This window comes from Spermophilus citellus, assembly GCF_964194105.1.
Source record: "Spermophilus citellus genome assembly, chromosome: 6".
Taxonomy (NCBI): Eukaryota; Metazoa; Chordata; class Mammalia; order Rodentia; family Sciuridae; genus Spermophilus; species Spermophilus citellus.
Genome location: NC_138187.1, coordinates 42,167,783 through 42,456,140, shown reverse-complemented (window position 1 = coordinate 42,456,140; position 288,358 = coordinate 42,167,783).

Below are 288,358 nucleotides of genomic sequence, written 5' to 3'. Positions count from 1 at the left end.
TTTGAATTTTTAGGTTTCTCTCTGTTTTCTCCTATATTGATACATGTATTTGGAACTCTAAATCCAACACGGTTTGTGCTAGCTTCTAGAAACTTGACACAATAAAGTAGTTTCACGTTCTATCTCTATGTTTTATTTCCTCTTGATGTAGCCCTAAGTAGTGACTGGCGAGAAACACTTTCATGGAAAGGGGTTGCCAAGCTTCCCAAAATTACGAATCTCCAGAAATCTCAGCAAATGTTTTTTCACCCAAACTGGATGATACTTTCAGGTAATTATCAGTACACTAAGGCGACTTGGTTCCCCAAATTTCGTTCTTCTATGTTGAAGTGTTCATTTCCAGTAAGAGTTTGAATTTTTAGGTTTCACTCTGTTTTCTCCTATATTGATACATGTATTTGGAACTCTAAATCCAACACGGATTGTGCTAGCTTTTTGAAACTTGACACAATAAAGTAGTTTCACATTCTATCTCTATGTTTTGTTCCCTCTTGATGTAGTCCTAAGCAGTGACTGGCGAGATACACTTTCATGGAAAGGGGTTGCCAAGCTTCCCAAAATTACGAATCTCCCGAAATCTCAGCAAATATTTTTTCACCCAAACTAGATAATACTTTCAGGTGATGATCAGTACACTAAGGCGACTTGGTTCCCCAAATTTCGTTCTTCTATGTTGAAGCGTTCATTTCCAGTAAGAGTTTGAATTTTTAGGTTTCACTCTGTTTTCTCCTATATTGATACATGTATTTGGAACTCTAAATCCAACACGGTTTGTGCTAGCTTCTTGAAACTTGACACAATAAAGTAGTTTCACGTTCTATCTTTATGTTTGTTTCCTCTTGATGTAGCACTAAGCAGTGACTGGCGAGAAACACTTTCATGGAAAGGGGTTGTCAAGCTTCCCAAAATTACGAATCTCCAGAAATCTCAGCAAATATTTTTTCACCCAAACTGGATGATACTTGCAGGCAATGATCAGTACACTAAGGCGACTTGGTTCCCCAAATTTCGTTCTTCTATGTTGAAGCGTTCATTTCCAGTAACAGTTTGAATTTTTAGGTTTCACTCTGTTTTCTCCTATATTGGTAGAAGTTTTTGGATCTCTAAGTCCAACACGGTTTGTGCTGGCTTCTTGAAACTTGACACAATAAAGTAGTTTCACATTCTATCTCTATGTTTTGTTTCCTCTTGATGTAGCCCTAAGCAGTGACTGGCGAGAAACACTTTAATGGAAATGGTTGCCAAGCTTCCCAAAATTACGAATCTCCAGATATCTCAGCAAACATTTTTTCACCCAATCTGGATGATACTCTCAGGTAATGATCAGTACACTATGCCGACTTGGTTCCCCAAATTTCGTTCTTCTATGTTGAAGCGTTCATTTCCAGCAATAGTTTGAATTTTTAGGTTTCACACTGTTTTCTCCTATATTGATACAAGTATTTGGAACTCTAAATCCAACACGGTTTGTGCTAGCTTCTTGAAACTTGACACAATAAAGTAGTTTCACGTTCTATCTCTATGTTTTGTTTCCTCTTGATGTAGCCCTAAGCAGTGACTGGCGAGAAACACTTTCATGGAAAGGGGTTGCCAAGCTTCCCAAAATTACGAATCTCCAGAAATCTCAGCAAATGTTTTTTCACCCAAACTGGATGATACTTTCAGGTAATGATCAGTACACTAAGGTGACTTGGTTCCCCAAATTTCGTTCTTCTATGTTGAAGTGTTCATTTCCAGCAATAGTTTGAATTTTTAGGTTTCACTCTGTTTTCTCCTATATTGATACATGTATTTGGAACTCTAAATCCAACACGGTTTGTGCTAGCTTCTTGAAACTTGACACAATAAAGTAGTTTCACTTTCTATCTCAATGTTTTGTTTCCTCTTGATGTAGCCCTAAGCAGTGACTGGCGAGAAACACTTTCATGGAAAGGGGTTGCCAAGCTTCCCAAAATTACGAATCTCCAGAAATCTCAGCAAATATTTTTTCACCCAAACTGGATGATACTTTCAGGTAATGATCAGTACACGAAGGCGACTTGGTTCCCAAAATTTCGTTCTTCTATGTTGAAGCGTTCATTTCCAGTAACAGTTTGAATTTTTAGGTTTCACTCTCTTTTCTCCTATATTGATACATGTATTTGGAACTCTAAATCCAACACGGTTTGTGCTAGCTTCTTGAAACTTGACACAATAAAGTAGTTTCACGTTCTATCTCAATGTTTTGTTTCCTCTTGATGTAGCCCTAAGCAGTGACTGGTGAGAAACACTTTCATGGAAATGGTTGCCAAGCTTCCCAAAATTACGAATCTCCCGAAATCTCAGCAAATATTTTTTCACCCAAACTGGATGATACTTTCATGTAATGATCAGTACACGAAGGCGACTTGGTTCCCCAAATTTCGTTCTTCCATGTTGAAGCGTTCATTTCCAGTAACAGTTTGAATTTTTAGGTTTCACTCTGTTTTCTCCTATATTGATACATGTATTTGGAACTCTAAATCCAACACGGTTTGTGCTAGCTTCTTGAAAATTGACACAATATAGTAGTTTCACTTTCTATCTCAAGGTTTTGTTTCCTCTTGATGTAGCCTAAGCAGTGACTGGCGAGAAACACTTTCATGGAAATGGTTGCCAAGCTTCCCAAAATTACGAATCTCCCGAAATCTCAGCAAATATTTTTTCACCCAAACTTGATGATACTTTCAGGTAATGATTAGTACACTAAGCCGACTTGGTTCCCCAAATTTCGTTCTTCTATGTTGAAGCGTTCATTTCCAGCAATAGTTTGAATTTTTAGGTTTCACTCTGTTTTCTCCTATATTGATACATGTATTTGGAACTCTAAATCCAACACGGTTTGTGCTAGCTTCTTGAAACTTGACACAATAAAGTAGTTTCACGTTCTATCTCTATGTTTTTTTTCCTCTTGATGTAGCCCTAAGCAGTGACTGGCGAGAAACACTTACATGGAAAGGGGTTGCCAAGCTTCCAAAAATTACGAATCTCCAGAAATCTCAGCAAATATTTTTTCACCCAAACTGGATGATACTTTCAGGTAATGATCAGTACACTAAGGCGACTTGGTTCCCCAAATTTCGTTCTTCTATGTTGAAGCGTTCATTTCCAGTAACAGTTTGAATTTTTAGGTTTCACTCTGTTTTCTCCTATATTGGTAGAAGTTTTTGGATCTCTAAGTCCAACACGGTTTGTGCTAGCTTCTTGAAACTTGACACAATAAAGTAGTTTCACGTTCTATCTCTATGTTTTGTTTCCTCTTGATGTAGCCCTAAGTAGTGACTTGCGAGAAACACTTTCATGGAAAGGGGTTGCCAAGCTTCCCAAAATTACGAATCTCCAGAAATCTCAGCAAATGTTTTTTCACCCAAACTGGATGATACTTTCAGGTAATTATCAGTACACTAAGGCGACTTGGTTCCCCAAATTTCGTTCTTCTATGTTGAAGTGTTCATTTACAGTAACAGTTTGAATTTTTAGGTTTCACTCTGTTTTCTCCTATATTGATACATGTATTTGGAACTCTAAATCCAACACGGTTTGTGCTAGCTTCTTGAAACTTGACACAATAAAGTAGTTTCACATTCTATCTCTATGTTTTGTTCCCTTTTTATGTAGTCCTAAGCAGTGACTGGCGAGATACACTTTCATGGAAAGGGGTTGCCAAGCTTCCAAAAATTACGAATCTCCAGAAATCTCAGCAAATATTTTTTCACCCAAACTAGATAATACTTTCAGGTGATGATCAGTACACTAAGGCGACTTGGTTCCCCAAATTTCGTTCTTCTATGTTGAAGCGTTCATTTCCAGTAAGAGTTTGAATTTTTAGGTTTCACTCTGTTTTCTCCTATATTGATACATGTATTTGGAACTCTAAATCCAACACGGTTTGTGCTAGCTTCTTGAAACTTGACACAATAAAGTAGTTTCACGTTCTATCTCAATGTTTTGTTTCCTCTTGATGTAGCCCTAAGCAGTGACTGGCGAGAAACACTTTCATGGAAATGGTTGCCAAGCTTCCCAAAATTACGAATCTCCCGAAATCTCAGCAAATATTTTTTCACCCATACTGGATGATACTTTCAGGTAATGATCAGTACACTAAGGCGACTTGGTTCCCCAAATTTCGTTCTTCTATGTTGAAGCGTTCATTTCCAGTAACAGTTTGAATTTTTAGGTTTCACTCTGTTTTCTCCTATATTGATACATGTATTTGGAACTCTAAATCCAACACGGTTTGTGCTAGCTTCTTGAAACTTGACACAATAAAGTAGTTTCACGTTCTATCTTTATGTTTGTTTCCTCCTGATGTAGCACTAAGCAGTGACTGGCGAGAAACACTTTCATGGAAAGGGGTTGCCAAGCTTCCAAAAATTACGAATCGTCAGAAATCTCAGCAAATATTTTTTCACCCAAACTGGATGATACTTGCAGGCAATGATCAGTACACTAAGGCGACTTGGTTCCCCAAATTTCGTTCTTCTATGTTGAAGCGTTCATTTCCAGTAACAGTTTGAATTTTTAGGTTTCACTCTGTTTTCTCCTATATTGGTAGAAGTTTTTGGATCTCTAACTCCAACACGGTTTGTGCTAGCTTCTTGAAACTTGACACAATAAAGTTGTTTCACATTCTATCTCTATGTTTTGTTTCCTCTTGATGTAGCCCTAAGCAGTGACTGGCGAGAAACACTTACATGGAAAGGGGTTGCCAAGCTTCCCAAAATTACGAATCTCCAGATATCTCAGCAAATATTTTTTCACCCAATCTGGATGATACTCTCAGGTAATGATCAGTACACTATGCCGACTTGGTTCCCCAAATTTCGTTCTTCTATGTTGAAGCGTTCATTTCCAGCAATAGTTTGAATTTTTAGGTTTCACACTGTTTTCTCCTATATTGATACAAGTATTTGGAACTCTAAATCCAACACGGTTTGTGCTAGCTTCTTGAAACTTGACACAATAAAGTAGTTTCACGTTCTATCTCTATGTTTTGTTTCCTCTTGATGTAGCCCTAAGTAGTGACTTGCGAGAAACACTTTCATGGAAAGGGGTTGCCAAGCTTCCCAAAATTACGAATCTCCAGAAATCTCAGCAAATATTTTTTCACCCAAAATGGACGATACTTTCAGGTAATGATCAGTACACTAAGCCGACTTGGTTCCCCAAATTTCGTTCTTCTATGTTGACGCGTTCATTTCCAGTAATAGTTTGAATTTTTAGGTTTCACTCTGTTTTCTCATATATTGATAGATGTATTTGGAAATCTAAATCCAAAACGGTTTGTGCTAGCTTCTTGAAACTTGACACAATAAAGTAGTTTCACGTTGTATCTCTATGTTTTGTTTCCTCTTGATGTAGCCCTAAGCAGTGACTGGCGAAAAACACTTTCATGGAAACGGGTTGCCAAGCTTCCCAAAATTATGAATCTCTGGAAATCTCAGCAAATATTTTTTCACCCAAACTGGACGATACTTTCAGGTAATGTTCAGTACACTAAGGCGACTTGGTTTCCCAAATTTCGTTCTTCTATGTTGAAGCGTTCATTTGCAGTAACACTTTGAATTTTTAGGTTTCACTCTGTTTTCTCCTATATTGATACATGTATTTGGAACTCTAAATCCAACACGGTTTGTGCTAGCTTCTTGAAACTTGACACAATAAAGTAGTTTCACGTTCTATCTCAATGTTTTGTTTCCTATTGATGTAGCCCTAAGCAGTGACTGGCGAGAAACTCTTTCAGGGAAACGGGTTGCCAAGCTTCCAAAAATTACGAATCTCCAGAAATCTCAGCAAATATTTTTTCACCCAAACTGGATGATACTTTCAGGTAATGATCAGTACACTAAGCCGACTTGGTTCCCCAAACTTCGTTCTTCTATGTTGAAGCGTTCATTTCCAGTAACAGTTTGAATTTTTAGGTTTCACTCTGTTTTCTCCTATATTGATAGATGTATTTGGAACTCTAAATCCAACACGGTTTGTGCTAGCTTCTGGAAACTTGACACAATAAAGTAGTTTCACGTTCTATCTCTATGTTTTGTTTCCTCTTGATGTAGCCCTAAGCAGTGACTGGCGAGAAACACTTTCATGGAAAGGGGTTGCCAAGCTTCCAAAAATTTCGAATCTCCAGAAATCTCAGCAAATATTTGTTCACCCAAACTGGATGATACTTTCAGGTAATGAGCAGTACCCTAAGGCGACTTGGTTCCCCAAATTCCGTTCCTCTATGTTGTAGCGTTCATTTCCAGTAACAGTTTGAATTTTTAGGTTTCACTCTGTTTTCTCCTATATTGATACATGTATTTGGAACTCTAAATCCAACACGGTTTGTGCTAGCTTCTTGAACTTGACACAATAAAGCAGTTTCACGTTCTATCTCTATGTTTTGTTTCCTCTTGATGTAGCCCTAAGCAGTGACTGGCGAGAAACTCTTTCATGAAAAGTGGTTGCCAAGCTTCCCAAAATTACGAACCTCCAGAATTTTCTGCAAATATTTTTTCACCCAAACTGGATGATACTTTCAGATAATAATCAGCACACTAAGCCAACTTGGTTCCCCAAATTTCGTTCTTCTATGTTGAAGCGTTCATTTCCAATAACAGTTTGAATTTTTAGGTTTCACTCTTTTTTCTCGTATATTGATAGATGTATTTGGAACTCTAATCCCACACCGTTTGTGCTAGCTTCTTGAAACTTGACACAATAAAGTAGTTTCACGTTCTATCTCTATGTTTTGTTTCCTCTTGATGTAGCCCTAAGCAGTGACTGGTGAGAAACACTTTCATGGAAAGGGGTTGCCAATCTTCCCAAAATTACGAATCTCTAGAGATCTCAGCAAATATTTTTTCACCCAAACTGAATGATACTTTCAGGTGATGATCAGTACACTAAGGCGACTTGTTTCCCCAAATTTCGTTCTTCTATGTTGAAGCGTTCATTTCCAGTAACAGTTTGAATTTTTAGGTTTCACTCTGTTTTCTCCTATATTGATACATGTATTTGGAACTTTAAATCCAACACAGTTTGTGCTAGCTTCTTGAAACCCTTCACAATGAAGTAGTTTCACGTTCTATCTCAATGTTTTGTTTCCTCTTGATGTAGCCCTAAGCAGTGACTGGCGAGAAACACTTTCATGGAAAGGGGTTGCCAAGATTCCCAAAATTACGAATCTCCCGAAATCTCAGCAAATATTTTTTCACCCAATCTGGATGATACTTTCAGGTAATGATCAGTACACTAAGCCGACTTGGTTCCCCAACTTTCGTTCTTCTATGTTGAAGCGTTCATTTCCAGTAACAGTTTGAATTTTTAGGTTTCACTCGGTTTTCTCCTATATTGATACATGTGTTTGGAACTCTAATTCCAACACGGTTTGTGCTAGCTTCTTGAAACTTGAAAAAATAAAGTAGTTTCACGTTCTATCTCTATGTTTTTTTTCCTCTTGATGTAGCCCTAAGCAGTGACTGGCGAGAAACAGTTTCATGGAAAAAGGTTGCCAAGCTTCTAAAAATTACGAACCTACAGAATTTTCAGCAAATATTTTTTCACCCAAACTGGATTATACTTTCAGGTAATGATCAGTACACTAAGCCGACTTGGTTCCCCAAATTTCGTTCTTCTATGTTGAAGCGTTCATTTCCAATAACAGTTTGAATTTTTAGGTTTCACTCGGTTATCTCCTATATTGATTCATGTATTTGGAACTCTAAATCCAACACGGTTTGTGCTAGCTTCTTGAAACTTGACACAATAAAGTAGTTTCACGTTCTACCTCGATGTTTTGTTTCCTCTTGATGTAGCCCTAAGCAGTGACTGGCGAGAAACACTTTCATGGAAAGGGGTTGCCAAGCTTCCAAAAATTACGAATCTCCAGAAATCTCAGCAAATATTTTTTCACCCAAAATGGACGATACTTTCAGGTAATGATCAGTACACTAAGCCGACTTGGTTCCCCAAATTTCGTTCTTCTATGTTGACGCGTTCATTTCCAGTAATAGTTTGAATTTTTAGGTTTCACTCTGTTTTCTCATATATTGATAGATGTATTTGGAAATCTAAATCCAAAACGGTTTGTGCTAGCTTCTTGAAACTTGACACAATAAAGTAGTTTCACGTTGTATCTCTATGTTTTGTTTCCTCTTGATGTAGCCCTAAGCAGTGACTGGCGAAAAACACTTTCATGGAAACGGGTTGCCAAGCTTCCCAAAATTATGAATCTCTGGAAATCTCAGCAAATATTTTTTCACCCAAACTGGACGATACTTTCAGGTAATGTTCAGTACACTAAGGCGACTTGGTTTCCCAAATTTCGTTCTTCTATGTTGAAGCGTTCATTTGCAGTAACACTTTGAATTTTTAGGTTTCACTCTGTTTTCTCCTATATTGATACATGTATTTGGAACTCTAAATCCAACACGGTTTGTGCTAGCTTCTTGAAACCTGACACAATAAAGTAGTTTCACGTTCTATCTCAATGTTTTGTTTCCTCTTGATGTGGCCCTAAGCAGTGACTGGCGAGAAACACTTTCATGGAAAGGGGTTGCCAAGATTCCCAAAATTACGAATCTCCCGAAATCTCAGCAAATATTTTTTCACCCAATCTGTATGATACTTTCAGGTAATGATCAGTACACTAAGCCGACTTGGTTCCCCAAATTTCGTTCTTCTATGTTGAAGCGTTCATTTGCAGTAACACTTTGAAATTTTAGGTTTCACTCTGTTTTCTCCTATATTGATACATGTATTTGGAACTCTAAATCCAACACGGTTTGTGCTAGCTTCTTGAAACTTGACACAATAAAGTAGTTTCACGTTCTATCTCAATGTTTTGTTTCCTATTGATGTAGCCCTAAGCAGTGACTGGCGAGAAACTCTTTCAGGGAAACGGGTTGCCAAGCTTCCAAAAATTACGAATCTCCAGAAATCTCAGCAAATATTTTTTCACCCAAACTGGATGATACTTTCAGGTAATGATCAGTACACTAAGCCGACTTGGTTCCCCAAACTTCGTTCTTCTATGTTGAAGCGTTCATTTCCAGTAACAGTTTGAATTTTTAGGTTTCACTCTGTTTTCTCCTATATTGATAGATGTATTTGGAACTCTAAATCCAACACGGTTTGTGCTAGCTTCTGGAAACTTGACACAATAAAGTAGTTTCACGTTCTATCTCTATGTTTTGTTTCCTCTTGATGTAGCCCTAAGCAGTGACTGGCGAGAAACACTTTCATGGAAAGGGGTTGCCAAGCTTCCAAAAATTTCGAATCTCCAGAAATCTCAGCAAATATTTGTTCACCCAAACTGGATGATACTTTCAGGTAATGAGCAGTACCCTAAGGCGACTTGGTTCCCCAAATTCCGTTCCTCTATGTTGAAGCGTTCATTTCCAGTAACAGTTTGAATTTTTAGGTTTCACTCTGTTTTCTCCTATATTGATAGATGTATTTGGAACTCTAAATCCAACACGGTTTGTGCTAGCTTCTTGAAACTTGAAACAATAATGTAGTTTCACGTTCTATCTCTATGTGTTGCTTCCTCTTTATGTAGCCCTAAGCAGTGACTGGCGAGAAACACTTTCATAGAAAGGGGTTGCCAAGCTTTCAAAAATTACGAATCTCCAGAAATCTCAGCAAATATTTTTTCACCCAACCTGGATGATACTTTCTGGTAATGATCAGTACACTAAGGCGACGTGGTTCCCTGAATTTCGTTCCTCTATGGTGAAGCATTCATTTCCAGTAACAGTTTGAATTTTTAGGTTTCACTCTATTTTCTGCTATATTGATACATGTATTTGGAAATCTAAATCCAACACGGTTTGTGCTAGCTTCTTGAAACGTGACACAATAAAGCAGTTTCACGTTCTGTCTCTATGTTTTCTTTCCTCTTGGTGTAGCCCTAGGCAGTGACTGGCGAGAAACACTTTCATGGAAACGGGTTGCCAAGCTTCCAAAAATTACGAATCTCCAGAAATCTCAGCAAATATTTTTTCACCCAAAATGGACGATACTTTCAGGTAATGATCAGTACACTAAGCCGACTTGGTTCCCCAAATTTCGTTCTTCTATGTTGAAGCGTTCATTTCCAGTAATAGTTTGAATTTTTAGGTTTCACTCTGTTTTCTCCTATATTGATAGATGTATTTGGAACTCTAAATCCAAAACGGTTTGTGCTAGCTTCTTGAAACTTGACACAATAAAGTAGTTTCACGTTCTATCTCTATGTTTTGTTTCCTCTTTATGTAGCCCTAAGCAGTGACTGGCGAGAAACACTTTCATGGAAAGGGGTTGCCAAGCTTCCAAGAATTACGAATCTCCAGAAATCTCAGCAAATATTTTATCACCCAAACTGGATGATACTTTCAGGTGATGATCAGTACACTAAGGCAACTTGGTTCCCCAAATTTCATTCTTCTATGGTGAAGCGTTCATTTCCAGTAACAGTTTGAATTTTTAGGTTTCACTCTGTTTTCTCCTATATTGATACATGTATTTGGAACTCTAAATCCAACACGGTTTGTGCTAGCTTCTTGAAACTTGACACAATAAAATAGTTTCACGTTCTGCCTCTATGTTTTCTTTCCTCTTGGTGTAGCCCTAAGCAGTGACTGGCGAGAAACACTTACATGGAAAGGGGTTGCCAAGCTTCCAAAAATTACGAATCTCCAGAAATCTCAGCAAATATTTTTTCACCCAAAATGGACGATACTTTCAGGTAATGATCAGTACACTAAGCCGACTTGGTTCCCCAAATTTCGTTCTTCTATGTTGACGCGTTCATTTCCAGTAATAGTTTGAATTTTTAGGTTTCACTCTGTTTTCTCATATATTGATAGATGTATTTGGAAATCTAAATCCAAAACGGTTTGTGCTAGCTTCTTGAAACTTGACACAATAAAGTAGTTTCACGTTGTATCTCTATGTTTTGTTTCCTCTTGATGTAGCCCTAAGCAGTGACTGGCGAAAAACACTTACATGGAAACGGGTTGCCAAGCTTCCCAAAATTATGAATCTCTGGAAATCTCAGCAAATATTTTTTCACCCAAACTGGACGATACTTTCAGGTAATGTTCAGTACACTAAGGCGACTTGGTTTCCCAAATTTCGTTCTTCTATGTTGAAGCGTTCATTTGCAGTAACACTTTGAATTTTTAGGTTTCACTCTGTTTTCTCCTATATTGATACATGTATTTGGAACTCTAAATCCAACACGGTTTGTGCTAGCTTCTTGAAACCTGACACAATAAAGTAGTTTCACGTTCTATCTCAATGTTTTGTTTCCTCTTGATGTGGCCCTAAGCAGTGACTGGCGAGAAACACTTTCATGGAAAGGGGTTGCCAAGATTCCCAAAATTACGAATCTCCCGAAATCTCAGCAAATATTTTTTCACCCAATCTGTATGATACTTTCAGGTAATGATCAGTACACTAAGCCGACTTGGTTCCCCAAATTTCGTTCTTCTATGTTGAAGCGTTCATTTGCAGTAACACTTTGAAATTTTAGGTTTCACTCTGTTTTCTCCTATATTGATACATGTATTTGGAACTCTAAATCCAACACGGTTTGTGCTAGCTTCTTGAAACTTGACACAATAAAGTAGTTTCACGTTCTATCTCAATGTTTTGTTTCCTATTGATGTAGCCCTAAGCAGTGACTGGCGAGAAACTCTTTCAGGGAAACGGGTTGCCAAGCTTCCAAAAATTACGAATCTCCAGAAATCTCAGCAAATATTTTTTCACCCAAACTGGATGATACTTTCAGGTAATGATCAGTACACTAAGCCGACTTGGTTCCCCAAACTTCGTTCTTCTATGTTGAAGCGTTCATTTCCAGTAACAGTTTGAATTTTTAGGTTTCACTCTGTTTTCTCCTATATTGATAGATGTATTTGGAACTCTAAATCCAACACGGTTTGTGCTAGCTTCTGGAAACTTGACACAATAAAGTAGTTTCACGTTCTATCTCTATGTTTTGTTTCCTCTTGATGTAGCCCTAAGCAGTGACTGGCGAGAAACACTTTCATGGAAAGGGGTTGCCAAGCTTCCAAAAATTTCGAATCTCCAGAAATCTCAGCAAATATTTGTTCACCCAAACTGGATGATACTTTCAGGTAATGAGCAGTACCCTAAGGCGACTTGGTTCCCCAAATTCCGTTCCTCTATGTTGAAGCGTTCATTTCCAGTAACAGTTTGAATTTTTAGGTTTCACTCTGTTTTCTCCTATATTGATACATGTATTTGGAACTCTAAATCCAACACGGTTTGTGCTAGCTTCTTGAACTTGACACAATAAAGCAGTTTCACGTTCTATCTCTATGTTTTGTTTCCTCTTGATGTAGCCCTAAGCAGTGACTGGCGAGAAACTCTTTCATGAAAAGTGGTTGCCAAGCTTCCCAAAATTACGAACCTCCAGAATTTTCTGCAAATATTTTTTCACCCAAACTGGATGATACTTTCAGATAATGATCAGCACACTAAGCCAACTTGGTTCCCCAAATTTCGTTCTTCTATGTTGAAGCGTTCATTTCCAATAACAGTTTGAATTTTTAGGTTTCACTCTTTTTTCTCGTATATTGATAGATGTATTTGGAACTCTAATCCCACACCGTTTGTGCTAGCTTCTTGAAACTTGACACAATAAAGTAGTTTCACGTTCTATCTCTATGTTTTGTTTCCTCTTGATGTAGCCCTAAGCAGTGACTGGTGAGAAACACTTTCATGGAAAGGGGTTGCCAATCTTCCCAAAATTACGAATCTCTAGAGATCTCAGCAAATATTTTTTCACCCAAACTGAATGATACTTTCAGGTGATGATCAGTACACTAAGGCGACTTGTTTCCCCAAATTTCGTTCTTCTATGTTGAAGCGTTCATTTCCAGTAACAGTTTGAATTTTTAGGTTTCACTCTGTTTTCTCCTATATTGATACATGTATTTGGAACTTTAAATCCAACACAGTTTGTGCTAGCTTCTTGAAACCCTTCACAATGAAGTAGTTTCACGTTCTATCTCAATGTTTTGTTTCCTCTTGATGTAGCCCTAAGCAGTGACTGGCGAGAAACACTTTCATGGAAAGGGGTTGCCAAGATTCCCAAAATTACGAATCTCCCGAAATCTCAGCAAATATTTTTTCACCCAATCTGGATGATACTTTCAGGTAATGATCAGTACACTAAGCCGACTTGGTTCCCCAACTTTCGTTCTTCTATGTTGAAGCGTTCATTTCCAGTAACAGTTTGAATTTTTAGGTTTCACTCGGTTTTCTCCTATATTGATACATGTGTTTGGAACTCTAATTCCAACACGGTTTGTGCTAGCTTCTTGAAACTTGAAAAAATAAAGTAGTTTCACGTTCTATCTCGATGTTTTGTTTCCTCTTGATGTAGCCCTAAGCAGTGACTGGCGAGAAACAGTTTCATGGAAAAAGGTTGCCAAGCTTCTAAAAATTACGAACCTACAGAATTTTCAGCAAATATTTTTTCACCCAAACTGGATTATACTTTCAGGTAATGATCAGTACACTAAGCCGACTTGGTTCCCCAAATTTCGTTCTTCTATGTTGAAGCGTTCATTTCCAATAACAGTTTGAATTTTTAGGTTTCACTCGGTTATCTCCTATATTGATTCATGTATTTGGAACTCTAAATCCAACACGGTTTGTGCTAGCTTCTTGAAACTTGACACAATAAAGTAGTTTCACGTTCTACCTCGATGTTTTGTTTCCTCTTGATGTAGCCCTAAGCAGTGACTGGCGAGAAACACTTTCATGGAAAGGGGTTGCCAAGCTTCCAAAAATTACGAATCTCCAGAAATCTCAGCAAATATTTTTTCACCCAAACTGGATGATACTTTCAGGTAATGATCAGTACACTAAGCCGACTTGGTTCCCCAAATTTCGTTCTTCTATGTTGAAGCGTTCATTTCCAGTAATAGTTTGAATTTTTAGGTTTCACTCTGTTTTCTCCTATATTGATAGATGTATTTGGAACTCTAAATCCAAAACGGTTTGTGCTAGCTTCTTGAAACATGACACAATAAAGTAGTTTCACGTTCTATCTCTATGTTTTGTTTCCTCTTGATGTAGCCCTAAGCAGTGACTGGCGAGAAAAACTTTCATGGAAACGGGTTGCCAAGCTTCCAAAAATTATGAATCTCCAGAAATCGCAGCAAATATTTTTTCACCCAAACTGGACGATACTTTCAGGTAATGTTCAGTACACTAAGGCGACTTGGTTTCCCAAATTTCGTTCTTCTATGTTGAAGCGTTCATTTGCAGTAACACTTTGAATTTTTAGGTTTCACTCTGTTTTCTCCTATATTGATACATGTATTTGGAACTCTAAATCCAACACGGTTTGTGCTAGCTTCTTGAAACATGACACAATAAAGTAGTTTCACGTTCTATCTCAATGTTTTGTTTCCTCTTGATGTAGCCCTAAGCAGTGACTGGCGAGAAACACTTTCAGGGAAACGGGTTGCCAAGCTTCCAAAAATTACGAATCTCCAGAAATCTCAGCAAATATTTTTTCACCCAATCTGTATGATACTTTCAGGTAATGATCAGTACACTAAGCCGACTTGGTTCCCCAAATTTCGTTCTTCTATGTTCAAGCCTTCATTTCCAGTACCAGTTTGAATTTTTAGGTTTCACTCTGTTTTCTCCTATATTGATAGATGTATTTGGAACTCTAAATCCAACACGGTTTGTGCTAGCTTCTGGAAACTTGACACAATAAAGTAGTTTCACGTTCTATCTCTATGTTTTGTTTCCTCTTGATGTAGCCCTAAGCAGTGACTGGCGAGAAACACTATCATTTAAAGGGGTTGCCAAGCTTCCAAAAATTACGAATCTCCAGAAATCTCAGCAAATATTTTTTCACCCAAACTGGACGATACTTTCAGGTAATGTTCAGTATAATAAGGCAACTTGGTTCCCCAAATTTAGATCTTCTATGTTGAAGAGTTCATTTCCAGTAACTGTTTGAATTTTTAGGTTTCACTCTGTTTTCTCCTATATTGATACATGTATTTGGAACTCTAAATCCAACACGGTTTGTGCTAGCTTCTTGCAACTTGACACAATAAAGTAGTTTCACGTTCTATCTCAATATTTTGTTTCCTCTTGATGTAGCCCTAAGCAGTGACTGGCGAGAAAAACTTTCAGGGAAACGGGTTGCCAAGCTTCCAAAAATTACGAATCTCCAGAAATCTCAGCAAATATTTTTTCACCCAAACTGGATGATACTTTCAAGTAATGTTCAGTATACTAAGGCGACTTGGTTCCCCAAATTTCGTTCTTCTATGTTGAAGCGTTCATTTCCAGTAATAGTTTGAATTTTTAGGTTTCACTCTGTTTTCTCCTATATTGATACATGTATTTGGAACTCTAAATCCAACACGGTTTGTGCTAGCTTCTTGAAACTTAACACAATAAACTAGTGTCACTTTATATCTCGATGTTTTGTTTCCTCTTGATGTAGCCCTAAGCAGTGACTGGCGAGAAACACTTTCATGGAAAGGGGTTGCCAATTTCCCAAAATTACGAATCTCCAGAAATCTCAGCAAATATATTTTCACCCAAACTGGATGATACTTTCAGGTAATGATCAGTACACTAAGCCGACTTCGTTCCCCAAACTTCGTTATTCTATGTTGAAGCGTTCATTTCCAGTAACAGTTTGAATTTTTAGGTTTCACTCTGTTTTCTCCTATATTGATACATGTATTTGGAACTCTAAATCCAACACGGTTTGTGCTAGCTTCTTGAAATTTGACACAATAAAGTAGTTTCCCGTTCTATCTCTATGTTTTGTTTCCTCTTCATGTAGCCCTAAGCAGTGACTGGCGAGAAACACTTTCATGGAAAGGGGTTGCCAAGCTTCCAAAAATTTCGAATCTCCAAAAATCTCAGCAAATATTTTTTCACCCAAACTGGATGATACTTTCAGGTAATGAGCAGTACCCTAAGGCGACTTGGTTCCCCAAATTCCGTTCCTCTATGTTGAAGCGTTCATTTCCAGTAACAGTTTGAATTTTTAGGTTTCACTCTGTTTTCTCCTATATTGATACATGTATTTGGAACTCTAAATCCAACACGGTTTGTGCTAGCTTCTTGAAACTTGACACAATAAAGTAGTTTCACGTTCTATCTCTATGTTTTGTTTCCTCTTGATGTAGCCCTAAGCAGTGACTGGCGAGAAACACTTTCTTGGAAAGGGGTTGCCAAGCTTCCAAAAATTACGAATCTCCAGAAATCTCAGCAAATATTTTTTCACCCAAACTGGATGATACTTTCAGGTAATGATCAGTATACTAAGGCGACTTGGATCCCCAAATTTCGTTCTTCTATGTTGAAGCGTTATTTTCCAGTAACAGTTTGAATTTTTAGCTTTCACTCAGTTTTCTCCTATATTGATAGATGTATTTGGAACTCCAAATCCAACAATGTTTGTGCTAGCTTCTTGAAACTTGACACAATAACGTGGTTTCCCGTTCAATCTCTATGTTTTGTTTCCTCTTCATGTAGCCCTAAGTAGTGACTGGCGAGAAACACTTTCATGGAAAGGGGTTGCCAATCTTCCCAAAATTACGAATCTCAAGAAATCTCAGAAAATATTTTTTCACCCAAACTGGATGATAGTTTCAGGTACTGAACAGTACACTAAGGCGAAATGGTTCCCCAAATTTGTTCTTCTATGTTGAAGCGTTCACTTCCAGTAACAGTTTGAATTTTTAGGGTTCAATCTGTTTTCTCCTATATTGATACATGTATTTGGAACTCTAAATCCCACACGGTTTGTGCTAGCTTCTTAAAACTTGACACAATAAAGTAGTTTCCTGTTCTATCTCTATGTTTTGTTTCCTATTGATGTAGCCCTAAGTAGTGACTGGCGAGAAACAGTGTCATGGAAAGGGGATGCCAAGCTTCCAAAAATTACGAATCTCCAGAAATCTCAGCAAATATTTTTTCACCCAAACTTAATGATACTTTCAGGTAACGATCAGTACACTAAGGCGACTTGGTTCCCCAAATTTCGTTCTTCTATGTTGAAGCGTTCATTTCCAGTAACAGTTTGAATTTTTAGGTTTCACTCTGTTTTCTCCTATATTGATACATGTATTTGGAACCCTAAATCCAACAAGGTTTGTGCTGGCTTCTTGAAACTTGACACAATAAAGTAGTTTCACGTTCTATCTCTATGTTTTGTTTCCACTTGATCTACCCCTAAGTAGTAACTGGCGAGAAACACATTTATGGAAAGGGGTTGCCAAGCTTCCAAAAATTACGAATCTCCAGAAATCTCAGCAAATATTTTTTCACCCAAACTGCATGATACTTTCAGGTAATGATCAGTACCCTAAGGCGACTTGGTTCCTCAAATTTCGTTCCTCTATGTTGAAGCGTTCATTTCCAGTAACAGTTTGAATTTTTAGGTTTCACTCTGTTTACTCCTATATTGATACATGTATTTGGAACTCAAAATCCAACACGGTTTGTGCTAGCTTCTTGAAACTTGACACAATAAAGTAGTTTCATGTTCTATCTCTATGTTTTGTTTCCTCTTGATATAGCCCTAAGCAGTCACTGGCCAGAAACACGTTCATAAAAAGGGGTGGCCAAGCTACCAAAAATTACGAATCTCCAGGAATCTCAGCAAATATTTTTTCACTCAAACTGGACGATACTTTCAGGTAATAATCAGTATACTAAGGCGACTTGGATCCCCAAATTTCGTTCTTCTATGTTAAAGCCTTCATTTCCAGTAACAGTTTGAATTTTTAGGTTTCACTCTGTTTTCTCCTATATTGATAGATGTATTTGGAACTCCACATCCAACACTGTTTGTGCTAGCTTCATGAAACTTGACACAATAAAGTAGTTTCCCGTTCTATCTCTATGTTTTGTTTCCTCTTGATGTAGCCCTAAGCAGTGACTGACGAGAAACACTTTCATGGAAAGAGGTTGCCAAGCTTTCAAAAATTAAGAAACTCCAGAAATCTCAGCAAATATTTTTTCCCAAACTCGATGACACTTTCATGTAATGATCAGTACACTAAGGTGACTTGGTTTCCCAAATTTTGTTCTTCTATGTTGAAGCGTTCCTTTCCAGTAATAGTTTGAATTTTTAGGTTTCACTCTGTTTTCTCCTATATTGTTACATGTATTAGGAATTCTAAATCCAACACAGTTTGTGCTAGCTTCTTGAAACTTGACACAATAAAGTAGTTTCCCGTTCTATCTCTATGTTTTGCTTCCTCTTGATGTAGGCCTAAGCAGTGACTGGAGGGAAACACTTTCATGGATAGGGCTTGCCAAGCTTCCAAAAATTACGAATCTCCAGAAATCTCAGCAAGTATTTTTTCACCCAAACTGGATGATACTTTCAGGTAATGAGCAGTACACTAAGGCAACTTGGGTCCCCAAATTTTGTTCCTCTATGTTGAAGCGTTCATTTCCAGTAACAGTTTGAATTTTTAGGTTTCACTCTCTTTTCTCCTATATTGATACATGTATTTGGAACTCTAAATCCAACACGGTTTGTGCTAGCTTCTTGAAATTTGACACAATAAAATAGTTTCCCGTCTATCTCTATGTTTTGTTTCCTCTTGATGTAGCCCTAAGCATTGACTGGCGAGAAACAATTTCATGGAAAGGGGTTGCCAAGCTTCCTAAAATTACGAACCTCCAGAAATCTCAGCAAATATTTTTTCACCCAAACTGGATGATACTTTCAGGTAATGAGCAGTACACTAAGGCGACTTGGTTCCCCAAATTTCGTTCTTCTATGTTGAAGCGTTCATTTCCAGTAACAGTTTGAATTTTTAGGTTTCACTCTGTTTTCTCCAATATTGATAGATGTATTTGGAACTCTAAATCCAACACCGTTTGTGCTAGCTTCCTGAAACTTGACACAATAAAGTAGTTTCACATTCTATCTCTATGTATTGTTTCCTCTTGATGTAGCCCTAAGCAGTGACTGGCGAGAAACACTTTCATGGAAAAGGGTTGCCAAGCTTCCCAAAATTACGAATCTCCAGAAATCTCAGCAAATATTTTTTCACCCAAACTGGATGACACTTTCAGGTAATGATCAGTACACTAAGGCGACTTGGTTCCCCGAATTTCATTCTTCTATGTTGAAGCGTTCATTTCCAGTAACAGTTTGAATTTTTAGGTTTCACTCTGTTTTCTCCTATATTGATACATGTATTTGGAACTCTAAATCCAACACGGTTTGTGCTAGCTTCTTGAAACTTGACACAATAAAGTAGTTTCCTGTTCTATCTCTATTTTTTGTTTCCTCTTGATGTAGCCCTAAGCAGTGACTGGTGAGAAACACTTTCATGGAAAGTAGTTGCCAAGCTTTCAAAAATTACGAAACACAATAAATCTCTGCAAATATTTTTTTCCCAAACTGGATGATACTTTCAGGTAAGGATCAGTACACTAAGGCGACTTGGTTCCCCAAATTTTGTTCTTCTATGTTGAAGCGTTCATTTCCAGTAACAGTTTGAATTTTTAAGTTTTACTCTGTTTTCTCCTATATTGATACATGTATTTGGAACTCTAAATCCAACACGGTTTGTGCTAGCTTCTTGAAACTTGACACAATAAAGTAGTTTCACGTTCTATCTCTATGTTTTGTTTCCTCTTGATGTAGCCCTAAGCAGTGACTGGCGAGAAACACTTTAATGGAAAGTAGTTGCCAAGCTTTCAAAAATTACGAAACTCCAGAAATCTCAGCAAATATTTTTTTCCCAAACTGGATGATACTTTCAGGTAAGGATTAGTACACTAAGGCGACTTGGTTCCCCAAATTTTGTTCTTCTATGTTGAAGCGTTCATTTCCAGTAACAGTTTGAATTTTTAGGTTTCACACTGTTTTCTCCTATATAGATACATGTATTTGGAAATCAAAATCCAACACGGTTTGTGCTAGCTTCATGAAACGTGACACAATAAAGTAGTTTCACGTTCTGTCTCTATGTTTTGTTTCCTCTTGGTGTAGCCCTATGCAGTGACTGGCGAGAAACACTTTCATGGAAAGTGGTTGCCAAGGTTTCAAAAATTATGAAACTCCAGAAATCTCAGCAAATATTTTTTTCCCAAACTGGATGATACTTTCAGGTAATGAGCAGTACACTAAGGCGACTTGGTTCCCCAAATTTCGTTCTTCTATGTTGAAGCGTTCATTTCCAGTAACAGTTTGAATTTTTAGGTTTCACTCTGTTTTCTCCTATATTGATACATGTATTTGGACCTCTAAATCCAACACGGTTTGTGCTAGCTTCTTGAAACGTGACACAATAAAGTAGTTTGAGGTTCTATCTCTATGTTTTGTTTCCTCTTGATTTAGCCCTATGCAGTGACTGGCGAGAAACACTTTCATGGAAAGAGGTTGCCAAGCTTCCCAAAACTACGAACCTCCAGAATTCTTAGCAAATATTTTTTCACCCAAACTGGATGATACTTTCAGATAATGATCAGCACACTAAGGCGACTTGGTTCCCCAAATTTCGTTCTTCTATGTTGAAGCGTTCATTTCCAATAACAGTTTGAATTTTTAGGTTTCACTCTGTTTTCTCCTATATTGATAGATGTATTTGGAACTCTAAATCCCACACGGTTTGTGCTAGCTTCTTGAAACTTGACTCAATAAGGTAGTTTCACGTTCTATCTCTATGTTTGTTTCCTCTTGATGTAGCCCTAAGCAGTGACTGGCGAGAAACACTTTCATGGAAAGGGGTTGCCAAACTTCCAAAAATTACGAATCTCTAGAGATCTCAGCAAATATTTTTTCACCCAACCTGGATGATACTTTCAGGTGATGATCAGTACACTAAGGCGACTTGGTTCCCCAAATTTCGTTCTTCTATGTTGAAGCGTTCATTTCCAGTAACAGTTTGAATTTTTAGGTTTCACTCTGTTTTCTCCTATATTGATACATGTATTTGGAACTCTAAATCCAACACGGTTTGTGCTAGCTTCCTGAAACTTGACAAAATACAGTAGTCACATTCTATCTCGATGTTTTGTTTCCTCTTGATGTAGTCCTAAGCAGTGACTGGCGAGAAACAATTTCATGGAACGGGGTTGCCAAGCTTCCCAAAATTACGAATCTCCAGAAATCTCAGCAAATATTTTTTCACCCAAACTGGATGATACTTTCAGGTAATGATCAGTACACTAAGGCGACTTGGTTCCCCAAATTTCGTTCTTCTATGTTGAAGCGTTCATTTCCAGTAACAGTCTGAATTTTTAGGTTTCACTCTGTTTTCTCCTATATTGATAGATGTATTTGGAACTCCACATCCAACAGTGTTTGTGCTAGCTTCTTGAAACTTGACACAATAAAGTAGTTTTCCGTTCTATCTCTGTGTTTTGTTTCCTCTTGATGTAGCCCTAAGTAGTGACTGGCGAGAAACACTTTCATGGAAAGGGGTTGCCAAGCTTCCCAAAATTACGAGTCTCCAGAAATCTCAGAAAATATTTTTTCACCCAAACTGGATGATACTTTCAGGTAATGATCAGTACACTAAGGCGACTTGGTTCCCTAAATTTCGTTCTTCTATGTTGAAGCGTTCATTTCCAGTAACAGTTTGAATTTTTAGGTTTCACTCTGTTTTCTCCTATATTGATAGATGTATTTGGAACTCTAATTCCAACACGGTTTGTGCTAGCTTCTTGAAACCTGACACAATAAAGTAGTTTCACGATCTATCTCGATGTTTTGTTTCCTCTTGATGTAGCCCTAAGCAGTGACTGGCGAGAAACACTTTCATGGAAAGGGGTTGCCAAACTTCCAAAAATTACGAATCTCCAGAAATCTCAGCAAATATTTTTTCACCCAAACTGGATGATACTTTCAGGTAATGATCAGTACACTAAGGCGACTTGGTCCCCCAAATTTCGTTCTTCTATGTTGAAGCGTTCATTTCCAGTAACAGTTTGAATTTTATGTTTCACTCTGTTTTCTCCTATATTGATACATGTATTTGGAACTCTAAATCCAACACGGTTTGTGCTAGCTTCTTGAAACCTGACACAATAAAGTAGTTTCATGTTCTATCTCGATGTTTTGTTTCCTCTTGATGTAGCCCTAAGCAGTGACTGGCGAGAAACCCTTTCATGGAAAGGGGTTGCCAAGCTTCCCAAAATAACAAACCTCCAGAATTTTCAGCAAATATTTTTTCACCCAAACTGGATGATACTTTCAGGTAATGATCATTACACTAAGCCGACTTGGTTCCCCAAATTTCGTTCTTCTATGTTGAAGCGTTCATTTCCAATAACAGTTTGAATTTTTAGGTTTCACTCGGTTTTCTCCTATATTGATACATGTATTTGGAACACTAAATCCAACACGGTTTATGCTAGCTTCTTGAAACTTGACACAATAAAGTAGTTTCAAATTCTATCTCTATGTTTTGTTTCCTCTTGATGTAGCCCTAAGCAGTGACTGGCGAGAAACACTTTCATGGAAAGGGGTTGCCAAGCTTCCAAGAATTACGAATCTCCAGAAATCTCAGCAAATATTTTTTCACCCAAACTGGATGATACTTTCAGGTAATGATCAGTACACTAAGCCGACTTGGTTCCCCAAATTTCGTTCTTCTATGTTCAAGCGTTCATTTCCAGCAATAGTATGAATTTTGAGGATTCACTCTGTTTTCTCCTATATTGATACATGTATTTGGAACTCTAAATCCAACACGGTTTGTGCTAGCTTCTTGAAACTTGACACAATAAAGTAGTTTCACGTTCTATCTCTATGTTTTGTTTCCTCTTGATGTATCCCTAAGCAGTGACTGGCGAGAAACACTTTCATGGAAAGGGGTTGCCAAGCTTCCCAAAATTACGAATCTCCAGAAATCTCAGCAAATTTTTTTTCACCCAAACTGGATGATACTTTCAGGTAATGATCAGTACACTAAGGCGACTTGGTTCCCCAAATTTCGTTTTTATATGTTGAAGTGTTCATTTCCAGTAACAGTTTGAATTTTTAGGTTTCACTCTGTTTTCTCCTATATTGGTAGAATTTTTGGATCTCTAAGTCCAACACGGTTTGTGCTAGCTTCTTGAAACTTGACACAATAAAGTAGTTTCACATTCTATCTCTATGTTTTGTTCCCTCTTGATGTAGTCCTAAGCAGTGACTGGCGAGATACACCTTCATGGAAAGGGGTTGCCAACCTTCCAAAAATTACGAATCTCCAGAAACTTCAGCAAATATTTTTTCACCCAAACTAGATGATACTTTCAGGTAATGATCAGTACACTAAGCCGACTTGGTTCCCCAAATTTCGTTCTTCTATGTTGAAGCGTTCATTTCCAGTAACAGTTTGAATTTTTAGATTTCACTCTGTTTTCTCCTATATTCATAGATGTATTTGGAACTCTAAATCCAACACGGTTTGTGCTAGCTTCTTGAAACTTGACACAATAAAGTAGTTTCACTTTCTATTTTTATGTTTGTTTCCTCTTGATGTAGCCCTAAGCAGTGACTGGCGAGAAACACTTTCATTGAAAGGGGTTGCCAAGCTTCCCAAAATTACGAATCTCCAGAAATCTCAGCAAATATTTTTTCACCCAAACTGGATGATACATTCAGGCAATGATCAGTACACTAAGGCGACTTGGTTCCCCAAATTTCGTTCTTCTATGTTGAAGCGTTCATTTCCAGTAACAGTTTGAATTTTTAGGTTTCACTCTGTTTTCTCCTATATTGGTAGATGTTTTTGGATCTCTAAGTCCAACACGGTTTATGCTAGCTTCTTGAAACTTGACACAATAAAGTAGTTTCACGTTCTATCTCAATGTTTTGTTTCCTCTTGATGTAGCCCTAAGCAGTGACTGGCGAGAAAAACTTTCATGGAAAGGGGTTGCAAGCTCCCAAAATTACGAATCTCCCGAAATCTCAGCAAATATTTTTTCACCCAAACTGGATGATACATTCAGGTAATGATCAGTACACTAAGGCGACTTGGTTCCCCAAATTTTGTTCTTCTATGTTGAAGCGTTCATTTCAAGTAACAGTTTGAATTTTTAGGTTTCACTCTGTTTTCTCCTATATTGATACATGTATTTGGAACTCTATATCCAACACGGTTTGTGCTAGCTTCTTGAAACTTGACACAATAAAGTAGTTTCACGTTCTATCTCTATGTTTTGTTTCCTCTTGATGTAGCCCTAAGCAGTGACTGGCGAGAAACACTTTCATGGAAAGGGGTTGTCAAGCTTCCAAAAATTACGAATCTCCAGAAATCTCAGCAAATATTTTTTCGCCCAAACTGGATGATACTTTCAGGTAATGATCAGTACACTTAGGCGACTTGGTTCCCCAAATTTCGTTCTTCTATGTTGAAGCATTCATTTCCAGTAACAGTTTGAATTTTTAGGTTTCACTCTGTTTTCTCCTATATTGATACAGGTATTTGGAACTCTAAATCCAACACGGTTTGTGCTAGCTTCTTGAAACTTGACACAATAAAGTAGTTTCACATTCTCTCTCTATGTTTTGTTTCCTCTTGATGTAGCCCTAAGCAGTGACTGGCAAGAAACACTTACATGGAAAGGGGTTGCCAAGCTTCCCAAAATTATGAATCTCCAGAAATCTCAGCAAATATTTTTTCACCCAAACTGGATGATACTTTCAGGTAATGATCATTACACTAAGCCGACTTGGATCCCCAGATTTTGTTCTTCTATGTTGAAGCATTCATTTCCAGTAACAGTTTGAATTTTTAGGTTTCACTCTGTTTTCTCCTATTTTGATAGATGTATTTGGAACTCCACATCCAACACTGTTTGTGCTAGCTTCTTGAAACTTGACACAATAAAGTAGTTTCCCGTTCTATCTCTGTGTTTTGTTTCCTCTTGATGTAGCCCTAAGTAGTGACTGGCGAGAAACACTTTCATGGAAAGGGGTTGCCAAGCTTCCAAAAATTACGAACCTACAGAATTTTCAGCAAATATTTTTTCACCCAAACTGGATTATACTTTCAGGTAATGATCAGTACACTAAGCCGACTTGGTTCCCCAAATTTCGTTCTTCTATGTTGAAGCGTTCATTTCCAATAAGAGTTTGAATTTTTAGGTTTCATCAGTTTTCTCCTATATTGATACATGTAATTGGAACTCTAAATCCAACACGGTTTGTGCTAGCTTCTTGAAACTTGACACAATAAAGTAGTTTCATGTTCTATCTGGATGTTTTGTTTCCTCTTGGTGTAGCCCTAAGCAGTGACTGGCGAAAAACACTTAAATTGAAAGGGGTTGCCAAGCTTCCAAAAATTACGAATCTCCAGAAATCTCAGCAAATATTTTTTCACCCAAACTGGATGATACTTTCAGGTAATGATAAGTACAGTAAGGCGACTTGGATCCCCATATTTCGTTCTTCTATGTTGAAGCGTTCATTTCCAGTAACAGTTTGAATTTTTAGGTTTCACTCTGTTTTCTCCTGTATTGATACATGTATTTGGAACTCAAAATCCAACACGGTTTGTGCTAGCTTCTTGAAACTTGACACAATAAAGTAGTTTCACGTTCTATCTCTATGTTTTGTTTCCTCTTGATGTAGCCCTAAGCAGTGACTGGCGAGAAACACTTTAATGGAAAGTAGTTGCCAAGCTTTCAAAAATTACGAAACTCCAGAAATCTCAGCAAATATTTTTTTCCCAAACTGGATGATACTTTCAGGTAAGGATTAGTACACTAAGGCGACTTGGTTCCCCAAATTTTGTTCTTCTATGTTGAAGCGTTCATTTCCAGTAACAGTTTGAATTTTTAGGTTTCACACTGTTTTCTCCTATATAGATACATGTATTTGGAAATCAAAATCCAACACGGTTTGTGCTAGCTTCATGAAACGTGACACAATAAAGTAGTTTCACGTTCTGTCTCTATGTTTTGTTTCCTCTTGGTGTAGCCCTATGCAGTGACTGGCGAGAAACACTTTCATGGAAAGTGGTTGCCAAGGTTTCAAAAATTATGAAACTCCAGAAATCTCAGCAAATATTTTTTTCCCAAACTGGATGATACTTTCAGGTAATGAGCAGTACACTAAGGCGACTTGGTTCCCCAAATTTCGTTCTTCTATGTTGAAGCGTTCATTTCCAGTAACAGTTTGAATTTTTAGGTTTCACTCTGTTTTCTCCTATATTGATACATGTATTTGGACCTCTAAATCCAACACGGTTTGTGCTAGCTTCTTGAAACGTGACACAATAAAGTAGTTTGAGGTTCTATCTCTATGTTTTGTTTCCTCTTGATTTAGCCCTATGCAGTGACTGGCGAGAAACACTTTCATGGAAAGAGGTTGCCAAGCTTCCCAAAACTACGAACCTCCAGAATTCTTAGCAAATATTTTTTCACCCAAACTGGATGATACTTTCAGATAATGATCAGCACACTAAGGCGACTTGGTTCCCCAAATTTCGTTCTTCTATGTTGAAGCGTTCATTTCCAATAACAGTTTGAATTTTTAGGTTTCACTCTGTTTTCTCCTATATTGATAGATGTATTTGGAACTCTAAATCCCACACGGTTTGTGCTAGCTTCTTGAAACTTGACTCAATAAGGTAGTTTCACGTTCTATCTCTATGTTTGTTTCCGCTTGATGTAGCCCTAAGCAGTGACTGGCGAGAAACACTTTCATGGAAAGGGGTTGCCAAACTTCCAAAAATTACGAATCTCTAGAGATCTCAGCAAATATTTTTTCACCCAACCTGGATGATACTTTCAGGTGATGATCAGTACACTAAGGCGACTTGGTTCCCCAAATTTCGTTCTTCTATGTTGAAGCGTTCATTTCCAGTAACAGTTTGAATTTTTAGGTTTCACTCTGTTTTCTCCTATATTGATACATGTATTTGGAACTCTAAATCCAACACGGTTTGTGCTAGCTTCCTGAAACTTGACAAAATACAGTAGTCACATTCTATCTCGATGTTTTGTTTCCTCTTGATGTAGTCCTAAGCAGTGACTGGCGAGAAACAATTTCATGGAACGGGGTTGCCAAGCTTCCCAAAATTACGAATCTCCAGAAATCTCAGCAAATATTTTTTCACCCAAACTGGATGATACTTTCAGGTAATGATCAGTACACTAAGGCGACTTGGTTCCCCAAATTTCGTTCTTCTATGTTGAAGCGTTCATTTCCAGTAACAGTCTGAATTTTTAGGTTTCACTCTGTTTTCTCCTATATTGATAGATGTATTTGGAACTCCACATCCAACAGTGTTTGTGCTAGCTTCTTGAAACTTGACACAATAAAGTAGTTTTCCGTTCTATCTCTGTGTTTTGTTTCCTCTTGATGTAGCCCTAAGTAGTGACTGGCGGGAAACACTTTCATGGAAAGGGGTTGCCAAGCTTCCCAAAATTACGAGTCTCCAGAAATCTCAGAAAATATTTTTTCACCCAAACTGGATGATACTTTCAGGTAATGATCAGTACACTAAGGCGACTTGGTTCCCTAAATTTCGTTCTTCTATGTTGAAGCGTTCATTTCCAGTAACAGTTTGAATTTTTAGGTTTCACTCTGTTTTCTCCTATATTGATAGATGTATTTGGAACTCTAATTCCAACACGGTTTGTGCTAGCTTCTTGAAACCTGACACAATAAAGTAGTTTCACGATCTATCTCGATGTTTTGTTTCCTCTTGATGTAGCCCTAAGCAGTGACTGGCGAGAAACACTTTCATGGAAAGGGGTTGCCAAACTTCCAAAAATTACGAATCTCCAGAAATCTCAGCAAATATTTTTTCACCCAAACTGGATGATACTTTCAGGTAATGATCAGTACACTAAGGCGACTTGGTCCCCCAAATTTCGTTCTTCTATGTTGAAGCGTTCATTTCCAGTAACAGTTTGAATTTTATGTTTCACTCTGTTTTCTCCTATATTGATACATGTATTTGGAACTCTAAATCCAACACGGTTTGTGCTAGCTTCTTGAAACCTGACACAATAAAGTAGTTTCATGTTCTATCTCGATGTTTTGTTTCCTCTTGATGTAGCCCTAAGCAGTGACTGGCGAGAAACCCTTTCATGGAAAGGGGTTGCCAAGCTTCCCAAAATAACAAACCTCCAGAATTTTCAGCAAATATTTTTTCACCCAAACTGGATGATACTTTCAGGTAATGATCATTACACTAAGCCGACTTGGTTCCCCAAATTTCGTTCTTCTATGTTGAAGCGTTCATTTCCAATAACAGTTTGAATTTTTAGGTTTCACTCGGTTTTCTCCTATATTGATACATGTATTTGGAACACTAAATCCAACACGGTTTATGCTAGCTTCTTGAAACTTGACACAATAAAGTAGTTTCAAATTCTATCTCTATGTTTTGTTTCCTCTTGATGTAGCCCTAAGCAGTGACTGGCGAGAAACACTTTCATGGAAAGGGGTTGCCAAGCTTCCAAGAATTACGAATCTCCAGAAATCTCAGCAAATATTTTTTCACCCAAACTGGATGATACTTTCAGGTAATGATCAGTACACTAAGCCGACTTGGTTCCCCAAATTTCGTTCTTCTATGTTCAAGCGTTCATTTCCAGCAATAGTATGAATTTTGAGGATTCACTCTGTTTTCTCCTATATTGATACATGTATTTGGAACTCTAAATCCAACACGGTTTGTGCTAGCTTCTTGAAACTTGACACAATAAAGTAGTTTCACGTTCTATCTCTATGTTTTGTTTCCTCTTGATGTATCCCTAAGCAGTGACTGGCGAGAAACACTTTCATGGAAAGGGGTTGCCAAGCTTCCCAAAATTACGAATCTCCAGAAATCTCAGCAAATTTTTTTTCACCCAAACTGGATGATACTTTCAGGTAATGATCAGTACACTAAGGCGACTTGGTTCCCCAAATTTCGTTTTTATATGTTGAAGTGTTCATTTCCAGTAACAGTTTGAATTTTTAGGTTTCACTCTGTTTTCTCCTATATTGGTAGAATTTTTGGATCTCTAAGTCCAACACGGTTTGTGCTAGCTTCTTGAAACTTGACACAATAAAGTAGTTTCACATTCTATCTCTATGTTTTGTTCCCTCTTGATGTAGTCCTAAGCAGTGACTGGCGAGATACACCTTCATGGAAAGGGGTTGCCAACCTTCCAAAAATTACGAATCTCCAGAAACTTCAGCAAATATTTTTTCACCCAAACTAGATGATACTTTCAGGTAATGATCAGTACACTAAGCCGACTTGGTTCCCCAAATTTCGTTCTTCTATGTTGAAGCGTTCATTTCCAGTAACAGTTTGAATTTTTAGATTTCACTCTGTTTTCTCCTATATTCATAGATGTATTTGGAACTCTAAATCCAACACGGTTTGTGCTAGCTTCTTGAAACTTGACACAATAAAGTAGTTTCACTTTCTATTTTTATGTTTGTTTCCTCTTGATGTAGCCCTAAGCAGTGACTGGCGAGAAACACTTTCATTGAAAGGGGTTGCCAAGCTTCCCAAAATTACGAATCTCCAGAAATCTCAGCAAATATTTTTTCACCCAAACTGGATGATACATTCAGGCAATGATCAGTACACTAAGGCGACTTGGTTCCCCAAATTTCGTTCTTCTATGTTGAAGCGTTCATTTCCAGTAACAGTTTGAATTTTTAGGTTTCACTCTGTTTTCTCCTATATTGGTAGATGTTTTTGGATCTCTAAGTCCAACACGGTTTATGCTAGCTTCTTGAAACTTGACACAATAAAGTAGTTTCACGTTCTATCTCAATGTTTTGTTTCCTCTTGATGTAGCCCTAAGCAGTGACTGGCGAGAAAAACTTTCATGGAAAGGGGTTGCAAGCTCCCAAAATTACGAATCTCCCGAAATCTCAGCAAATATTTTTTCACCCAAACTGGATGATACATTCAGGTAATGATCAGTACACTAAGGCGACTTGGTTCCCCAAATTTTGTTCTTCTATGTTGAAGCGTTCATTTCAAGTAACAGTTTGAATTTTTAGGTTTCACTCTGTTTTCTCCTATATTGATACATGTATTTGGAACTCTATATCCAACACGGTTTGTGCTAGCTTCTTGAAACTTGACACAATAAAGTAGTTTCACGTTCTATCTCTATGTTTTGTTTCCTCTTGATGTAGCCCTAAGCAGTGACTGGCGAGAAACACTTTCATGGAAAGGGGTTGTCAAGCTTCCAAAAATTACGAATCTCCAGAAATCTCAGCAAATATTTTTTCGCCCAAACTGGATGATACTTTCAGGTAATGATCAGTACACTAAGGCGACTTGGTTCCCCAAATTTCGTTCTTCTATGTTGAAGCATTCATTTCCAGTAACAGTTTGAATTTTTAGGTTTCACTCTGTTTTCTCCTATATTGATACAGGTATTTGGAACTCTAAATCCAACACGGTTTGTGCTAGCTTCTTGAAACTTGACACAATAAAGTAGTTTCACATTCTCTCTCTATGTTTTGTTTCCTCTTGATGTAGCCCTAAGCAGTGACTGGCAAGAAACACTTACATGGAAAGGGGTTGCCAAGCTTCCCAAAATTATGAATCTCCAGAAATCTCAGCAAATATTTTTTCACCCAAACTGGATGATACTTTCAGGTAATGATCATTACACTAAGCCGACTTGGATCCCCAGATTTTGTTCTTCTATGTTGAAGCATTCATTTCCAGTAACAGTTTGAATTTTTAGGTTTCACTCTGTTTTCTCCTATTTTGATAGATGTATTTGGAACTCCACATCCAACACTGTTTGTGCTAGCTTCTTGAAACTTGACACAATAAAGTAGTTTCCCGTTCTATCTCTGTGTTTTGTTTCCTCTTGATGTAGCCCTAAGTAGTGACTGGCGAGAAACACTTTCATGGAAAGGGGTTGCCAAGCTTCCAAAAATTACGAACCTACAGAATTTTCAGCAAATATTTTTTCACCCAAACTGGATTATACTTTCAGGTAATGATCAGTACACTAAGCCGACTTGGTTCCCCAAATTTCGTTCTTCTATGTTGAAGCGTTCATTTCCAATAAGAGTTTGAATTTTTAGGTTTCATCGGTTTTCTCCTATATTGATACATGTAATTGGAACTCTAAATCCAACACGGTTTGTGCTAGCTTCTTGAAACTTGACACAATAAAGTAGTTTCATGTTCTATCTGGATGTTTTGTTTCCTCTTGGTGTAGCCCTAAGCAGTGACTGGCGAAAAACACTTAAATTGAAAGGGGTTGCCAAGCTTCCAAAAATTACGAATCTCCAGAAATCTCAGCAAATATTTTTTCACCCAAACTGGATGATACTTTCAGGTAATGATAAGTACACTAAGGCGACTTGGATCCCCATATTTCGTTCTTCTATGTTGAAGCGTTCATTTCCAGTAACAGTTTGAATTTTTAGGTTTCACTCTGTTTTCTCCTGTATTGATACATGTATTTGGATCTCTAAATCCAACACTGTTTGTGCTAGCTTCTTGAAACTTGACACAATAAAGTAGTTTCACGTTCTATCTCTATGTTTTGTTTCCTCTTGATGTAGCCCTAAGCAGTGACTGGCGAGAAACACTTTAATGGAAAGGGGTTGCCAAGCTTCCAAAAATTTCGAATCTCCAGAAATCTCAGCAAAAATTTTTTCACCCAAACTGGATGATACTTTCAGGTAATGAGCAGTACCCTAAGGCGACTTGGTTCCCCAAATTCCGTTCCTCTATGTTGAAGCGTTCATTTCCAGTAACAGTTTGAATTTTTAGGTTTCACTCTGTTTTCTCCTATATTGATACATGTATTTGGAACTTTAAATCCAACACGGTTTGTGCTAGCTTCTTGAAACTTGACACAATAAAGTAGTTTCACGTTCTCTCTCTATGTTTTGTTTCCACATGATCTACCCCTGAGTAGTGACTGGCGAGAAACACTTTCATAAAAAGAGGTTGCCAAGCTTCCAAAAATTACGAATCTCCAGGAATCTCAGCAAATATTTTTTCACCCAAACTGGACGATCCTTTCAGGTAATGTTCAGTATACTAAGGTGACTTGGATCCCCGAATTTTGTACTTCTATGTTGAAGCGTTCATTTCCAGTATCAATTTGAATTTTTAGGTTTCACTCTGTTTTCTACTATAATGATAGATGTATTTGGCACCCCAAATCCCACACGGTTTGTGCTAGCTTCTTGAAACGTGACACAATAAATTAGTTTCACATTCTATCTCTATGTTTTGTTTCCTCTTGATTTAGCCCTAAGCAGTGACTGGCGAGAAACACTTTCATGGAAAGAGGTTGCCAAGCTTCCCAAAACTACGAACCTCCAGAATTCTCAGCAAATATTTTTTCACCCAAACTGGATGATACTTTCAGATAATGATCAGCACACTAAGGCGACTTGGTTCCCCAAAATTTCGTTCTTCTATGTTGAAGCGTTCATTTCCAATAACAGTTTGAATTTTTAGGTTTCACTCTGTTTTCTCCTATATTGATAGATGTATTTGGAACTCTAAATCCCACACGGTTTGTGCTAGCTTCTTGAAACTTGACTCAATAAGGTAGTTTCACGTTCTATCTCTATGTTTTGTTTCCTCTTGATGTAGCCCTAAGCAGTGACTGGCGAGAAACACTTTCATGGAAAGGGGTTGCCAAACTTCCAAAAATTACGAATCTCTAGCGATCTCAGCAAATATTTTTTCACCCAACCTGGATGATACTTTCAGGTGATGATCAGTACACTAAGGCGACTTGGTTCCCCAAATTTCGTTCTTCTATGTTGAAGCGTTCATTTCCAGTAACAGTTTGAATTTTTAGGTTTCACTCTGTTTTCTCCTATATTGATACATGTATTTGGAACTCTAAATCCAACACGGTTTGTGCTAGCTTCCTGAAACTTGACACAATAAAGTAGTCACGATCTATCTCGATGTTTTGTTTCCTCTTGATGTAGCCCAAAGCAGTGACTGGCGAGAAACAATTTCATGGAACGGGGTTGCCAGGCTTCCCAAAATTACGAATCTCCAGAAATCACAGCAAATATTTTTCACCCAAACTGGATGATACTTTCAGGTAATGATCAGTACACTAAGGCGACTTGGTTCCCCAGATTTCGTTCCTCTATGTTGAAGCGTTCATTTCCAGTAACAGTTTGAATTTTTAGGTTTCACTCTGTTTTCTCCTTTATTGATAGATGTATTTGGAACTCCACATCCAACACTGTTTGTGCTAGCTTCTTGAAACTTGACACAATAAAGTAGTTTCCCGTTCTATCTCTGTGTTTTGTTTCCTCTTGATGTAGCCCTAAGCAGTGACTGGCGAGAAACACTTTCATGGAAAGGGGTTGCCAAGCTTCCCAAAATTACGAGTCTCCAGAAATCTCAGAAAATATTTTTTCACCCAAACTGGATGATACTTTCAGGTAATGATCAGTACACTAAGGCGACTTGGTTCTCTAAATTTCGTTCTTCTATGTTGAAGCGTTCATTTCCAGTAACAGTTTGAATTTTTAGGTTTCACTCTGTTTTCTCCTATATTGATAGATGTATTTGGAACTCTAAATCCAACACGGTTTGTGCTAGCTTCTTGAAACCTGACACAATAAAGTAGTTTCACGATCTATCTCGATGTTTTGTTTCCTCTTGATGTAGCCCTAAGCAGTGACTGGCGAGAAACACTTTCATGGAAAGGGGTTGCCAAACTTCCAAAAATTACGAATCTCCAGAAATCTCAGCAAATATTTTTTCACCCAAACTGGATGATACTTTCAGGTAATGATCAGTACACTAAGGCGACTTGGTCCCCCAAATTTCGTTCTTCTATGTTGAAGCGTTCATTTCCAGTTACAGTTTGAATTTTTAGGTTTCACTCTGTTTTCTCCTATATTGATACATGTATTTGGAACTCTAAATCCAACACGGTTTGTGCTAGCTTCTTGAAACCTGACACAATAAAGTAGTTTCATGTTCTATCTCGATGTTTTGTTTCCTCTTGATGTAGCCCTAAGCAGTGACTGGCGAGAAACCCTTTCATGGAAAGGGGTTGCCAAGCTTCCCAAAATTACAAACCTCCAGAATTTTCAGCAAATATTTTTTCACCCAAACTGGATGATACTTTCAGGTAATGATCATTACACTAAGCCGACTTGGTTCCCCAAATTTCGTTCTTCTATGTTGAAGCGTTCATTTCCAATAACAGTTTGAATTTTTAGGTTTCACACGGTTTTCTCCTATATTGATACATGTATTTGGAACACTAAATCCAACACGGTTTGTGCTAGCTTCTTGAAACTTGACACAATAAAGTAGTTTCACGTTCTATCTCTATGTTTTGTTTCCTCTTGATGTAGCCCTAAGCAGTGACTGGCGAGAAACACTTTCATGGAAAGGGGTTGCCAAGCTTCCAAGAATTACGAATCTCCAGAAATCTCAGCAAATATTTTTTCACCCAAACTGGATGATACTTTCAGGTAATGATCAGTACACTAAGGCGACTTTGTTCCCCAAATTTCGTTCTTCTATGTTGAAGCGTTCATTTCCAGTAACAGTTTGAATTTTTAGGTTTCACTCTGTTTTCTCCTATATTGATACATGTATTTGGAACTCTAAATCCACACGGTTTGTGCTAGCTTCTTGAAACCTGACACAATAAAGTAGTTTCACGTTCTCTCTCTATGTTTTGTTTCCACTTGATCTACCCCTAAGTAGTGACTGGCGAGAAACACTTTCATAAAAAGAGGTTGGCAATCTTCCAAAAATTACGAATCTCTAGGAATCTCAGCAAATATTTTTTCACCCAAACTGGACGATACTTTCATGTAATGTTCAGTATACTAAGGCGACTTGGATCCCCGAATTTCGTTCTTCTATGTTGAAGAGTTCATTTCTAGTAACAATTTGAATTTTTAGGTTCCACTCTGTTTTCTACTATATTGATAGATGTATTTGGAACCCCAAATCTCACACGGTTTGTGCTAGCTTCATGAAACTTGACAAAATAAAGTAGTTTCACGTTCTATCTCTATGTTTTGTTTCCTCTTGATGTAGCCCTAAGCAGTGACTGGCGAGAAACACTTTCATGGAAAGAGGTTGCCAAGCTTCCCAAAATTACGAACCTCCAGAATTTTCAGCAAATATTTTTTCACCCAAACTGGATGATACTTTCAGAAAATGATCAGCACACTAAGGCGACTTGGTTCCCCAAATTTCATTCTTCTATGTTGAAGCGTTCATTTCCAATAACAGTTTGAATTTTTAGGTTTCACTCTGTTTTCTCCTATATTGATAAATGTGTTTGGAACTCTAAATCCCACACGGTTTGTGCTAGCTTCTTGAAACTTGACACAATAAGGTAGTTTCACGTTCTATCTCTATGTTTTGTTTCCTCTTGATGTAGCCCTAAGCAGTGACTGGCGAGAAACACTTTCATGGAAAGGGGTTGCCAAACTTCCAAAAATTACGAATCTCCCGAAATCTCAGCAAATATTTTTTCACCCAAACTGGATGATACTTTCAGGTGATGATCAGTACACTAAGGCGACTTGGTTCCCCAAATTTCGTTCTTCTATGTTGAAGCGTTCATTTCCAGTAACAGTTTGAATTTTTAGGTTTCACTCTGTTTTCTCCTATATTGATACATGTATTTGGAACTCTAAATCCAACACAGTTTGTGCTAGCTTCTTGAAACCCTTCACAATAAAGTAGTTTCACGTTCTTCTCGATGTTTTGTTTCCTCTTGATGTAGCCCTAAGCAGTGACTGGCGAGAAACACTTTCATGGAAAGGGGTTGCCAAGCTTCCCAAAATTACGAATCTCCCGAAATCTCAGCAAATATTTTTTTCACCCAATCTGGATGATACTTTCAGGTAATGATCAGTACACTAAGCCGACTTGGTTCCCCAAATTTCGTTCTTCTATGTTGAAGCGTTCATTTCCAGTAACAGTTTGAATTTTTAGGTTTCACTTGGTTTTCTCCTATATTGATACATGTATTTGGAACTCTAAATCCAACACAGTTTGTGCTAGCTTCTTGAAACTTGACACAATAAAGTAGTTTCACTTTCTATCTCTATGTTTTGTTTCCTCTTGATGTAGCCCTAAGAAGTGACTGGCGAGAAACACTTTCGTGGAAAGGGGTTGCCAAGCTTCCAAAAATTTCGAATCTCCAGAAATCTCAGCAAATATTTTTTCACCCAAACTGGATGATACTTTCAGGTCATGATCAGTACACTTAGGCGACTTGGTTCCCAAATATCGTTCTTCTATGTTGAAGCGTTCATTTCCAGTAACAGTTTGAATTTTTAGGTTTCACTCTGTTTTCTCCTATATTGATACATGTATTTGGAACTCTAAATCCAACACGGTTTGTGCTAGCTTCTTGAAACTTGACACAATAAAGTAGTTTCACGTTCTATCTCTATGTTTTGTTTCCTCTTGATGTAGCCCTAAGAAGTGACTGGCGAGAAACACTTTCGTGGAAAGGGGTTGCCAAGCTTCCAAAAATTACGAATCTCCAGAAATCTCAGCCAATATTTTTTCACCCAAACTGGATGATACTTTCAGGTAATGATCAGTAAACTAAGGCGACTTGGTTCCCCAAATTTCGTTCTTCTATGTTGAAGCGTTCATTTCCAGTAACAGTTTGAATTTTTAGGTTTCACTCGGTTTTCTTCTATATTGATACATGTATTTGGAACTCTAAATCCAACACGGTTTGTGCTAGCTTCTTGAAACTTGACACAATAAACTAGTTTCACGTTCTATCTCGATGTTTTGTTTCCTCTTGATGTAGCCCTAAGCAGTGACTGGCGAGAAACACTTTCATGGAAAGGGCTTGCAAATTTCCCAAAATTACCAATCTCCAGAAATCTCAGCAAATATTTTTTCACCCAAACTGGATGATACTTTCAGGTAATGATCAGTACACTAAGCCGACTTGGTTCCCCAAATTTCGTTCTTCTATGTTGAAGCGTTCATTTCCAGTAACAGTTTGAATTTTTAGGTTTCACTCGGTTTTCTCCTATATTGATACATGTATTTGGAACTCTAAATCCAACACGGTTTGTGCTAGCTTCTTGAAACTTGACACAATAAAGTAGTTTCACGTTCTATCTCTATGTTTTGTTTCCTCTTGATGTAGCCCTAAGAAGTGACTGGCGAGAAACACTTTCGTGGAAAGGGGTTGCCAAGCTTCCAAAAATTTCGAATCTCCAGAAATCTCAGCAAATATTTTTTCACCCAAACTGGATGATACTATCAGGTCATGATCAGTACACTTAGGCGACTTGGTTCCCAAAATTTCGTTCTTCTATGTTGAAGCGTTCATTTCCAGTAACAGTTTGAATTTTTAGGTTTCACTCTGTTTTCTCCTATATTGATACATGTATTTGGAACTCTAAATCCAACACGGTTTGTGCTAGCTTCTTGAAACTTGACACAATAAACTAGTTTCACGTTCTATCTCGATGTTTTGTTTCCTCTTGATGTAGCCCTAAGCAGTGACTGGCGAGAAACACTTTCATGGAAAGGGGTTGCCAATTTCCCAAAATTACGAATCTCCAGAAATCTCAGCAAATATTTTTTCACCCGAACTGGATGATACTTTCAGGTAATGATCAGTACACTAAGCCGACTTGGTTCCCCAAACTTCGTTCTTCTATGTTGAAGCGTTCATTTCCAGTAACAGTTTGAATTTTTAGGTTTCACTCTGTTTTCTCCTATATTCATACATGTATTTGGAACTCTAAATCCAACACGGTTTGTGCTAGCTTCTTGAAACTTGACACAATAAAGTAGTTTCACGTTCTATCTCTATGTTTTGTTTCCTCTTGATGTAGCCCTAAGCAGTGACAGGTGAGAAACACTTTCATGGAAAGGGGTTGCCAAGCTTCCAAAAATTTCGAATCTCCAGAAATCTCAGCAAATATTTTTTCACCCAAACTGGATGATACTTTCAGGTAATGAGCAGTACCCTAAGGAGACTTGGTTCCCCAAATTCCGTTCCTCTATGTTGAAGCGTTCATTTCCAGTAACAGTTTGAATTTTTAGGCTTCACTCTGTTTTCTCCTATATTGATACATGTTTTTGGAACTCTAAATCCAACACAGTTTGTGCTAGCTTCTTGAAACTTGACACAATAAAGTGGTTTCACGTTCTATCTCGATGTTTTGTTTCCTCTTGATGTAGCCCTAAGCAGTGACTGGCGAGAATGACTTTCATGAAAAAGGGTTGCCAAGCTTCCAAAAATTACGAACCTACAGAATTTTCAGCAAATATTTTTTCACCCAAACTGGATGATACTTTCAGGTAATGATCAGTACACTAAGGCGACTTGGTTCCCCAAATTTCGTTCTTCTATGTTGAAGCATTCATTTCCAGTAACAGTTTGAATTTTTAGGTTTCACTCTGTTTTCTCCTATATTGATACAGGTATTTGGAACTCTAAATCCAACACGGTTTGTGCTAGCTTCTTGAAACTTGACACAATAAAGTAGTTTCACATTCTCTCTCTATGTTTTGTTTCCTCTTGATGTAGCCCTAAGCAGTGACTGGCAAGAAACACTTACATGGAAAGGGGTTGCCAAGCTTCCAAAAATTACGAATCTCCAGAAATCTCAGCAAATATTTTTTCACCCAAACTGGATGATACTTTCAGGTAATGATCAGTACACTAAGGTGACTTGGTTCACCAAATTTCGTTCTTCTATGTTGAAGCGTTCATTTGCAGTAACAGTTTGAATTTTTAGGTTTCACTCTGTTTTCTCCTATATTATACATGTATTTGGAACTCTAAATCCAACACGGTTTGTGCTAGCTTCTTGAAACTTGACACAATAAAGTAGTTTCACGTTCTATCTTTATGTTTGTTTCCTCTTGTGGTAGCCCTAAGCAGTGACTGGCGAGAAACACTTTCATGGAAAGGGGTTGTCAAGCTTCCCAAAGTTACGAATCTCCAGAAATCTCAGCAAATATTTTTTCACCCAAACTGGATGATACTTTCAGGCAATGATCAGTACACTAAGGCTACTTGGTTCCCCAAATTTCGTTCTTCTATGTTTTAGCGTTCATTTCCAGTAACAGTTTGAATTTTTAGGTTTCACTCTGTTTTCTCCTATATTGATAGATGTATTTGGAACTCTAAATCCAACAAGGTTTGTGCTAGCTTCTTCAAACTTGACACAATAAAGTAGTTTCAAGTTCTATCTCTATGTTTTGTTTCCTCTTGATGTAGCCCTAAGCAGTGACTGGCAAGAAACACTTTCATGGAAAGGGGTTGCCAAGCTTCCCAAAATTATGAATCTCCAGAAATCTCAGCAAATATTTTTTCACCCAAACTGGATGATACTTTCAGGTAATGATCATTACACTAAGCCGACTTGGATCCCCAGATTTTGTTCTTCTATGTTGAAGCATTCATTTCCAGTAACAGTTTGAATTTTTAGGTTTCACTCTGTTTTCTCCTATTTTGATAGATGTATTTGGAACTCCACATCCAACACTGTTTGTGCTAGCTTCTTGAAACTTGACACAATAAAGTAGTTTCCCGTTCTATCTCTGTGTTTTGTTTCCTCTTGATGTAGCCCTAAGTAGTGACTGGCGAGAAACACTTTCATGGAAAGGGGTTGCCAAGCTTCCAAAAATTACGAACCTACAGAATTTTCAGCAAATATTTTTTCACCCAAACTGGATTATACTTTCAGGTAATGATCAGTACACTAAGCCGACTTGGTTCCCCAAATTTCGTTCTTCTATGTTGAAGCGTTCATTTCCAATAACAGTTTGAATTTTTAGGTTTCACTCGGTTTTCTCCTATATTGATACATGTAATTGGAACTCTAAATCCAACACGGTTTGTGCTAGCTTCTTGAAACTTGACACAATAAAGTAGTTTCATGTTCTATCTGGATGTTTTGTTTCCTCTTGGTGTAGCCCTAAGCAGTGACTGGCGAAAAACACTTAAATGGAAAGGGGTTGCCAAGCTTCCAAAAATTACGAATCTCCAGAAATCTCAGCAAATATTTTTTCACCCAAACTGGATGATACTTTCAGGTAATGATAAGTACACTAAGGCGACTTGGATCCCCATATTTCGTTCTTCTATGTTGAAGCGTTCATTTCCAGTAACAGTTTGAATTTTTAGGTTTCACTCTGTTTTCTCCTATATTGATACATGTATTTGGATCTCTAAATCCAACACTGTTTGTGCTAGCTTCTTGAAACTTGACACAATAAAGTAGTTTCACGTTCTATCTCTATGTTTTGTTTCCTCTTGATGTAGCCCTAAGCAGTGACTGGCGAGAAACACTTTAATGGAAAGGGGTTGCCAAGCTTCCAAAAATTTCGAATCTCCAGAAATCTCAGCAAAAATTTTTTCACCCAAACTGGATGATACTTTCAGGTAATGAGCAGTACCCTAAGGCGACTTGGTTCCCCAAATTCCGTTCCTCTATGTTGAAGCGTTCATTTCCAGTAACAGTTTGAATTTTTAGGTTTCACTCTGTTTTCTCCTATATTGATACATGTATTTGGAACTTTAAATCCAACACGGTTTGTGCTAGCTTCTTGAAACTTGACACAATAAAGTAGTTTCACGTTCTCTCTCTTTGTTTTGTTTCCACATGATCTACCCCTGAGTAGTGACTGGCGAGAAATACTTTCATAAAAAGAGGTTGCCAAGCTTCCAAAAATTACGAATCTCCAGGAATCTCAGCAAATATTTTTTCACCCAAACTGGACGATCCTTTCAGGTAATGTTCAGTATACTAAGGTGACTTGGATCCCCGAATTTTGTACTTCTATGTTGAAGCGTTCATTTCCAGTAACAATTTGAATTTTTAGGTTTCACTCTGTTTTCTACTATAATGATAGATGTATTTGGAACCCCAAATCCCACACGGTTTGTGCTAGCTTCTTGAAACGTGACACAATAAATTAGTTTCACATTCTATCTCTATGTTTTGTTTCCTCTTGATTTAGCCCTAAGCAGTGACTGGCGAGAAACACTTTCATGGAAAGAGGTTGCCAAGCTTCCCAAAACTACGAACCTCCAGAATTCTCAGCAAATATTTTTTCACCCAAACTGGATGATACTTTCAGATAATGATCAGCACACTAAGGCGACTTGGTTCCCCAAAATTTCGTTCTTCTATGTTGAAGCGTTCATTTCCAATAACAGTTTGAATTTTTAGGTTTCACTCTGTTTTCTCCTATATTGATAGATGTATTTGGAACTCTAAATCCCACACGGTTTGTGCTAGCTTCTTGAAACTTGACTCAATAAGGTAGTTTCACGTTCTATCTCTATGTTTTGTTTCCTCTTGATGTAGCCCTAAGCAGTGACTGGCGAGAAACACTTTCATGGAAAGGGGTTGCCAAACTTCCAAAAATTACGAATCTCTAGTGATCTCAGCAAATATTTTTTCACCCAACCTGGATGATACTTTCAGGTGATGATCAGTACACTAAGGCGACTTGGTTCCCCAAATTTCGTTCTTCTATGTTGAAGCGTTCATTTCCAGTAACAGTTTGAATTTTTAGGTTTCACTCTGTTTTCTCCTATATTGATACATGTATTTGGAACTCTAAATCCAACACAGTTTGTGCTAGCTTCTTGAAACCCTTCACAATAAAGTAGTTTCACGTTCTTCTCGATGTTTTGTTTCCTCTTGATGTAGCCCTAAGCAGTGACTGGCGAGAAACACTTTCATGGAAAGGGGTTGCCAAGCTTCCCAAAATTACGAATCTCCCGAAATCTCAGCAAATATTTTTTTCACCCAATCTGGATGATACTTTCAGGTAATGATCAGTACACTAAGGCGACTTGGTTCCCCAAATTTCGTTCTTCTATGTTGAAGCGTTCATTTCCAGTAACAGTTTGAATTTTTAGGTTTCACTCGGTTTTCTCCTATATTGATACATGTATTTGGAACTCTAAATCCAACACAGTTTGTGCTAGCTTCTTGAAACTTGACACAATAAAGTAGTTTCACTTTCTATCTCTATGTTTTGTTTCCTCTTGATGTAGCCCTAAGAAGTGACTGGCGAGAAACACTTTCGTGGAAAGGGGTTGCCAAGCTTCCAAAAATTTCGAATCTCCAGAAATCTCAGCAAATATTTTTTCACCCAAACTGGATGATACTTTCAGGTCATGATCAGTACACTTAGGCGACTTGGTTCCCAAATATCGTTCTTCTATGTTGAAGCGTTCATTTCCAGTAACAGTTTGAATTTTTAGGTTTCACTCTGTTTTCTCCTATATTGATACATGTATTTGGAACTCTAAATCCAACACGGTTTGTGCTAGCTTCTTGAAACTTGACACAATAAAGTAGTTTCACGTTCTATCTCTATGTTTTGTTTCCTCTTGATGTAGCCCTAAGAAGTGACTGGCGAGAAACACTTTCGTGGAAAGGGGTTGCCAAGCTTCCAAAAATTACGAATCTCCAGAAATCTCAGCCAATATTTTTTCACCCAAACTGGATGATACTTTCAGGTAATGATCAGTACACTAAGCCGACTTGGTTCCCCAAATTTCGTTCTTCTATGTTGAAGCGTTCATTTCCAGTAACAGTTTGAATTTTTAGGTTTCACTCGGTTTTCTCCTATATTGATACATGTATTTGGAACTCTAAATCCAACACGGTTTGTGCTAGCTTCTTGAAACTTGACACAATAAAGTAGTTTCACATTCTATCTCTATGTTTTTTTTCCTCTTGATGTAGCCCTAAGAAGTGACTGGCGAGAAACACTTTCGTGGAAAGGGGTTGCCAAGCTTCCAAAAATTTCGAATCTCCAGAAATCTCAGCAAATATTTTTTCACCCAAACTGGATGATACTATCAGGTCATGATCAGTACACTTAGGCGACTTGGTTCCCAAAATTTCGTTCTTCTATGTTGAAGCGTTCATTTCCAGTAACAGTTTGAATTTTTAGGTTTCACTCTGTTTTCTCCTATATTGATACATGTATTTGGAACTCTAAATCCAACACGGTTTGTGCTAGCTTCTTGAAACTTGACACAATAAACTAGTTTCACGTTCTATCTCTATGTTTTGTTTCCTCTTGATGTAGCCCTAAGCAGTGACTGGCGAGAAACACTTTCATGGAAAGGGGTTGCCAATTTCCCAAAATTACGAATCTCCAGAAATCTCAGCAAATATTTTTTCACCCGAACTGGATGATACTTTCAGGTAATAATCAGTACACTAAGCCGACTTGGTTCCCCAAACTTCGTTCTTCTATGTTGAAGCGTTCATTTCCAGTAACAGTTTGAATTTTTAGGTTTCACTCTGTTTTCTCCTATATTCATACATGTATTTGGAACTCTAAATCCAACACGGTTTGTGCTAGCTTCTTGAAACTTGACACAATAAAGTAGTTTCACGTTCTATCTCTATGTTTTGTTTCCTCTTGATGTAGCCCTAAGCAGTGACAGGTGAGAAACACTTTCATGGAAAGGGGTTGCCAAGCTTCCAAAAATTTCGAATCTCCAGAAATCTCAGCAAATATTTTTTCACCCAAACTGGATGATACTTTCAGGTAATGAGCAGTACCCTAAGGAGACTTGGTTCCCCAAATTCCGTTCCTCTATGTTGAAGCGTTCATTTCCAGTAACAGTTTGAATTTTTAGGCTTCACTCTGTTTTCTCCTATATTGATACATGTTTTTGGAACTCTAAATCCAACACAGTTTGTGCTAGCTTCTTGAAACTTGACACAATAAAGTGGTTTCACGTTCTATCTCGATGTTTTGTTTCCTCTTGATGTAGCCCTAAGCAGTGACTGGCGAGAATCACTTTCATGGAAAAGGGTTGCCAAGCTTCCAAAAATTACGAACCTACAGAATTTTCAGCAAATATTTTTTCACCCAAACTGGATTATACTTTCAGGTAATGATCAGTACACTAAGCCGACTTGGTTCCCCAAATTTCGTTCTTCTATGTTGAAGCGTTCATTTCCAGTAACAGTTTGAATTTTTAGGTTTCACTCTGTTTTCTCCTATATTGATACATGTTTTTGGAACTCTAAATCCAACACAGTTTGTGCTAGCTTCTTGAAACTTGACACAATAAAGTGGTTTCACGTTCTATCTCGATGTTTTGTTTCCTCTTGATGTAGCCCTAAGCAGTGACTGGCGAGAAACACTTTCATGGAAAGGGGTTGCCAAGCTTCCCAAAATTACGAATCTCCAGATATCTCAGCAAATATTTTATCACCCAATCTGGATGATACTTTCAGGTAATGATCAGTACACTAAGGCGACTTGGTTCCCCAAATTTCGTTCTTCTATGTTGAAGTGTTCATTTCCAGTAACAGTTTGAATTTTTAGGTTTCAATCTGTTTTCTCCTATATTGATACATGTATTTGGAACTCTAAATCCAACACGGATTGTGCTAGCTTCTTGAAACTTGACACAATAAAGTAGTTTCACATTCTATCTCTACGTTTTGTTCCCTCTTGATGTAGTCCTAAGCAGTGACTGGCGAGATACAGTTTCATGGAAAGGGGTTGCCAAGCTTCCAAAAATTACGAATCTCCAGAAATCTCAGCAAATATTTTTTCACCCAAACTATATAATACTTTCAGGTGATGATCAGTACACTAAGGCGACTTGGTTCCCCAAATTTCGTTCTTCTATGTTGAAGCGTTCATTTCCAGTAACAGTTTGAATTTTTAGGTTTCACTCTGTTTTCTCCTATATTGATACATGTATTTGGAACTTTAAATCCAACACGGTTTGTGCTAGCTTCTTGAAACTTGACACAACAAAGTAGTTTCACGTTCTATCTCAATGTTTTGTTTTCTCTTGATGTAGCCCTAACCAGTGACTGGCGAGAAACACTTTCATGAAAATGGTTGCCAAGCTTCCCAAAATTACGAATCTCCCGAAATCTCAAAAATATTTTTTCACCCAAACTGGATGATACTTTCAGGTAATGATCAGTACACTAAGCCGACTTGGTTCCCCAAATTTCGTTCTTCTATGTTGAAGCGTTCATTTCCAGCAATAGTTTGAATTTTTAGGTTTCACTCTGTTTTCTCCTATATTGATAGATGTATTTGGAACTCTAAATTCAACACGGTTTGTGCTAGCTTCTTGAAACTTGACACAATAAAGTAGTTTCACGTTCTATCTCTATGTTTTGTTTCCGCTTGATGTAGTCTAAGCAGTGACTGGCGAGAAACACTTTCATGGAAAGGGGTTGCCAAGCTTCCCAAAATTACGAATCTCCAGAAATCTCAGCAAATATTTTTTTCACCCAAACTGGATGATACTTTCAGGTAATGATCAGTACACTAAAGCGACTTGGTTCCCCAAATTTCGTTCTTCTATGTTGAAGCGTTCATTTCCAGTATAAGTTTGAATTTTTAGGTTTCACTCTGTATTCTCCTATATTGATACACGTATTTGGAACTCTAAATCCAACACGGTTTGTGCTAGCTTCTTGAAACTTGACACAATAAAGAAGTTTCACATTCTATCTCTATGTTTTGTTTCCTCTTGATGTAGCCCTAAGCAGTGACTGGCAAGAAACACTTACATGGAAAGGGGTTGCCAAGCTTCCAAAAATTACGAATCTCCAGAAATCTCAGCAAATATTTTTTCACCCAAACTGAATGATACTTTCAGGTAATCATCAGTACACTAAGGCGACTTGGTTCCCCAAATTTCGTTCTTCTATGTTGAAGGGTTCATTTCCAGTAACAGTTTGAATTTTTAGGTTTCACTCTGTTTTCTCCTATATTGATACATGTATTTGGAACTCTAAATCCAACACGGTTTGTGCTAGCTTCTTGAAACTTGACACAATAAAGTAGTTTCACATTCTATCTCTATGTTTTGTTTCCTCTTGATGTAGCCCTAAGCAGTGACTGGCGAGAAACAATGTCATGGAAAGTGGTTGCCAAGGTCCCAAAATTACGAATCTCCAGAAATCTCAGCAAATATTTTTTCACCCAAACTGGATGATACTTTCAGGTAATGATCAGTACACTAAGGTGACTTGGTTCCCCAAATTTCGTTCTTCTATGTTGAAGCGTTCATTTCCAGTAACAGTTTGAATTTTTAGGTTTCACTCTGTTTTCTCCTATATTGGTAGAAGTTTTTGGATCTCTAATCCAACACGGTTTGTGCTAGCTTCTTGAAACTTGACACAATAAAGTAGTTTCACATTCTATCTCTATGTTTTGTTTCCTCTTGATGTAGCCCTAAGCAGTGACTGGCGAGAAACAATTTCATGGAAAGTGGTTGCCAAGGTCCCAAAATTACGAATCTCCAGAAATCTCAGCAAATATTTTTTCACCCAAACTGGATGATACTTTCAGGTAATGATCAGTACACTAAGGCGACTTGGTTCCCCAAATTTCGTTCTTCTATGTTGAAGCGTTCATTTCCAGTAACAGTTTGAATTTTTAGGTTTCACTCTGTTTTTTCCTATATTGATAGATGTATTTGGAACTCCACATCCAACACTGTTTGTGCTAGCTTCTTGAAACTTGACACAATAAAGTACTTTCACGTTCTATCTCTATGTTTTGTTTCCACTTGATGTAGCCCTAAGCAGTGACTGGCGAGAAACACTTTCATGGAAAGTGGTTGCCAAGCTTTCAAAAATTAAGAAACTCCAGAAATATCAGCAAATATTTTTTCCCAAACTGGATGATACTTTCAGGTAATGATCAGTACACTAAGGTGACTTGGTTTCCCAAATTTTGTTCTTCTATGTTGAAACGTTCATTTCCAGTAACAGTTTGAATTTTTAGGTTTCACTCTGTTTTCTCCTATATTGTTACAGGTATTAGGAATTCTAAATCCAACACATTTGTGCTAGCTTCTTGAAACTTGACACAATAAAGTAGTTTCCCGTTCTATCTCTATGTTTTGTTTCCTCTTGATGTAGGCGTAAGCAGTGACTGGAGGGAAACACTTTCATGGAAAGGGCTTGCCAAGCTTCCAAAAATTACGAATCTCAAGAAATCTCAGCAAGTATTTTTTCACCCAAACTGGATGATACTTTCAGGTAATGAGCAGTACACTAAGGCGACTTGGGTACCCAAATTTCATTCCTCTATGTTAAAGCGTTCATTTCCAGTAACAGTTTGAATTTTTAGGTTTCACTCTGTTTTCTCCTATATTGATACAAATATTTGGATCTCTAAATCCAACACGGTTTGTGCTAGCTTCTTGAAACTTGACACAATAAAGTAGTTTCACATTCTATCTCTATGTTTTGTTTCCCCTTGATGTAGCCCTAAGCAGTGACTGGCGAGCAACCCTTTCATAAAAAGGGGATGCCAAGCTTCCAAAAATTACGAATCTCCAGAAATCTCAGCAAATATTTTTTCACCCAAACTGGATGATATTTTCAGGTAATGATCAGTACCCTAAGGCGACTTGGTTCCCCGAATTTCGTTCTTCTATGTTGAAGCGTTCATTTCCAGTAACAGTTTGAATTTTTAGGTTTCACTCTGTTTTCTCCTATATTGATAGATGTATTTGGAACTCTAAATCCAACACGGTTTGCGCTAGCTTCTTGAAACTTGACACAATAAAGTAGTTTCACTTTCTATCTCTATGTTTTGTTTCCTCTTGATGTAGCCCTAAGCAGTGACTGGCGAGAAACACTTTCATGGAAAGGGCTTGCCAAGCTTCCAAAAATTACGAATCTCAAGAAATCTCAGCAAGTATTTTTTCACCAAACTGGATGATACTTTCAGGTAATTATCAGTACACTAAGGCGACTTGGTTTCCCAAATTTCGTTCTTCTATGTTGAAGCGTTCATTTCCAGTAACACTTTGAATTTTTAGGTTTCACTCTGTTTTCTCCTATATTGATACATGATTTGGATCTCTAAATCCAACACGGTTTGTGCTAGCTTCTTGAAACTTGACACAATAAAGTAGTTTCACGTTCTATCTCTATGTTTTGTTTCCTCTTGATGTAGCCCTAAGCAGTGACTGGCGATAAACCCTTTCATAAAAATTGGATGCCAAGCTTCCAAAAATTACGAATCTCCAGGACTCTCAGCAAATATTTTTTCACCCAAACCGGACGATACTTTCAGGTAATATTCAGTATACTAAGGCGACTTGGATCCCCGAATTTCGTTCTTCTATGTTGAAGCGTTCATTTCCAGTAACAGTTTGAATTTTTAGGTTTCACTCTGTTTTCTCCTATATTGATACATGTATTTGGAACTCTAAATCCAACACGGTTTGTGCTAGCTTCTTGAAACTTGACACAATAAAGTAGTTTCACGTTCTATCTCTATGTTTTGTTTCCTCTTGATGTAGCCCTAAGCAGTGACTGGCGAGAAACACTTTCATGGAAAGGGGTTGCCAAGCTTCCCAAAATTACGAATCTCCAGATATCTCAGCAAATATTTTATCAGCCAATCTGGATGATACTTTCAGGTAATGATCAGTACACTAAGCCGACTTGGTTCCCCAAATTTCGTTCTTCTATGTTGAAGCGTTCATTTCCAGCAATAGTTTGAATTTTTAGGTTTCACTCTGTTTTCTCCTATATTGATACATGTATTTGGAATTCTAAATCCAACACAGTTTGTGCTAGCTTCTTGAAACTTGACACAATAAAGTAGTTTCACGTTCTCTCTCTATGTTTTGTTTCCTCTTGATGTAGCCCTAAGCAGTGACTGGCGTGAAACACTTTCATGGAAAGGGGTTGAGAAGCTTCCCAAAATTACGAATCTCCAGAAATCTCAGCAAATATTTTTTCACCCAAAATGGATGATACTTTCAGGTAATGATCAGTACACTAAGGCGACTTCGTTCCCCAAATATCGTTCTTCTATGTTGAAGTGTTCATTTCCAGTAACAGTTTGAATTTTTAGGTTTCAATCTGTTTTCTCCTATATTGATACATGTATTTGGAACTCTAAATCCAACACGGATTGTGCTAGCTTCTTGAAACTTGACACAATAAAGTTGTTTCACATTCTATCTCTACGTTTTGTTCCCTCTTGATGTAGGCCTAAGCAGTGACTGGCAAGAAACACTTACATGGAAAGGGGTTGCCAAGCTTCCAAAAATTACGAATCTCCAGAAATCTCAGCAAATATTTTTTCACCCAAACTGGATGATACTTTCAGGTAATGATCAGTACACTAAGGCGACTTGGTTCCCCAAATTTCGTTCTTCTATGTTGAAGCGTTCATTTCCAGTAACAGTTTGAATTTTTAGGTTTCACTCTGTTTTCTCCTATATTGGTAGAAGTTTTGGGATCTCTAAGTCCAACACAGTTTGTGCTAGCTTCTTGAAACTTGACACAATAAAGTAGTTTCACATTCTATCTCTATGTTTTGTTTCCTCTTGATGTAGCCCTAAGCAGTGACTGGCGAGAAACAATTTCATGGAAAGTGGTTGCCAAGGTCCCAAAATTACGAATCTCCAGAAATCTCAGCAAATATTTTTTCACCCAAACTGGATGATACTTTCAGGTAATGATCAGTACACTAAGGCGACTTGGTTCCCCAACTTTCGTTCTTCTATGTTGAAGCGTTCATTTCCAGTAATAGTTTGAATTTTTAGGTTTCACTCTGTTTTTTCCTATATTGATAGATGTATTTGGAACTCCACATCCAACACTGTTTGTGCTAGCTTCTTGAAACTTGACACAATAAAGTACTTTCACGTTCTATCTCTATGTTTTGTTTCCACTTGATGTAGCCCTAAGCAGTGACTGGCGAGAAACACTTTCATGGAAAGTGGTTGCCAAGCTTTCAAAAATTAAGAAACTCCAGAAATATAAGCAAATATTTTCTCCCAAACTGGATGATACTTTCAGGTAATGATCAGTACACTAAGGTGACTTGGTTTCCCAAATTTTGTTCTTCTATGTTGAAACGTTCATTTCCAGTAACAGTTTGAATTTTTAGGTTTCACTCTGTTTTCTCCTATATTGTTACAGGTATTAGGAATTCTAAATCCAACACATTTGTGCTAGCTTCTTGAAACTTGACACAATAAAGTAGTTTCCCGTTCTATCTCTATGTTTTGTTTCCTCTTGATGTAGGCCTAAGCAGTGACTGTAGGGAAACACTTTCATGGAAAGGGCTTGCCAAGCTTCCAAAAATTACGAATCTCAAGAAATCTCAGCAAGTATTTTTTCACCCAAACTGGATGATACTTTCAGGTAATGAGCAGTACACTAAGGCGACTTGGGTACCCAAATTTCATTCCTCTATGTTAAAGCGTTCATTTCCAGTAACAGTTTGAATTTTTAGGTTTCACTCTGTTTTCTCCTATATTGATACAAATATTTGGATCTCTAAATCCAACACGGTTTGTGCTAGCTTCTTGAAACTTGACACAATAAAGTAGTTTCACATTTTATCTCTATGTTTTGTTTCCCCTTGATGTAGCCCTAAGCAGTGACTGGCGAGCAACCCTTTCATAAAAAGGGGATGCCAAGCTTCCAAAAATTACGAATCTCCAGAAATCTCAGCAAATATTTTTTCACCCAAACTGGATGATACTTTCAGGTAATGATCAGTACCCTAAGGCGACTTGGTTCCCCGAATTTCGTTCTTCTATGTTGAAGCGTTCATTTCCAGTAACAGTTTGAATTTTTAGGTTTCACTCTGTTTTCTCCTATATTGATAGATGTATTTGGAACTCTAAATCCAACACGGTTTGCGCTAGCTTCTTGAAACTTGACACAATAAAGTAGTTTCACTTTCTATCTCTATGTTTTGTTTCCTCTTGATGTAGCCCTAAGCAGTGACTGGCGAGAAACACTTTCATGGAAAGGGCTTGCCAAGCTTCCAAAAATTACGAATCTCAAGAAATCTCAGCAAGTATTTTTTCACCCAAACTGGATGATACTTTCAGGTAATTATCAGTACACTAAGGCGACTTGGTTTCCCAAATTTCGTTCTTCTATGTTGAAGCGTTCATTTCCAGTAACACTTTGAATTTTTAGGTTTCACTCTGTTTTCTCCTATATTGATACATGATTTGGATCTCTAAATCCAACACGGTTTGTGCTAGCTTCTTGAAACTTGACACAATAAAGTAGTTTCACGTTCTCTCTCTATGTTTTGTTTCCTCTTGATGTAGCCCTAAGCAGTGACTGGCGATAAACCCTTTCATAAAAATTGGATGCCAAGCTTCCAAAAATTACGAATCTCCAGGACTCTCAGCAAATATTTTTTCACCCAAACCGGACGATACTTTCAGGTAATATTCAGTATACTAAGGCGACTTGGATCCCCGAATTTCGTTCTTCTATGTTGAAGCGTTCATTTCCAGTAACAGTTTGAATTTTTAGGTTTCACTCTGTTTTCTCCTATATTGATACATGTATTTGGAATTCTAAATCCAACACGGTTTGTGCTAGCTTCTGGAAACTTGACACAATAAAGTAGTTTCACGTTCTATCTCTATGTTTTGTTTCCTCTTGATGTAGCCCTAAGCAGTGACTGGCGAGAAACACTTTCATGGAAAGGGGTTGCCAAGCTTCCCAAAATTACGAATCTCCAGATATCTCAGCAAATATTTTATCAGCCAATCTGGATGATACATTCAGGTAATGATCAGTACACTAAGCCGACTTGGTTCCCCAAATTTCGTTCTTCTATGTTGAAGCGTTCATTTCCAGCAATAGTTTGAATTTTTAGGTTTCACTCTGTTTTCTCCTATATTGATACAAGTATTTGGAATTCTAAATCCAACACAGTTTGTGCTAGCTTCTTGAAACTTGACACAATAAAGTAGTTTCACGTTCTCTCTCTATGTTTTGTTTCCTCTTGATGTAGCCCTAAGCAGTGACTGGCGTGAAACACTTTCATGGAAAGGGGTTGAGAAGCTTCCCAAAATTACGAATCTCCAGAAATCTCAGCAAATATTTTTTCACCCAAAATGGATGATACTTTCAGGTAATGATCAGTACACTAAGGCGACTTGGTTCCCCAAATATCGTTCTTCTATGTTGAAGTGTTCATTTCCAGTAACAGTTTGAATTTTTAGGTTTCAATCTGTTTTCTCCTATATTGATACATGTATTTGGAACTCTAAATCCAACACGGATTGTGCTAGCTTCTTGAAACTTGACACAATAAAGTTGTTTCACATTCTATCTCTACGTTTTGTTCCCTCTTGATGTAGGCCTAAGCAGTGACTGGCAAGAAACACTTACATGGAAAGGGGTTGCCAAGCTTCCAAAAATTACGAATCTCCAGAAATCTCAGCAAATATTTTTTCACCCAAACTGGATGATACTTTCAGGTAATGATCAGTACACTAAGGCGACTTGGTTCCCCAAATTTCGTTCTTCTATGTTGAAGCGTTCATTTCCAGTAACAGTTTGAATTTTTAGGTTTCACTCTGTTTTCTCCTATATTGGTAGAAGTTTTTGGATCTCTAAGTCCAACACGGTTTGTGCTAGCTTCTTGAAACTTGACACAATAAAGTAGTTTCACATTCTATCTCTATGTTTTGTTTCCTCTTGATGTAGCCCTAAGCAGTGACTGGCGAGAAACAATTCCGTGGAAAGTGGTTGCCAAGGTCCCAAAATTACGAATCTCCAGAAATCTCAGCAAATATTTTTTCACCCAAACTGGATGATACTTTCAGGTAATGATCAGTACACTAAGGCGACTTGGTTCCCCAACTTTCGTTCTTCTATTTTGAAGCGTTCATTTCCAGTAATAGTTTGAATTTTTAGGTTTCACTCTGTTTTTTCCTATATTGATAGATGTATTTGGAACTCCACATCCAACACTGTTTGTGCTAGCTTCTTGAAACTTGACACAATAAAGTACTTTCACGTTCTATCTCTATGTTTTGTTTCCACTTGATGTAGCCCTAAGCAGTGACTGGCGAGAAACACTTTCATGGAAAGTGGTTGCCAAGCTTTCAAAAATTAAGAAACTCCAGAAATATAAGCAAATATTTTTTCCCAAACTGGATGATACTTTCAGGTAATGATCAGTACACTAAGGTGACTTGGTTTCCCAAATTTTGTTCTTCTATGTTGAAACGTTCATTTCCAGTAACAGTTTGAATTTTTAGGTTTCACTCTGTTTTCTCCTATATTGTTACAGGTATTAGGAATTCTAAATCCAACACATTTGTGCTAGCTTCTTGAAACTTGACACAATAAAGTAGTTTCCCGTTCTATCTCTATGTTTTGTTTCCTCTTGATGTAGGCCTAAGCAGTGACTGGAGGGAAACACTTTCATGGAAAGGGCTTGCCAAGCTTCCAAAAATTACGAATCTCAAGAAATCTCAGCAAGTATTTTTTCACCCAAATTGGATGATACTTTCAGGTAATGAGCAGTACACTAAGGCGACTTGGGTACCCAAATTTCGTTCCTCTATGTTAAAGCGTTCATTTCCATTAACAGTTTGAATTTTTATGTTTCACTCTGTTTTCTCCTATATTGATACATGTATTTGGAACTCTAAATCCAACACGGTTTGTGCTAGCTTCTTGAAACTTGACACAATAAAGTAGTTTCATGTTCTATCTTTATGTTTGTTTCCTCTTGATGTAGCCCTTAGCAGTGACTGGCGAGAAACACTTTCATGGAAAGGGGTTTCCAAGCTTCCCAAAATTACGAATCTTCAGAAATCTCAGCAAATATTTTTTCACCCAATCTGGATGGTACTTTCAGGCAATGATCAGTACACTAAAGCGACTTAGTTCCCCATATTTCGTTCTTCTATGTTGAAGCGTTCATTTCCAGTAACAGTTTGAATTTTTAGGTTTCACTCTGTTTTCTCCTATATTGATAGATGTATTTGGAACTCTAAATCCAACACGGTTTGCACTAGCTTCTTGAAACTTGACACAATAAAGTAGTTTCCAGTTCTATCTCTATGTTTTGTTTCCTCTTGATGTAGCCCTAAGCAGTGACTGGCGAGAAACACTTTCATGGAAAGGACTTGCCAAGCTTCCAAAAATTACGAATCTCAAGAAATCTCAGCAAGTATTTTTTCACCCAAACTGGATGATACTTTCAGGTAATTATCAGTACACTAAGGCGACTTGGTTTCCCAAATTTCGTTCTTCTATGTTGAAGCGTTCATTTCCAGTAACAGTTTGAATTTTTAGGTTTCACTCTGTTTTCTCCTATATTGATACATGTATTTGGAACTCTAAATCCAACACGGTTTGTGCTAGCTTCTTGAAATTTGACACAATAAAGTAGTTTCACTTTCTATCTCAAGGTTTTGTTTCCTCTTGATGTAGCCTAAGCAGTGACTGGCGAGAAACACTTTCATGGAAATGGTTGCCAAGCTTCCCAAAATTACGAATCTCCCGAAATCTCAGCAAATATTTTTTCACCCAAACTGGATGATACTTTCAGGTAATGATTAGTACACTAAGCCGACTTGGTTCCCCAAATTTCGTTCTTCTATGTTGAAGCGTTCATTTCCAGTAACAGTTTGAATTTTTAGGTTTCACTCTGTTTTCTCCTATATTGATACACGTATTTGGAACTCTAAATCCAACACGGTTTGTGCTAGCTTCTTGAAACTTGACACAATAAAGAAGTTTCACATTCTATCTCTATGTTTTGTTTCCTCTTGATGTAGCCCTAAGCAGTGACTGGCGAGAAACACTTTCATGGAAATGGTTCCCAAGCTTCCCAAATTTACGAATCTCCCGAAATCTCAGCAAATATTTTTTCACCCAAACTGGATGATAATTTCAGGTAATGATCAGTACACTAAGGCGACTTGGTTCCCCGAATTTCGTTCTTCTATGTTGAAGCATTCATTTCCAGTAACAGTTTGAATTTTTAGGTTTCACTCTGTTTTCTCCTATATTGATACATGTATTTGGAACTCTAAATCCAACACGGTTTGTGCTAGCTTCTTGAAATTTGACACAATAAAGTAGTTTCACTTTCTATCTCAAGGTTTTGTTTCCTCTTGATGTAGCCTAAGCAGTGACTGGCGAGAAACACTTTCATGGAAATGGTTGCCAAGCTTCCCAAAATTACGAATCTCCCGAAATCTCAGCAAATATTTTTTCACCCAAACTGGATGATACTTTCAGGTAATGATTAGTACACTAAGCCGACTTGGTTCCCCAAATTTCGTTCTTCTATGTTGAAGCGTTCATTTCCAGCAATAGTTTGAATTTTTAGGTTTCAATCTGTTTTCTCCTATATTGATACATGTATTTGGAACTCTAAATCCAACACGGATTGTGCTAGCTTCTTGAAACTTGACACAATAAAGTAGTTTCACATTCTATCTCTACGTTTTGTTCCCTCTTGATGTAGTCCTAAGCAGTGACTGGCGAGATACACTTTCAAGGAAAGGGGTTGCCAAGCTTCCAAAAATTACGAATCTCCAGAAATCTCAGCAAATATTTTTTCACCCAAACTATATAATACTTTCAGGTGATGATCAGTACACTAAGGTGACTTGGTTCCCCAAATTTCGTTCTTCTATGTTGAAGCGTTCATTTCCAGTAACAGTTTGAATTTTTAGGTTTCACTCTGTTTTCTCCTATATTGATACATGTATTTGGAACTCTAAATCCAACACGGTTTGTGCTAGCTTCTTGAAACTTGACACAATAAAGTAGTTTCATGTTCTATCTTTATGTTTGTTTCCTCTTGATGTAGCCCTTAGCAGTGACTGGCGAGAAACACTTTCATGGAAAGGGGTTTCCAATCTTCCCAAAATTACGAATCTTCAGAAATCTCAGCAAATATTTTTTCACCCAAACTGGATGGTACTTTCAAGCAATGATCAGTACACTAAGGCGACTTGGTTCCCCAAATTTCGTTCTTCTATGTTGAAGCGTTCATTTCCAGTAACAGTTTGAATTTTTAGGTTTCACTCTGTTTTCTCCGATATTGGTAGAAGTTTTTGGATCTCTAAGTCCAACACGGTTTGTGCTAGCTTCTTTAAACTTGACACAATAAAGTAGTTTCACATTCTATCTCTATGTTTTGTTTCCTCTTGATGTAGTCCTAAGCAGTGACTGGCGAGATACACTTTCATGGAAAGTGGTTGCCAAGCTTCCAAAAATTACGAATCTCCAGAAATCTCAGCAAATATTTTTTCACCCAAACTAGATAATACTTTCAGGTGATGATCAGTACACTAAGGCGACTTGGTTCCCCAAATTTCGTTCTTCTATGTTGAAGCGTTCATTTCCAGTAACAGTTTGAATTTTTAGGTTTCACTCTGTTTTCTCCTATATTGATACATGTATTTGGAACTCTAAATCCAACAAGGTTTGTGCTAGCTTCTTGAAACTTGACACAATAAAGTAGTTTCACGTTCTATATCTATGTTTTGTTTCCTCTTGATGTAGCCCTAAGCAGTGACTGGCGAGAAACACTTTCATGGAAATGGTTGCCAAGCTTCCCAAATTTACGAATCTCCCGAAATTTCAGCAAATATTTTTTCACCCAAACTGGATGATACTTTCAGGTAATGATCAGTACACTAAGGCGACTTGGTTCCCCAAATTTCGTTCTTCTATGTTGAAGCGTTCATTTCCAGTAACAGTTTGAATTTTTAGGTTTCACTCTGTTTTCTCCTATATTGATACATGTATTTGGAACTCTAAATCCAACACGGTTTGTGCTACCTTCTTGAAAATTGACACAATAAAGTAGTTTCACTTTCTATCTCAAGGTATGTTTCCTCTTGATGTAGCCTAAGCAGTGACTGGCGAGAAACACTTTCATGGAAATGGTTGCCAAGCTTCCCAAAATTACGAATCTCCCGAAATCTCAGCAAATATTTTTTCACCCAAACTGGATGATACTTTCAGGTAATGATTAGTACACTAAGCCGACTTGGTTCCCCAAATTTCGTTCTTCTATGTTGAAGCGTTCATTTCCAGTAACAGTTTGAATTTTTAGGTTTCACTCTGTTTTCTCCTATATTGATACACGTATTTGGAACTCTAAATCCAACACGGTTTGTGCTAGCTTCTTGAAACTTGACACAATAAAGAAGTTTCACATTCTATCTCTATGTTTTGTTTCCTCTTGATGTAGCCCTAAGCAGTGACTGGCAAGAAACACTTTCATGGAAATGGTTCCCAAGCTTCCCAAATTTACGAATCTCCCGAAATCTCAGCAAATATTTTTTCACCCAAACTGGATGATAATTTCAGGTAATGATCAGTACACTAAGGCGACTTGGTTTCCCGAATTTCGTTCTTCTATGTTGAAGCATTCATTTCCAGTAACAGTTTGAATTTTTAGGTTTCACTCTGTTTTCTCCTATATTGATACATGTATTTGGAACTCTAAATCCAACACGGTTTGTGCTAGCTTCTTGAAATTTGACACAATAAAGTAGTTTCACTTTCTATCTCAAGGTTTTGTTTCCTCTTGATGTAGCCTAAGCAGTGACTGGCGAGAAACACTTTCATGGAAATGGTTGCCAAGCTTCCCAAAATTACGAATCTCCCGAAATCTCAGCAAATATTTTTTCACCCAAACTGGATGATACTTTCAGGTAATAATTAGTACACTAAGCCGACTTGGTTCCCCAAATTTCGTTCTTCTATGTTGAAGCGTTCATTTCCAGTAACAGTTTGAATTTTTAGGTTTCACTCTTTTTTCTCCTATATTGATACACGTATTTGGAACTCTAAATCCAACACGGTTTGTGCTAGCTTCTTGAAACTTGACACAATAAAGAAGTTTCACATTCTATCTCTATGTTTTGTTTCCTCTTGATGTAGCCCTAAGCAGTGACTGGCAAGAAACACTTACATGGAAAGGGGTTGCCAAGCTACCAAAAATTACGAATCTCCAGAAATCTCAGCAAATATTGTTTCACCAAAACTGGATGATACTTTCAGGTAATGATCAGTACACTAAGGCGACTTGGTTCCCCAAATTTCGTTCTTCTATGTTGAAGCGTTCATTTCCAGTAACAGTTTGAATTTTTAGGTTTCACTTTGTTTTCTCCTATATTGATACATGTATTTGGAACTCTAAATCCAACACGGTTTGTGCTAGCTTCTTGAAACTTGACACAATAAAGTAGTTTCACGTTCTATCTTTATGTTTGTTTCCTCTTGATGTAGCCCTAAGCAGTGACTGGCGAGAAACACTTTCATGGAAAGGGGTTTCCAAGCTTCCCAAAATTACGAATCTTCAGAAATCTCAGCAAATATTTTTTCACCCAAACTGGATGATACTTTCAGCCAATGATCATTACACTAAGGCGACTTGGTTCCCCAAATTTCCTTCTTCTATGTTGAAGCGTTCATTTCCAGTAACAGTTTGAATTTTTAGGTTTCACTCTGTTTTCTCCTATATTGGTAGAAGTTTTTGGATCTCTAAGTCCAACACGGTTTGTGCTAGCTTCTTGAAACTTGACACAATAAAGTAGTTTCACATTCTATCTCTATGTTTTGTTTCCTCTTTATGTGGTCCTAAGCAGTGACTGGCGAGATACACTTTCATGGAAAGTGGTTGCCAAGCTTCCAAAAATTACGAATCTCCAGAAATCTCAGCAAATATTTTTTCACCCAAACTAGATAATACTTTCAGGTGATGATCAGTACACTAAGGCGACTTGGTTCCCCAAATTTCGTTCTTCTATGTTGAAGCGTTCATTTCCAGTAACAGTTTGAATTTTTAGGTTTCACTCTGTTTTCTCCTATATTGATACATGTATTTGGAACTCTAAATCCAACAAGGTTTGTGCTAGCTTCTTGAAACTTGACACAATAAAGTAGTTTCACGTTCTATATCTATGTTTTGTTTCCTCTTGATGTAGCCCTAAGCAGTGACTGGCGAGAAACACTTTCATGGAAATGGTTGCCAAGCTTCCCAAATTTACGAATCTCCCGAAATTTCAGCAAATATTTTTTCACCCAAACTGGATGATACTTTCAGGTAATGATCAGTACACTAAGGCGACTTGGTTCCCCAAATTTCGTTCTTCTATGTTGAAGCGTTCATTTCCAGTAACAGTTTGAATTTTTAGGTTTCACTCTGTTTTCTCCTATATTGATACATGTATTTGGAACTCTAAATCCAACACGGTTTGTGCTACCTTCTTGAAAATTGACACAATAAAGTAGTTTCACTTTCTATCTCAAGGTATGTTTCCTCTTGATGTAGCCTAAGCAGTGACTGGCGAGAAACACTTTCATGGAAATGGTTGCCAAGCTTCCCAAAATTACGAATCTCCCGAAATCTCAGCAAATATTTTTTCACCCAAACTGGATGATACTTTCAGGTAATGATTAGTACACTAAGCCGACTTGGTTCCCCAAATTTCGTTCTTCTATGTTGAAGCATTCATTTCCAGTAACAGTTTGAATTTTTAGGTTTCACTCTGTTTTCTCCTATATTGATACACGTATTTGGAACTCTAAATCCAACACGGTTTGTGCTAGCTTCTTGAAACTTGACACAATAAAGAAGTTTCACACTCTATCTCTATGTTTTGTTTCCTCTTGATGTAGCCCTAAGCAGTGACTGGCGAGAAACACTTTCATGGAAATGGTTCCCAAGCTTCCCAAATTTACGAATCTCCCGAAATCTCAGCAAATATTTTTTCACCCAAACTGGATGATAATTTCAGCCAATGATCAGTACACTAAGGCGACTTGGTTCCCCGAATTTCGTTCTTCTATGTTGAAGCATTCATTTCCAGTAACAGTTTGAATTTTTAGGTTTCACTCTGTTTTCTCCTATATTGATACATGTATTTGGAACTCTAAATCCAAGACAGTTTGTGCTAGCTTCTTGAAATTTGACACAATAAAGTAGTTTCACTTTCTATCTCAAGGTTTTGTTTCCTCTTGATGTAGCCTAAGCAGTGACTGGCGAGAAACACTTTCATGGAAATGGTTGCCAAGATTCCCAAAATTACGAATCTCCCGAAATCTCAGCAAATATTTTTTCACCCAAACTGGATGATACTTTCAGGTAATAATTAGTACACTAAGCCGACTTGGTTCCCCAAATTTCGTTCTTCTATGTTGAAGCGTTCATTTCCAGTAACAGTTTGAATTTTTAGGTTTCACTCTTTTTTCTCCTATATTGATACACGTATTTGGAACTCTAAATCCAACACGGTTTGTGCTAGCTTCTTGAAACTTGACACAATAAAGAAGTTTCACATTCTATCTCTATGTTTTGTTTCCTCTTGATGTAGCCCTAAGCAGTGACTGGCAAGAAACACTTACATGGAAAGGGGTTGCCAAGCTACCAAAAATTACGAATCTCCAGAAATCTCAGCAAATATTGTTTCACCAAAACTGGATGATACTTTCAGGTAATGATCAGTACACTAAGGCGACTTGGTTCCCCAAATTTCGTTCTTCTATGTTGAAGCGTTCATTTCCAGTAACAGTTTGAATTTTTAGGTTTCACTTTGTTTTCTCCTATATTGATACATGTATTTGGAACTCTAAATCCAACACGGTTTGTGCTAGCTTCTTGAAACTTGACACAATAAAGTAGTTTCACGTTCTATCTTTATGTTTGTTTCCTCTTGATGTAGCCCTAAGCAGTGACTGGCGAGAAACACTTTCATGGAAAGGGGTTTCCAAGCTTCCCAAAATTACGAATCTTCAGAAATCTCAGCAAATATTTTTTCACCCAAACTGGATGATACTTTCAGCCAATGATCATTACACTAAGGCGACTTGGTTCCCCAAATTTCCTTCTTCTATGTTGAAGCGTTCATTTCCAGTAACAGTTTGAATTTTTAGGTTTCACTCTGTTTTCTCCTATATTGGTAGAAGTTTTTGGATCTCTAAGTCCAACACGGTTTGTGCTAGCTTCTTGAAACTTGACACAATAAAGTAGTTTCACATTCTATCTCTATGTTTTGTTTCCTCTTTATGTAGTCCTAAGCAGTGACTGGCGAGATACACTTTCATGGAAAGGGGTTGCCAAGCTTCCAAAAATTACGAATCTCCAGAAATCTCAGCAAATATTTTTTCACCCAAACTAGGTAATACTTTAGGTGATGATCAGTACACTAAGGCGACTTGGTTCCCCAAATTTCGTTCTTCTATGTTGAAGCGTTCATTTCCAGTAACAGTTTGAATTTTTAGGTTTCACTGTGTTTTCTCCTATATTGATACATGTATTTGGAACTCTAAATCCAACAAGGTTTGTGCTAGCTTCTTGAAACTTGACACAATAAAGTAGTTTCACGTTCTATCTCAATGTTTTGTTTCCTCTTGATGTAGCCCTAAGCAGTGACTGGCGAGAAACACTTTCATGGAAATGGTTGCCAAGCTTCCCAAAATTACGAATCTCCCGAAATCTCAGCAAATATTTTTTCACCCAAACTGGATGATACTTTCAGGTAATGATCAGTACACTAAGGCGACTTGGTTCCCCAAATTTCGTTCTTCTATGTTGAAGCGTTCATTTCCAGTAACAGTTTGAATTTTTAGGTTTCACTCTGTTTTCTCCTATATTGATACATGTATTTGGAACTCTAAATCCAACACGGTTTGTGCTAGCTTCTTGAAACTTGACACAATAAAGTAGTTTCACGTTCTATTTCTATGTTTTTTTTCCTCTTGATGTAGCCCTAAGCAGTGATTGGCGAGAAACACTTTCATGGAAAGGGGTTGCCAACCTTCCCAAAATTACGAATCTCCAGAAATCTCAGCAAATATTTTTTCACCCAAACTGGATGATACTTTCAGGTAATGGTCAGTACACTAAAGTGACTTGGTTCCCCAAATTTCGTTCTTCTATGTTGAAGCGTTCATTTCCAGCAATAGTTTGAATTTTTAGGTTTCACTCTGTTTTCTCCTATATTGATACATGTATTTGGAACTCTAAATCCAACACGGTTTGTGCTACCTTCTTGAAAATTGACACAATAAAGTAGTTTCACTTTCTATCTCAAGGTTTTGTTTCCTCTTGATGTAGCCTAAGCAGTGACTGGCGAGAAACACTTTCATGGAAATGGTTGCCAAGCTTCCCAAAATTACGAATCTCCCGAAATCTCAGCAAATATTTTTTCACCCAAACTGGATGATACTTTCAGGTAATGATTAGTACACTAAGCCGACTTGGTTCCCCAAATTTCGTTCTTCTATGTTGAAGCGTTCATTTCCAGTAACAGTTTGAATTTTTAGGTTTCACTCTGTTTTTTCCTATATTGATACACGTATTTGGAACTCTAAATCCAACACGGTTTGTGCTAGCTTCTTGAAACTTGACACAATAAAGAAGTTTCACATTCTATCTCTATGTTTTGTTTCCTCTTGATGTAGCCCTAAGCAGTGACTGGCGAAAAACACTTTCATGGAAATGGTTGCCAAGCTTCCCAAATTTACGAATCTCCCGAAATCTCAGCAAATATTTTTTCACCCAAACTGGAAGATAATTTCAGGTAATGATCAGTACACTAAGGCGACTTGGTTCCCCGAATTTCGTTCTTCTATGTTGAAGCGTTCATTTCCAGTAACAGTTTGAATTTTTAGGTTTCACTCTGTTTTCTCCTATATTGATACATGTATTTGGAACTCTAAATCCAACACGGTTTGTGCTAGCTTCTTGAAAATTGACACAATAAAGTAGTTTCACTTTCTATCTCAAGGTTTTGTTTCCTCTTGATGTAGCCTAAGCAATGACTGGCGAGAAACACTTTCATAGAAATGGTTGCCAAGCTTCCCAAAATTACGAATCTCCCGAAATCTCAGCAAATATTTTTTCACCCAAACTGGATGATACTTTCAGGTAATGATTAGTACACTAAGCCGACTTGGTTCCCCAAATTTCGTTCTTCTATGTTGAAGCGTTCATTTCCAGTAACAGTTTGAATTTTTAGGTTTCACTCTTTTTTCTCCTATATTGATACACGTATTTGGAACTCTAAATCCAACACGGTTTGTGCTAGCTTCTTGAAACTTGACACAATAAAGAAGTTTCACATTCTATCTCTATGTTTTGTTTCCTCTTGATGTAGCCCTAAGCAGTGACTGGCAAGAAACACTTACATGGAAAATGGTTGCCAAGCTTCCAAAAATTACGAATCTCCAGAAATCTCAGCAAATATTGTATCACCCAAACTGGATGATACTTTCAGGTAATGATCAGTACACTAAGGCGACTTGGTTCCCCAAATTTCGTTCTTCTATGTTGAAGCGTTCATTTCCAGTAACAGTTTGAATTTTTAGGTTTCACTCTGTTTTCTCCTATATTGATACATGTATTTGGAACTCTAAATCCAACACGGTTTGTGCTAGCTTCTTGAAACTTGACACAATAAAGTAGTTTCACGTTCTATTTCTATGTTTTTTTTCCTCTTGATGTAGCCCTAAGCAGTGATTGGCGAGAAACACTTTCATGGAAAGGGGTTGCCAACCTTCCCAAAATTACGAATCTCCAGAAATCTCAGCAAATATTTTTTCACCCAAACTGGATGATACTTTCAGGTAATGATCAGTACACTAAAGCGACATGGTTCCCCAAATTTCGTTCTTCTATGTTGAAGCGTTCATTTCCAGTAACAGTTTGAATTTTTAGGTTTCACTCTGTTTTCTCCTATATTGATACATGTATTTGGAACTCTAAATCCAACACGGTTTGTGCTAGCTTCTTGAAACTTGAAACAATAAAGTAGTTTCACGTTCTATCTCGATGTTTTGTTTCCTCTTGATGTAGCCCTAAGCAGTGACTGGCGAGAAACACTTTCATGGAAAGGGGTTGCCAACCTTCCCAAAATTACGAATCTCCAGAAATCTCAGCAAATATTTTTTCACCCAAACTGGATGATACTTTCAGGTAATGGTCAGTACACTAAAGTGACTTGGTTCCCCAAATTTCGTTCTTCTATGTTGAAGCGTTCATTTCCAGCAATAGTTTGAATTTTTAGGTTTCACTCTGTTTTCTCCTATATTGATACATGTATTTGGAACTCTAAATCCAACACGGTTTGTGCTACCTTCTTGAAAATTGACACAATAAAGTAGTTTCACTTTCTATCTCAAGGTTTTGTTTCCTCTTGATGTAGCCTAAGCAGTGACTGGCGAGAAACACTTTCATGGAAATGGTTGCCAAGCTTCCCAAAATTACGAATCTCCCGAAATCTCAGCAAATATTTTTTCACCCAAACTGGATGATACTTTCAGGTAATGATTAGTACACTAAGCCGACTTGGTTCCCCAAATTTCGTTCTTCTATGTTGAAGTGTTCATTTCCAGTAACAGTTTGAATTTTTAGGTTTCACTCTGTTTTTTCCTATATTGATACACGTATTTGGAACTCTAAATCCAACACGGTTTGTGCTAGCTTCTTGAAACTTGACACAATAAAGAAGTTTCACATTCTATCTCTATGTTTTGTTTCCTCTTGATGTAGCCCTAAGCAGTGACTGGCGAAAAACACTTTCATGGAAATGGTTGCCAAGCTTCCCAAATTTACGAATCTCCCGAAATCTCAGCAAATATTTTTTCACCCAAACTGGAAGATAATTTCAGGTAATGATCAGTACACTAAGGCGACTTGGTTCCCCGAATTTCGTTCTTCTATGTTGAAGCGTTCATTTCCAGTAACAGTTTGAATTTTTAGGTTTCACTCTTTTTTCTCCTATATTGATACACGTATTTGGAACTCTAAATCCAACACGGTTTGTGCTAGCTTCTTGAAACTTGACACAATAAAGAAGTTTCACATTCTATCTCTATGTTTTGTTTCCTCTTGATGTAGCCCTAAGCAGTGACTGGCAAGAAACACTTACATGGAAAATGGTTGCCAAGCTTCCAAAAATTACGAATCTCCAGAAATCTCAGCAAATATTGTATCACCCAAACTGGATGATACTTTCAGGTAATGATCAGTACACTAAGGCGACTTGGTTCCCCAAATTTCGTTCTTCTATGTTGAAGCGTTCATTTCCAGTAACAGTTTGAATTTTTAGGTTTCACTCTGTTTTCTCCTATATGGATACATGTATTTGGAACTCTAAATCCAACACGGTTTGTGCTAGCTTCTTGAAACTTGACACAATAAAGTAGTTTCACGTTCTATCTTTATGTTTGTTTCCTCTTGATGTAGCCCTAAGCAGTGACTGGCGAGAAACACTTTCATGGAAAGGGGTTTCCAAGCTTCCCAAAATTACGAATCTTCAGAAATCTCAGCAAATATTTTTTCACCCAAACTGGATGATACTTTCAGGTAATGATCAGTACACTAAGGCGACTTGGTTCCCCAAATTTCGTTCTTCTATGTTGAAGCGTTCATTTCCAGTAACAGTTTGAATTTTTAGGTTTCACTCTTTTTTCTCCTATATTGATACACGTATTTGGAACTCTAAATCCAACACGGTTTGTGCTAGCTTCTTGAAACTTGACACAATAAAGAAGTTTCACATTCTATCTCTATGTTTTGTTTCCTCTTGATGTAGCCCTAAGCAGTGACTGGCAAGAAACACTTATATGGAAAGGGGTTGCCAAGCTACCAAAAATTACGAATCTCCAGAAATCTCAGCAAATATTGTTTCACCAAAACTGGATGATACTTTCAGGTAATGATCAGTACACTAAGGCGACTTGGTTCCCCAAATTTCGTTCTTCTATGTTGAAGCGTTCATTTCCAGTAACAGTTTGAATTTTTAGGTTTCACTTTGTTTTCTCCTATATTGATACATGTATTTGGAACTCTAAATCCAACACGGTTTGTGCTAGCTTCTTGAAACTTGACACAATAAAGTAGTTTCACGTTCTATCTTTATGTTTGTTTCCTCTTGATGTAGCCCTAAGCAGTGACTGGCGAGAAACACTTTCATGGAAAGGGGTTTCCAAGCTTCCCAAAATTACGAATCTTCAGAAATCTCAGCAAATATTTTTTCACCCAAACTGGATGATACTTTCAGCCAATGATCATTACACTAAGGCGACTTGGTTCCCCAAATTTCCTTCTTCTATGTTGAAGCGTTCATTTCCAGTAACAGTTTGAATTTTTAGGTTTCACTCTGTTTTCTCCTATATTGGTAGAAGTTTTTGGATCTCTAAGTCCAACACGGTTTGTGCTAGCTTCTTGAAACTTGACACAATAAAGTAGTTTCACATTCTATCTCTATGTTTTGTTTCCTCTTTATGTAGTCCTAAGCAGTGACTGGCGAGATACACTTTCATGGAAAGGGGTTGCCAAGCTTCCAAAAATTACGAATCTCCAGAAATCTCAGCAAATATTTTTTCACCCAAACTAGGTAATACTTTAGGTGATGATCAGTACACTAAGGCGACTTGGTTCCCCAAATTTCGTTCTTCTATGTTGAAGCGTTCATTTCCAGTAACAGTTTGAATTTTTAGGTTTCACTATGTTTTCTCCTATATTGATACATGTATTTGGAACTCTAAATCCAACAAGGTTTGTGCTAGCTTCTTGAAACTTGACACAATAAAGTAGTTTCACGTTCTATCTCAATGTTTTGTTTCCTCTTGATGTAGCCCTAAGCAGTGACTGGCGAGAAACACTTTCATGGAAATGGTTGCCAAGCTTCCCAAAATTACGAATCTCCCGAAATCTCAGCAAATATTTTTTCACCCAAACTGGATGATACTTTCAGGTAATGATCAGTACACTAAGGCGACTTGGTTCCCCAAATTTCGTTCTTCTATGTTGAAGCGTTCATTTCCAGTAACAGTTTGAATTTTTAGGTTTCACTCTGTTTTCTCCTATATTGATACATGTATTTGGAACTCTAAATCCAACACGGTTTGTGCTAGCTTCTTGAAACTTGACACAATAAAGTAGTTTCACGTTCTATTTCTATGTTTTTTTTCCTCTTGATGTAGCCCTAAGCAGTGATTGGCGAGAAACACTTTCATGGAAAGGGGTTGCCAACCTTCCCAAAATTACGAATCTCCAGAAATCTCAGCAAATATTTTTTCACCCAAACTGGATGATACTTTCAGGTAATGATCAGTACACTAAAGCGACATGGTTCCCCAAATTTCGTTCTTCTATGTTGAAGCGTTCATTTCCAGTAACAGTTTGAATTTTTAGGTTTCACTCTGTTTTCTCCTATATTGATACATGTATTTGGAACTCTAAATCCAACACGGTTTGTGCTAGCTTCTTGAAACTTGAAACAATAAAGTAGTTTCACGTTCTATCTCGATGTTTTGTTTCCTCTTGATGTAGCCCTAAGCAGTGACTGGCGAGAAACACTTTCAAGGAAAGGGGTTGCCAAACTTCCCAAAATTACGAATCTCCAGAAATCTCAGCAAATATTTTTTCACCCAAACTGGATGATAATTTCAGGTAATGATCAGTACACTAAGGCGACTTGGTTCCCCGAATTTCGTTCTTCTATGTTGAAGCGTTCATTTCCAGTAACAGTTTGAATTTTTAGGTTTCACTCTGTTTTCTCCTATATTGATACATGTATTTGGAACTCTAAATCCAACACGGTTTGTGCTAGCTTCTTGAAAATTGACACAATAAAGTAGTTTCACTTTCTATCTCAAGGTTTTGTTTCCTCTTGATGTAGCCTAAGCAATGACTGGCGAGAAACACTTTCATAGAAATGGTTGCCAAGCTTCCCAAAATTACGAATCTCCCGAAATCTCAGCAAATATTTTTTCACCCAAACTGGATGATACTTTCAGGTAATGATTAGTACACTAAGCCGACTTGGTTCCCCAAATTTCGTTCTTCTATGTTGAAGCGTTCATTTCCAGTAACAGTTTGAATTTTTAGGTTTCACTCTTTTTTCTCCTATATTGATACACGTATTTGGAACTCTAAATCCAACACGGTTTGTGCTAGCTTCTTGAAACTTGACACAATAAAGAAGTTTCACATTCTATCTCTATGTTTTGTTTCCTCTTGATGTAGCCCTAAGCAGTGACTGGCAAGAAACACTTACATGGAAAATGGTTGCCAAGCTTCCAAAAATTACGAATCTCCAGAAATCTCAGCAAATATTGTATCACCCAAACTGGATGATACTTTCAGGTAATGATCAGTACACTAAGGCGACTTGGTTCCCCAAATTTCGTTCTTCTATGTTGAAGCGTTCATTTCCAGTAACAGTTTGAATTTTTAGGTTTCACTCTGTTTTCTCCTATATTGATACATGTATTTGGAACTCTAAATCCAACACGGTTTGTGCTAGCTTCTTGAAACTTGACACAATAAAGTAGTTTCACGTTCTATTTCTATGTTTTTTTTCCTCTTGATGTAGCCCTAAGCAGTGATTGGCGAGAAACACTTTCATGGAAAGGGGTTGCCAACCTTCCCAAAATTACGAATCTCCAGAAATCTCAGCAAATATTTTTTCACCCAAACTGGATGATACTTTCAGGTAATGATCAGTACACTAAAGCGACATGGTTCCCCAAATTTCGTTCTTCTATGTTGAAGCGTTCATTTCCAGTAACAGTTTGAATTTTTAGGTTTCACTCTGTTTTCTCCTATATTGATACATGTATTTGGAACTCTAAATCCAACACGGTTTGTGCTAGCTTCTTGAAACTTGAAACAATAAAGTAGTTTCACGTTCTATCTCGATGTTTTGTTTCCTCTTGATGTAGCCCTAAGCAGTGACTGGCGAGAAACACTTTCATGGAAAGGGGTTGCCAACCTTCCCAAAATTACGAATCTCCAGAAATCTCAGCAAATATTTTTTCACCCAAACTGGATGATACTTTCAGGTAATGGTCAGTACACTAAAGTGACTTGGTTCCCCAAATTTCGTTCTTCTATGTTGAAGCGTTCATTTCCAGCAATAGTTTGAATTTTTAGGTTTCACTCTGTTTTCTCCTATATTGATACATGTATTTGGAACTCTAAATCCAACACGGTTTGTGCTACCTTCTTGAAAATTGACACAATAAAGTAGTTTCACTTTCTATCTCAAGGTTTTGTTTCCTCTTGATGTAGCCTAAGCAGTGACTGGCGAGAAACACTTTCATGGAAATGGTTGCCAAGCTTCCCAAAATTACGAATCTCCCGAAATCTCAGCAAATATTTTTTCACCCAAACTGGATGATACTTTCAGGTAATGATTAGTACACTAAGCCGACTTGGTTCCCCAAATTTCGTTCTTCTATGTTGAAGTGTTCATTTCCAGTAACAGTTTGAATTTTTAGGTTTCACTCTGTTTTTTCCTATATTGATACACGTATTTGGAACTCTAAATCCAACACGGTTTGTGCTAGCTTCTTGAAACTTGACACAATAAAGAAGTTTCACATTCTATCTCTATGTTTTGTTTCCTCTTGATGTAGCCCTAAGCAGTGACTGGCGAAAAACACTTTCATGGAAATGGTTGCCAAGCTTCCCAAATTTACGAATCTCCCGAAATCTCAGCAAATATTTTTTCACCCAAACTGGAAGATAATTTCAGGTAATGATCAGTACACTAAGGCGACTTGGTTCCCCGAATTTCGTTCTTCTATGTTGAAGCGTTCATTTCCAGTAACAGTTTGAATTTTTAGGTTTCACTCTGTTTTCTCCTATATTGATACATGTATTTGGAACTCTAAATCCAACACGGTTTGTGCTAGCTTCTTGAAAATTGACACAATAAAGTAGTTTCACTTTCTATCTCAAGGTTTTGTTTCCTCTTGATGTAGCCTAAGCAATGACTGGCGAGAAACACTTTCATAGAAATGGTTGCCAAGCTTCCCAAAATTACGAATCTCCCGAAATCTCAGCAAATATTTTTTCACCCAAACTGGATGATACTTTCAGGTAATGATTAGTACACTAAGCCGACTTGGTTCCCCAAATTTCGTTCTTCTATGTTGAAGCGTTCATTTCCAGTAACAGTTTGAATTTTTAGGTTTCACTCTTTTTTCTCCTATATTGATACACGTATTTGGAACTCTAAATCCAACACGGTTTGTGCTAGCTTCTTGAAACTTGACACAATAAAGAAGTTTCACATTCTATCTCTATGTTTTGTTTCCTCTTGATGTAGCCCTAAGCAGTGACTGGCAAGAAACACTTACATGGAAAATGGTTGCCAAGCTTCCAAAAATTACGAATCTCCAGAAATCTCAGCAAATATTGTATCACCCAAACTGGATGATACTTTCAGGTAATGATCAGTACACTAAGGCGACTTGGTTCCCCAAATTTCGTTCTTCTATGTTGAAGCGTTCATTTCCAGTAACAGTTTGAATTTTTAGGTTTCACTCTGTTTTCTCCTATATTGATACATGTATTTGGAACTCTAAATCCAACACGGTTTGTGCTAGCTTCTTGAAACTTGACACAATAAAGTAGTTTCACGTTCTATTTCTATGTTTTTTTTCCTCTTGATGTAGCCCTAAGCAGTGATTGGCGAGAAACACTTTCATGGAAAGGGGTTGCCAACCTTCCCAAAATTACGAATCTCCAGAAATCTCAGCAAATATTTTTTCACCCAAACTGGATGATACTTTCAGGTAATGATCAGTACACTAAAGCGACATGGTTCCCCAAATTTTGTTCTTCTATGTTGAAGCGTTCATTTCCAGTAACAGTTTGAATTTTTAGGTTTCACTCTGTTTTCTCCTATATTGATACATGTATTTGGAACTCTAAATCCAACACGGTTTGTGCTAGCTTCTTGAAACTTGAAACAATAAAGTAGTTTCACGTTCTATCTCGATGTTTTGTTTCCTCTTGATGTAGCCCTAAGCAGTGACTGGCGAGAAACACTTTCATGGAAAGGGGTTGCCAACCTTCCCAAAATTACGAATCTCCAGAAATCTCAGCAAATATTTTTTCACCCAAACTGGATGATACTTTCAGGTAATGGTCAGTACACTAAAGTGACTTGGTTCCCCAAATTTCGTTCTTCTATGTTGAAGCGTTCATTTCCAGCAATAGTTTGAATTTTTAGGTTTCACTCTGTTTTCTCCTATATTGATACATGTATTTGGAACTCTAAATCCAACACGGTTTGTGCTACCTTCTTGAAAATTGACACAATAAAGTAGTTTCACTTTCTATCTCAAGGTTTTGTTTCCTCTTGATGTAGCCTAAGCAGTGACTGGCGAGAAACACTTTCATGGAAATGGTTGCCAAGCTTCCCAAAATTACGAATCTCCCGAAATCTCAGCAAATATTTTTTCACCCAAACTGGATGATACTTTCAGGTAATGATTAGTACACTAAGCCGACTTGGTTCCCCAAATTTCGTTCTTCTATGTTGAAGTGTTCATTTCCAGTAACAGTTTGAATTTTTAGGTTTCACTCTGTTTTTTCCTATATTGATACACGTATTTGGAACTCTAAATCCAACACGGTTTGTGCTAGCTTCTTGAAACTTGACACAATAAAGAAGTTTCACATTCTATCTCTATGTTTTGTTTCCTCTTGATGTAGCCCTAAGCAGTGACTGGCGAAAAACACTTTCATGGAAATGGTTGCCAAGCTTCCCAAATTTACGAATCTCCCGAAATCTCAGCAAATATTTTTTCACCCAAACTGGAAGATAATTTCAGGTAATGATCAGTACACTAAGGCGACTTGGTTCCCCGAATTTCGTTCTTCTATGTTGAAGCGTTCATTTCCAGTAACAGTTTGAATTTTTAGGTTTCACTCTTTTTTCTCCTATATTGATACACGTATTTGGAACTCTAAATCCAACACGGTTTGTGCTAGCTTCTTGAAACTTGACACAATAAAGAAGTTTCACATTCTATCTCTATGTTTTGTTTCCTCTTGATGTAGCCCTAAGCAGTGACTGGCAAGAAACACTTACATGGAAAATGGTTGCCAAGCTTCCAAAAATTACGAATCTCCAGAAATCTCAGCAAATATTGTATCACCCAAACTGGATGATACTTTCAGGTAATGATCAGTACACTAAGGCGACTAGGTTCCCCATATTTCGTTCTTCTATGTTGAAGCGTTCATTTCCAGTAACAGTTTGAATTTTTAGGTTTCACTCTGTTTTCTCCTATATGGATACATGTATTTGGAACTCTAAATCCAACACGGTTTGTGCTAGCTTCTTGAAACTTGACACAATAAAGTAGTTTCACGTTCTATCTTTATGTTTGTTTCCTCTTGATGTAGCCCTAAGCAGTGACTGGCGAGAAACACTTTCATGGAAAGGGGTTTCCAAGCTTCCCAAAATTACGAATCTTCAGAAATCTCAGCAAATATTTTTTCACCCAAACTGGATGATACTTTCAGGTAATGATCAGTACACTAAGGCGACTTGGTTCCCCAAATTTCGTTCTTCTATGTTGAAGCGTTCATTTCCAGTAACAGTTTGAATTTTTAGGTTTCACTCTGTTTTCTCCTATATTGATACATGTATTTGGAACTCTAAATCCAACACGGTTTGTGCTAGCTTCTTGAAACTTGACACAATAAAGTAGTTTCACGTTCTATTTCTATGTTTTTTTTCCTCTTGATGTAGCCCTAAGCAGTGATTGGCGAGAAACACTTTCATGGAAAGGGGTTGCCAACCTTCCCAAAATTACGAATCTCCAGAAATCTCAGCAAATATTTTTTCACCCAAACTGGATGATACTTTCAGGCAATGATCATTACACTAAGGCGACTTGGTTCCCCAAATTTCGTTCTTCTATGTTGAAGCGTTCATTTCCAGTAACAGTTTGAATTTTTAGGTTTCACTCTGTTTTCTACTATATTGGTAGAAGTTTTTGGATCTCTAAGACCAACACGGTTTGTGCTAGCTTCTTGAAACTTGACACAATAAAGTAGTTTCACATTCTATCTCTATGTTTTGTTTCCTCTTTATGTAGTCCTAAGCAGTGACTGGCGAGATACACTTTCATGGAAAGGGGTTGCCAAGCTTCCAAAAATTACGAATCTCCAGAAATCTCAGCAAATATTTTTTCACCCAAACTGGATGATACTTTCAGGTAATGATCAGTACACTAAGGCGACTTGGTTCCCCAAATTTCGTTCTTCTATGTTGAAGCGTTCATTTCCAGTAACAGTTTGAATTTTTAGGTTTCACTCTGTTTTCTCCTATATTGATACATGTATTTGGAACTCTAAATCCAACACGGTTTGTGCTAGCTTCTTGAAACTTGACACAATAAAGTAGTTTCACGTTCTATCTCTATGTTTTGTTTCCTCTTGATGTAGCCCTAAGCAGTGACTGACGAGAAACACTTTCATGGAAAGAGGTTGCCAAGCTTTCAAAAATTAAGAAACTCCAGAAATCTCAGCAAATATTTTTTCCCAAACTCGATGACACTTTCATGTAATGATCAGTACACTAAGGTGACTTGGTTTCCCAAATTTTGTTCTTCTATGTTGAAGCGTTCCTTTCCAGTAATAGTTTGAATTTTTAGGTTTCACTCTGTTTTCTCCTATATTGTTACATGTATTAGGAATTCTAAATCCAACACAGTTTGTGCTAGCTTCTTGAAACTTGACACAATAAAGTAGTTTCCCGTTCTATCTCTATGTTTTGCTTCCTCTTGATGTAGGCCTAAGCAGTGACTGGAGGGAAACACTTTCATGGATAGGGCTTGCCAAGCTTCCAAAAATTACGAATCTCCAGAAATCTCAGCAAGTATTTTTTCACCCAAACTGGATGATACTTTCAGGTAATGAGCAGTACACTAAGGCAACTTGGGTCCCCAAATTTTGTTCCTCTATGTTGAAGCGTTCATTTCCAGTAACAGTTTGAATTTTTAGGTTTCACTCTCTTTTCTCCTATATTGATACATGTATTTGGAACTCTAAATCCAACACGGTTTGTGCTAGCTTCTTGAAATTTGACACAATAAAATAGTTTCCCGTTCTATCTCTATGTTTTGTTTCCTCTTGATGTAGCCCTAAGCATTGACTGGCGAGAAACAATTTCATGGAAAGGGGTTGCCAAGCTTCCTAAAATTACGAACCTCCAGAAATCTCAGCAAATATTTTTTCACCCAAACTGGATGATACTTTCAGGTAATGAGCAGTACACTAAGGCGACTTGGTTCCCCAAATTTCGTTCTTCTATGTTGAAGCGTTCATTTCCAGTAACAGTTTGAATTTTTAGGTTTCACTCTGTTTTCTCCAATATTGATAGATGTATTTGGAACTCTAAATCCAACACCGTTTGTGCTAGCTTCCTGAAACTTGACACAATAAAGTAGTTTCACATTCTATCTCTATGTATTGTTTCCTCTTGATGTAGCCCTAAGCAGTGACTGGCGAGAAACACTTTCATGGAAAAGGGTTGCCAAGCTTCCCAAAATTACGAATCTCCAGAAATCTCAGCAAATATTTTTTCACCCAAACTGGATGACACTTTCAGGTAATGATCAGTACACTAAGGCGACTTGGTTCCCCGAATTTCATTCTTCTATGTTGAAGCGTTCATTTCCAGTAACAGTTTGAATTTTTAGGTTTCACTCTGTTTTCTCCTATATTGATACATGTATTTGGAACTCTAAATCCAACACGGTTTGAGCTAGCTTCTTGAAACTTGACACAATAAAGTAGTTTCCTGTTCTATCTCTATTTTTTGTTTCCTCTTGATGTAGCCCTAAGCAGTGACTGGCGAGAAACACTTTCATGGAAAGTAGTTGCCAAGCTTTCAAAAATTACGAAACACACTAAATCTCTGCAAATATTTTTTCCCAAACTGGATGATACTTTCAGGTAAGGATCAGTACACTAAGGCGACTTGGTTCCCCAAATTTTGTTCTTCTATGTTGAAGCGTTCATTTCCAGTAACAGTTTGAATTTTTAAGTTTCACTCTGTTTTCTCCTATATTGATACATGTATTTGGAACTCTAAATCCAACACGGTTTGTGCTAGATTCTTGAAACTTGACACAATAAAGTAGTTTCACGTTCTATCTCTATGTTTTGTTTCCTCTTGATGTAGCCCTAAGCAGTGACTGGCGAGAAACACTTTAATGGAAAGTAGTTGCCAAGCTTTCAAAAATTACGAAACTCCAGAAATCTCAGCAAATATTTTTTTCCCAAACTGGATGATACTTTCAGGTAAGGATTAGTACACTAAGGCGACTTGGTTCCCCAAATTTTGTTCTTCTATGTTGAAGCGTTCATTTCCAGTAACAGTTTGAATTTTTAGGTTTCACACTGTTTTCTCCTATATAGATACATGTATTTGGAAATCAAAATCCAACACGGTTTGTGCTAGCTTCATGAAACGTGACACAATAAAGTAGTTTCACGTTCTGTCTCTATGTTTTGTTTCCTCTTGGTGTAGCCCTATGCAGTGACTGGCGAGAAACACTTTCATGGAAAGTGGTTGCCAAGGTTTCAAAAATTATGAAACTCCAGAAATCTCAGCAAATATTTTTTTCCCAAACTGGATGATACTTTCAGGTAATGAGCAGTACACTAAGGCGACTTGGTTCCCCAAATTTCGTTCTTCTATGTTGAAGCGTTCATTTCCAGTAACAGTTTGAATTTTTAGGTTTCACTCTGTTTTCTCCTATATTGATACATGTATTTGGAACTCTAAATCCAACACGGTTTGTGCTAGCTTCTTGAAACGTGACACAATAAAGTAGTTTGAGGTTCTATCTCTATGTTTTGTTTCCTCTTGATTTAGCCCTATGCAGTGACTGGCGAGAAACACTTTCATGGAAAGAGGTTGCCAAGCTTCCCAAAACTACGAACCTCCAGAATTCTCAGCAAATATTTTTTCACCCAAACTGGATGATACTTTCAGATAATGATCAGCACACTAAGGCGACTTGGTTCCCCAAATTTCGTTCTTCTATGTTGAAGCGTTCATTTCCAATAACAGTTTGAATTTTTAGGTTTCACTCTGTTTTCTCCTATATTGATAGATGTATTTGGAACTCTAAATCCCACACGGTTTGTGCTAGCTTCTTGAAACTTGACTCAATAAGGTAGTTTCACGTTCTATCTCTATGTTTGTTTCCTCTTGATGTAGCCCTAAGCAGTGACTGGCGAGAAACACTTTCATGGAAAGGGGTTGCCAAACTTCCAAAAATTACGAATCTCTAGAGATCTCAGCAAATATTTTTTCACCCAACCTGGATGATACTTTCAGGTGATGATCAGTACACTAAGGCGACTTGGTTCCCCAAATTTCGTTCTTCTATGTTGAAGCGTTCATTTCCAGTAACAGTTTGAATTTTTAGGTTTCACTCTGTTTTCTCCTATATTGATACATGTATTTGGAACTCTAAATCCAACACGGTTTGAGCTAGCTTCTTGAAACTTGACACAATAAAGTAGTTTCCTGTTCTATCTCTATTTTTTGTTTCCTCTTGATGTAGCCCTAAGCAGTGACTGGCGAGAAACACTTTCATGGAAAGTAGTTGCCAAGCTTTCAAAAATTACGAAACACACTAAATCTCTGCAAATATTTTTTCCCAAACTGGATGATACTTTCAGGTAAGGATCAGTACACTAAGGCGACTTGGTTCCCCAAATTTTGTTCTTCTATGTTGAAGCGTTCATTTCCAGTAACAGTTTGAATTTTTAAGTTTCACTCTGTTTTCTCCTATATTGATACATGTATTTGGAACTCTAAATCCAACACGGTTTGTGCTAGATTCTTGAAACTTGACACAATAAAGTAGTTTCACGTTCTATCTCTATGTTTTGTTTCCTCTTGATGTAGCCCTAAGCAGTGACTGGCGAGAAACACTTTAATGGAAAGTAGTTGCCAAGCTTTCAAAAATTACAAAACTCCAGAAATCTCAGCAAATATTTTTTTCCCAAACTGAATGATACTTTCAGGTAAGGATTAGTACACTAAGGCGACTTGGTTCCCCAAATTTTGTTCTTCTATGTTGAAGCGTTCATTTCCAGTAACAGTTTGAATTTTTAGGTTTCACACTGTTTTCTCCTATATAGATACATGTATTTGGAAATCAAAATCCAACACGGTTTGTGCTAGCTTCATGAAACGTGACACAATAAAGTAGTTTCACGTTCTGTCTCTATGTTTTGTTTCCTCTTGGTGTAGCCCTATGCAGTGACTGGCGAGAAACACTTTCATGGAAAGTGGTTGCCAAGGTTTCAAAAATTATGAAACTCCAGAAATCTCAGCAAATATTTTTTTCCCAAACTGGATGATACTTTCAGGTAATGAGCAGTACACTAAGGCGACTTGGTTCCCCAAATTTCGTTCTTCTATGTTGAAGCGTTCATTTCCAGTAACAGTTTGAATTTTTAGGTTTCACTCTGTTTTCTCCTATATTGATACATGTATTTGGAACTCTAAATCCAACACGGTTTGTGCTAGCTTCTTGAAACGTGACACAATAAAGTAGTTTGAGGTTCTATCTCTATGTTTTGTTTCCTCTTGATTTAGCCCTATGCAGTGACTGGCGAGAAACACTTTCATGGAAAGAGGTTGCCAAGCTTCCCAAAACTACGAACCTCCAGAATTCTCAGCAAATATTTTTTCACCCAAACTGGATGATACTTTCAGATAATGATCAGCACACTAAGGCGACTTGGTTCCCCAAATTTCGTTCTTCTATGTTGAAGCGTTCATTTCCAATAACAGTTTGAATTTTTAGGTTTCACTCTGTTTTCTCCTATATTGATAGATGTATTTGGAACTCTAAATCCCACACGGTTTGTGCTAGCTTCTTGAAACTTGACTCAATAAGGTAGTTTCACGTTCTATCTCTATGTTTGTTTCCTCTTGATGTAGCCCTAAGCAGTGACTGGCGAGAAACACTTTCATGGAAAGGGGTTGCCAAACTTCCAAAAATTACGAATCTCTAGAGATCTCAGCAAATATTTTTTCACCCAACCTGGATGATACTTTCAGGTGATGATCAGTACACTAAGGCGACTTGGTTCCCCAAATTTCGTTCTTCTATGTTGAAGCGTTCATTTCCAGTAACAGTTTGAATTTTTAGGTTTCACTCTGTTTTCTCCTATATTGATACATGTATTTGGAACTCTAAATCCAACACGGTTTGTGCTAGCTTCCTGAAACTTGACAAAATACAGTAGTCACATTCTATCTCGATGTTTTGTTTCCTCTTGATGTAGCCCTAAGCAGTGACTGGCGAGAAACAATTTCATGGAACGGGGTTGCCAAGCTTCCCAAAATTACGAATCTCCAGAAATCTCAGCAAACATTTTTTCACCCAAACTGGATGATACTTTCAGGTAATGATCAGTACACTGAGGCGACTTGGTTCCCCAGATTTCGTTCTTCTATGTTGAAGCGTTCATTTCCAGTAACAGTTTGAATTTTTAGGTTTCACTCTGTTTTCTCCTATATTGATAGATGTATTTGGAACTCCACATCCAACAGTGTTTGTGCTAGCTTCTTGAAACTTGACACAATAAAGTAGTTTTCCGTTCTATCTCTGTGTTTTGTTTCCTCTTGATGTAGCCCTAAGTAGTGACTGGCGAGAAACACTTTCATGGAAAGGGGTTGCCAAGCTTCCCAAAATTACGAGTCTCCAGAAATCTCAGAAAATATTTTTTCACCCAAACTGGATGATACTTTCAGGTAATGATCAGTACACTAAGGCGACTTGGTTCCCTAAATTTCGTTCTTCTATGTTGAAGCGTTCATTTCCAGTAACAGTTTGAATTTTTAGGTTTCACTCTGTTTTCTCCTATATTGATAGATGTATTTGGAACTCTAATTCCAACACGGTTTGTGCTAGCTTCTTGAAACCTGACACAATAAAGTAGTTTCACGATCTATCTCGATGTTTTGTTTCCTCTTGATGTAGCCCTAAGCAGTGACTGGCGAGAAACACTTTCATGGAAAGGGGTTGCCAAACTTCCAAAAATTACGAATCTCCAGAAATCTCAGCAAATATTTTTTCACCCAAACTGGATGATACTTTCAGGTAATGATCAGTACACTAAGGCGACTTGGTCCCCCAAATTTCGTTCTTCTATGTTGAAGCGTTCATTTCCAGTAACAGTTTGAATTTTATGTTTCACTCTGTTTTCTCCTATATTGATACATGTATTTGGAACTCTAAATCCAACACGGTTTGTGCTAGCTTCTTGAAACCTGACACAATAAAGTAGTTTCATGTTCTATCTCGATGTTTTGTTTCCTCTTGATGTAGCCCTAAGCAGTGACTGGCGAGAAACCCTTTCATGGAAAGGGGTTGCCAAGCTTCCCAAAATAACAAACCTCCAGAATTTTCAGCAAATATTTTTTCACCCAAACTGGATGATACTTTCAGGTAATGATCATTACACTAAGCCGACTTGGTTCCCCAAATTTCGTTCTTCTATGTTGAAGCGTTCATTTCCAATAACAGTTTGAATTTTTAGGTTTCACTCGGTTTTCTCCTATATTGATACATGTATTTGGAACACTAAATCCAACACGGTTTATGCTAGCTTCTTGAAACTTGACACAATAAATTAGTTTCACATTCTATCTCTATGTTTTGTTTCCTCTTGATGTAGCCCTAAGCAGTGACTGGCGAGAAACACTTTCATGGAAAGTAGTTGCCAAGCTTCCAAGAATTACGAATCTCCAGAAATCTCAGCAAATATTTTTTCACCCAAACTGGATGATACTTTCAGGTAATGATCAGTACACTAAGCCGACTTGGTTCCCCAAATTTCGTTCTTCTATGTTGAAGCGTTCATTTCCAGCAATAGTATGAATTTTGAGGTTTCACTCTGTTTTCTCCTATATTGATACATGTATTTGGAACTCTAAATCCAACACGGTTTGTGCTAGCTTCTTTAAACTTGACACAATATAGTAGTTTCACGTTCTATCTCTATGTTTTGTTTCCTCTTGATGTATCCCTAAGCAGTGACTGGCGAGAAACACTTTCATGGAAAGGGGTTGCCAAGCTTCCCAAAATTACGAATCTCCAGAAATCTCAGCAAATTTTTTTTCACCCAAACTGGATGATACTTTCAGGTAATGATCAGTACACTAAGGCGACTTGGTTCCCCAAATTTCGTTTTTATATGTTGAAGTGTTCATTTCCAGTAACAGTTTGAATTTTTAGGTTTCACTCTGTTTTCTCCTATATTGGTAGAATTTTTGGATCTCTAAGTCCAACACGGTTTGTGCTAGCTTCTTGAAACTTGACACAATAAAGTAGTTTCACATTCTATCTCTATGTTTTGTTCCCTCTTGATGTAGTCCTAAGCAGTGACTGGCGAGATACACCTTCATGGAAAGGGGTTGCCAACCTTCCAAAAATTACGAATCTCCAGAAACTTCAGCAAATATTTTTTCACCCAAACTAGATGATACTTTCAGGTAATGATCAGTACACTAAGCCGACTTGGTTCCCCAAATTTCGTTCTTCTATGTTGAAGCGTTCATTTCCAGTAACAGTTTGAATTTTTAGATTTCACTCTGTTTTCTACTATATTCATAGATGTATTTGGAACTCTAAATCCAACACGGTTTGTGCTAGCTTCTTGAAACTTGACACAATAAAGTAGTTTCACTTTCTATTTTTATGTTTGTTTCCTCTTGATGTAGCCCTAAGCAGTGACTGGCGAGAAACACTTTCATTGAAAGGGGTTGCCAAGCTTCCCAAAATTACGAATCTCCCGAAATCTCAGCAAATATTTTTTCACCCAAACTGGATGATACATTCAGGCAATGATCAGTACACTAAGGCGACTTGGTTCCCCAAATTTCGTTCTTCTATGTTGAAGCGTTCATTTCCAGTAACAGTTTGAATTTTTAGGTTTCACTCTGTTTTCTCCTATATTGGTAGATGTTTTTGGATCTCTAAGTCCAACACGGTTTATGCTAGCTTCTTGAAACTTGACACAATAAAGTAGTTTCACGTTCTATCTCTATGTTTTGTTTCCTCTTGATGTAGCCCTAAGCAGTGACTGGCGAGAAAAACTTTCATGGAAAGGGGTTGCAAGCTCCCAAAATTACGAATCTCCCGAAATCTCAGCAAATATTTTTTCACCCAAACTGGATGATACATTCAGGTAATGATCAGTACACTAAGGCGACTTGGTTCCCCAAATTTTGTTCTTCTATGTTGAAGCGTTCATTTCAAGTAACAGTTTGAATTTTTAGGTTTCACTCTGTTTTCTCCTATATTGATACATGTATTTGGAACTCTAAATCCAACACGGTTTGTGCTAGCTTCTTGAAACTTGACACAATAAAGTAGTTTCACGTTCTATCTCTATGTTTTGTTTCCTCTTGATGTAGCCCTAAGCAGTGACTGGCGAGAAACACTTTCATGGAAAGGGGTTGTCAAGCTTCCAAAAATTACGAATCTCCAGAAATCTCAGCAAATATTTTTTCGCCCAAACTGGATGATACTTTCAGGTAATGATCAGTACACTAAGGCGACTTGGTTCCCCAAATTTCGTTCTTCTATGTTGAAGCATTCATTTCCAGTAACAGTTTGAATTTTTAGGTTTCACTCTGTTTTCTCCTATATTGATACAGGTATTTGGAACTCTAAATCCAACACGGTTTGTGCTAGCTTCTTGAAACTTGACACAATAAAGTAGTTTCACATTCTCTCTCTATGTTTTGTTTCCTCTTGATGTAGCCCTAAGCAGTGACTGGCAAGAAACACTTACATGGAAAGGGGTTGCCAAGCTTCCAAAAATTACGAATCTCCAGAAATCTCAGCAAATATTTTTTCACCCAACCTGGATGATACTTTCAGGTAATGATCAGTACACTAAGGTGACTTGGTTCACCAAATTTCGTTCTTCTATGTTGAAGCGTTCATTTGCAGTAACAGTTTGAATTTTTAGGTTTCACTCTGTTTTCTCCTATATTATACATGTATTTGGAACTCTAAATCCAACACGGTTTGTGCTAGCTTCTTGAAACTTGACACAATAAAGTAGTTTCACGTTCTATCTTTATGTTTGTTTCCTCTTGTGGTAGCCCTAAGCAGTGACTGGCGAGAAACACTTTCATGGAAAGGGGTTGTCAAGCTTCCCAAAGTTACGAATCTCCAGAAATCTCAGCAAATATTTTTTCACCCAAACTGGATGATACTTTCAGGCAATGATCAGTACACTAAGGCTACTTGGTTCCCCAAATTTCGTTCTTCTATGTTTTAGCGTTCATTTCCAGTAACAGTTTGAATTTTTAGGTTTCACTCTGTTTTCTCCTATATTGATAGATGTATTTGGAACTCTAAATCCAACAAGGTTTGTGCTAGCTTCTTCAAACTTGACACAATAAAGTAGTTTCAAGTTCTATCTCTATGTTTTGTTTCCTCTTGATGTAGCCCTAAGCAGTGACTGGCAAGAAACACTTTCATGGAAAGGGGTTGCCAAGCTTCCCAAAATTATGAATCTCCAGAAATCTCAGCAAATATTTTTTCACCCAAACTGGATGATACTTTCAGGTAATGATCATTACACTAAGCCGACTTGGATCCCCAGATTTCGTTCTTCTATGTTGAAGCATTCATTTCCAGTAACAGTTTGAATTTTTAGGTTTCACTCTGTTTTCTCCTATTTTGATAGATGTATTTGGAACTCCACATCCAACACTGTTTGTGCTAGCTTCTTGAAACTTGACACAATAAAGTAGTTTCACGTTCTCTGTCTATGTTTTGTTTCCACATGATCTACCCCTGAGTAGTGACTGGCGAGAAACACTTTCATAAAAAGAGGTTGCCAAGCTTCCAAAAATTACGAATCTCCAGGAATCTCAGCAAATATTTTTTCACCCAAACTGGACGATCCTTTCAGGTAATGTTCAGTATACTAAGGTGACTTGGATCCCCGAATTTTGTACTTCTATGTTGAAGCGTTCATTTCCAGTAACAATTTGAATTTTTAGGTTTCACTCTGTTTTCTACTATAATGATAGATGTATTTGGAACCCCAAATCCCACACGGTTTGTGCTAGCTTCTTGAAACGTGACACAATAAATTAGTTTCACGTTCTATCTCTATGTTTTGTTTCCTCTTGATTTAGCCCTAAGCAGTGACTGGCGAGAAACACTTTCATGGAAAGAGGTTGCCAAGCTTCCCAAAACTACGAACCTCCAGAATTCTCAGCAAATATTTTTTCACCCAAACTGGATGATACTTTCAGATAATGATCAGCACACTAAGGCGACTTGGTTCCCCAAATTTCGTTCTTCTATGTTGAAGCGTTCATTTCCAATAACAGTTTGAATTTTTAGGTTTCACTCTGTTTTCTCCTATATTGATAGATGTATTTGGAACTCTAAATCCCACACGGTTTGTGCTAGCTTCTTGAAACTTGACTCAATAAGGTAGTTTCACGTTCTATCTCTATGTTTTGTTTCCTCTTGATGTAGCCCTAAGCAGTGACTGGCGAGAAACACTTTCATGGAAAGGGGTTGCCAAACTTCCAAAAATTACGAATCTCTAGCGATCTCAGCAAATATTTTTTCACCCAACCTGGATGATACTTTCAGGTGATGATCAGTACACTAAGGCAACTTGGTTCCCCAAATTTCGTTCTTCTATGTTGAAGCGTTCATTTCCAGTAACAGTTTGAATTTTTAGGTTTCACTCTGTTTTCTCCTATATTGATACATGTATTTGGAACTCTAAATCCAACACGGTTTATGCTAGCTTCTTGAAACTTGACACAATAAACTAGTTTCACGTTCTATCTCGATGTTTTGTTTCCTCTTGATGTAGCCCTAAGCAGTGACTGGCGAGAAACACTTTCATGGAAAGGGGTTGCCAATTTCCCAAAATTACGAATCTCCAGAAATCTCAGCAAATATTTTTTCACCCGAACTGGATGATACTTTCAGGTAATGATCAGTACACTAAGCCGACTTGGTTCCCCAAACTTCGTTCTTCTATGTTGAAGCGTTCATTTCCAGTAACAGTTTGAATTTTTAGGTTTCACTCTGTTTTCTCCTATATTCATACATGTATTTGGAACTCTAAATCCAACACGGTTTGTGCTAGCTTCTTGAAACTTGACACAATAAAGTAGTTTCACGTTCTATCTCTATGTTTTGTTTCCTCTTGATGTAGCCCTAAGCAGTGACAGGTGAGAAACACTTTCATGGAAAGGGGTTGCCAAGCTTCCAAAAATTTCCAATCTCCAGAAATCTCAGCAAATATTTTTTCACCCAAACTGGATGATACTTTCAGGTAATGAGCAGTACCCTAAGGAGACTTGGTTCCCCAAATTCCGTTCCTCTATGTTGAAGCGTTCATTTCCAGTAACAGTTTGAATTTTTAGGCTTCACTCTGTTTTCTCCTATATTGATACATGTTTTTGGAACTCTAAATCCAACACAGTTTGTGCTAGCTTCTTGAAACTTGACACAATAAAGTGGTTTCACGTTCTATCTCGATGTTTTGTTTCCTCTTGATGTAGCCCTAAGCAGTGACTGGCGAGAAACACTTTCATGGAAAGGGGTTGCCAAGCTTCCCAAAATTACGAATCTCCAGATATCTCAGCAAATATTTTATCACCCAATCTGGATGATACTTTCAGGTAATGATCAGTGCACTAAGCCGACTTGGTTCCCCAAATTTCGTTCTTCTATGTTGAAGCGTTCATTTCCAGCAATAGTTTGAATTTTTAGGTTTCACTCTGTTTTCTCCTATATTGATACAAGTATTTGGAATTCTATATCCAACACTGTTTGTGCTAGCTTCTTGAAACTTGACACAATAAAGTAGTTTCACGTTCTCTCTCTATGTTTTGTTTCCTCTTGATGTAGCCCTAAGCAGTGACTGGCGAGAAACACTTTCATGGAAAGGGGTTGCCAAGCTTCCCAAAATTACGAATCTCCAGATAGCTCAGCCAATGTTTTTTCACCCAAACTTGATGATACTTTCAGGTAATGATCAGTACACTAAGGCGACTTGGTTCCCCAAATTTCGTTCTTCTATGTTGAAGTGTTCATTTCCAGTAACAGTTTGAATTTTTAGGTTTCAATCTGTTTTCTCCTATATTGATACATGTATTTGGAACTCTAAATCCAACACGGATTGTGCTAGCTTCTTGAAACTTGACACAATAAAGTAGTTTCACATTCTATCCCTACGTTTTGTTCCCTCTTGATGTAGTCCTAAGCAGTGACTGGCGAGATACACTTTCATGGAAAGGGGTTGCCAAGCTTCCAAAAATTACGAATCTCCAGAAATCTCAGCAAATATTTTTTCACCCAAACTATATAATACTTTCAGGTGATGATCAGTACACTAAGGCGACTTGGTTCCCCAAATTTCGTTCTTCTATGTTGAAGCGTTCATTTCCAGTAACAGTTTGAATTTTTAGGTTTCACTCTGTTTTCTCCTATATTGATACATGTATTTGGAACTCTAAATCCAACACGGTTTGTGCTAGCTTCTTGAAACTTGACACAACAAAGTAGTTTCACGTTCTATCTCAATGTTTTGTTTTCTCTTGATGTAGCCCTAACCAGTGACTGGCGAGAAACACTTTCATGAAAATGGTTGCCAAGCTTCCCAAAATTACGAATCTCCCGAAATCTCAAAAATATTTTTTCACCCAAACTGGATAATACTTTCAGGTAATGATCAGTACACTAAGCCGACTTGGTTCCCCAAATTTCGTTCTTCTATGTTGAAGCGTTCATTTCCAGCAATAGTTTGAATTTTTAGGTTTCACTCTGTTTTCTCCTATATTGATAGATGTATTTGGAACTCTAAATCCAACACGGTTTGTGCTAGCTTCTTGAAACTTGACACAATAAAGTTCTTTCACGTTCTATCTCTATGTTTTGTTTCCTCTTGATGTAGCCCTAAGCAGTGACTGGCGAGAAACACCTTCATGGAAAGGGGTTGCCAAGCTTCCCAAAATTACGAATCTCCAGAAATCTCAGCAAATATTTTTTTCACCCAAACTGGATGATACTTTCAGGTAATGATCAGTACACTAAAGCGACTTGGTTCCCCAAATTTCGTTCTTCTATGTTGAAGCGTTCATTTCCAGTAACAGTTTGAATTTTTAGGTTTCACTCTGTTTTCTCCTATATTGATACACGTATTTGGAACTCTAAATCCAACACGGTTTGTGCTAGCTTCTTGAAACTTGACACAATAAAGAAGTTTCACATTCTATCTCTATGTTTTGTTTCCTCTTGATGTAGCCCTAAGCAGTGACTGGCAAGAAACACTTACATGGAAAGGGGTTGCCAAGCTTCCAAAAATTACGAATCTCCAGAAATCTCAGCAAATATTTTTTCACCCAAACTGGATGATACTTTCAGGTAATCATCAGTACACTAAGGCGACTTGGTTCCCCAAATTTCGTTCTTCTATGTTGAAGCGTTCATTTCCAGTAACAGTTTGAATTTTTAGGTTTCACTCTGTTTTCTCCTATATTGATACATGTATTTGGAACTCTAAATCCAACACGGTTTGTGCTAGCTTCTTGAAACTTGACACAATAAAGTAGTTTCACATTCTATCTCTATGTTTTGTTTCCTCTTGATGTAGCCCTAAGCAGTGACTGGCGAGAAACAATGTCATGGAAAGTGGTTGCCAAGGTCCCAAAATTACGAATCTCCAGAAATCTCAGCAAATATTTTTTCACCCAAACTGGATGATACTTTCAGGTAATGATCAGTACACTAAGGCGACTTGGTTCCCCAAATTTCGTTCTTCTATGTTGAAGCGTTCATTTCCAGTAACAGTTTGAATTTTTAGGTTTCACTCTGTTTTCTCCTATATTGGTAGAAGTTTTTGGTTCTAAGTCCAACACGGTTTGTGCTAGCTTCTTGAAACTTGACAAAATAAAGTAGTTTCACATTCTATCTCTATGTTTTGTTTCCTCTTGATGTAGCCCTAAGCAGTGACTGGCGAGAAACAATTTCATGGAAAGTGGTTGCCAAGGTCCCAAAATTACGAATCTCCAGAAATCTCAGCAAATATTTTTTCACCCAAACTGGATGATACTTTCAGGTAATGATCAGTACACTAAGGCGACTTGGTTCCCCAAATTTCATTCTTCTATGTTGAAGCGTTCATTTCCAGTAACAGATTGAATTTTTAGGTTTCACTCTGTTTTTTCCTATATTGATAGATGTATTTGGAACTCCACATCCAACACTGTTTGTGCTAGCTTCTTGAAACTTGACACAATAAAGTACTTTCACGTTCTATCTCTATGTTTTGTTTCCACTTGATGTAGCCCTAAGCAGTGACTGGCGAGAAACACTTTCATGGAAAGTGGTTGCCAAGCTTTCAAAAATTAAGAAACTCCAGAAATATCAGCAAATATTTTTTCCCAAACTGGATGATACTTTCAGGAAATGATCAGTACACTAAGGTGACTTGGTTTCCCAAATTTTGTTCTTCTATGTTGAAACGTTCATTTCCAGTAACAGTTTGAATTTTTAGGTTTCACTCTGTTTTCTCCTATATTGATACATGTATTTGGAACTCTAAATCCAACACGGTTTGTGCTAGCTTCTTGAAACTTGACACAATAAAGTAGTTTCCCGTTCTATCTCTATGTTTTGTTTCCTCTTGATGTAGGCCTAAGCAGTGACTGGAGGGAAACACTTTCATGGAAAGGGCTTGCCAAGCTTCCAAAAATTACGAATCTCAAGAAATCTCAGCAAGTATTTTTTTCACCCAAACTGGATGATACTTTCAGGTAATGAGCAGTACACTAAGGCGACTTGGGTACCCAAATTTCATTCCTCTATGTTAAAGCGTTCATTTCCAGTAACAGTTTGAATTTTTAGGTTTCACTCTGTTTTCTCCTATATTGATACAAATATTTGGATCTCTAAATCCAACACGGTTTGTGCTAGCTTCTTGAAACTTGACACAATAAAGTAGTTTCACATTTTATCTCTATGTTTTGTTTCCCCTTGATGTAGCCCTAAGCAGTGACTGGCGAGAAACCCTTTCATAAAAAGGGGATGCCAAGCTTCCAAAAATTACGAATCTCCAGAAATCTCAGCAAATATTTTTTCACCCAAACTGGATGATACTTTCAGGTAATGATCAGTACCCTAAGCCGACTTGGTTCCCCAAATTTCGTTCTTCTATGTTGAAGCGTTCATTTCCAGTAACAGTTTGAATTTTTAGGTTTCACTCTGTTTTCTCCTATATTGATAGATGTATTTGGAACTCTAAATCCAACACGGTTTGCGCTAGCTTCTTGAAACTTGACACAATAAAGTAGTTTCACTTTCTATCTCTATGTTTTGTTTCCTCTTGATGTAGCCCTAAGCAGTGACTGGCGAGAAACACTTTCATGGAAAGGGCTTGCCAAGCTTCCAAAAATTACGAATCTCAAGAAATCTCAGCAAGTATTTTTTCACCCAAACTGGATGATACTTTCAGGTAATTATCAGTACACTAAGGCGACTTGGTTTCCCAAATTTCGTTCTTCTATGTTGAAGCGTTCATTTCCAGTAACACTTTGAATTTTTAGGTTTCACTCTGTTTTCTCCTATATTGATACATGATTTGGATCTCTAAATCCAACACGGTTTGTGCTAGCTTCTTGAAACTTGACACAATAAAGTAGTTTCACGTTCTATCTCTATGTTTTGTTTCCTCTTGATGTAGCCCTAAGCAGTGACTGGCGATAAACCCTTTCATAAAAATTGGATGCCAAGCTTCCAAAAATTACGAATCTCCAGGACTCTCAGCAAATATTTTTTCACCCAAACCGGACGATACTTTCAGGTAATATTCAGTATACTAAGGCGACTTGGATCCCCGAATTTCGTTCTTCTATGTTGAAGCGTTCATTTCCAGTAACAGTTTGAATTTTTAGGTTTCACTCTGTTTTCTCCTATATTGATACATGTATTTGGAACTCTAAATCCAACACGGTTTGTGCTAGCTTCTTGAAACTTGACACAATAAAGTAGTTTCACGTTCTATCTCTATGTTTTGTTTCCTCTTGATGTAGCCCTAAGCAGTGACTGGCGAGAAACACTTTCATGGAAAGGGGTTGCCAAGCTTCCCAAAATTACGAATCTCCAGATATCTCAGCAAATATTTTATCACCCAATCTGGATGATACTTTCAGGTAATGATCAGTACACTAAGCCGACTTGGTTCCCCAAATTTCGTTCTTCTATGTTGAAGCGTTCATTTCCAGCAATAGTTTGAATTTTTAGGTTTCACTCTGTTTTCTCCTATATTGATACAAGTATTTGGAATTCTAAATCCAACACAGTTTGTGCTAGCTTCTTGAAACTTGACACAATAAAGTAGTTTCACGTTCTCTCTCTATGTTTTGTTTCCTCTTGATGTAGCCCTAAGCAGTGACTGGCGAGAAACACTTTCATGGAAAGGGGTTGAGAAGCTTCCCAAAATTACGAATCTCCAGAAATCTCAGCAAATATTTTTTCACCCAAAATGGATGATACTTTCAGGTAATGATCAGTACACTAAGGCGACTTGGTTCCCCAAATATCGTTCTTCTATGTTGAAGTGTTCATTTCCAGTAACAGTTTGAATTTTTAGGTTTCAATCTGTTTTCTCCTATATTGATACATGTATTTGGAACTCTAAATCCAACACGGATTGTGCTAGCTTCTTGAAACTTGACACAATAAAGTTGTTTCACATTCTATCTCTACGTTTTGTTCCCTCTTGATGTAGGCCTAAGCAGTGACTGGCAAGAAACACTTACATGGAAAGGGGTTGCCAAGCTTCCAAAAATTACGAATCTCCAGAAATCTCAGCAAATATTTTTTCACCCAAACTGGATGATACTTTCAGGTAATGATCAGTACACTAAGGCGACTTGGTTCCCCAAATTTCGTTCTTCTATGTTGAAGCGTTCATTTCCAGTAACAGTTTGAATTTTTAGGTTTCACTCTGTTTTCTCCTATATTGGTAGAAGTTTTTGGATCTCTAAGTCCAACACGGTTTGTGCTAGCTTCTTGAAACTTGACACAATAAAGTAGTTTCACATTCTATCTCTATGTTTTGTTTCCTCTTGATGTAGCCCTAAGCAGTGACTGGCGAGAAACAATTTCATGGAAAGTGGTTGCCAAGGTCCCAAAATTACGAATCTCCAGAAATCTCAGCAAATATTTTTTCACCCAAACTGGATGATACTTTCAGGTAATGATCAGTACACTAAGGCGACTTGGTTCCCCAACTTTCGTTCTTCTATGTTGAAGCGTTCATTTCCAGTAATAGTTTGAATTTTTAGGTTTCACTCTGTTTTTTCCTATATTGATAGATGTATTTGGAACTCCACATCCAACACTGTTTGTGCTAGCTTCTTGAAACTTGACACAATAAAGTACTTTCACGTTCTATCTCTATGTTTTGTTTCCACTTGATGTAGCCCTAAGCAGTGACTGGCGAGAAACACTTTCATGGAAAGTGGTTGCCAAGCTTTCAAAAATTAAGAAACTCCAGAAATATAAGCAAATATTTTTTCCCAAAATGGATGATACTTTCAGGTAATGATCAGTACACTAAGGTGACTTGGTTTCCCAAATTTTGTTCTTCTATGTTGAAACGTTCATTTCCAGTAACAGTTTGAATTTTTAGGTTTCACTCTGTTTTCTCCTATATTGTTACAGGTATTAGGAATTCTAAATCCAACACATTTGTGCTAGCTTCTTGAAACTTGACACAATAAAGTAGTTTCCCGTTCTATCTCTATATTTTGTTTCCTCTTGATGTAGGCCTAAGCAGTGACTGGAGGGAAACACTTTCATGGAAAGGGCTTGCCAAGCTTCCAAAAATTACGAATCTCAAGAAATCTCAGAAAGTATTTTTTCACCCAAACTGGATGATACTTTCAGGTAATGAGCAGTACACTAAGGCGACTTGGTTCCCCAAATTTCGTTCTTCTATGTTGAAGCGTTCATTTCCAGTAACAGTTTGAATTTTTAGGTTTCACTCTGTTTTCTCCTATATTGATACAAATATTTGGATCTCTAAATCCAACACGGTTTGTGCTAGCTTCTTGAAACTTGACACAATAAAGTAGTTTCACATTTTATCTCTATGTTTTGTTTCCCCTTGATGTAGCCCTAAGCAGTGACTGGCGAGAAACCCTTTCATAAAAAGGGGATGCCAAGCTTCCAAAAATTACGAATCTCCAGAAATCTCAGCAAATATTTTTTCATCCAAACTGGATGATACTTTCAGGTAATGATCAGTACCCTAAGGCGACTTGGTTCCCCGAATTTCGTTCTTCTATGTTGAAGCGTTCATTTCCAGTAACAGTTTGAATTTTTAGGTTTCACTCTGTTTTCTCCTATATTGGTAGAAGTTTTTGGATCTCTAAGTCCAACACGGTTTGTGCTAGCTTCTTGAAACTTGACACAATAAAGTAGTTTCACATTCTATCTCTATGTTTTGTTTCCTCTTGATGTAGCCCTAAGCAGTGACTGGCGAGAAACAATTTCATGGAAAGTGGTTGCCAAGGTCCCAAAATTACGAATCTCCAGAAATCTCAGCAAATATTTTTTCACCCAAACTGGATGATACTTTCAGGTAATGATCAGTACACTAAGGCGACTTGGTTCCCCAACTTTCGTTCTTCTATGTTGAAGCGTTCATTTCCAGTAATAGTTTGAATTTTTAGGTTTCACTCTGTTTTTTCCTATATTGATAGATGTATTTGGAACTCCACATCCAACACTGTTTGTGCTAGCTTCTTGAAACTTGACACAATAAAGTACTTTCACGTTCTATCTCTATGTTTTGTTTCCACTTGATGTAGCCCTAAGCAGTGACTGGCGAGAAACACTTACATGGAAAGTGGTTGCCAAGCTTTCAAAAATTAAGAAACTCCAGAAATATAAGCAAATATTTTTTCCCAAAATGGATGATACTTTCAGGTAATGATCAGTACACTAAGGTGACTTGGTTTCCCAAATTTTGTTCTTCTATGTTGAAACGTTCATTTCCAGTAACAGTTTGAATTTTTAGGTTTCACTCTGTTTTCTCCTATATTGTTACAGGTATTAGGAATTCTAAATCCAACACATTTGTGCTAGCTTCTTGAAACTTGACACAATAAAGTAGTTTCCCGTTCTATCTCTATGTTTTGTTTCCTCTTGATGTAGGCCTAAGCAGTGACTGGAGGGAAACACTTTCATGGAAAGGGCTTGCCAAGCTTCCAAAAATTACGAATCTCAAGAAATCTCAGAAAGTATTTTTTCACCCAAACTGGATGATACTTTCAGGTAATGAGCAGTACACTAAGGCGACTTGGTTCCCCAAATTTCGTTCTTCTATGTTGAAGCGTTCATTTCCAGTAACACTTTGAATTTTTAGGTTTCACTCTGTTTTCTCCTATATTGATACATGATTTGGATCTCTAAATCCAACACGGTTTGTGCTAGCTTCTTGAAACTTGACACAATAAAGTAGTTTCACGTTCTATCTCTATGTTTTGTTTCCTCTTGATGTAGCCCTAAGCAGTGACTGGCGATAAACCCTTTCATAAAAATTGGATGCCAAGCTTCCAAAAATTACGAATCTCCAGGACTCTCAGCAAATATTTTTTCACCCAAACCGGACGATACTTTCAGGTAATATTCAGTATACTAAGGCGACTTGGATCCCCGAATTTCGTTCTTCTATGTTGAAGCGTTCATTTCCAGTAACAGTTTGAATTTTTAGGTTTCACTCTGTTTTCTCCTATATTGATACATGTATTTGGAACTCTAAATCCAACACGGTTTGTGCTAGCTTCTTGAAACTTGACACAATAAAGTAGTTTCACGTTCTATCTCTATGTTTTGTTTCCTCTTGATGTAGCCCTAAGCAGTGACTGGCGAGAAACACTTTCATGGAAAGGGGTTGCCAAGCTTCCCAAAATTACGAATCTCCATATATCTCAGCAAATATTTTATCACCCAATCTGGATGATACTTTCAGGTAATGATCAGTACACTAAGCCGACTTGGTTCCCCAAATTTCGTTCTTCTATGTTGAAGCGTTCATTTCCAGTAACAGTTTGAATTTTTAGGTTTCACTCTGTTTTCTCCTATATTGGTAGAAGTTTTTGGTTCTAAGTCCAACACGGTTTGTGCTAGCTTCTTGAAACTTGACAAAATAAAGTAGTTTCACATTCTATCTCTATGTTTTGTTTCCTCTTGATGTAGCCCTAAGCAGTGACTGGCGAGAAACAATTTCATGGAAAGTGGTTGCCAAGGTCCCAAAATTACGAATCTCCAGAAATCTCAGCAAATATTTTTTCACCCAAACTGGATGATACTTTCAGGTAATGATCAGTACACTAAGGCGACTTGGTTCCCCAAATTTCATTCTTCTATGTTGAAGCGTTCATTTCCAGTAACAGATTGAATTTTTAGGTTTCACTCTGTTTTTTCCTATATTGATAGATGTATTTGGAACTCCACATCCAACACTGTTTGTGCTAGCTTCTTGAAACTTGACACAATAAAGTACTTTCACGTTCTATCTCTATGTTTTGTTTCCACTTGATGTAGCCCTAAGCAGTGACTGGCGAGAAACACTTTCATGGAAAGTGGTTGCCAAGCTTTCAAAAATTAAGAAACTCCAGAAATATCAGCAAATATTTTTTCCCAAACTGGATGATACTTTCAGGAAATGATCAGTACACTAAGGTGACTTGGTTTCCCAAATTTTGTTCTTCTATGTTGAAACGTTCATTTCCAGTAACAGTTTGAATTTTTAGGTTTCACTCTGTTTTCTCCTATATTGATACATGTATTTGGAACTCTAAATCCAACACGGTTTGTGCTAGCTTCTTGAAACTTGACACAATAAAGTAGTTTCCCGTTCTATCTCTATGTTTTGTTTCCTCTTGATGTAGGCCTAAGCAGTGACTGGAGGGAAACACTTTCATGGAAAGGGCTTGCCAAGCTTCCAAAAATTACGAATCTCAAGAAATCTCAGCAAGTATTTTTTTCACCCAAACTGGATGATACTTTCAGGTAATGAGCAGTACACTAAGGCGACTTGGGTACCCAAATTTCATTCCTCTATGTTAAAGCGTTCATTTCCAGTAACAGTTTGAATTTTTAGGTTTCACTCTGTTTTCTCCTATATTGATACAAATATTTGGATCTCTAAATCCAACACGGTTTGTGCTAGCTTCTTGAAACTTGACACAATAAAGTAGTTTCACATTTTATCTCTATGTTTTGTTTCCCCTTGATGTAGCCCTAAGCAGTGACTGGCGAGAAACCCTTTCATAAAAAGGGGATGCCAAGCTTCCAAAAATTACGAATCTCCAGAAATCTCAGCAAATATTTTTTCACCCAAACTGGATGATACTTTCAGGTAATGATCAGTACCCTAAGCCGACTTGGTTCCCCAAATTTCGTTCTTCTATGTTGAAGCGTTCATTTCCAGTAACAGTTTGAATTTTTAGGTTTCACTCTGTTTTCTCCTATATTGATAGATGTATTTGGAACTCTAAATCCAACACGGTTTGCGCTAGCTTCTTGAAACTTGACACAATAAAGTAGTTTCACTTTCTATCTCTATGTTTTGTTTCCTCTTGATGTAGCCCTAAGCAGTGACTGGCGAGAAACACTTTCATGGAAAGGGCTTGCCAAGCTTCCAAAAATTACGAATCTCAAGAAATCTCAGCAAGTATTTTTTCACCCAAACTGGATGATACTTTCAGGTAATTATCAGTACACTAAGGCGACTTGGTTTCCCAAATTTCGTTCTTCTATGTTGAAGCGTTCATTTCCAGTAACACTTTGAATTTTTAGGTTTCACTCTGTTTTCTCCTATATTGATACATGATTTGGATCTCTAAATCCAACACGGTTTGTGCTAGCTTCTTGAAACTTGACACAATAAAGTAGTTTCACGTTCTATCTCTATGTTTTGTTTCCTCTTGATGTAGCCCTAAGCAGTGACTGGCGATAAACCCTTTCATAAAAATTGGATGCCAAGCTTCCAAAAATTACGAATCTCCAGGACTCTCAGCAAATATTTTTTCACCCAAACCGGACGATACTTTCAGGTAATATTCAGTATACTAAGGCGACTTGGATCCCCGAATTTCGTTCTTCTATGTTGAAGCGTTCATTTCCAGTAACAGTTTGAATTTTTAGGTTTCACTCTGTTTTCTCCTATATTGATACATGTATTTGGAACTCTAAATCCAACACGGTTTGTGCTAGCTTCTTGAAACTTGACACAATAAAGTAGTTTCACGTTCTATCTCTATGTTTTGTTTCCTCTTGATGTAGCCCTAAGCAGTGACTGGCGAGAAACACTTTCATGGAAAGGGGTTGCCAAGCTTCCCAAAATTACGAATCTCCAGATATCTCAGCAAATATTTTATCACCCAATCTGGATGATACTTTCAGGTAATGATCAGTACACTAAGCCGACTTGGTTCCCCAAATTTCGTTCTTCTATGTTGAAGCGTTCATTTCCAGCAATAGTTTGAATTTTTAGGTTTCACTCTGTTTTCTCCTATATTGATACAAGTATTTGGAATTCTAAATCCAACACAGTTTGTGCTAGCTTCTTGAAACTTGACACAATAAAGTAGTTTCACGTTCTCTCTCTATGTTTTGTTTCCTCTTGATGTAGCCCTAAGCAGTGACTGGCGAGAAACACTTTCATGGAAAGGGGTTGAGAAGCTTCCCAAAATTACGAATCTCCAGAAATCTCAGCAAATATTTTTTCACCCAAAATGGATGATACTTTCAGGTAATGATCAGTACACTAAGGCGACTTGGTTCCCCAAATATCGTTCTTCTATGTTGAAGTGTTCATTTCCAGTAACAGTTTGAATTTTTAGGTTTCAATCTGTTTTCTCCTATATTGATACATGTATTTGGAACTCTAAATCCAACACGGATTGTGCTAGCTTCTTGAAACTTGACACAATAAAGTTGTTTCACATTCTATCTCTACGTTTTGTTCCCTCTTGATGTAGGCCTAAGCAGTGACTGGCAAGAAACACTTACATGGAAAGGGGTTGCCAAGCTTCCAAAAATTACGAATCTCCAGAAATCTCAGCAAATATTTTTTCACCCAAACTGGATGATACTTTCAGGTAATGATCAGTACACTAAGGCGACTTGGTTCCCCAAATTTCGTTCTTCTATGTTGAAGCGTTCATTTCCAGTAACAGTTTGAATTTTTAGGTTTCACTCTGTTTTCTCCTATATTGGTAGAAGTTTTTGGATCTCTAAGTCCAACACGGTTTGTGCTAGCTTCTTGAAACTTGACACAATAAAGTAGTTTCACATTCTATCTCTATGTTTTGTTTCCTCTTGATGTAGCCCTAAGCAGTGACTGGCGAGAAACAATTTCATGGAAAGTGGTTGCCAAGGTCCCAAAATTACGAATCTCCAGAAATCTCAGCAAATATTTTTTCACCCAAACTGGATGATACTTTCAGGTAATGATCAGTACACTAAGGCGACTTGGTTCCCCAACTTTCGTTCTTCTATGTTGAAGCGTTCATTTCCAGTAATAGTTTGAATTTTTAGGTTTCACTCTGTTTTTTCCTATATTGATAGATGTATTTGGAACTCCACATCCAACACTGTTTGTGCTAGCTTCTTGAAACTTGACACAATAAAGTACTTTCACGTTCTATCTCTATGTTTTGTTTCCACTTGATGTAGCCCTAAGCAGTGACTGGCGAGAAACACTTTCATGGAAAGTGGTTGCCAAGCTTTCAAAAATTAAGAAACTCCAGAAATATAAGCAAATATTTTTTCCCAAAATGGATGATACTTTCAGGTAATGATCAGTACACTAAGGTGACTTGGTTTCCCAAATTTTGTTCTTCTATGTTGAAACGTTCATTTCCAGTAACAGTTTGAATTTTTAGGTTTCACTCTGTTTTCTCCTATATTGTTACAGGTATTAGGAATTCTAAATCCAACACATTTGTGCTAGCTTCTTGAAACTTGACACAATAAAGTAGTTTCCCGTTCTATCTCTATATTTTGTTTCCTCTTGATGTAGGCCTAAGCAGTGACTGGAGGGAAACACTTTCATGGAAAGGGCTTGCCAAGCTTCCAAAAATTACGAATCTCAAGAAATCTCAGAAAGTATTTTTTCACCCAAACTGGATGATACTTTCAGGTAATGAGCAGTACACTAAGGCGACTTGGTTCCCCAAATTTCGTTCTTCTATGTTGAAGCGTTCATTTCCAGTAACAGTTTGAATTTTTAGGTTTCACTCTGTTTTCTCCTATATTGATACAAATATTTGGATCTCTAAATCCAACACGGTTTGTGCTAGCTTCTTGAAACTTGACACAATAAAGTAGTTTCACATTTTATCTCTATGTTTTGTTTCCCCTTGATGTAGCCCTAAGCAGTGACTGGCGAGAAACCCTTTCATAAAAAGGGGATGCCAAGCTTCCAAAAATTACGAATCTCCAGAAATCTCAGCAAATATTTTTTCATCCAAACTGGATGATACTTTCAGGTAATGATCAGTACCCTAAGGCGACTTGGTTCCCCGAATTTCGTTCTTCTATGTTGAAGCGTTCATTTCCAGTAACAGTTTGAATTTTTAGGTTTCACTCTGTTTTCTCCTATATTGGTAGAAGTTTTTGGATCTCTAAGTCCAACACGGTTTGTGCTAGCTTCTTGAAACTTGACACAATAAAGTAGTTTCACATTCTATCTCTATGTTTTGTTTCCTCTTGATGTAGCCCTAAGCAGTGACTGGCGAGAAACAATTTCATGGAAAGTGGTTGCCAAGGTCCCAAAATTACGAATCTCCAGAAATCTCAGCAAATATTTTTTCACCCAAACTGGATGATACTTTCAGGTAATGATCAGTACACTAAGGCGACTTGGTTCCCCAACTTTCGTTCTTCTATGTTGAAGCGTTCATTTCCAGTAATAGTTTGAATTTTTAGGTTTCACTCTGTTTTTTCCTATATTGATAGATGTATTTGGAACTCCACATCCAACACTGTTTGTGCTAGCTTCTTGAAACTTGACACAATAAAGTACTTTCACGTTCTATCTCTATGTTTTGTTTCCACTTGATGTAGCCCTAAGCAGTGACTGGCGAGAAACACTTTCATGGAAAGTGGTTGCCAAGCTTTCAAAAATTAAGAAACTCCAGAAATATAAGCAAATATTTTTTCCCAAAATGGATGATACTTTCAGGTAATGATCAGTACACTAAGGTGACTTGGTTTCCCAAATTTTGTTCTTCTATGTTGAAACGTTCATTTCCAGTAACAGTTTGAATTTTTAGGTTTCACTCTGTTTTCTCCTATATTGTTACAGGTATTAGGAATTCTAAATCCAACACATTTGTGCTAGCTTCTTGAAACTTGACACAATAAAGTAGTTTCCCGTTCTATCTCTATATTTTGTTTCCTCTTGATGTAGGCCTAAGCAGTGACTGGAGGGAAACACTTTCATGGAAAGGGCTTGCCAAGCTTCCAAAAATTACGAATCTCAAGAAATCTCAGAAAGTATTTTTTCACCCAAACTGGATGATACTTTCAGGTAATGAGCAGTACACTAAGGCGACTTGGTTCCCCAAATTTCGTTCTTCTATGTTGAAGCGTTCATTTCCAGTAACAGTTTGAATTTTTAGGTTTCACTCTGTTTTCTCCTATATTGATACAAATATTTGGATCTCTAAATCCAACACGGTTTGTGCTAGCTTCTTGAAACTTGACACAATAAAGTAGTTTCACATTTTATCTCTATGTTTTGTTTCCCCTTGATGTAGCCCTAAGCAGTGACTGGCGAGAAACCCTTTCATAAAAAGGGGATGCCAAGCTTCCAAAAATTACGAATCTCCAGAAATCTCAGCAAATATTTTTTCATCCAAACTGGATGATACTTTCAGGTAATGATCAGTACCCTAAGGCGACTTGGTTCCCCGAATTTCGTTCTTCTATGTTGAAGCGTTCATTTCCAGTAACAGTTTGAATTTTTAGGTTTCACTCTGTTTTCTCCTATATTGGTAGAAGTTTTTGGATCTCTAAGTCCAACACGGTTTGTGCTAGCTTCTTGAAACTTGACACAATAAAGTAGTTTCACATTCTATCTCTATGTTTTGTTTCCTCTTGATGTAGCCCTAAGCAGTGACTGGCGAGAAACAATTTCATGGAAAGTGGTTGCCAAGGTCCCAAAATTACGAATCTCCAGAAATCTCAGCAAATATTTTTTCACCCAAACTGGATGATACTTTCAGGTAATGATCAGTACACTAAGGCGACTTGGTTCCCCAACTTTCGTTCTTCTATGTTGAAGCGTTCATTTCCAGTAATAGTTTGAATTTTTAGGTTTCACTCTGTTTTTTCCTATATTGATAGATGTATTTGGAACTCCACATCCAACACTGTTTGTGCTAGCTTCTTGAAACTTGACACAATAAAGTACTTTCACGTTCTATCTCTATGTTTTGTTTCCACTTGATGTAGCCCTAAGCAGTGACTGGCGAGAAACACTTACATGGAAAGTGGTTGCCAAGCTTTCAAAAATTAAGAAACTCCAGAAATATAAGCAAATATTTTTTCCCAAAATGGATGATACTTTCAGGTAATGATCAGTACACTAAGGTGACTTGGTTTCCCAAATTTTGTTCTTCTATGTTGAAACGTTCATTTCCAGTAACAGTTTGAATTTTTAGGTTTCACTCTGTTTTCTCCTATATTGTTACAGGTATTAGGAATTCTAAATCCAACACATTTGTGCTAGCTTCTTGAAACTTGACACAATAAAGTAGTTTCCCGTTCTATCTCTATGTTTTGTTTCCTCTTGATGTAGGCCTAAGCAGTGACTGGAGGGAAACACTTTCATGGAAAGGGCTTGCCAAGCTTCCAAAAATTACGAATCTCAAGAAATCTCAGAAAGTATTTTTTCACCCAAACTGGATGATACTTTCAGGTAATGAGCAGTACACTAAGGCGACTTGGTTCCCCAAATTTCGTTCTTCTATGTTGAAGCGTTCATTTCCAGTAACACTTTGAATTTTTAGGTTTCACTCTGTTTTCTCCTATATTGATACATGATTTGGATCTCTAAATCCAACACGGTTTGTGCTAGCTTCTTGAAACTTGACACAATAAAGTAGTTTCACGTTCTATCTCTATGTTTTGTTTCCTCTTGATGTAGCCCTAAGCAGTGACTGGCGATAAACCCTTTCATAAAAATTGGATGCCAAGCTTCCAAAAATTACGAATCTCCAGGACTCTCAGCAAATATTTTTTCACCCAAACCGGACGATACTTTCAGGTAATATTCAGTATACTAAGGCGACTTGGATCCCCGAATTTCGTTCTTCTATGTTGAAGCGTTCATTTCCAGTAACAGTTTGAATTTTTAGGTTTCACTCTGTTTTCTCCTATATTGATACATGTATTTGGAACTCTAAATCCAACACGGTTTGTGCTAGCTTCTTGAAACTTGACACAATAAAGTAGTTTCACGTTCTATCTCTATGTTTTGTTTCCTCTTGATGTAGCCCTAAGCAGTGACTGGCGAGAAACACTTTCATGGAAAGGGGTTGCCAAGCTTCCCAAAATTACGAATCTCCATATATCTCAGCAAATATTTTATCACCCAATCTGGATGATACTTTCAGGTAATGATCAGTACACTAAGCCGACTTGGTTCCCCAAATTTCGTTCTTCTATGTTGAAGCGTTCATTTCCAGCAATAGTTTGAATTTTTAGGTTTCACTCTGTTTTCTCCTATATTGATACAAGTATTTGGAATTCTAAATCCAACACAGTTTGTGCTAGCTTCTTGAAACTTGACACAATAAAGTAGTTTCATGTTCTCTCTCTATGTTTTGTTTCCTCTTGATGTAGCCCTAAGCAGTGACTGGCGAGAAACACTTTCATGGAAAGGGGTTGAGAAGCTTCCCAAAATTACGAATCTCCAGAAATCTCAGCAAATATTTTTTCACCCAAAATGGATGATACTTTCAGGTAATGATCAGTACACTAAGGCGACTTGGTTCCCCAAATATCGTTCTTCTATGTTGAAGTGTTCATTTCCAGTAACAGTTTGAATTTTTAGGTTTCAATCTGTTTTCTCCTATATTGATACATGTATTTGGAACTCTAAATCCAACACGGATTGTGCTAGCTTCTTGAAACTTGACACAATAAAGTTGTTTCACATTCTATCTCTACGTTTTGTTCCCTCTTGATGTAGGCCTAAGCAGTGACTGGCAAGAAACACTTACATGGAAAGGGGTTGCCAAGCTTCCAAAAATTACGAATCTCCAGAAATCTCAGCAAATATTTTTTCACCCAAACTGGATGATACTTTCAGGTAATGATCAGTACACTAAGGCGACTTGGTTCCCCAAATTTCGTTCTTCTATGTTGAAGCGTTCATTTCCAGTAACAGTTTGAATTTTTAGGTTTCACTCTGTTTTCTCCTATATTGGTAGAAGTTTTTGGATCTCTAAGTCCAACACGGTTTGTGCTAGCTTCTTGAAACTTGACACAATAAAGTAGTTTCACATTCTATCTCTATGTTTTGTTTCCTCTTGATGTAGCCCTAAGCAGTGACTGGCGAGAAACAATTTCATGGAAAGTGGTTGCCAAGGTCCCAAAATTACGAATCTCCAGAAATCTCAGCAAATATTTTTTCACCCAAACTAGATGATACTTTCAGGTAATGATCAGTACACTAAGGCGACTTGGTTCCCCAACTTTCGTTCTTCTATGTTGAAGCGTTCATTTCCAGTAATAGTTTGAATTTTTAGGTTTCACTCTGTTTTTTCCTATATTGATAGATGTATTTGGAACTCCACATCCAACACTGTTTGTGCTAGCTTCTTGAAACTTGACACAATAAAGTACTTTCACGTTCTATCTCTATGTTTTGTTTCCACTTGATGTAGCCCTAAGCAGTGACTGGCGAGAAACACTTTCATGGAAAGTGGTTGCCAAGCTTTCAAAAATTAAGAAACTCCAGAAATATAAGCAAATATTTTTTCCCAAAATGGATGATACTTTCAGGTAATGATCAGTACACTAAGGTGACTTGGTTTCCCAAATTTTGTTCTTCTATGTTGAAACGTTCATTTCCAGTAACAGTTTGAATTTTTAGGTTTCACTCTGTTTTCTCCTATATTGTTACAGGTATTAGGAATTCTAAATCCAACACATTTGTGCTAGCTTCTTGAAACTTGACACAATAAAGTAGTTTCCCGTTCTATCTCTATATTTTGTTTCCTCTTGATGTAGGCCTAAGCAGTGACTGGAGGGAAACACTTTCATGGAAAGGGCTTGCCAAGCTTCCAAAAATTACGAATCTCAAGAAATCTCAGAAAGTATTTTTTCACCCAAACTGGATGATACTTTCAGGTAATGAGCAGTACACTAAGGCGACTTGGTTCCCCAAATTTCGTTCTTCTATGTTGAAGCGTTCATTTCCAGTAACAGTTTGAATTTTTAGGTTTCACTCTGTTTTCTCCTATATTGATACAAATATTTGGATCTCTAAATCCAACACGGTTTGTGCTAGCTTCTTGAAACTTGACACAATAAAGTAGTTTCACATTTTATCTCTATGTTTTGTTTCCCCTTGATGTAGCCCTAAGCAGTGACTGGCGAGAAACCCTTTCATAAAAAGGGGATGCCAAGCTTCCAAAAATTACGAATCTCCAGAAATCTCAGCAAATATTTTTTCATCCAAACTGGATGATACTTTCAGGTAATGATCAGTACCCTAAGGCGACTTGGTTCCCCGAATTTCGTTCTTCTATGTTGAAGCGTTCATTTCCAGTAACAGTTTGAATTTTTAGGTTTCACTCTGTTTTCTCCTATATTGATAGATGTATTTGGAACTCTAAATCCAACACGGTTTGCGCTAGCTTCTTGAAACTTGACACAATAAAGTAGTTTCACTTTCTATCTCTATGTTTTGTTTCCTCTTGATGTAGCCCTAAGCAGTGACTGGCGAGAAACACTTTCATGGAAAGGGCTTGCCAAGCTTCCAAAAATTACGAATCTCAAGAAATCTCAGCAAGTATTTTTTCACCCAAACTGGATGATACTTTCAGGTAATTATCAGTACACTAAGGCGACTTGGTTTCCCAAATTTCGTTCTTCTATGTTGAAGCGTTCATTTCCAGTAACACTTTGAATTTTTAGGTTTCACTCTGTTTTCTCCTATATTGATACATGATTTGGATCTCTAAATCCAACACGGTTTGTGCTAGCTTCTTGAAACTTGACACAATAAAGTAGTTTCACGTTCTCTCTCTATGTTTTGTTTCCTCTTGATGTAGCCCTAAGCAGTGACTGGCGATAAACCCTTTCATAAAAATTGGATGCCAAGCTTCCAAAAATTACGAATCTCCAGGACTCTCAGCAAATATTTTTTCACCCAAACCGGACGATACTTTCAGGTAATATTCAGTATACTAAGGCGACTTGGATCCCCGAATTTCGTTCTTCTATGTTGAAGCGTTCATTTCCAGTAACAGTTTGAATTTTTAGGTTTCACTCTGTTTTCTCCTATATTGATACATGTATTTGGAACTCTAAATCCAACACGGTTTGTGCTAGCTTCTTGAAACTTGACACAATAAAGTAGTTTCACGTTCTATCTCTATGTTTTGTTTCCTCTCGATGTAGCCCTAAGCAGTGACTGGCGAGAAACACTTTCATGGAAAGGGGTTGCCAAGCTTCCCAAAATTACGAATCTCCAGATATCTCAGCAAATATTTTATCACCCAATCTGGATGATACTTTCAGGTAATGATCAGTACACTAAGCCGACTTGGTTCCCCAAATTTCGTTCTTCTATGTTGAAGCGTTCATTTCCAGCAATAGTTTGAATTTTTAGGTTTCACTCTGTTTTCTCCTATATTGATACAAGTATTTGGAATTCTAAATCCAACACAGTTTGTGCTAGCTTCTTGAAACTTGACACAATAAAGTAGTTTCACGTTCTCTCTCTATGTTTTGTTTCCTCTTGATGTAGCCCTAAGCAGTGACTGGCGTGAAACACTTTCATGGAAAGGGGTTGAGAAGCTTCCCAAAATTACGAATCTCCAGAAATCTCAGCAAATATTTTTTCACCCAAAATGGATGATACTTTCAGGTAATGATCAGTACACTAAGGCGACTTGGTTCCCCAAATATCGTTCTTCTATGTTGAAGTGTTCATTTCCAGTAACAGTTTGAATTTTTAGGTTTCAATCTGTTTTCTCCTATATTGATACATGTATTTGGAACTCTAAATCCAACAAGGATTGTGCTAGCTTCTTGAAACTTGACACAATAAAGTTGTTTCACATTCTCTCTCTACGTTTTGTTCCCTCTTGATGTAGGCCTAAGCAGTGACTGGCAAGAAACACTTACATGGAAAGGGGTTGCCAAGCTTCCAAAAATTACGAATCTCCAGAAATCTCAGCAAATATTTTTTCACCCAAACTGGATGATACTTTCAGGTAATGATCAGTACACTAAGGCGACTTGGTTCCCCAAATTTCGTTCTTCTATGTTGAAGCGTTCATTTCCAGTAACAGTTTGAATTTTTAGGTTTCACTCTGTTTTCTCCTATATTGGTAGAAGTTTTTGGATCTCTAAGTCCAACACGGTTTGTGCTAGCTTCTTGAAACTTGACACAATAAAGTAGTTTCACATTCTATCTCTATGTTTTGTTTCCTCTTGATGTAGCCCTAAGCAGTGACTGGCGAGAAACAATTTCATGGAAAGTGGTTGCCAAGGTCCCAAAATTACGAATCTCCAGAAATCTCAGCAAATATTTTTTCACCCAAACTGGATGATACTTTCAGGTAATGATCAGTACACTAAGGCGACTTGGTTCCCCAACTTTCGTTCTTCTATGTTGAAGCGTTCATTTCCAGTAATAGTTTGAATTTTTAGGTTTCACTCTGTTTTTTCCTATATTGATAGATGTATTTGGAACTCCACATCCAACACTGTTTGTGCTAGCTTCTTGAAACTTGACACAATAAAGTACTTTCACGTTCTATCTCTATGTTTTGTTTCCACTTGATGTAGCCCTAAGCAGTGACTGGCGAGAAACACTTTCATGGAAAGTGGTTGCCAAGCTTTCAAAAATTAAGAAACTCCAGAAATATCAGCAAATATTTTTTCCCAAACTGGATGATACTTTCAGGTAATGATCAGTACACTAAGGTGACTTGGTTTCCCAAATTTTGTTCTTCTATGTTGAAACGTTCATTTCCAGTAACAGTTTGAATTTTTAGGTTTCACTCTGTTTTCTCCTATATTGTTACAGTTATTAGGAATTCTAAATCCAACACATTTGTGCTAGCTTCTTGAAACTTGACACAATAAAGTAGTTTCCCATTCTATCTCTATGTTTTGTTTCCTCTTGATGTAGGCCTAAGCAGTGACTGGAGGGAAACACTTTCATGGAAAGGGCTTGCCAAGCTTCCAAAAATTACGAATCTCAAGAAATCTCAGCAAGTATTTTTTCACCCAAACTGGATGATACTTTCAGGTAATGAGCAGTACACTAAGGCGACTTGGGTACCCAAATTTCATTCCTCTATGTTAAAGCATTCATTTCCAGTAACAGTTTGAATTTTTAGGTTTCACTCTGTTTTCTCCTATATTGATACAAATATTTGGATCTCTAAATCCAACACGGTTTGTGCTAGCTTCTTGAAACTTGACACAATAAAGTAGTTTCACATTTTATCTCTATGTTTTGTTTCCCCTTGATGTAGCCCTAAGCAGTGACTGGCGAGAAACCCTTTCATAAAAAGGGGATGCCAAGCTTCCAAAAATTACGAATCTCCAGAAATCTCAGCAAATATTTTTTCACCCAAACTGGATGATACTTTCAGGTAATGATCAGTACCCTAAGGCGACTTGGTTCCCCGAATTTCGTTCTTCTATGTTGAAGCGTTCATTTCCAGTAACAGTTTGAATTTTTAGGTTTCACTCTGTTTTCTCCTATATTGATAGATGTATTTGGAACTCTAAATCCAACACGGTTTGCGCAAGCTTCTTGAAACTTGACACAATAAAGTAGTTTCACTTTCTATCTCTATGTTTTGTTTCCTCTTGATGTAGCCCTAAGCAGTGACTGGCGAGAAACACTTTCATGGAAAGGGCTTGCCAAGCTTCCAAAAATTACGAATCTCAAGAAATCTCAGCAAGTATTTTTTCACCCAAACTGGATGATACTTTCAGGTAATTATCAGTACACTAAGGCGACTTGGTTTCCCAAATTTCGTTCTTCTATGTTGAAGCGTTCATTTCCAGTAACACTTTGAATTTTTAGGTTTCACTCTGTTTTCTCCTATATTGATACATGATTTGGATCTCTAAATCCAACACGGTTTGTGCTAGCTTCTTGAAACTTGACACAATAAAGTAGTTTCACGTTCTATCTCTGTGTTTTGTTTCCTCTTGATGTAGCCCTAAGCAGTGACTGGCGATAAACCCTTTCATAAAAATTGGATGCCAAGCTTCCAAAAATTACGAATCTCCAGGACTCTCAGCAAATATTTTTTCACCCAAACCGGAAGATACTTTCAGGTAATATTCAGTATACTAAGGCGACTTGGATCCCCGAATTTCGTTCTTCTATGTTGAAGCGTTCATTTCCAGTAACAGTTTGAATTTTTAGGTTTCACTCTGTTTTCTCCTATATTGATACATGTATTTGGAACTCTAAATCCAACACGGTTTGTGCTAGCTTCTTGAAACTTGACACAATAAAGTAGTTTCACGTTCTATCTCTATGTTTTGTTTCCTCTCGATGTAGCCCTAAGCAGTGACTGGCGAGAAACACTTTCATGGAAAGGGGTTGCCAAGCTTCCCAAAATTACGAATCTCCAGATATCTCAGCAAATATTTTATCACCCAATCTGGATGATACTTTCAGGTAATGATCAGTACACTAAGCCGACTTGGTTCCCCAAATTTCGTTCTTCTATGTTGAAGCGTTCATTTCCAGCAATAGTTTGAATTTTTAGGATTCACTCTGTTTTCTCCTATATTGATACAAGTATTTGGAATTCTAAATCCAACACAGTTTGTGCTAGCTTCTTGAAACTTGACACAATAAAGTAGTTTCATGTTCTCTCTCTATGTTTTGTTTCCTCTTGATGTAGCCCTAAGCAGTGACTGGCGAGAAACACTTTCATGGAAAGGGGTTGAGAAGCTTCCCAAAATTACGAATCTCCAGAAATCTCAGCAAATATTTTTTCACCCAAAATGGATGATACTTTCAGGTAATGATCAGTACACTAAGGCGACTTGGTTCCCCAAATTTCGTTCTTCTATGTTGAAGTGTTCATTTCCAGTAACAGTTTGAATTTTTAGGTTTCAATCTGTTTTCTCCTATATTGATACATGTATTTGGAACTCTAAATCCAACACGGATTGTGCTAGCTTCTTGAAACTTGACACAATAAAGTTGTTTCACATTCTATCTCTACGTTTTGTTCCCTCTTGATGTAGGCCTAAGCAGTGACTGGCAAGAAACACTTACATGGAAAGGGGTTGCCAAGCTTCCAAAAATTACGAATCTCCAGAAATCTCAGCAAATATTTTTTCATCCAAACTGGATGATACTTTCAGGTAATGATCAGTACCCTAAGGCGACTTGGTTCCCCGAATTTCGTTCTTCTATGTTGAAGCGTTCATTTCCAGTAACACTTTGAATTTTTAGGTTTCACTCTGTTTTCTCCTATATTGATACATGATTTGGATCTCTAAATCCAACACGGTTTGTGCTAGCTTCTTGAAACTTGACACAATAAAGTAGTTTCACGTTCTCTCTCTATGTTTTGTTTCCTCTTGATGTAGCCCTAAGCAGTGACTGGCGATAAACCCTTTCATAAAAATTGGATGCCAAGCTTCCAAAAATTACGAATCTCCAGGACTCTCAGCAAATATTTTTTCACCCAAACCGGACGATACTTTCAGGTAATATTCAGTATACTAAGGCGACTTGGATCCCCGAATTTCGTTCTTCTATGTTGAAGCGTTCATTTCCAGTAACAGTTTGAATTTTTAGGTTTCACTCTGTTTTCTCCTATATTGATACATGTATTTGGAACTCTAAATCCAACACGGTTTGTGCTAGCTTCTTGAAACTTGACACAATAAAGTAGTTTCACGTTCTATCTCTATGTTTTGTTTCCTCTCGATGTAGCCCTAAGCAGTGACTGGCGAGAAACACTTTCATGGAAAGGGGTTGCCAAGCTTCCCAAAATTACGAATCTCCAGATATCTCAGCAAATATTTTATCACCCAATCTGGATGATACTTTCAGGTAATGATCAGTACACTAAGCCGACTTGGTTCCCCAAATTTCGTTCTTCTATGTTGAAGCGTTCATTTCCAGCAATAGTTTGAATTTTTAGGTTTCACTCTGTTTTCTCCTATATTGATACAAGTATTTGGAATTCTAAATCCAACACAGTTTGTGCTAGCTTCTTGAAACTTGACACAATAAAGTAGTTTCACGTTCTCTCTCTATGTTTTGTTTCCTCTTGATGTAGCCCTAAGCAGTGACTGGCGTGAAACACTTTCATGGAAAGGGGTTGAGAAGCTTCCCAAAATTACGAATCTCCAGAAATCTCAGCAAATATTTTTTCACCCAAAATGGATGATACTTTCAGGTAATGATCAGTACACTAAGGCGACTTGGTTCCCCAAATATCGTTCTTCTATGTTGAAGTGTTCATTTCCAGTAACAGTTTGAATTTTTAGGTTTCAATCTGTTTTCTCCTATATTGATACATGTATTTGGAACTCTAAATCCAACAAGGATTGTGCTAGCTTCTTGAAACTTGACACAATAAAGTTGTTTCACATTCTCTCTCTACGTTTTGTTCCCTCTTGATGTAGGCCTAAGCAGTGACTGGCAAGAAACACTTACATGGAAAGGGGTTGCCAAGCTTCCAAAAATTACGAATCTCCAGAAATCTCAGCAAATATTTTTTCACCCAAACTGGATGATACTTTCAGGTAATGATCAGTACACTAAGGCGACTTGGTTCCCCAAATTTCGTTCTTCTATGTTGAAGCGTTCATTTCCAGTAACAGTTTGAATTTTTAGGTTTCACTCTGTTTTCTCCTATATTGGTAGAAGTTTTTGGATCTCTAAGTCCAACACGGTTTGTGCTAGCTTCTTGAAACTTGACACAATAAAGTAGTTTCACATTCTATCTCTATGTTTTGTTTCCTCTTGATGTAGCCCTAAGCAGTGACTGGCGAGAAACAATTTCATGGAAAGTGGTTGCCAAGGTCCCAAAATTACGAATCTCCAGAAATCTCAGCAAATATTTTTTCACCCAAACTGGATGATACTTTCAGGTAATGATCAGTACACTAAGGCGACTTGGTTCCCCAACTTTCGTTCTTCTATGTTGAAGCGTTCATTTCCAGTAATAGTTTGAATTTTTAGGTTTCACTCTGTTTTTTCCTATATTGATAGATGTATTTGGAACTCCACATCCAACACTGTTTGTGCTAGCTTCTTGAAACTTGACACAATAAAGTACTTTCACGTTCTATCTCTATGTTTTGTTTCCACTTGATGTAGCCCTAAGCAGTGACTGGCGAGAAACACTTTCATGGAAAGTGGTTGCCAAGCTTTCAAAAATTAAGAAACTCCAGAAATATCAGCAAATATTTTTTCCCAAACTGGATGATACTTTCAGGTAATGATCAGTACACTAAGGTGACTTGGTTTCCCAAATTTTGTTCTTCTATGTTGAAACGTTCATTTCCAGTAACAGTTTGAATTTTTAGGTTTCACTCTGTTTTCTCCTATATTGTTACAGTTATTAGGAATTCTAAATCCAACACATTTGTGCTAGCTTCTTGAAACTTGACACAATAAAGTAGTTTCCCATTCTATCTCTATGTTTTGTTTCCTCTTGATGTAGGCCTAAGCAGTGACTGGAGGGAAACACTTTCATGGAAAGGGCTTGCCAAGCTTCCAAAAATTACGAATCTCAAGAAATCTCAGCAAGTATTTTTTCACCCAAACTGGATGATACTTTCAGGTAATGAGCAGTACACTAAGGCGACTTGGGTACCCAAATTTCATTCCTCTATGTTAAAGCATTCATTTCCAGTAACAGTTTGAATTTTTAGGTTTCACTCTGTTTTCTCCTATATTGATACAAATATTTGGATCTCTAAATCCAACACGGTTTGTGCTAGCTTCTTGAAACTTGACACAATAAAGTAGTTTCACATTTTATCTCTATGTTTTGTTTCCCCTTGATGTAGCCCTAAGCAGTGACTGGCGAGAAACCCTTTCATAAAAAGGGGATGCCAAGCTTCCAAAAATTACGAATCTCCAGAAATCTCAGCAAATATTTTTTCACCCAAACTGGATGATACTTTCAGGTAATGATCAGTACCCTAAGGCGACTTGGTTCCCCGAATTTCGTTCTTCTATGTTGAAGCGTTCATTTCCAGTAACAGTTTGAATTTTTAGGTTTCACTCTGTTTTCTCCTATATTGATAGATGTATTTGGAACTCTAAATCCAACACGGTTTGCGCTAGCTTCTTGAAACTTGACACAATAAAGTAGTTTCACTTTCTATCTCTATGTTTTGTTTCCTCTTGATGTAGCCCTAAGCAGTGACTGGCGAGAAACACTTTCATGGAAAGGGCTTGCCAAGCTTCCAAAAATTACGAATCTCAAGAAATCTCAGCAAGTATTTTTTCACCCAAACTGGATGATACTTTCAGGTAATTATCAGTACACTAAGGCGACTTGGTTTCCCAAATTTCGTTCTTCTATGTTGAAGCGTTCATTTCCAGTAACACTTTGAATTTTTAGGTTTCACTCTGTTTTCTCCTATATTGATACATGATTTGGATCTCTAAATCCAACACGGTTTGTGCTAGCTTCTTGAAACTTGACACAATAAAGTAGTTTCACGTTCTATCTCTGTGTTTTGTTTCCTCTTGATGTAGCCCTAAGCAGTGACTGGCGATAAACCCTTTCATAAAAATTGGATGCCAAGCTTCCAAAAATTACGAATCTCCAGGACTCTCAGCAAATATTTTTTCACCCAAACCGGAAGATACTTTCAGGTAATATTCAGTATACTAAGGCGACTTGGATCCCCGAATTTCGTTCTTCTATGTTGAAGCGTTCATTTCCAGTAACAGTTTGAATTTTTAGGTTTCACTCTGTTTTCTCCTATATTGATACATGTATTTGGAACTCTAAATCCAACACGGTTTGTGCTAGCTTCTTGAAACTTGACACAATAAAGTAGTTTCACGTTCTATCTCTATGTTTTGTTTCCTCTCGATGTAGCCCTAAGCAGTGACTGGCGAGAAACACTTTCATGGAAAGGGGTTGCCAAGCTTCCCAAAATTACGAATCTCCAGATATCTCAGCAAATATTTTATCACCCAATCTGGATGATACTTTCAGGTAATGATCAGTACACTAAGCCGACTTGGTTCCCCAAATTTCGTTCTTCTATGTTGAAGCGTTCATTTCCAGCAATAGTTTGAATTTTTAGGATTCACTCTGTTTTCTCCTATATTGATACAAGTATTTGGAATTCTAAATCCAACACAGTTTGTGCTAGCTTCTTGAAACTTGACACAATAAAGTAGTTTCATGTTCTCTCTCTATGTTTTGTTTCCTCTTGATGTAGCCCTAAGCAGTGACTGGCGAGAAACACTTTCATGGAAAGGGGTTGAGAAGCTTCCCAAAATTACGAATCTCCAGAAATCTCAGCAAATATTTTTTCACCCAAAATGGATGATACTTTCAGGTAATGATCAGTACACTAAGGCGACTTGGTTCCCCAAATTTCGTTCTTCTATGTTGAAGTGTTCATTTCCAGTAACAGTTTGAATTTTTAGGTTTCAATCTGTTTTCTCCTATATTGATACATGTATTTGGAACTCTAAATCCAACACGGATTGTGCTAGCTTCTTGAAACTTGACACAATAAAGTTGTTTCACATTCTATCTCTACGTTTTGTTCCCTCTTGATGTAGGCCTAAGCAGTGACTGGCAAGAAACACTTACATGGAAAGGGGTTGCCAAGCTTCCAAAAATTACGAATCTCCAGAAATCTCAGCAAATATTTTTTCACCCAAACTGGATGATACTTTCAGGTAATGATCAGTACACTAAGGCGACTTGGTTCCCCAAATTTCGTTCTTCTATGTTGAAGCGTTCATTTCCAGTAACAGTTTGAATTTTTAGGTTTCACTCTGTTTTCTCCTATATTGATACATGTATTTGGAACTCTAAATCCAACACGGTTTGTGCTAGCTTCTTGAAACTTGACACAATAAAGTAGTTTCACGTTCTATCTTTATGTTTTGTTTCCACTTGATGTAGCCCTAAGCAGTGACTGGCGAGAAACACTTTCATGGAAAGTGGTTGCCAAGCTTTCAAAAATTAAGAAACTCCAGAAATCTCAGCAAATATTTTTTCCCAAACTGGATGATACTTTCAGGTAATGATCAGTACACTATGGTGACTTGGTTTCCCAAATTTTGTTCTTCTATGTTGAAGCGTTCATTTCCAGTAACAGTTTGAATTTTTAGGTTTCACTCTGTTTTCTCCTATATTGTTACAGGTATTAGGAATTCTAAATCCAACACATTTGTGCTAGCTTCTTGAAACTTGACACAATAAAGTAGTTTCCCGTTCTATCTCTATGTTTTGTTTCCTCTTGATGTAGGCCTAAGCAGTGACTGGAGGGAAACACTTTCATGGAAAGGGCTTGCCAAGCTTCCAAAAATTACGAATCTCAAGAAATATCAGCAAGTATTTTTTCACCCAAATTGGATGATACTTTCAGGTAATGAGCAGTACACTAAGGCGACTTGGGTACCCAAATTTCGTTCCTCTATGTTAAAGCGTTCATTTCCAGTAACAGTTTGAATTTTTAGGTTTCACTCTGTTTTCTCCTATATTGATACATATATTTGGATCTCTAAATCCAACTCGGTTTGTGCTAGCTTCTTGAAACTTGACACAATAAAGTAGTTTCACATTCTATCTCTATGTTTTGTTTCCTCTTGATGTAGCCCTAAGCAGTGACTGGCGAGAAACCCTTTCATAAAAAGGGGATGCCAAGCTTCCAAAAATTACGAATCTCCAGAAATCTCAGCAAATATTTTTTCACCCAAACTGGATGATACTTTCAGGTAATGATCAGTACCCTAAGGCGACTTGGTTCCCCGAATTTCGTTCTTCTATGTTGAAGCGTTCATTTCCAGTAACAGTTTGAATTTTTAGGTTTCACTCTGTTTTCTCCTATATTGATAGATGTATTTGGAACTCTAAATCCAACACGGTTTGCGCTAGCTTCTTGAAACTTGACACAATAAAGTAGTTTCCGGTTCTATCTCTATGTTTTGTTTCCTCTTGATGTAGCCCTAAGCAGTGACTGGCGAGAAACACTTTCATGGAAAGGACTTGCCAAGCTTCCAAAAATTACGAATCTCAAGAAATCTCAGCAAGTATTTTTTCACCCAAACTGGATGATACTTTCAGGTAATGATCAGTACACTAAGGCGACTTGGTTTCCCAAATTTCGTTCTTCTATGTTGAAGCGTTCATTTCCAGTAACAGTTTGAATTTTTAGGTTTCACTCTGTTTTCTCCTATATTAATACATGATTTGGATCTCTAAATCCAACACGGTGTATGCTAGCTTCTTGAAACTTGACACAATAAAGTAGTTTCACGTTCTATCTCTATGTTTTGTTTCCTCTTGATGTAGCCCTAAGCAGTGACTGGCGATAAACCCTTTCATAAAAATTGGATGCCAAGCTTCCCAAAATTACGAATCTCCAGGACTCTCAGCAAATATTTTTTCACCCAAAATGGACGATACTTTCAGGTAATATTCAGTATACTAAGGTAACTTGGATCCCCGAATTTCGTTCTTCTATGTTGAAGCGTTCATTTCCAGTAACAGTTTGAATTTTTAGGTTTCACTCTGTTTTCTCCTATATTGATACATGTATTTGGAACTCTAAATCCAACACGGTTTGTGCTAGCTTCTTGAAACTTGACACAATAAATTAGTTTCACGTTCTATCTCAATGTTTTGTTTCCTCTTGATGTAGCCCTAAGCAGTGACTGGCGAGAAACACTTTCATGGAAATGGTTGCCAAGCTTCCCAAAATTACGAATCTCCCGAAATCTCAAAAATATTTTTTCACCCAAACTGGATGATACTTTCAGGTAATGATCAGTACACTAAGCGGACTTGGTTCCCCAAATTTCGTTCTTCTATGTTGAAGCGTTCATTTCCAGCAATAGTTTGAATTTTTAGGTTTCACTCTGTTTTCTCCTATATTGATACATGTATTTGGAACTCTAAATGCAACACGGTTTGTGCTAGCTTCTTGCAACTTGACACAATAAAGTAGTTTCACGTTCTATCTCTATGTTTTGTTCCCTCTTGATGTAGTCCTAAGCAGTGACTGGCGAGAAACACTTTCATGGAAAGGGGTTGCCAAGCTTCCCAAAATTACGAATCTCCAGAAATCTCAGCATATATTTTTTCACCCAAACTGGATGATACTTTCAGGTAATGATCAGTACACGAAGGCGACTTGGTTCCCCAAATTTCGTTCTTCTATGTTGAAGCGTTCATTTCTAGTAACAGTTTGAATTTTTAGGTTTCACTCTGTTTTCTCCTATATTGATACATGTATTTGGAACTCTAAATCCAACACGGTTTGTGCTAGCTTCTTGAAACTTGACACAATAAAGTAGTTTCATGTTCTATCTTTATGTTTGTTTCCTCTTGATGTAGCCCTTAGCAGTGACTGGCGAGAAACACTTTCATGGAAAGGGGTTTCCAAGCTTCCCAAAATTACGAATCTTCAGAAATCTCAGCAAATATTTTTTCACCCAAACTGGATGGTACTTTCAGGCAATGATCAGTACACTAAAGCGACTTAGTTCCCCATATTTCGTTCTTCTATGTTGAAGCGTTCATTTCCAGTAACAGTTTGAATTTTTAGGTTTCACTCTGTTTTCTCCTATATTGATACACGTATTTGGAACTCTAAATCCAACACGGTTTGTGCTAGCTTCTTGAAACTTGACACAATAAAGAAGTTTCACATTCTATCTCTATGTTTTGTTTCCTCTTGATGTAGCCCTAAGCAGTGACTGGCAAGAAACACTTACATGGAAAGGGGTTGCCAAGCTTCCAAAAATTACGAATCTCCAGAAATCTCAGCAAATATTTTTTCACCCAAACTGGATGATACTTTCAGGTAATGATAAGTACACTAAGGTGACTTGGTTCCCCAAATTTCGTTCTTCTATGTTGAAGCGTTCATTTCCAGTAACAGTTTGAATTTTTAGGTTTCACTCTGTTTTCTCCTATATTGTTACAGGTATTAGGAATTCTAAATCCAACACATTTGTGCTAGCTTCTTGAAACTTGACACAATAAAGTAGTTTCCCGTTCTATCTCTATGTTTTGTTTCCTCTTGATGTAGGCCTAAGCAGTGACTGGAGGGAAACACTTACATGGAAAGGGCTTGCCAAGCTTCCAAAAATTACGAATCTCAAGAAATCTCAGCAAGTATTTTTTCACCCAAACTGGATGATACTTTCAGGTAATGAGCAGTACACTAAGGCGACTTGGGTACCCAAATTTCGTTCCTCTATGTTAAAGCGTTCATTTCCAGTAACAGTTTGAATTTTTAGGTTTCACTCTGTTTTCTCCTATATTGATACATATATTTGGATCTCTAAATCCAACGCGGTTTGTGCTAGCTTCTTGAAACTTGACACAATAAAGTAGTTTCACATTCTATCTCTATGTTTTGTTTCCTCTTGACGTAGCCCTAAGCAGTGACTGGCGAGAAACCCTTTCATAAAAAGGGGATGCCAAGCTTCCAAAAATTACGAATCTCCAGAAATCTCAGCAAATATTTTTTCACCCAAACTGGATGATACTTTCAGGTAATGATCAGTACCCTAAGGCGACTTGGTTCCCCGAATTTCGTTCTTCTATGTTGAAGCGTTCATTTCCAGTAACAGTTTGAATTTTTAGGTTTCACTCTGTTTTCTCCTATATTGATAGATGTATTTGGAACTCTAAATCCAACACGGTTTGCGCTAGCTTCTTGAAACTTGACACAATAAAGTAGTTTCCAGTTCTATCTCTATGTTTTGTTTCCTCTTGATGTAGCCCTAAGCAGTGACTGGCGAGAAACACTTTCATGGAAAGGACTTGCCAAGCTTCCAAAAATTACCAATCTCAAGAAATCTCAGCAAGTATTTTTTCACCCAAACTGGATGATACTTTCAGGTAATTATCAGTACACTAAGGCGACTTGGTTTCCCAAATTTCGTTCTTATATGTTGAAGCGTTCATTTCCAGTAACAGTTTGAATTTTTAGGTTTCACTCTGTTTTCTCCTATATTGATACATGATTTGGATCTCTAAATCCAACACGGTTTATGCTAGCTTCTTGAAACTTGACACAATAATGTAGTTTCACGTTCTATCTCTATGTTTTGTTTCCTCTTGATGTAGCCCTAAGCAGTGACTGGCGATAAACCCTTTCATAAAAATTGGATGCCAAGCTTCCAAAAATTACGAATCTCCAGGACTCTCAGCAAATATTTTTTCAGCCAAACTGGACGATACTTTCAGGTAATATTCAGTATACTAAGGCGACTTGGATCCCCGAATTTCGTTCTTCTATGTTGAAGCGTTCATTTCCAGTAACAGTTTGAATTTTTAGGTTTCACTCTGTTTTCTCCTATATTGATACATGTATTTGGAACTCTAAATCCAACACGGTTTGTGCTAGCTTCTTGAAACTTGACACAATAAAGTAGTTTCACGTTCTATCTCTATGTTTTGTTTCCTCTTGATGTAGCCCTAAGCAGTGACTGGTGAGAAACACTTTCATGGAAAGGGGTTGCCAAGCTTCCCAAAATTACGAATCTCCAGATATCTCAGCAAATATTTTATCACCCAATCTGGATGATACTTTCAGGTAATGATCAGTACACTAAGCCGACTTGGATCCCCAAATTTCGTTCTTCTATGTTGAAGCGTTCATTTCCAGCAATAGTTTGAATTTTTAGGTTTCAATCTGTTTTCTCCTATATTGATACATGTATTTGGAACTCTAAATCCAACACGGATTGTGCTAGCTTCTTGAAACTTGACAGAATAAAGTAGTTTCACATTCTATCTCTACGTTTTGTTCCCTCTTGATGTAGTCCTAAGCAGTGACTGGCGAGATACACTTTCAAGGAAAGGGGTTGCCAAGCTTCCAAAAATTACGAATCTCCAGAAATCTCAGCAAATATTTTTTCACCCAAACTATATAATACTTTCAGGTGATGATCAGTACACTAAGGTGACTTGGTTCCCCAAATTTCGTTCTTCTATGTTGAAGCGTTCATTTCCAGTAACAGTTTGAATTTTTAGGTTTCACTCTGTTTTCTCCTATATTGATACATGTATTTGGAACTCTAAATCCAACACGGTTTGTGCTAGCTTCTTGAAACTTGACACAATAAAGTAGTTTCATGTTCTATCTTTATGTTTGTTTCCTCTTGATGTAGCCCTTAGCAGTGACTGGCGAGAAACACTTTCATGGAAAGGGGTTTCCAATCTTCCCAAAATTACGAATCTTCAGAAATCTCAGCAAATATTTTTTCACCCAAACTGGATGGTACTTTCAAGCAATGATCAGTACACTAAGGCGACTTGGTTCCCCAAATTTCGTTCTTCTATGTTGAAGCGTTCATTTCCAGTAACAGTTTGAATTTTTAGGTTTCACTCTGTTTTCTCCGATATTGGTAGAAGTTTTTGGATCTCTAAGTCCAACACGGTTTGTGCTAGCTTCTTTAAACTTGACACAATAAAGTAGTTTCACATTCTATCTCTATGTTTTGTTTCCTCTTGATGTAGTCCTAAGCAGTGACTGGCGAGATACACTTTCATGGAAAGTGGTTGCCAAGCTTCCAAAAATTACGAATCTCCAGAAATCTCAGCAAATATTTTTTCACCCAAACTAGATAATACTTTCAGGTGATGATCAGTACACTAAGGCGACTTGGTTCCCCAAATTTCGTTCTTCTATGTTGAAGCGTTCATTTCCAGTAACAGTTTGAATTTTTAGGTTTCACTCTGTTTTCTCCTATATTGATACATGTATTTGGAACTCTAAATCCAACAAGGTTTGTGCTAGCTTCTTGAAACTTGACACAATAAAGTAGTTTCACGTTCTATATCTATGTTTTGTTTCCTCTTGATGTAGCCCTAAGCAGTGACTGGCGAGAAACACTTTCATGGAAATGGTTGCCAAGCTTCCCAAATTTACGAATCTCCCGAAATTTCAGCAAATATTTTTTCACCCAAACTGGATGATACTTTCAGGTAATGATCAGTACACTAAGGCGACTTGGTTCCCCAAATTTCGTTCTTCTATGTTGAAGCGTTCATTTCCAGTAACAGTTTGAATTTTTAGGTTTCACTCTGTTTTCTCCTATATTGATACATGTATTTGGAACTCTAAATCCAACACGGTTTGTGCTACCTTCTTGAAAATTGACACAATAAAGTAGTTTCACTTTCTATCTCAAGGTTTTGTTTCCTCTTGATGTAGCCTAAGCAGTGACTGGCGAGAAACACTTTCATGGAAATGGTTGCCAAGCTTCCCAAAATTACGAATCTCCCGAAATCTCAGCAAATATTTTTTCACCCAAACTGGATGATAATTTCAGGTAATGATCAGTACACTAAGCGACTTGGTTCCCCGAATTTCGTTCTTCTATGTTGAAGCATTCATTTCCAGTAACAGTTTGAATTTTTAGGTTTCACTCTGTTTTCTCCTATATTGATACATGTATTTGGAACTCTAAATCCAACACGGTTTGTGCTAGCTTCTTGAAATTTGACACAATAAAGTAGTTTCACTTTCTATCTCAAGGTTTTGTTTCCTCTTGATGTAGCCTAAGCAGTGACTGGCGAGAAACACTTTCATGGAAATGGTTGCCAAGCTTCCCAAAATTACGAATCTCCCGAAATCTCAGCAAATATTTTTTCACCCAAACTGGATGATACTTTCTGGTAATGATTAGTACACTAAGCCGACTTGGTTCCCCAAATTTCGTTCTTCTATGTTGAAGCGTTCATTTCCAGTAACAGTTTGAATTTTTAGGTTTCACTCTTTTTTCTCCTATATTGATACACGTATTTGGAACTCTAAATCCAACACGGTTTGTGCTAGCTTCTTGAAACTTGACACAATAAAGAAGTTTCACATTCTATCTCTATGTTTTGTTTCCTCTTGATGTAGCCCTAAGCAGTGACTGGCAAGAAACACTTACATGGAAAGGAGTTGCCAAGCTACCAAAAATTACGAATCTCCAGAAATCTCAGCAAATATTGTTTCACCAAAACTGGATGATACTTTCAGGTAATGATCAGTACACTAAGGCGACTTGGTTCCCCAAATTTCGTTCTTCTATGTTGAAGCGTTCATTTCCAGTAACAGTTTGAATTTTTAGGTTTCACTTTGTTTTCTCCTATATTGATACATGTATTTGGAACTCTAAATCCAACACGGTTTGTGCTAGCTTCTTGAAACTTGACACAATAAAGTAGTTTCACGTTCTATCTTTATGTTTGTTTCCTCTTGATGTAGCCCTAAGCAGTGACTGGCGAGAAACACTTTCATGGAAAGGGGTTTCCAAGCTTCCCAAAATTACGATTCTTCAGAAATCTCAGCAAATATTTTTTCACCCAAACTGGATGATACTTTCAGGTAATGATCAGTACCCTAAGGCGACTTGGTTCCCCGAATTTCGTTCTTCTATGTTGAAGCGTTCATTTCCAGTAACAGTTTGAATTTTTAGGTTTCACTCTTTTCTCCTATATTGATAGATGTATTTGGAACTCTAAATCCAACACGGTTTGCGCTAGCTTCTTGAAACTTGACACAATAAAGTAGTTTCACTTTCTATCTCTATGTTTTGTTTCCTCTTGATGTAGCCCTAAGCAGTGACTGGCGAGAAACACTTTCATGGAAAGGACTTGCCAAGCTTCCAAAAATTACGAATCTCAAGAAATCTCAGCAAGTATTTTTTCACCCAAACTGGATGATACTTTCAGGTAATGTTCAGTACACTAAGGTGACTTGGTTTCCCAAATTTCGTTCTTCTATGTTGAAGCGTTCATTTCCAGTAACAGTTTGAATTTTTAGGTTTCACTCTGTTTTCTCCTATATTGATACATGATTTGGATCTCTAAATCCAACACGGTTTATGCTAGCTTCTTGAAACTTGACACAATAAAGTAGTTTCACGTTCTATCTCTATGTTTTGTTTCCTCTTGATGTAGCCCTAAGCAGTGACTGGCGATAAACCCTTTCATAAAAATTGGATGCCAAGCTTCCCAAAATTACGAATCTCCAGGACTCTCAGCAAATATTTTTTCACCCAAAATGGACGATACTTTCAGGTAATATTCAGTATACTAAGGTAACTTGGATGCCCGAATTTCGTTCTTCTATGTTGAAGCGTTCATTTCCAGTAACAGTTTGAATTTTTAGGTTTCACTCTGTTTTCTCCTATATTGATACATGTATTTGGAACTCTAAATCCAACACGGTTTGTGCTAGCTTCTTGAAACTTGACACAATAAATTAGTTTCACGTTCTATCTCAATGTTTTGTTTCCTCTTGATGTAGCCCTAAGCAGTGACTGGCGAGAAACACTTTCATGGAAATGGTTGCCAAGCTTCCCAAAATTACGAATCTCCCGAAATCTCAAAAATATTTTTTCACCCAAACTGGATGATACTTTCAGGTAATGATCAGTACACTAAGCGGACTTGGTTCCCCAAATTTCGTTCTTCTATGTTGAAGCGTTCATTTCCAGCAATAGTTTGAATTTTTAGGTTTCACTCTGTTTTCTCCTATATTGATACATGTATTTGGAACTCTAAATGCAACACGGTTTGTGCTAGCTTCTTGCAACTTGACACAATAAAGTAGTTTCACGTTCTATCTCTATGTTTTGTTTCCTCTTGATGTAGCCCTAAGCAGTGACTGGCGAGAAACACTTTCATGGAAAGGGGTTGCCAAGCTTCCCAAAATTACGAATCTCCAGAAATCTCAGCAAATATTTTTTCACCCAAACTGGATGGTACTTTCAGGCAATGATCAGTACAGGAAGGCGACTTGGTTCCCCAAATTTCGTTCTTCTATGTTGAAGCGTTCATTTCTAGTAACAGTTTGAATTTTTAGGTTTCACTCTGTTTTCTCCTATATTGATACATGTATTTGGAACTCTAAATCCAACACGGTTTGTGCTAGCTTCTTGAAACTTGACACAATAAAGTAGTTTCATGTTCTATCTTTATGTTTGTTTCCTCTTGATGTAGCCCTTAGCAGTGACTGGCGAGAAACACTTTCATGGAAAGGGGTTTCCAAGCTTCCCAAAATTACGAATCTTCAGAAATCTCAGCAAATATTTTTTCACCCAAACTGGATGGTACTTTCAGGCAATGATCAGTACACTAAAGCGACTTAGTTCCCCATATTTCGTTCTTCTATGTTGAAGCGTTCATTTCCAGTAACAGTTTGAATTTTTAGGTTTCACTCTGTTTTCTCCTATATTGATACACGTATTTGGAACTCTAAATCCAACACGGTTTGTGCTAGCTTCTTGAAACTTGACACAATAAAGAAGTTTCACATTCTATCTCTATGTTTTGTTTCCTCTTGATGTAGCCCTAAGCAGTGACTGGCAAGAAACACTTACATGGAAAAGGGTTGCCAAGCTTCCAAAAATTACGAATCTCCAGAAATCTCAGCAAATATTTTTTCACCCAAACTGGATGATACTTTCAGGTAATGATAAGTACACTAAGGTGACTTGGTTCCCCAAATTTCGTTCTTCTATGTTGAAGCGTTCATTTCCAGTAACAGTTTGAATTTTTAGGTTTCACTCTGTTTTCTCCTATATTGTTACAGGTATTAGGAATTCTAAATCCAACACATTTGTGCTAGCTTCTTGAAACTTGACACAATAAAGTAGTTTCCCGTTCTATCTCTATGTTTTGTTTCCTCTTGATGTAGGCCTAAGCAGTGACTGGAGGGAAACACTTACATGGAAAGGGCTTGCCAAGCTTCCAAAAATTACGAATCTCAAGAAATCTCAGCAAGTATTTTTTCACCCAAACTGGATGATACTTTCAGGTAATGAGCAGTACACTAAGGCGACTTGGGTACCCAAATTTCATTCCTCTATGTTAAAGCGTTCATTTCCAGTAACAGTTTGAATTTTTAGGTTTCACTCTGTTTTCTCCTATATTGATACATATATTTGGATCTCTAAATCCAACGCGGTTTGTGCTAGCTTCTTGAAACTTGACACAATAAAGTAGTTTCACATTCTATCTCTATGTTTTGTTTCCTCTTGACGTAGCCCTAAGCAGTGACTGGCGAGAAACCCTTTCATAAAAAGGGGATGCCAAGCTTCCAAAAATTACGAATCTCCAGAAATCTCAGCAAATATTTTTTCACCCAAACTGGATGATACTTTCAGGTAATGATCAGTACCCTAAGGCGACTTGGTTCCCCGAATTTCGTTCTTCTATGTTGAAGCGTTCATTTCCAGTAACAGTTTGAATTTTTAGGTTTCACTCTGTTTTCTCCTATATTGATAGATGTATTTGGAACTCTAAATCCAACACGGTTTGCGCTAGCTTCTTGAAACTTGACACAATAAAGTAGTTTCCAGTTCTATCTCTATGTTTTGTTTCCTCTTGATGTAGCCCTAAGCAGTGACTGGCGAGAAACACTTTCATGGAAAGGACTTGCCAAGCTTCCAAAAATTACGAATCTCAAGAAATCTCAGCAAGTATTTTTTCACCCAAACTGGATGATACTTTCAGGTAATTATCAGTACACTAAGGCGACTTGGTTTCCCAAATTTCGTTCTTCTATGTTGAAGCGTTCATTTCCAGTAACAGTTTGAATTTTTAGGTTTCACTCTGTTTTCTCCTATATTGATACATGATTTGGATCTCTAAATCCAACACGGTTTATGCTAGCTTCTTGAAACTTGACACAATAATGTAGTTTCACGTTCTATCTCTATGTTTTGTTTCCTCTTGATGTAGCCCTAAGCAGTGACTGGCGATAAACCCTTTCATAAAAATTGGATGCCAAGCTTCCAAAAATTACGAATCTCCAGGACTCTCAGCAAATATTTTTTCAGCCAAACTGGACGATACTTTCAGGTAATATTCAGTATACTAATGCGACTTGGATCCCCGAATTTCGTTCTTCTATGTTGAAGCGTTCATTTCCAGTAACAGTTTGAATTTTTAGGTTTCACTCTGTTTTCTCCTATATTGATACATGTATTTGGAACTCTAAATCCAACACGGTTTGTGCTAGCTTCTTGAAACTTGACACAATAAAGTAGTTTCACGTTCTATCTCTATGTTTTGTTTCCTCTTGATGTAGCCCTAAGCAGTGACTGGTGAGAAACACTTTCATGGAAAGGGGTTGCCAAGCTTCCCAAAATTACGAATCTCCAGATATCTCAGCAAATATTTTATCACCCAATCTGGATGATACTTTCAGGTAATGATCAGTACACTAAGCCGACTTGGATCCCCAAATTTCGTTCTTCTATGTTGAAGCGTTCATTTCCAGCAATAGTTTGAATTTTTAGGTTTCAATCTGTTTTCTCCTATATTGATACATGTATTTGGAACTCTAAATCCAACACGGATTGTGCTAGCTTCTTGAAACTTGACACAATAAAGTAGTTTCACATTCTATCTCTACGTTTTGTTCCCTCTTGATGTAGTCCTAAGCAGTGACTGGCGAGATACACTTTCAAGGAAAGGGGTTGCCAATCTTCCAAAAATTACGAATCTCCAGAAATCTCAGCAAATATTTTTTCACCCAAACTATATAATACTTTCAGGTGATGATCAGTACACTAAGGTGACTTGGTTCCCCAAATTTCGTTCTTCTATGTTGAAGCGTTCATTTCCAGTAACAGTTTGAATTTTTAGGTTTCACTCTGTTTTCTCCTATATTGATACATGTATTTGGAACTCTAAATCCAACACGGTTTGTGCTAGCTTCTTGAAACTTGACACAATAAAGTAGTTTCATGTTCTATCTTTATGTTTGTTTCCTCTTGATGTAGCCCTTAGCAGTGACTGGCGAGAAACACTTTCATGGAAAGGGGTTTCCAATCTTCCCAAAATTACGAATCTTCAGAAATCTCAGCAAATATTTTTTCACCCAAACTGGATGGTACTTTCAAGCAATGATCAGTACACTAAGGCGACTTGGTTCCCCAAATTTCGTTCTTCTATGTTGAAGCGTTCATTTCCAGTAACAGTTTGAATTTTTAGGTTTCACTCTGTTTTCTCCGATATTGGTAGAAGTTTTTGGATCTCTAAGTCCAACACGGTTTGTGCTAGCTTCTTTAAACTTGACACAATAAAGTAGTTTCACATTCTATCTCTATGTTTTGTTTCCTCTTGATGTAGTCCTAAGCAGTGACTGGCGAGATACACTTTCATGGAAAGTGGTTGCCAAGCTTCCAAAAATTACGAATCTCCAGAAATCTCAGCAAATATTTTTTCACCCAAACTAGATAATACTTTCAGGTGATGATCAGTACACTAAGGCGACTTGGTTCCCCAAATTTCGTTCTTCTATGTTGAAGCGTTCATTTCCAGTAACAGTTTGAATTTTTAGGTTTCACTCTGTTTTCTCCTATATTGATACATGTATTTGGAACTCTAAATCCAACAAGGTTTGTGCTAGCTTCTTGAAACTTGACACAATAAAGTAGTTTCACGTTCTATATCTATGTTTTGTTTCCTCTTGATGTAGCCCTAAGCAGTGACTGGCGAGAAACACTTTCATGGAAATGGTTGCCAAGCTTCCCAAATTTACGAATCTCCCGAAATTTCAGCAAATATTTTTTCACCCAAACTGGATGATACTTTCAGGTAATGATCAGTACACTAAGTCGACTTGGTTCCCCAAATTTCGTTCTTCTATGTTGAAGCGTTCATTTCCAGTAACAGTTTGAATTTTTAGGTTTCACTCTGTTTTCTCCTATATTGATACATGTATTTGGAACTCTAAATCCAACACGGTTTGTGCTACCTTCTTGAAAATTGACACAATAAAGTAGTTTCACTTTCTATCTCAAGGTTTTGTTTCCTCTTGATGTAGCCTAAGCAGTGACTGGCGAGAAACACTTTCATGGAAATGGTTGCCAAGCTTCCCAAAATTACGAATCTCCCGAAATCTCAGCAAATATTTTTTCACCCAAACTGGATGATACTTTCAGGTAATGATTAGTACACTAAGCCGACTTGGTTCCCCAAATTTCGTTCTTCTATGTTGAAGCGTTCATTTCCAGTAACAGTTTGAATTTTTAGGTTTCACTCTGTTTTCTCCTATATTGATACACGTATTTGGAACTCTAAATCCAACACGGTTTGTGCTAGCTTCTTGAAACTTGACACAATAAAGAAGTTTCACATTCTATCTCTATGTTTTGTTTCCTCTTGATGTAGCCCTAAGCAGTGACTGGCGAGAAACACTTTCATGGAAATGGTTCCCAAGCTTCCCAAATTTACGAATCTCCCGAAATCTCAGCAAATATTTTTTCACCCAAACTGGATGATAATTTCAGGTAATGATCAGTACACTAAGGCGACTTGGTTCCCCGAATTTCGTTCTTCTATGTTGAAGCATTCATTTCCAGTAACAGTTTGAATTTTTAGGTTTCACTCTGTTTTCTCCTATATTGATACATGTATTTGGAACTCTAAATCCAACACGGTTTGTGCTAGCTTCTTGAAATTTGACACAATAAAGTAGTTTCACTTTCTATCTCAAGGTTTTGTTTCCTCTTGATGTAGCCTAAGCAGTGACTGGCGAGAAACACTTTCATGGAAATGGTTGCCAAGCTTCCCAAAATTACGAATCTCCCGAAATCTCAGCAAATATTTTTTCACCCAAACTGGATGATACTTTCAGGTAATGATTAGTACACTAAGCCGACTTGGTTCCCCAAATTTCGTTCTTCTATGTTGAAGCGTTCATTTCCAGTAACAGTTTGAATTTTTAGGTTTCACTCTTTTTTCTCCTATATTGATACACGTATTTGGAACTCTAAATCCAACACGGTTTGTGCTAGCTTCTTGAAACTTGACACAATAAAGAAGTTTCACATTCTATCTCTATGTTTTGTTTCCTCTTGATGTAGCCCTAAGCAGTGACTGGCAAGAAACACTTACATGGAAAGGAGTTGCCAAGCTACCAAAAATTACGAATCTCCAGAAATCTCAGCAAATATTGTTTCACCAAAACTGGATGATACTTTCAGGTAATGATCAGTACACTAAGGCGACTTGGTTCCCCAAATTTCGTTCTTCTATGTTGAAGCGTTCATTTCCAGTAACAGTTTGAATTTTTAGGTTTCACTTTGTTTTCTCCTATATTGATACATGTATTTGGAACTCTAAATCCAACACGGTTTGTGCTAGCTTCTTGAAACTTGACACAATAAAGTAGTTTCACGTTCTATCTTTATGTTTGTTTCCTCTTGATGTAGCTCTAAGCAGTGACTGGCGAGAAACACTTTCATGGAAAGGGGTTTCCAAGCTTCCCAAAATTACGAATCTTCAGAAATCTCAGCAAATATTTTTTCACCCAAACTGGATGATACTTTCAGGTAATGATCAGTACCCTAAGGCGACTTGGTTCCCCGAATTTCGTTCTTCTATGTTGAAGCGTTCATTTCCAGTAACAGTTTGAATTTTTAGGTTTCACTCTGTTTTCTCCTATATTGATAGATGTATTTGGAACTCTAAATCCAACACGGTTTGCGCTAGCTTCTTGAAACTTGACACAATAAAGTAGTTTCCGGTTCTATCTCTATGTTTTGTTTCCTCTTGATGTAGCCCTAAGCAGTGACTGGCGAGAAACACTTTCATGGAAAGGACTTGCCAAGCTTCCAAAAATTACGAATCTCAAGAAATCTCAGCAAGTATTTTTTCACCCAAACTGGATGATACTTTCAGGTAATGATCAGTACACTAAGGCGACTTGGTTTCCCAAATTTCGTTCTTCTATGTTGAAGCGTTCATTTCCAGTAACAGTTTGAATTTTTAGGTTTCACTCTGTTTTCTCCTATATTGATACATGATTTGGATCTCTAAATCCAACACGGTTTATGCTAGCTTCTTGAAACTTGACACAATAAAGTAGTTTCACGTTCTATCTCTATGTTTTGTTTCCTCTTGATGTAGCCCTAAGCAGTGACTGGCGATAAACCCTTTCATAAAAATTGGATGCCAAGCTTCCCAAAATTACCAATCTCCAGGACTCTCAGCAAATATTTTTTCACCCAAAATGGACGATACTTTCAGGTAATATTCAGTATACTAAGGTAACTTGGATCCCCGAATTTCGTTCTTCTATGTTGAAGCGTTCATTTCCAGTAACAGTTTGAATTTTTAGGTTTCACTCTGTTTTCTCCTATATTGATACATGTATTTGGAACTCTAAATCCAACACGGTTTGTGCTAGCTTCTTGAAACTTGACACAATAAATTAGTTTCACGTTCTATCTCAATGTTTTGTTTCCTCTTGATGTAGCCCTAAGCAGTGACTGGCGAGAAACACTTTCATGGAAATGGTTGCCAAGCTTCCCAAAATTACGAATCTCCCGAAATCTCAAAAATATTTTTTCACCCAAACTGGATGATACTTTCAGGTAATGATCAGTACACTAAGCGGACTTGGTTCCCCAAATTTCGTTCTTCTATGTTGAAGCGTTCATTTCCAGCAATAGTTTGAATTTTTAGGTTTCACTCTGTTTTCTCCTATATTGATACATGTATTTGGAACTCTAAATGCAACACGGTTTGTGCTAGCTTCTTGCAACTTGACACAATAAAGTAGTTTCACGTTCTATCTCTATGTTTTGTTTCCTCTTGATGTAGCCCTAAGCAGTGACTGGCGAGAAACACTTTCATGGAAAGGGGTTGCCAAGCTTCCCAAAATTACGAATCTCCAGAAATCTCAGCAAATATTTTTTCACCCAAACTGGATGATATTTTCAGGTAATGATCAGTACAGGAAGGCGACTTGGTTCCCCAAATTTCGTTCTTCTATGTTGAAGCGTTCATTTCCAGTAACAGTTTGAATTTTTAGGTTTCACTCTGTTTTCTCCTATATTGTTACAGGTATTAGGAATTCTAAATCCAACACATTTGTGCTAGCTTCTTGAAACTTGACACAATAAAGTAGTTTCCCGTTCTATCTCTATGTTTTGTTTCCTCTTGATGTAGGCCTAAGCAGTGACTGGAGGGAAACACTTACATGGAAAGGGCTTGCCAAGCTTCCAAAAATTACGAATCTCAAGAAATCTCAGCAAGTATTTTTTCACCCAAACTGGATGATACTTTCAGGTAATGAGCAGTACACTAAGGCGACTTGGGTACCCAAATTTCGTTCCTCTATGTTAAAGCGTTCATTTCCAGTAACAGTTTGAATTTTTAGGTTTCACTCTGTTTTCTCCTATATTGATACATATATTTGGATCTCTAAATCCAACGCGGTTTGTGCTAGCTTCTTGAAACTTGACACAATAAAGTAGTTTCACATTCTATCTCTATGTTTTGTTTCCTCTTGACGTAGCCCTAAGCAGTGACTGGCGAGAAACCCTTTCATAAAAAGGGGATGCCAAGCTTCCAAAAATTACGAATCTCCAGAAATCTCAGCAAATATTTTTTCACCCAAACTGGATGATACTTTCAGGTAATGATCAGTACCCTAAGGCGACTTGGTTCCCCGAATTTCGTTCTTCTATGTTGAAGCGTTCATTTCCAGTAACAGTTTGAATTTTTAGGTTTCACTCTGTTTTCTCCTATATTGATAGATGTATTTGGAACTCTAAATCCAACACGGTTTGTGCTAGCTTCTTGAAACTTGACACAATAAAGTAGTTTCACGTTCTATCTTTATGTTTGTTTCCTCTTGATGTAGCACTAAGCAGTGACTGGCGAGAAACACTTTCATGGAAAGGGGTTGTCAAGCTTCCCAAAATTACGAATCTCCAGAAATCTCAGCAAATATTTTTTCACCCAAACTGGATGATACTTTCAGGCAATAATCAGTACACTAAGGCGACTTGGTTCCCCAAATTTCGTTCTTCTATGTTGAAGCGTTCATTTCCAGTAACAGTTTGAATTTTTAGGTTTCACTCTGTTTTCTCCTATATTGGTAGAAGTTTTTGGATCTCTAAGTCCAACACGGTTTGTGCTAGCTTCTTGAAACTTGACACAATAAAGTAGTTTCACATTCTATCTCTATGTTTTGTTTCCTCTTGATGTAGCCCTAAGCAGTGACTGGCGAGAAACACTTTCATGGAAAGGGGTTGCCAAGCTTCCCAAAATTACGGATCTCCAGATATCTCAGCAAATATTTTTTCACCCAATCTGGATGATACTTTCAGGTAATGATCAGTACACTAAGCCGACTTGGTTCCCCAAATTTCGTTCTTCTATGTTGAAGCGTTCATTTCCAGCAATAGTTTGAATTTTTAGGTTTCACACTGTTTTCTCCTATATTGATACAAGTATTTGGAACTCTAAATCCAACACGGTTTGTGCTAGCTTCTTGAAACTTGACACAATAAAGTAGTTTCACGTTCTATCTCTATGTTTTGTTTCCTCTTGATGTAGCCCTAAGCAGTGACTGGCGAGAAACACTTTCATGGAAAGGGGTTGCCAAGCTTCCCAAAATTACGAATCTCCAGAAATCTCAGCAAAAGTTTTTTCACCCAAACTGGATGATACTTTCAGGTAATGATCAGTACACTAAGGTGACTTGGTTCCCCAGATTTCATTCTTCTATGTTGAAGTGTTCATTTCCAGCAATAGTTTGAATTTTTAGGTTTCACTCTGTTTTCTCCTATATTGATACATGTATTTGGAACTCTAAATCCAACACGGTTTGTGCTAGCTTCTTGAAACCTGACACAATAAAGTAGTTTCACGTTCTATCTCAAGGTTTTGTTTCCTCTTGATGTAGCCCTAAGCAGTGACTGGCGAGAAACACTTTCATGGAAATGGTTGCCAAGCTTCCCAAAATTACGAATCTCCCGAAATCTCAGCAAATGTTTTTTCACCCAAACTGGATGATACTTTCAGGTAATGATCAGTACACTAAGCCGACTTGGTTCCCCAAATTTCGTTCCTCTTTGTTGAAGCGTTCATTTCCAGCAATAGTTTGAATTTTTAGGTTTCAGTCTGTTTTCTCCTATATTGATACATGTATTTGGAACTCTAAATCCAAAACGGTTTGTGCTAGCTTCTTGAAACTTGACACAATAAAGTAGTTTCACGTTCTATCTCTATGTTTTGTTTCCTCTTGATGTAGCCCTAAGCAGTGACTGGCGAGAAACACTTTCATGGAAAGGGGTTGCCAAGCTTCCCAAAATTACGAATCTCCAGATATCTCAGCAAATATTTTATCACCCAATCTGGATGATACTTTCAGGTAATGATCAGTACACTAAGCCGACTTGGATCCCCAAATTTCGTTCTTCTATGTTGAAGCGTTCATTTCCAGAAATAGTTTGAATTTTTAGGTTTCAATCTGTTTTCTCCTATATTGATACATGTATTTGGAACTCTAAATCCAACACGGATTGTGCTAGCTTCTTGAAACTTGACACAATAAAGTAGTTTCACATTCTATCTCTACGTTTTGTTCCCTCTTGATGTAGTCCTAAGCAGTGACTGGCGAGATACACTTTCAAGGAAAGGGGTTGCCAAGCTTCCAAAAATTACGAATCTCCAGAAATCTCAGCAAATATTTTTTCACCCAAACTATATAATACTTTCAGGTGATGATCAGTACACTAAGGTGACTTGGTTCCCCAAATTTCGTTCTTCTATGTTGAAGCGTTCATTTCCAGTAACAGTTTGAATTTTTAGGTTTCACTCTGTTTTCTCCTATATTGATACATGTATTTGGAACTCTAAATCCAACACGGTTTGTGCTAGCTTCTTGAAACTTGACACAATAAAGTAGTTTCATGTTCTATCTTTATGTTTGTTTCCTCTTGATGTAGCCCTTAGCAGTGACTGGCGAGAAACACTTTCATGGAAAGGGGTTTCCAATCTTCCCAAAATTACGAATCTTCAGAAATCTCAGCAAATATTTTTTCACCCAAACTGGATGGTACTTTCAAGCAATGATCAGTACACTAAGGCGACTTGGTTCCCCAAATTTCGTTCTTCTATGTTGAAGCGTTCATTTCCAGTAACAGTTTGAATTTTTAGGTTTCACTCTGTTTTCTCCGATATTGGTAGAAGTTTTTGGATCTCTAAGTCCAACACGGTTTGTGCTAGCTTCTTTAAACTTGACACAATAAAGTAGTTTCACATTCTATCTCTATGTTTTGTTTCCTCTTGATGTAGTCCTAAGCAGTGACTGGCGAGATACACTTTCATGGAAAGTGGTTGCCAAGCTTCCAAAAATTACGAATCTCCAGAAATCTCAGCAAATATTTTTTCACCCAAACTAGATAATACTTTCAGGTGATGATCAGTACACTAAGGCGACTTGGTTCCCCAAATTTCGTTCTTCTATGTTGAAGCGTTCATTTCCAGTAACAGTTTGAATTTTTAGGTTTCACTCTGTTTTCTCCTATATTGATACATGTATTTGGAACTCTAAATCCAACAAGGTTTGTGCTAGCTTCTTGAAACTTGACACAATAAAGTAGTTTCACGTTCTATATCTATGTTTTGTTTCCTCTTGATGTAGCCCTAAGCAGTGACTGGCGAGAAACACTTTCATGGAAATGGTTGCCAAGCTTCCCAAATTTACGAATCTCCCGAAATTTCAGCAAATATTTTTTCACCCAAACTGGATGATACTTTCAGGTAATGATCAGTACACTAAGGCGACTTGGTTCCCCAAATTTCGTTCTTCTATGTTGAAGCGTTCATTTCCAGTAACAGTTTGAATTTTTAGGTTTCACTCTGTTTTCTCCTATATTGATACATGTATTTGGAACTCTAAATCCAACACGGTTTGTGCTACGTTCTTGAAAATTGACACAATAAAGTAGTTTCACTTTCTATCTCAAGGTTTTGTTTCCTCTTGATGTAGCCTAAGCAGTGACTGGCGAGAAACACTTTCATGGAAATGGTTGCCAAGCTTCCCAAAATTACGAATCTCCCGAAATCTCAGCAAATATTTTTTCAGCCAAACTGGATGATACTTTCAGGTAATGATTAGTACACTAAGCCGACTTGGTTCCCCAAATTTCGTTCTTCTATGTTGAAGCGTTCATTTCCAGTAACAGTTTGAATTTTTAGGTTTCACTCTGTTTTCTCCTATATTGATACACGTATTTGGAACTCTAAATCCAACACGGTTTGTGCTAGCTTCTTGAAACTTCACACAATAAAGAAGTTTCACATTCTATCTCTATGTTTTGTTTCCTCTTGATGTAGCCCTAAGCAGTGACTGGCGAGAAACACTTTCATGGAAATGGTTCCCAAGCTTCCCAAATTTACGAATCTCCCGAAATCTCAGCAAATATTTTTTCACCCAAACTGGATGATAATTTCAGGTAATGATCAGTACACTAAGGCGACTTGGTTCCCCGAATTTTGTTCTTCTATGTTGAAGCATTCATTTCCAGTAACAGTTTGAATTTTTAGGTTTCACTCTGTTTTCTCCTATATTGATACATGTATTTGGAACTCTAAATCCAACACGGTTTGTGCTAGCTTCTTGAAATTTGACACAATAAAGTAGTTTCACTTTCTATCTCAAGGTTTTGTTTCCTCTTGATGTAGCCTAAGCAGTGACTGGCGAGAAACACTTTCATGGAAATGGTTGCCAAGCTTCCCAAAATTACGAATCTCCCGAAATCTCAGCAAATATTTTTTCACCCAAACTGGATGATACTTTCAGGTAATGATTAGTACACTAAGCCGACTTGGTTCCCCAAATTTCGTTCTTCTATGTTGAAGCGTTCATTTCCAGTAACAGTTTGAATTTTTAGGTTTCACTCTTTTTTCTCCTATATTGATACACGTATTTGGAACTCTAAATCCAACACGGTTTGTGCTAGCTTCTTGAAACTTGACACAATAAAGAAGTTTCACATTCTATCTCTATGTTTTGTTTCCTCTTGATGTAGCCCTAAGCAGTGACTGGCAAGAAACACTTACATGGAAAGGGGTTGCCAAGCTACCAAAAATTACGAATCTCCAGAAATCTCAGCAAATATTGTTTCACCAAAACTGGATGATACTTTCAGGTAATGATCAGTACACTAAGGCGACTTGGTTCCCCAAATTTCGTTCTTCTATGTTGAAGCGTTCATTTCCAGTAACAGTTTGAATTTTTAGGTTTCACTTTGTTTTCTCCTATATTGATACATGTATTTGGAAACCTAAATCCAACACGGTTTGTGCTAGCTTCTTGAAACTTGACACAATAAAGTAGTTTCACGTTCTATCTTTATGTTTGTTTCCTCTTGATGTAGCCCTAAGCAGTGACTGGCGAGAAACACTTTCATGGAAAGGGGTTTCCAAGCTTCCCAAAATTACGAATCTTCAGAAATCTCAGCAAATATTTTTTCACCCAAACTGGATGATACTTTCAGGCAATGATCATTACACTAAGGCGACTTGGTTCCCCAAATTTCCTTCTTCTATGTTGAAGCGTTCATTTCCAGTAACAGTTTGAATTTTTAGGTTTCACTCTGTTTTCTCCTATATTGGTAGAAGTTTTTGGATCTCTAAGTCCAACACGGTTTGTGCTAGCTTCTTGAAACTTGACACAATAAAGTAGTTTCACATTCTATCTCTATGTTTTGTTTCCTCTTTATGTAGTCCTAAGCAGTGACTGGCGAGATACACTTTCATGGAAAGGGGTTGCCAAGCTTCCAAAAATTACGAATCTCCAGAAATCTCAGCAAATATTTTTTCACCCAAACTAGGTAATACTTTAGGTGATGATCAGTACACTAAGGCGACTTGGTTCCCCAAATTTCGTTCTTCTATGTTGAAGCGTTCATTTCCAGTAACAGTTTGAATTTTTAGGTTTCACTGTGTTTTCTCCTATATTGATACATGTATTTGGAACTCTAAATCCAACAAGGTTTGTGCTAGCTTCTTGAAACTTGACACAATAAAGTAGTTTCACGTTCTATCTCAATGTTTTGTTTCCTCTTGATGTAGCCCTAAGCAGTGACTGGCGAGAAACACTTTCATGGAAATGGTTGCCAAGCTTCCCAAAATTACGAATCTCCCGAAATCTCAGCAAATATTTTTTCACCCAAACTGGATGATACTTTCAGGTAATGATCAGTACACTAAGGCGACTTGGTTCCCCAAATTTCGTTCTTCTATGTTGAAGCGTTCATTTCCAGTAACAGTTTGAATTTTTAGGTTTCACTCTGTTTTCTCCTATATTGATACATGTATTTGGAACTCTAAATCCAACACGGTTTGTGCTAGCTTCTTGAAACTTGACACAATAAAGTAGTTTCACGTTCTATTTCTATGTTTTTTTTCCTCTTGATGTAGCCCTAAGCAGTGACTGGCGAGAAACACTTTCATGGAAAGGGGTTGCCAACCTTCCCAAAATTACGAATCTCCAGAAATCTCAGCAAATATTTTTTCACCCAAACTGGATGATACTTTCAGGTAATGGTCAGTACACTAAAGTTACTTGGTTCCCCAAATTTCGTTCTTCTATGTTGAAGCGTTCATTTCCAGCAATAGTTTGAATTTTTAGGTTTCACTCTGTTTTCTCCTATATTGATACATGTATTTGGAACTCTAAATCCAACAAGGTTTGTGCTAGCTTCTTGAAACTTGACACAATAAAGTAGTTTCACTTTCTATCTCAAGGTTTTGTTTCCTCTTGATGTAGCCTAAGCAGTGACTGGCGAGAAACACTTTCATGGAAATGGTTGCCAAGCTTCCCAAAATTACGAATCTCCCGAAATCTCAGCAAATATTTTTTCACCCAAACTGGATGATACTTTCAGGTAATGATTAGTACACTAAGCCGACTTGGTTCCCCAAATTTCGTTCTTCTATGTTGAAGCGTTCATTTCCAGTAACAGTTTGAATTTTTAGGTTTCACTCTGTTTTTTCCTATATTGATACACGTATTTGGAACTCTAAATCCAACACGGTTTGTGCTAGCTTCTTGAAACTTGACACAATAAAGAAGTTTCACATTCTATCTCTATGTTTTGTTTCCTCTTGATGTAGCCCTAAGCAGTGACTGGCGAGAAACACTTTCATGGAAATGGTTGCCAAGCTTCCCAAATTTACGAATCTCCCGAAATCTCAGCAAATATTTTTTCACCCAAACTGGATGATAATTTCAGGTAATGATCAGTACACTAAGGCGACTTGGTTCCCCGAATTTCGTTCTTCTATGTTGAAGCGTTCATTTCCAGTACAGTTTGAATTTTTAGGTTTCACTCTGTTTTCTCCTATATTGATACATGTATTTGGAACTCTAAATCCAACACGGTTTTTGCTAGCTTCTTGAAAATTGACACAATAAAGTAGTTTCACTTTCTATCTCAAGGTTTTGTTTCCTCTTGATGTAGCCTAAGCAGTGACTGGCGAGAAACACTTTCATAGAAATGGTTGCCAAGCTTCCCAAAATTACGAATCTACCGAAATCTCAGCAAATATTTTTTCACCCAAACTGGATGATACTTTCAGGTAATGATTAGTACACTAAGCCGACTTGGTTCCCCAAATTTCGTTCTTCTATGTTGAAGCGTTCATTTCCAGTAACAGTTTGAATTTTTAGGTTTCACTCTGTTTTCTCCTATATTGATACACGTATTTGGAACTCTAAATCCAACACGGTTTGTGCTAGCTTCTTGAAACTTGACACAATAAAGAAGTTTCACATTCTATCTCTATGTTTGTTTCCTCTTGATGTAGCCCTAAGCAGTGACTGGCAAGAAACACTTACATGGAAAATGGTTGCCAAGCTTCCAAAAATTACGAATCTCCAGAAATCTCAGCAAATATTGTATCACCCAAACTGGATGATACTTTCAGGTAATGATCAGTACACTAAGGCGACTTGGTTCCCCAAATTTCGTTCTTCTATGTTGAAGCGTTCATTTCCAGTAACAGTTTGAATTTTTAGGTTTCACTCTGTTTTCTCCTATATTGATACATGTATTTGGAACTCTAAATCCAACACGGTTTGTGCTAGCTTCTTGAAACTTGACACAATAAAGTAGTTTCACATTCTATCTTTATGTTTGTTTCCTCTTGATGTAGCCCTAAGCAGTGACTGGCGAGAAACACTTTCATGGAAAGGGGTTTCCAAGCTTCCCAAAATTACGAATCTTCAGAAATCTCAGCAAATATTTTTTCACCCAAACTGGATGATACTTTCAGGCAATGATCAGTACACTAAGGCGACTTGGTTCCCCAAATTTCGTTCTTCTATGTTGAAGCGTTCATTTCCAGTAACAGTTTGAATTTTTAGGTTTCACTCTGTTTTCTACTATATTGGTAGAAGTTTTTGGATCTCTAAGACCAACACGGTTTGTGCTAGCTTCTTGAAACTTGACACAATAAAGTAGTTTCACATTCTATCTCTATGTTTTGTTTCCTCTTTATGTAGTCCTAAGCAGTGACTGGCGAGATACACTTTCATGGAAAGGGGTTGCCAAGCTTCCAAAAATTACGAGTCTCCAGAAATCTCAGCAAATATTTTTTCACCCAAAATGGATGATACTTTCAGGTGATGATCAGTACACTAAGGCGACTTGGTTCCCCAAATTTAGTTCTTCTATGTTGAAGCGTTCATTTCCAGTAACAGTTTGAATTTTTAGGTTTCACTCTGTTTTCTCCTATATTGATACATGTATTTGGAACTCTAAATCCAACAAGGTTTGTGCTAGCTTCTTGAAACTTGACACAATAAAGTAGTTTCACGTTCTATCTCAATGTTTTGTTTCCTCTTGATGTAGCCCTAAGCAGTGACTGGCGAGAAACACTTTCATGGAAATGGTTGCCAAGCTTCATAAAATTACGAATCTCCCGAAATCTCAGCAAATATTTTTTCACCCAACCTGGATGATACTTTCAGGTAATGATCAGTACACTAAGGCGACTTGGTTCCCCAAATTTCGTTCTTCTATGTTGAAGCGTTCATTTCCAGTAACAGTTTGAATTTTTAGGTTTCACTCTGTTTTCTCCTATATTGATACATGTATTTGGAACTCTAAATCCAACACGGTTTGTGCTAGCTTCTTGAAACTTGACACAATAAAGTAGTTTCACGTTCTATCTCTATGTTTTTTTTCCTCTTGATGTAGCCCTAAGCAGTGACTGGCGAGAAACACTTTCATGGAAAGGGGTTGCCAACCTTCCCAAAATTACGAATCTCCCGAAATCTCAGCAAATATTTTTTCAGCCAAACTGGATGATACTTTCAGGTAATGATTAGTACACTAAGCCGACTTGGTTCCCCAAATTTCGTTCTTCTATGTTGAAGCGTTCATTTCCAGTAACAGTTTGAATTTTTAGGTTTCACTCTGTTTTCTCCTATATTGATACACGTATTTGGAACTCTAAATCCAACACGGTTTGTGCTAGCTTCTTGAAACTTCACACAATAAAGAAGTTTCACATTCTATCTCTATGTTTTGTTTCCTCTTGATGTAGCCCTAAGCAGTGACTGGCGAGAAACACTTTCATGGAAATGGTTCCCAAGCTTCCCAAATTTACGAATCTCCCGAAATCTCAGCAAATATTTTTTCACCCAAACTGGATGATAATTTCAGGTAATGATCAGTACACTAAGGCGACTTGGTTCCCCGAATTTTGTTCTTCTATGTTGAAGCATTCATTTCCAGTAACAGTTTGAATTTTTAGGTTTCACTCTGTTTTCTCCTATATTGATACATGTATTTGGAACTCTAAATCCAACACGGTTTGTGCTAGCTTCTTGAAATTTGACACAATAAAGTAGTTTCACTTTCTATCTCAAGGTTTTGTTTCCTCTTGATGTAGCCTAAGCAGTGACTGGCGAGAAACACTTTCATGGAAATGGTTGCCAAGCTTCCCAAAATTACGAATCTCCCGAAATCTCAGCAAATATTTTTTCACCCAAACTGGATGATACTTTCAGGTAATGATTAGTACACTAAGCCGACTTGGTTCCCCAAATTTCGTTCTTCTATGTTGAAGCGTTCATTTCCAGTAACAGTTTGAATTTTTAGGTTTCACTCTTTTTTCTCCTATATTGATACACGTATTTGGAACTCTAAATCCAACACGGTTTGTGCTAGCTTCTTGAAACTTGACACAATAAAGAAGTTTCACATTCTATCTCTATGTTTTGTTTCCTCTTGATGTAGCCCTAAGCAGTGACTGGCAAGAAACACTTACATGGAAAGGGGTTGCCAAGCTACCAAAAATTACGAATCTCCAGAAATCTCAGCAAATATTGTTTCACCAAAACTGGATGATACTTTCAGGTAATGATCAGTACACTAAGGCGACTTGGTTCCCCAAATTTCGTTCTTCTATGTTGAAGCGTTCATTTCCAGTAACAGTTTGAATTTTTAGGTTTCACTTTGTTTTCTCCTATATTGATACATGTATTTGGAAACCTAAATCCAACACGGTTTGTGCTAGCTTCTTGAAACTTGACACAATAAAGTAGTTTCACGTTCTATCTTTATGTTTGTTTCCTCTTGATGTAGCCCTAAGCAGTGACTGGCGAGAAACACTTTCATGGAAAGGGGTTTCCAAGCTTCCCAAAATTACGAATCTTCAGAAATCTCAGCAAATATTTTTTCACCCAAACTGGATGATACTTTCAGGCAATGATCATTACACTAAGGCGACTTGGTTCCCCAAATTTCCTTCTTCTATGTTGAAGCGTTCATTTCCAGTAACAGTTTGAATTTTTAGGTTTCACTCTGTTTTCTCCTATATTGGTAGAAGTTTTTGGATCTCTAAGTCCAACACGGTTTGTGCTAGCTTCTTGAAACTTGACACAATAAAGTAGTTTCACATTCTATCTCTATGTTTTGTTTCCTCTTTATGTAGTCCTAAGCAGTGACTGGCGAGATACACTTTCATGGAAAGGGGTTGCCAAGCTTCCAAAAATTACGAATCTCCAGAAATCTCAGCAAATATTTTTTCACCCAAACTAGGTAATACTTTAGGTGATGATCAGTACACTAAGGCGACTTGGTTCCCCAAATTTCGTTCTTCTATGTTGAAGCGTTCATTTCCAGTAACAGTTTGAATTTTTAGGTTTCACTGTGTTTTCTCCTATATTGATACATGTATTTGGAACTCTAAATCCAACAAGGTTTGTGCTAGCTTCTTGAAACTTGACACAATAAAGTAGTTTCACGTTCTATCTCAATGTTTTGTTTCCTCTTGATGTAGCCCTAAGCAGTGACTGGCGAGAAACACTTTCATGGAAATGGTTGCCAAGCTTCCCAAAATTACGAATCTCCCGAAATCTCAGCAAATATTTTTTCACCCAAACTGGATGATACTTTCAGGTAATGATCAGTACACTAAGGCGACTTGGTTCCCCAAATTTCGTTCTTCTATGTTGAAGCGTTCATTTCCAGTAACAGTTTGAATTTTTAGGTTTCACTCTGTTTTCTCCTATATTGATACATGTATTTGGAACTCTAAATCCAACACGGTTTGTGCTAGCTTCTTGAAACTTGACACAATAAAGTAGTTTCACGTTCTATTTCTATGTTTTTTTTCCTCTTGATGTAGCCCTAAGCAGTGACTGGCGAGAAACACTTTCATGGAAAGGGGTTGCCAACCTTCCCAAAATTACGAATCTCCAGAAATCTCAGCAAATATTTTTTCACCCAAACTGGATGATACTTTCAGGTAATGGTCAGTACACTAAAGTTACTTGGTTCCCCAAATTTCGTTCTTCTATGTTGAAGCGTTCATTTCCAGCAATAGTTTGAATTTTTAGGTTTCACTCTGTTTTCTCCTATATTGATACATGTATTTGGAACTCTAAATCCAACAAGGTTTGTGCTAGCTTCTTGAAACTTGACACAATAAAGTAGTTTCACTTTCTATCTCAAGGTTTTGTTTCCTCTTGATGTAGCCTAAGCAGTGACTGGCGAGAAACACTTTCATGGAAATGGTTGCCAAGCTTCCCAAAATTACGAATCTCCCGAAATCTCAGCAAATATTTTTTCACCCAAACTGGATGATACTTTCAGGTAATGATTAGTACACTAAGCCGACTTGGTTCCCCAAATTTCGTTCTTCTATGTTGAAGCGTTCATTTCCAGTAACAGTTTGAATTTTTAGGTTTCACTCTGTTTTTTCCTATATTGATACACGTATTTGGAACTCTAAATCCAACACGGTTTGTGCTAGCTTCTTGAAACTTGACACAATAAAGAAGTTTCACATTCTATCTCTATGTTTTGTTTCCTCTTGATGTAGCCCTAAGCAGTGACTGGCGAGAAACACTTTCATGGAAATGGTTGCCAAGCTTCCCAAATTTACGAATCTCCCGAAATCTCAGCAAATATTTTTTCACCCAAACTGGATGATAATTTCAGGTAATGATCAGTACACTAAGGCGACTTGGTTCCCCGAATTTCGTTCTTCTATGTTGAAGCGTTCATTTCCAGTACAGTTTGAATTTTTAGGTTTCACTCTGTTTTCTCCTATATTGATACATGTATTTGGAACTCTAAATCCAACACGGTTTTTGCTAGCTTCTTGAAAATTGACACAATAAAGTAGTTTCACTTTCTATCTCAAGGTTTTGTTTCCTCTTGATGTAGCCTAAGCAGTGACTGGCGAGAAACACTTTCATAGAAATGGTTGCCAAGCTTCCCAAAATTACGAATCTCCCGAAATCTCAGCAAATATTTTTTCACCCAAACTGGATGATACTTTCAGGTAATGATTAGTACACTAAGCCGACTTGGTTCCCCAAATTTCGTTCTTCTATGTTGAAGCGTTCATTTCCAGTAACAGTTTGAATTTTTAGGTTTCACTCTGTTTTCTCCTATATTGATACACGTATTTGGAACTCTAAATCCAACACGGTTTGTGCTAGCTTCTTGAAACTTGACACAATAAAGAAGTTTCACATTCTATCTCTATGTTTGTTTCCTCTTGATGTAGCCCTAAGCAGTGACTGGCAAGAAACACTTACATGGAAAATGGTTGCCAAGCTTCCAAAAATTACGAATCTCCAGAAATCTCAGCAAATATTGTATCACCCAAACTGGATGATACTTTCAGGTAATGATCAGTACACTAAGGCGACTTGGTTCCCCAAATTTCGTTCTTCTATGTTGAAGCGTTCATTTCCAGTAACAGTTTGAATTTTTAGGTTTCACTCTGTTTTCTCCTATATTGATACATGTATTTGGAACTCTAAATCCAACACGGTTTGTGCTAGCTTCTTGAAACTTGACACAATAAAGTAGTTTCACGTTCTATCTTTATGTTTGTTTCCTCTTGATGTAGCCCTAAGCAGTGACTGGCGAGAAACACTTTCATGGAAAGGGGTTTCCAAGCTTCCCAAAATTACGAATCTTCAGAAATCTCAGCAAATATTTTTTCACCCAAACTGGATGATACTTTCAGGCAATGATCAGTACACTAAGGCGACTTGGTTCCCCAAATTTCGTTCTTCTATGTTGAAGCGTTCATTTCCAGTAACAGTTTGAATTTTTAGGTTTCACTCTGTTTTCTACTATATTGGTAGAAGTTTTTGGATCTCTAAGACCAACACGGTTTGTGCTAGCTTCTTGAAACTTGACACAATAAAGTAGTTTCACATTCTATCTCTATGTTTTGTTTCCTCTTTATGTAGTCCTAAGCAGTGACTGGCGAGATACACTTTCATGGAAAGGGGTTGCCAAGCTTCCAAAAATTACGAGTCTCCAGAAATCTCAGCAAATATTTTTTCACCCAAAATGGATGATACTTTCAGGTGATGATCAGTACACTAAGGCGACTTGGTTCCCCAAATTTAGTTCTTCTATGTTGAAGCGTTCATTTCCAGTAACAGTTTGAATTTTTAGGTTTCACTCTGTTTTCTCCTATATTGATACATGTATTTGGAACTCTAAATCCAACAAGGTTTGTGCTAGCTTCTTGAAACTTGACACAATAAAGTAGTTTCACGTTCTATCTCAATGTTTTGTTTCCTCTTGATGTAGCCCTAAGCAGTGACTGGCGAGAAACACTTTCATGGAAATGGTTGCCATGCTTCATAAAATTACGAATCTCCCGAAATCTCAGCAAATATTTTTTCACCCAACCTGGATGATACTTTCAGGTAATGATCAGTACACTAAGGCGACTTGGTTCCCCAAATTTCGTTCTTCTATGTTGAAGCGTTCATTTCCAGTAACAGTTTGAATTTTTAGGTTTCACTCTGTTTTCTCCTATATTGATACATGTATTTGGAACTCTAAATCCAACACGGTTTGTGCTAGCTTCTTGAAACTTGACACAATAAAGTAGTTTCACGTTCTATCTCTATGTTTTTTTTCCTCTTGATGTAGCCCTAAGCAGTGACTGGCGAGAAACACTTTCATGGAAAGGGGTTGCCAACCTTCCCAAAATTACGAATCTCCAGAAATCTCAGCAAATATTTTTTCACCCAAACTGGATGATACTTTCAGGTAATGATCAGTACACTAAAGCGACTTGGTTCCCCAAATTTCGTTCTTCTATGTTGAAGCGTTCATTTCCAGCAATAGTTTGAATTTTTAGGTTTCACTCTGTTTTCTCCTATATTGATACATGTATTTGGAACTCTAAATCCAACACGGTTTGTGCTAGCTTCTTGAAACTTGAATCAATAAAGTAGTTTCACGTTCTATCTCGATGTTTTGTTTCCTCTTGATGTAGCCCTAAGCAGTGACTGGCGAGAAACACTTTCATGGAAAGGGGTTGCCAACCTTCCCAAAATTACGAATCTCCAGAAATCTCAGCAAATATTTTTTCACCCAAACTGGATGATACTTTCAGGTAATGGTCAGTACACTAAAGCGACTTGGTTCCCCAAATTTCGTTCTTCTATGTTGAAGCGTTCATTTCCAGCAATAGTTTGAATTTTTAGGTTTCACTCTGTTTTCTCATATATTGATACATGTATTTGGAACTCTAAATCCAACACGGTTTGTGCTGCCTTCTTGAAAATTGACACAATAAAGTAGTTTCACTTTCTATCTCAAGGTTTTGTTTCCTCTTGATGTAGCCTAAGCAGTGAGTGGCGAGAAACACTTTCATGGAAATGGTTGCCAAGCTTCCCAAAATTACGAATCTCCCGAAATCTCAGCAAATATTTTTTCACCCAAACTGGATGATACTTTCAGGCAATGATCAGAACACTAAGGTGACTTGGTTCCCCAAATTTCGTTCTTCTATGTTGAAGCGTTCATTTCCAGTAACAGTTTGAATTTTTAGGTTTCACTCTGTTTTCTCCTATATTGGTAGAAGTTTTTGGATCTCTAAGTCCAACACGGTTTGTGCTAGCTTCTTGAAACTTGACACAATAAAGTACTTTCACATTCTATCTCTATGTTTTGTTTCCTCTTGATGTAGCCCTAAGCAGTGACTGGTGAGAAACACTTTCATGGAAAGGGGTTGCCAAGCTTCCCAAAATTACGAATCTCCAGATATCTCAGCAAATGTTTTTTCACCCAAACTGGATGATACCTTCAGGTAATGATCAGTACACTAAGGCGACTTGGTTCCCCAAATTTCGTTCTTCTATGTTGAAGAGTTCATTTCCAGTAACAGTTTGAATTTTTAGGTTTCACTCTGTTTTCTCCTATATTGATACACGTATTTGGAACTCTAAATCCAACACGGTTTGTGCTAGCTTCTTGAAACTTGACACAATAAAGTAGTTTCACATTCTATCTCTATGTTTTGTTTCCTCTTAATGTAGCCCTAAGCAGTTACTGGCGAGAAACACTTTCATGGAAAGGGGTTGCCAAGCTTCCAAAAATTACGAATCTCCAGAAATCTCAGCAAATATTTTTTCACCCAAACTGGATGATACTTTCAGGTAATGATCAGTACACTAAGGCGACTTGGTTCCCCAAATTTCGTTCTTCTATGTTGAAGCGTTCATTTCCAGTAACAGTTTGAATTTTTAGGTTTCACTCTGTTTTCTCCTATATTGATACATGTATTTGGAACTCTAAATCCAACACGGTTTGTGCTAGCTTCTTGAAACTTGACACAATAAAGTAGTTTCACGTTCTATCTTTATGTTTGTTTCCTCTTGATGTAGCCCTAAGCAGTGACTGGCGAGAAACACTTTCATGGAAAGGGGTTTCCAAGCTTCCCAAAATTACGAATCTTCAGAAATCTCAGCAAATATTTTTTCACCCAAACTGGATGATACTTTCAGGCAATGATCAGTACACTAAGGCGACTTGGTTCCCCAAATTTCGTTCTTCTATGTTGAAGCGTTCATTTCCAGTAACAGTTTGAATTTTTAGGTTTCACTCTGTTTTCTACTATATTGGTAGAAGTTTTTGGATCTCTAAGACCAACACGGTTTGTGCTAGCTTCTTGAAACTTGACACAATAAAGTAGTTTCACATTCTATCTCTATGTTTTGTTTCCTCTTTATGTAGTCCTAAGCAGTGACTGGCGAGATACACTTTCATGGAAAGGGGTTGCCAAGCTTCCAAAAATTACGAGTCTCCAGAAATCTCAGCAAATATTTTTTCACCCAAAATGGATGATACTTTCAGGTGATGATCAGTACACTAAGGCGACTTGGTTCCCCAAATTTAGTTCTTCTATGTTGAAGCGTTCATTTCCAGTAACAGTTTGAATTTTTAGGTTTCACTCTGTTTTCTCCTATATTGATACATGTATTTGGAACTCTAAATCCAACAAGGTTTGTGCTAGCTTCTTGAAACTTGACACAATAAAGTAGTTTCACGTTCTATCTCAATGTTTTGTTTCCTCTTGATGTAGCCCTAAGCAGTGACTGGCGAGAAACACTTTCATGGAAATGGTTGCCAAGCTTCATAAAATTACGAATCTCCCGAAATCTCAGCAAATATTTTTTCACCCAACCTGGATGATAGTTTCAGGTAATGATCAGTACACTAAGGCGACTTGGTTCCCCAAATTTCGTTCTTCTATGTTGAAGCGTTCATTTCCAGTAACAGTTTGAATTTTTAGGTTTCACTCTGTTTTCTCCTATATTGATACATGTATTTGGAACTCTAAATCCAACACGGTTTGTGCTAGCTTCTTGAAACTTGACACAATAAAGTAGTTTCACGTTCTATCTCTATGTTTTTTTTCCTCTTGATGTAGCCCTAAGCAGTGACTGGCGAGAAACACTTTCATGGAAAGGGGTTGCCAACCTTCCCAAAATTACGAATCTCCAGAAATCTCAGCAAATATTTTTTCACCCAAACTGGATGATACTTTCAGGTAATGATCAGTACACTAAAGCGACTTGGTTCCCCAAATTTCGTTCTTCTATGTTGAAGCGTTCATTTCCAGCAATAGTTTGAATTTTTAGGTTTCACTCTGTTTTCTCCTATATTGATACATGTATTTGGAACTCTAAATCCAACACGGTTTGTGCTAGCTTCTTGAAACTTGAAACAATAAAGTAGTTTCACGTTCTATCTCGATGTTTTGTTTCCTCTTGATGTAGCCCTAAGCAGTGACTGGCGAGAAACACTTTCATGGAAAGGGGTTGCCAACCTTCCCAAAATTACGAATCTCCAGAAATCTCAGCAAATATTTTTTCACCCAAACTGGATGATACTTTCAGGTAATGGTCAGTACACTAAAGCGACTTGGTTCCCCAAATTTCGTTCTTCTATGTTGAAGCGTTCATTTCCAGCAATAGTTTGAATTTTTAGGTTTCACTCTGTTTTCTCATATATTGATACATGTATTTGGAACTCTAAATCCAACACGGTTTGTGCTGCCTTCTTGAAAATTGACACAATAAAGTAGTTTCACTTTCTATCTCAAGGTTTTGTTTCCTCTTGATGTAGCCTAAGCAGTGAGTGGCGAGAAACACTTTCATGGAAATGGTTGCCAAGCTTCCCAAAATTACGAATCTCCCGAAATCTCAGCAAATATTTTTTCACCCAAACTGGATGATACTTTCAGGCAATGATCAGAACACTAAGGTGACTTGGTTCCCCAAATTTCGTTCTTCTATGTTGAAGCGTTCATTTCCAGTAACAGTTTGAATTTTTAGGTTTCACTCTGTTTTCTCCTATATTGGTAGAAGTTTTTGGATCTCTAAGTCCAACACGGTTTGTGCTAGCTTCTTGAAACTTGACACAATAAAGTACTTTCACATTCTATCTCTATGTTTTGTTTCCTCTTGATGTAGCCCTAAGCAGTGACTGGTGAGAAACACTTTCATGGAAAGGGGTTGCCAAGCTTCCCAAAATTACGAATCTCCAGATATCTCAGCAAATGTTTTTTCACCCAAACTGGATGATACCTTCAGGTAATGATCAGTACACTAAGGCGACTTGGTTCCCCAAATTTCGTTCTTCTATGTTGAAGAGTTCATTTCCAGTAACAGTTTGAATTTTTAGGTTTCACTCTGTTTTCTCCTATATTGATACACGTATTTGGAACTCTAAATCCAACACGGTTTGTGCTAGCTTCTTGAAACTTGACACAATAAAGTAGTTTCACATTCTATCTCTATGTTTTGTTTCCTCTTAATGTAGCCCTAAGCAGTTACTGGCGAGAAACACTTTCATGGAAAGGGGTTGCCAAGCTTCCAAAAATTACGAATCTCCAGAAATCTCAGCAAATATTTTTTCACCCAAACTGGATGATACTTTCAGGTAATGATCAGTACACTAAGGCGACTTGGTTCCCCAAATTTCGTTCTTCTATGTTGAAGCGTTCATTTCCAGTAACAGTTTGAATTTTTAGGTTTCACTCTGTTTTCTCCTATATTGGTAGAAGTTTTTGGATCTCTAAGTCCAACACGGTTTGTGCTAGCTTCTTGAAACTTGACAAAATAAAGTAGTTTCACGTTCTATCTCTATGTTTTGTTTCCTCTTGATGTAGCCCTAAGCAGTGACTGGCGAGAAACACTTTCATGGAAAGGGGTTGCCAAGCTTCCCAAAATTACGAATCTCCAGATATCTCAGCAAATATTTTTTCACCCAATCTGGATGATACTTTCAGGTAATGATCAGTACACTAAGCCGACTTGGTTCCCCAAATTTCGTTCTTCTATGTTGAAGCGTTCATTTCCAGCAATAGTTTGAATTTTTAGGTTTCACACTGTTTTCTCCTATATTGATACAAGTATTTGGAACTCTAAATCCAACATGGTTTGTGCTAGCTTCTTGAAACTTGACACAATAAAGTAGTTTCACGTTCTATCTCTATGTTTTGTTTCCTCTTGATGTAGCCCTAAGCAATGACTGGCGAGAAACACTTTCATGGAAAGGGGTTGCCAAGCTTCCCAAAATTACGAATCTCCAGAAATCTCAGCAAATGTTTTTTCACCCAAACTGGATGATACTTTCAGGTAATGATCAGTACACTAAGGTGACTTGGTTCCCCAAATTTCGTTCTTCTATGTTGAAGTGTTCATTTCCAGCAATAGTTTGAATTTTTAGGTTTCACTCTGTTTTCTCCTATATTGATACATGTATTTGGAACTCTAAATCCAACACGGATTGTGCTAGCTTCTTGAAACTTGACACAATAAAGTAGTTTCACGTTCTATCTCAAGGTTTTGTTTCCTCTTGATGTAGCCCTAAGCAGTGACTGGCGAGAAACACTTTCATGGAAATGGTTGCCAAGCTTCCCAAAATTACGAATCTCCCGAAATCTCAGCAAATATTTTTTCACCCAAACTGGATGATACTTTCAGGTAATGATCAGTACACTAAGCCGACTTGGTTCCCCAAATTTCGTTCTTCTTTGTTGAAGCGTTCATTTCCAGCAATAGTTTGAATTTTTAGGTTTCAGTCTGTTTTCTCCTATATTGATACATGTATTTGGAACTCTAAATCCAACACGGATTGTGCTAGCTTCTTGAAACTTGACTCAATAAAGTTGTTTCACATTCTATCTCTATGTATTGTTCCCTCTTGATGTAGTCCTAAGCAGTGACTGGCGAGGTACACTTTCATGGAAAGGGGTTGCCAAGCTTCCAAAAATTACGAATCTCCAGAAATCTCAGCAAATATTTTTTCACCCAAACTACATAATACTTTCAGGTGATGATCAGTACACTAAGGCGACTTGGTTCCCCAAATTTCGTTCTTCTATGTTGAAGCGTTCATTTCTAGTAACAGTTTGAATTTTTAGGTTTCACTCTGTTTTCTCCTATATTGATACATGTATTTGGAACTCTAAATCCAACAATGTTTGTGCTAGCTTCTTGAAACTTGACACAATAAAGTAGTTTCACGTTCTATCTCAATGTTTTGTTTCCTCTTGATGTAGCCCTAAGCAGTGACTGGCGAGAAACACTTTCATGGAAATGGTTGAAAAGCTTCCCAAAATTACGAATCTCCCGAAATCTCAGCAAATATTTTTTCACCCAAACTGGATGATACTTTCAGGTAATGATTAGTACACTAAGCCGACTTGGTTCCCCCAATTTCGTTCTTCTATGTTGAAGCGTTCATTTCCAGCAATAGTTTGAATTTTTAGGTTTCACTCTGTTTTCTCCTATATTGATACATGTATTTGGAACTCTAAATCGAACACGGTTTGTGCTAGCTTCTTGAAACTTGACACAATAAAGTAGTTTCACGTTCTATCTCTATGTTTTGTTTCCTCTTGATGTAGCCCTAAGTAGTGACTGGCGAGAAACACTTTCATGGAAAGGGGTTGCCAAGCTTCCCAAAATTACGAATCTCCAGAAATCTCAGCAAATGTTTTTTCACCCAAACTGGATGATACTTTCAGGTAATTATCAGTACACTAAGGCGACTTGGTTCCCCAAATTTCGTTCTTCTATGTTGAAGTGTTCATTTCCAGTAACAGTTTGAATTTTTAGGTTTCACTCTGTTTTCTCCTATATTGATACATGTATTTGGAACTCTAAATCCAACACGGATTGTGCTAGCTTTTTGAAACTTGACACAACAAAGTTGTTTCACATTCTATCTCTATGTTTTGTTCCCTCTTGATGTAGTCCTAAGCAGTGACTGGCGAGATACACTTTCATGGAAAGGGGTTGCCAAGCTTCCAAAAATTACGAATCTCCAGAAATCTCAGCAAATATTTTTTCACCCAAACTAGATAATACTTTCAGGTGATGATCAGTACACTAAGGCGACTTGGTTTCCCAAATTTCGTTCTTCTATGTTGAAGCGTTCATTTCCAGTAACAGTTTGAATTTTTAGGTTTCACTCTGTTTTCTCCTATATTGATACATGTATTTGGAACTCTAAATCCTACAAGGTTTGTGCTAGCTTCTTGAAACTTGACACAATAAAGTAGTTTCACGTTCTATCTTTATGTTTGTTTCCTCTTGATGTAGCACTAAGCAGTGACTGGCGAGAAACACTTTCATGGAAAGGGGTTGTCAAGCTTCCCAAAATTACGAATCTCCAGAAATCTCAGCAAATATTTTTTCACCCAAACTGGATGATACTTTCAGGCAATGATCAGTACACTAAGGCGACTTGGTTCCAAAAATTTCGTTCTTCTATGTTGAAGCGTTCATTTCCAGTAACAGTTTGAATTTTTAGGTTTCACTCTGTTTTCTCCTATATTGGTAGAAGTTTTTGGATCTCTAAGTCCAACACAGTTTGTGCTAGCTTCTTGAAACTTGACACAATAAAGTAGTTTCACATTCTATCTCTATTTTTTGTTTCCTCTTGATGTAGCCCTAAGCAGTGACTGGCGAGAAACACTTTCATGGAAAGGGGTTGCCAAGCTTCCCAAAATTACGAATCTCCAGATATCTCAGCAAATATTTTTTCACCCAATCTGGATGATACTTTCAGGTAATGATCAGTACACTAAGCCGACTTGGTTCCCCAAATTTCGTTCTTCTATGTTGAAGCGTTCATTTCCAGCAATAGTTTGAATTTTTAGGTTTCACACTGTTTTCTCCTATATTGATACAAGTATTTGGAACTCTAAATCCAACATGGTTTGTGCTAGCTTCTTGAAACTTGACACAATAAAGTAGTTTCACGTTCTATCTCTATGTTTTGTTTCCTCTTGATGTAGCCCTAAGCAATGACTGGCGAGAAACACTTTCATGGAAAGGGGTTGCCAAGCTTTTCAAAATTACGAATCTCCAGAAATCTCAGCAAATGTTTTTTCACCCAAACTGGATGATACTTTCAGGTAATGATCAGTACACTAAGGTGACTTGGTTCCCCAAATTTCGTTCTTCTATTTTGAAGTGTTCATTTCCAGCAATAGTTTGAATTTTTAGGTTTCACTCTGTTTTCTCCTATATTGATACATGTATTTGGAACTCTAATCCAACACGGATTGTGCTAGCTTCTTGAAACTTGACACAATAAAGTAGTTTCACGTTCTATCTCAAGGTTTTGTTTCCTCTTGATGTAGCCCTAAGCAGTGACTGGCGAGAAACACTTTCATGGAAATGGTTGCCAAGCTTCCCAAAATTACGAATCTCCCGAAATCTCAGCAAATATTTTTTCACCCAAACTGGATGATACTTTCAGGTAATGATCAGTACACTAAGCCGACTTGGTTCCCCAAATTTCGTTCTTCTTTGTTGAAGCGTTCATTTCCAGCAATAGTTTGAATTTTTAGGTTTCAGTCTGTTTTCTCCTACATTGATACATGTATTTGGAACTCTAAATCCAACACGGTTTGTGCTAGCTTCTTGAAACTTGACACAATAAAGTAGTTTCACGTTCTTTCTCTATGTTTTGTTTCCTCTTGATGTAGCCCTAAGCAGTGACTGGCGAGAAACACTTTCATGGAAATGGTTGCCAAGCTTCCCAAAATTACGAATCTCCCGAAATCTCAAAAATATTTTTTCACCCAAACTGGATGATACTTTCAGGTAATGATCAGTACACTAAAGCGACTTGGTTCCCCAAATTTCGTTCTTCTATGTTGAAGCGTTCATTTCCAGTAACAGTTTGAATTTTTAGGTTTCACTCTGTTTTCTCCTATATTGATACACATATTTGGAACTCTAAATCCAACATGGTTTGTGCTAGCTTCTTGAAACTTGACACAATAAAGTAGTTTCACATTCTATCTCTATGTTTTGTTTCCTCTTGATGTATCCCTAAGCAGTGACTGGCAATAAACACTCACATGGAAAGGGGTTGCCAAGCTTCCAAAAATTACGAATCTCCAGAAATCTCAGCAAATATTTTTTCACCCAAACTGGATGATACTTTCAGGTAATGATCAGTACACTAAGCCGACTTGGTTCCCCAAATTTCATTCTTCTTTGTTGAAGCGTTCATTTCCAGCAATAGTTTGAATTTTTAGGTTTCACTCTGTTTTCTCCTATATTGATACATGTATTTGGAACTCTAAATCCAACACGGTTTGTGCTAGCTTCTTGAAACTTGACACAATAAAGTAGTTTCACGTTCTATCTCTATGTTTTGTTTCCTCTTGATGTAGCCCTAAGCAGTGACTGGCGAGGAACACTTTCATGGAAAGGGGTTGCCAAGCTTCCCAAAATTACGAATCTCCAGAAATCTCAGCAAATATTTTTTCACCCAAACTGGATGATACTTTCAGGTAATGATCAGTACACTAAGGCGACTTGGTTCCCCAAATTTCGTTCTTCTATGTTGAAGTGTTCATTTCCAGTAACAGTTTGAATTTTTAGGTTTCACTCTGTTTTCTCCTATATTGATGCATGTATTTGGAACTCTAAATCCAACACGGATTGTGCTAGCTTCTTGAAACTTGACTCAATAAAGTTGTTTCACATTCTATCTCTATGTTTTGTTCCCTCTTGATGTAGTCCTAAGCAGTGACTGGCGAGATACACTTTCATGGAAAGGGGTTGCCAAGCTTCCAAAAATTACGAATCTCCAGAAATCTCAGCAAATATTTTTTCACCCAAACTACATAATACTTTCAGGTGATGATCAGTACACTAAGGCGACTTGGTTCCCCAAATTTCGTTCTTCTATGTTGAAGCGTTCATTTCCAGTAACAGTTTGAATTTTTAGGTTTCACTCTGTTTTCTCCTATATTGATACATGTATTTGGAACTCTAAATCCAACAAGGTTTGTGCTAGCTTCTTGAAACTTGACACAATAAAGTAGTTTCACGTTCTATCTCAATGTTTTGTTTCCTCTTGATGTAGCCCTAAGCAGTGACTGGCGAGAAACACTTTCATGGAAATGGTTGAAAAGCTTCCCAAAATTACGAATCTCCCGAAATCTCAGCAAATATTTTTTCACCCAAACTGGATGATACTTTCAGGTAATGATTAGTACACTAAGCCGACTTGGTTCCCCCAATTTCGTTCTTCTATGTTGAAGCGTTCATTTCCAGCAATAGTTTGAATTTTTAGGTTTCACTCTGTTTTCTCCTATATTGATACATGTATTTGGAACTCTAAATCCAACACGGTTTGTGCTAGCTTCTTGAAACTTGACACAATAAAGTAGTTTTACGTTCTATCTCTATGTTTTGTTTCCTCTTGATGTAGCCCTAAGTAGTGACTGGCGAGAAACAATTTCATGGAAAGGGGTTGCCAAGCTTCCCAAAATTACGAATCTCCAGAAATCTCAGCAAATGTTTTTTCACCCAAACTGGATGATACTTTCAGGTAATTATCAGTAGACTAAGGCGACTTGGTTCCCCAAATTTCGTTATTCTATGTTGAAGTGTTCATTTCCAGTAACAGTTTGAATTTTTAGGTTTCACTCTGTTTTCTCCTATATTGATACATGTATTTGGAACTCTAAATCCAACACGGATTGTGCTAGCTTTTTCAAACTTGACACAACAAAGTTGTTTCACATTCTATCTCTATGTTTTGTTCCCTCTTGATGTAGTCCTAAGTAGTGACTGGCGAGATACACTTTCATGGAAAGGGGTTGCCAAGCTTCCAAAAATTACGAATCTCCAGAAATCTCAGCAAATATTTTTTCACCCAAACTAGATAATACTTTCAGGTGATGATCAGTACACTAAGGCGACTTGGTTCCCCAAATTTCGTTCTTCTATGTTGAAGCGTTCATTTCCAGTAACAGTTTGAATTTTTAGGTTTCACTCTGTTTTCTCCTATATTGATACATGTATTTGGAACTCTAAATCCTACAAGGTCTGTGCTAGCTTCTTGAAACTTGACACAATAAAGTAGTTTCACGTTCTATCTCAATGTTTTGTTTCCTCTTGATTAGCTCTAAGCAGTGACTGGCGAGAAACACTTTCATGGAAATGGTTGCCAAGCTTCCCAAAATTACGAATCTCCCGAAATCTCAGCAAATATTTTTTCACCCAAACTACATAATACTTTCAGGTGATGATCAGTACACTAAGGCGACTTGGTTCCCCAAATTTCGTTCTTCTATGTTGAAGCGTTCATTTCCAGTAACAGTTTGAATTTTTAGGTTTCACTCTGTTTTCTCCTATATTGATACATGTATTTGGAACTCTAAATCCAACAAGGTTTGTGCTAGCTTCTTGAAACTTGATACAATAAAGAAGTTTCACGTTCTATCTCAATGTTTTGATTCCTCTTGATGTAGCCCTAAGCAGTTACTGGCGAGAAACACTTTCATGGAAATGGTTGCCAAGCTTCCCAAAATTACGAATCTCCCGAAATCTCAGCAAATATTTTTTCACCCAAACTGGATGATACTTTCAGGTAATGATTAGTACACTAAGCCGACTTGGTTCCCCCAATTTCGTTCTTCTATGTTGAAGCGTTCATTTCCAGCAATAGTTTGAATGTTTAGGTTGCACTCTGTTTTCTCCTATATTGATACATGTATTTGGAACTCTAAATCCAACACGGTTTGTGCTAGCTTCTTGAAACTTGACACAATAAAGTAGTTTTACGTTCTATCTCTATGTTTTGTTTCCTCTTGATGTAGCCCTAAGTAGTGACTGGCGAGAAACAATTTCATGGAAAGGGGTTGCCAAGCTTCCCAAAATTACGAATCTCCAGAAATCTCAGCAAATGTTTTTTCACCCAAACTGGATGATACTTTCAGGTAATTATCAGTACACTAAGGCGACTTGGTTCCCCAAATTTCGTTATTCTATGTTGAAGTGTTCATTTCCAGTAACAGTTGAATTTTTAGGTTTCACTCTGTTTTCTCCTATATTGATACATGTATTTGGAACTCTAAATCCAACACGGATTGTGCTAGCTTTTTGAAACTTGACACAACAACGTTGTTGCACATTCTATCTCTATGTTTTGTTCCCTCTTGATGTAGTCCTAAGTAGTGACTGGCGAGATACACTTTCATGGAAAGGGGTTGCCAAGCTTCCAAAAATTACGAATCTCCAGAAATCTCAGCAAATATTTTTTCACCCAAACTACATAATACTTTCAGGTGATGATCAGTACACTAAGGCGACTTGGTTCCCCAAATTTCGTTCTTCTATGTTGAAGCGTTCATTTCCAGTAACAGTTTGAATTTTTAGGTTTCACTCTGTTTTCTCCTATATTGATACATGTATTTGGAACTCTAAATCCTACAAGGTTTGTGCTAGCTTCTTGAAACTTGACACAATAAAGTAGTTTCACGTTCTATCTCAATGTTTTGTTTCCTCTTGATTAGCCCTAAGCAGTGACTGGCGAGAAACACTTTCATGGAAATGGTTGCCAAGCTTCCCAAAATTACGAATCTCCCGAAATCTCAGCAAATATTTTTTCACCCAAACTGGATGATACTTTCAGGTAATGATCAGTACACTAAGGCGACTTGGTTCCCCAAATTTCGTTCTTCTATGTTGAAGCGTTCATTTCCAGTAACAGTTTGAATTTTTAGGTTTCACTCTGTTTTCTCCTATATTGATACATGTATTTGGAACTCTAAATCCAACACGGTTTGTGCTAGCTTCTTGAAACTTGACACAATAAAGTAGTTTCACGTTCTATCTTTATGTTTGTTTCCTCTTGATGTAGCACTAAGCAGTGACTGGCGAGAAACACTTTCATGGAAAGGGGTTGTCAAGCTTCCCAAAATTACGAATCTCCAGAAATCTCAGCAAATATTTTTTCACCCAAACTGGATGATACTTTCAGGCAATAATCAGTACACTAAGGCGACTTGGTTCCCCAAATTTCGTTCTTCTATGTTGAAGCGTTCATTTCCAGTAACAGTTTGAATTTTTAGGTTTCACTCTGTTTTCTCCTATATTGGTAGAAGTTTTTGGATCTCTAAGTCCAACACGGTTTGTGCTAGCTTCTTGAAACTTGACACAATAAAGTAGTTTCACATTCTATCTCTATGTTTTGTTTCCTCTTGATGTAGCCCTAAGCAGTGACTGGCGAGAAACACTTTCATGGAAAGGGGTTGCCAAGCTTCCCAAAATACGAATCTCCAGATATCTCAGCAAATATTTTTTCACCCAATCTGGATGATACTTTCAGGTAATGATCAGTACACTAAGCCGACTTGGTTCCCCAAATTTCGTTCTTCTATGTTGAAGCGTTCATTTCCAGCAATAGTTTGAATTTTTAGGTTTCACACTGTTTTCTCCTATATTGATACAAGTATTTGGAACTCTAAATCCAACACGGTTTGTTCTAGCTTCTTGAAACTTGACACAATAAAGTAGTTTCACGTTCTATCTCTATGTTTTGTTTCCTCTTGATGTAGCCCTAAGCAGTGACTGGCGAGAAACACTTTCATGGAAAGGGGTTGCCAAGCTTCCCAAAATTACGAATCTCCAGAAATCTCAGCAAAAGTTTTTTCACCCAAACTGGATGATACTTTCAGGTAATGATCAGTACACTAAGGTGACTTGGTTCCCCAGATTTCGTTCTTCTATGTTGAAGTGTTCATTTCCAGCAATAGTTTGAATTTTTAGGTTTCAGTCTGTTTTCTCCTATATTGATACATGTATTTGGAACTCTAAAAACAAAACGGTTTGTGCTAGCTTCTTGAAACTTGACACAATAAAGTAGTTTCACGTTCTATCTCTATGTTTTGTTTCCTCTTGATGTAGCCCTAAGCAGTGACTGGTGAGAAACACTTTCATGGAAAGGGGTTGCCAAGCTTCCCAAAATTACGAATCTCCAGATATCTCAGCAAATATTTTATCACCCAATCTGGATGATACTTTCAGGTAATGATCAGTACACTAAGCCGACTTGGATCCCCAAATTTCGTTCTTCTATGTTGAAGCGTTCATTTCCAGCAATAGTTTGAATTTTTAGGTTTCAATCTGTTTTCTCCTATATTGATACATGTATTTGGAACTCTAAATCCAACACGGATTGTGCTAGCTTCTTGAAACTTGACACAATAAAGTAGTTTCACATTCTATCTCTACGTTTTGTTCCCTCTTGATGTAGTCCTAAGCAGTGACTGGCGAGATACACTTTCAAGGAAAGGGGTTGACAAGCTTCCAAAAATTACGAATCTCCAGAAATCTCAGCAAATATTTTTTCACCCAAACTATATAATACTTTCAGGTGATGATCAGTACACTAAGGTGACTTGGTTCCCCAAATTTCGTCCTTCTATGTTGAAGCGTTCATTTCCAGTAACAGTTTGAATTTTTAGGTTTCACTCTGTTTTCTCCTATATTGATACATGTATTTGGAACTCTAAATCCAACACGGTTTGTGCTAGCTTCTTGAAACTTGACACAATAAAGTAGTTTCATGTTCTATCTTTATGTTTGTTTCCTCTTGATGTAGCCCTTAGCAGTGACTGGCGAGAAACACTTTCATGGAAAGGGGTTTCCAATCTTCCCAAAATTACGAATCTTCAGAAATCTCAGCAAATATTTTTTCACCCAAACTGGATGGTACTTTCAAGCAATGATCAGTACACTAAGGCGACTTGGTTCCCCAAATTTCGTTCTTCTATGTTGAAGCGTTCATTTCCAGTAACAGTTTGAATTTTTAGGTTTCACTCTGTTTTCTCCGATATTGGTAGAAGTTTTTGGATCTCTAAGTCCAACACGGTTTGTGCTAGCTTCTTTAAACTTGACACAATAAAGTAGTTTCACATTCTATCTCTATGTTTTGTTTCCTCTTGATGTAGTCCTAAGCAGTGACTGGCGAGATACACTTTCATGGAAAGTGGTTGCCAAGCTTCCAAAAATTACGAATCTCCAGAAATCTCAGCAAATATTTTTTCACCCAAACTAGATAATACTTTCAGGTGATGATCAGTACACTAAGGCGACTTGGTTCCCCAAATTTCGTTCTTCTATGTTGAAGCGTTCATTTCCAGTAACAGTTTGAATTTTTAGGTTTCACTCTGTTTTCTCCTATATTGATACATGTATTTGGAACTCTAAATCCAACAAGGTTTGTGCTAGCTTCTTGAAACTTGACACAATAAAGTAGTTTCACGTTCTATATCTATGTTTTGTTTCCTCTTGATGTAGCCCTAAGCAGTGACTGGCGAGAAACACTTTCATGGAAATGGTTGCCAAGCTTCCCAAATTTACGAATCTCCCGAAATTTCAGCAAATATTTTTTCACCCAAACTGGATGATACTTTCAGGTAATGATCAGTACACTAAGGCGACTTGGTTCCCCAAATTTCGTTCTTCTATGTTGAAGCGTTCATTTCCAGTAACAGTTTGAATTTTTAGGTTTCACTCTGTTTTCTCCTATATTGATACATGTATTTGGAACTCTAAATCCAACACGGTTTGTGCTACGTTCTTGAAAATTGACACAATAAAGTAGTTTCACTTTCTATCTCAAGGTTTTGTTTCCTCTTGATGTAGCCTAAGCAGTGACTGGCGAGAAACACTTTCATGGAAATGGTTGCCAAGCTTCCCAAAATTACGAATCTCCCGAAATCTCAGCAAATATTTTTTCAGCCAAACTGGATGATACTTTCAGGTAATGATTAGTACACTAAGCCGACTTGGTTCCCCAAATTTCGTTCTTCTATGTTGAAGCGTTCATTTCCAGTAACAGTTTGAATTTTTAGGTTTCACTCTGTTTTCTCCTATATTGATACACGTATTTGGAACTCTAAATCCAACACGGTTTGTGCTAGCTTCTTGAAACTTCACACAATAAAGAAGTTTCACATTCTATCTCTATGTTTTGTTTCCTCTTGATGTAGCCCTAAGCAGTGACTGGCGAGAAACACTTTCATGGAAATGGTTCCCAAGCTTCCCAAATTTACGAATCTCCCGAAATCTCAGCAAATATTTTTTCACCCAAACTGGATGATAATTTCAGGTAATGATCAGTACACTAAGGCGACTTGGTTCCCCGAATTTCGTTCTTCTATGTTGAAGCATTCATTTCCAGTAACAGTTTGAATTTTTAGGTTTCACTCTGTTTTCTCCTATATTGATACATGTATTTGGAACTCTAAATCCAACACGGTTTGTGCTAGCTTCTTGAAATTTGACACAATAAAGTAGTTTCACTTTCTATCTCAAGGTTTTGTTTCCTCTTGATGTAGCCTAAGCAGTGACTGGCGAGAAACACTTTCATGGAAATGGTTTCCAAGCTTCCCAAAATTACGAATCTCCCGAAATCTCAGCAAATATTTTTTCACCCAAACTGGATGATACTTTCAGGTAATGATTAGTACACTAAGCCGACTTGGTTCCCAAAATTTCGTTCTTCTATGTTGAAGCGTTCATTTCCAGTAACAGTTTGAATTTTTAGGTTTCACTCTTTTTTCTCCTATATTGATACACGTATTTGGAACTCTAAATCCAACACGGTTTGTGCTAGCTTCTTGAAACTTGACACAATAAAGAAGTTTCATATTCTATCTCTATGTTTTGTTTCCTCTTGATGTAGCCCTAAGCAGTGACTGGCAAGAAACACTTACATGGAAAGGGGTTGCCAAGCTTCCAAAAATTACGAATCTCCAGAAATGTCAGCAAATATTTTTTCATCCAAACTGGATGATACTTTCAGGTAATGATCAGTACACTAAGGCGACTTGGTTCCCCAAATTTCGTTCTTCTATGTTGAAGCGTTCATTTCCAGTAACAGTTTGAATTTTTAGGTTTCACTTTGTTTTCTCCTATATTGATACATGTATTTGGAACTCTAAATCCAACACGGTTTGTGCTAGCTTCTTGAAACTTGACACAATAAAGTAGTTTCACGTTCTATCTTTATGTTTGTTTCCTCTTGATGTAGCCCTAAGCAGTGACTGGCGAGAAACACTTTCATGGAAAGGGGTTTCCAAGCTTCCCAAAATTACGAATCTTCAGAAATCTCAGCAAATATTTTTTCACCCAAACTGGATGATACTTTCAGGCAATGATCATTACACTAAGGCGACTTGGTTCCCCAAATTTCCTTCTTCTATGTTGAAGCGTTCATTTCCAGTAACAGTTTGAATTTTTAGGTTTCACTCTGTTTTCTCCTATATTGGTAGAAGTTTTTGGATGTCTAAGTCCAACACGGTTTGTGCTAGCTTCTTGAAACTTGACACAATAAAGTAGTTTCACATTCTATCTCTATGTTTTGTTTCCTCTTTATGTAGTCCTAAGCAGTGACTGGCGAGATACACTTTCATGGAAAGGGGTTGCCAAGCTTCCAAAAATTACGAATCTCCAGAAATCTCAGCAAATATTTTTTCACCCAAACTAGGTAATACTTTAGGTGATGATCAGTACACTAAGGCGACTTGGTTCCCCAAATTTCGTTCTTCTATGTTGAAGCGTTCATTTCCAGTAACAGTTTGAATTTTTAGGTTTCACTGTGTTTTCTCCTATATTGATACATGTATTTGGAACTCTAAATCCAACAAGGTTTGTGCTAGCTTCTTGAAACTTGACACAATAAAGTAGTTTCACGTTCTATCTCAATGTTTTGTTTCCTCTTGATGTAGCCCTAAGCAGTGACTGGCGAGAAACACTTTCATGGAAATGGTTGCCAAGCTTCCCAAAATTACGAATCTCCCGAAATCTCAGCAAATATTTTTTCACCCAAACTGGATGATACATTCAGGTAATGATCAGTACACTAAGGCGACTTGGTTCCCCAAATTTCGTTCTTCTATGTTGAAGCGTTCATTTCCAGTAACAGTTTGAATTTTTAGGTTTCACTCTGTTTTCTCCTATATTGATACATGTATTTGGAACTCTAAATCCAACACGGTTTGTGCTAGCTTCTTGAAACTTGACACAATAAAGTAGTTTCACGTTCTATTTCTATGTTTTTTTTCCTCTTGATGTAGCCCTAAGCAGTGACTGGCGAGAAACACTTTCATGGAAAGGGGTTGCCAACCTTCCCAAAATTACGAATCTCCAGAAATCTCAGCAAATATTTTTTCACCCAAACTGGATGATACTTTCAGGTAATGGTCAGTACACTAAAGTGACTTGGTTCCCCAAATTTCGTTCTTCTATGTTGAAGCGTTCATTTCCAGCAATAGTTTGAATTTTTAGGTTTCACTCTGTTTTCTCCTATATTGATACATGTATTTGGAACTCTAAATCCAACACGGTTTGTGCTACCTTCTTGAAAATTGACACAATAAAGTAGTTTCACTTTCTATCTCAAGGTTTTGTTTCCTCTTGATGTAGCCTAAGCAGTGACTGGCGAGAAACACTTTCATGGAAATGGTTCCCAAGCTTCCCAAAATTACGAATCTCCCGAAATCTCAGCAAATATTTTTTCACCCAAACTGGATGATACTTTCAGGTAATGATTAGTACACTAAGCCGACTTGGTTCCCCAAATTTCGTTCTTCTATGTTGAAGCGTTCATTTCCAGTAACAGTTTGAATTTTTAGGTTTCACTCTGTTTTTTCCTATATTGATACACGTATTTGGAACTCTAAATCCAACACGGTTTGTGCTAGCTTCTTGAAACTTGACACAATAAAGAAGTTTCACATTCTATCTCTATGTTTTGTTTCCTCTTGATGTAGCCCTAAGCAGTGACTGGCGAGAAACACTTTCATGGAAATGGTTGCCAAGCTTCCCAAATTTACGAATCTCCCGAAATCTCAGCAAATATTTTTTCACCCAAACTGGATGATAATTTCAGGTAATGATCAGTACACTAAGGCGACTTGGTTCCCCGAATTTCGTTCTTCTATGTTGAAGCGTTCATTTCCAGTAACAGTTTGAATTTTTAGGTTTCACTCTGTTTTCTCCTATATTGATACATGTATTTGGAACTCTAAATCCAACACGGTTTGTGCTAGCTTCTTGAAAATTGACACAATAAAGTAGTTTCACTTTCTATCTCAAGGTTTTGTTTCCTCTTGATGTAGCCTAAGCAGTGACTGGCGAGAAACACTTTCATAGAAATGGTTGCCAAGCTTCCCAAAATTACGAATCTCCCGAAATCTCAGCAAATATTTTTTCACCCAAACTGGATGATACTTTCAGGTAATGATTACTACACTAAGCCGACTTGGTTCCCCAAATTTCGTTCTTCTATGTTGAAGCGTTCATTTCCAGTAACAGTTTGAATTTTTAGGTTTCACTCTTTTTTCTCCTATATTGATACACGTATTTGGAACTCTAAATCCAACACGGTTTGTGCTAGCTTCTTGAAACTTGACACAATAAAGAAGTTTCACATTCTATCTCTATGTTTGTTTCCTCTTGATGTAGCCCTAAGCAGTGACTGGCAAGAAACACTTACATGGAAAATGGTTGCCAAGCTTCCAAAAATTACGAATCTCCAGAAATCTCAGCAAATATTGTATCACCCAAACTGGATGATACTTTCAGGTAATGATCAGTACACTAAGGCGACTTGGTTCCCCAAATTTCGTTCTTCTATGTTGAAGCGTTCATTTCCAGTAACAGTTTGAATTTTTAGGTTTCACTCTGTTTTCTCCTATATTGATACATGTATTTGGAACTCTAAATCCAACACGGTTTGTGCTAGCTTCTTGAAACTTGACACAATAAAGTAGTTTCACGTTCTATCTTTATGTTTGTTTCCTCTTGATGTAGCCCTAAGCAGTGACTGGCGAGAAACACTTTCATGGAAAGGGGTTTCCAAGCTTCCCAAAATTACGAATCTTCAGAAATCTCAGCAAATATTTTTTCACCCAAACTGGATGATACTTTCAGGCAATGATCATTACACTAAGGCGACTTGGTTCCCCAAATTTCGTTCTTCTATGTTGAAGCGTTCATTTCCAGTAACAGTTTGAATTTTTAGGTTTCACTCTGTTTTCTACTATATTGGTAGAAGTTTTTGGATCTCTAAGACCAACACGGTTTGTGCTAGCTTCTTGAAACTTGACACAATAAAGTAGTTTCACATTCTATCTCTATGTTTTGTTTCCTCTTTATGTAGTCCTAAGCAGTGACTGGCGAGATACACTTTCATGGAAAGGGGTTGCCAAGCTTCCAAAAATTACGAATCTCCAGAAATCTCAGCAAATATTTTTTCACCCAAAATGGATGATACTTTCAGGTGATGATCAGTACACTAAGGCGACTTGGTTCCCCAAATTTAGTTCTTCTATGTTGAAGCGTTCATTTCCAGTAACAGTTTGAATTTTTAGGTTTCACTCTGTTTTCTCCTATATTGATACATGTATTTGGAACTCTAAATCCAACAAGGTTTGTGCTAGCTTCTTGAAACTTGACACAATAAAGTAGTTTCACATTCTATCTCAATGTTTTGTTTCCTCTTGATGTAGCCCTAAGCAGTGACTGGCGAGAAACACTTTCATGGAAATGGTTGCCAAGCTTCATAAAATTACGAATCTCCCGAAATCTCAGCAAATATTTTTTCACCCAACCTGGATGATACTTTCAGGTAATGATCAGTACACTAAGGCGACTTGGTTCCCCAAATTTCGTTCTTCTATGTTGAAGCGTTCATTTCCAGTAACAGTTTGAATTTTTAGGTTTCACTCTGTTTTCTCCTATATTGATACATGTATTTGGAACTCTAAATCCAACACGGTTTGTGCTAGCTTCTTGAAACTTGACACAATAAAGTAGTTTCACGTTCTCTCTCTATGTTTTTTTTCCTCTTGATGTAGCCCTAAGCAGTGACTGGCGAGAAACACTTTCATGGAAAGGGGTTGCCAACCTTCCCAAAATTACGAATCTCCAGAAATCTCAGCAAATATTTTTTCACCCAAACTGGATGACACTTTCAGGTAATGATCAGTACACTAAAGCGACTTGGTTCCCCAAATTTCGTTCTTCTATGTTGAAGCGTTCATTTCCAGCAATAGTTTGAATTTTTAGGTTTCACTCTGTTTTCTCCTATATTGATACATGTATTTGGAACTCTAAATCCAACACGGTTTGTGCTAGCTTCTTGAAACTTGAAACAATAAAGTAGTTTCACGTTCTATCTCGATGTTTTGTTTCCTCTTGATGTAGCCCTAAGCAGTGACTGGCGAGAAACACTTTCATGGAAAGGGGTTGCCAACCTTCCCAAAATTACGAATCTCCAGAAATCTCAGCAAATATTTTTTCACCCAAACTGGATGATACTTTCAGGTAATGATCAGTACACTAAAGCGACTTGGTTCCCCAAATTTCGTTCTTCTATGTTGAAGCGTTCATTTCCAGCAATAGTTTGAATTTTTAGGTTTCACTCTGTTTTCTCATATATTGATACATGTATTTGGAACTCTAAATCCAACACGGTTTGTGCTGCCTTCTTGAAAATTGACACAATAAAGTAGTTTCACTTTCTATCTCAAGGTTTTGTTTCCTCTTGATGTAGCCTAAGCAGTGAGTGGCGAGAAACACTTTCATGGAAATGGTTGCCAAGTTTCCCAAAATTACGAATCTCCCGAAATCTCAGCAAATATTTTTTCACCCAAACTGGATGATACTTTCAGGCAATGATCAGTACACTAAGGTGACTTGGTTCCCCAAATTTCGTTCTTCTATGTTGAAGCGTTCATTTCCAGTAACAGTTTGAATTTTTAGGTTTCACTCTGTTTTCTCCTATATTGATACATGTATTTGGAACTCTAAATCCAACACGGTTTGTGCTACCTTCTTGAAACTTGACACAATAAAGTACTTTCACATTCTATCTCTATGTTTTGTTTCCTCTTGATGTAGCCCTAAGCAGTGACTGGTGAGAAACACTTTCATGGAAAGGGGTTGCCAAGCTTCCCAAAATTACGAATCTCCAGATATCTCAGCAAATGTTTTTTCACCCAAACTGGATGATACCTTCAGGTAATGATCAGTACACTAAGGCGACTTGGTTCCCCAAATTTCGTTCTTCTATGTTGAAGAGTTCACTTCCAGTAACAGTTTGAATTTTTAGGTTTCACTCTGTTTTCTCCTATATTGATACACGTATTTGGAACTCTAAATCCAACACGGTTTGTGCTAGCTTCTTGAAACTTGACACAATAAAGTAGTTTCACATTCTATCTCTATGTTTTGTTTCCTCTTAATGTAGCCCTAAGCAGTTACTGGCGAGAAACACTTTCATGGAAAGGGGTTGCCAAGCTTCCAAAAATTACGAATCTCCAGAAATCTCAGCAAATATTTTTTCACCCAAACTGGATGATACTTTCAGGTAATGATCAGTACACTAAGGCGACTTGGTTCCCCAAATTTCGTTCTTCTATGTTGAAGCGTTCATTTCCAGTAACAGTTTGAATTTTTAGGTTTCACTCTGTTTTCTCCTATATTGGTAGAAGTTTTTGGATCTCTAAGTCCAACACGGTTTGTGCTAGCTTCTTGAAACTTGACACAATAAAGTAGTTTCACATTCTATCTCTATGTTTTGTTTCCTCTTGATGTAGCCCTAAGCAGTGACTGGCGAGAAACACTTTCATGGAAAGGGGTTGCCAAGCTTCCCAAAATTACGAATCTCCAGATATCTCAGCAAATATTTTTTCACCCAATCTGGATGATACTTTCAGGTAATGATCAGTACACTAAGCCGACTTGATTCCCCAAATTTCGTTCTTCTATGTTGAAGTGTTCATTTCCAGTAACAGTTTGAATTTTTAGGTTTCACTCTGTTTTCTCCTATATTGATACATGTATTTGGAACTCTAAATCCAACACGGATTGTGCTAGCTTCTTGAAACTTGACTCAATAAAGTTGTTTCACATTCTATCTCTATGTATTGTTCCCTCTTGATGTAGTCCTAAGCAGTGACTGGCGAGGTACTCTTTCATGGAAAGCGGTTGCCAAGCTTCCAAAAATTACGAATATCCAGAAATCTCAGCAAATATTTTTTCACCCAAACTAGATAATACTTTCAGGTGATGATCAGTACACTAAGGCGACTTGGTTCCCCAAATTTCGTTCTTCTATGTTGAAGCGTTCATTTCCAGTAACAGTTTGAATTTTTAGGTTTCACTCTGTTTTCTCCTATATTGATACATGTATTTGGAACTCTAAATCCAACAAGGTTTGTGCTAGCTTCTTGAAACTTGACACAATAAAGTAGTTTCACGTTCTATCTCAATGTTTTGTATCCTCTTGATGTAGCCCTAAGCAGTGACTGGCGAGAAACACTTTCATGGAAATGGTTGCCAAGCTTCCCAAAATTACGAATCTCCCGAAATCTCAGCAAATATTTTTTCACCCAAACTGGATAATACTTTCAGGTAATGATTAGTACACTAAGCCGACTTGGTTCCCCCAATTTTGTTCTTCTATGTTGAAGCGTTCATTTCCAGCAATAGTTTGAATTTTTAGGTTTCACTCTGTTTTCTCCTATATTGATACATGTATTTGGAACTCTAAATCCAACACGGTTTGTGCTAGCTTCTTGAAACTTGACACAATAAAGTAGTTTCACGTTCTATCTCTATGTTTTGTTTCCTCTTGATGTAGCCCTAAGTAGTGACTGGCGAGAAACACTTTCATGGAAAGGGGTTGCCAAGCTTCCAAAAATTACGAATCTCCCGAAATCTCAGCAAATGTTTTTTCACCCAAACTGGATGATACATTCAGGTAATGATCAGTACACTAAGGCGACTTGGTTTCCCAAATTTCGTTCTTCTATGTTGAAGTGTTCATTTCCAGCAATAGTTTGAATTTTTAGGTTTCACTCTGTTTTCTCATATATTGATACATGTATTTGGAACTCTAAATCCAACACGGTTTGTGCTGCCTTCTTGAAAATTGACACAATAAAGTAGTTTCACTTTCTATCTCAAGGTTTTGTTTCCTCTTGATGTAGCCTAAGCAGTGAGTGGCGAGAAACACTTTCATGGAAATGGTTGCCAAGCTTCCCAAAATTACGAATCTCCCGAAATCTCAGCAAATATTTTTTCACCCAAACTGGATGATACTTTCAGGCAATGATCAGTACACTAAGGTGACTTGGTTCCCCAAATTTCGTTCTTCTATGTTGAAGCGTTCATTTCCAGTAACAGTTTGAATTTTTAGGTTTCACTCTGTTTTCTCCTATATTGGTAGAAGTTTTTGGATCTCTAAGTCCAACACGGTTTGTGCTAGCTTCTTGAAACTTTACACAATAAAGTACTTTCACATTCTATCTCTATGTTTTGTTTCCTCTTGATGTAGCCCTAAGCAGTGACTGGTGAGAAACACTTTCATGGAAAGGGGTTGCCAAGCTTCCCAAAATTACGAATCTCCAGATATCTCAGCAAATGTTTTTTTCACCCAAACTGGATGATACCTTCAGGTAATGATCAGTACACTAAGGTGACTTGGTTCCCCAAATTTCGTTCTTCTATGTTGAAGAGTTCATTTCCAGTAACAGTTTGAATTTCTAGGTTTCACTCTGTTTTCTCCTATATTGATACACGTATTTGGAACTCTAAATCCAACACGGTTTGTGCTAGCTTCTTGAAACTTGACACAATAAAGTAGTTTCACATTCTATCTCTATGTTTTGTTTCCTCTTAATGTAGCCCTAAGCAGTTACTGGCGAGAAACACTTTCATTGAAAGGGGTTGCCAAGCTTCCAAAAATTACGAATCTCCAGAAATCTCAGCAAATATTTTTTCACCCAAACTGGATGATACTTTCAGGTAATGATCAGTACACTAAGGCGACTTGGTTCCCCAAATTTCGTTCTTCTATGTTGAAGCGTTCATTTCCAGTAACAGTTTGAATTTTTAGGTTTCACTCTGTTTTCTCCTATATTGGTAGAAGTTTTTGGATCTCTAAGTCCAACACGGTTTGTGCTAGCTTCTTGAAACTTGACACAATAAAGTAGTTTCACATTCTATCTCTATGTTTTGTTTCCTCTTGATGTAGCCCTAAGCAGTGACTGGCGAGAAACACTTTCATGGAAAGGGGTTGCCAAGCTTCCCAAAATTACGAATCTCCAGATATCTCAGCAAATATTTTTTCACCCAATCTGGATGATACTTTCAGGTAATGATCAGTACACTAAAGCGACTTGGTTCCCCAAATTTCGTTCTTCTATGTTGAAGCGTTCATTTCCAGCAATAGTTTGAATTTTTAGGTTTCACTCTGTTTTCTCCTATATTGATACATGTATTTGGAACTCTAAATCCAACACGGTTTGTGCTAGCTTCTTGAAACTTGAAACAATAAAGTAGTTTCACGTTCTATCTCGATGTTTTGTTTCCTCTTGATGTAGCCCTAAGCAGTGACTGGCGAGAAACACTTTCATGGAAAGGGGTTGCCAACCTTCCCAAAATTACGAATCTCCAGAAATCTCAGCAAATATTTTTTCACCCAAACTGGATGATACTTTCAGGTAATGATCAGTACACTAAAGCGACTTGGTTCCCCAAATTTCGTTCTTCTATGTTGAAGCGTTCATTTCCAGCAATAGTTTGAATTTTTAGGTTTCACTCTGTTTTCTCATATATTGATACATGTATTTGGAACTCTAAATCCAACACGGTTTGTGCTGCCTTCTTGAAAATTGACACAATAAAGTAGTTTCACTTTCTATCTCAAGGTTTTGTTTCCTCTTGATGTAGCCTAAGCAGTGAGTGGCGAGAAACACTTTCATGGAAATGGTTGCCAAGCTTCCCAAAATTACGAATCTCCCGAAATCTCAGCAAATATTTTTTCACCCAAACTGGATGATACTTTCAGGCAATGATCAGTACACTAAGGTGACTTGGTTCCCCAAATTTCGTTCTTCTATGTTGAAGCGTTCATTTCCAGTAACAGTTTGAATTTTTAGGTTTCACTCTGTTTTCTCCTATATTGATACATGTATTTGGAACTCTAAATCCAACACGGTTTGTGCTACCTTCTTGAAACTTGACACAATAAAGTACTTTCACATTCTATCTCTATGTTTTGTTTCCTCTTGATGTAGCCCTAAGCAGTGACTGGTGAGAAACACTTTCATGGAAAGGGGTTGCCAAGCTTCCCAAAATTACGAATCTCCAGATATCTCAGCAAATGTTTTTTCACCCAAACTGGATGATACCTTCAGGTAATGATCAGTACACTAAGGCGACTTGGTTCCCCAAATTTCGTTCTTCTATGTTGAAGAGTTCATTTCCAGTAACAGTTTGAATTTTTAGGTTTCACTCTGTTTTCTCCTATATTGATACACGTATTTGGAACTCTAAATCCAACACGGTTTGTGCTAGCTTCTTGAAACTTGACACAATAAAGTAGTTTCACATTCTATCTCTATGTTTTGTTTCCTCTTAATGTAGCCCTAAGCAGTTACTGGCGAGAAACACTTTCATGGAAAGGGGTTGCCAAGCTTCCAAAAATTACGAATCTCCAGAAATCTCAGCAAATATTTTTTCACCCAAACTGGATGATACTTTCAGGTAATGATCAGTACACTAAGGCGACTTGGTTCCCCAAATTTCGTTCTTCTATGTTGAAGCGTTCATTTCCAGTAACAGTTTGAATTTTTAGGTTTCACTCTGTTTTCTCCTATATTGGTAGAAGTTTTTGGATCTCTAAGTCCAACACGGTTTGTGCTAGCTTCTTGAAACTTGACACAATAAAGTAGTTTCACATTCTATCTCTATGTTTTGTTTCCTCTTGATGTAGCCCTAAGCAGTGACTGGCGAGAAACACTTTCATGGAAAGGGGTTGCCAAGCTTCCCAAAATTACGAATCTCCAGATATCTCAGCAAATATTTTTTCACCCAATCTGGATGATACTTTCAGGTAATGATCAGTACACTAAGCCGACTTGATTCCCCAAATTTCGTTCTTCTATGTTGAAGTGTTCATTTCCAGTAACAGTTTGAATTTTTAGGTTTCACTCTGTTTTCTCCTATATTGATACATGTATTTGGAACTCTAAATCCAACACGGATTGTGCTAGCTTCTTGAAACTTGACTCAATAAAGTTGTTTCACATTCTATCTCTATGTATTGTTCCCTCTTGATGTAGTCCTAAGCAGTGACTGGCGAGGTACTCTTTCATGGAAAGCGGTTGCCAAGCTTCCAAAAATTACGAATATCCAGAAATCTCAGCAAATATTTTTTCACCCAAACTAGATAATACTTTCAGGTGATGATCAGTACACTAAGGCGACTTGGTTCCCCAAATTTCGTTCTTCTATGTTGAAGCGTTCATTTCCAGTAACAGTTTGAATTTTTAGGTTTCACTCTGTTTTCTCCTATATTGATACATGTATTTGGAACTCTAAATCCAACAAGGTTTGTGCTAGCTTCTTGAAACTTGACACAATAAAGTAGTTTCACGTTCTATCTCAATGTTTTGTTTCCTCTTGATGTAGCCCTAAGCAGTGACTGGCGAGAAACACTTTCATGGAAATGGTTGCCAAGCTTCCCAAAATTACGAATCTCCCGAAATCTCAGCAAATATTTTTTCACCCAAACTGGATAATACTTTCAGGTAATGATTAGTACACTAAGCCGACTTGGTTCCCCCAATTTTGTTCTTCTATGTTGAAGCGTTCATTTCCAGCAATAGTTTGAATTTTTAGGTTTCACTCTGTTTTCTCCTATATTGATACATGTATTTGGAACTCTAAATCCAACACGGTTTGTGCTAGCTTCTTGAAACTTGACACAATAAAGTAGTTTCACGTTCTATCTCTATGTTTTGTTTCCTCTTGATGTAGCCCTAAGTAGTGACTGGCGAGAAACACTTTCATGGAAAGGGGTTGCCAAGCTTCCAAAAATTACGAATCTCCCGAAATCTCAGCAAATGTTTTTTCACCCAAACTGGATGATACATTCAGGTAATGATCAGTACACTAAGGCGACTTGGTTTCCCAAATTTCGTTCTTCTATGTTGAAGTGTTCATTTCCAGCAATAGTTTGAATTTTTAGGTTTCACTCTGTTTTCTCATATATTGATACATGTATTTGGAACTCTAAATCCAACACGGTTTGTGCTGCCTTCTTGAAAATTGACACAATAAAGTAGTTTCACTTTCTATCTCAAGGTTTTGTTTCCTCTTGATGTAGCCTAAGCAGTGAGTGGCGAGAAACACTTTCATGGAAATGGTTGCCAAGCTTCCCAAAATTACGAATCTCCCGAAATCTCAGCAAATATTTTTTCACCCAAACTGGATGATACTTTCAGGCAATGATCAGTACACTAAGGTGACTTGGTTCCCCAAATTTCGTTCTTCTATGTTGAAGCGTTCATTTCCAGTAACAGTTTGAATTTTTAGGTTTCACTCTGTTTTCTCCTATATTGGTAGAAGTTTTTGGATCTCTAAGTCCAACACGGTTTGTGCTAGCTTCTTGAAACTTGACACAATAAAGTACTTTCACATTCTATCTCTATGTTTTGTTTCCTCTTGATGTAGCCCTAAGCAGTGACTGGTGAGAAACACTTTCATGGAAAGGGGTTGCCAAGCTTCCCAAAATTACGAATCTCCAGATATCTCAGCAAATGTTTTTTTCACCCAAACTGGATGATACCTTCAGGTAATGATCAGTACACTAAGGTGACTTGGTTCCCCAAATTTCGTTCTTCTATGTTGAAGAGTTCATTTCCAGTAACAGTTTGAATTTCTAGGTTTCACTCTGTTTTCTCCTATATTGATACACGTATTTGGAACTCTAAATCCAACACGGTTTGTGCTAGCTTCTTGAAACTTGACACAATAAAGTAGTTTCACATTCTATCTCTATGTTTTGTTTCCTCTTAATGTAGCCCTAAGCAGTTACTGGCGAGAAACACTTTCATGGAAAGGGGTTGCCAAGCTTCCAAAAATTACGAATCTCCAGAAATCTCAGCAAATATTTTTTCACCCAAACTGGATGATACTTTCAGGTAATGATCAGTACACTAAGGCGACTTGGTTCCCCAAATTTCGTTCTTCTATGTTGAAGCGTTCATTTCCAGTAACAGTTTGAATTTTTAGGTTTCACTCTGTTTTCTCCTATATTGGTAGAAGTTTTTGGATCTCTAAGTCCAACACGGTTTGTGCTAGCTTCTTGAAACTTGACACAATAAAGTAGTTTCACATTCTCTCTCTATGTTTTGTTTCCTCTTGATGTAGCCCTAAGCAGTGACTGGCGAGAAACACTTTCATGGAAAGGGGTTGCCAAGCTTCCCAAAATTACGAATCTCCAGATATCTCAGCAAATATTTTTTCACCCAATCTGGATGATACTTTCAGGTAATGATCAGTACACTAAGCCGACTTGATTCCCCAAATTTCGTTCTTCTATGTTGAAGCGTTCATTTCCAGCAATAGTTTGAATTTTTAGGTTTCACACTGTTTTCTCCTATATTGATACAAGTATTTGGAACTCTAAATCCAACACGGTTTGTGCTAGCTTCTTGAAACTTGACACAATAAAGTAGTTTCAGGTTCTATCTCTATGTTTTGTTTCCTCTTGATGTAGCCCTAAGCAGTGACTGGCGAGAAACACTTTCATGGAAAGGGGTTGCCAAGCTTCCCAAAATTACGAATCTCCAGAAATCTCAGCAAATGTTTTTTCACCCAAACTGGATGATACTTTCAGGTAATTATCAGTACACTAAGGCGACTTGGTTCCCCAAATTTCGTTCTTCTATGTTGAAGTGTTCATTTCCAGTAACAGTTTGAATTTTTAGGTTTCACTCTGTTTTCTCCTATATTGATACATGTATTTGGAACTCTAAATCCAACACGGATTGTGCTAGCTTCTTGAAACTTGACTCAATAAAGTTGTTTCACATTCTATCTCTATGTATTGTTCCCTCTTGATGTAGTCCTAAGCAGTGACTGGCGAGGTACTCTTTCATGGAAAGCGGTTGCCAAGCTTCCAAAAATTACGAATATCCAGAAATCTCAGCAAATATTTTTTCACCCAAACTAGATAATACTTTCAGGTGATGATCAGTACACTAAGGCGACTTGGTTCCCCAAATTTCGTTCTTCTATGTTGAAGCGTTCATTTCCAGTAACAGTTTGAATTTTTAGGTTTCACTCTGTTTTCTCCTATATTGATACATGTATTTGGAACTCTAAATCCAACAAGGTTTGTGCTAGCTTCTTGAAACTTGACACAATAAAGTAGTTTCACGTTCTATCTCAATGTTTTGTTTCCTCTTGATGTAGCCCTAAGCAGTGACTGGCGAGAAACACTTTCATGGAAATGGTTGCCAAGCTTCCCAAAATTACGAATCTCCCGAAATCTCAGCAAATATTTTTTCACCCAAACTGGATAATACTTTCAGGTAATGATTAGTACACTAAGCCGACTTGGTTCCCCCAATTTTGTTCTTCTATGTTGAAGCGTTCATTTCCAGCAATAGTTTGAATTTTTAGGTTTCACTCTGTTTTCTCCTATATTGATACATGTATTTGGAACTCTTAATCCTACAAGGTTTGTGCTAGCTTCTTGAAACTTGACACAATAAAGTATTTTCACGTTCTATCTCAATGTTTTGTTTCCTCTTGATTAGCCCTAAGCAGTGACTGGCGAGAAACACTTTCATGGAAATGGTTGCCAAGCTTCCCAAAATTACGAATCTTCCGAAATCTAAGCAAATATTTTTTCACCCAAACTGGATGATACTTTCAGGTAATGATCAGTACACTAAGGCGACTTGGTTCCCCAAATTTCGTTCTTCTATGTTGAAGCGTTCATTTCCAGTAACAGTTTGAATTTTTAGGTTTCACACTGTTTTCTCCTATATTGATACATGTATTTGGAACTCTAAATCCAACACGGTTTGTGCTAGCTTCTTGAAACTTGACACAATAAAGTAGTTTCACATTCTATCCCTATGTTTTGTTTCCTCTTGATGTAGCCCTAAGCAGTGACTGGCGAGAAACACTTTCATGGAAAGGGGTTGCCAAGCTTCCCAAAATTACGAATCTCCAGATATCTCAGCAAATATTTTTTCACCCAATCTGGATGATACTTTCAGGTAATGATCAGTACACTAAGCCGACTTGGTTTCCCAAATTTCGTTCTTCTATGTTGAAGCGTTCATTTCCAGCAATAGTTTGAATTTTTAGGTTTCACACTGTTTTCTCCTATATTGATACAAGTATTTGGAACTCTAAATCCAACACGGTTTGTGCTAGCTTCTTGAAACGTGACACAATAAAGTAGTTTCCCGTTCTATCTCTATGTTTTGTTTCCTCTTGATGTAGCCCTAAGCAGTGACTGGCGAGAAACACTTTCATGGAAAGGGGTTGCCAAGCTTCCCAAAATTACGAATCTCCAGAAATCTCAGCAAATGTTTTTTCACCCAAACTGGATGATACTTTCAGGTAATGATCAGTACACTAAGGTGACTTGGTTCCCCAAATTTCGTTCTTCTATGTTGAAGTGTTCATTTCCAGCAATAGTTTGAATTTTTAGGATTCACTCTGTTTTCTCCTATATTGATACACATATTTGGAACTCTAAATCCAACATGGTTTGTGCTAGCTTCTTGAAACTTGACACAATAAAGTAGTTTCACATTCTATCTCTATGTTTTGTTTCCTCTTGATGTAGCCCTAAGCAGTGACTGGCAAGAAACACTCACATGGAAAGGGGTTGCCAAGCTTCCAAAAATTACGAATCTCCAGAAATCTCAGCAAATATTTTTTCACCCAAACTGGATGATACTTTCAGGTAATGATCAGTACACTAAGCCGACTTGGTTCCCCAAATTTCGTTCTTCTATGTTGAAGCGTTCGTTTCCAGCAATAGTTTGAATTTTTAGGTTGCACTCTGTTTTCTCCTATATTGATACATGTATTTGGAACTCTAAATCCAACACGGTTTGTGCTAGCTTCTTGAAACTTGACACAATAAAGTAGTTTAACGTTCTTTCTCTATGTTTTGTTTCCTCTTGATGTAGCCCTAAGCAGTGACTGGCGAGAAACACTTTCATGGAAATGGTTGCCAAGCTTCCCAAAATTACGAATCTCCCGAAATCTCAGCAAATATTTTTTAACCCAAACTGGATGATACTTTCAGGTAATGATCAGTACACTAAAGAGACTTGGTTCCCCAAATTTCGTTCTTCTATGTTGAAGCGTTCATTTCCAGTAACAGTTTGAATTTTTAGGTTTCACTCTGTTTTCTCCTATATTGATACACATATTTGGAACTCTAAATCCAACATGGTTTGTGCTAGCTTCTTGAAACTTGACACAATAAAGTAGTTTCACATTCTATCTCTATGTTTTGTTTCCTCTTGATGTATCCCTAAGCAGTGACTGGCAAGAAACACTCACATGGAAAGGGGTTGCCAAGCTTCCAAAAATTACGAATCTCCAGAAATCTCAGCAAATATTTTTTCACCCAAACTGGATGATACTTTCAGGTAATGATCAGTACACTAAGCCGACTTGGTTCCCCAAATTTCGTTCTTCTTTGTTGACGCGTTCATTTCCAGCAATAGTTTGAATTTTTAGGTTTCACTCTGTTTTCTCCTATATTGATACATGTATTTGGAACTCTAAATCCAACACGGTTTGTGCTAGCTTCTTGAAATTTGACACAATAAAGTAGTTTCACGTTCTATCTCTATGTTTTGTTTCCTCTTGATGTAGCCCTAAGCAGTGACTGGCGAGGAACACTTTCATGGAAAGGGGTTGCCAAGCTTCCCAAAATTACGAATCTCCAGAAATCGCAGCAAATATTTTTTCACCCACTGTATGATACTTTCAGGTAATGATCAGTACACTAAGGCGACTTGGTTCCCCAAATTTCGTTCTTCTATGTTGAAGTGTTCATTTCCAGTAACAGTTTGAATTTTTAGGTTTCACTCTGTTTTCTCCTATATTGATACATGTATTTGGAACTCTAAATCCAACACGGATTGTGCTAGCTTCTTGAAACTTGACTCAATAAAGTTGTTTCACATTCTATCTCTATGTTTTGTTCCCTCTTGATGTAGTCCTAAGCAGTGACTGGCGAGATACACTTTCATGGAAAGGGGTTGCCAAGCTTCCAAAAATTACGAATCTCCAGAAATCTCAGCAAATATTTTTTCACCCAAACTACATAATACTTTCAGGTGATGATCAGTACACTAAGGCGACTTGGTTCCCCAAATTTCGTTCTTCTATGTTGAAGCGTTCATTTCCAGTAACAGTTTGAATTTTTAGGTTTCACTCTGTTTTCTCCTATATTGATACATGTATTTGGAACTCTAAATCCAACAAGGTTTGTGCTAGCTTCTTGAAACTTGATACAATAAAGAAGTTTCACGTTCTATCTCAATGTTTTGATTCCTCTTGATGTAGCCCTAAGCAGTGACTGGCGAGAAACACTTTCATGGAAATGGTTGCCAAGCTTCCCAAAATTACGAATCTCCAGAAATCTCAGCAAATATTTTTTCACCCAAACTACATAATACTTTCAGGTGATGATCAGTACACTAAGGCGACTTGGTTCCCCAAATTTCGTTCTTCTATGTTGAAGCGTTCATTTCCAGTAACAGTTTGAATTTTTAGGTTTCACTCTGTTTTCTCGTATATTGGTATAAGTTTTTGGATCTCTAAGTCCAACACGGTTTGTGCTAGCTTCTTGAAACTTGACACAATAAAGTAGTTTCACATTCTATCTCTATGTTTTGTTTCCTCTTGATGTAGCCCTAAGCAGTGACTGGCGAGAAACACTTTCATGGAAAGGGGTTGCCAAGCTTCCCAAAATTACGAATCTCCAGATATCTCAGCAAATATTTTTTCACCCAATCTGGATGATACTTTCAGGTAATGATCAGTACACTAAGCTGACTTGGATCCCCAAATTTCGTTCTTCTATGTTGAAGCGTTCATTTCCAGCAATAGTTTGAATTTTTAGGTTTCACACTGTTTTCTCCTATATTGATACAAGTATTTGGAACTCTAAATCCAACACGGTTTGTGCTAGCTTCTTGTAACTTGACACAATAAAGTAGTTTCACGTTCTATCTCTATGTTTTGTTTCCTCTTGATGTAGCCCTAAGCAGTGACTGGCGAGAAACACTTTCATGGAAAGGGGTTGCCAAGCTTCCCAAAATTACGAATCTCCAGAAATCTCAGCAAAAGTTTTTTTCACCCAAACTGGATGATACTTTCAGGTAATGATCAGTACACTAAGGTGACTTGGTTCCCCAGATTTCGTTCTTCTATGTTGAAGTGTTCATTTCCAGCAATAGTTTGAATTTTTAGGTTTCACTCTGTTTTCTCCTATATTGATACATGTATTTGGAACTCTAAATCCAACACGGTTTGTGCTAGCTTCTTGAAACCTGACACAATAAAGTAGTTTCACGTTCTATCTCAAGGTTTTGTTTCCTCTTGATGTAGCCCTAAGCAGTGACTGAAGAGAAACACTTTCATGGAAATGGTTGCCAAGCTTAACAAAATTACGAATCTCCCGAAATCTCAGCAAATATTTTTTCACCCAAACTGGATGATACTTTCAGGTAATGATCAGTACACTAAGCCGACTTGGTTCCCCAAATTTCGTTCCTCTTTGTTGAAGCATTCATTTCCAGCAATAGTTTGAATTTTTAGGTTTCAGTCTGTTTTCTCCTATATTGATACATGTATTTGGAACTCTAAATCCAAAACGGTTTGTGCTAGCTTCTTGAAACTTGACACAATAAAGTAGTTTCACGTTCTATCTCTATGTTTTGTTTCCTCTTGATGTAGCCCTAAGCAGTGACTGGCGAGAAACACTTTCATGGAAAGGGGTTGCCAACCTTCCCAAAATTACGAATCTCCAGAAATCTCAGCAAATATTTTTTCACCCAAACTGGATGATACTTTCAGGTAATGATCAGTACACTAAAGCGACTTGGTTCCCCAAATTTCGTTCTTCTATGTTGAAGCGTTCATTTCCAGTAACAGTTTGAATTTTTAGGTTTCACTCTGTTTTCTCCTATATTGATACACATATTTGGAACTCTAAATCCAACAAGGTTTGTGCTAGCTTCTTGAAACTTGACACAATAAAGTAGTTTCCCGTTCTATCTCTATGTTTTGTTTCCTCTTGATGTAGCCCTAAGCAGTGACTGGCAAGAAACACTCACATGGAAAGGGGTTGCCAAGCTTCCAAAAATTACGAATCTCCAGAAATCTCAGCAAATATTTTTTCACCCAAACTGGATGATACTTTCAGGTAATGATCAGTACACTAAGGCGACTTGGTTCCCCAAATTTCGTTCTTCTATGTTGAAGCGTTCATTTCCAGTAACAGTTTGAATTTTTAGGTTTCACTCTGTTTTCTCCTATATTGATACATGTATTTGGAACTCTAAATCCAACACGGTTTGTGCTAGCTTCTTGAAACTTGACACAATAAAGTAGTTTCACGTTCTATCTTTATGTTTGTTTCCTCTTGATGTAGCCCTAAGCAGTGACTGGCGAGAAACACTTTCATGGAAAGGGGTTTCCAAGCTTCCCAAAATTACGAATCTCCAGAAATCTCAGCAAATATTTTTTCACCCAAACTGGATGATACTTTCAGGCAATGATCAGTACACTAAGGAGACTTGGTTCCCCAAATTTCGATCTTCTATGTTGAAGTGTTCATTTCCAGTAACAGGTTGAATTTTTAGGTTTCACTCTGTTTTCTCCTATATTGGTAGAAGTTTTTGGATCTCTAAGTCCAACACAGTTTGTGCTGGCTTCTTGAAACTTGACACAATAAAGTAGTTTCACGTTCTATCTCAATGTTTTGTTTCCTCTTGATGTATCCCTAAGCAGTGACTGGCAAGAAACACTCACATGGAAAGTGGTGCCAAGCTTCCCAAAATTACGAATCTCCAGATATCTCAGCAAATATTTTTTCACCCAAACTGGATGATACTTTCAGGTAATGATCAGTACACTAAGCCGACTTGGTTCCCCAAATTTCGTTCTTCTTTGTTGAAGCGTTCATTTCCAGCAATAGTTTGAATTTTTAGGTTTCACTCTGTTTTCTCCTATATTGATACATGTATTTGGAACTCTAAATCCAACACGGTTTGTGCTAGCTTCTTGAAACTTGACACAATAAAGTAGTTTCACATTCTATCACTATGTTTTGTTCCCTCTTGATGTAGTCCTAAGCAGTGACTGGCGAGATACACTTTCATGGAAAGGGGTTGCCAAGCTTCCAAAAATTACGAATCTCCAGAAATCTCAGCAAATATTTTTTCACCCAAACTAGATAATACTTTCAGGTGATGATCAGTACACTAAGGCGACTTGGTTCCCCAAATTTCGTTCTTCTATGTTGAAGCGTTCATTTCCAGTAACAGTTTGAATTTTTAGGTTTCACTCTGTTTTCTCCTATATTGATACATGTATTTGGAACTCTAAATCCTACACGGTTTGTGCTAGCTTCTTGAAACTTGACACAATAAAGTAGTTTCACGTTCTATCTCAATGTTTTGTTTCCTCTTGATTAGCCCTAAGCAGTGACTGGCGAGAAACACTTTCATGGAAATGGTTGCCAAGCTTCCCAAAATTACGAATCTCCCGAAATCTCAGCAAATATTTTTTCACCCAAACTGGATGATACTTTCAGGTAATGATCAGTACACTAAGGCGACTTGGTTCCCCAAATTTCGTTCTTCTATGTTGAAGCGTTCATTTCCAGTAACAGTTTGAATTTTTAGGTTTCACTCTGTTTTCTCCTATATTGATACATGTATTTGGAACACTAAATCCAACACGGTTTGTGCTAGCTTCTTGAAACTTGACACAATAAAGTAGTTTCACGTTCTATCTTTATGTTTGTTTCCTCTTGATGTAGCACTAAGCAGTGACTGGCGAGAAACACTTTCATGGAAAGGGGTTGTCAAGCTTCCCAAAATTACGAATCTCCAGAAATCTCAGCAAATATTTTTTCACCCAAACTGGATGATACTTTCAGGCAATAATCAGTACACTAAGGCGACTTGGTTCCCCAAATTTCGTTCTTCTATGTTGAAGCGTTCATTTCCAGTAACAGTTTGAATTTTTAGGTTTCACTCTGTTTTCTCGTATATTGGTATAAGTTTTTGGATCTCTAAGTCCAACACGGTTTGTGCTAGCTTCTTGAAACTTGACACAATAAAGTAGTTTCACTTTCTATCTCTGTGTTTTGTTTCCTCTTGATGTAGCCCTAAGCAGTGACTGGCGAGAAACACTTTCATGGAAAGGGGTTGCCAAGCTTCCCAAAATTACGAATCTCCAGATATCTCAGCAAATATTTTTTCACCCAATCTGGATGATACTTTCAGGTAATGATCAGTACACTAAGCCGACTTGGTTCCCCAAATTTCGTTCTTCTATGTTGAAGCGTTCATTTCCAGCAATAGTTTGAATTTTTAGGTTTCACACTGTTTTCTCCTATATTGATACAAGTATTTGGAACTCTAAATCCAACACGGTTTGTGCTAGCTTCTTGTAACTTGACACAATAAAGTAGTTTCACGTTCTATCTCTATGTTTTGTTTCCTCTTGATGTAGCCCTAAGCAGTGACTGGCGAGAAACACTTTCATGGAAAGGGGTTGCCAAGCTTCCCAAAATTACGAATCTCCAGAAATCTCAGCAAAAGTTTTTTCACCCAAACTGGATGATACTTTCAGGTAATGATCAGTGCACTAAGGTGACTTGGTTCCCCAGATTTCGTTCTTCTATGTTGAAGTGTTCATTTCCAGCAATAGTTTGAATTTTTAGGTTTCACTCTGTTTTCTCCTATATTGATACATGTATTTGGAACTCTAAATCCAACACGGTTTGTGCTAGCTTCTTGAAACCTGACACAATAAAGTAGTTTCACGTTCTATCTCAAGGTTTTGTTTCCTCTTGATGTAGCCCTAAGCAGTGACTGGCGAGAAACACTTTCATGGAAATGGTTGCCAAGCTTAACAAAATTACGAATCTCCCGAAATCTCAGCAAATATTTTTTCACCCAAACTGGATGATACTTTCAGGTAATGATCAGTACACTAAGCCGACTTGGTTCCCCAAATTTCGTTCCTCTTTGTTGAAGCGTTCATTTCCAGCAATAGTTTGAATTTTTAGGTTTCAGTCTGTTTTCTCCTATATTGATACATGTATTTGGAACTCTAAATCCAAAACGGTTTGTGCTAGCTTCTTGAAACTTGACACAATAAAGTAGTTTCACGTTCTATCTCTATGTTTTGTTTCCTCTTGATGTAGCCCTAAGCAGTGACTGGCGAGAAACACTTTCATGGAAAGGGGTTGCAAAGCTTCCCAAAATTACGAATCTCCAGAAATCACAGCAAATATTTTTTCACCCAAACTGGATGATACTTTCAGGTAATGATCAGTACACTAAAGCGACTTGGTTCCCCAAATTTCGTTCTTCTATGTTGAAGCGTTCATTTCCAGTAACAGTTTGAATTTTTAGGTTTCACTCTGTTTTCTCCTATATTGATACACATATTTGGAACTCTAAATCCAACATGGTTTGTGCTAGCTTCTTGAAACTTGACACAATAAAGTAGTTTCACATTCTATCTCTATGTTTTGTTTCCTCTTGATGTAGCCCTAAGCAGTGACTGGCAAGAAACACTCACATGGAAAGGGGTTGCCAAGCTTCCAAAAATTACGAATCTCCAGAAATCTCAGCAAATATTTTTTCACCCAAACTGGATGATACTTTCAGGTAATGATCAGTACACTAAGGCGACTTGGTTCCCCAAATTTCGTTCTTCTATGTTGAAGCGTTCATTTCCAGTAACAGTGTGAATTTTTAGGTTTCACTCTGTTTTCTCCTATATTGATACATGTATTTGGAACTCTAAATCCAACACGGTTTGTGCTAGCTTCTTGAAACTTGACACAATAAAGTAGTTTCACGTTCTATCTTTATGTTTGTTTCCTCTTGATGTAGCCCTAAGCAGTTACTGGCGAGAAACACTTTCATGGAAAGGGGTTTCCAAGCTTCCCAAAATTACGAATCTCCAGAAATCTCAGCAAATATTTTTTCACCCAAACTGGATGATACTTTCAGGCAATGATCAGTACACTAAGGAGACTTGGTTCCCCAAATTTCGATCTTCTATGTTGAAGTGTTCATTTCCAGTAACAGGTTGAATTTTTAGGTTTCACTCTGTTTTCTCCTATATTGGTAGAAGTTTTTGGATCTCTAAGTCCAACACAGTTTGTGCTAGCTTCTTGAAACTTGACACAATAAAGTAGTTTCACGATCTATCTCAATGTTTTGTTTCCTCTTGATGTATCCCTAAGCAGTGACTGGCAAGAAACACTCACATGGAAAGGGGTGCCAAGCTTCCCAAAATTACGAATCTCCAGATATCTCAGCAAATATTTTTTCACCCAAACTGGATGATACTTTCAGGTAATGATCAGTACACTAAGCCGACTTAGTTCCCCAAATTTCGTTCTTCTTTGTTGAAGCGTTCATTTCCAGCAATAGTTTGAATTTTTAGGTTTCACTCTGTTTTCTCCTATATTGATACATGTATTTGGAACTCTAAATCCAACACGGTTTGTGCTAGCTTCTTGAAACTTGACACAATAAAGTAGTTTCACGTTCTATCTTTATGTTTGTTTCCTCTTGATGTAGCCCTAAGCAGTTACTGGCGAGAAACACTTTCATGGAAAGGGGTTTCCAAGCTTCCCAAAATTACGAATCTCCAGAAATCTCAGCAAATATTTTTTCACCCAAACTGGATGATACTTTCAGGCAATGATCAGTACACTAAGGAGACTTGGTTCCCCAAATTTCGATCTTCTATGTTGAAGTGTTCATTTCCAGTAACAGGTTGAATTTTTAGGTTTCACTCTGTTTTCTCCTATATTGGTAGAAGTTTTTGGATCTCTAAGTCCAACACAGTTTGTGCTAGCTTCTTGAAACTTGACACAATAAAGTAGTTTCACGTTCTATCTCAATGTTTTGTTTCCTCTTGATGTATCCCTAAGCAGTGACTGGCAAGAAACACTCACATGGAAAGGGGTGCCAAGCTTCCCAAAATTACGAATCTCCAGATATCTCAGCAAATATTTTTTCACCCAAACTGGATGATACTTTCAGGTAATGATCAGTACACTAAGCCGACTTGGTTCCCCAAATTTCGTTCTTCTTTGTTGAAGCGTTCATTTCCAGCAATAGTTTGAATTTTTAGGTTTCACTCTGTTTTCTCCTATATTGATACATGTATTTGGAACTCTAAATCCAACACGGTTTGTGCTAGCTTCTTGAAACTTGACACAATAAAGTAGTTTCACATTCTATCTCTATGTTTTGTTCCCTCTTGATGTAGTCCTAAGCAGTGACTGGCGAGATACACTTTCATGGAAAGGGGTTGCCAAGCTTCCAAAAATTACGAATCTCCAGAAATCTCAGCAAATATTTTTTCACCCAAACTAGATAATACTTTCAGGTGATGATCAGTACACTAAGGCGACTTGGTTCCCCAAATTTCGTTCTTCTATGTTGAAGCGTTCATTTCCAGTAACAGTTTGAATTTTTAGGTTTCACTCTGTTTTCTCCTATATTGATACATGTATTTGGAACTCTAAATCCTACAAGGTTTGTGCTAGCTTCTTGAAACTTGACACAATAAAGTAGTTTCACGTTCTATCTCAATGTTTTGTTTCCTCTTGATTAGACCTAAGCAGTGACTGGCGAGAAACACTTTCATGGAAATGGTTGCCAAGCTTCCCAAAATTACGAATCTCCCGAAATCTCAGCAAATATTTTTTCACCCAAACTGGATGATACTTTCAGGTAATGATCAGTACACTAAGGCGACTTGGTTCCCCAAATTTCGTTCTTCTATGTTGAAGCGTTCATTTCCAGTAACAGTTTGAATTTTTAGGTTTCACTCTGTTTTCTCCTATATTGATACATGTATTTGGAACTCTAAATCCAACACGGTTTGTGCTAGCTTCTTGAAACTTGACACAGTAAAGTAGTTTCACGTTCTATCTTTATGTTTGTTTCCTCTTGATGTAGCACTAAGCAGTGACTGGCGAGAAACACTTTCATGGAAAGGGGTTGCCAAGCTTCCCAAAATTACGAATCTCCAGAAATCTCAGCAAATATTTTTTCACCCAAACTGGATGATACTTTCAGGCAATAATCAGTACACTAAGGCGACTTGGTTCCCCAAATTTCGTTCTTCTATGTTGAAGCGTTCATTTCCAGTAACAGTTTGAATTTTTAGGTTTCACTCTGTTTTCTCCTATATTGGTATAAGTTTTTGGATCTCTAAGTCCAACACGGTTTGTGCTAGCTTCTTGTAACTTGACACAATAAAGTAGTTTCACGTTCTATCTCTATGTTTTGTTTCCTCTTGATGTAGCCCTAAGCAGTGACTGGCGAGAAACACTTTCATGGAAAGGGGTTGCCAAGCTTCCCAAAATTACGAATCTCCAGAAATCTCAGCAAAAGTTTTTTCACCCAAACTGGATGATACTTTCAGGTAATGATCAGTACACTAAGGTGACTTGGTTCCCCAGATTTCGTTCTTCTATGTTGACGTGTTCATTTCCAGCAATAGTTTGAATTTTTAGGTTTCACTCTGTTTTCTCCTATATTGATACATGTATTTGGAACTCTAAATCCAACATGGTTTGTGCTAGCTTCTTGAAACTTGACACAATAAAGTAGTTTCACATTCTATCTCTATGTTTTGTTTCCTCTTGATGTAGCCCTAAGCAGTGACTGGCAAGAAACACTCACATGGAAAGGGGTTGCCAAGCTTCCAAAAATTACGAATCTCCAGAAATCTCAGCAAATATTTTTTCACCCAAACTGGATGATACTTTCAGGTAATGATCAGTACACTAAGGCGACTTGGTTCCCCAAATTTCGTTCTTCTATGTTGAAGCGTTCATTTCCAGTAACAGTTTGAATTTTTAGGTTTCACTCTGTTTTCTCCTATATTGATACATGTATTTGGAACTCTAAATCCAACACGGTTTGTGCTAGCTTCTTGAAACTTGACACAATAAAGTAGTTTCACGTTCTATCTTTATGTTTGTTTCCTCTTGATGTAGCCCTAAGCAGTGACTGGCGAGAAACACTTTCATGGAAAGGGGTTTCCAAGCTTCCCAAAATTACGAATCTCCAGAAATCTCAGCAAATATTTTTTCACCCAAACTGGATGATACTTTCAGGCAATGATCAGTACACTAAGGAGACTTGGTTCCCCAAATTTCGATCTTCTATGTTGAAGTGTTCATTTCCAGTAACAGGTTGAATTTTTAGGTTTCACTCTGTTTTCTCCTATATTGGTAGAAGTTTTTGGATCTCTAAGTCCAACACAGTTTGTGCTGGCTTCTTGAAACTTGACACAATAAAGTAGTTTCACGTTCTATCTCAATGTTTTGTTTCCTCTTGATGTATCCCTAAGCAGTGACTGGCAAGAAACACTCACTTGGAAAGTGGTGCCAAGCTTCCCAAAATTACGAATCTCCAGATATTTCAGCAAATATTTTTTCACCCAAACTGGATGATACTTTCAGGTAATGATCAGTACACTAAGCCGACTTGGTTCCCCAAATTTCGTTCTTCTTTGTTGAAGCGTTCATTTGCAGCAATAGTTTGAATTTTTAGGTTTCACTCTGTTTTCTCCTATATTGATACATGTATTTGGAACTCTAAATCCAACACGGTTTGTGCTAGCTTCTTGAAACTTGACACAATAAAGTAGTTTCACATTCTATCACTATGTTTTGTTCCCTCTTGATGTAGTCCTAAGCAGTGACTGGCGAGATACACTTTCATGGAAAGGGGTTGCCAAGCTTCCAAAAATTACGAATCTCCAGAAATCTCAGCAAATATTTTTTCACCCAAACTAGATAATACTTTCAGGTGATGATCAGTACACTAAGGCGACTTGGTTCCCCAAATTTCGTTCTTCTATGTTGAAGCGTTCATTTCCAGTAACAGTTTGAATTTTTAGGTTTCACTCTGTTTTCTCCTATATTGATACATGTATTTGGAACTCTAAATCCTACACGGTTTGTGCTAGCTTCTTGAAACTTGACACAATAAAGTAGTTTCACGTTCTATCTCAATGTTTTGTTTCCTCTTGATTAGCCCTAAGCAGTGACTGGCGAGAAACACTTTCATGGAAATGGTTGCCAAGCTTCCCAAAATTACGAATCTCCCGAAATCTCAGCAAATATTTTTTTCACCCAAACTGGATGATACTTTCAGGTAATGATCAGTACACTAAGGCGACTTGGTTCCCCAAATTTCGTTCTTCTATGTTGAAGCGTTCATTTCCAGTAACAGTTTGAATTTTTAGGTTTCACTCTGTTTTCTCCTATATTGATACATGTATTTGGAACTCTAAATCCAACACGGTTTGTGCTAGCTTCTTGAAACTTGACACAATAAAGTAGTTTCACGTTCTATCTTTATGTTTGTTTCCTCTTGATGTAGCCCTAAGCAGTGACTGGCGAGAAACACTTTCATGGAAAGGGGTTGCCAAGCTTCCCAAAATTACAAATCTCCAGAAATCTCAGCAGATATTTTTTCACCCAAACTGGATGATACATTCAGGCAATGATCAGTACACTAAGGAGACTTGGTTCCCCAAATTTCGATCTTCTATGTTGAAGTGTTCATTTCCAGTAACAGGTTGAATTTTTAGGTTTCACTCTGTTTTCTCCTATATTGGTAGAAGTTTTTGGATCTCTAAGTCCAACACAGTTTGTGCTAGCTTCTTGAAACTTGACACAATAAAGTAGTTTCACGTTCTATCTCAATGTTTTGTTTCCTCTTGATGTATCCCTAAGCTCGTGACTGGCAAGAAACACTCACATGGAAAGGGGTGCCAAGCTTCCCAAAATTACGAATCTCCAGATATCTCAGCAAATATTTTTTCACCCAAACTGGATGATACTTTCAGGTAATGATCAGTACACTAAGCCGACTTGGTTCCCCAAATTTCGTTCTTCTTTGTTGAAGCGTTCATTTCCAGCAATAGTTTGAATTTTTAGGTTTCAGTCTGTTTTCTCCTATATTGATACATGTATTTGGAACTCTAAATCCAACACGGTTTGTGCTAGCTTCTTGAAACTTGACACAATAAAGTAGTTTCACATTCTATCTCTATGTTTTGTTCCCTCTTGATGTAGTCCTAAGCAGTGACTGGCGAGATACACTTTCATGGAAAGGGGTTGCCAAGCTTCCAAAAATTACGAATCTCCAGAAATCTCAGCAAATATTTTTTCACCCAAACTAGATAATACTTTCAGGTGATGATCAGTACACTAAGGCGACTTGGTTCCCCAAATTTCGTTCTTCTATGTTGAAGCGTTCATTTCCAGTAACAGTTTGAATTTTTAGGTTTCACTCTGTTTTCTCCTATATTGATACATGTATTTGGAACTCTAAATCCTACAAGGTTTGTGCTAGCTTCTTGAAACTTGACACAATAAAGTAGTTTCACGTTCTATCTCAATGTTTTGTTTCCTCTTGATTAGCCCTAAGCAGTGACTGGCGAGAAACACTTTCATGGAAATGGTTGCCAAGCTTCCCAAAATTACGAATCTCCCGAAATCTCAGCAAATATTTTTTCACCCAAACTGGATGATACTTTCAGGTAATGATCAGTACACTAAGGCGACTTGGTTCCCCAAATTTCGTTCTTCTATGTTGAAGCGTTCATTTCCAGTAACAGTTTGAATTTTTAGGTTTCACTCTGTTTTCTCCTATATTGATACATGTATTTGGAACTCTAAATCCAACACGGTTTGTGCTAGCTTCTTGAAACTTGACACAATAAAGTAGTTTCACATTCTATCTTTATGTTTGTTTCCTCTTGATGTAGCACTAAGCAGTGACTGGCGAGAAACACTTTCATGGAAAGGGGTTGCCAAGCTTCCCAAAATTACGAATCTCCAGAAATCTCAGCAAATATTTTTTCACCCAAACTGGATGATACTTTCAGGCAATAATCAGTACACTAAGGCGACTTGGTTCCCCAAATTTCGTTCTTCTATGTTGAAGCGTTCATTTCCAGTAACAGTTTGAATTTTTAGGTTTCACTCTGTTTTCTCCTATATTGGTATAAGTTTTTGGATCTCTAAGTCCAACACGGTTTGTGCTAGCTTCTTGTAACTTGACACAATAAAGTAGTTTCACGTTCTATCTCTATGTTTTGTTTCCTCTTGATGTAGCCCTAAGCAGTGACTGGCGAGAAACACTTTCATGGAAAGGGGTTGCCAAGCTTCCCAAAATTACGAATCTCCAGAAATCTCAGCAAAAGTTTTTTCACCCAAACTGGATGATACTTTCAGGTAATGATCAGTACACTAAGGTGACTTGGTTCCCCAGATTTCGTTCTTCTATGTTGACGTGTTCATTTCCAGCAATAGTTTGAATTTTTAGGTTTCACTCTGTTTTCTCCTATATTGATACATGTATTTGGAACTCTAAATCCAACATGGTTTGTGCTAGCTTCTTGAAACTTGACACAATAAAGTAGTTTCACATTCTATCTCTATGTTTTGTTTCCTCTTGATGTAGCCCTAAGCAGTGACTGGCAAGAAACACTCACATGGAAAGGGGTTGCCAAGCTTCCAAAAATTACGAATCTCCAGAAATCTCAGCAAATATTTTTTCACCCAAACTGGATGATACTTTCAGGTAATGATCAGTACACTAAGGCGACTTGGTTCCCTAAATTTCGTTCTTCTATGTTGAAGCGTTCCTTTCCAGTAACAGTTTGAATTTTTAGGTTTCACTCTGTTTTCTCCTATATTGATACATGTATTTGGAACTCTAAATCCAACACGGTTTGTGCTAGCTTCTTGAAACTTGACACAATAAAGTAGTTTCACGTTCTATCTTTATGTTTGTTTCCTCTTGATGTAGCCCTAAGCAGTGACTGGCGAGAAACACTTTCATGGAAAGGGGTTTCCAAGCTTCCCAAAATTACGAATCTCCAGAAATCTCAGCAAATATTTTTTCACCCAAACTGGATGATACTTTCAGGCAATGATCAGTACACTAAGGAGACTTGGTTCCCCAAATTTCGATCTTCTATGTTGAAGTGTTCATTTCCAGTAACAGGTTGAATTTTTAGGTTTCACTCTGTTTTCTCCTATATTGGTAGAAGTTTTTGGATCTCTAAGTCCAACACAGTTTGTGCTGGCTTCTTGAAACTTGACACAATAAAGTAGTTTCACGTTCTATCTCAATGTTTTGTTTCCTCTTGATGTATCCCTAAGCAGTGACTGGCAAGAAACACTCACATGGAAAGTGGTGCCAAGCTTCCCAAAATTACGAATCTCCAGATATCTCAGCAAATATTTTTTCACCCAAACTGGATGATACTTTCAGGTAATGATCAGTACACTAAGCCGACTTGGTTCCCCAAATTTCGTTCTTCTTTGTTGAAGCGTTCATTTCCAGCAATAGTTTGAATTTTTAGGTTTCACTCTGTTTTCTCCTATATTGATACATGTATTTGGAACTCTAAATCCAACACGGTTTGTGCTAGCTTCTTGAAACTTGACACAATAAAGTAGTTTCACATTCTATCACTATGTTTTGTTCCCTCTTGATGTAGTCCTAAGCAGTGACTGGCGAGATACACTTTCATGGAAAGGGGTTGCCAAGCTTCCAAAAATTACGAATCTCCAGAAATCTCAGCAAATATTTTTTCACCCAAACTAGATAATACTTTCAGGTGATGATCAGTACACTAAGGCGACTTGGTTCCCCAAATTTCGTTCTTCTATGTTGAAGCGTTCATTTCCAGTAACAGTTTGAATTTTTAGGTTTCACTCTGTTTTCTCCTATATTGATACATGTATTTGGAACTCTAAATCCTACACGGTTTGTGCTAGCTTCTTGAAACTTGACACAATAAAGTAGTTTCACGTTCTATCTCAATGTTTTGTTTCCTCTTGATTAGCCCTAAGCAGTGACTGGCGAGAAACACTTTCATGGAAATGGTTGCCAAGCTTCCCAAAATTACGAATCTCCCGAAATCTCAGCAAATATTTTTTTCACCCAAACTGGATGATACTTTCAGGTAATGATCAGTACACTAAGGCGACTTGGTTCCCCAAATTTCGTTCTTCTATGTTGAAGCGTTCATTTCCAGTAACAGTTTGAATTTTTAGGTTTCACTCTGTTTTCTCCTATATTGATACATGTATTTGGAACTCTAAATCCAACACGGTTTGTGCTAGCTTCTTGAAACTTGACACAATAAAGTAGTTTCACGTTCTATCTTTATGTTTGTTTCCTCTTGATGTAGCACTAAGCAGTGACTGGCGAGAAACACTTTCATGGAAAGGGGTTGTCAAGCTTCCCAAAATTACGAATCTCCAGAAATCTCAGCAAATATTTTTTCACCCAAACTGGATGATACTTTCAGGCAATAATCAGTACACTAAGGCGACTTGGTTCCCCAAATTTCGTTCTTCTATGTTGAAGCGTTCATTTCCAGTAACAGTTTGAATTTTTAGGTTTCACTCTGTTTTCTCGTATATTGGTATAAGTTTTTGGATCTCTAAGTCCAACACGGTTTGTGCTAGCTTCTTGAAACTTGACACAATAAAGTAGTTTCACTTTCTATCTCTGTGTTTTGTTTCCTCTTGATGTAGCCCTAAGCAGTGACTGGCGAGAAACACTTTCATGGAAAGGGGTTGCCAAGCTTCCCAAAATTACGAATCTCCAGATATCTCAGCAAATATTTTTTCACCCAATCTGGATGATACTTTCAGGTAATGATCAGTACACTAAGCCGACTTGGTTCCCCAAATTTCGTTCTTCTATGTTGAAGCGTTCATTTCCAGCAATAGTTTGAATTTTTAGGTTTCACACTGTTTTCTCCTATATTGATACAAGTATTTGGAACTCTAAATCCAACACGGTTTGTGCTAGCTTCTTGTAACTTGACACAATAAAGTAGTTTCACGTTCTATCTCTATGTTTTGTTTCCTCTTGATGTAGCCCTAAGCAGTGACTGGCGAGAAACACTTTCATGGAAAGGGGTTGCCAAGCTTCCCAAAATTACGAATCTCCAGAAATCTCAGCAAAAGTTTTTTCACCCAAACTGGATGATACTTTCAGGTAATGATCAGTGCACTAAGGTGACTTGGTTCCCCAGATTTCGTTCTTCTATGTTGAAGTGTTCATTTCCAGCAATAGTTTGAATTTTTAGGTTTCACTCTGTTTTCTCCTATATTGATACATGTATTTGGAACTCTAAATCCAACACGGTTTGTGCTAGCTTCTTGAAACCTGACACATTAAAGTAGTTTCACGTTCTATCTCAAGGTTTTGTTTCCTCTTGATGTAGCCCTAAGCAGTGACTGGCGAGAAACACTTTCATGGAAATGGTTGCCAAGCTTCCAAAAATTACGAATCTCCAGAAATCTCAGCAAATATTTTTTCACCCAAACTGGATGATACTTTCAGGTAATGATCAGTACACTAAGGCGACTTGGTTCCCCAAATTTCGTTCTTCTATGTTCAAGCGTTCATTTCCAGTAACAGTGTGAATTTTTAGGTTTCACTCTGTTTTCTCCTATATTGATACATGTATTTGGAACTCTAAATCCAACACGGTTTGTGCTAGCTTCTTGAAACTTGACACAATAAAGTAGTTTCACGTTCTATCTTTATGTTGGTTTCCTCTTGATGTAGCCCTAAGCAGTTACTGGCGAGAAACACTTTCATGGAAAGGGGTTTCCAAGCTTCCCAAAATTACGAATCTCCAGAAATCTCAGCAAATATTTTTTCACCCAAACTGGATGATACTTTCAGGCAATGATCAGTACACTAAGGAGACTTGGTTCCCCAAATTTCGATCTTCTATGTTGAAGTGTTCATTTCCAGTAACAGGTTGAATTTTTAGGTTTCACTCTGTTTTCTCCTATATTGGTAGAAGTTTTTGGATCTCTAAGTCCAACACAGTTTGTGCTAGCTTCTTGAAACTTGACACAATAAAGTAGTTTCACGTTCTATCTCAATGTTTTGTTTCCTCTTGATGTATCCCTAAGCAGTGACTGGCAAGAAACACTCACATGGAAAGGGGTGCCAAGCTTCCCAAAATTACGAATCTCCAGATATCTCAGCAAATATTTTTTCACCCAAACTGGATGATACTTTCAGGTAATGATCAGTACACTAAGCCGACTTAGTTCCCCAAATTTCGTTCTTCTTTGTTGAAGCGTTCATTTCCAGCAATAGTTTGAATTTTTAGGTTTCACTCTGTTTTCTCCTATATTGATACATGTATTTGGAACTCTAAATCCAACACGGTTTGTGCTAGCTTCTTGAAACTTGACACAATAAAGTAGTTTCACGTTCTATCTTTATGTTTGTTTCCTCTTGATGTAGCCCTAAGCAGTTACTGGCGAGAAACACTTTCATGGAAAGGGGTTTCCAAGCTTCCCAAAATTACGAATCTCCAGAAATCTCAGCAAATATTTTTTCACCCAAACTGGATGATACTTTCAGGCAATGATCAGTACACTAAGGAGACTTGGTTCCCCAAATTTCGATCTTCTATGTTGAAGTGTTCATTTCCAGTAACAGGTTGAATTTTTAGGTTTCACTCTGTTTTCTCCTATATTGGTAGAAGTTTTTGGATCTCTAAGTCCAACACAGTTTGTGCTAGCTTCTTGAAACTTGACACAATAAAGTAGTTTCACGTTCTATCTCAATGTTTTGTTTCCTCTTGATGTATCCCTAAGCAGTGACTGGCAAGAAACACTCACATGGAAAGGGGTGCCAAGCTTCCCAAAATTACGAATCTCCAGATATCTCAGCAAATATTTTTTCACCCAAACTGGATGATACTTTCAGGTAATGATCAGTACACTAAGCCGACTTGGTTCCCCAAATTTCGTTCTTCTTTGTTGAAGCGTTCATTTCCAGCAATAGTTTGAATTTTTAGGTTTCACTCTGTTTTCTCCTATATTGATACATGTATTTGGAACTCTAAATCCAACACGGTTTGTGCTAGCTTCTTGAAACTTGACACAATAAAGTAGTTTCACATTCTATCTCTATGTTTTGTTCCCTCTTGATGTAGTCCTAAGCAGTGACTGGCGAGATACACTTTCATGGAAAGGGGTTGCCAAGCTTCCAAAAATTACGAATCTCCAGAAATCTCAGCAAATATTTTTTCACCCAAACTAGATAATACTTTCAGGTGATGATCAGTACACTAAGGCGACTTGGTTCCCCAAATTTCGTTCTTCTATGTTGAAGCGTTCATTTCCAGTAACAGTTTGAATTTTTAGGTTTCACTCTGTTTTCTCCTATATTGATACATGTATTTGGAACTCTAAATCCTACAAGGTTTGTGCTAGCTTCTTGAAACTTGACACAATAAAGTAGTTTCACGTTCTATCTCAATGTTTTGTTTCCTCTTGATTAGCCCTAAGCAGTGACTGGCGAGAAACACTTTCATGGAAATGGTTGCCAAGCTTCCCAAAATTACGAATCTCCCGAAATCTCAGCAAATATTTTTTCACCCAAACTGGATGATACTTTCAGGTAATGATCAGTACACTAAGGCGACTTGGTTCCCCAAATTTCGTTCTTCTATGTTGAAGCGTTCATTTCCAGTAACAGTTTGAATTTTTAGGTTTCACTCTGTTTTCTCCTATATTGATACATGTATTTGGAACTCTAAATCCAACACGGTTTGTGCTAGCTTCTTGAAACTTGACACAATAAAGTAGTTTCACGTTCTATCTTTATGTTTGTTTCCTCTTGATGTAGCACTAAGCAGTGACTGGCGAGAAACACTTTCATGGAAAGGGGTTGCCAAGCTTCCCAAAATTACGAATCTCCAGAAATCTCAGCAAATATTTTTTCACCCAAACTGGATGATACTTTCAGGCAATAATCAGTACACTAAGGCGACTTGGTTCCCCAAATTTCGTTCTTCTATGTTGAAGCGTTCATTTCCAGTAACAGTTTGAATTTTTAGGTTTCACTCTGTTTTCTCCTATATTGGTATAAGTTTTTGGATCTCTAAGTCCAACACGGTTTGTGCTGGCTTCTTGTAACTTGACACAATAAAGTAGTTTCACGTTCTATCTCTATGTTTTGTTTCCTCTTGATGTAGCCCTAAGCAGTGACTGGCGAGAAACACTTTCATGGAAAGGGGTTGCCAAGCTTCCCAAAATTACGAATCTCCAGAAATCTCAGCAAAAGTTTTTTCACCCAAACTGGATGATACTTTCAGGTAATGATCAGTACACTAAGGTGACTTGGTTCCCCAGATTTCGTTCTTCTATGTTGACGTGTTCATTTCCAGCAATAGTTTGAATTTTTAGGTTTCACTCTGTTTTCTCCTATATTGATACATGTATTTGGAACTCTAAATCCAACACGGTTTGTGCTAGGTTCTTGAAACCTGACACAATAAAGTAGTTTCACGTTCTATCTCAAGGTTTTGTTTCCTCTTGATGTAGCCCTAAGCAGTGACTGGCGAGAAACACTTTCATGGAAATGGTTGCCAAGCTTAACAAAATTACGAATCTCCCGAAATCTCAGCAAATATTTTTTCACCCAAACTGGATGATACTTTCAGGTAATGATCAGTACACTAAGCCGACTTGGTTCCCCAAATTTCGTTCCTCTTTGTTGAAGCGTTCATTTCCAGCAATAGTTTGAATTTTTAGGTTTCAGTCTGTTTTCTCCTATATTGATACATGTATTTGGAACTCTAAATCCAAAACGGTTTGTGCTAGCTTCTTGAAACTTGACACAATAAAGTAGTTTCACGTTCTATCTCTATGTTTTGTTTCCTCTTGATGTAGCCCTAAGCAGTGACTGGCAAGAAACACTTTCATGGAAAGGGGTTGCCAAGCTTCCCAAAATTACGAATCTCCAGAAATCTCAGCAAATATTTTTTCACCCAAACTGGATGATACTTTCAGGTAATGATCACTACACTAAAGCGACTTGGTTCCCCAAATTTCGTTCTTCTATGTTGAAGCGTTCATTTCCAGTAACAGTTTGAATTTTTAGGTTTCACTCTGTTTTCTCCTATATTGATACACATATTTGGAACTCTAAATCCAACATGGTTTGTGCTAGCTTCTTGAAACTTGACACAATAAAGTAGTTTCACATTCTATCTCTATGTTTTGTTTCCTCTTGATGTAGCCCTAAGCAGTGACTGGCAAGAAACACTCACATGAAAAGGGGTTGCCAAGCTTCCAAAAATTACGAATCTCCAGAAATCTCAGCAAATATTTTTTCACCCAAACTGGATGATACTTTCAGGTAATGATCAGTACACTAAGGCGACTTGGTTCCCCAAATTTCGTTCTTCTATGTTGAAGCGTTCATTTCCAGTAACAGTTTGAATTTTTAGGTTTCACTCTGTTTTCTCCTATATTGATACATGTATTTGGAACTCTAAATCCAACACGGTTTGTGCTAGCTTCTTGAAACTTGACACAATAAAGTAGTTTCACGTTCTATCTTTATGTTTGTTTCCTCTTGATGTAGCCCTAAGCAGTTACTGGCGAGAAACACTTTCATGGAAAGGGGTTTCCAAGCTTCCCAAAATTACGAATCTCCAGAAATCTCAGCAAATATTTTTTCACCCAAACTGGATGATACTTTCAGGCAATGATCAGTACACTAAGGAGACTTGGTTCCCCAAATTTCGATCTTCTATGTTGAAGTGTTCATTTCCAGTAACAGGTTGAATTTTTAGGTTTCACTCTGTTTTCTCCTATATTGGTAGAAGTTTTTGGATCTCTAAGTCCAACACAGTTTGTGCTAGCTTCTTGAAACTTGACACAATAAAGTAGTTTCACGTTCTATCTCAATGTTTTGTTTCCTCTTGATGTATCCCTAAGCAGTGACTGGCAAGAAACACTCACATGGAAAGGGGTGCCAAGCTTCCCAAAATTACGAATCTCCAGATATCTCAGCAAATATTTTTTCACCCAAACTGGATGATACTTTCAGGTAATGATCAGTACACTAAGCAGACTTGGTTCCCCAAATTTCGTTCTTCTTTGTTGAAGCGTTCATTTCCAGCAATAGTTTGAATTTTTAGGTTTCACTCTGTTTTCTCCTATATTGATACATGTATTTGGAACTCTAAATCCAACACGGTTTGTGCTAGCTTCTTGAAACTTGACACAATAAAGTAGTTTCACGTTCTATCTCTATGTTTTGTTTCCTCTTGATGTAGCCCTAAGCAGTGACTGGCGAGGAACACTTTCATGGAAAGGGGTTGCCAAGCTTCCCAAAATTACGAATCTCCAGAAATCGCAGCAAATATTTTTTCACCCAAACTGGATGATACTTTCAGGTAATGATCAGTACACTAAGGCGACTTGGTTCCCCAAATTTCGTTCTTCTATGTTGAAGTGTTCATTTCCAGTAACAGTTTGAATTTTTAGGTTTCACTCTGTTTTCTCCTATATTGATACATGTATTTGGAACTCTAAATCCAACACGGATTGTGCTAGCTTCTTGAAACTGACTCAATAAAGTTGTTTCACATTCTATCTCTATGTTTTGTTCCCTCTTGATGTAGTCCTAAGCAGTGACTGGCGAGATACACTTTCATGGAAAGGGGTTGCCAAGCTTCCAAAAATTACGAATCTCCAGAAATCTCAGCAAATATTTTTTCACCCAAACTACATAATACTTTCAGGTGATGATCAGTACACTAAGGCGACTTGGTTCCCCAAATTTCTTTCTTCTATGTTGAAGCGTTCATTTCCAGTAACAGTTTGAATTTTTAGGTTTCACTCTGTTTTCTCCTATATTGATACATGTATTTGGAACTCTAAATCCAACAAGGTTTGTGCTAGCTTCTTGAAACTTGATACAATAAAGAAGTTTCACGTTCTATCTCAATGTTTTGTTTCCACTTGATGTAGCCCTAAGCAGTGACTGGCGAGAAACACTTTCATGGAAATGGTTGCCAAGCTTCCCAAAATTACGAATCTCCCGAAATCTCAGCAAATATTTTTTCACCCAAACTGGATGATACTTTCAGGTAATGATTACTACACTAAGCCGACTTGGTTCCCCAAATTTCGTTCTTCTTTGTTGAAGCGTTCATTTCCAGCAATAGTTTGAATTTTTAGGGTTCACTCTGTTTTCTCCTATATTGATACATGTATTTGGAACTCTAAATCCAACACGGTTTGTGCTAGCTTCTTGAAACTTGACACAATAAAGTAGTTTCACGTTCTATCTCTATGTTTTGTTTCCTCTTGATGTAGCCCTAAGTAGTGACTGGCGAGAAACAATTTCATGGAAAGGGGTTGCCAACCTTCCCAAAATTACGAATCTCCAGAAATCTCAGCAAATGTTTTTTCACCCAAACTGGATGATACTTTCAGGTAATTATCAGTACACTAAGGCGACTTGCTTCCCCAAATTTCGTTATTCTATGTTGAAGTGTTCATTTCCAGTAACAGTTTGAATTTTTAGGTTTCACTCTGTTTTCTCCTATATTGATACATGTATTTGGAACTCTAAATCCAACACGGTTTGTGCTAGCTTTTTGAAACTTGACACAACAAAGTTGTTTCACATTCTATCTCTATGTTTTGTTCCCTCTTGATGTAGTCCTAAGCAGTGACTGGCGAGATACACTTTCATGGAAAGGGGTTGCCAAGCTTCCCAAAATTACGAATCTCCCGAAATCTCAGCAAATATTTTTTCACCCAAACTGGATGATACTTTCAGGTAATGATCAGTACACTAAGGCGACTTGGTTCCCCAAATTTCGTTCTTCTATGTTGAAGCGTTCATTTCCAGTAACAGTTTGAATTTTTAGGTTTCACTCTGTTTTCTCCTATATTGATACATGTATTTGGAACTCTAAATCCTACAAGGTTTGTGCTAGCTTCTTGAAACTTGACACAATAAAGTAGTTTCACGTTCTATCTCAATGTTTTGTTTCCTCTTGATTAGCCCTAAGCAGTGACTGGCGAGAAACACTTTCATGGAAATGGTTGCCAAGCTTCGCAAAATTACGAATCTCCCGAAATCTCAGCAAATATTTTTTCACCCAAACTGGATGATACTTTCAGGTAATGATCAGTACACTAAGGCGACTTGGTTCCCCAAATTTCGTTCTTCTATGTTGAAGCGTTCATTTCCAGTAACAGTTTGAATTTTTAGGTTTCACTCTGTTTTCTCCTATATTGATACATGTATTTGGAACTCTAAATCCAACACGGTTTGTGCTAGCTTCTTGAAACTTGACACAATAAAGTAGTTTCACGTTCTATCTTTATGTTTGTTTCCTCTTGATGTAGCACTAAGCAGTGACTGGCGAGAAACACTTTCATGGAAAGGGGTTGCCAAGCTTCCCAAAATTACGAATCTCCAGAAATCTCAGCAAATATTTTTTCACCCAAACTGGATGATACTTTCAGGCAATAATCAGTACACTAAGGCGACTTGGTTCCCCAAATTTCGTTCTTCTATGTTGAAGCGTTCATTTCCAGTAACAGTTTGAATTTTTAGGTTTCACTCTGTTTTCTCTTATATTGGTATAAGTTTTTGGATCTCTAAGTCCAACACGGTTTGTGCTAGCTTCTTGTAACTTGACACAATAAAGTAGTTTCACGTTCTATCTCTATGTTTTGTTTCCTCTTGATGTAGCCCTAAGCAGTGACTGGCGAGAAACACTTTCATGGAAAGGGGTTGCCAAGCTTCCCAAAATTACGAATCTCCAGAAATCTCAGCAAAAGTTTTTTCACCCAAACTGGATGATACTTTCAGGTAATGATCAGTACACTAAGGTGACTTGGTTCCCCAGATTTCGTTCTTCTATGTTGACGTGTTCATTTCCAGCAATAGTTTGAATTTTTAGGTTTCACTCTGTTTTCTCCTATATTGATACATGTATTTGGAACTCTAAATCCAACACGGTTTGTGCTAGGTTCTTGAAACCTGACACAATAAAGTAGTTTCACGTTCTATCTCAAGGTTTTGTTTCCTCTTGATGTAGCCCTAAGCAGTGACTGGCGAGAAACACTTTCATGGAAATGGTTGCCAAGCTTAACAAAATTACGAATCTCCCGAAATCTCAGCAAATATTTTTTCACCCAAACTGGATGATACTTTCAGGTAATGATCAGTACACTAAGCCGACTTGGTTCCCCAAATTTCGTTCCTCTTTGTTGAAGCGTTCATTTCCAGCAATAGTTTGAATTTTTAGGTTTCACTCTGTTTTCTCCTATATTGATACATGTATTTGGAACTCTAAATCCAACACGGTTTGTGCTAGCTTCTTGAAACTTGACACAATAAAGTAGTTTCACGTTCTATCTCTATGTTTTGTTTCCTCTTGATGTAGCCCTAAGCAGTGACTGGCAAGAAACACTTTCATGGAAAGGGGTTGCCAAGCTTCCCAAAATTACGAATCTCCAGAAATCTCAGCAAATATTTTTTCACCCAAACTGGATGATACTTTCAGGTAATGATCACTACACTAAAGCGACTTGGTTCCCCAAATTTCGTTCTTCTATGTTGAAGCGTTCATTTCCAGTAACAGTTTGAATTTTTAGGTTTCACTCTGTTTTCTCCTATATTGATACACATATTTGGAACTCTAAATCCAACATGGTTTGTGCTAGCTTCTTGAAACTTGACACAATAAAGTAGTTTCACATTCTATCTCTATGTTTTGTTTCCTCTTGATGTAGCCCTAAGCAGTGACTGGCAAGAAACACTCACATGAAAAGGGGTTGCCAAGCTTCCAAAAATTACGAATCTCCAGAAATCTCAGCAAATATTTTTTCACCCAAACTGGATGATACTTTCAGGTAATGATCAGTACACTAAGGCGACTTGGTTCCCCAAATTTCGTTCTTCTATGTTGAAGCGTTCATTTCCAGTAACAGTTTGAATTTTTAGGTTTCACTCTGTTTTCTCCTATATTGATACATGTATTTGGAACTCTAAATCCAACACGGTTTGTGCTAGCTTCTTGAAACTTGACACAATAAAGTAGTTTCACGTTCTATCTTTATGTTTGTTTCCTCTTGATGTAGCCCTAAGCAGTTACTGGCGAGAAACACTTTCATGGAAAGGGGTTTCCAAGCTTCCCAAAATTACGAATCTCCAGAAATCTCAGCAAATATTTTTTCACCCAAACTGGATGATACTTTCAGGCAATGATCAGTACACTAAGGAGACTTGGTTCCCCAAATTTCGATCTTCTATGTTGAAGTGTTCATTTCCAGTAACAGGTTGAATTTTTAGGTTTCACTCTGTTTTCTCCTATATTGGTAGAAGTTTTTGGATCTCTAAGTCCAACACAGTTTGTGCTAGCTTCTTGAAACTTGACACAATAAAGTAGTTTCACGTTCTATCTCAATGTTTTGTTTCCTCTTGATGTATCCCTAAGCAGTGACTGGCAAGAAACACTCACATGGAAAGGGGTGCCAAGCTTCCCAAAATTACGAATCTCCAGATATCTCAGCAAATATTTTTTCACCCAAACTGGATGATACTTTCAGGTAATGATCAGTACACTAAGCAGACTTGGTTCCCCAAATTTCGTTCTTCTTTGTTGAAGCGTTCATTTCCAGCAATAGTTTGAATTTTTAGGTTTCACTCTGTTTTCTCCTATATTGATACATGTATTTGGAACTCTAAATCCAACACGGTTTGTGCTAGCTTCTTGAAACTTGACACAATAAAGTAGTTTCACGTTCTATCTCTATGTTTTGTTTCCTCTTGATGTAGCCCTAAGCAGTGACTGGCGAGGAACACTTTCATGGAAAGGGGTTGCCAAGCTTCCCAAAATTACGAATCTCCAGAAATCGCAGCAAATATTTTTTCACCCAAACTGGATGATACTTTCAGGTAATGATCAGTACACTAAGGCGACTTGGTTCCCCAAATTTCGTTCTTCTATGTTGAAGTGTTCATTTCCAGTAACAGTTTGAATTTTTAGGTTTCACTCTGTTTTCTCCTATATTGATACATGTATTTGGAACTCTAAATCCAACACGGATTGTGCTAGCTTCTTGAAACTGACTCAATAAAGTTGTTTCACATTCTATCTCTATGTTTTGTTCCCTCTTGATGTAGTCCTAAGCAGTGACTGGCGAGATACACTTTCATGGAAAGGGGTTGCCAAGCTTCCAAAAATTACGAATCTCCAGAAATCTCAGCAAATATTTTTTCACCCAAACTACATAATACTTTCAGGTGATGATCAGTACACTAAGGCGACTTGGTTCCCCAAATTTCTTTCTTCTATGTTGAAGCGTTCATTTCCAGTAACAGTTTGAATGTTTAGGTTTCACTCTGTTTTCTCCTATATTGATACATGTATTTGGAACTCTAAATCCAACAAGGTTTGTGCTAGCTTCTTGAAACTTGATACAATAAAGAAGTTTCACGTTCTATCTCAATGTTTTGTTTCCACTTGATGTAGCCCTTAGCAGTGACTGGCGAGAAACACTTTCATGGAAATGGTTGCCAAGCTTCCCAAAATTACGATTCTCCCGAAATCTCAGCAAATATTTTTTCACCCAAACTGGATGATACTTTCAGGTAATGATTACTACACTAAGCCGACTTGGTTCCCCAAATTTCGTTCTTCTTTGTTGAAGCGTTCATTTCCAGCAATAGTTTGAATTTTTAGGGTTCACTCTGTTTTCTCCTATATTGATACATGTATTTGGAACTCTATACAACACGGTTTGTGCTAGCTTCTTGAAACTTGACACAATAAAGTAGTTTCACGTTCTATCTCTATGTTTTGTTTCCTCTTGATGTAGCCCTAAGTAGTGACTGGCGAGAAACAATTTCATGGAAAGGGGTTGCCAAGCTTCCCAAAATTACGAATCTCCAGAAATCTCAGCAAATGTTTTTTCACCCAAACTGGATGATACTTTCAGGTAATTATCAGTACACTAAGGCGACTTGCTTCCCCAAATTTCGTTATTCTATGTTGAAGTGTTCATTTCCAGTAACAGTTTGAATTTTTAGGTTTCACTCTGTTTTCTCCTATATTGATACATGTATTTGGAACTCTAAATCCAACACGGTTTGTGCTAGCTTTTTGAAACTTGACACAACAAAGTTGTTTCACATTCTATCTCTATGTTTTGTTCCCTCTTGATGTAGTCCTAAGCAGTGACTGGCGAGATACACTTTCATGGAAAGGGGTTGCCAAGCTTCCCAAAATTACGAATCTCCCGAAATCTCAGCAAATATTTTTTCACCCAAACTGGATGATACTTTCAGGTAATGATCAGTACACTAAGGCGACTTGGTTCCCTAAATTTCGTTCTTCTATGTTGAAGCGTTCATTTCCAGTAACAGTTTGAATTTTTAGGTTTCACTCTGTTTTCTCCTATATTGATACATGTATTTGGAACTCTAAATCCAACACGGTTTGTGCTAGCTTCTTGAAACTTGACACAATAAAGTAGTTTCACGTTCTGTCTTTATGTTTGTTTCCTCTTGATGTAGCACTAAGCAGTGACTGGCGAGAAACACTTTCATGGAAAGGGGTTGTCAAGCTTCCCAAAATTACGAATCTCCAGAAATCTCAGCAAATATTTTTTCACCCAAACTGGATGATACTTTCAGGCAATGATCAGTACACTAAGGCGACTTGGTTCCCCAAATTTCGTTCTTCTATGTTGAAGCGTTCATTTCCAGTAACAGTTTGAATTTTTAGGTTTCACTCTGTTTTCTCCTATATTGGTAGAAGTTTTTGGATCTCTAAGTCCAACACGGTTTGTGCTAGCTTCTTGAAACTTGACACAATAAAGTAGTTTCACATTCTATCTCTATGTTTTGTTTCCTCTTGATGTAGCCCTAAGCAGTGACTGGCGAGAAACACTTTCATGGAAAGGGGTTGCCAAGCTTCCCAAAATTACGAATCTCCAGATATCTCAGCAAATATTTTTTCACCCAATCTGGATGATACTTTCAGGTAATGATCAGTACACTAAGCCGACTTGGTTCCCCAAATTTCGTTCTTCTATGTTGAAGCGTTCATTTCCAGTAACAGTTTGAATTTTTAGGTTTCACTCTGTTTTCTCCTATATTGATACATGTATTTGGAACTCTAAATCCAACACGGTTTGTGCTAGCTTCTTGAAAATTGACACAATAAAGTAGTTTCACTTTCTATCTCAAGGTTTTGTTTCCTCTTGATGTAGCCTAAGCAGTGACTGGCGAGAAACACTTTCATAGAAATGGTTGCCAAGCTTCCCAAAATTACGAATCTCCCGAAATCTCAGCAAATATTTTTTCACCCAAACTGGATGATACTTTCAGGTAATGATTAGTACACTAAGCCGACTTGGTTCCCCAAATTTCGTTCTTCTATGTTGAAGCGTTCATTTCCAGTAACAGTTTGAATTTTTAGGTTTCACTCTGTTTTTTACTATATTGATACACGTATTTGGAACTCTAAATCCAACACGGTTTGTGCTAGCTTCTTGAAACTTGACACAATAAAGAAGTTTCACATTCTATCTCTATGTTTTGTTTCCTCTTGATGTAGCCCTAAGCAGTGACTGGCGAGAAACACTTTCATGGAAATGGTTGCCAAGCTTCCCAAATTTACGAATCTCCCGAAATCTCAGCAAATATTTTTTCACCCAAACTGGATGATAATTTCAGGTAATGATCAGTACACTAAGGCGACTTGGTTCCCCGAATTTCGTTCTTCTATGTTGAAGCGTTCATTTCCAGTAACAGTTTGAATTTTTAGGTTTCACTCTGTTTTCTCCTATATTGATACATGTATTTGGAACTCTAAATCCAACACGGTTTGTGCTAGCTTCTTGAAAATTGACACAATAAAGTAGTTTCACTTTCTATCTCAAGGTTTTGTTTCCTCTTGATGTAGCCTAAGCAGTGACTGGCGAGAAACACTTTCATAGAAATGGTTGCCAAGCTTCCCAAAATTACGAATCTCCCGAAATCTCAGCAAATATTTTTTCACCCAAACTGGATGATACTTTCAGGTAATGATTAGTACACTAAGCCGACTTGGTTCCCCAAATTTCGTTCTTCTATGTTGAAGCGTTCATTTCCAGTAACAGTTTGAATTTTTAGGTTTCACTCTTTTTTCTCCTATATTGATACACGTATTTGGAACTCTAAATCCAACACGGTTTGTGCTAGCTTCTTGAAACTTGACACAATAAAGAAGTTTCACATTCTATCTCTATGTTTGTTTCCTCTTGATGTAGCCCTAAGCAGTGACTGGCAAGAAACACTTACATGGAAAATGGTTGCCAAGCTTCCAAAAATTACGAATCTCCAGAAATCTCAGCAAATATTGTATCACCCAAACTGGATGATACTTTCAGGTAATGATCAGTACACTAAGGCGACTTGGTTCCCCAAATTTCGTTCTTCTATGTTGAAGCGTTCATTTCCAGTAACAGTTTGAATTTTTAGGTTTCACTCTGTTTTCTCCTATATTGATACATGTATTTGGAACTCTAAATCCAACACGGTTTGTGCTAGCTTCTTGAAACTTGACACAATAAAGTAGTTTCACGTTCTATCTTTATGTTTGTTTCCTCTTGATGTAGCCCTAAGCAGTGACTGGCAAGAAACACTTTCATGGAAAGGGGTTTCCAAGCTTCCCAAAATTACGAATCTTCAGAAATCTCAGCAAATATTTTTTCACCCAAACTGGATGATACTTTCAGGCAATGATCATTACACTAAGGCGACTTGGTTCCCCAAATTTCGTTCTTCTATGTTGAAGCGTTCATTTCCAGTAACAGTTTGAATTTTTAGGTTTCACTCTGTTTTCTACTATATTGGTAGAAGTTTTTGGATCTCTAAGACCAACACGGTTTGTGCTAGCTTCTTGAAACTTGACACAATAAAGTAGTTTCACATTCTATCTCTATGTTTTGTTTCCTCTTTATGTAGTCCTAAGCAGTGACTGGCGAGATACACTTTCATGGAAAGGGGTTGCCAAGCTTCCAAAAATTACGAATCTCCAGAAATCTCAGCAAATATTTTTTCACCCAAAATGAATGATACTTTCAGGTGATGATCAGTACACTAAGGCGACTTGGTTCCCCAAATTTAGTTCTTCTATGTTGAAGCGTTCATTTCCAGTAACAGTTTGAATTTTTAGGTTTCACTCTGTTTTCTCCTATATTGATACATGTATTTGGAACTCTAAATCCAACAAGGTTTGTGCTAGCTTCTTGAAACTTGACACAATAAAGTAGTTTCACGTTCTATCTCAATGTTTTGTTTCCTCTTGATGTAGCCCTAAGCAGTGACTGGCGAGAAACACTTTCATGGAAATGGTTGCCAAGCTTCATAAAATTACGAATCTCCCGAAATCTCAGCAAATATTTTTTCACCCAACCTGGATGATACTTTCAGGTAATGATCAGTACACTAAGGCGACTTGGTTCCCCAAATTTCGTTCTTCTATGTTGAAGCGTTCATTTCCAGTAACAGTTTGAATTTTTAGGTTTCACTCTGTTTTCTCCTATATTGATACATGTATTTGGAACTCTAAATCCAACACGGTTTGTGCTAGCTTCTTGAAACTTGACACAATAAAGTAGTTTCACGTTCTATCTCTATGTTTTTTTTCCTCTTGATGTAGCCCTAAGCAGTGACTGGCGAGAAACACTTTCATGGAAAGGGGTTGCCAACCTTCCCAAAATTATGAATCTCCAGAAATCTCAGCAAATATTTTTTCACCCAAACTGGATGATACTTTCAGGTAATGATCAGTACACTAAAGCGACTTGGTTCCCCAAATTTCGTTCTTCTATGTTGAAGCATTCATTTCCAGCAATAGTTTGAATTTTTAGGTTTCACTCTGTTTTCTCCTATATTGATACATGTATTTGGAACTCTAAATCCAACACGGTTTGTGCTAGCTTCTTGAAACTTGAAACAATAAAGTAGTTTCACGTTCTATCTCGATGTTTTGTTTCCTCTTGATGTAGCCCTAAGCAGTGACTGGCGAGAAACACTTTCATGGAAAGGGGTTGCCAACCTTCCCAAAATTACGAATCTCCAGAAATCTCAGCAAATATTTTTTCACCCAAACTGGATGATACTTTCAGGTAATGGTCAGTACACTAAAGCGACTTGGTTCCCCAAATTTCGTTCTTCTATGTTGAAGCGTTCATTTCCAGCAATAGTTTGAATTTTTAGGTTTCACTCTGTTTTCTCATATATTGATACATGTATTTGGAACTCTAAATCCAACACGGTTTGTGCTGCCTTCTTGAAAATTGACACAATAAAGTAGTTTCACTTTCTATCTCAAGGTTTTGTTTCCTCTTGATGTAGCCTAAGCAGTGAGTGGCGAGAAACACTTTCATGGAAATGGTTGCCAAGCTTCCCAAAATTACGAATCTCCCGAAATCTCAGCAAATATTTTTTCACCCAAACTGGATGATACTTTCAGGCAATGATCAGTACACTAAGGTGACTTGGTTCCCCAAATTTCGTTCTTCTATGTTGAAGCGTTCATTTCCAGTAACAGTTTGAATTTTTAGGTTTCACTCTGTTTTCTCCTATATTGGTAGAAATTTTTGGATCTCTAAGTCCAACACGGTTTGTGCTAGCTTCTTGAAACTTGACACAATAAAGTACTTTCACATTCTATCTCTGTGTTTTGTTTCCTCTTGATGTAGCCCTAAGCAGTGACTGGTGAGAAACACTTTCATGGAAAGGGGTTGCCAAGCTTCCCAAAATTACGAATCTCCAGATATCTCAGCAAATGTTTTTTCACCCAAACTGGATGATACCTTCAGGTAATGATCAGTACACTAAGGCGACTTGGTTCCCCAAATTTCGTTCTTCTATGTTGAAGAGTTCATTTCCAGTAACAGTTTGAATTTTTAGGTTTCACTCTGTTTTCTCCTATATTGATACACGTATTTGGAACTCTAAATCCAACACGGTTTGTGCTAGCTTCTTGAAACTTGACACAATAAAGTAGTTTCACATTCTATCTCTATGTTTTGTTTCCTCTTAATGTAGCCCTAAGCAGTTACTGGCGAGAAACACTTTCATGGAAAGGGGTTGCCAAGCTTCCCAAAATTACGAATCTCCAGATATCTCAGCAAATATTTTTTCACCCAATCTGGATGATACTTTCAGGTAATGATCAGTACACTAAGCCGACTTGATTCCCCAAATTTCGTTCTTCTATGTTGAAGTGTTCATTTCCAGTAACAGTTTGAATTTTTAGGTTTCACTCTGTTTTCTCCTATATTGATACATGTATTTGGAACTCTAAATCCAACACGGATTGTGCTAGCTTCTGGAAACTTGACTCAATAAAGTTGTTTCACATTCTATCTCTATGTATTGTTCCCTCTTGATGTAGTCCTAAGCAGTGACTGGCGAGGTACTCTTTCATGGAGAGCGGTTGCCAAGCTTCCAAAAATTACGAATATCCAGAAATCTCAGCAAATATTTTTTCACCCAAACTAGATAATACTTTCAGGTGATGATCAGTACACTAAGGCGACTTGGTTCCCCAAATTTCGTTCTTCTATGTTGAAGCGTTCATTTCCAGTAACAGTTTGAATTTTTAGGTTTCACTCTGTTTTCTCCTATATTGATACATGTATTTGGAACTCTAAATCCAACAAGGTTTGTGCTAGCTTCTTGAAACTTGACACAATAAAGTAGTTTCACGTTCTATCTCAATGTTTTGTTTCCTCTTGATGTAGCCCTAAGCAGTGACTGGCGAGAAACACTTTCATGGAAATGGTTGCCAAGCTTCCCAAAATTACGAATCTCCCGAAATCTCAGCAAATATTTTTTCACCCAAACTGGATAATACTTTCAGGTAATGATTAGTACACTAAGCCGACTTGGTTCCCCCAATTTTGTTCTTCTATGTTGAAGCGTTCATTTCCAGCAATAGTTTGAATTTTTAGGTTTCACTCTGTTTTCTCCTATATTGATACATGTATTTGGAACTCTAAATCCAACACGGTTTGTGCTAGCTTCTTGAAACTTGACACAATAAAGTAGTTTCACGTTCTATCTCTATGTTTTGTTTCCTCTTGATGTAGCCCTAAGTAGTGACTGGCGAGAAACACTTTCATGGAAAGGGGTTGCCAAGCTTCCCAAAATTACGAATCTCCCGAAATCTCAGCAAATGTTTTTTCACCCAAACTGGATGATACTTTCAGGTAATGATCAGTACACTAAGGCGACTTGGTTTCCCAAATTTCGTTCTTCTATGTTGAAGTGTTCATTTCCAGCAATAGTTTGAATTTTTAGGTTTCACTCTGTTTTCTCATATATTGATACATGTATTTGGAACTCTAAATCCAACACGGTTTGTGCTGCCTTCTTGAAAATTGACACAATAAAGTAGTTTCACTTTCTATCTCAAGGTTTTGTTTCCTCTTGATGTAGCCTAAGCAGTGAGTGGCGAGAAACACTTTCATGGAAATGGTTGCCAAGCTTCCCAAAATTACGAATCTCCCGAAATCTCAGCAAATATTTTTTCACCCAAACTGGATGATACTTTCAGGCAATGATCAGTACACTAAGGTGACTTGGTTCCCCAAATTTCGTTCTTCTATGTTGAAGCGTTCATTTCCAGTAACAGTTTGAATTTTTAGGTTTCACTCTGTTTTCTCCTATATTGGTAGAAGTTTTTGGATCTCTAAGTCCAACACGGTTTGTGCTAGCTTCTTGAAACTTGACACAATAAAGTACTTTCACATTCTATCTCTATGTTTTGTTTCCTCTTGATGTAGCCCTAAGCAGTGACTGGTGAGAAACACTTTCATGGAAAGGGGTTGCCAAGCTTCCCAAAATTACGAATCTCCAGATATCTCAGCAAATGTTTTTTCACCCAAACTGGATGATACCTTCAGGTAATGATCAGTAAACTAAGGCGACTTGGTTCCCCAAATTTCGTTCTTCTATGTTGAAGAGTTCATTTCCAGTAACAGTTTGAATTTTTAGGTTTCACTCTGTTTTCTCCTATATTGATACACGTATTTGGAACTCTAAATCCAACACGGTTTGTGCTAGCTTCTTGAAACTTGACACAATAAAGTAGTTTCACATTCTATCTCTATGTTTTGTTTCCTCTTAATGTAGCCCTAAGCAGTTACTGGGGAGAAACACTTTCATGGAAAGGGGTTGCCAAGCTTCTAAAAATTACGAATCTCCAGAAATCTCAGCAAATATTTTTTCACCCAAACTGGATGATACTTTCAGGTAATGATCAGTACACTAAGGCGACTTGGTTCCCCAAATTTCGTTCTTCTATGTTGAAGCGTTCATTTCCAGTAACAGTTTGAATTTTTAGGTTTCACTCTGTTTTCTCCTATATTGGTAGAAGTTTTTGGATCTCTAAGTCCAACACGGTTTGTGCTAGCTTCTTGAAACTTGACACAATAAAGTAGTTTCACATTCTATCTCTATGTTTTGTTTCCTCTTGATGTAGCCCTAAGCAGTGACTGGCGAGAAACACTTTCATGGAAAGGGGTTGCCAAGCTTCCCAAAATTACGAATCTCCAGATATCTCAGCAAATATTTTTTCACCCAATCTGGATGATACTTTCAGGTAATGATCAGTACACTAAGCCGACTTGATTCCCCAAATTTCGTTCTTCTATGTTGAAGCGTTCATTTCCAGCAATAGTTTGAATTTTTAGGTTTCACACTGTTTTCTCCTATATTGATACAAGTATTTGGAACTCTAAATCCAACACGGTTTGTGCTAGCTTCTTGAAACTTGACACAATAAAGTAGTTTCAGGTTCTATCTCTATGTTTTGTTTCCTCTTGATGTAGCCCTAAGCAGTGACTGGCGAGAAACACTTTCATGGAAAGGGGTTGCCAAGCTTCCCAAAATTACGAATCTCCAGAAATCTCAGCAAATGTTTTTTCACCCAAACTGGATGATACTTTCAGGTAATTATCAGTACACTAAGGCGACTTGGTTCCCCAAATTTCGTTCTTCTATGTTGAAGTGTTCATTTCCAGTAACAGTTTGAATTTTTAGGTTTCACTCTGTTTTCTCCTATATTGATACATGTATTTGGAACTCTAAATCCAACACGGATTGTGCTAGCTTCTTGAAACTTGACTCAATAAAGTTGTTTCACATTCTATCTCTATGTATTGTTCCCTCTTGATGTAGTCCTAAGCAGTGACTGGCGAGGTACTCTTTCATGGAAAGCGGTTGCCAAGCTTCCAAAAATTACGAATATCCAGAAATCTCAGCAAATATTTTTTCACCCAAACTAGATAATACTTTCAGGTGATGATCAGTACACTAAGGCGACTTGGTTCCCCAAATTTCGTTCTTCTATGTTGAAGCGTTCATTTCCAGTAACAGTTTGAATTTTTAGGTTTCACTCTGTTTTCTTCTATATTGATACATGTATTTGGAACTCTAAATCCAACAAGGTTTGTGCTAGCTTCTTGAAACTTGACACAATAAAGTAGTTTCACGTTCTATCTCAATGTTTTGTTTCCTCTTGATGTAGCCCTAAGCAGTGACTGGCGAGAAACACTTTCATGGAAATGGTTGCCAAGCTTCCCAAAATTACGAATCTCCCGAAATCTCAGCAAATATTTTTTCACCCAAACTGGATAATACTTTCAGGTAATGATTAGTACACTAAGCCGACTTGGTTCCCCCAATTTTGTTCTTCTATGTTGAAGCGTTCATTTCCAGCAATAGTTTGAATTTTTAGGTTTCACTCTGTTTTCTCCTATATTGATACATGTATTTGGAACTCTAAATCCAACACGGTTTGTGCTAGCTTCTTGAAACTTGACACAATAAAGTAGTTTCACGTTCTATCTCTATGTTTTGTTTCCTCTTGATGTAGCCCTAAGTAGTGACTGGCGAGAAACACTTTCATGGAAAGGGGTTGCCAAGCTTCCCAAAATTACGAATCTCCCGAAATCTCAGCAAATGTTTTTTCACCCAAACTGGATGATACTTTCAGGTAATGATCAGTACACTAAGGCGACTTGGTTCCCCAAATTTCGTTCTTCTATGTTGAAGCGTTCATTTCCAGTAACAGTTTGAATTTTTAGGTTTCACTCTGTTTTCTCCTATATTGATACATGTATTTGGAACTCTTAATCCTACAAGGTTTGTGCTAGCTTCTTGAAACTTGACACAATAAAGTATTTTCACGTTCTATCTCAATGTTTTGTTTCCTCTTGATTAGCCCTAAGCAGTGACTGGCGAGAAACACTTTCATGGAAATGGTTGCCAAGCTTCCCAAAATTACGAATCTTCCGAAATCTAAGCAAATATTTTTTCACCCAAACTGGATGATACTTTCAGGTAATGATCAGTACACTAAGGCGACTTGGTTCCCCAAATTTCGTTCTTCTATGTTGAAGCGTTCATTTCCAGTAACAGTTTGAATTTTTAGGTTTCACACTGTTTTCTCCTATATTGATACATGTATTTGGAACTCTAAATCCAACACGGTTTGTGCTAGCTTCTTGAAACTTGACACAATAAAGTAGTTTCACGTTCTATCTTTATGTTTGTTTCCTCTTGATGTAGCACTAAGCAGTGACTGGCGAGAAACACTTTCATGGAAAGGGGTTGTCAAGCTTCCCAAAATTACGAATCTCCAGAAATCTCAGCAAATATTTTTTCACCCAAACTGGATGATACTTTCAGGCAATGATCAGTACACTAAGGCGACTTGGTTCCCCAAATTTCGTTCTTCTATGTTGAAGCGTTCATTTCCAGTAACAGTTTGAATTTTTAGGTTTCACTCTGTTTTCTCCTATATTGGTAGAAGTTTTTGGATCTCTAAGTCCAACACGGTTTGTGCTAGCTTCTTGAAACTTGACACAATAAAGTAGTTTCACATTCTATCCCTATGTTTTGTTTCCTCTTGATGTAGCCCTAAGCAGTGACTGGCGAGAAACACTTTCATGGAAAGGGGTTGCCAAGCTTCCCAAAATTACGAATCTCCAGATATCTCAGCAAATATTTTTTCACCCAATCTGGATGATACTTTCAGGTAATGATCAGTACACTAAGCCGACTTGGTTTCCCAAATTTCGTTCTTCTATGTTGAAGCGTTCATTTCCAGCAATAGTTTGAATTTTTAGGTTTCACACTGTTTTCTCCTATATTGATACAAGTATTTGGAACTCTAAATCCAACACGGTTTGTGCTAGCTTCTTGAAACGTGACACAATAAAGTAGTTTCCCGTTCTATCTCTATGTTTTGTTTCCTCTTGATGTAGCCCTAAGCAGTGACTGGCGAGAAACACTTTCATGGAAAGGGGTTGCCAAGCTTCCCAAAATTACGAATCTCCAGAAATCTCAGCAAATGTTTTTTCACCCAAACTGGATGATACTTTCAGGTAATGATCAGTACACTAAGGTGACTTGGTTCCCCAAATTTCGTTCTTCTATGTTGAAGTGTTCATTTCCAGCAATAGTTTGAAATTTTAGGTTTCACTCTGTTTTCTCCTATATTGATACATGTATTTGGAACTCTAAATCCAACACGGTTTGTGCTAGCTTCTTGAAACTTGATACAATAAAGTAGTTTCACGTTCTATCTCAAGGTTTTGTTTCCTCTTGATGTAGCCCTAAGCAGTGACTGGCGAGAAACACTTTCATGGAAATGGTTGCCAAGCTTCCCAAAATTACGAATCTCCCGAAATCTCAGCAAATATTTTTTCACCCAAACTGGATGATACTTTCAGGTAATGATCAGTACACTAAGCCGACTTGGTTCCCCAAATTTCCTTCTTCTTTGTTGAAGCGTTCGTTTCCAGCAATAGTTTGAATTTTTAGGTTTCAGTCTGTTTTCTCCTATATTGATACATGTATTTGGAACTCTAAATCCAACACGGTTTGTGCTAGCTTCTTGAAACTTGACACAATAAAGTAGTTTCACGTTCTTTCTCTATGTTTTGTTTCCTCTTGATGTAGCCCTAAGCAGTGACTGGCGAGAAACACTTTCATGGAAATGGTTGCCAAGCTTCCCAAAATTACGAATCTCCCGAAATCTCAGCAAATATTTTTTCACCCAAACTGGATGATACTTTCAGGTAATGATCAGTACACTAAAGAGACTTGGTTCCCCAAATTTCGTTCTTCTATGTTGAAGCGTTCATTTCCAGTAACAGTTTGAATTTTTAGGTTTCACTCTGTTTTCTCCTATATTGATACACATATTTGGAACTCTAAATCCAACATGGTTTGTGCTAGCTTCTTGAAACTTGACACAATAAAGTAGTTTCACATTCTATCTCTATGTTTTGTTTCCTCTTGATGTATCCCTAAGCAGTGACTGGCAAGAAACACTCACATGGAAAGGGGTTGCCAAGCTTCCAAAAATTACGAATCTCCAGAAATCTCAGCAAATATTTTTTCACCCAAACTAGATGATACTTTCAGGTAATGATCAGTACACTAAGCCGACTTGGTTCCCCAAATTTCGTTCTTCTTTGTTGAAGCGTTCATTTCCAGCAATAGTTTGAATTTTTAGGTTTCACTCTGTTTTCTCCTATATTGATACATGTATTTGGAACTCTAAATCCAACACGGTTTGTGCTAGCTTCTTGAAATTTGACACAATAAAGTAGTTTCACGTTCTATCTCTATGTTTTGTTTCCTCTTGATGTAGCCCTAAGCAGTGACTGGCGAGGAACACTTTCATGGAAAGGGGTTGCCAAGCTTCCCAAAATTACGAATCTCCAGAAATCTCAGCAAATGTTTTTTCACCCACTGTATGATACTTTCAGGTAATGATCAGTACACTAAGGCGACTTGGTTCCCCAAATTTCGTTCTTCTATGTTGAAGTGTTCATTTCCAGTAACAGTTTGAATTTTTAGGTTTCACTCTGTTTTCTCCTATATTGATACATGTATTTGGAACTCTAAATCCAACACGGATTGTGCTAGCTTCTTGAAACTTGACTCAATAAAGTTGTTTCACATTCTATCTCTATGTTTTGTTCCCTCTTGATGTAGTCCTAAGCAGTGACTGGCGAGATACACTTTCATGGAAAGGGGTTGCCAAGCTTCCAAAAATTACGAATCTCCAGAAATCTCAGCAAATATTTTTTCACCCAAACTACATAATACTTTCAGGTGATGATCAGTACACTAAGGCGACTTGGTTCCCCAAATTTCGTTCTTCTATGTTGAAGCGTTCATTTCCAGTAACAGTTTGAATTTTTAGGTTTCACTCTGTTTTCTCCTATATTGATACATGTATTTGGAACTCTAAATCAAACAAGGTTTGTGCTAGCTTCTTGAAACTTGATACAATAAAGAAGTTTCACGTTCTATCTCAATGTTTTGATTCCTCTTGATGTAGCCCTAAGCAGTGACTGGCGAGAAACACTTTCATGGAAATGGTTGCCAAGCTTCCCAAAATTACGAATCTCCCAAAATCTCAGCAAATATTTTATCACCCAAACTGGATGATACTTTCAGGTAATGATTAGTACACTAAGCCGACTTGGTTCCCCCAATTTCGTTCTTCTATGTTGAAGCGTTCATTTCCAGCAATAGTTTGAATTTTTAGGTTTCACTCTGTTTTCTCCTATATTGATACATGTATTTGGAACTCTAAATCCAACACGGTTTGTGCTAGCTTCTTGAAACTTGACACAATAAAGTAGTTTCACGTTCTATCTTTATGTTTGTTTCCTCTTGATGTAGCACTAAGCAGTGACTGGCGAGAAACACTTTCATGGAAAGGGGTTGTCAAGCTTCCCAAAATTACGAATCTCCAGAAATCTCAGCAAATATTTTTTCACCCAAACTGGATGATACTTTCGGGCAATAATCAGTACACTAAGGCGACTTGGTTCCCCAAATTTTGTTCTTCTATGTTGAAGCGTTCATTTCCAGTAACAGTTTGAATTTTTAGGTTTCACTCTGTTTTCTCGTATATTGGTATAAGTTTTTGGATCTCTAAGTCCAACACGGTTTGTGCTAGCTTCTTGAAACTTGACACAATAAAGTAGTTTCACATTCTATCTCTATGTTTTGTTTCCTCTTGATGTAGCCCTAAGCAGTGACTGGCGAGAAACACTTTCATGGAAAGGGGTTGCCAAGCTTCCCAAAATTACGAATCTCCAGATATCTCAGCAAATATTTTTTCACCCAATCTGGATGATACTTTCAGGTAATGATCAGTACACTAAGCTGACTTGGATCCCCAAATTTCGTTCTTCTATGTTGAAGCGTTCATTTCCAGCAATAGTTTGAATTTTTAGGTTTCACACTGTTTTCTCCTATATTGATACAAGTATTTGGAACTCTAAATCCAACACGGTTTGTGCTAGCTTCTTGTAACTTGACACAATAAAGTAGTTTCACGTTCTATCTCTATGTTTTGTTTCCTCTTGATGTAGCCCTAAGCAGTGACTGGCGAGAAACACTTTCATGGAAAGGGGTTGCCAAGCTTCCCAAAATTACGAATCTCCAGAAATCTCAGCAAAAGTTTTTTTCACCCAAACTGGATGATACTTTCAGGTAATGATCAGTACACTAAGGTGACTTGGTTCCCCAGATTTCGTTCTTCTATGTTGAAGTGTTCATTTCCAGCAATAGTTTGAATTTTTAGGTTTCACTCTGTTTTCTCCTATATTGATACATGTATTTGGAACTCTAAATCCAACACGGTTTGTGCTAGCTTCTTGAAACCTGACACAATAAAGTAGTTTCACGTTCTATCTCAAGGTTTTGTTTCCTCTTGATGTAGCCCTAAGCAGTGACTGGCGAGAAACACTTTCATGGAAATGGTTGCCAAGCTTAACAAAATTACGAATCTCCCGAAATCTCAGCAAATATTTTTTCACCCAAACTGGATGATACTTTCAGGTAATGATCAGTACACTAAGCCGACTTGGTTCCCCAAATTTCGTTCCTCTTTGTTGAAGCGTTCATTTCCAGCAATAGTTTGAATTTTTAGGTTTCAGTCTGTTTTCTCCTATATTGATACATGTATTTGGAACTCTAAATCCAAAACGGTTTGTGCTAGCTTCTTGAAACTTGACACAATAAAGTAGTTTCACGTTCTATCTCTATGTTTTGTTTCCTCTTGATGTAGCCCTAAGCAGTGACTGGCGAGAAACACTTTCATGGAAAGGGGTTGCCAACCTTCCCAAAATTACGAATCTCCAGAAATCTCAGCAAATATTTTTTCACCCAAACTGGATGATACTTTCAGGTAATGATCAGTACACTAAAGCGACTTGGTTCCCCAAATTTCGTTCTTCTATGTTGAAGCGTTCATTTCCAGTAACAGTTTGAATTTTTAGGTTTCACTCTGTTTTCTCCTATATTGATACACATATTTGGAACTCTAAATCCAACATGGTTTGTGCTAGCTTCTTGAAACTTGACACAATAAAGTTGTTTCACATTCTATCTCTATGTTTTGTTTCCTCTTGATGTAGCCCTAAGCAGTGACTGGCAAGAAACACTCACATGGAAAGGGGTTGCCAAGCTTCCAAAAATTACGAATCTCCAGAAATCTCAGCAAATATTTTTTCACCCAAACTGGATGATACTTTCAGGTAATGATCAGTACACTAAGGCGACTTGGTTCCCCAAATTTCGTTCTTCTATGTTGAAGCGTTCATTTCCAGTAACAGTTTGAATTTTTAGGTTTCACTCTGTTTTCTCCTATATTGATACATGTATTTGGAACTCTAAATCCAACACGGATTGTGCTAGCTTCTTGAAACTTGACACAATAAAGTAGTTTCACGTTCTATCTTTATGTTTGTTTCCTCTTGATGTAGCCCTAAGCAGTGACTGCCGAGAAACACTTTCATGGAAAGGGGTTTCCAAGCTTCCCAAAATTACGAATCTCCAGAAATCTCAGCAAATATTTTTTCACCCAAACTGGATGATACTTTCAGGCAATGATCAGTACACTAAGGAGACTTGGTTCCCCAAATTTCGATCTTCTATGTTGAAGTGTTCATTTCCAGTAACAGGTTGAAATTTTAGGTTTCACTCTGTTTTCTCCTATATTGGTAGAAGTTTTTGGATCTCTAAGTCCAACACAGTTTGTGCTGGCTTCTTGAAACTTGACACAATAAAGTAGTTTCACGTTCTATCTCAATGTTTTGTTTCCTCTTGATGTATCCCTAAGCAGTGACTGGCAAGAAACACTCACATGGAAAGTGGTGCCAAGCTTCCCAAAATTACGAATCTCCAGATATCTCAGCAAATATTTTTTCACCCAAACTGGATGATACTTTCAGGTAATGATCAGTACACTAAGCCGACTTGGTTCCCCAAATTTCGTTCTTCTTTGTTGAAGCGTTCATTTCCAGCAATAGTTTGAATTTTTAGGTTTCACTCTGTTTTCTCCTATATTGATACATGTATTTGGAACTCTAAATCCAACACGGTTTGTGCTAGCTTCTTGAAACTTGACACAATAAAGTAGTTTCACATTCTATCTCTATGTTTTGTTCCCTCTTGATGTAGTCCTAAGCAGTGACTGGCGAGATACACTTTCATGGAAAGGGGTTGCCAAGCTTCCAAAAATTACGAATCTCCAGAAATCTCAGCAAATATTTTTTCACCCAAACTAGATAATACTTTCAGGTGATGATCAGTACACTAAGGCGACTTGGTTCCCCAAATTTCGTTCTTCTATGTTGAAGCATTCATTTCCAGTAACAGTTTGAATTTTTAGGTTTCACTCTGTTTTCTCCTATATTGATACATGTATTTGGAACTCTAAATCCTACACGGTTTGTGCTAGCTTCTTGAAACTTGACACAATAAAGTAGTTTCACGTTCTATCTCAATGTTTTGTTTCCTCTTGATTAGCCCTAAGCAGTGACTGGCGAGAAACACTTTCATGGAAATGGTTGCCAAGCTTCCCAAAATTACGAATCTCCCGAAATCTCAGCAAATATTTTTTCACCCAAACTGGATGATACTTTCAGGTAATGATCAGTACACTAAGGCGACTTGGTTCCCCAAATTTCGTTCTTCTATGTTGAAGCGTTCATTTCCAGTAACAGTTTGAATTTTTAGGTTTCACTCTGTTTTCTCCTATATTGATACATGTATTTGGAACTCTAAATCCAACACGGTTTGTGCTAGCTTCTTGAAACTTGACACAATAAAGTAGTTTCACGTTCTATCTTTATGTTTGTTTCCTCTTGATGTAGCACTAAGCAGTGACTGGCGAGAAACACTTTCATGGAAAGGGGTTGTCAAGCTTCCCAAAATTACGAATCTCCAGAAATCTCAGCAAATATTTTTTCACCCAAACTGGATGATACTTTCAGGCAATAATCAGTACACTAAGGCGACTTGGTTCCCCAAATTTCGTTCTTCTATGTTGAAGCGTTCATTTCCAGTAACAGTTTGAATTTTTAGGTTTCACTCTGTTTTCTCGTATATTGGTATAAGTTTTTGGATCTCTAAGTCCAACACGGTTTGTGCTAGCTTCTTGAAACTTGACACAATAAAGTAGTTTCACTTTCTATCTCTGTGTTTTGTTTCCTCTTGATGTAGCCCTAAGCAGTGACTGGCGAGAAACACTTTCATGGAAAGGGGTTGCCAAGCTTCCCAAAATTACGAATCTCCAGATATCTCAGCAAATATTTTTTCACCCAATCTGGATGATACTTTCAGGTAATGATCAGTACACTAAGCCGACTTGGTTCCCCAAATTTCGTTCTTCTATGTTGAAGCGTTCATTTCCAGCAATAGTTTGAATTTTTAGGTTTCACACTGTTTTCTCCTATATTGATACAAGTATTTGGAACTCTAAATCCAACACGGTTTGTGCTAGCTTCTTGTAACTTGACACAATAAAGTAGTTTCACGTTCTATCTCTATGTTTTGTTTCCTCTTGATGTAGCCCTAAGCAGTGACTGGCGAGAAACACTTTCATGGAAAGGGGTTGCCAAGCTTCCCAAAATTACGAATCTCCAGAAATCTCAGCAAAAGTTTTTTCACCCAAACTAGATGATACTTTCAGGTAATGATCAGTGCACTAAGGTGACTTGGTTCCCCAGATTTCGTTCTTCTATGTTGAAGTGTTCATTTCCAGCAATAGTTTGAATTTTTAGGTTTCACTCTGTTTTCTCCTATATTGATACATGTATTTGGAACTCTAAATCCAACACGGTTTGTGCTAGCTTCTTGAAACCTGACACAATAAAGTAGTTTCACGTTCTATCTCAAGGTTTTGTTTCCTCTTGATGTAGTCCTAAGCAGTGACTGGCGAGATACACTTTCATGGAAAGGGGTTGCCAAGCTTCCCAAAATTACGAATCTCCCGAAATCTCAGCAAATATTTTTTCACCCAAACTGGATGATACTTTCAGGTAATGATCAGTACACTAAGGCGACTTGGTTCCCCAAATTTCGTTCTTCTATGTTGAAGCGTTCATTTCCAGTAACAGTTTGAATTTTTAGGTTTCACTCTGTTTTCTCCTATATTGATACATGTATTTGGAACTCTAAATCCAACACGGTTTGTGCTAGCTTCTTGAAACTTGACACAATAAAGTAGTTTCACGTTCTATCTTTATGTTTGTTTCCTCTTGATGTAGCACTAAGCAGTGACTGGCGAGAAACACTTTCATGGAAAGGGGTTGTCAAGCTTCCCAAAATTACGAATCTCCAGAAATCTCAGCAAATATTTTTTCACCCAAACTGGATGATACTTTCAGGCAATGATCAGTACACTAAGGCGACTTGGTTCCCCAAATTTCGTTCTTCTATGTTGAAGCGTTCATTTCCAGTAACAGTTTGAATTTTTAGGTTTCACTCTGTTTTCTCCTATATTGGTAGAAGTTTTTGGATCTCTAAGTCCAACACGGTTTGTGCTAGCTTCTTGAAACTTGACACAATAAAGTAGTTTCACATTCTATCTCTATGTTTTGTTTCCTCTTGATGTAGCCCTAAGCAGTGACTGGCGAGAAACACTTTCATGGAAAGGGGTTGCCAAGCTTCCCAAAATTACGAATCTCCAGATATCTCAGCAAATATTTTTTCACCCAATCTGGATGATACTTTCAGGTAATGATCAGTACACTAAGCCGACTTGGTTCCCCAAATTTCGTTCTTCTATGTTGAAGCGTTCATTTCCAGTAACAGTTTGAATTTTTAGGTTTCACTCTGTTTTCTCCTATATTGATACATGTATTTGGAACTCTAAATCCAACACGGTTTGTGCTAGCTTCTTGAAAATTGACACAATAAAGTAGTTTCACTTTCTATCTCAAGGTTTTGTTTCCTCTTGATGTAGCCTAAGCAGTGACTGGCGAGAAACACTTTCATAGAAATGGTTGCCAAGCTTCCCAAAATTACGAATCTCCCGAAATCTCAGCAAATATTTTTTCACCCAAACTGGATGATACTTTCAGGTAATGATTAGTACACTAAGCCGACTTGGTTCCCCAAATTTCGTTCTTCTATGTTGAAGCGTTCATTTCCAGTAACAGTTTGAATTTTTAGGTTTCACTCTGTTTTTTACTATATTGATACACGTATTTGGAACTCTAAATCCAACACGGTTTGTGCTAGCTTCTTGAAACTTGACACAATAAAGAAGTTTCACATTCTATCTCTATGTTTTGTTTCCTCTTGATGTAGCCCTAAGCAGTGACTGGCGAGAAACACTTTCATGGAAATGGTTGCCAAGCTTCCCAAATTTACGAATCTCCCGAAATCTCAGCAAATATTTTTTCACCCAAACTGGATGATAATTTCAGGTAATGATCAGTACACTAAGGCGACTTGGTTCCCCGAATTTCGTTCTTCTATGTTGAAGCGTTCATTTCCAGTAACAGTTTGAATTTTTAGGTTTCACTCTGTTTTCTCCTATATTGATACATGTATTTGGAACTCTAAATCCAACACGGTTTGTGCTAGCTTCTTGAAAATTGACACAATAAAGTAGTTTCACTTTCTATCTCAAGGTTTTGTTTCCTCTTGATGTAGCCTAAGCAGTGACTGGCGAGAAACACTTTCATAGAAATGGTTGCCAAGCTTCCCAAAATTACGAATCTCCCGAAATCTCAGCAAATATTTTTTCACCCAAACTGGATGATACTTTCAGGTAATGATTAGTACACTAAGCCGACTTGGTTCCCCAAATTTCGTTCTTCTATGTTGAAGCGTTCATTTCCAGTAACAGTTTGAATTTTTAGGTTTCACTCTTTTTTCTCCTATATTGATACACGTATTTGGAACTCTAAATCCAACACGGTTTGTGCTAGCTTCTTGAAACTTGACACAATAAAGAAGTTTCACATTCTATCTCTATGTTTGTTTCCTCTTGATGTAGCCCTAAGCAGTGACTGGCAAGAAACACTTACATGGAAAATGGTTGCCAAGCTTCCAAAAATTACGAATCTCCAGAAATCTCAGCAAATATTGTATCACCCAAACTGGATGATACTTTCAGGTAATGATCAGTACACTAAGGCGACTTGGTTCCCCAAATTTCGTTCTTCTATGTTGAAGCGTTCATTTCCAGTAACAGTTTGAATTTTTAGGTTTCACTCTGTTTTCTCCTATATTGATACATGTATTTGGAACTCTAAATCCAACACGGTTTGTGCTAGCTTCTTGAAACTTGACACAATAAAGTAGTTTCACGTTCTATCTTTATGTTTGTTTCCTCTTGATGTAGCCCTAAGCAGTGACTGGCGAGAAACACTTTCATGGAAAGGGGTTTCCAAGCTTCCCAAAATTACGAATCTTCAGAAATCTCAGCAAATATTTTTTCACCCAAACTGGATGATACTTTCAGGCAATGATCATTACACTAAGGCGACTTGGTTCCCCAAATTTCGTTCTTCTATGTTGAAGCGTTCATTTCCAGTAACAGTTTGAATTTTTAGGTTTCTCTGTTTTCTACTATATTGGTAGAAGTTTTTGGATCTCTAAGACCAACACGGTTTGTGCTAGCTTCTTGAAACTTGACACAATAAAGTAGTTTCACATTCTATCTCTATGTTTTGTTTCCTCTTTATGTAGTCCTAAGCAGTGACTGGCGAGATACACTTTCATGGAAAGGGGTTGCCAAGCTTCCAAAAATTACGAATGTCCAGAAATCTCAGCAAATATTTTTTCACCCAAAATGGATGATACTTTCAGGTGATGATCAGTACACTAAGGCGACTTGGTTCCCCAAATTTAGTTCTTCTATGTTGAAGCGTTCATTTCCAGTAACATTTTGAATTTTTAGGTTTCACTCTGTTTTCTCCTATATTGATACATGTATTTGGAACTCTAAATCCAACAAGGTTTGTGCTAGCTTCTTGAAACTTGACACAATAAAGTAGTTTCACGTTCTATCTCAATGTTTTGTTTCCTCTTGATGTAGCCCTAAGCAGTGACTGGCGAGAAACACTTTCATGGAAATGGTTGCCAAGCTTCATAAAATTACGAATCTCCCGAAATCTCAGCAAATATTTTTTCACCCAACCTGGATGATACTTTCAGGTAATGATCAGTACACTAAAGCGACTTGGTTCCCCAAATTTCGTTCTTCTATGTTGAAGCGTTCATTTCCAGTAACAGTTTGAATTTTTAGGTTTCACTCTGTTTTCTCCTATATTGATACACATATTTGGAACTCTAAATCCAACATGGTTTGTGCTAGCTTCTTGAAACTTGACACAATAAAGTAGTTTCACATTCTATCTCTATGTTTTGTTTCCTCTTGATGTAGCCCTAAGCAGTGACTGGCAAGAAACACTCACATGGAAAGGGGTTGCCAAGCTTCCAAAAATTACGAATCTCCAGAAATCTCAGCAAATATTTTTTCACCCAAACTGGATGATACTTTCAGGTAATGATCAGTACACTAAGGCGACTTGGTTCCCCAAATTTCGTTCTTCTATGTTGAAGCGTTCATTTCCAGTAACAGTTTGAATTTTTAGGTTTCACTCTGTTTTCTCCTATATTGATACATGTATTTGGAACTCTAAATCCAACACGGTTTGTGCTAGCTTCTTGAAACTTGACACAATAAAGTAGTTTCACGTTCTATCTTTATGTTTGTTTCCTCTTGATGTAGCCCTAAGCAGTGACTGGCGAGAAACACTTTCATGGAAAGGGGTTTCCAAGCTTCCCAAAATTACGAATCTCCAGAAATCTCAGCAAATATTTTTTCACCCAAACTGGATGATACTTTCAGGCAATGATCAGTACACTAAGGAGACTTGGTTCCCCAAATTTCGATCTTCTATGTTGAAGTGTTCATTTCCAGTAACAGGTTGAATTTTTAGGTTTCACTCTGTTTTCTCCTATATTGGTAGAAGTTTTTGGATCTCTAAGTCCAACACAGTTTGTGCTGGCTTCTTGAAACTTGACACAATAAAGTAGTTTCACGTTCTATCTCAATGTTTTGTTTCCTCTTGATGTATCCCTAAGCAGTGACTGGCAAGAAACACTCACATGGAAAGTGGTGCCAAGCTTCCCAAAATTACGAATCTCCAGATATCTCAGCAAATATTTTTTCACCCAAACTGGATGATACTTTCAGGTAATGATCAGTACACTAAGCCGACTTGGTTCCCCAAATTTCGTTCTTCTTTGTTGAAGCGTTCATTTCCAGCAATAGTTTGAATTTTTAGGTTTCACTCTGTTTTCTCCTATATTGATACATGTATTTGGAACTCTAAATCCAACACGGTTTGTGCTAGCTTCTTGAAACTTGACACAATAAAGTAGTTTCACATTCTATCTCTATGTTTTGTTCCCTCTTGATGTAGTCCTAAGCAGTGACTGGCGAGATACACTTTCATGGAAAGGGGTTGCCAAGCTTCCAAAAATTACGAATCTCCAGAAATCTCAGCAAATATTTTTTCACCCAAACTAGATAATACTTTCAGGTGATGATCAGTACACTAAGGCGACTTGGTTCCCCAAATTTCGTTCTTCTATGTTGAAGCGTTCATTTCCAGTAACAGTTTGAATTTTTAGGTTTCACTCTGTTTTCTCCTATATTGATACATGTATTTGGAACTCTAAATCCTACACGGTTTGTGCTAGCTTCTTGAAACTTGACACAATAAAGTAGTTTCACGTTCTATCTCAATGTTTTGTTTCCTCTTGATTAGCCCTAAGCAGTGACTGGCGAGAAACACTTTCATGGAAATGGTTGCCAAGCTTCCCAAAATTACGAATCTCCCGAAATCTCAGCAAATATTTTTTCACCCAAACTGGATGATACTTTCAGGTAATGATCAGTACACTAAGGCGACTTGGTTCCCCAAATTTCGTTCTTCTATGTTGAAGCGTTCATTTCCAGTAACAGTTTGAATTTTTAGGTTTCACTCTGTTTTCTCCTATATTGATACATGTATTTGGAACTCTAAATCCAACACGGTTTGTGCTAGCTTCTTGAAACTTGACACAATAAAGTAGTTTCACGTTCTATCTTTATGTTTGTTTCCTCTTGATGTAGCACTAAGCAGTGACTGGCGAGAAACACTTTCATGGAAAGGGGTTGTCAAGCTTCCCAAAATTACGAATCTCCAGAAATCTCAGCAAATATTTTTTCACCCAAACTGGATGATACTTTCAGGCAATAATCAGTACACTAAGGCGACTTGGTTCCCCAAATTTCGTTCTTCTATGTTGAAGCGTTCATTTCCAGTAACAGTTTGAATTTTTAGGTTTCACTCTGTTTTCTCGTATATTGGTATAAGTTTTTGGATCTCTAAGTCCAACACGGTTTGTGCTAGCTTCTTGAAACTTGACACAATAAAGTAGTTTCACTTTCTATCTCTGTGTTTTGTTTCCTCTTGATGTAGCCCTAAGCAGTGACTGGCGAGAAACACTTTCATGGAAAGGGGTTGCCAAGCTTCCCAAAATTACGAATCTCCAGATATCTCAGCAAATATTTTTTCACCCAATCTGGATGATACTTTCAGGTAATGATCAGTACACTAAGCCGACTTGGTTCCCCAAATTTCGTTCTTCTATGTTGAAGCGTTCATTTCCAGCAATAGTTTGAATTTTTAGGTTTCACACTGTTTTCTCCTATATTGATACAAGTATTTGGAGCTCTAAATCCAACACGGTTTGTGCTAGCTTCTTGTAACTTGACACAATAAAGTAGTTTCACGTTCTATCTCTATGTTTTGTTTCCTCTTGATGTAGCCCTAAGCAGTGACTGGCGAGAAACACTTTCATGGAAAGGGGTTGCCAAGCTTCCCAAAATTACGAATCTCCAGAAATCTCAGCAAAAGTTTTTTCACCCAAACTAGATGATACTTTCAGGTAATGATCAGTGCACTAAGGTGACTTGGTTCCCCAGATTTCGTTCTTCTATGTTGAAGTGTTCATTTCCAGCAATAGTTTGAATTTTTAGGTTTCACTCTGTTTTCTCCTATATTGATACATGTATTTGGAACTCTAAATCCAACACGGTTTGTGCTAGCTTCTTGAAACCTGACACAATAAAGTAGTTTCACGTTCTATCTCAAGGTTTTGTTTCCTCTTGATGTAGTCCTAAGCAGTGACTGGCGAGATACACTTTCATGGAAAGGGGTTGCCAAGCTTCCCAAAATTACGAATCTCCCGAAATCTCAGCAAATATTTTTTCACCCAAACTGGATGATACTTTCAGGTAATGATCAGTACACTAAGGCGACTTGGTTCCCCAAATTTCATTCTTCTATGTTGAAGCGTTCATTTCCAGTAACAGTTTGAATTTTTAGGTTTCACTCTGTTTTCTCCTATATTGATACATGTATTTGGAACTCTAAATCCAACACGGTTTGTGCTAGCTTCTTGAAACTTGACACAATAAAGTAGTTTCACGTTCTATCTTTATGTTTGTTTCCTCTTGATGTAGCACTAAGCAGTGACTGGCGAGAAACACTTTCATGGAAAGGGGTTGTCAAGCTTCCCAAAATTACGAATCTCCAGAAATCTCAGCAAATATTTTTTCACCCAAACTGGATGATACTTTCAGGCAATGATCAGTACACTAAGGCGACTTGGTTCCCCAAATTTCGTTCTTCTATGTTGAAGCGTTCATTTCCAGTAACAGTTTGAATTTTTAGGTTTCACTCTGTTTTCTCCTATATTGGTAGAAGTTTTTGGATCTCTAAGTCCAACACGGTTTGTGCTAGCTTCTTGAAACTTGACACAATAAAGTAGTTTCACATTCTATCTCTATGTTTTGTTTCCTCTTGATGTAGCCCTAAGCAGTGACTGGCGAGAAACACTTTCATGGAAAGGGGTTGCCAAGCTTCCCAAAATTACGAATCTCCAGATATCTCAGCAAATATTTTTTCACCCAATCTGGATGATACTTTCAGGTAATGATCAGTACACTAAGCCGACTTGGTTCCCCAAATTTCGTTCTTCTATGTTGAAGCGTTCATTTCCAGTAACAGTTTGAATTTTTAGGTTTCACTCTGTTTTCTCCTATATTGATACATGTATTTGGAACTCTAAATCCAACACGGTTTGTGCTAGCTTCTTGAAAATTGACACAATAAAGTAGTTTCACTTTCTATCTCAAGGTTTTGTTTCCTCTTGATGTAGCCTAAGCAGTGACTGGCGAGAAACACTTTCATAGAAATGGTTGCCAAGCTTCCCAAAATTACGAATCTCCCGAAATCTCAGCAAATATTTTTTCACCCAAACTGGATGATACTTTCAGGTAATGATTAGTACACTAAGCCGACTTGGTTCCCCAAATTTCGTTCTTCTATGTTGAAGCGTTCATTTCCAGTAACAGTTTGAATTTTTAGGTTTCACTCTGTTTTTTACTATATTGATACACGTATTTGGAACTCTAAATCCAACACGGTTTGTGCTAGCTTCTTGAAACTTGACACAATAAAGAAGTTTCACATTCTATCTCTATGTTTTGTTTCCTCTTGATGTAGCCCTAAGCAGTGACTGGCGAGAAACACTTTCATGGAAATGGTTGCCAAGCTTCCCAAATTTACGAATCTCCCGAAATCTCAGCAAATATTTTTTCACCCAAACTGGATGATAATTTCAGGTAATGATCAGTACACTAAGGCGACTTGGTTCCCCGAATTTCGTTCTTCTATGTTGAAGCGTTCATTTCCAGTAACAGTTTGAATTTTTAGGTTTCACTCTGTTTTCTCCTATATTGATACATGTATTTGGAACTCTAAATCCAACACGGTTTGTGCTAGCTTCTTGAAAATTGACACAATAAAGTAGTTTCACTTTCTATCTCAAGGTTTTGTTTCCTCTTGATGTAGCCTAAGCAGTGACTGGCGAGAAACACTTTCATAGAAATGGTTGCCAAGCTTCCCAAAATTACGAATCTCCCGAAATCTCAGCAAATATTTTTTCACCCAAACTGGATGATACTTTCAGGTAATGATTATTACACTAAGCCGACTTGGTTCCCCAAATTTCGTTCTTCTATGTTGAAGCGTTCATTTCCAGTAACAGTTTGAATTTTTAGGTTTCACTCTTTTTTCTCCTATATTGATACACGTATTTGGAACTCTAAATCCAACACGGTTTGTGCTAGCTTCTTGAAACTTGACACAATAAAGAAGTTTCACATTCTATCTCTATGTTTGTTTCCTCTTGATGTAGCCCTAAGCAGTGACTGGCAAGAAACACTTACATGGAAAATGGTTGCCAAGCTTCCAAAAATTACGAATCTCCAGAAATCTCAGCAAATATTGTATCACCCAAACTGGATGATACTTTCAGGTAATGATCAGTACACTAAGGCGACTTGGTTCCCCAAATTTCGTTCTTCTATGTTGAAGCGTTCATTTCCAGTAACAGTTTGAATTTTTAGGTTTCACTCTGTTTTCTCCTATATTGATACATGTATTTGGAACTCTAAATCCAACACGGTTTGTGCTAGCTTCTTGAAACTTGACACAATAAAGTAGTTTCACGTTCTATCTTTATGTTTGTTTCCTCTTGATGTAGCCCTAAGCAGTGACTGGCGAGAAACACTTTCATGGAAAGGGGTTTCCAAGCTTCCCAAAATTACGAATCTTCAGAAATCTCAGCAAATATTTTTTCACCCAAACTGGATGATACTTTCAGGCAATGATCATTACACTAAGGCGACTTGGTTCCCCAAATTTCGTTCTTCTATGTTGAAGCGTTCATTTCCAGTAACAGTTTGAATTTTTAGGTTTCACTCTGTTTTCTACTATATTGGTAGAAGTTTTTGGATCTCTAAGACCAACACGGTTTGTGCTAGCTTCTTGAAACTTGACACAATAAAGTAGTTTCACATTCTATCTCTATGTTTTGTTTCCTCTTTATGTAGTCCTAAGCAGTGACTGGCGAGATACACTTTCATGGAAAGGGGTTGCCAAGCTTCCAAAAATTACGAATCTCCAGAAATCTCAGCAAATATTTTTTCACCCAAAATGGATGATACTTTCAGGTGATGATCAGTACACTAAGGCGACTTGGTTCCCCAAATTTAGTTCTTCTATGTTGAAGCGTTCATTTCCAGTAACAGTTTGAATTTTTAGGTTTCACTCTGTTTTCTCCTATATTGATACATGTATTTGGAACTCTAAATCCAACAAGGTTTGTGCTAGCTTCTTGAAACTTGACACAATAAAGTAGTTTCACGTTCTATCTCAATGTTTTGTTTCCTCTTGATGTAGCCCTAAGCAGTGACTGGCGAGAAACACTTTCATGGAAATGGTTGCCAAGCTTCATAAAATTACGAATCTCCCGAAATCTCAGCAAATATTTTTTCACCCAACCTGGATGATACTTTCAGGTAATGATCAGTACACTAAGGCGACTTGGTTCCCCAAATTTCGTTCTTCTATGTTGAAGCGTTCATTTCCAGTAACAGTTTGAATTTTTAGGTTTCACTCTGTTTTCTCCTATATTGATACATGTATTTGGAACTCTAAATCCAACACGGTTTGTGCTAGCTTCTTGAAACTTGACACAATAAAGTAGTTTCACGTTCTATCTCTATGTTTTTTTTCCTCTTGATGTAGCCCTAAGCAGTGACTGGCGAGAAACACTTTCATGGAAAGGGGTTGCCAACCTTCCCAAAATTACGAATCTCCAGAAATCTCAGCAAATATTTTTTCACCCAAACTGGATGATACTTTCAGGTAATGATCAGTACACTAAAGCGACTTGGTTCCCCAAATTTCGTTCTTCTATGTTGAAGCGTTCATTTCCAGCAATAGTTTGAATTTTTAGGTTTCACTCTGTTTTCTCCTATATTGATACATGTATTTGGAACTCTAAATCCAACACGGTTTGTGCTAGCTTCTTGAAACTTGAAACAATAAAGTAGTTTCACGTTCTATCTCGATGTTTTGTTTCCTCTTGATGTAGCCCTAAGCAGTGACTGGCGAGAAACACTTTCATGGAAAGGGGTTGCCAACCTTCCCAAAATTACGAATCTCCAGAAATCTCAGCAAATATTTTTTCACCCAAACTGGATGATACTTTCAGGTAATGGTCAGTACACTAAAGCGACTTGGTTCCCCAAATTTCGTTCTTCTATGTTGAAGCGTTCATTTCCAGCAATAGTTTGAATTTTTAGGTTTCACTCTGTTTTCTCATATGTTGATACATGTATTTGGAACTCTAAATCCAACACGGTTTGTGCTGCCTTCTTGAAAATTGACACAATAAAGTAGTTTCACTTTCTATCTCAAGGTTTTGTTTCCTCTTGATGTAGCCTAAGCAGTGAGTGGCGAGAAACACTTTCATGGAAATGGTTGCCAAGCTTCCCAAAATTACGAATCTCCCGAAATCTCAGCAAATATTTTTTCACCCAAACTGGATGATACTTTCAGGCAATGATCAGTACACTAAGGTGACTTGGTTCCCCAAATTTCGTTCTTCTATGTTGAAGCGTTCATTTCCAGTAACAGTTTGAATTTTTAGGTTTCACTCTGTTTTCTCCTATATTGGTAGAAGTTTTTGGATCTCTAATTCCAACACGGTTTGTGCTAGCTACTTGAAACTTGACACAATAAAGTACTTTCACATTCTATCTCTATGTTTTGTTTCCTCTTGATGTAGCCCTAAGCAGTGACTGGTGAGAAACACTTTCATGGAAAGGGGTCGCCAAACTTCCCAAAATTACGAATCTCCAGATATCTCAGCAAATGTTTTTTCACCCAAACTGGATGATACCTTCAGGTAATGATCAGTACACTAAGGCGACTTGGTTCCCCAAATTTCGTTCTTCTATGTTGAAGAGTTCATTTCCAGTAACAGTTTGAATTTTTAGGTTTCACTCTGTTTTCTCCTATATTGATACACGTATTTGGAACTCTAAATCCAACACGGTTTGTGCTAGCTTCTTGAAACTTGACACAATAAAGTAGTTTCACATTCTATCTCTATGTTTTGTTTCCTCTTAATGTAGCCCTAAGCAGTTACTGGCGAGAAACACTTTCATGGAAAGGGGTTGCCAAGCTTCCAAAAATTACGAATCTCCAGAAATCTCAGCAAATATTTTTTCACCCAAACTGGATGATACTTTCAGGTAATGATCAGTACACTAAGTCGACTTGGTTCCCCAAATTTCGTTCTTCCATGTTGAAGCGTTCATTTCCAGTAACAGTTTGAATTTTTAGGTTTCACTCTGTTTTCTCCTATATTGGTAGAAGTTTTTGGATCTCTAAGTCCAACACGGTTTGTGCTAGCTTCTTGAAACTTGACACAATAAAGTAGTTTCACATTCTATCTCTATGTTTTGTTTCCTCTTGATGTAGCCCTAAGCAGTGACTGGCGAGAAACACTTTCATGGAAAGGGGTTTCCAAGCTTCCCAAAATTACGAATCTCCAGATATCTCAGCAAATATTTTTTCACCCAATCTGGATGATACTTTCAGGTAATGATCAGTACACTAAGCCGACTTGATTCCCCAAATTTCGTTCTTCTATGTTGAAGTGTTCATTTCCAGTAACAGTTTGAATTTTTAGGTTTCACTCTGTTTTCTCCTATATTGATACATGTATTTGGAACTCTAAATCCAACACGGATTGTGCTAGCTTCTTGAAACTTGACTCAATAAAGTTGTTTCACATTCTATCTCTATGTATTGTTCCCTCTTGATGTAGTCCTAAGCAGTGACTGGCGAGGTACTCTTTCATGGAAAGCGGTTGCCAAGCTTCCAAAAATTACGAATATCCAGAAATCTCAGCAAATATTTTTTCACCCAAACTAGATAATACTTTCAGGTGATGATCAGTACACTAAGGCGACTTGGTTCCCCAAATTTCGTTCTTCTATGTTGAAGCGTTCATTTCCAGTAACAGTTTGAATTTTTAGGTTTCACTCTGTTTTCTCCTATATTGATACATGTATTTGGAACTCTAAATCCAACAAGGTTTGTGCTAGCTTCTTGAAACTTGACACAATAAAGTAGTTTCACGTTCTATCTCAACGTTTTGTTTCCTCTTGATGTAGCCCTAAGCAGTGACTGGCGAGAAACACTTTCATGGAAATGGTTGCCAAGCTTCCCAAAATTACGAATCTCCCGAAATCTCAGCAAATATTTTTTCACCCAAACTGGATAATACTTTCAGGTAATGATTAGTACACTAAGCCGACTTGGTTCCCCCAATTTTGTTCTTCTATGTTGAAGCGTTCATTTCCAGCAATAGTTTGAATTTTTAGGTTTCACTCTGTTTTCTCCTATATTGATACATGTATTTGGAACTCTAAATCCAACACGGTTTGTGCTAGCTTCTTGAAACTTGACACAATAAAGTAGTTTCACGTTCTATCTCTATGTTTTGTTTCCTCTTGATGTAGCCCTAAGTAGTGACTGGTGAGAAACACTTTCATGGAAAGGGGTTGCCAAACTTCCCAAAATTACGAATCTCCCGAAATCTCAGCAAATGTTTTTTCACCCAAACTGGATGATACTTTCAGGTAATGATCAGTACACTAAGGCGACTTGGTTTCCCAAATTTCGTTCTTCTATGTTGAAGTGTTCATTTCCAGCAATAGTTTGAATTTTTAGGTTTCACTCTGTTTTCTCATATATTGATACATGTATTTGGAACTCTAAATCCAACACGGTTTGTGCTGCCTTCTTGAAAATTGACACAATAAAGTAGTTTCACTTTCTATCTCAAGGTTTTGTTTCCTCTTGATGTAGCCTAAGCAGTGAGTGGCGAGAAACACTTTCATGGAAATGGTTGTCAAGCTTCCCAAAATTACGAATCTCCCGAAATCTCAGCAAATATTTTTTCACCCAAACTGGATGATACTTTCAGGCAATGATCAGTACACTAAGGTGACTTGGTTCCCCAAATTTCGTTCTTCTATGTTGAAGCGTTCATTTCCAGTAACAGTTTGAATTTTTAGGTTTCACTCTGTTTTCTCCTATATTGGTAGAAGTTTTTGGATCTCTAAGTCCAACACGGTTTGTGCTAGCTTCTTGAAACTTGACACAATAAAGTACTTTCACATTCTATCTCTATGTTTTGTTTCCTCTTGATGTAGCCCTAAGCAGTGACTGGTGAGAAACACTTTCATGGAAAGGGGTTGCCAAGCTTCCCAAAATTACGAATCTCCAGATATCTCAGCAAATGTTTTTTCACCCAAACTGGATGATACCTTCAGGTAATGATCAGTACACTAAGGCGACTTGGTTCCCCAAATTTCGTTCTTCTATGTTGAAGAGTTCATTTCCAGTAACAGTTTGAATTTTTAGGTTTCACTCTGTTTTCTCCTATATTGATACACGTATTTGGAACTCTAAATCCAACACGGTTTGTGCTAGCTTCTTGAAACTTGACACAATAAAGTAGTTTCACATTCTATCTCTATGTTTTGTTTCCTCTTAATGTAGCCCTAAGCAGTTACTGGCGAGAAACACTTTCATGGAAAGGGGTTGCCAAGCTTCCAAAAATTACGAATCTCCAGAAATCTCAGCAAATATTTTTTCACCCAAACTGGATGATACTTTCAGGTAATGATCAGTACACTAAGGCGACTTGGTTCCCCAAATTTCGTTCTTCTATGTTGAAGCGTTCATTTCCAGTAACAGTTTGAATTTTTAGGTTTCACTCTGTTTTCTCCTATATTGATACATGTATTTGGAACTCTTAATCCTACAAGGTTTGTGCTAGCTTCTTGAAACTTGACACAATAAAGTATTTTCACGTTCTATCTCAATGTTTTGTTTCCTCTTGATTAGCCCTAAGCAGTGACTGGCGAGAAACACTTTCATGGAAATGGTTGCCAAGCTTCCCAAAATTACGAATCTTCCGAAATCTAAGCAAATATTTTTTCACCCAAACTGGATGATACTTTCAGGTAATGATCAGTACACTAAGGCGACTTGGTTCCCCAAATTTCGTTCTTCTATGTTGAAGCGTTCATTTCCAGTAACAGTTTGAATTTTTAGGTTTCACACTGTTTTCTCCTATATTGATACATGTATTTGGAACTCTAAATCCAACACGGTTTGTGCTAGCTTCTTGAAACTTGACACAATAAAGTAGTTTCACGTTCTATCTTTATGTTTGTTTCCTCTTGATGTAGCACTAAGCAGTGACTGGCGAGAAACACTTTCATGGAAAGGGGTTGTCAAGCTTCCCAAAATTACGAATCTCCAGAAATCTCAGCAAATATTTTTTCACCCAAACTGGATGATACTTTCAGGCAATGATCAGTACACTAAGGCGACTTGGTTCCCCAAATTTCGTTCTTCTATGTTGAAGCGTTCATTTCCAGTAACAGTTTGAATTTTTAGGTTTCACTCTGTTTTCTCCTATATTGGTAGAAGTTTTTGGATCTCTAAGTCCAACACGGTTTGTGCTAGCTTCTTGAAACTTGACACAATAAAGTAGTTTCACATTCTATCCCTATGTTTTGTTTCCTCTTGATGTAGCCCTAAGCAGTGACTGGCGAGAAACACTTTCATGGAAATGGTTGCCAAGCTTCCCAAAATTACGAATCTCCAGATATCTCAGCAAATATTTTTTCACCCAATCTGGATGATACTTTCAGGTAATGATCAGTACACTAAGCCGACTTGGTTTCCCAAATTTCGTTCTTCTATGTTGAAGCGTTCATTTCCAGCAATAGTTTGAATTTTTAGGTTTCACACTGTTTTCTCCTATATTGATACAAGTATTTGGAACTCTAAATCCAACACGGTTTGTGCTAGCTTCTTGAAACGTGACACAATAAAGTAGTTTCCCGTTCTATCTCTATGTTTTGTTTCCTCTTGATGTAGCCCTAAGCAGTGACTGGCGAGAAACACTTTCATGGAAAGGGGTTGCCAAGCTTCCCAAAATTACGAATCTCCAGAAATCTCAGCAAATGTTTTTTCACCCAAACTGGATGATACTTTCAGGTAATGATCAGTACACTAAGGTGACTTGGTTCCCCAAATTTCGTTCTTCTATGTTGAAGTGTTCATTTCCAGCAATAGTTTGAAATTTTAGGTTTCACTCTGTTTTCTCCTATATTGATACATGTATTTGGAACTCTAAATCCAACACGGTTTGTGCTAGCTTCTTGAAACTTGACACAATAAAGTAGTTTCACGTTCTATCTCAAGGTTTTGTTTCCTCTTGATGTAGCCCTAAGCAGTGACTGGCGAGAAACACTTTCATGGAAATGGTTGCCAAGCTTCCCAAAATTACGAATCTCCCGAAATCTCAGCAAATATTTTTTCACCCAAACTGGATGATACTTTCAGGTAATGATCAGTACACTAAGCCGACTTGGTTCCCCAAATTTCGTTCTTCTTTGTTGAAGCGTTCGTTTCCAGCAATAGTTTGAATTTTTAGGTTTCAGTCTGTTTTCTCCTATATTGATACATGTATTTGGAACTCTAAATCCAACACGGTTTGTGCTAGCTTCTTGAAACTTGACACAATAAAGTAGTTTCACGTTCTTTCTCTATGTTTTGTTTCCTCTTGATGTAGCCCTAAGCAGTGACTGGCGAGAAACACTTTCATGGAAATGGTTGCCAAGCTTCCCAAAATTACGAATCTCCCGAAATCTCAGCAAATATTTTTTCACCCAAACTGGATGATACTTTCAGGTAATGATCAGTACACTAAAGAGACTTGGTTCCCCAAATTTCGTTCTTCTATGTTGAAGCGTTCATTTCCAGTAACAGTTTGAATTTTTAGGTTTCACTCTGTTTTCTCCTATATTGATACACATATTTGGAACTCTAAATCCAACATGGTTTGTGCTAGCTTCTTGAAACTTGACACAATAAAGTAGTTTCACATTCTATCTCTATGTTTTGTTTCCTCTTGATGTATCCCTAAGCAGTGACTGGCAAGAAACACTCACATGGAAAGGGGTTGCCAAGCTTCCAAAAATTACGAATCTCCAGAAATCTCAGCAAATATTTTTTCACCCAAACTGGATGATACTTTCAGGTAATGATCAGTACACTAAGCCGACTTGGTTCCCCAAATTTCGTTCTTCTTTGTTGAAGCGTTCATTTCCAGCAATAGTTTGAATTTTTAGGTTTCACTCTGTTTTCTCCTATATTGATACATGTATTTGGAACTCTAAATCCAACACGGTTTGTGCTAGCTTCTTGAAATTTGACACAATAAAGTAGTTTCACGTTCTATCTCTATGTTTTGTTTCCTCTTGATGTAGCCCTAAGCAGTGACTGGCGAGGAACACTTTCATGGAAAGGGGTTGCCAAGCTTCCCAAAATTACGAATCTCCAGAAATCGCAGCAAATATTTTTTCACCCACTGTATGATACTTTCAGGTAATGATCAGTACACTAAGGCGACTTGGTTCCCCAAATTTCGTTCTTCTATGTTGAAGTGTTCATTTCCAGTAACAGTTTGAATTTTTAGGTTTCACTCTGTTTTCTCCTATATTGATACATGTATTTGGAACTCTAAATCCAACACGGATTGTGCTAGCTTCTTGAAACTTGACTCAATAAAGTTGTTTCACATTCTATCTCTATGTTTTGTTCCCTCTTGATGTAGTCCTAAGCAGTGACTGGCGAGATACACTTTCATGGAAAGGGGTTGCCAAGCTTCCAAAAATTACGAATCTCCAGAAATCTCAGCAAATATTTTTTCACCCAAACTACATAATACTTTCAGGTGATGATCAGTACACTAAGGCGACTTGGTTCCCCAAATTTCGTTCTTCTATGTTGAAGCGTTCATTTCCAGTAACAGTTTGAATTTTTAGGTTTCACTCTGTTTTCTCCTATATTGATACATGTATTTGGAACTCTAAATCCAACAAGGTTTGTGCTAGCTTCTTGAAACTTGATACAATAAAGAAGTTTCACGTTCTATCTCAATGTTTTGATTCCTCTTGATGTAGCCCTAAGCAGTGACTGGCGAGAAACACTTTCATGGAAATGGTTGCCAAGCTTCCCAAAATTACGAATCTCCCAAAATCTCAGCAAATATTTTATCACCCAAACTGGATGATACTTTCAGGTAATGATTAGTACACTAAGCCGACTTGGTTCCCCCAATTTCGTTCTTCTATGTTGAAGCGTTCATTTCCAGCAATAGTTTGAATTTTTAGGTTTCACTCTGTTTTCTCCTATATTGATACATGTATTTGGAACTCTAAATCCAACACGGTTTGTGCTAGCTTCTTGAAACTTGACACAATAAAGTAGTTTCACGTTCTATCTTTATGTTTGTTTCCACTTGATGTAGCACTAAGCAGTGACTGGCGAGAAACACTTTCATGGAAAGGGGTTGTCAAGCTTCCCAAAATTACGAATCTCCAGAAATCTCAGCAAATATTTTTTCACCCAAACTGGATGATACTTTCAGGCAATAATCAGTACACTAAGGCGACTTGGTTCCCCAAATTTTGTTCTTCTATGTTGAAGCGTTCATTTCCAGTAACAGTTTGAATTTTTAGGTTTCACTCTGTTTTCTCGTATATTGGTATAAGTTTTTGGATCTCTAAGTCCAACACGGTTTGTGCTAGCTTCTTGAAACTTGACACAATAAAGTAGTTTCACATTCTATCTCTATGTTTTGTTTCCTCTTGATGTAGCCCTAAGCAGTGACTGGCGAGAAACACTTTCATGGAAAGGGGTTGCCAAGCTTCCCAAAATTACGAATCTCCAGATATCTCAGCAAATATTTTTTCACCCAATCTGGATGATACTTTCAGGTAATGATCAGTACACTAAGCCGACTTGGTTCCCCAAATTTCGTTCTTCTATGTTGAAGCGTTCATTTCCAGCAATAGTTTGAATTTTTAGGTTTCACACTGTTTTCTCCTATATTGATACAAGTATTTGGAACTCTAAATCCAACACGGTTTGTGCTAGCTTCTTGTAACTTGACACAATAAAGTAGTTTCACGTTCTATCTCTATGTTTTGTTTCCTCTTGATGTAGCCCTAAGCAGTGACTGGCGAGAAACACTTTCATGGAAAGGGGTTGCCAAGCTTCCCAAAATTACGAATCTCCAGAAATCTCAGCAAAAGTTTTTTCACCCAAACTGGATGATACTTTCAGGTAATGATCAGTGCACTAAGGTGACTTGGTTCCCCAGATTTCGTTCTTCTATGTTGAAGTGTTCATTTCCAGCAATAGTTTGAATTTTTAGGTTTCACTCTGTTTTCTCCTATATTGATACATGTATTTGGAACTCTAAATCCAACACGGTTTGTGCTAGCTTCTTGAAACCTGACACAATAAAGTAGTTTCATGTTCTATCGCAAGGTTTTGTTTCCTCTTGATGTAGCCCTAAGCAGTGACTGGCGAGAAACACTTTCATGGAAATGGTTGCCAAGCTTAACAAAATTACGAATCTCCCGAAATCTCAGCAAATATTTTTTCACCCAAACTGGATGATACTTTCAGGTAATGATCAGTACACTAAGCCGACTTGGTTCCCCAAATTTCGTTCCTCTTTGTTGAAGCGTTCATTTCCAGCAATAGTTTGAATTTTTAGGTTTCAGTCTGTTTTCTCCTATATTGATACATGTATTTGGAACTCTAAATCCAAAACGGTTTGTGCTAGCTTCTTGAAGCTTGACACAATAAAGTAGTTTCACGTTCTATCTCTATGTTTTGTTTCCTCTTGACGTAGCCCTAAGCAGTGACTGGCGAGAAACACTTTCATGGAAAGGGGTTGCCAAGCTTCCCAAAATTACGAATCTCCAGAAATCACAGCAAATATTTTTTCACCCAAACTGGATGATACTTTCAGGTAATGATCAGTACACTAAAGCGACTTGGTTCCCCAAATTTCGTTCTTCTATGTTGAAGCGTTCATTTCCAGTAACAGTTTGAATTTTTAGGTTTCACTCTGTTTTCTCCTATATTGATACACATATTTGGAACTCTAAATCCAACATGGTTTGTGCTAGCTTCTTGAAACTTGACACAATAAAGTAGTTTCACATTCTATCTCTATGTTTTGTTTCCTCTTGATGTAGCCCTAAGCAGTGACTGGAAAGAAACACTCACATGGAAAGGGGTTGCCAAGCTTCCAAAAATTACGAATCTCCAGAAATCTCAGCAAATATTTTTTCACCCAAACTGGATGATACTTTCAGGTAATGATCAGTACACTAAGGCGACTTGGTTCCCCAAATTTCGTTCTTCTATGTTGAAGCGTTCATTTCCAGTAACAGTGTGAATTTTTAGGTTTCACTCTGTTTTCTCCTATATTGATACATGTATTTGGAACTCTAAATCCAACACGGTTTGTGCTAGCTTCTTGAAACTTGACACAATAAAGTAGTTTCACGTTCTATCTTTATGTTTGTTTCCTCTTGATGTAGCCCTAAGCAGTGACTGGCGAGAAACACTTTCATGGAAAGGGGTTTCCAAGCTTCCCAAAATTACGAATCTCCAGAAATCTCAGCAAATATTTTTTCACCCAAACTGGATGATACTTTCAGGCAATGATCAGTACACTAAGGAGACTTGGTTCCCCAAATTTCGATCTTCTATGTTGAAGTGTTCATTTCCAGTAACAGGTTGAATTTTTAGGTTTCACTCTGTTTTCTCCTATATTGGTAGAAGTTTTTGGATCTCTAAGTCCAACACAGTTTGTGCTAGCTTCTTGAAACTTGACACAATAAAGTAGTTTCACGTTCTATCTCAATGTTTTGTTTCCTCTTGATGTATCCCTAAGCAGTGACTGGCAAGAAACACTCACATGGAACAGGGTGCCAAGCTTCCCAAAATTACGAATCTCCAGATATCTCAGCAAATATTTTTTCACCCAAACTGGATGATACTTTCAGGTAATGATCAGTACACTAAGCCGACTTGGTTCCCCAAGTTTCGTTCTTCTTTGTTGAAGCGTTCATTTCCAGCAATAGTTTGAATTTTTAGGTTTCACTCTGTTTTCTCCTATATTGATACATGTATTTGGAACTCTAAATCCAACACGGTTTGTGCTAGCTTCTTGAAACTTGACACAATAAAGTAGTTTCACGTTCTATCTTTATGTTTGTTTCCTCTTGATGTAGCCCTAAGCAGTTACTGGCGAGAAACACTTTCATGGAAAGGGGTTTCCAAGCTTCCCAAAATTACGAATCTCCAGAAATCTCAGCAAATATTTTTTCACCCAAACTGGATGATACTTTCAGGCAATGATCAGTACACTAAGGAGACTTGGTTCCCCAAATTTCGATCTTCTATGTTGAAGTGTTCATTTCCAGTAACAGGTTGAATTTTTAGGTTTCACTCTGTTTTCTCCTATATTGGTAGAAGTTTTTGGATCTCTAAGTCCAACACAGTTTGTGCTAGCTTCTTGAAACTTGACACAATAAAGTAGTTTCACGTTCTATCTCAATGTTTTGTTTCCTCTTGATGTATCCCTAAGCAGTGACTGGCAAGAAACACTCACATGGAAAGGGGTGCCAAGCTTCCCAAAATTACGAATCTCCAGATATCTCAGCAAATATTTTTTCACCCAAACTGGATGATACTTTCAGGTAATGATCAGTACACTAAGCCGACTTGGTTCCCCAAATTTCGTTCTTCTTTGTTGAAGCGTTCATTTCCAGCAATAGTTTGAATTTTTAGGTTTCACTCTGTTTTCTCCTATATTGATACATGTATTTGGAACTCTAAATCCAACACGGTTTGTGCTAGCTTCTTGAAACTTGACACAATAAAGTAGTTTCACATTCTATCTCTATGTTTTGTTCCCTCTTGATGTAGTCCTAAGCAGTGACTGGCGAGATACACTTTCATGGAAAGGGGTTGCCAAGCTTCCAAAAATTACGAATCTCCAGAAATCTCAGCAAATATTTTTTCACCCAAACTAGATAATACTTTCAGGTAATGATCAGTACACTAAGGCGACTTGGTTCCCCAAATTTCGTTCTTCTATGTTGAAGCGTTCATTTCCAGTAACAGTTTGAATTTTTAGGTTTCACTCTGTTTTCTCCTATATTGATACATGTATTTGGAACTCTAAATCCAACACAGTTTGTGCTAGCTTCTTGAAACTTGACACAATAAAGTAGTTACACGTTCTATCTTTATGTTTGTTTCCTCTTGATGTAGCACTAAGCAGTGACTGGCGAGAAACACTTTCATGGAAAGGGGTTGCCAAGCTTCCCAAAATTACGAATCTCCAGAAATCTCAGCAAATATTTTTTCACCCAAACTGGATGATACTTTCAGGCAATAATCAGTACACTAAGGCGACTTGGTTCCCCAAATTTCGTTCTTCTATGTTGAAGCGTTCATTTCCAGTAACAGTTTGAATTTTTAGGTTTCACTCTGTTTTCTCCTATATTGGTATAAGTTTTTGGATCTCTAAGTCCAACACGGTTTGTGCTAGCTTCTTGTAACTTGACACAATAAAGTAGTTTCACGTTCTATCTCTATGTTTTGTTTCCTCTTGATGTAGCCCTAAGCAGTGACTGGCGAGAAACACTTTCATGGAAAGGGGTTGCCAAGCTTCCCAAAATTACGAATCTCCAGAAATCTCAGCAAAAGTTTTTTCACCCAAACTGGATGATACTTTCAGGTAATGATCAGTACACTAAGGTGACTTGGTTCCCCAGATTTCGTTCTTCTATGTTGACGTGTTCATTTCCAGCAATAGTTTGAATTTTTATGTTTCACTCTGTTTTCTCCTATATTGATACATGTATTTGGAACTCTAAATCCAACACGGTTTGTGCTAGGTTCTTGAAACCTGACACAATAAAGTAGTTTCACGTTCTATCTCAAGGTTTTGTTTCCTCTTGATGTAGCCCTAAGCAGTGACTGGCGAGAAACACTTTCATGGAAATGGTTGCCAAGCTTAACAAAATTACGAATCTCCCGAAATCTCAGCAAATATTTTTTCACCCAAACTGGATGATACTTTCAGGTAATGATCAGTACACTAAGCCGACTTGGTTCCCCAAATTTCGTTCCTCTTTGTTGAAGCGTTCATTTCCAGCAATAGTTTGAATTTTTAGGTTTCAGTCTGTTTTCTCCTATATTGATACATGTATTTGGAACTCTAAATCCAAAACGGTTTGTGCTAGCTTCTTGAAACTTGACACAATAAAGTAGTTTCACGTTCTATCTCTATGTTTTGTTTCCTCTTGATGTAGCCCTAAGCAGTGACTGGCAAGAAACACTTTCATGGAAAGGGGTTGCCAAGCTTCCCAAAATTACGAATCTCCAGAAATCTCAGCAAATATTTTTTCACCCAAACTGGATGATACTTTCAGGTAATGGTCAGTACACTAAGGCGACTTGGTTCCCCAAATTTCGTTCTTCTATGTTGAAGCGTTCATTTCCAGTAACAGTTTGAATTTTTAGGTTTCACTCTGTTTTCTCCTATATTGATACACATATTTGGAACTCTAAATCCAACATGGTTTGTGCTAGCTTCTTGAAACTTGACACAATAAAGTAGTTTCACATTCTATCTCTATGTTTTGTTTCCTCTTGATGTAGCCCTAAGCTGTGACTGGCAAGAAACACTCACATGAAAAGGGGTTGCCAAGCTTCCAAAAATTACGAATCTCCAGAAATCTCAGCAAATATTTTTTCACCCAAACTGGATGATACTTTCAGGTAATGATCAGTACACTAAGGCGACTTGGTTCCCCAAATTTCGTTCTTCTATGTTGAAGCGTTCATTTCCAGTAACAGTTTGAATTTTTAGGTTTCACTCTGTTTTCTCCTATATTGATACATGTATTTGGAACTCTAAATCCAACACGGTTTGTGCTAGCTTCTTGAAACTTGACACAATAAAGTAGTTTCACGTTCTATCTTTATGTTTGTTTCCTCTTGATGTAGCCCTAAGCAGTTACTGGCGAGAAACACTTTCATGGAAAGGGGTTTCCAAGCTTCCCAAAATTACGAATCTCCAGAAATCTCAGCAAATATTTTTTCACCCAAACTGGATGATACTTTCAGGCAATGATCAGTACACTAAGGAGACTTGGTTCCCCAAATTTCGATCTTCTATGTTGAAGTGTTCATTTCCAGTAACAGGTTGAATTTTTAGGTTTCACTCTGTTTTCTCCTATATTGGTAGAAGTTTTTGGATCTCTAAGTCCAACACAGTTTGTGCTAGCTTCTTGAAACTTCACACAATAAAGTAGTTTCACGTTCTATCTCAATGTTTTGTTTCCTCTTGATGTATCCCTAAGCAGTGACTGGCAAGAAACACTCACATGGAACAGGGTGCCAAGCTTCCCAAAATTACGAATCTCCAGATATCTCAGCAAATATTTTTTCACCCAAACTGGATGATACTTTCAGGTAATGATCAGTACACTAAGCCGACTTGGTTCCCCAAATTTCGTTCTTCTTTGTTGAAGCGTTCATTTCCAGCAATAGTTTGAATTTTTAGGTTTCACTCTGTTTTCTCCTATATTGATACATGTATTTGGAACTCTAAATCCAACACGGTTTGTGCTAGCTTCTTGAAACTTGACACAATAAAGTAGTTTCACGTTCTATCTTTATGTTTGTTTCCTCTTGATGTAGCCCTAAGCAGTTACTGGCGAGAAACACTTTCATGGAAAGGGGTTTCCAAGCTTCCCAAAATTACGAATCTCCAGAAATCTCAGCAAATATTTTTTCACCCAAACTGGATGATACTTTCAGGCAATGATCAGTACACTAAGGAGACTTGGTTCCCCAAATTTCGATCTTCTATGTTGAAGTGTTCATTTCCAGTAACAGGTTGAATTTTTAGGTTTCACTCTGTTTTCTCCTATATTGGTAGAAGTTTTTGGATCTCTAAGTCCAACACAGTTTGTGCTAGCTTCTTGAAACTTGACACAATAAAGTAGTTTCACGTTCTATCTCAATGTTTTGTTTCCTCTTGATGTATCCCTAAGCAGTGACTGGCAAGAAACACTCACATGGAAAGGGGTGCCAAGCTTCCCAAAATTACGAATCTCCAGATATCTCAGCAAATATTTTTTCACCCAAACTGGATGATACTTTCAGGTAATGATCAGTACACTAAGCCGACTTGGTTCCCCAAATTTCGTTCTTCTTTGTTGAAGCGTTCATTTCCAGCAATAGTTTGAATTTTTAGGTTTCACTCTGTTTTCTCCTATATTGATACATGTATTTGGAACTCTAAATCCAACACGGTTTGTGCTAGCTTCTTGAAACTTGACACAATAAAGTAGTTTCACATTCTATCTCTATGTTTTGTTCCCTCTTGATGTAGTCCTAAGCAGTGACTGGCGAGATACACTTTCATGGAAAGGGGTTGCCAAGCTTCCAAAAATTACGAATCTCCAGAAATCTCAGCAAATATTTTTTCACCCAAACTAGATAATACTTTCAGGTAATGATCAGTACACTAAGGCGACTTGGTTCCCCAAATTTCGTTCTTCTATGTTGAAGCGTTCATTTCCAGTAACAGTTTGAATTTTTAGGTTTCACTCTGTTTTCTCCTATATTGATACATGTATTTGGAACTCTAAATCCAACACAGTTTGTGCTAGCTTCTTGAAACTTGACACAATAAAGTAGTTACACGTTCTATCTTTATGTTTGTTTCCTCTTGATGTAGCACTAAGCAGTGACTGGCGAGAAACACTTTCATGGAAAGGGGTTGCCAAGCTTCCCAAAATTACGAATCTCCAGAAATCTCAGCAAATATTTTTTCACCCAAACTGGATGATACTTTCAGGCAATAATCAGTACACTAAGGCGACTTGGTTCCCCAAATTTCGTTCTTCTATGTTGAAGCGTTCATTTCCAGTAACAGTTTGAATTTTTAGGTTTCACTCTGTTTTCTCCTATATTGGTATAAGTTTTTGGATCTCTAAGTCCAACACGGTTTGTGCTAGCTTCTTGTAACTTGACACAATAAAGTAGTTTCACGTTCTATCTCTATGTTTTGTTTCCTCTTGATGTAGCCCTAAGCAGTGACTGGCGAGAAACACTTTCATGGAAAGGGGTTGCCAAGCTTCCCAAAATTACGAATCTCCAGAAATCTCAGCAAAAGTTTTTTCACCCAAACTGGATGATACTTTCAGGTAATGATCAGTACACTAAGGTGACTTGGTTCCCCAGATTTCGTTCTTCTATGTTGACGTGTTCATTTCCAGCAATAGTTTGAATTTTTATGTTTCACTCTGTTTTCTCCTATATTGATACATGTATTTGGAACTCTAAATCCAACACGGTTTGTGCTAGCTTCTTGAAACTTGACACAATAAAGTAGTTTCACGTTCTATCTCTATGTTTTGTTTCCTCTTGATGTAGCCCTAAGCAGTGACTGGCGAGGAACACTTTCATGGAAAGGGGTTGCCAAGCTTCCCAAAATTACGAATCTCCAGAAATCGCAGCAAATATTTTTTCACCCAAACTGGATGATACTTTCAGGTAATGATCAGTACACTAAGGCGACTTGGTTCCCCAAATTTCGTTCTTCTATGTTGAAGTGTTCATTTCCAGTAACAGTTTGAATTTTTAGGTTTCACTCTGTTTTCTCCTATATTGATACATGTATTTGGAACTCTAAATCCAACACGGATTGTGCTAGCTTCTTGAAACTTGACTCAATAAAGTTGTTTCACATTCTATCTCTATGTTTTGTTCCCTCTTGATGTAGTCCTAAGCAGTGACTGGCGAGATACACTTTCATGGAAAGGGGTTGCCAAGCTTCCAAAAATTACGAATCTCCAGAAATCTCAGCAAATATTTTTTCACCCAAACTACATAATACTTTCAGGTGATGATCAGTACACTAAGGCGACTTGGTTCCCCAAATTTCTTTCTTCTATGTTGAAGCGTTCATTTCCAGTAACAGTTTGAATTTTTAGGTTTCACTCTGTTTTCTCCTATATTGATACATGTATTTGGAACTCTAAATCCAACAAGGTTTGTGCTAGCTTCTTGAAACTTGATACAATAAAGAAGTTTCACGTTCTATCTCAATGTTTTGTTTCCACTTGATGTAGCCCTAAGCAGTGACTGGCGAGAAACACTTTCATGGAAATGGTTGCCAAGCTTCCCAAAATTACGAATCTCCCGAAATCTCAGCAAATATTTTTTCAGCCAAACTGGATGATACTTTCAGGTAATGATTAGTACACTAAGCCGACTTGGTTCCCCAAATTTCGTTCTTCTTTGTTGAAGCGTTCATTTCCAGCAATAGTTTGAATTTTTAGGTTTCACTCTGTTTTCTCCTATATTGATACATGTATTTGGAACTCTAAATCCAACACGGTTTGTGCGAGCTTCTTGAAACTTGACACAATAAAGTAGTTTTACGTTCTATCTCTATGTTTTGTTTCCTCTTGATGTAGCCCTAAGTAGTGACTGGCGAGAAACAATTTCATGGAAAGGGGTTGCCAAGCTTCCCAAAATTACGAATCTCCAGAAATCTCAGCAAATGTTTTTTCACCCAAACTGGATGATACTTTCAGGTAATTATCAGTACACTAAGGCGACTTGCTTCCCCAAATTTCGTTATTCTATGTTGAAGTGTTCATTTCCAGTAACAGTTTGAATTTTTAGGTTTCACTCTGTTTTCTCCTATATTGATACATGTATTTGGAACTCTAAATCCAACACGGTTTGTGCTAGCTTTTTGAAACTTGACACAACAAAGTTGTTTCACATTCTATCTCTATGTTTTGTTCCCTCTTGATGTAGTCCTAAGCAGTGACTGGAGAGATACACTTTCATGGAAAGGGGTTGCCAAGCTTCCCAAAATTACGAATCTCCCGAAATCTCAGCAAATATTTTTTCACCCAAACTGGATGATACTTTCAGGTAATGATCAGTACACTAAGGCGACTTGGTTCCCCAAATTTCGTTCTTCTATGTTGAAGCGTTCATTTCCAGTAACAGTTTGAATTTTTAGGTTTCACTCTGTTTTCTCCTATATTGATACATGTATTTGGAACTCTAAATCCAACACGGTTTGTGCTAGCTTCTTGAAACTTGACACAATAAAGTAGTTTCACGTTCTATCTCTATGTTTTGTTTCCTCTTGATGTAGCCCTAAGCAGTGACTGGTGAGAAACACTTTCATGGAAAGGGGTTGCCAAGCTTCCCAAAATTACGAATCTCCAGAAATCTCAGCAAAAGTTTTTTCACCCAAACTGGATGATACTTTCAGGTAATGATCAGTACACTATGGTGACTTGGTTCCCCAGATTTCGTTCTTCTATGTTGACGTGTTCATTTCCAGCAATAGTTTGAATTTTTAGGTTTCACTCTGTTTTCTCCTATATTGATACATGTATTTGGAACTCTAAATCCAACACGGTTTGTGCTAGGTTCTTGAAACCTGACACAATAAAGTAGTTTCACGTTCTATCTCAAGGTTTTGTTTCCTCTTGATGTAGCCCTAAGCAGTGACTGGCGAGAAACACTTTCATGGAAATGGTTGCCAAGCTTAACAAAATTACGAATCTCCCGAAATCTCAGCAAATATTTTTTCACCCAAACTGGATGATACTTTCAGGTAATGATCAGTACACTAAGCCGACTTGGTTCCCCAAATTTCGTTCCTCTTTGTTGAAGCGTTCATTTCCAGCAATAGTTTGAATTTTTAGGTTTCAGTCTGTTTTCTCCTATATTGATACATGTATTTGGAACTCTAAATCCAAAACGGTTTGTGCTAGCTTCTTGAAACTTGACACAATAAAGTAGTTTCACGTTCTATCTCTATGTTTTGTTTCCTCTTGATGTAGCCCTAAGCAGTGACTGGCAAGAAACACTTTCATGGAAAGGGGTTGCCAAGCTTCCCAAAATTACGAATCTCCAGAAATCTCAGCAAATATTTTTTCACCCAAACTGGATGATACTTTCAGGTAATGATCACTACACTAAAGCGACTTGGTTCCCCAAATTTCGTTCTTCTATGTTGAAGCGTTCATTTCCAGTAACAGTTTGAATTTTTAGGTTTCACTCTGTTTTCTCCTATATTGATACACATATTTGGAACTCTAAATCCAACATGGTTTGTGCTAGCTTCTTGAAACTTGACACAATAAAGTAGTTTCACATTCTATCTCTATGTTTTGTTTCCTCTTGATGTAGCCCTAAGCAGTGACTGGCAAGAAACACTCACATGAAAAGGGGTTGCCAAGCTTCCAAAAATTACGAATCTCCAGAAATCTCAGCAAATATTTTTTCACCCAAACTGGATGATACTTTCAGGTAATGATCAGTACACTAAGGCGACTTGGTTCCCCAAATTTCGTTCTTCTATGTTGAAGCGTTCATTTCCAGTAACAGTTTGAATTTTTAGGTTTCACTCTGTTTTCTCCTATATTGATACATGTATTTGGAACTCTAAATCCAACACGGTTTGTGCTAGCTTCTTGAAACTTGACACAATAAAGTAGTTTCACGTTCTATCTTTATGTTTGTTTCCTCTTGATGTAGCCCTAAGCAGTTACTGGCGAGAAACACTTTCATGGAAAGGGGTTTCCAAGCTTCCCAAAATTATGAATCTCCAGAAATCTCAGCAAATATTTTTTCACCCAAACTGGATGATACTTTCAGGCAATGATCAGTACACTAAGGTGACTTGGTTCCCCAAATTTCGTTCTTCTATGTTGAAGCGTTCATTTCCAGTAACACTTTGAATTTTTAGGTTTCACTCTGTTTTCTCCTATATTGGTAGATATTTTTGGATCTCTAAGTCCGACACGGTTTGTGCTAGCTTCTTGAAACTTGACACAATAAAGTAGTTTCAAGTTCTATCTCTATGTTTTGTTTCCTCTTGATGTAGCCCTAAGCAGTGACTGGCGAGAAAAACTTTCATGGATAGGGGTTGCCAAGCTCCCAAAATTACGAATCTCCAGATATCTCAGCAAATATTTTTTCACCCAAACTGGATGATAATTTCAGGTAATGATCAGTACACTAAGCCGACTTGGTTCCCCAAATTTCGTTCTTCTTTGTTGAAGCGTTCATTTCCAGCAATAGTTTGAATTTTTAGGTTTCACTCTGTTTTCTATTATATTGGTAGAAGTTTTTGGATCTCTAAGTCCAACACAGTTTGTGCTAGCTTCTTGAAACTTGACACAATAAAGTAGTTTCACGTTCTATCTCAATGTTTTGTTTCCTCTTGATGTATCCCTAAGCAGTGACTGGCAAGAAACACTCACATGGAAAGGGGTGCCAAGCTTCCCAAAATTACGAATCTCCAGATATCTCAGCAAATATTTTTTCACCCAAACTGGATGATACTTTCAGGTAATGATCAGTACACTAAGCCGACTTGGTTCCCCAAATTTCGTTCTTCTTTGTTGAAGCGTTCATTTCCAGCAATAGTTTGAATTTTTAGGTTTCACTCTGTTTTCTCCTATATTGATACATGTATTTGGAACTCTAAATCCAACACGGTTTGTGCTAGCTTCTTGAAACTTGACACAATAAAGTAGTTTCACGTTCTATCTCTATGTTTTGTTTCCTCTTGATGTAGCCCTAAGCAGTGACTGGCGAGGAACACTTTCATGGAAAGGGGTTGCCAAGCTTCCCAAAATTACGAATCTCCAGAAATCGCAGCAAATATTTTTTCACCCAAACTGGATGATACTTTCAGGTAATGATCAGTACACTAAGGCGACTTGGTTCCCCAAATTTCGTTCTTCTATGTTGAAGTGTTCATTTCCAGTAACAGTTTGAATTTTTAGGTTTCACTCTGTTTTCTCCTATATTGATACATGTATTTGGAACTCTAAATCCAACACGGATTGTGCTAGCTTCTTGAAACTTGACTCAATAAAGTTGTTTCACATTCTATCTCTATGTTTTGTTCCCTCTTGATGTAGTCCTAAGCAGTGACTGGCGAGATACACTTTCATGGAAAGGGGTTGCCAAGCTTCCAAAAATTACGAATCTCCAGAAATCTCAGCAAATATTTTTTCACCCAAACTACATAATACTTTCAGGTGATGATCAGTACACTAAGGCGACTTGGTTCCCCAAATTTCTTTCTTCTATGTTGAAGCGTTCATTTCCAGTAACAGTTTGAATTTTTAGGTTTCACTCTGTTTTCTCCTATATTGATACATGTATTTGGAACTCTAAATCCAACAAGGTTTGTGCTAGCTTCTTGAAACTTGATACAATAAAGAAGTTTCACGTTCTATCTCAATGTTTTGTTTCCACTTGATGTAGCCCTAAGCAGTGACTGGCGAGAAACACTTTCATGGAAATGGTTGCCAAGCTTCCCAAAATTACGAATCTCCCGAAATCTCAGCAAATATTTTTTCACCCAAACTGGATGATACTTTCAGGTAATGATTAGTACACTAAGCCGACTTGGTTCCCCAAATTTCGTTCTTCTTTGTTGAAGCGTTCATTTCCAGCAATAGTTTGAATTTTTAGGTTTCACTCTGTTTTCTCCTATATTGATACATGTATTTGGAACTCTAAATCCAACACGGTTTGTGCTAGCTTCTTGAAACTTGACACAATAAAGTAGTTTTACGTTCTATCTCTATGTTTTGTTTCCTCTTGATGTAGCCCTAAGTAGTGACTGGCGAGAAACAATTTCATGGAAAGGGGTTGCCAAGCTTCCCAAAATTACGAATCTCCAGAAATCTCAGCAAATGTTTTTTCACCCAAACTGGATGATACTTTCAGGTAATTATCAGTACACTAAGGCGACTTGCTTCCCCAAATTTCGTTATTCTATGTTGAAGTGTTCATTTCCAGTAACAGTTTGAATTTTTAGGTTTCACTCTGTTTTCTCCTATATTGATACATGTATTTGGAACTCTAAATCCAACACGGTTTGTGCTAGCTTTTTGAAACTTGACACAACAAAGTTGTTTCACATTCTATCTCTATGTTTTGTTCCCTCTTGATGTAGTCCTAAGCAGTGACTGGCGAGATACACTTTCATGGAAAGGGGTTGCCAAGCTTCCCAAAATTACGAATCTCCCGAAATCTCAGCAAATATTTTTTCACCCAAACTGGATGATACTTTCAGGTAATGATCAGTACACTAAGGCGACTTGGTTCCCCAAATTTCGTTCTTCTATGTTGAAGCGTTCATTTCCAGTAACAGTTTGAATTTTTAGGTTTCACTCTGTTTTCTCCTATATTGATACATGTATTTGGAACTCTAAATCCAACACGGTTTGTGCTAGCTTCTTGAAACTTGACACAATAAAGTAGTTTCACGTTCTATCTCTATGTTTTGTTTCCTCTTGATGTAGCCCTAAGCAGTGACTGGTGAGAAACACTTTCATGGAAAGGGGTTGCCAAGCTTCCCAAAATTACGAATCTCCAGAAATCTCAGCAAAAGTTTTTTCACCCAAACTGGATGATACTTTCAGGTAATGATCAGTACACTATGGTGACTTGGTTCCCCAGATTTCGTTCTTCTATGTTGACGTGTTCATTTCCAGCAATAGTTTGAATTTTTAGGTTTCACTCTGTTTTCTCCTATATTGATACATGTATTTGGAACTCTAAATCCAACACGGTTTGTGCTAGCTTCTTGAAACTTGACACAATAAAGTAGTTTCACATTCTATCTCTATGTTTTGTTTCCTCTTGATGTAGCCCTAAGCAGTGACTGGCGAGAAACACTTTCATGGAAAGGGGTTGCCAAGCTTCCCAAAATTACGAATCTCCAGATATCTCAGCAAATATTTTTTCACCCAATCTGGATGATACTTTCAGGTAATGATCAGTACACTAAGCCGACTTGGTTCCCCAAATTTCGTTCTTCTATGTTGAAGCGTTCATTTCCAGCAATAGTTTGAATTTTTAGGTTTCACACTGTTTTCTCCTATATTGATACAAGTATTTGGAACTCTAAATCCAACACGGTTTGTGCTAGCTTCTTGAAACTTGACACAATAAAGTAGTTTCACGTTCTATCTCTACGTTTTGTTTCCTCTTGATGTAGCCCTAAGCAGTGACTGGCGAGAAACACTTTCATGGAAAGGGGTTGCCAAGCTTCCCAAAATTACGAATCTCCAGAAATCTCAGCAAATGTTTTTTCACCCAAACTGGATGATACTTTCAGGTAATGATCAGTACACTAAGGTGACTTGGTTCCCCAGATTTCGTTCTTCTATGTTGAAGTGTTCATTTCCAGCAATAGTTTGAATTTTTAGGTTTCACTCAGTTTTCTCCTATATTGATACATGTATTTGGAACTCTAAATCCAACACGGTTTGTGCTAGCTTCTTGAAACTTGACACAATAAAGTAGTTTCACGTTCTATCTCAAGGTTTTGTTTCCTCTTGATGTAGCCCTAAGCAGTGACTGGCGAGAAACACTTTCATGGAAATGGTTGCCAAGCTTCCCAAAATTACGAATCTCCCGAAATCTCAGCAAATATTTTTTCACCCAAACTGGATGATACTTTCAGGTAATGATCAGTACACTAAGGCGACTTGTTTCCCCAAATTTCGATCTTCTTTGTTGAAGCGTTCATTTCCAGCAATAGTTTGAATTTTTAGGTTTCAGTCTGTTTTCTCCTATATTGATACATGTATTTGGAACTCTAAATCCAACACGGTTTGTGCTAGCTTCTTGAAACCTGACACAATAAAGTAGTTTCACGTTCTATCTCTATGTTTTGTTTCCTCTTGATGTATCCCTAAGCAGTGACTGGCGAGAAACACTTTCATGGAAAGGGGTTGCCAAGCTTCCCAAAATTACGAATCTCCAGAAATCTCAGCAAATATTTTTTCACCCAAACTGGATGATACTTTCAGGTAATGATCAGTACACTAAAGCGACTTGGTTCCCCAAATTTCGTTCTTCTATGTTGAAGCGTTCATTTCCAGTAACAGTTTGAATTTTTAGGTTTCACTCTGTTTTCTCCTATATTGATACACATATTTGGAACTCTAAATCCAACATGGTTTGTGCTAGCTTCTTGAAACTTGACACAATAAAGTAGTTTCACATTCTATCTCTATGTTTTGTTTCCTCTTGATGTAGCCCTAAGCAGTGACTGGCAAGAAACACTCACATGGAAAGGGTTTGCCAAGCTTCCAAAAATTACGAATCTCCAGAAATCTCAGCAAATATTTTTTCACCCAAACTGGATGATACTTTCAGGTAATGATCAGTACACTAAGGCGACTTGGTTCCCCAAATTTCGTTCTTCTATTTTGAAGCGTTCATTTCCAGTAACAGTTTGAATTTTTAGGTTTCACTCTGTTTTCTCCTATATTGGTAGAAGTTTTTGGATCTCTAAGTCCAACACAGTTTGTGCTAGCTTCTTGAAACTTGACACAATAAAGTAGTATCACGTTCTATCTCAATGTTTTGTTTCCTCTTGATGTAGCCCTAAGAGGTGACTGGCGAGAAACACTTTCATGGAAAGGGGTGCCAAGCTTCCCAAAATTACGAATCTCCAGATATCTCAGCAAATATTTTTTCACCCAATCTGGATGATACTTTCAGGTAATGTTCAGTACACTAAGCCGACTTGGTTCCCCAAATTTCGTTCTTCTATGTTGAAGCGTTCATTTCCAGCAATAGTTTGAATTTTTAGGTTTCACACTGTTTTCTCCTATATTGATACAAGTATTTGGAACTCTAAATCCAACACGGTTTGTGCTAGCTTCTTGAAACTTCACACAATAAAGTAGTTTCACGTTCTATCTCTATGTTTTGTTTCCTCTTGATGTAGCCCTAAGCAGTGACTGGCGAGAAACACTTTCATGGAAAGGGGTTGCCAAGCTTCCCAAAATTACGAATCTCCAGAAATCTCAGCAAATGTTTTTTCACCCAAACTGGATGATACTTTCAGGTAATTATCAGTACACTAAGGCGACTTGGTTCCCCAAATTTCGTTCTTCTATGTTGAAGTGTTCATTTCCAGTAACAGTTTGAATTTTTAGGTTTCACTCTGTTTTCTCCTATATAGATACATGTATTTGGAACTCTAAATCCAACACGGATTGTGCTAGCTTCTTGAAACTTGACTCAGTAAAGTTGTTTCACATTCTATCTCTATGTTTTGTTCCCTCTTGATGTAGTCCTAAGCAGTGACTGGCGAGGTACACTTTCATGTAAAGGGGTTGCCAAGCTTCCAAAAATTACGAATCTCCAGAAATCTCAGCAAATATTTTTTCACCCAAACTACATAATACTTTCAGGTGATGATCAGTACACTAAGGCGACTTGGTTCCCCAAATTTCTTTCTTCTATGTTGAAGCGTTCATTTCCAGTAACAGTTTGAATTTTTAGGTTTCACTCTGTTTTCTCCTATATTGATACATGTATTTGGAACTCTAAATCCAACAAGGTTTGTGCTAGCTTCTTGAAACGTGACACAATAAAGTAGTTTCACGTTCTATCTCAATGTTTTGTTTCCTCTTGATGTAGCCCTAAGCAGTGACTGGCGAGAAACACTTTCATGGAAATGGTTGCCAAGCTTCCCAAAATTACGAATCTCCCGAAATCTCAGCAAATATTTTTTCACCCAAACTGGATGATACTTTCAGGTAATGATCAGTACACTAAGGCGACTTGGTTCCCCAAATTTCGTTCTTCTATGTTGAAGCGTTCATTTCCAGTAACAGTTTGAAATTTTAGGTTTCACTGTGTTTTCTCCTATATTGATACATGTATTTGGAACTCTAAATCCAACACGGTTTGTGCTAGCTTCTTGAAAATTGACACAATAAAGTAGTTTCACGTTCTATCTCAAGGTTTTGTTTCCTCTTGATGTAGCCTAAGCAGTGACTGGCGAGAAACACTTTCATGGAAATGGTTGCCAAGCTTCCCAAAATTACGAATCTCCCGAAATCTCAGCAAATATTTTTTCAACCAAACTGGATGATACTTTCAGGTAATGATTACTACACTACGCCGACTTGGTTCCCCAAATTTCGTTCTTCTATGTTGAAGCGTTCATTTCCAGCAATAGTTTGAATTTTTAGGTTTCACTCTGTTTTCTCCTATATTGATACATGTATTTGGAACTCTAAATCCAACACGGTTTGTGCTAGCTTCTTGAAACTTGACACAATAAAGTAGTTTCACGTTCTATCTCTATGTTTTTTTTTCCCCTTGATGTAGCCCTAAGCAGTGACTGGTGAGAAACACTTTCCTGGAAAGGGGTTGCCAAGCTTCCCAAAATTACGAATCTCCAGAAATCTCAGCAAATATTTTTTCACCCAAACTGGATGATACTTTCAGGTAATGATCAGTACACTAAAGTGACTTGGTTCCCCAAATTTCGTTCTTCTATGTTGAAGCGTTCATTTCCCGTAACAGTTTGAATTTTTAGGTTTCACTCTGTTTTCTCCTATATTGATACACGTATTTGGAACTCTAAATCCAAAACGGTTTGTGCTAGCTTCTTGAAACTTGACACAATAAAGTAGTTTCACATTCTATCTCTATGTTTTGTTTCCTCTTGATGTAGCCCTAAGCAGTGACTGGCGAGAAACACTTTCATGGAAAGAGGTTGCAAAGCTTCCAAAAATTTTGAATCTCCAGAAATCTCAGCAAATATTTTTTCACCCAAACTGGATGATACTTTCAGGTAATGATCAGTACACTAAGGCGACTTGGTTCCCCAAATTTCGTTCTTCTATGTTGAAGCGTTCATTTCCAGTAACAGTTTGAATTTTTAGGTTTCACTCTGTTTTCTCCTATATTGGTAGAAGTTTTTGGATCTCTAAGTCCAACACGGTTTGTGCTAGTTTCTTGAAACTTGACACAATAAAGTAGTTTCACGTTCTATCTCTATGTTTTGTTTCCTCTTGATGTAGCCCTAAGCAGTGACTGGCAAGAAACACTCACATGGAAAGGGGTTGCCAAGCTTCCAAAAATTACGAATCTCCAGAAATCTCAGCAAATATTTTTTCACCCAAACTGGATGATACATTCAGGTAATGATCAGTACACTAAGGCGACTTGTTTCCCCAAATTTTGTTCTTCTATGTTGAAGCGTTCATTTCCAGTAACAGTTTGAATTTTTAGGTTTCACTCTGTTTTCTCCTATATTGATACATGTATTTGGAACTCTAAATCCAACACGGTTTGTGCTAGCTTCTTGAAACTTGACACAATAAAGTAGTTTCACATTCTATCTCTATGTTTTGTTTCCTCTTGATGTAGCCCTAAGCTGTGACTGGCGAGAAAAACTTTCATGGAAAGGGGTTGCCAAGCTCCCAAAATTATGAATCTCCCGAAATCTCAGCAAATATTTTTTCACCCAAACTGGATGATACATTCAGGTAATGATCAGTACACTAAGGCGACTTGTTCCCCCAAATTTCGTTCTTCTATGTTGAAGAGTTCATTTCCAGTAACAGTTTGAATTTTTAGGTTTCACTCTGTTTTCTCCTATATTGATACATGTATTTGGAACTCTAAATCCAACACGGTTTGTGCTAGCTTCTTGAAACTTGACACAATAAAGTAGTTTCACTTTCTATCTCTATGTTTTTTTTCCTCTTGATGTAGCCCTAAGCAGTGACTGGCAAGAAATACTTTCATGGAAAGGGGTTGCCAAGCTCCAAAAATTACGAATATCCCGAAATCTCAGCAAATATTTTTTCACCCAAACTGGATGATACTTTCAGGTAATGATCAGTACACTAAGGCGACTTGGTTCCCCAAATTTCGTTCTTCTATGTTGAAGCATTCATTTCCAGTAACAGTTTGAATTTTTAGGTTTCACTCTGTTTTCTCCTATATTGATACGTGTATTTGGAACTCTAAATCCAACATGGTTTGTGCTAGCTTCTTGAAACTTGACACAATAAAGTAGTTTCACTTTCTATTTTTATGTTTGTTTCCTCTTGATGTAGCCCTAAGCAGTGACTGGCGAGAAACACTTTCATGGAAAGGGGTTGCCAAGCTTCCCAAAATTACGAATCTCCAGAAATCTCAGCAGATATTTTTTCACCCAAACTGGATGATACATTCAGGCAATGATCAGTACACTAAGGTGACTTGGTTCCCCAAATTTCGTTCTTCTATGTTGAAGCGTTCATTTCCAGTAACACTTTGAATTTTTAGGTTTCACTCTGTTTTCTCCTATATTGGTAGATATTTTTGGATCTCTAAGTCCGACACGGTTTGTGCTAGCTTCTTGAAACTTGACACAATAAAGTAGTTTCAAGTTCTATCTCTATGTTTTGTTTCCTCTTGATGTAGCCCTAAGCAGTGACTGGCGAGAAAAACTTTCATGGATAGGGGTTGCCAAGCTCCCAAAATTACGAATCTCCCGAAATCTCAGCAAATATTTTTTCAACCAAACTGGATGATACATTCAGGTAATGATCAGTACACTAAGGCGACTTGTTCCCCCAAATTTCGTTCTTCTATGTTGAAGCGTTCATTTCCAGTAACAGTTTGAATTTTTAGGTTTCACTCTGTTTTCTCCTATATTGATACGTGTATTTGGAACTCTAAATCCAACACGGTTTGAGGTAGCTTCATGAAACTTGACACAATAAAGTAGTTTCACGTTCTATCTCTATGTTTTGTTTCCTCTTGATGTAGTCCTAAGACGTGACTGGCGAGAAACACTTTCATGTAAAGCGGTTGCCAAGCTTCCCAAAATTACGAATCTCCAGAAATCTCAGCAAATATTTTTTCACCCAAACTGGATGATACTTTCAGGTAATGATCAGTACACTAAAGTGACTTGGTTCCCCAAATTTCGTTCTTCTATGTTGAAGCCTTCATTTCCAGTAACAGTTTGAATTTTTAGGTTTCACTCTGTTTTCTCCTATATTGATACACGTATTTGGAACTCTAAATCCAACATGGTGTGTGCTAGCTTCTTGAAACTTGACACAATAAAGTAGTTTCACATTCTATCTCTATGTTTTGTTTCCTCTTGATGTAGCCCTAAGCAGTGACTGGCGAGAAACACTTTCATGGAAAGGGGTTTCCAAGCTTCCCAAAATTACGAATCTCCAGAAATCTCAGCAAATATTTTTTCACCCAAACTGGATGATACTTTCAGGCACTGATCAGTACACTAAGGCGACTTGGTTCCCCAAATTTCGTTCTTCTATGTTGAAGTGTTCATTTCCAGTAACAGGTTGAATTTTTAGGTTTCACTCTGTTTTCTCCTATATTGGTAGAAGTTTTTGGATCTCTAAGTCCAACACGGTTTGTGCTAGCTTCTTGAAACTTGACACAATAAAGTAGTTTCACGTTCTATCTCAATGTTTTGTTTCCTCTTGATGTAGCCCTAAGCAGTGACTGGCGAGAAACACTTTCATGGAAAGGGGTTGCCAAGCTTCCCAAAATTACGAATCTCCAGATATCTCAGCAAATATTTTTTCACCCAATCTGGATGATACTTTCAGGTAATGATCAGTACACTAAGCCGACTTGGTTCCCCAAATTTCATTCTTCTATGTTGAAGCGTTCATTTCCAGCAATAGTTTGAATTTTTAGGTTTCACTCTGTTTTCTCCAATATTGATACATGTATTTGGAACTCTAAATCCAACACGGTTTGTGCTAGCTTCTTGAAACTTGACACAGTAAAGTAGTTTCACGTTCTATCTCTATGTTTTGTTTCCTCTTGATGTAGCCCTAAGCAGTGACTGGCGAGAAACACTTTCATGGAAAGGGGTTGCCAAGCTTCCAAAAATTTTGAATCTCCAGAAATCTCAGCAAATATTTTTTCACCCAAACTGGATGATACTTTCAAGTAATCATCAGTACACTAAGGCGACTTGGTTCCCCAAATTTCGTTCTTCTATGTTGAAGCGTTCATTTCCAGTAACAGTTTGAATTTTTAGGTTTCACTCTGTTTTCTCCTATATTGGTAGAAGTTTTTGGATCTCTAAGTCCAACACGGTTTGTGCTAGTTTCTTGAAACTTGACACAATAAAGTAGTTTCATGTTCTATCTCTATGTTTTGTTTCCTCTTGATGTAGCCCTAAGTAGTGACTGGCGAGAAACACTTTCACAGAAAGGGGTTGCCAAGCTTCCAAAAATTACGAATCTCCAGAAATCTCAGCAAATATTTTTTCACCCAAACTGGATGATACATTCAGGTAATGATCAGTACACTAAGGCGACTTGTTTCCCCAAATTTTGTTCTTCTATGTTGAAGCGTTCATTTCCAGTAACAGTTTGAATTTTTAGGTTTCACTCTGTTTTCTCCTATATTGATACATGTATTTGGAACTCTAAATCCAACACGGTTTGTGCTAGCTTCTTGAAACTTGACACAATAAAGTAGTTTCACGTTCTATCTCTATGTTTTGTTTCCTCTTGATGTAGCCCTAAGCTGTGACTGGCGAGAAAAACTTTCATGGAAAGGGGTTGCCAAGCTCCCAAAATTATGAATCTCCCGAAATCTCAGCAAATATTTTTTCACCCAAACTGGATGATACATTCAGGTAATGATCAGTACACTAAGGCGACTTGTTCCCCCAAATTTCGTTCTTCTATGTTGAAGAGTTCATTTCCAGTAACAGTTTGAATTTTTAGGTTTCACTCTGTTTTCTCCTATATTGATACATGTATTTGGAACTCTAAATCCAACACGGTTTGTGCTAGCTTCTTGAAACTTGACACAATAAAGTAGTTTCACTTTCTATCTCTATGTTTTTTTTCCTCTTGATGTAGCCCTAAGCAGTGACTGGCAAGAAATACTTTCATGGAAAGGGGTTGCCAAGCTCCAAAAATTACGAATATCCCGAAATCTCAGCAAATATTTTTTCACCCAAACTGGATGATACTTTCATGTAATGATCAGTACACTAAGGCGACTTGGTTCCCCAAATTTCGTTCTTCTATGTTGAAGCATTCATTTCCAGTAACAGTTTGAATTTTTAGGTTTCACTCTGTTTTCTCCTATATTGATACGTGTATTTGGAACTCTAAATCCAACATGGTTTGTGCTAGCTTCTTGAAACTTGACACAATAAAGTAGTTTCACTTTCTATTTTTATGTTTGTTTCCTCTTGATGTAGCCCTAAGCAGTGACTGGCGAGAAACACTTTCATGGAAAGGGGTTGCCAAGCTTCCCAAAATTACGAATCTCCAGAAATCTCAGCAGATATTTTTTCACCCAAACTGGGTGATACATTCAGGCAATGATCAGTACACTAAGGTGACTTGGTTCCCCAAATTTCGTTCTTCTATGTTGAAGCGTTCATTTCCAGTAACACTTTGAATTTTTAGGTTTCACTCTGTTTTCTCCTATATTGGTAGATATTTTTGGATCTCTAAGTCCGACACGGTTTGTGCTAGCTTCTTGAAACTTGACACAATAAAGTAGTTTCAAGTTCTATCTCTATGTTTTGTTTCCTCTTGATGTAGCCCTAAGCAGTGACTGGCGAGAAAAACTTTCATGGATAGGGGTTGCCAAGCTCCCAAAATTACGAATCTCCCGAAATCTCAGCAAACTTTTTTTCACCCAAACTGGATGATACATTCAGGTAATGATCAGTACACTAAGGCGACTTGTTCCCCCAAATTTCGTTCTTCTATGTTGAAGCGTTCATTTCCAGTAACAGTTTGAATTTTTAGGTTTCACTCTGTTTTCTCCTATATTGATACGTGTATTTGGAACTCTAAATCCAACACGGTTTGAGGTAGCTTCATGAAACTTGACACAATAAAGTAGTTTCACGTTCTATCTCTATGTTTTGTTTCCTCTTGATGTAGTCCTAAGACGTGACTGGCGAGAAACACTTTCATGGAAAGCGGTTGCCAAGCTTCCCAAAATTACGAATCTCCAGAAATCTCAGCAAATATTTTTTCACCCAAACTGGATGATACTTTCAGGTAATGATCAGTACACTAAAGTGACTTGGTTCCCCAAATTTCGTTCTTCTATGTTGAAGCCTTCATTTCCAGTAACAGTTTGAATTTTTAGGTTTCACTCTGTTTTCTCCTATATTGATACATGTATTTGGAACTCTAAATCCAACACGGTTTGTGCTAGCTTCTTGAAACTTGACACAATAAAGTAGTTTCACTTTCTATCTCTATGTTTTTATTCCTCTTGATGTAGCCCTAAGCAGTGACTGGCAAGAAATACTTTCATGGAAAGGGGTTGCCAAGCTCCAAAAATTACGAATATCCCGAAATCTCAGCAAATATTTTTTCACCCAAACTGGATGATACTTTCATGTAATGATCAGTACACTAAGGCGACTTGGTTCCCCAAATTTCGTTCTTCTATGTTGAAGCGTTCATTTCCAGTAACACTTTGAATTTTTAGGTTTCACTCTGTTTTCTCCTATATTGGTAGATATTTTTGGATCTCTAAGTCCGACACGGTTTGTGCTAGCTTCTTGAAACTTGACACAATAAAGTAGTTTCAAGTTCTATCTCTATGTTTTGTTTCCTCTTGATGTAGCCCTAAGCAGTGACTGGCGAGAAAAACTTTCATGGATAGGGGTTGCCAAGCTCCCAAAATTACGAATCTCCCGAAATCTCAGCAAACTTTTTTTCACCCAAACTGGATGATACATTCAGGTAATGATCAGTACACTAAGGCGACTTGTTCCCCCAAATTTCGTTCTTCTATGTTGAAGCGTTCATTTCCAGTAACAGTTTGAATTTTTAGGTTTCACTCTGTTTTCTCCTATATTGATACGTGTATTTGGAACTCTAAATCCAACACGGTTTGAGGTAGCTTCATGAAACTTGACACAATAAAGTAGTTTCACGTTCTATCTCTATGTTTTGTTTCCTCTTGATGTAGTCCTAAGACGTGACTGGCGAGAAACACTTTCATGGAAAGCGGTTGCCAAGCTTCCCAAAATTACGAATCTCCAGAAATCTCAGCAAATATTTTTTCACCCAAACTGGATGATACTTTCAGGTAATGATCAGTACACTAAAGTGACTTGGTTCCCCAAATTTCGTTCTTCTATGTTGAAGCCTTCATTTCCAGTAACAGTTTGAATTTTTAGGTTTCACTCTGTTTTCTCCTATATTGATACACGTATTTGGAACTCTAAATCCAACATGGTGTGTGCTAGCTTCTTGAAACTTGACACAATAAAGTAGTTTCACATTCTATCTCTATGTTTTGTTTCCTCTTGATGTAGCCCTAAGCAGTGACTGGCGAGAAACACTTTCATGGAAAGGGGTTTCCAAGCTTCCCAAAATTACGAATCTCCAGAAATCTCAGCAAATATTTTTTCACCCAAACTGGATGATACTTTCAGGCACTGATCAGTACACTAAGGCGACTTGGTTCCCCAAATTTCGTTCTTCTATGTTGAAGTGTTCATTTCCAGTAACAGGTTGAATTTTTAGGTTTCACTCTGTTTTCTCCTATATTGGTAGAAGTTTTTGGATCTCTAAGTCCAACACGGTTTGTGCTAGCTTCTTGAAACTTGACACAATAAAGTAGTTTCACGTTCTATCTCAATGTTTTGTTTCCTCTTGATGTAGCCCTAAGCAGTGACTGGCGAGAAACACTTTCATGGAAAGGGGTTGCCAAGCTTCCCAAAATTACGAATCTCCAGATATCTCAGCAAATATTTTTTCACCCAATCTGGATGATACTTTCAGGTAATGATCAGTACACTAAGCCGACTTGGTTCCCCAAATTTCATTCTTCTATGTTGAAGCGTTCATTTCCAGCAATAGTTTGAATTTTTAGGTTTCACTCTGTTTTCTCCAATATTGATACATGTATTTGGAACTCTAAATCCAACACGGTTTGTGCTAGCTTCTTGAAACTTGACACAATAAAGTAGTTTCACGTTCTATCTCTATGTTTTGTTTCCTCTTGATGTAGCCCTAAGCAGTGACTGGCGAGAAACACTTACATGGAAAGGGGTTGCCAAGCTTCCAAAAATTTTGAATCTCCAGAAATCTCAGCAAATATTTTTTCACCCAAACTGGATGATACTTTCAAGTAATCATCAGTACACTAAGGCGACTTGGTTCCCCAAATTTCGTTCTTCTATGTTGAAGCGTTCATTTCCAGTAACAGTTTGAATTTTTAGGTTTCACTCTGTTTTCTCCTATATTGGTAGAAGTTTTTGGATCTCTAAGTCCAACACGGTTTGTGCTAGCTTCTTAAAACTTGACACAATAAAGTAGTTTCACGTTCTATATTTATGTTTGTTTCCTCTTGATGTAGCACTAAGCAGTGACTGGCGAGAAACACTTTCATGGAAAGGGGTTGTCAAGCTTCCCAAAATTACGAATCTCCAGAAATCTCAGCAAATATTTTTTCACCCAAACTGGATGATACTTTCAGGCAATGATCAGTACACTAAGGCGACTTGGTTCCCCAAATTTCGTTCTTCTATGTTGAAGCGTTCATTTCCAGTAACAGTTTGAATTTTTAGGTTTCACTCTGTTTTCTCCTATATTGGTAGAAGTTTTTGGATCTCTAAGTCCAACACGGTTTGTGCTAGCTTCTTGAAACTTGACACAATAAAGTAGTTTCACGTTCTATCTCTATGTTTTGTTTCCTCTTGATGTAGCCCTAAGCAGTGACTGGCGAGAAACACTTTCATGGAAAGGGGTTGCCAAGCTTCCCAAAATTACGAATCTCCAGATATCTCAGCAAATATTTTTTCACCCAATCTGGATGATACTTTCAGGTAATGATCAGTACACTAAGCCGACTTGGTTCCCCAAATTTCGTTCTTGTATGTTGAAGCGTTCATTTCCAGCAATAGTTTGAATTTTTAGGTTTCACACTGTTTTCTCTTATATTGATACAAGTATTTGGAACTCTAAATCCAACAGGGTTTGTGCTAACTTCTTGAAACTTGACACAATAAAGTAGTTTCACGTTCTATCTCTATGTTTTGTTTCCTCTTGATGTAGCCCTAAGCAGTGACTGGCGAGAAACACTTTCATGGAAAGGGGTTGCCAAGCTTCCCAAAATTACGAATCTCCAGAAATCTCAGCAAATGTTTTTTCACCCAAACTGGATGATACTTTCAGGTAATGATCAGTACACTAAGGTGAATTGGTTCCCCAAATTTCGTTCTTCTATGTTGAAGAGTTCATTTCCAGTAACAGTTTGAATTTTTAGGTTTCACTCTGTTTTCTCCTATATTGATACATGTATTTGGAACTCTAAATCCAACACGGATTGTGCTAGCTTCTTGAAACTTGACACAATAAAGTAGTTTCACATTCTATCTCTATGTTTTGTTTCCTCTTGATGTAGCCCTAAGCAGTGACTGGTGAGATACACTTTCATGGAAAGGGGTTGCCAAGCTTCCCAAAATTACGAATCTCCAGAAATCTCAGCAAATATTTTTTCAACCAAACTAGATGATACTTTCAGGCAATGATCAGTACACTAAGGCGACTTGGTTCCCCAAATTTCGTTCTTCTATGTTGAAGCGTTCATTTCCAGTAACAGTTTGAATTTTTAGGTTTCACTCTGTTTTCTCCTATATTGGTAGAAGTTTTTGGATCTCTAAGTCCAACACGGTTTGTGCTAGCTTCTTGAAACTTGACACAATAAAGTAGTTTCACGTTCTATCTCTATGTTTTGTTTCCTCTTGATGTAGCCCTAAGCAGTGACTGGCGAGAAACACTTTCATGGAAATTGGTTGCCAAGCTTCCCAAAATTACGAATCTCCAGATATCTCAGCAAATATTTTTTCACCCAATCTGGATGATACTTTCAGGTAATAATCAGTACACTAAGCCGACTTGGTTCCCCAAATTTCGTTCTTGTATGTTGAAGCGTTCATTTCCAGCAATAGTTTGAATTTTTAGGTTTCACACTGTTTTCTCCTATATTGATACGTGTATTTGGAACTCTAAATCCAACACGGTTTGAGGTAGCTTCATGAAACTTGACACAATAAAGTAGTTTCACGTTGTATCTCTATGTTTTATTTCCTCTTGATGTAGCCCTAAGCAGTGACTGGCGAGAAACACTTTCATGGAAAGGGGTTGCCAAGCTTCCCAAAATTACGAATCTCCAGAAATCTCAACAAATATTTTTTCACCCAAACTGGATGATACTTTCAGGTAATGATCAGTACACTAAAGCGACTTGGTTCCCCAAATTTCATTCTTCTATGTTGAAGCGTTCATTTCCACTTACAGTTTGAATTTTTATGTTTCACTCTGTTTTCTCCTATATTGATACACGTATTTGGAACTCTAAATCCAACACGGTTTGTGCCAGTTTATTGAAACTTGACACAATAAAGTAGTTTCACATTCTATCTCTATGTTTTGTTACCTCTTGATGTAGCCCTAAGTAGTGACTGGCAAGAAACACTTACATGGAAATGGGTTGCCAAGCTTCCAAAAATTACGAATCTCCAGAAATCTCAGCAAATATTTTTTCACCCAAACTGGATGATACTTTCAGGTAATGATCAGTACACTAAGGCGACTTGGTTCCCCAAATTTCGTTCTTCTATGTTGAAGCGTTCATTTCCAGTAACAGTTTGAATTTTTAGGTTTCACTCTGTTTTCTCCTATATTGATACACGTATTTGGAACTCTAAATCCAACACGGTTTGTGCTAGCTTCTTGAAACTTTATACAATAAAGTAGTTTCACGTTCTATCTCGATGTTTTGTTTCCTCTTGATGTAGCCCTAAGCAGTGACTGGCGAGAAACAATTTCCTGGAAAGGGGTTGCCAAGCTTACCAAAATTACGAATCTCCAGAAATCTCAGCAAATATATTTTCACCCAAACTGGATGATACTTTCAGGTAATGATCAGTACACTAAGGCGACTTGGTTCCCCAGATTTCGTTCTTCTATGTTGAAGCGTTCATTTCCAGTAACAGTTTGAATTTTTAGGTTTCACTCTGTTTTCTCCTATATTGATACATGTATTTGGAACTCTAAATCCAACACGGTTTGTGCTAGCTTCTTGAAACTTGACACAATAAAGTAGTTTCACGTTCTATCTTTATGTTTGTTTCCTCTTGATGTAGCACTAAGCAGTGACTGGCGAGAAACACTTTCATGGAAAGGGGTTGCCAAGCTTCCCAAAATTACGAATCTCCAGAAATCTCAGCAAATATTTTTTCACCCAAACTGGATGATACTTTCAGGCAATGATCAGTATACTAAGGCGACTTGGTTCCCCAAATTTCGTTCTTCTATGTTGAAGCATTCATTTCCAGTAACAGTTTGAATTTTTAGGTTTCACTCTGTTTTCTCCTATATTGGTAGATGTTTTTGGATCTCTAAGTCCAACACGGTTTGTGCTAGCTTCTTGAAACTTGACACAATAAAGTAGTTTCACGTTCTATCTCTATGTTTTGTTTCCTCTTGATGTAGCCCTAAGCAGTGACTGGCGAGGAACACTTTCATGGAAAGGGGTTGCCAAGCTTCCCAAAATTACGAATCTCCAGATATCTCAGCAAATATTTTTTCACCCAATCTGGATGATACTTTCAGGTAATGATCAGTACACTAAGCCGACTTGGTTCCCCAAATTTCGTTCTTGTATGTTGAAGCGTTCATTTCCAGCAATAGTTTGAATTTTTAGGTTTCACACTGTTTTCTCCTATATTGATACAAGTATTTGGAACTCTAAATCCAACAGGGTTTGTGCTAACTTCTTGAAACTTGACACAATAAAGTAGTTTCACGTTCTATCTCTATGTTTTCTTTCCTCTTGATGTAGCCCTAAGCAGTGACTGGCGAGAAACACTTTCATGGAAAGGGGTTGCCAAGTTTCCCAAAATTACGAATCTCCAGAAATCTCAGCAAATGTTTTTTCACCCAAACTGGATGATACTTTCAGGTAATGATCAGTACACTAAGGTGACTTGGTTCCCCAAATTTCGTTCTTCTATGTTGAAGAGTTCATTTCCAGTAACAGTTTGAATTTTTAGGTTTCACTCTGTTTTCTCCTATATTGATACATGTATTTGGAACTCTAAATCCAACATGGATTGTGCTAGCTTCTTGAAACTTGACACAATAAAGTAGTTTCACATTCTATCTCTATGTTTTGTTCCCTCTTGATGTAGTCCTTAGCAGTGACTGGCGAGATACACCTTCATGGAAAGGGGTTGCCAAGCTTCCCAAAATTACGAATCTCCAGAAATCTCAGCAAATATTTTTTCACCCAAACTAGATGATACTTTCAGGCAATGATCAGTACACTAAGGCGACTTGGTTCCCCAAATTTCATTCTTCTATGTTGAAGCGTTCATTTCCAGTTACAGTTTGAATTTTTAGGTTTCACTCTGTTTTCTCCTGTATTGGTAGAAGTTTTTGGATCTCTAAGTCCAACACGGTTTGTGCTAGCTTCTTGAAACTTGACACAATAAAGTAGTTTCACGTTCTATCTCTATGTTTTGTTTCCTCTTGATGTAGCAATAAGCAGTGACTGGCAAGAAACACTTACATGGAAATGGGTTGCCAAGCTTCCAAATATTACGAATCTCCAGAAATCTCAGCAAATATTTTTTCACCCAAACTGGATGATACTTTCAGGTAATGATCAGTACACTAAGGCGACTTGGTTCCCCAAATTTCGTTCTTCTATGTTGAAGCGTTCATTTCCAGTAACAGTTTGAATTTTTAGGTTTCACTCTGTTTTCTCCTATATTGATACACGTATTTGGAACTCTAAATCCAACACGGTTTGTGCTAGCTTCTTGAAACTTTATACAATAAAGTAGTTTCACGTTCTATCTGGATGTTTTGTTTCCTCTTGATGTAGCCCTAAGCAGTGACTGGCGAGAAACAATTTCATGGAAAGGGGTTGCCAAGCTTACCAAAATTACGAATCTCCAGAAATCTCAGCAAATATATTTTCACCCAAACTGGATGATACTTTCAGGTAATGATCAGTACACTAAGGCGACTTGGTTCCCCAAATTTCGTTATTCTATGTTGAAGCGTTCATTTCCAGTAACAGTTGGAATTTTTAGGTTTCACTCTGTTTTCTCCTATATTGATACACGTATTTGGAACTCTAAATCCAACACGGTTTGTGCTAGCTTCTTGAAACTTTATACAATAAAGTAGTTTCACGTTCTATCTGGATGTTTTGTTTCCTCTTGATGTAGCCCTAAGCAGTGACTGGCGAGAAACAATTTCATGGAAAGGGGTTGCCAAGCTTACCAAAATTACGAATCTCCAGAAATCTCAGCAAATATATTTTCACCCAAACTGGATGATACTTTCAGGTAATGATCAGTACACTAAGGCGACTTGGTTCCCCAGATTTCGTTCTTCTATGTTGAAGCGTTCATTTCCAGTAACAGTTTGAATTTTTAGGTTTCACTCTGTTTTCTCCTATATTGGTAGAAGTTTTTGGATCTCTAAGTCCAACACGGTTTGTGCTAGCTTCTTGAAACTTGACACAATAAAGTAGTTTCACGTTCTATCTCTATGTTTTGTTTCCTCTTGATGTAGCCCTAAGCAGTGACTGGCGAGAAACACTTTCATGGAAAGGGGTTGCCAAGCTTCCCAAAATTACGAATCTCCAGATATCTCAGCAAATATTTTTTCACCCAATCTGGATGATACTTTCAGGTAATGATCAGTACACTAAGCCGACTTGGTTCCCCAAATTTCGTTCTTGTATGTTGAAGCGTTCATTTCCAGCAATAGTTTGAATTTTTAGGTTTCACACTGTTTTCTCCTATATTGATACAAGTATTTGGAACTCTAAATCCAACACGGTTTGTGCTAGCTTCTTGAAACTTGACACAATAAAGTAGTTTCCCGTTCTATCTCTATGTTTTGTTTCCTCTTGATGTAGCCCTAAGCAGTGACTGGCGAGAAACACTTTCATGGAAAGGGGTTGCCAAGCTTCCCAAAATTACGAATCTCCAGAAATCTCAGCAAATATTTTTTCACCCAAACTGGATGATACTTTCAGGTAATTATCAGTACACTAAAGCGACATGGTTCCCCAAATTTCATTCTTCTATGTTGAAGCGTTCATTTCCAGTAACAGTTTGAATTTTTAGGTTTCACTCTGTTTTCTCCTATATTGATACATGTATTTGGAACTCTAAATCCATCACGGATTGTGCTAGCTTCTTGAAACTTGACACAATAAAGTAGTTTCACATTCTATCTCTATGTTTTGTTCCCTCTTGATGTAGTCCTTAGCAGTGACTGGCGAGATACACCTTCATGGAAAGGGGTTGCCAAGGTTCCCAAAATTACGAATCTCCAGAAATCTCAGCAAATATTTTTTCACCCAAACTAGATGATACTTTCAGGAAATGATCAGTACACTAAGCCGACTTGGTTCCCCAAATTTCGTTCTTGTATGTTGAAGCGTTCATTTCCAGTAACAGTTTGAATTTTTAGATTTCACTCTGTTTTTTCCTATATTGATAGATGTAATTATAACTCTAAATCCAACACGGTTTGTGCTAGCTTCTTGAAACTTGACACAATAAAGTAGTTTCACGTTCTATCTCTATGTTTTGTTTCCTCTTGATGTAGCCCTATTAGTGACTGGCGAGAAACACTTTCATGGAAAGGGGTTGCCAAGTTTCCAAAAATTACGAATCTCCAGAAATCTCAGGAAATATTTTTTCACCCAAACTGGATGATACTTTCAGGTAATGATCAGTACACTAAGGCGACTTGGTTCCCCAAATTTCGTTCTTCTATGTTGAAGCGTTCATTTCCAGTAACAGTTTGAATTTTTAGGTTTCACTCTGTTTTCTCCTATATTGATACACGTATTTGGAACTCTAAATCCAACACGGTTTGTGCTAGCTTCTTGAAACTTGACAAAATAAAGTAGTTTCACATTCTATCTCTATGTTTTGTTTCCTCTTGATGTAGCCCTAAGCAGTGACTGGCGAGAAACACTTTCATGGAAAGGGGTTGCCAAGCTTCCAAAAATTTTGAATCTCCAGAAATTTCAGCAAATATTTTTTCACCCAAACTGGATGATACTTTCAGGTAATGATCTGTACACTAAGGCGACTTCGTTCCCCAAATTTCGTTCTTCTATGTTGAAGCGTTCATTTGCAGTAACAGTTTGAATTTTTAGGTTTCACTCTGTTTTCTCCTATATTGATACGTGTATTTGGAACTCTAAATCCAACACGGTTTGAGGTAGCTTCATGAAACTTGACACAATAAACTAGTTTCACGTTGTATCTCTATGTTTTATTTCCTCTTGATGTAGCCCTAAGCAGTGACTGGCGAGAAACACTTTCATGGAAAGGGGTTGCCAAGCTTCCCAAAATTACGAATCTCCAGAAATCTCAGCAAATATTTTTTCACCCAAACTGGATGATACTTTCAGGTAATGATCAGTACACTAAAGCGACTTGGTTCCCCAAATTTCATTCTTCTATGTTGAAGCGTTCATTTCCAGTAACAGTTTGAATTTTTAGGTTTCACTCTGTTTTCTCCTATATTGATACACGTATTTGGAACTCTAAATCCAACACGGTTTGTGCTAGCTTCTTGAAACTTGACACAATAAAGTAGTTTCACATTCTATCTCTATGTTTTGTTACCTCTTGATGTAGCAATAAGCAGTGACTGGCAAGAAACACTTACATGGAAATGGGTTGCCAAGCTTCCAAATATTACGAATCTCCAGAAATCTCAGCAAATATTTTTTCACCCAAACTGGATGATACTTTCAGGTAATGATCAGTACACTAAGGCGACTTGGTTCCCCAAATTTCGTTCTTCTATGTTGAAGCGTTCATTTCCAGTAACAGTTTGAATTTTTAGGTTTCACTCTGTTTTCTCCTATATTGATACACGTATTTGGAACTCTAAATCCAACACGGTTTGTGCTAGCTTCTTGAAACTTTATACAATAAAGTAGTTTCACGTTCTATCTGGATGTTTTGTTTCCTCTTGATGTAGCCCTAAGCAGTGACTGGCGAGAAACAATTTCATGGAAAGGGGTTGCCAAGCTTACCAAAATTACGAATCTCCAGAAATCTCAGCAAATATATTTTCACCCAAACTGGATGATACTTTCAGGTAATGATCAGTACACTAAGGCGACTTGGTTCCCCAAATTTCGTTCTTCTATGTTGAAGCGTTCATTTCCAGTAACAGTTTGAATTTTTAGGTTTCACTCTGTTTTCTCCTATATTGATACACGTATTTGGAACTCTAAATCCAACACGGTTTGTGCTAGCTTCTTGAAACTTTATACAATAAAGTAGTTTCACGTTCTATCTGGATGTTTTGTTTCCTCTTGATGTAGCCCTAAGCAGTGACTGGCGAGAAACAATTTCATGGAAAGGGGTTGCCAAGCTTACCAAAATTACGAATCTCCAGAAATCTCAGCAAATATATTTTCACCCAAACTGGATGATACTTTCAGGTAATGATCAGTACACTAAGGCGACTTGGCTCCCCAGATTTCATTCTTCTATGTTGAAGCGTTCATTTCCAGTAACAGTTTGAATTTTTAGGTTTCACTCTGTTTTCTCCTATATTGGTAGAAGTTTTTGGATCTCTAAGTCCAACACGGTTTGTGCTAGCTTCTTGAAACTTGACACAATAAAGTAGTTTCACGTTCTATCTCTATGTTTTGTTTCCTCTTGATGTAGCCCTAAGCAGTGACTGGCGAGAAACACTTTCATGGAAAGGGGTTGCCAAGCTTCCCAAAATTACGAATCTCCAGATATCTCAGCAAATATTTTTTCACCCAATCTGGATGATACTTTCAGGTAATGATCAGTACACTAAGCCGACTTGGTTCCCCAAATTTCGTTCTTGTATGTTGAAGCGTTCATTTCCAGCAATAGTTTGAATTTTTAGGTTTCACACTGTTTTCTCCTATATTGATACAAGTATTTGGAACTCTAAATCCAACAGGGTTTGTGCTAACTTCTTGAAACTTGACACAATAAAGTAGTTTCACGTTCTATCTCTATGTTTTCTTTCCTCTTGATGTAGCCCTAAGCACTGACTGGCGAGAAACACTTTCATGGAAAGGGGTTGCCAAGCTTCCCAAAATTACGAATCTTCAGAAATCTCAGCAAATGTTTTTTCACCCAAACTGGATGATACTTTCAGGTAATGATCAGTACACTAAGGTGACTTGGTTCCCCAAATTTCGTTCTTCTATGTTGAAGAGTTCATTTCCAGTAACAGTTTGAATTTTTAGGTTTCACTCTGTTTTCTCCTATATTGATACATGTATTTGGAACTCTAAATCCAACACGGATTGTGCTAGCTTCTTGAAACTTGACACAATAAAGTAGTTTCACATTCTATCTCTATGTTTTGTTCCCTCTTGATGTAGTCCTTAGCAGTGACTGGCGAGATACACCTTCATGGAAAGGGGTTGCCAAGCTTCCCAAAATTACGAATCTCCAGAAATCTCAGCAAATATTTTTTCACCCAAACTAGATGATACTTTCAGGCAATGATCAGTACACTAAGGCGACTTGGTTCCCCAAATTTCGTTCTTCTATGTTGAAGCGTTCATTTCCAGTAACAGTTTGAATTTTTAGGTTTCACTCTGTTTTCTCCTGTATTGGTAGAAGTTTTTGGATCTCTAAGTCCAACACGGTTTGTGCTAGCTTCTTGAAACTTGACACAATAAAGTAGTTTCACGTTCTACCTCTATGTTTTGTTTCCTCTTGATGTAGCCCTAAGCAGTGACTGGCGAGAAACACTTTCATGGAAATTGGTTGCCAAGCTTCCCAAAATTACGAATCTCCAGATATCTCAGCAAATATTTTTTCACCCAAACTGGATGATACTTTCAGGTAATGATCAGTACACTAAGCCGACTTGGTTCCCCAAATTTCGTTCTTGTATGTTGAAGCGTTCATTTCCAGCAATAGTTTGAATTTTTAGGTTTCACACTGTTTTCTCCTATATTGATACAAGTATTTGGAACTCTAAATCCAACACGGTTTGTGCTAGCTTCTTGAAACTTGACACAATAAAGTAGTTTCCCGTTCTATCTCTATGTTTTGTTTCCTCTTGATGTAGCCCTAAGCAGTGACTGGCGAGAAACACTTTCATGGAAAGGGGTTGCCAAGCTTCCCAAAATTACGAATCTCCAGAAATCTCAGCAAATATTTTTTCACCCAAACTGGATGATACTTTCAGGTAATTATCAGTACACTAAAGCGACATGGTTCCCCAAATTTCATTCTTCTATGTTGAAGCGTTCATTTCCAGTAACAGTTTGAATTTTTAGGTTTCACTCTGTTTTCTCCTATATTGATACATGTATTTGGAACTCTAAATCCATCACGGATTGTGCTAGCTTCTTGAAACTTGACACAATAAAGTAGTTTCACATTCTATCTCTATGTTTTGTTCCCTCTTGATGTAGTCCTTAGCAGTGACTGGCGAGATACACCTTCATGGAAAGGGGTTGCCAAGCTTCCCAAAATTACGAATCTCCAGAAATCTCAGCAAATATTTTTTCACCCAAACTAGATGATACTTTCAGGAAATGATCAGTACACTAAGCCGACTTGGTTCCCCAAATTTCGTTCTTGTATGTTGAAGCGTTCATTTCCAGTAACAGTTTGAATTTTTAGATTTCACTCTGTTTTTTCCTATATTGATAGATGTAATTATAACGCTAAATCCAACACGGTTTGTGCTAGCTTCTTGAAACTTGACACAATAAAGTAGTTTCACGTTCTATCTCTATGTTTTGTTTCCTCTTGATGTAGCCCTATTAGTGACTGGCGAGAAACACTTTCATGGAAAGGGGTTGCCAAGTTTCCAAAAAATACGAATCTCCAGAAATCTCAGGAAATATTTTTTCACCCAAACTGGATGATACTTTCAGGTAATGATCAGTACACTAAGGCGACTTGGTTCCCCAAATTTCGTTCTTCTATGTTGAAGCGTTCATTTCCAGTAACAGTTTGAATTTTTAGGTTTCACTCTGTTTTCTCCTATATTGATACACGTATTTGGAACTCTAAATCCAACACGGTTTGTGCTAGCTTCTTGAAACTTGACAAAATAAAGTAGTTTCACATTCTATCTCTATGTTTTGTTTCCTCTTGATGTAGCCCTAAGCAGTGACTGGCGAGAAACACTTTCATGGAAAGGGGTTGCCAAGCTTCCAAAAATTTTGAATCTCCAGAAATTTCAGCAAATATTTTTTCACCCAAACTGGATGATACTTTCAGGTAATGATCTGTACACTAAGGCGACTTCGTTCCCCAAATTTCGTTCTTCTATGTTGAAGCGTTCATTTGCAGTAACAGTTTGAATTTTTAGGTTTCACTCTGTTTTCTCCAATATTGATACGTGTATTTGGAACTCTAAATCCAACACGGTTTGAGGTAGCTTCATGAAACTTGACACAATAAACTAGTTTCACGTTGTATCTCTATGTTTTATTTCCTCTTGATGTAGCCCTAAGCAGTGACTGGCGAGAAACCCTTTCATGGAAAGGGGTTGCCAAGCTTCCCAAAATTACGAATCTCCAGAAATCTCAGCAAATATTTTTTCACCCAAACTGGATGATACTTTCAGGTAATGATCAGTACACTAAAGCGACTTGGTTCCCCAAATTTCATTCTTCTATGTTGAAGCGTTCATTTCCAGTAACAGTTTGAATTTTTAGGTTTCACTCTGTTTTCTCCTATATTGATACACGTATTTGGAATTCTAAATCCAACACGGTTTGTGCTAGCTTCTTGAAACTTGACACAATAAAGTAGTTTCACATTCTATCTCTATGTTTTGTTACCTCTTGATGTAGCAATAAGCAGTGACTGGCAAGAAACACTTACATGGAAATGGGTTGCCAAGCTTCCAAATATTACGAATCTCCAGAAATCTCAGCAAATATTTTTTCACCCAAACTGGATGATACTTTCAGGTAATGATCAGTACACTAAGGCGACTTGGTTCCCCAAATTTCGTTCTTCTATGTTGAAGCGTTCATTTCCAGTAACAGTTTGAATTTTTAGGTTTCACTCTGTTTTCTCCTATATTGATACACGTATTTGGAACTCTAAATCCAACACGGTTTGTGCTAGCTTCTTGAAACTTTATACAATAAAGTAGTTTCACGTTCTATCTGGATGTTTTGTTTCCTCTTGATGTAGCCCTAAGCAGTGACTGGCGAGAAACAATTTCATGGAAAGGGGTTGCCAAGCTTACCAAAATTACGAATCTCCAGAAATCTCAGCAAATAAATTTTCACCCAAACTGGATGATACTTTCAGGTAATGATCAGTACACTAAGGCGACTTGGTTCCTCAGATTTCGTTCTTCTATGTTGAAGCGTTCATTTCCAGTAACAGTTTGAATTTTTAGGTTTCACTCTGTTTTCTCCTATATTGATACATGTATTTGGAACTCTAAATCCAACACGGTTTGTGCTAGCTTCTTGAAACTTGACACAATAAAGTAGTTTCAAGTTCTATCTCTATGTTTTGTTTCCTCTTGATGTAGCCCTAAGCAGTGACTGGCGAGAAACACTTTCATGGAAAAGGGTTGCCAAGCTTCCCAAAATTACGAATCTCCAGAAATCTCAGCAAATGTTTTTTCACCCAAACTGGATGATACTTTCAGGTAATGATCAGTACACTAAGGTGACTTGGTTCCCCAAATTTCGTTCTTCTATGTTGAAGAGTTCATTTCCAGTAACAGTTTGAATTTTTAGGTTTCACTCTTTTTCTCCTATATTGATACATGTATTTGGAACTCTAAATCCAACACGGATTGTGCTAGCTTCTTGAAACTTGACACAATAAAGTAGTTTCACATTCTATCTCTATGTTTTGTTTCCTCTTGATGTAGCCCTAAGCAGTGACTGGCGAGAAACACTTTCATGGAAAGGGGTTGCCAAGATTCCCCAAATTACGAATCTCCAGATATCTCAGCAAATATTTTTTCACCCAATCTGGATGATACTTTCAGGTAATGATCAGTACACTAAGCCGACTTGGTTCCCCAAATTTCGTTCTTCTATGTTGAAGCGTTCATTTCCAGCAATAGTTTGAATTTTTAGGTTTCACACTGTTTTCTCCTATATTGATACAAGTATTTGGAACTCTAAATCCAACACGGTTTGTGCTAGCTTCTTGAAACTTGACACAATAAAGTAGTTTCACGTTCTATCTCTATGTTTTGTTTCCTCTTGATGTAGCCCTAAGCAGTGACTGGGAGAAACACTTTCATGGAAAGGGGTTGCCAAGCTTCCCAAAATTACGAATCTCCAGAAATCTCAGCAAATGTTTTTTCACCCAAACTGGATGATACTTTCAGGTAATGATCAGTACACTAAGGTGACTTGGTTCCCCAAATTTCGTTCTTCTATGTTGAAGTGTTCATTTCCAGCAATAGTTTGAATTTTTAGGTTTCACTCTGTTTTCTCCTATATTGATACATGTATTTGGAACTCTAAATCTAACACGGTTTGTGCTAGCTTCTTGAAACTTGACACAATAAAGTAGTTTCACGTTCTATCTCAAGGTTTTGTTTCCTCTTGATGTAGCCCTAAGCAGTGACTGGCGAGAAACACTTTCATGGAAATGGTTGCCAAGCTTCCCAAAATTACGAATCTCCCGAAATCTCAGCAAATATTTTTTCACCCAAACTGGATGATACTTTCAGGTAATGATCAGTACACTAAGCCGACTTGGTTCCCCAAATTTCGTTCTTCTTTGTTGAAGCGTTCATTTCCAGCAATAGTTTGAATTTTTAGGTTTCAGTCTGTTTTCTCCTATATTGATACATGTACTTGGAACTCTAAATCCAACACGGTTTGTGCTAGCTTCTTGAAACTTGACACAATAAAGTAGTTTCACGTTCTATCTCAAGGTTTTGTTTCCTCTTGATGTAGCCCTAAGCAGTGACTGGCGAGAAACACTTTCATGGAAAGGGGTTGCCAAGCTTCCCAAAATTACGAATCTCCAGAAATCTCAGCAAATATTTTTTCACCCAAACAGGATGATACTTTCAGGTAATGATCAGTACACTAAAGGGACTTGGTTCCCCAAATTTCGTTCTTCTATGTTGAAGCGTTCATTTCCAGTAACAGTTTGAATTTTTAGGTTTCACTCTGTTTTCTCCTATATTGATACACATATTTGGAACTCTAAATCCAACATGGTTTGTGCTAGCTTCTTGAAACTTGACACAATAAAGTAGTTTCACATTCTATCTCTATGTTTTGTTTCCTCTTGATGTATCCCTAAGCAGTGACTGGCAAGAAACACTCACATGGAAAGGGGTTGCCAAGCTTCCAAAAATTACGAATCTCCAGAAATCTCAGCAAATATTTTTTCACCGAAACTGGATGATACTTTCAGGTAATGATCAGTACACTAAGGTGACTTGGTTCCCCAAATTTCGTTCTTCTATGTTGAAGCGTTCATTTCCAGTAACAGTTTGAATTTTTAGGTTTCACTCTGTTTTCTCCTATATTGATACATGTATTTGGAACTCTAAATCCTACAAGGTTTGTGCTAGCTTCTTGAAACTTGACACAATAAAGTAGTTTCACGTTCTATCTCAATGTTTTGTTTCCTCTTGATTAGCCCTAAGCAGTGACTGGCGAGAAACACTTTCATGGAAATGGTTGCCAAGCTTCCCAAAATTACGAATCTCCCGAAATCTCAGCAAATATTTTTTCACCCAAACTGGATGATACTTTCAGGTAATGATCAGTACACTAAGCCGACTTGGTTCCCCAAATTTCGTTATTCTATGTTGAAGCGTACATTTCCAGTAACAGTTGGAATTTTTAGGTTTCACTCTGTTTTCTCCTATATTGATACATGTATTTGGAACTATAAATCCAACACGGATTGTGCTAGCTTTTTGAAACTTGACACAACAAATTTGTTTCACATTCTATCTTTATGTTTTGTTCCCTCTTGATGTAGTCCTAAGCAGTGACTGGCGAGATGCACTTTCATGGAAAGGGGTTGCCAAGCTTCCCAAAATTACGAATCTCCCGAAATCTCAGCAAATATTTTTTCACCCAAACTGGATGATACTTTCAGGTAATGATCAGTACACTAAGGCGACTTGGTTCCCCAAATTTCGTTCTTCTATGTTGAAGCGTTCATTTCCAGTAACAGTTTCAATTTTTAGGTTTCACTGTTTTCTCCTATATTGATACATGTATTTGGAACTCTAAATCCAACACGGTTTGTGCTAGCTTCTTGAAACTTGACACAATAAAGTAGTTTCACGTTCTATATTTATGTTTGTTTCCTCTTGATGTAGCACTAAGCAGTGACTGGCGAGAAACACTTTCATGGAAAGGGGTTGTCAAGCTTCCCAAAATTACGAATCTCCAGAAATCTCAGCAAATATTTTTTCACCCAAACTGGATGATACTTTCAGGTAATGATCAGTACACTAAGGTGACTTGGTTCCCCAAATTTCGTTCTTCTATGTTGAAGCGTTCATTTCCAGTAACAGTTTGAATTTTTAGGTTTCACTCTGTTTTCTCCTATATTGATACATGTATTTGGAACTCTAAATCCTACAAGGTTTGTGCTAGCTTCTTGAAACTTGACACAATAAAGTAGTTTCACGTTCTATCTCAATGTTTTGTTTCCTCTTGATTAGCCCTAAGCAGTGACTGGCGAGAAACACTTTCATGGAAATGGTTGCCAAGCTTCCCAAAATTACGAATCTCCCGAAATCTCAGCAAATATTTTTTCACCCAAACTGGATGATACTTTTAGGTAATGATCAGTACACTAAGGCGACTTGGTTCCCCAAATTTCGTTATTCTATGTTGAAGCGTTCATTTCCAGTAACAGTTGGAATTTTTAGGTTTCACTCTGTTTTCTCCTATATTGATACATGTATTTGGAACTCTAAATCCAACACGGTTTGTGCTAGCTTCTTGAAACCTGACACAATAAAGTAGTTTCACGTTCTATCTCAAGGTTTTGTTTCCTCTTGATGTAGCCCTAAGCAGTGACTGGCGAGAAACACTTTCATGGAAATGGTTGCCAAGCTTCCCATAATTACGAATCTCCAGAAATCTCAGCAAATATTTTTTCACCCAAACTGGATGATACTTTCAGGTAATGATCAGTACACTAAGCCGACTTGGTTACCCAAATTTCGTTCTTCTTTGTTGAAGCGTTCATTTCCAGCAATAGTTTGAATTTTTAGGTTGCACTCTGTTTTCTCCTATATTGATACATGTATTTGGAACTCTAAATCCAACACGGTTTGTGCTAGTTTCTTGAAACTTGACACAATAAAGTAGTTTCACGTTCTATCTCTATGTTTTGTTTCCTCTTGATGTAGCCCTAAGTAGTGACTGACGAGAAACAATTTCATGGAAAGGGGTTGCCAAGCTTCCCAAAATTACGAATCTCCAGAAATCTCAGCAAATGTTTTTTCACCCAAACTGGATGATACTTTCAGGTAATTATCAGTACACTAAGGCGACTTGGTTCCCCAAAATTCGTTATTCTATGTTGAAGTGTTCATTTCCAGTAACAGTTTGAATTTTTAGGTTTCACTCTGTTTTCTCCTATATTGATACATGTATTTGGAACTCTAAATCCAACACGGATTGTGCTAGCTTTTTGAAACTTGACACAACAAATTTGTTTCACATTCTATCTTTATGTTTTGTTCCCTCTTGATGTAGTCCTAAGCAGTGACTGGCGAGATGCACTTTCATGGAAAGGGGTTGCCAAGCTTCCCAAAATTACGAATCTCCCGAAATCTCAGCAAATATTTTTTCACCCAAACTGGATGATACTTTCAGGTAATGATCAGTACACTAAGGCGACTTGGTTCCCCAAATTTCGTTCTTCTATGTTGAAGCGTTCATTTCCAGTAACAGTTTCAATTTTTAGGTTTCACTCTGTTTTCTCCTATATTGATACATGTATTTGGAACTCTAAATCCAACACGGTTTGTGCTAGCTTCTTGAAACTTGACACAATAAAGTAGTTTCACGTTCTATATTTATGTTTGTTTCCTCTTGATGTAGCACTAAGCAGTGACTGGCGAGAAACACTTTCATGGAAAGGGGTTGTCAAGCTTCCCAAAATTACGAATCTCCAGAAATCTCAGCAAATATTTTTTCACCCAAACTGGATGATACTTTCAGGCAATGATCAGTACACTAAGGTGACTTGGTTCCCCAAATATCGTTCTTCTATGTTGAAGCGTTCATTTCCAGTAACATTTTGAATTTTTAGGTTTCACTCTGTTTTCTCCTATATTGGTAGAAGTTTTTGGATCTCTAAGTCCAACACGGTTTGTGCTAGCTTCTTGAAACTTGACACAATAAAGTAGTTTCACGTTCTATCTCTATGTTTTGTTTCCTCTTGATGTAGCCCTAAGCAGTGACTGGCGAGAAACACTTTCATGGAAAGGGGTTGCCAAGCTTCCCAAAATTACGAATCTCCAGAAATCTCAGCAAATGTTTTTTCACCCAAACTGGATGATACTTTCAGGTAATGATCAGTACACTAAGGTGACTTGGTTCCCCAGATTTCGTTCTTCTATGTTGAAGTGTTCATTTCCAGCAATAGTTTGAATTTTTAGGTTTCACTCTGTTTTCTCCTATATTGATACATGTATTTGGAACTCTAAATCCAACACGGTTTGTGCTAGCTTCTTGAAACTTGACACAATAAAGTAGTTTCACGTTCTATCTCAAGGTTTTGTTTCCTCTTGATGTAGCCCTAAGCAGTGACTGGCGAGAAACACTTTCATGGAAATGGTTGCCAAGCTTCCCAAAATTACGAATCTCCGGAAATCTCAGCAAATATTTTTTCACCCAAACTGGATGATACTTTCAGGTAATGATCAGTACACTAAGCCGACTTGGTTCCCCAAATTTCGTTCTTCTTTGTTGAAGCGTTCATTTCCAGCAATAGTTTGAATTTTTAGGTTTCAGTCTGTTTTCTCCTATATTGATACATGTATTTGGAACTCTAAATCCAAAACGGTTTGTGCTAGCTTCTTGAAACTTGACACAATAAAGTAGTTTCACGTTCTATCTCTATGTTTTGTTTCCTCTTGATGTAGCCCTAAGCAGTGACTGGCGAGAAACACTTTCATGGAAAGGGGTTGCCAAGCTTCCCAAAATTACGAATCTCCAGAAATCTCAGCAAATATTTTTTCACCCAAACTGGATGATACTTTCAGGTAATGATCAGTACAATAAAGCGACTTGGTTCCCCAAATTTCGTTCTTCTATGTTGAAGCGTTCATTTCCAGTAACAGTTTGAATTTTTAGGTTTCACTCTGTTTTCTCCTATATTGATACACATATTTGGAACTCTAAATCCAACATGGTTTGTGCTAGCTTCTTGAAACTTGACGCAATAAAGTAGTTTCACATTCTATCTGTATGTTTTGTTTCCTCTTGATGTAGCCCTAAGCAGTGACTGGCAAGAAACACTCACATGGAAAGGGGTTGCCAAGCTTCCAAAAATTACGAATCTCCAGAAATCTCAGCAAATATTTTTTCACCCAAACTGGATGATACTTTCAGGTAATGATCAGTACACTAAGGCGACTTGGTTCCCCAAATTTCGTTCTTCTATGTTGAAGCGTTCATTTCCAGTAACAGTTTGAATTTTTAGGTTTCACTCTGTTTTCTCCTATATTGATACATGTATTTGGAACTCTAAATCCAACACGGTTTGTGCTAGCTTCTTGAAACTTGACACAATAAAGTAGTTTTATGTTCTATCACTATGTTTTGTTTCCTCTTGATGTAGCCCTAAGTAGTGACTGGCGAGAAACACTTTCATGGAAAGGGGTTGCCAAGCTTCCCAAAATTACGAATCTCCCGAAATCTCAGCAAATATTTTTTCACCCAAACTGGATGATACTTTCAGGTGATGATCAGTACACTAAGCCTACTTGGTTCCCCAAATTTCGTTCTTCTTTGTTGAAGCGTTCATTTCCAGCAATAGTTTGAATTTTTAGGTTGCACTCTGTTTTCTCCTATATTGATACATGTATTTGGAACTCTAAATCCTACAAGGTTTGTGCTAGCTTCTTGAAACTTGACACAATAAAGTAGTTTCACGTTCTATCTCAATGTTTTGTTTCCTCTTGATTAGCCCTAAGCAGTGACTGGCGAGAAACACTTTCATGGAAATGGTTGCCAAGCTTCCCAAAATTACGAATCTCCCGAAATCTCAGCAAATATTTTTTCACCCAAACTGGATGATACTTTTAGGTAATGATCAGTACACTAAGGCGACTTGGTTCCCCAAATTTCGTTATTCTATGTTGAAGCGTTCATTTCCAGTAACAGTTGGAATTTTTAGGTTTCACTCTGTTTTCTCCTATATTGATACATGTATTTGGAACTCTAAATCCAACACGGTTTGTGCTAGCTTCTTGAAACCTGACACAATAAAGTAGTTTCACGTTCTATCTCAAGGTTTTGTTTCCTCTTGATGTAGCCCTAAGCAGTGACTGGCGAGAAACACTTTCATGGAAATGGTTGCCAAGCTTCCCATAATTACGAATCTCCAGAAATCTCAGCAAATATTTTTTCACCCAAACTGGATGATACTTTCAGGTAATGATCAGTACACTAAGCCGACTTGGTTACCCAAATTTCGTTCTTCTTTGTTGAAGCGTTCATTTCCAGCAATAGTTTGAATTTTTAGGTTGCACTCTGTTTTCTCCTATATTGATACATGTATTTGGAACTCTAAATCCAACACGGTTTGTGCTAGCTTCTTGAAACTTGACACAATAAAGTAGTTTCACGTTCTATCTCTATGTTTTGTTTCCTCTTGATGTAGCCCTAAGTAGTGACTGACGAGAAACAATTTCATGGAAAGGGGTTGCCAAGCTTCCCAAAATTACGAATCTCCAGAAATCTCAGCAAATGTTTTTTCACCCAAACTGGATGATACTTTCAGGTAATTATCAGTACACTAAGGCGACTTGGTTCCCCAAAATTCGTTATTCTATGTTGAAGTGTTCATTTCCAGTAACAGTTTGAATTTTTAGGTTTCACTCTGTTTTCTCCTATATTGATACATGTATTTGGAACTCTAAATCCAACACGGATTGTGCTAGCTTTTTGAAACTTGACACAACAAATTTGTTTCACATTCTATCTTTATGTTTTGTTCCCTCTTGATGTAGTCCTAAGCAGTGACTGGCGAGATGCACTTTCATGGAAAGGGGTTGCCAAGCTTCCCAAAATTACGAATCTCCCGAAATCTCAGCAAATATTTTTTCACCCAAACTGGATGATACTTTCAGGTAATGATCAGTACACTAAGGCGACTTGGTTCCCCAAATTTCGTTCTTCTATGTTGAAGCGTTCATTTCCAGTAACAGTTTCAATTTTTAGGTTTCACTCTGTTTTCTCCTATATTGATACATGTATTTGGAACTCTAAATCCAACACGGTTTGTGCTAGCTTCTTGAAACTTGACACAATAAAGTAGTTTCACGTTCTATATTTATGTTTGTTTCCTCTTGATGTAGCACTAAGCAGTGACTGGCGAGAAACACTTTCATGGAAAGGGGTTGTCAAGCTTCCCAAAATTACGAATCTCCAGAAATCTCAGCAAATATTTTTTCACCCAAACTGGATGATACTTTCAGGCAATGATCAGTACACTAAGGTGACTTGGTTCCCCAAATATCGTTCTTCTATGTTGAAGCGTTCATTTCCAGTAACATTTTGAATTTTTAGGTTTCACTCTGTTTTCTCCTATATTGGTAGAAGTTTTTGGATCTCTAAGTCCAACACGGTTTGTGCTAGCTTCTTGAAACTTGACACAATAAAGTAGTTTCACGTTCTATCTCTATGTTTTGTTTCCTCTTGATGTAGCCCTAAGCAGTGACTGGCGAGAAACACTTTCATGGAAAGGGGTTGCCAAGCTTCCCAAAATTACGAATCTCCAGAAATCTCAGCAAATGTTTTTTCACCCAAACTGGATGATACTTTCAGGTAATGATCAGTACACTAAGGTGACTTGGTTCCCCAGATTTCGTTCTTCTATGTTGAAGTGTTCATTTCCAGCAATAGTTTGAATTTTTAGGTTTCACTCTGTTTTCTCCTATATTGATACATGTATTTGGAACTCTAAATCCAACATGGTTTGTGCTAGCTTCTTGAAACTTGACACAATAAAGTAGTTTCACGTTCTATCTCAAGGTTTTGTTTCCTCTTGATGTAGCCCTAAGCAGTGACTGGCGAGAAACACTTTCATGGAAATGGTTGCCAAGCTTCCCAAAATTACGAATCTCCGGAAATCTCAGCAAATATTTTTTCACCCAAACTGGATGATACTTTCAGGTAATGATCAGTACACTAAGCCGACTTGGTTCCCCAAATTTCGTTCTTCTTTGTTGAAGCGTTCATTTCCAGCAATAGTTTGAATTTTTAGGTTTCAGTCTGTTTTCTCCTATATTGATACATGTATTTGGAACTCTAAATCCAAAACGGTTTGTGCTAGCTTCTTGAAACTTGACACAATAAAGTAGTTTCACGTTCTATCTCTATGTTTTGTTTCCTCTTGATGTAGCCCTAAGCAGTGACTGGCGAGAAACACTTTCATGGAAAGGGGTTGCCAAGCTTCCCAAAATTACGAATCTCCAGAAATCTCAGCAAATATTTTTTCACCCAAACTGGATGATACTTTCAGGTAATGATCAGTACAATAAAGCGACTTGGTTCCCCAAATTTCGTTCTTCTATGTTGAAGCGTTCATTTCCAGTAACAGTTTGAATTTTTAGGTTTCACTCTGTTTTCTCCTATATTGATACACATATTTGGAACTCTAAATCCAACATGGTTTGTGCTAGCTTCTTGAAACTTGACGCAATAAAGTAGTTTCACATTCTATCTGTATGTTTTGTTTCCTCTTGATGTAGCCCTAAGCAGTGACTGGCAAGAAACACTCACATGGAAAGGGGTTGCCAAGCTTCCAAAAATTACGAATCTCCAGAAATCTCAGCAAATATTTTTTCACCCAAACTGGATGATACTTTCAGGTAATGATCAGTACACTAAGGCGACTTGGTTCCCCAAATTTCGTTCTTCTATGTTGAAGCGTTCATTTCCAGTAACAGTTTGAATTTTTAGGTTTCACTCTGTTTTCTCCTATATTGATACATGTATTTGGAACTCTAAATCCAACACGGTTTGTGCTAGCTTCTTGAAACTTGACACAATAAAGTAGTTTTATGTTCTATCACTATGTTTTGTTTCCTCTTGATGTAGCCCTAAGTAGTGACTGGCGAGAAACACTTTCATGGAAAGGGGTTGCCAAGCTTCCCAAAATTACGAATCTCCCGAAATCTCAGCAAATATTTTTTCACCCAAACTGGATGATACTTTCAGGTGATGATCAGTACACTAAGCCTACTTGGTTCCCCAAATTTCGTTCTTCTTTGTTGAAGCGTTCATTTCCAGCAATAGTTTGAATTTTTAGGTTGCACTCTGTTTTCTCCTATATTGATACATGTATTTGGAACTCTAAATCCAACACGGTTTGTGCTAGCTTCTTGAAACTTGACACAATAAAGTAGTTTTACGTTCTACCTCTATGTTTTGTTTCCTCTTGATGTAGCACTAAGCAGTGACTGGCGAGAAACAATTTCATGGAAAGGGGTTGCCAAGCTTCCCAAAATTACGAATCTCCAGAAATCTCAGCAAATATTTTTTCACCCAAACTGGATGATACTTTCAGGCAATGATCAGTACACTAAGGTGACTTGGTTCCCCAAATTTCGTTCTTCTATGTTGAAGCGTTCATTTCCAGTAACATTTTGAATTTTTAGGTTTCACTCTGTTTTCTCCTATATTGGTAGAAGTTTTTGGATCTCTAAGTCCAACACGGTTTGTGCTAGCTTCTTGAAACTTGACACAATAAAGTAGTTTCACGTTCTATCTCTATGTTTTGTTTCCTCTTGATGTAGCCCTAAGCAGTGACTGGCGAGAAACACTTTCATGGAAAGCGGTTGCCAAGCTTCCCAAAATTACGAATCTCCAGAAATCTCAGCAAATATTTTTTCACCCAAACTAGATAATACTTTCAGGTAATGATCAGTACACTAAGGTGACTTGGTTCCCCAAATTTCGTTCTTCTATGTTGAAGCGTTCATTTCCAGTAACAGTTTGAATTTTTAGGTTTCACTCTGTTTTCTCCTATGTTGATACATGTATTTGGAACTCTAAATCCAACACGGTTTGTGCTAGCTTCTTGAAACCTGACACAATAAAGTAGTTTCACGTTCTATCTCAAGGTTTTGTTTCCTCTTGATGTAGCCCTAAGCAGTGACTGGCGAGAAACACTTTCATGGAAATGGTTGCCAAGCTTCCCATAATTACGAATCTCCAGAAATCTCAGCAAATGTTTTTTCACCCAAACTGGATGATACTTTCAGGTAATGATCAGTACACTAAGCCGACTTGGTTCCCCAAATTTCGTTCTTCTATGTTGAAGCGTTCATTTCCAGCAATAGTTTGAATTTTTAGGTTGCACTCTGTTTTCTCCTATATTGATACATGTATTTGGAACTCTAAATCCAACACGGTTTGTGCTAGCTTCTTGAAACTTGACACAATAAAGTAGTTTCACGTTCTATCTCAAGGTTTTGTTTCCTCTTGATTAGCCCTAAGCAGTGACTGGCGAGAAACACTTTCATGGAAATGGTTGCCAAGCTTCCCATAATTACGAATCTCCAGAAATCTCAGCAAATATTTTTTCACCCAAACTGGATGATACTTTCAGGTAATGATCAGTACACTAAGCCGACTTGGTTCCCCAAATTTCGTTCTTCTTTGTTGAAGCGTTCATTTCCAGCAATAGTTTGAATTTTTAGGTTGCACTCTGTTTTCTCCTATATTGATACATGTATTTGGAACTCTAAATCCAACACGGTTTGTGCTAGCTTCTTGAAACTTGACACAATAAAGTAGTTTCACGTTCTATCTCTATGTTTTGTTTCCTCTTGATGTAGCCCTAAGTAGTGACTGGCGAGAAACAATTTCATGGAAAGGGGTTGCCAAGCTTCCCAAAATTACGAATCTCCAGAAATCTCAGCAAATATTTTTTCACCCAAACTGGATGATACTTTCAGGTAATTATCAGTACACTAAGGCGACTTGGTTCCCCAAATTTCGTTATTCTATGTTGAAGTGTTCATTTCCAGTAACAGTTTGAATTTTTAGGTTTCACTCTGTTTTCTCCTATATTGATACATGTATTTGGAACTCTAAATCCAACACGGATTGTGGTAGCTTTTTGAAACTTGACACAACAAATTTGTTTCACATTCTATCTTTATGTTTTGTTCCCTCTTGATGTAGTCCTAAGCAGTGACTGGCGAGATGCACTTTCATGGAAAGGGGTTGCCAAGCTTCCCAAAATTACGAATCTCCCGAAATCTCAGCAAATATTTTTTCACCCAAACTGGATGATACTTTCAGGTAATGATCAGTACACTAAGGCGACTTGGTTCCCCAAATTTCGTTCTTCTATGTTGAAGCGTTCATTTCCACTATCAGTTTGAATTTTCATGTTTCACTCTGTTTTCTCCTATATTGATACATGTATTTGGAACTCTAAATCCAACACGGTTTGTGCTAGCTTCTTGAAACTTGACACAATAAAGTAGTATCACGTTCTATATTTATGTTTGTTTCCTCTTGATGTAGCACTAAGCAGTGACTGGCGAGAAACACTTTCATGGAAAGGGGTTGTCAAGCTTCCCAAAATTACGAATCTCCAGAAATCTCAGCAAATATTTTTTCACCCAAACTGGATGATACTTTCAGGCAATGATCAGTACACTAAGGTGACTTGGTTCCCCAAATTTCGTTCTTCTATGTTGAAGCGTTCATTTCCAGTAACATTTTGAATTTTTAGGTTTCACTCTGTTTTCTCCTATATTGGTAGAAGTTTTTGGATCTCTATGTCCAACACGGTTTGTGCTAGCTTCTTGAAACTTGACACAATAAAGTAGTTTCACGTTCTATCTCTATGTTTTGTTTCCTCTTGATGTAGCCCTAAGCAGTGACTGGCGAGAAACACTTTCATGGAAAGCGGTTGCCAAGCTTCCCAAAATTACGAATCTCCAGAAATCTCAGCAAATGTTTTTTCACCCAATCTGGATGATACTTTCAGGTAATGTTCAGTACACTAAGCCGACTTGGTTCCCCAAATTTCGTTCTTCTATGTTGAAGCGTTCATTTCCAGCAATAGTTTGAATTTTTAGGTTTCACACTGTTTTCTCCTATATTGATACACGTATTTGGAACTCTAAATCCAACACGGTTTGTGCTAGCTTCTTGAAACTTGACACAATAAAGTAGTTTCACGTTCTATCTCTATGTTTTGTTTCCTCTTGATGTAGCCCTAAGCAGTGACTGGCGAGAAACACTTTCATGGAAAGGGGTTGCCAAGCTTCCCAAAATTACGAATCTCCAGAAATCTCAGCAAATGTTTTTTCACCCAAACTGGATGATACTTTCAGGTAATTATCAGTACACTAAGGCAACTTGGTTCCCCAAATTTCGTTCTTCTATGTTGAAGTGTTCATTTCCAGTAACAGTTTGAATTTTTAGGTTTCATTCTGTTTTCTCCTATATAGATACATGTATTTGGAACTCTAAATCCAACACGGTTTGTGCTAGCTTCTTGAAACGTGACACAATAAAGTAGGTTCACGTTCTATCTCAATGTTTTGTTTCCTCTTGATGTAGCCCTAAGCAGTGACTGGCGAGAAACACTTTCATGGAAATGGTTGCCAAGCTTCCCAAAATTACGAATCTCCCGAAATCTCAGCAAATATTTTATCCCCCAAACTGGATGATACTTTCAGGTAATGATCAGTACACTAAGGCGACTTGGTTCCCCAAATTTCGTTCTTCTATGTTGAAGCGTTCATTTCCAGTAACAGTTTGAATTTTTAGGTTTCACTGTGTTTTCTCCTATATTGATACATGTATTTGGAACTCTAAATCCAACACGGTTTGTGCTAGCTTCTTGAAAATTGACACAATAAAGTAGTTTCACGTTCTATCTCAAGGTTTTGTTTCCTCTTGATGTAGCCTAAGCAGTGACTGGCGAGAAACACTTTCATGGAAATGGTTGCCAAGCTTCTCAAAATTACGAATCTCCCGAAATCTCAGCAAATATTTTTTCACCCAAACTGGATGATACTTTCAGGTAATGATTAGTACACTAAGCCGACTTGGTTCCCCAAATTTCGTTCTTCTATGTTGAAGCGTTCATTTCCAATAACAGTTTGAATTTTTAGGTTTCACTCTGTTTTCTCCTATATTGATACATGTATTTGGAACTCTAAATCCAACACGGTTTGTGCTAGCTTCTTGAAACTTGACACAATAAAGTAGTTTCACGTTCTATCTCTATGTTTTTTTCCCCTTGATGTAGCCCTAAGCAGTGACTGGTGAGAAACACTTTCCTGGAAAGGGGTTGCCAAGCTTCCCAAAATTACGAATCTCCAGAAATCTCAGCAAATATTTTTTCACCCAAACTGGATGATACTTTCAGGTAATGATCAGTACACTAAAGTGACTTGGTTCCCCAAATTTCGTTCTTCTATGTTGAAGCGTTCATTTCCCGTAACAGTTTGAATTTTTAGGTTTCACTCTGTTTTCTCCTATATTGATACACGTATTTGGAACTCTAAATCCAACACGGTTTGTGCTAGCTTCTTGAAACTTGACACAATAAAGTAGTTTCACATTCTATCTCTATGTTTTGTTTCCTCTTGATGTAGCCCTAAGCAGTGACTGGCGAGAAACACTTTCATGGAAAGGGGTTGCCAAGCTTCCAAAAATTTTGAATCTCCAGAGATCTCAGCAAATATTTTTTCACCCAAACTGGATGATACTTTCAGGTAATGATCAGTACACTAAGGCGACTTGGTTCCCCAAATTTCGTTCTTCTATGTTGAAGCGTTCATTTCCAGTAACAGTTTCAATTTTTAGGTTTCACTCTGTTTTCTCCTATATTGGTAGAAGTTTTTGGATCTCTAAGTCCAACACGGTTTGTGCTAGTTTCTTGAAACTTGACACAATAAAGTAGTTTCACGTTCTATCTCTATGTTTTGTTTCCTCTTGATGTAGCCCTAAGTAGTGACTGGCGAGAAACACTTTCATGGAAAGGGGTTGCCAAGTTTCCAAAAATTACGAATCTCCAGAAA